Source organism: Emydura macquarii, unplaced genomic scaffold (assembly GCF_026122565.2).
Source record: "Emydura macquarii macquarii isolate MOO-44397 ecotype Brisbane River unplaced genomic scaffold, CSIRO-AGI_Emac_v2 contig_2473, whole genome shotgun sequence".
NCBI classification, from domain to species: Eukaryota; Metazoa; Chordata; order Testudines; family Chelidae; genus Emydura; species Emydura macquarii.
Genome location: NW_027132610.1, coordinates 10,290,782 through 10,539,257, shown reverse-complemented (window position 1 = coordinate 10,539,257; position 248,476 = coordinate 10,290,782). Strand labels below are relative to the sequence as shown.

Below are 248,476 nucleotides of genomic sequence, written 5' to 3'. Positions count from 1 at the left end.
CACTCCCCACAACCTCACATCCCCATATCTCCCCAGAGACACCTCCATCTTACTCCCCAACATCCTTACACCTACACCCGCACCAATCCTCCCATCCTACATCCCCATCCTATTCCAGCACATTCTCCTCACACCCCTCATCTCCCCACAGACACCTCCATCCTATTCCCCACACCTCCCCATTCCTTTCTGGAGATACCCCTGCACAACCTCACACCCCCCACATCTCCCCAGAGACACCTCCATCTTACTCTCCACACCTCCCCCATAATTTCCCACAACTGTGAAAAATTAGATATATAGAAATAGAAAAAATATTGAAATGTACATTATCCATCAGAATTTTTAAAAATTGAATTCTGCCAAGCCTACTCATAACCCACCCTAAGACATCAATTCCACCAACTCATCACACCACATCTCTCCACATGCAACTCCTTTGATAGCCACAGCACCCCAACACCTCCTGAAGACACCAGCAGCTTCCCAGACATCCAGCAACCCAGAAAGACACCAATCCCATGCCAACAACTAAACCAGAGACAATCAGCATAGGACAGCCTTCACACAGATGAACACCCTCCTTTTCCCCAGAGAGACACCAAGTATCATCCACAAACATCTATTTCACAAACGCCCAGCACTCCTACACAAAAATCCTCTAGATACCCAGCACCCATAGAGAGACCAACCCAAAAAAGACCCCCAGCACATAAACTTCCTTGCCCCGCCAACACACACACCCCTCTCTATATAAACACCTAGGCAGACATACCAGCTTCTCACTAGAAATACCTGGCACCCCTCTACAGGACCAGATTAAGTCAGTCTGTGGTATGGGGCCCTCTGTGGCTCGGCCTCTGCAGCCCCATATTCTTGTTCTATCCCCCCTTGGTGTGGTGTGGGCAGATGAGACCCCAGTCCTCTTTAAGAGGGTAAAGATAGTATCTTTCCCTCAAAATTGGCAACAGGGACCTTACTCTGGTGCAGCAAGGGCAGCAGCAGTGCCCCCCTATACTTAACCCAGAAAATGGACTGTGTCTGATAGCATGAGTGAGCTGCTGCCACACATACAGTCTTCTCCTAGGGTGGTTTAGATAGGGTACCACAGAGCAGGGTGTCTTGGAGATGAATGAGGAAGCCCACCATCCTTCTCAGAGCTTTATTTTCAGACTGTCTGCAAACTGAGACAGATACCACTATATCATTTGCCCTTGGTTCATGTTCTCAAACATTTCTTGGCAACAATGACAGAAACATGCTTTAGAAAGAAAAAGCTGAGATTCTGACATAGTCATATAACTCTAGGAGATAGGGTCGTAAACATGGACATATAGGGTATGTCTATGCTGCAGCTGGGAACGAGCTTCCCGGCCTGTGTAGACAGACTTTCACTAGTGGGGCTGGAGCTAGCATGCTAAAAATAGCATTCTGGATGTTGCATCTTGGACTAGAGCAGAGGCTCTCAAGTCCACCTCCTCCCTAGGCTTGAGAGCCCAAGCCTCAGCATCCACACTGCTATTTTTAGTGTACTACCTCAAGCCTTGCTAGTGTAAGTAGATCTACCCAAGCTGGGTAGCTTGCTCCCAGCTGCAGTGTAGACATGGTTTTAGGGCCTACGCTGTAATCTGGCCTGCTCCTCTACACATCCCTGGCTCTGCCACAACTGAGCCAGAGGAACCTCCCTGTCCCAGTTGCTTTCTTCCCCACTGTCTCCCTCCCCTCCCAGATGCCTACTTTACACACAAACACACAATTCAATAAGCTACAAATGTTTTGTCAAAGTGTCAAAAAAAGAAAAGACACGGACCCTTGGATATCTGTCAAAAGCAGGTACAATCCATCTAGGATAGGGCTACAAACTGTGGGCCTGTCTCTCTCTCACCAGTTTTACACTATAGCGATGCCACTGACTTCAGTTGAATTGCTCATGATTTGCTGTGGTACAAGAAAGAGGCGTGTCAGACCCTATATTGGGGTTTGGGTCTTGTGTATTCATGTGTCACTACCTCAATCCAGTGGCAGAGTGTTATATTTATGATGCATCTCTCCTTTTTTCTAGGATTAGACACAAGTTTTGTCTTCACATTTTGAAAAGACTTTTATGACTCCTAATAATTTGAGCCACTCACATACAGAACACACATACACTCACTCACTTTTCCTGTAGATATCCAACACATTTTACAGACACAGACAACACATCAACTCTCACATTGACACCCTGCACCATCACACACACACTTTCCACCCTCCATCTATCTTTCATAAAACTGTAATCTTTTCAAGGAAGGGACTGTCTCTTACAATGTCTGTGTAGGGGCTCCACCCTCAGCTGGGGTTTCTGGATGCTACTGTAATAGAGATGTCATACAGGCACATACCAAACATGCACAGGTCTGAAGGGTATATCACATTTTGTTAAAACTTTAATTTTAATTACATAATTGTTTCCAAAGTCTTTGAGTCTCAGTTCATATCCACCATATATAAACAAATTCCAGTCCACAGCTAGAAAACCTTTGTATGGACTTTCTCCCCACCATTCCCCTTCACCAAATACATTTTTGGGCCTCCAAACAGCTATTTTGTTGTTCTCATTTATCTGGAAATGTTCACAGACAGACATGGGAGGGATACATAGTATGTTGTCAGTTTCTGAAAAAAACATTTTTTTAAATTTGTTCACTTGTCCTGTATATTTTTAATACATGATAAAAATACCCCTCTGAATATTTTATATATGCTTGCATTTCATTGTTTTCCCATATAATTCTAAGAAGTCTTTCCCAGATCTTTCTCAGATTTCTCAATTGTGTTGTCGGTTCTGTTAAATATTCCTATGCATAGGAAGAAGTTGGACAGGCAAGGTGTTCTTGGTGGAGGTACTATGGCTATGGCATTCATTACCAAAGATTAGGCTAAGTTTGAGACTTGCCATCTTCAAAGTGGTGGTTTGACATTACTCAGGGTACAATCTGCAGTGATGGACAGCCATCTCCCCTCAGTTCCCCAACCTGGGGTGCCTTTTACACTGCTTCACTGTGAGAGCAACCATTCCTGGTCTGCCCACACACAGCCTCTAGCATGTAAATCACTCCCAGCTATACTATATGAGTGCTATAACCAGCCACTCATGAATTACACTGGAGGGCCATACCAGCAATCTCCCATCCCAGACTTTCCCTCAGAAATGTGTGTCTTGTACTGCCCAGCACTCTTCTGGACAATACAAGCTCTTATAAAATCCATCATTTATTAACAGAAAATGATATGCACAAATCTTGTTACCTCAAATGTAATTTCCCAAACACTTCAGTCCAAACATACTGGTTTAGATAAAACAACAAAACAAATTTATTAACTACAGAAAGATAGATTTTAAATGACTACAAATAATAAGGCTGTAGTGAGGTGGAGTGGCCTTCCTTTGAGCCAGAGGGGGAGAGACCACCTTCTGCTACACCCAGATGGGCAGAGCCAGAAGTGGGGGAACACCCTCTGTGCCCTGGTGGGTGAAGCCATGCCAGGCCCACCCCTCGCACCAGAAGCTAAGAGGAAGGACAGGAAGTAGAAAGAGAGGTGCCTTTGGGTCAGTTGTGGCAGAGCTAGCAAGGGAGATAGATGTCTAATCTGCTGCAGGCCTCTGACTCTGCTAACAAACTGGGTAGCACCCTGACCATAGAGGAGACTGAGTGCAAGGAGGAGCTGCTGGGGCTGCCGGCTGCTGTTTAGCCAGAGGAGACCAAGAGCAGAGAGGAGCTGCTAGGATTGCTGACTGCTGGATACCCTGAGGAGAAAAAGGACCCTTGGACTATGGAGCCTGACCCCTGGATTGTGGTTGGAAGTAGCCCAGTGAAACCAGACTTGAGTCAGGTTTTGCGATCAGTAACAAGTCAGTGTGTTTCAGTGGGATCCCCACTGACCCAATGGTGGAGCACTCCACCACTGTCAGGACCCTGAGCTGGGATCTGGTGAAGTAGGATGGGCCTGGGTCCCCCTACCTTCCTGCTGCCAACCCCACCCCTAGGGTGGCAGCCTCCCCACCTTAGGCCAAACGGCCTGTGTTTGCCTGCTGTCTGCCCAGCCAGAAAGCTGGGCTCTAGATTGTTTACTGCTCTGCACTGTCTGAGAACCAGAGCCCAAAGACTGCTTGCTGCTCTGCCCTGTCTGAGGGCCTGATCCCCCATAAAATAGCTTATTGCTCTGCCCCGCCCAAAGGGTCAAGGCCCTAACACTTGTTTGGCTAATCTCCCTGATACAAAAATGTGATCACAGTAACGTAGTGAGGTGGAGTGGCCTCCTCTGAGCCAGAGGGACAGGGATGACCGCCAACGCACTACACTTGGTGGAGAATTTGGACACCAACCCCACCCCTGAAATAAGTGATCCAGCACAAACCATGCCCCAACTATCCCTGGAGCCAAGAAGGAGCTGGACCCTCAAAGGCTACCTATGCAGGAAACCAGTGCTCTACAGCCCTGACTTCAACTGCAAATTCACCATTCCAATGAACTCTTTGTAGGCCTATGAATTTTATGTTAGTTAGGCTCACTGTTATGTCCCCAGTCCTCGTGTTATATTTTGAACTTTAATCACACCTGTCATGGAAAATCTGCCTACCAACAGGTTGCAGGCATGATTTTAGTGTCAGGTGCATATCATGACAGGGCCGTATGCAGCCTGATAGAGTGCTTAGTGCAAACCTAGGGGGCCGTGTGCACAAAAATAGCGTGGGAAAGACCATGTAAATTGTAATAATCTGCCTCACAACAGTAGATGATAAATAGGCACTCCACCCTGCAGCCATGGCTGCCTGTCATCACAGAGACACTGGCCTCCATTCACTCTACCTCCGGGTAGTGTGCAATAAAGACCATCCATCGTCTATCTGCATCAGCCCCTTGCTTGCTGAAGTGATTGAAAACAACTTACCTGTATCACATAGGCAGCGGGTATCAAAGACCAGGGAAGGCTAAACCTTCTTTGGAGCAGCCCTCACTGTCGAACGCATGGGCCATGGTGGCCCCATCTCCTCCCACCTCTCATGGGCGGATGGTGGGTAATGGAGGTGCTGGCGGGCTGACCTGGCTGGTTTTGCTCCAGGCACCAGAGGGCCAGCCAGGGCTTGGGGGGGTGCTACTCCACTCCGGCCAGGACTCGGAGCTGCAGCATGCTCTGCTCTGGCCAGGGGCTCGGGGGGGGGGCTACTCGGGGCTGCTCCGCTGTAGCTGTGGTCGGGGTTGCATGCTCTGGCAACCCACGAAAGCTTATGCCTGCAGAAATTTGTTAGTCTTTAAGGTGTGTTGGAAAAAGATTCCAAGTAGTTCGTTGCCCTGCATAGATAAGAAACCCACACAGGAATTCAAAGTCTCCAAAAGTTTTATTCTGCAGAAGGTCAGTCACATAGCCAAAGGTGGCCAGTGAACAAAAGACCCCGAAAACACGCCTTACTCCATATTTATACAAGCATATAAACAGCAAACACACATTTGCAGTAGCTTAACTTACACAGGCATACTTGGCAACCATACAAGGTTGCAGAAGAAGATAAGGCTATTTGGTATAGGTGATTGGTCCCTGCACTAGTTTTTTGTTCTATATTTTTGCTCATGCATTCCTTTGCCTGCTAACTGGAATTATCCGGATCTTGCAGGGATGTTCTGCTTTAGCTGATAACAGGGGCCTTTTGCAATCCTGAGGTTACAGCTAGACAAAATGGAGTCACTTAGGCTAACTTAAAATTTTCATTTCTTACAGGTGCTATAGGACTTTTGTTGTTTTTACGGTGGTTAAAATATACCTATATCTGAATGTCTCCCCAGTAAGGTGACAAGTCACTCTGACAGTGCTGCATTAAACAGGAAGAGCAGAGTAGAATTTTCTTTAGACATAATCCTGCATTTGCCTCACGTTTGTGAGGCATAGATGCCACATAAATAGGCTCACTAGAAATGCATGCAAAAATAATGAAATCTTACATTTACATTGTGAGATCAACTACTCTCCAAATTTTAAAAAGTACTAAATTTTGATTTTGTATTTGAGGGGGCAAATGTAAACTTTTTTCTTGATTTCTAATGTGGATTTTAACTGTTGCTGTTTATGTTAGAAAAAACAAACACCACTCTTGGGATTTTTCTATTCAAAGAAAGATGAAAATCTTAAACCTTTCCATTAAAAATGAAGGGGACCGAGAGCAACACTAAACTTCCTTTCCCGCTAATGTTTCATTCTCCATAGATCAATAAGTAATTCAAACATAACACTGTCAATTGCAGTGTTTCACTTTGAAAAGCTGTTTTTACGAAACTTGACTAGGAAGGCTCCAAACAAAGAGATGCTGTCAAATAAGTTTAGACATAGAAATGTACCTGTCTTAAAAATTTATTATAATTTGGTAGAAAATTACTTTCTAAGTTCTATCATGATGTCAACACAGCTGAGATTTTAAAAAAACCACACAAATGCATTTCTCCCCTCATGACTAACAGATACAATGCTGTCATCTTAGTTCATTTAAGACATTTCTGGAAAAGGGATTTTTTTTTTAAACCCACTATTTAAAGTAGATTATAATGCCGTTTGAAGAATGTGGATAACAGCACTTATATCAACAGTTTTTGGTATTTGAGTTATTCTATATTATACAGTCTGTCTACTGTCATAAGATTTGGGATTATAGATGTGTAAGGAGCAATTGTGGTTAAAGTGTAAGGACTCCATTTTTGTTTTGGAATCCATCTTTGTTTGGACTATCCTCCATCTTGGAGCACCTTCTTTATGAACCTTTAGCTCTTTGGAGCTAAAGGCGGGAAACCAGAGATGGAAAACTCCAGAATCTGCCTAGCAATAGAAGGAAATAAATACGCAAAATTGAGGCAGCTCGGGGCTGTTCGATCTAGTGACTGCATGAGCGTGGGTGGTCTTCAGAGATGCAGCAAGAGCAGCAATCGTGCCTTGGAGGACTTGATCGATGGGTCAAGATCCAGTCCACTGTCATCGTTCCTGATTTGCTCCTGACATCTCTGACTTACCTGTTCCTGTATTCGTGTCGTGTTCTCCTGGTTCCTGTTCTGTTCCATCTACCCATCCTTCACTTTACTGTTCGGTAACAACACTCATTTGAGAGAAGGCAAATAGTGATGTATTGAACCCCCTTTTGTTACAATCCATGATTTTGTGTTTATGGGTAAAGATTCTTGGTTTTACACCTGCTTCTCCTCACCCTCCAACTGTTTGTTTATCTTGTGTTTATTTGTGCCCTAGAATAAATACTTACCTGTTTCACCATTGAATGTCTGTCATGTAATTCCGAGACTACCCTGGTGATAGAGATACAGGAAAACTGGTACGAACTTGAGGAAGGGGTCCTGTGCTTTGACTTAAAGATTTCTTTTCCTTAGATTCCCTTGAGATAGGGTATCCCTCCTGTCTGTTGGTAACAGATGAGTTCTGTAAGGTTAGTCCACTTTTATTTAATGTTTTTAAATGTTCCACCTTCTTTTATCATTTAGATGGAAGAGACAGAGTGTGAAATTCTGGACCCATTGTAGTCAGTGGACACAAGATTTCATCTAGTGGCTCTGATCCCGAAAGTACTTACGCGTTTTTAGTTTTACACATCAATAATTGAATAAATAAATGATTTAGCCCCAAATCATTGGAACTAGGTGGGCATAAAATTAAGCCCTTGCATAAGTGTTCGCAGATCAAAGCCAGTAAGAGTAATTTGTTTATTTACCAATCATTCACAGGTTTTCTATGAAGCAACAAGAAGCCTTCAGAAAATGCAGAGACCCAGTGGAGAAGGTGGAAACCTACAATCTTAGGGATGACCTACTTCACTAGTACTAGCGTACAGATAAAGTTAATCCCTCACACTATATGCTGTCATCCTTATATGACCAGGTTGCCCAGGCAGCACCACCTAGTGGTCTTTCAGGACACAACTCATCCAGATGCAGGTCTCCACTGATATGTCTCTGGATTTGTCTACATGTGGGACTTAATCTACAGCTTTTTGAGTCATGTCAGGTTACATGCAACAAGCAAGCCACACTAACAGCATGCACAAGAGATCATAGAATCATAGACTATTAGCGTTGGAAGGGACCTCAGGAGGTCATCTAGTCCAACCCCCTGCTCAAAGCAGGACTAACCTCAGCTAAATCATCCCAGCCACGGCTTTGTCAAGCCGCAGCTTAAAAATCTCTAAAGATGGAGATTCCACCACCTCCGTAGGTAACCCATTCCAGTACTTCACCACCCTCCTATTTTTCCTAATATCCAACCTAGACCTCCCTCACTGCAACTTGAGACCATTGTTCCTTGTTCCATCATCTGCCATCACTGCCTAGATCCATCCTCCCTTGGACCCCCTTTCAGGTAGTTAAAGGCTACTATCAAATCCCCCCTCATTCTTCTCTTTTGCTGACTAAACAAACCTAGTTCCCTCAGTCTCTCCTCGTAAGTCTTGTGCTCCAGCTCCATTTTTGTTGCCCTCCGCTGGACTCTCTCCAACCTGTCCACGTCCTTTTTGTAGGGGGGGCCCCAAAACTGGACACAATACTCCAAATGCGGCCTCACCATTGCCAAATAAAGGGGAATAATCACTTCCCTCGATCTGCTTGCAATGCTCCTACTAATGCACCCAATATGCTATTAGCCTTCTTGGCAACCAGGCACACTGCTGACTCATATCCAGCTTCTCATCCACTATAACCCCCAGGTCCTGTTCTGCAGAACTGCTACCTAGGCCATCGGTCCCCAGTCTGTAGCTGTGCATGGGATTCTTCCCTCCTAAGTGCTGAACTCTGCACTTGTCCTTGTTGAACCTCATCAGATTTCTTTCGGCCCAATCCTCCAATTTGTCTAGGTCACTCTGTATCCTATCCCTACCTTCCATGGTATCCCCCTATCTTAGTGTCATCTGCAAACTTGCTGAGGGTGCAATCTACCCCATTCTCCAGATCATTAATGAAGATGTTGAACAAAACCGGCCCCAGGACCGACCCCTGGGGCACTCCGCTTGTTACCGACTGCCAGTTAGACATCAAGTCATTGATCACTACCCGCTGAGCCCGATGATCTAGCCAGCTCTCTAACCAGATGGTGTGCTCTCTTTCAGTGCACACTGTTGTGTACACATGGCAGTGGCTTGCTGTGTACTAATCGTTAGGTGTTCTCAGAGCAGTGTGCATTCTGGGATGCACTGCTGAGCAGTGGGCATTCTGAGATTTTTCTTACTGTGCATTGTGGTTTGCATAGTGGAAGCCAGGCAAGTTCAATTTAAAAAAAAAAATCCAATGTTTCTGCTGTCTCTGCCCCACACTTGCTTTCTGGGCGGGTTAGTACCATTTTCAAATTGCTGTTAGTCAGCATGGACCCAACAATGCTCCACGCCACTATGCTGGCAACTGTGAATACACAAAGGCTGTTTGGGCTGTATTTCAACACTCTTAGTCAGATTAATTCAGTCTTGGACTCCGCCCACCAGACCACTGAGCAGATGATGTGGCAGCAGTAGTAACAGCAGCTTCAGTGATGGAGGAAGCTGGTCAAGGAATAAAAAGACATTCACTGAACAAGTGGAAGTACAGAAGTATTCCGAGAGCAGCTTCACATCATGTAGTGCTGTTTCTGGTCTTGGGAACCCAGCATGGAATGGTGAGAGAGGATTGTTCTGGAGACATGAGATGACTAGCAATGGTGAGAGACTTTCAGGATGGGGAAGGCAGCCTTTGAGGTATGTGCTGAAGTAGCCCTGAAGCTGTATAAAAAAATGTAGTGCCCCATATCCCTTGGAGAAGCAGATTGCCATTGCCATCTGGAAGCTGGCAACTCCCACATCCTACCAGTTCATAGCGAACCAATTCAGCATTGGGAGATCAACTGTTGGGTCATTGTCATGCAGGCGTAAGATACCATGGAAAAGGTACTATTGCACTGGGTGATAAAGCTTGGTAATATTCAGGAGACTGGTGGCTTTCCATGTATGGGGTTCCCAAATTGTAGTGGGGCAAATGATAGAAACCATGTGCCTATTATTCCCCCCTCCAAAATCAGGGATCAGAATTTATGAACAGAAAGGGGTATTTCTCCATGGTGTTCCAAGGAACAACTGACCTTTTATCAAGCTCTCTGGAGTGGCTCAATAGCATGAATACCAACCTCAGGGCAGATTGTTAAGAAGCACAGCACAAACCCCAAACTGATTGTGAATTCTATACTTAGATTTCACCAACCAAGTATCAAGTGTAAACTCTACAGGCACTAACACCCTAACCATGTAGTCACACAGTCCTCTTGGGTACTCCAGTCTATCTTGCCACCTAAGCAAGCTTGCCTTTGTGATAGATGGTCCCTTATACCAAAAATCACAATAGTATTCAGATTACTCCCAGTCCCAAAGGACCAGTCATTTAGCCCCTGTCAATTGCACTTTAGGTCTTACACCAAAGACAATGCATTTAGCCAGTCCTGAGGCCATGTCTACACTAGCAAGCTTACAGCAGCACAGGTGTACTGATGCAGCTGCATCACTGTAAGATTGCTTGCATAGCCACCTTATGCTTTCTCACTGCCACTTACGCCAGCAAAACTTATGTTGCTCAGGGGAGTGTTTTTTTTCCATGCCCCTGGGGAACGTAAGTTTTGCCAACGTAAGTGGTAGGGTAAACATGTCCTAAGAAAAAGAAATGAGAGTTATTTACAAGGTTAAAGCAGATAAGCAGATAAACATATACACACAAATGAGCTACAGTGTTAGATTCTTGAAGGTGATAGAAACATCTATAATAAGCAAGCTCTATATATCCTTGAGGGCTAATCCAGGCCAAGCACTAGGGATATTTTGCTTATGCTTAGTAATTCTTGCCCCTCAGAGTCAAAGCAGGCATAAAGATTCAGTTTCTTCAAGTTTTTAGAGATTTTATTTCCTTCTCCCAGAGTTCAAGCTGATGGGACAAGCCCACATGCACATCTCCTCTTCATGCATGTGGGGGAGCAAAGTCTTTTGTCCAATGTTTTGTCTGGTGTCTATGGGCCTTCTTTTGTGGGGCAGGAGATAACATTTCCTGTGGCAAACTAGTATTTCACACTTAGTAGTAAAAACAACGAGAGTCCTGTAGCACTTTAAAGACTAAAAAATTTCATTTCTGCAGGCATAAGCTTTCATGGGCTGTAACATCTGACGAAGTGGGTTACAGCCCACGAAAGCTTATGCCTGCAGAAATTAAATTTGTTAGTCTTTAAAATGCTACAGGACTCTTGTTGTTTTTGCTGTATACAGACTAACATGGCTACCCCTCTGGAACACTTAGTAGTGCTTCTCTGCTGACTGATGGTTTACAGTTACAGAGCAAGCACTTAAATATTACCTTATAACATGGAGTATAGATATTATAAGTAAGATTAATACATAGAGCAATTTACAAGCATTTCATAAAGTCTAAACACATTCTTATAAACTTATGATCTATTTTAACACTATTAACACACAAGTGAGCCAGACTGGTTTCTAACTATGTCTTGGTCAGTGTTCATTTGAGAGCGAGGGGCCTTGACATGAGCTAGCGCCTGGTCTGCCAGCATCACAAATATCACTGCAGGTTTATGGACACAAATGCAGGGTGGTCTGGAAGCATCCATGATGCTGGTATCTTTTAGAACTCAGTTCTATTTAGCTTAAGAGAGAAATGACTGTTTGTTCGCTCCCTCCCTCCCGGAACACTATGGACATTAATGGTGTGGAGATTGTTATCCTGGGAAACCCAATTTACCCTCTGCTCCCTAGTTAATGAAACCATTCACAGACCACTTGGACAGAAGACTACCATTCTGCAGCAACTGAGGCAGTAGTTAAGTGTGCATTTGACCATTTGAAAGGCAGATGGTGCTGTTTGTGAAATAGGTTGGAAATAGCAGGAAAAAAATGGCAGATAATAGCAGCACTGAATTTTGCACAATATTTGTGAGACTAAGGAGAAGGTGATGAGGCAGATGTGGCAGAGTCTTGCTCAGCAGTTTGAATAGTCAGCAAGACATCCCACAGAAAATGGAAACAAACCAGAGCAATATTGGCAGAGATGCTAATTGCTCTGATTTTAACTCCCAGGCCTGAAATTGTGCAGCTGGTAGATCCAACTATTAACTGGTGAGGGAATGGGGAGAAATGGATTGTGAGAAGTTCAGTGTTTGAGTAGAAGTGCAATGTTACAACAATCTTTATTTTACCCTGCATCTTTGCCAAGATATTTTTGTACAACCTCCTGAAGTATTTCATCCTTCATTATTTTCTGTGTAAAATGCATTGTTGATTCCTTATGAATGAAGTTTTCAGGGTTTATATTATTGAACAATTACAGAACAAAGGATTCTTTAATTAAACAATAGTAAGACAAAATGACCAAAAAAATCAAAGTGCAACAGTGCAGGGCACAACACAAGAAGTTTGCAGGGCTTAAAGTCATAGACGACTATATGTTTTGCCTCTGCCTTTTCTTGTTTGTGGCCTTTCTGGTGTTGAGTGGTAAGGCTCAAAGGGTGTTGAGTGGTAAGCCTCAAAGTATTAGAGGGCTCAAAAGGGCTGGGCTCCCAGGTGCAACTGATCTGAGTGACCATTCCCTTCACAGATCCAAGCAAGCTCACAGCACTGAGAACCGCTGTGGGGGAATAGCAGGGAGGAGTTGCTGTTGTTTCTAGTAGCCTATATTGTCCATGGGCTGTATAACATGACTGAGTGGTGATTTACAGCACTGTATTGCCTGCTGACCCAACAGCAACATATGCTGGAGCCAGGCATTTTGGCTTTGCATTGCTTCCAGGAGTTGCCTTCCTGTCCTTTTCAATCCTGTCTTTTGCCATGTCAACATATGACCCTGGCAACTGCCACACTGTTCTTGGCCTCTCTCATGATCTCTCTGGAGAGCTCCCCGTCCGTTTCCTCCCTGTCCTCAAATACTGCCTACCCCTCTCCACTACTTTTAGGTTTTCTGGGGATTCTACTGATATCTATAAACATTTCATCACAAGTTTTTCTGTTTTCTCCTCCTCAGATCATCAACGGCTGAGCAGCTGGCTAAAGACCCTGTCCCTGAGAGTCTGGCCTCTGCCGTAGCTGTGACTCTAGGAGTATGAAAAAAACCACAAGAAGTTATTGTTCATATTCCTGACAGGCTATGATAGTATTTTTTTAAATATGCATTTCCAACTTTATTTCCCTGAGATTCTTCCCACTCTTGGGGGAGACTCAGAGATGGTAAGTGGTGTGTGCATGAGGAGGGCTGGCTGCACTGGGACTTTTGTCTGTGCAGTGTATGCTGTTTGGTTTTGCCATTGTACATTGGAAGCTATGGAAGGAGGGGAGGGGTGTAATTATGTTCCCAGATTGACTTACCAGTTTTGCTGTGCCTTGGAGGTGCTAGTGAGGGGATATCTGGGAGTGAGCTAGATAGTTATCCCCTCTACACCCCTTTAGGCTATCCTGATTCTTGCTGACAATATATTGAAGCATCTGACTAGGAGGCAGAGAATGGCCTTATTCAAAAAGGCAAAGGGCAGACCAAGATACACTATTGATATTCACCAAGACGGTTCCTCCCGTCCCCCATTCTCGGAGTACTGTGGGAGTGGAAGGGAGCTGCAAGCTATGCTGGGGTAAATGACAGTGCAGCTATCCCACAAAACATTGAGCCAAAAATCGAGCAATTTCTTGGCCTCAGACTCTTCTTTTCCCTGGAAACATGGTGAAAGTACAGAGAAAGATACAGTTCTGCAGTAACTATGTGAATCATTCATTCACTGTTCCTAGTGTCTCTATATCAGCCTCTGAAAAGCCATTCAAGAGCTTTGTTATCTCTAAGGTAAAGCTCTTTTTCTATAAGAAAGATTTTTAATACTCAGCAGGAAGCTGTAGTCTTCGTGCCTTTACAGACTGGCAGTGTCCATGTCCACATCACGTAAAAAGAGACTACTAACCAAACTTCTTTTCCTGTAACCCATGTCTCAATAAACTATTGCATTTTGCACAAATGAATATTTTCATTATTCAGATCTGCTACAGCAGGGGAAGTAGGGTAGAGGCTACAGCATGCTGCTGGCCACCACTTTGAGAAGACAAATGGGAAGGGGGAGGGGGACAAGTTTGCCAGGGTAGCACATATGAAGTGAGCGGAAGGAAAATAGGTAAAATGAACATGTGCCCTCCATGGCATGGGCCCTAAAAATGGTCAGTAATGAGGGATTTTGCATGAGATGGAGGCTGACTGCCTGGTCAGAAGAGACACCATTTTGAAAACCTGTATGGGGAGGAGGCGGCAAGCGGACAGCATGGGCTGAAGGAATAAGGAAGGTGGGGGCTGGAGACTTGGAAAGGCTCCTAGCTCATATCTGCTTAAAGCCGTTGTAGCCATAAAACACCCAGAACAGAAGCTAACACAGCAGCATAGCAGAATAGTTAGTTGTAAAGATAGATACTTACACGCCAAGGTTCTCTCCATAGCATCTGCCTCCTCAGTCCAGGCCTGGGAACTGGGCTCCATTGCTGCAGGGCAGGAATCGGGCTTGCCTTCTATCTGGCCAGTGTCAGGGTCCTGAGTCCTGAAGAGATCCTGGCTTTCTAGGGAGATTGCTTCACTGGCCTCCTCTTGCTCATCCTCTGGTAAGTCTTGCTGGTTGTCCTTGAAGACAGGAAGAGGGAGGGATGGGTAAGGAAAAGCAGCTAGCAGGCTCTACTGCCTTTCTGGGGTGAGTGGTTGTGTAATTGTGCAAAATCCTGTCCAGCTCAAAAAAAGGGGGTAGGGGGACAGGTTACATGTCACCTGCTGAATTTTTCCAGACATCTCTTAACTTATGTCCTCTTGAGCCATCTGTCTGGCATTGGTCCACATTCTGGTCATGACCCCTCATAAACATTGACTTAATGTCCACAAACAGATCTTTATTCCAGTAGCTGGGAGCTTCTTGCACCAGTGCTTCTCCCCAGAAGGCAATGAGATCCAGGGTCTCAGCTCAGCTGGGGCAGCTGCTCAAGGCACATGGTAGGGCTCTGGAGTAATATCACAGCAATTGTGATAAACTTTAATCCAGGAGCATGAACATGAAATGAACATCTGGTCAACTTGACACCAGAGCAGGAAAGGTCATACAGATAAACAGATCATTGTTTATAAACAGTCATCTGCCAAGCTGTGTGGGATATCCATTGGAGGACTGCCAAAGTAGTGCACAACAACATTGCATGCACACAAACAATAGCCTGAACTAATATGATTCACAGCAAAATTAGTCCACTTTGAAAGAGGATTCCAGAGTTCACAATAAAAGTAGAGTTAGTGCGCTATACTGAATTGTGTTGTGTGTATGCAAGCATTTTCAAACCAGATTCACTCCATTTAATCTGGTTTAAATTCCCCATGTAGATATGCCATCTGTCTATGTAAGGTCCAACGTAGTTTTGCTGTAGTCCACTAACACAGCCACTCTTCAGTTCTACCCCTTCCAGGAAGGGAAGATCCAAAGGAAATTAAGAACAAGAGACCACACACAAGTCAAAATAGGGTCAAATGAGAAACCTTTGGAGCGACCTATGCCCCTGTATTCAGGGCTTTTCTCAGAACAGTCTGTGCTTCTGCCAGTCCCCCAGGTCTGGTCATCCTCTCTAGCAGGGGCTTATTTGGCTGGCAAGCTAGATCTCTGTATCGCAATCGGGCTTCTCACCCATCAAGAGAAGCAGAGCTCTGGCTTCTTTCCTGGTCAGCCCTGAACAGGGCTAGATCTCCTCCTTTTATCTTCCCTCTCCATGCCTGAGATCTGCCACAGGTGTAATGGAGTGGGGGCCAATTGGAGGCCAACGAAGGGAGCCGTCCAGTTTCGGGATCAAGACTATTGAACTTCACCATTCACTGTGCAACTCTTCTGTTACATCCATGTCCAGCATGGTCTCCAGTTTTCTCTGGACAGCCTCCCACCTTGTTTTCAGGCAGGAGCCACTGGTGGTTTTGTACCTTCTGTCCACGTATGGCAGCAATATGATGGCTCATGATGGCCATTCACCCTGGCCAAGCAGACAAGACATCTGGGAAAGACTGCAGGAGTCACCGCAATTGTTCCCTCTGGGTCGGGTAGAGGCTTGCTCCTATTGCCACTGGTCCAGCCTCAAAAGGGCCATTGTTCTTGGCTGTTCTAAGTGTAGCCCTCTGTACTCTGGTTATGATACAGGAAAGAGCAATTGGATACCATCTGCTGGTGAATAGGAAGAAAAGACATGGCAAGGACAAGAAGCAGTCCTCATTTTGTGTGTTTGCTCCCCACACTCCCTCTTGGAGCATTTTGGTTAAAATTCATTTACATTTCTGGTATAGGTGTAATGAAACATTGTTATCTCTGCTGTGTTACAAGAGGGCAACAGAACTGTACTTAATATTCCCTGAATGAGGAGTACCTATAACCAAAACCTCACTCTTAAACAGCTGGGCAGCAGAGTAGGACATACAGAAAAGGGGCTCTTAGCTTGTAGGAAGGAGTACATCCTTCATGGCAAGGACTTGACTCAGGTGTCCTAATATGCTATTGAACCACCTGCATAGTGTAATGACAAACCTGAAATCACTATAGCTGGGCTACGTGGTGAAGCCTCAGAACCTGACTATAGCCTTATGGAGAGACACAACCAGGAGGTGGTGAGGTGCCCCACATCAACATCACTAGAGCTGTAGTCAATTACTATATGTGGGTTAGGAGCCTGAAGACCTGGATATTGTTAGAGGCAATAGTGCAGAGAGCCACCACAGCTAGAGATGACGGTGCAGCAGAGACAGCATTGCAGGTAGAAGTAGCAATGGCAAGGTGTCCTTCCACGAAAGCATTTCCCTTTATGGTTGCAGATGGACTTGGCTGAGTGAACTCTCAGGATCTGGAACTTCATTCACTACTGACAAGAAACCATGAGTGGCATGCACCAGAGGAGAAGGTGGGGATGTGGTAATGGAAAATAAAATGGTAAAGGGACATTCACAGTGACAAGCAGAGGCAGTCAAGGTGGATTTAAAAAAACCCCCCCACAAAAAACCAGTATTTTTTATTTGAACTGGGTATCTTTTACATTTACATTAGATACAAGCTTATTGTCAATTTCAAATTTAATTTTCAATCATAGAAATTGAATGAAAAATATAATATTAAGCATCACGTTTGCTGCCAAGTTTTAAAGAAGTCAGACCACTAAACTGGTGGAAGTCACTGGCTAAGCTCCTAGACTCAGTTCGTTGAAAGGCTAAACCAGCTTTTGACAACAGTAACCTCTTCTGCAGGTGCAAAGAGTATTTTCTTCATTTCAGTTTATTCAACTAGCCCTTGAACTGAAGAAACCAAGTAAGAGTTGAAAAAGCAGGAAAGTTTTTTTTTTTTTTTTTTTTTTTGCTCTTCCAATCTATGAATAATATTAGGTGTGAGACAATGAAGCCTATTCGTTCTAATTTCTTGAAGGACATTGTTTCTGGTCACAATTAGTTCAGATCACTTAATACACATAAATAGTTTAGATACATAAACAGTTTAATAAATCATTTAGTTTTAAGTGCAAGACATATTTTGATAAACTTCTTTATTCATCCAGCACACTTCAGGTTGTTTTATTAAGAAAATTAAAATGCTGTTTGTGCATTTTAATTGAATTTGTATTTATATTTTTGAGTTTGACACAAATCACAAGTAAAAATTAATCTAGTAAATAGAAAATGATGAATGTTGCATTTTTAACAAATGCAAAAAGAACCTGAATTTTAGTTAAGCTAATTGCTTAATTAAATGTGCATAGATATAGTGTATCCTTCTAGTTAGCAAAAAGAAGCACCAATTTTAGTGTAATGAGTGTATTTGGTTGCAAATCAACTTGTTTTAATGGTTACCAAACAATCAACTTCTCTTTAGGAAAATAACTAAGAAGAACAAATACAAAACAATTTTTAATCAATGATTTGAAGCAAGGTTTTCTACATATTAATTTATATCATGATTAAGATCAGAGATTTAAATTAATCCAACCTAGGAGAAACTGAGGCAAAGGACTATTGCCCAAGATATTTTGGGGGTGGGTATCATAATTATTATTCATATAAATGTACAGCTGATTTATTGTGGTGTCTTCCCAATTTAATGCCATGTTCCTTTTTCCCTTAAAGTTTGTGTTTTATATACATGTAACCTTTCTGTCAGATGGAAACAGCAGCAATAAGAGCCAGGTTCAATATTTAGGAGTTCCTCTTAATAAGAAACAGAACTGGCTTAAGCACCCACCCAGTAATCTGGGAACACTTACCACCACCTCTAGGCATCTCTAAGAGACAATACTTCCCCATTTGCAAGTACTGAGTCTGTGTATACCACAATAATTTTTATTAACAAAGGAAAAGGAACTTCCAGGAAAACAGCACAGCCACATTCAAAAAGCATGTGGCCATAAATAAACCCAACCCCAGAGTGCACTGGGCAGTGTCCTTTGCCTCAGTTTCCCCACCTGGCAGTGGGAAAATCTGATAAAGGGACATTGGTTCAACGCCTCACTCCCCTCTCCATCCATTGCCCTCCACTCACAGTTGACTGTCCTTGGTTAGCAAAGATCCAGAGTTCAAAGGTGTGTTCACAGGGGGGTTCACCTCACGTCCCTAGGGTGAAAGGGGTTTGAAAAATGCTTTTGCTGCTACCTCTGCAACTGGCTCACAGCTTTCACTGTCTCTGCGCCACCTGTCTCTCTCTACTGCCACTGGTTGCCACTCTCTGGTACCACTGTCTCTCTGTTACTGCTGTCTCTCTAGCTGCTGCTGGTCATATTCTGAGGTTCCCTCACTTAACCCAGCTCTTAGTGATTTCAGCTCGTAATGGGGAATCTCACAGCCTTTGCAGTCTCTGCGTTGTCTTTCACTGTTCTCACACAAGGTCTGAGGCTGAGCTCCTAGATCTGTTAGACAGTGATGTCAGTTCTAGGAATCATCAGCTGGAAACAAGGACTCTTAAGTCTAATCAGCCCTGTCATTGGACACTGGAAAGGGGCAGGTCAAATGGTGTCTAGGACCCTTTGGGCAAAGTCCACACCACCAGGTAGGAACACTTGTCCCCACCCACTCATCTTCACTGGTATTTGGCATCCCTACCCCCTGCTTAGCAAGATCAATGTAGCGTGACCACCCTCAATCAGGGCATGCTAAGAATAGTTCTGCTGCCCTTTACTCATACAATAAGGATATTATCCCTGCATTTGAATACTAGAGGGATTTGTAACCCAAAACCAGCCAAAATTGATCATTTTGGCAAAGCAGCTCCATCATGCTGTGCAGCTAGGCAGAGGCGGCATGTCTATGCACACCCCATCTGTCTAGGAGACAACTGCTCTAAACAGATCAAAATAGGACCCTCAAAACTTGATCTTTCCTCAAGGAATCCAGTCCAAGTTTTATATGGAACTACAAACAGAAACTTCCGGGAGGACAGAGCTTAGCCAAACAATTTCTCTGAAGCTGCCACTCCATTTGTGATTGAACTTCTGGTTGTCTAGATCCGTGGTGCCACCCTAGGGATGTGTGGAGGAATGTTTGGGAGTGTGTGTGGCAGGGCCAGCCGCCGCAGGAGGGAGTGCCACACTTCCAGCTCTGCTCTGTCCTCAGATCATCTCAGTCTTCAGCCTTGCTCCGCCCCCCAACCCCACTCAGCCCCCAGTCCAGCTCTGCCTCCAGGCCCAGCTCCGCCCTCACTTCCTCTCCACTCAGACTAGCTCCACCCCCAGCTACAGCTCAGCTCTGCCCTCATTCCCTCTCTGTCCCCAACCCATCTCCACCCTCATTCTATCTCTGGCCCCCAGACCAGCCCTGACCTCAGCTCCATTCCTGCTCCAGCCTGGCTCTGCCCTCATTCTCTTTCCATCCCCTGGAGGAGCTCTGCCTCTAGCTCCAGTTCCATCCCCAGCTCCACCACTAAAGAAGCCTTGCCTGTGCAATAATGGGGGAAAGGGGCATGGACAGATTATGTTACTGGTAAGGGGAGGGTGCGACTGGACTGGAAGAGACTGAGAACCACTGATCTGGATTATGATCCCTTTAAGAGAAGCCAGGGGAAAAAGCATAAACAAGAACCATTTACAAGGCTAAAATTATAGATGTTACAGTAACATTTTTTATAGCCAATCGAGCTTATATTTATACATCTTTCTTTCACATCACTGTGTAGGGTAAAGGAGAAACCCCATCCCCACTGCTAAAGCTTTGAGGAGAAACTAGATGGGCAAACTTTTATAAAGTAAGACTGCAGCTCTTCAGTTTTGATTAGGAATTGTGGGCACGTTGACAGCTTCTCCCCTCAAATTAACAGCTTGCTTAAAGAACTGTCAGGCACAGTGGCCCGGTCTACATTGTGAAGGTAGGTCGATGGCATGTGGCTTCCATTGACCACATAATGTATGCGTCTTCACTGGCTGGTCAGTTCTGTCAACTTAAATTGCGGGTAAATTCGACATAATAAAGTCACCTCCACACGTGGTGTAGTACTGAAATCAAATTGTGTGGGTTGAATGAGCGGCAGTGTAGGCGGAGAACAGTGTAATTCGATGTAATTGGCCTTGGAGTTATCCCACAATGCTCTGCTGTGATCGCTCTGCATATTTGCACTCTGCTGCACTGTGGCCACATACACAGGAAACAGCCCCTCCCCTTAAGCTACGGGACATTTTGAATTCCCGTTTTGTCAGCATTGAGAGAGCTTGCCAGCAGAACTGATCATGGCGACTGCACACGCCACACGTGCTCCAGCCTGGAGTCAACCTGAGGTCTTGGATCTCATCGGTCTGTGGGGCAAAGAGTCTGTTCTGGCTCAGCTCTGAGCCAGCTAACGTAATTTAGATATTTAGGAAAAATATATCATACAGCATGTTGGAAAAGGGGAAGAGGAGGGACACGCAGCAGTGCCATGTTAAAAATCAAAGAGCTGAGGCAGGCGTAACAGAAAACTAGGGAGGTGAACAGTCATTCTGGCTCATCACCAAAGACATGCCGCTTTTATGAAGAGCTGCATGCGATTCTTGGCGGTGACACCACCACTGTACCACCATGTAGTATAGATACCTCAGGGGAATCCAGGATGAACAAGGAGGAGGGAGGAGAACAGGGGCCACGTGACTGCAATGGATCTTAGGAGTCATGCGACAGGTGCCCAGATATGGTTTCGCTCGGGGGAATTTCACCATCACCCACCCCGCACCCTCTGTATCACCTTTCCAAAAAACAATTTTTGGGAGGGTCGGGGAGAGGAGGCGCAACAATCCTGTTGGTTGGGGAACTATGGACTTATGCAGCATGCACTACAGAGATATCCCTGAAATGGATGCACCAGCCCCTTACTTACCATGGCTGAAAGGGCACTACAGCCCCTGCAATAGGTAGAAATGGGTATGCGGGTCTGCTATTCCTTTGGGAATATAAAGGGGAGTTATATTTACATTGTAATATTGCTTTTTGTCCATGGTGCCAACTAACAATTGATGCCTTGTGCTTTGCTTGCCTGTCAGTGGCCAGTGCAGCGTTCAGCTCAGCATCTACTACTCCTGCTGACTGCCTGTCACAGATTAGAAGGTGAAAAAACCCTCTGGATTACGTGTTCACCAAGATAATGAATGCCTCTGCAGCTGCTGACAGAGCTAAGAGCCTGGAGATTTCATTATCGGAGAAAATGAACATGGAGAACAGGAAGGCGGTCCAAGAATGTGAGCATGCAACGCAGGATGAGATGTTGCGCATAAATGAGGGATCAGTTGGACATGTTGAGGCATTTGGTTGAGCTTCAAGAAGAGCAGCAGCAGGATAGACTCACTCTGCAAAACTCAACTCATGCACTCTTTCCTAGCTCTCACCCCCAAGCACTCTAGAAGGAGGTTGAGCAAGGTGCAGTACGTGTATGCAGTACAGTGTATGGCTTCAGCCGCCAGGGGAGCAATGGGTACACAGGGTATCCAAGGATTACTATTGGCATTTCAACATCGCCACTATTTATTTTTTGGTCAGGGAAGAAAGTCCCTGCTTGCATCATTTGGAACAGACCTGAGTTCCTAAAGATGCACGCATCATGAACTTTTCCAGACTACCCCATATTGATGTTGGTGAAGTGTCCCTTGTGATCAACAAGAGCCTGCAACACCATTGAGAAGTATCCCTTTCGATTAGTGTATTCTAGGGCTAGGTGGTCTGGTGCTAAAATAGGGATATATGTGCCATCTATCACCCCCCCCCAGTTTGGGAATCCCATTGCAGAAAACCCCTCTACTATGTTCTACATGTTTCCCTAAGTTACTACCTTTTTTAGCAGACGTCTGTTAATGGCCTGGCAAACTTGGATTACAGTAGCTCCCACAGTAGATTTACCAACTCCAAATTGATTCCCAACTGACTAGTAGCAGTCTGGCATTGCTAGTTTCCACAGAGCGATGGTCACCCGCTTCTCCACTGTCAGAGCTTGCCTCAAGTGAGTGTTCATGCGTTTCAGGGCTGGGGACAGCTCTGCGCAGAGTTCAAAGAAAGTGGCCCTTCATATATAAAAGTTCTGCAGCCACTGCTCATCATCCCACACCTTCATAATGATGCGATCCCACCAGTCACTGCTTATTTCCCAGCACCAGAAGCGGCGCTCCATCTTCTGCAGATGGTGCATGACAGCCTGCAGCAAACGGGAATTGTTCCACTCTATGGCTTGTAGCAGGGCATCTTCAGTAATATCACAATTTTCAGTGCTGCAGCCCCCATCTCACCCTTGAAAATACTGCAGGATAAGATGTGAAGTGTTTGTGATGCTCACAATGATAATGCAGAGCTAAGCAGGCTCCATGCCTCTCCAGCAATGGCGTGTGCATGGCAGAGACAGAAGGGTTTAGAAAAATGGTACAAAAAAAGTGTCAGTCTGTGTTTGGGACAAGAAGGGAGGGGGAAGGAGGATGTTGCATCATGAGGGATGACAAACTTCCCAAAAGCCTCTGTGGCTAGTTGCACTGTGGGATAGCTACTCATGGTGCACTGCTTTGATTGTCGACCCAAGCATGGCTAGTGGGGACGCAATCCGACATGAGTGTGCTGTGATCATGCTCCTGCAACTTCTAAAATTCGGCAGGTGAAAGTCAATTTAAAATAAATTGACTTCACTCTGCAGTGTAGATATATCCAGTACTCTCTGCTTTTTGTCCCCTGCTGCTTCCATGTCAAATAGACTTGCCTGCACAGAGCATAACAGAGGGATTTCTACTTTCCCTGATTAAAACTGTTGCAGTTTAAGAAGAACAAGTTTTAAGCCTAAACTAACAATATAGAAAATACCATCCAGTAAAGAGACTATCTTGCCAATTCAAAGTGTATTTAAACAGAGATAATGGACAAAGAGGGCTGTAAGTGAGCAAGACATCAGGAATGTATAAGTGAGTAGACAAAGTGCAGGGCAATGAAGAATCAAGCCCCTTGTCCTTTCCTTGACAGAGCTTGGATGAAGTTTAAATATGGTCTTTTGGGACCATTAAACATTCCTTGTGTTGTGCAGTTTTCCATAGCATGTATGAGATATCTAACATCAGACTAGGATTATGCAGTACTGCTAACATTTTAGGTACAATGCCTTCCAGGAATCTTGGCTATAAAGCCCAAAGCCACTTTCACTTTGATTGGGACAGATGGTGTTCCCACACAAATTCAAATCAAATCTAGATACAGCAGCCTTCATCCAGAGGGATCCCAAATGCTTTACAAGCAACACAGCACCACTCAACTGCAGCAACCTCAATTGAGTGAGAAATACAGGAGAAAAAAATTGAAGACAGATGAAGCCAATGAAAGTCAAAAGGGATTTAGGAGATTGAAATCAAAGCCTGCCAATAAACTAATAGTACCAAAGAGAATGTGACATGTGCATTTCTGAATAGATGATGTTGTGTTATGGCTCCTCACAGAAGATTGCTTATCATGCACAGCGGATCTTTTATGTTATTTAATAAAAGGTAGCACTTGTATAGCATTTTGCATCTTTCAAATGCTTTACCAACAGCTAATCCTGGAAACATTTCGTTACCTGCCATGCTCACTGCTGGAGCACTCCCTCAGGCTAAACCACATCAATGCAGAGATTCTTTCACCCTAATCCCCCCTCCAGTCTGGTGTTCTAGCTTACTCCTGTCTCATGCTACATTTCCAGCCAGGTTGCCTTTCAAACACAGCCCTCTTCTGAGATAACAGCAGAGTCCCAAAAGGACAAGTCCCATAGTCTATAGGGCTTCCCCCTTCTGAGATTTTAATCAATCTTTGCCTCTGTTAGTCCTGAGGCACATACCAGGTTCTAGCCCAAGGACCTTGCATTAAGCAACTAAGGACTGTTCCTTCAAATTCCCTGCAGCCTCCCTTGGCTTCTCCTATCTTTCCTTACTCACCAGTGTTTCTTCCCAGACTGCAGATTCCATTATTCCTGTTCTGGGGTTCAATTCCCTCATGTTACCACTATTCAGCCAGGTAGCGAGGAGCTTCTTCAAATCTACTTCCAGCCTTTCTGGCTGTGGGGTTGTACTTCATGGAAGTACCCCCTCTCTCCTTAAGGCAGAAGTTCTCCAGCTTCTTTCCAGGAGCTGGGTTTTCATTCAGGACAGCTGCAGGACCTCAGACTGTTCCTCCTCCAGCTGGCCCTTTTTCCATGAATCAACAATTTCAGTTTTGGAGACTTCAGCAGGCAGACATCCCTCTTAGAGAGTATATCCTCACTATGCTGGAAAAGGCAGCATATATGCTAGACCCCTTCCCCAACTCATCCCCTATTGGTTGGGTGAAAGCCATTCTGCAAGGCTCCTAGGCCTGGGACCTTAAAGAAACATTAATGGGTTTCTAGTTCCAAGTACTACTTACCCCCAAGACCATTTCCGCTCTACCCATATCTTCTATTTTCTAAATTCTTTCCTATATCAGACCTCCCCAACTTTTGAACAGATATAAAATAAAGAACAGGGGCTGTATGGTTTCTCCTTTCTCCTCCCCCACCGATGCTGCAAGCAATGAGAATGCTGAGACAAAAACTTCAACATGAGACTGATCCCGAAATTTCAGGAAAACATTTGTGCATTGATAAGCAATTTTCTCACCCCACTAGATGTTATAGTTAATCTAGATACAGTCTAGCGTTAAATGTTTAACATTTAGATTGTTTGTTTATCTTTGTTTGCTTTGGTACCTATCTCTGATCTCTTATGCCTACCACTTATACTCACTTAAAATCCATCTCTCTGTAATAAATCAGTTTTATATTCTACTTTAAAACTGTGTGTCTTGGCTGAAGCGTTTGGAAAAATCTCAGCCAGTTAACAAAAGCTGGTGTATGTCTTTTCCACACTGAGGGAGGGGCAAACTGGATAATAAACTTATAGTGGTCAGGCTTCTGACCAGGGCAGGACAGGGCAACTTCAGGGTGCAAGGCAGGGAGCTGGAGTGAACTGGCTGGTGCCTTTCTCTGTGAGATTCATGAGTGGCTCTGGGAGCAGCCATGCAATCTAGCTGGGTGTGTAGCTTCACATGCTGTTGGGCCGAGTGATAACAGCACCTGGAAGGGTTTGCTGCTTGTCACTAACAAAGCATTGTGAGGGACAGCCCAAGCTGGAGAGTTAAGGGGGCACAGTGGTAGCCAGTCCCAAGTTGTACCCCAGGGAATCCCATAACAGGATTTTCCATGTCTTCCACTTGGCTGCATGCTACTCCATGGTTATTTGTGAAGCTCTAAATATCTGAAGTTGAACAGAAATCTGAACTCACAGTATTTCTTAGCAATAACTTCTATAGTAGAATAAACATCAGATTATTAATTGCAAATAAATAATCACAAAATATGCAGACAGAAGAATAGGCTAAATTAATTTGATCTGATTCTATCTTCTCTGAATATATTTGTTATTTATAAATATTGAACTGTTTGTGAACCTCCCACAGGTTGAAATTTGCATGAACTATTATAACTATTGGGTATTGTAGATGATCCCCTGGAGGGGGCAGCATCAGTAGCTCTCTCGTGGCATCAATCTCAGTGATGGGGTGTACTATCACTGGGGCTCCAGCCAAAACGCACTGACTCACAGCAAGTGTCAGCTCAGCCGGATCATAGGCAGCTTGCCTGGGCTTTTTCCTCCCACCTTCTCCCTAGAGTACCTGGGGCTAGTTGTTTCCCTCTGGGTTGCTGGGATAGATAGAGTGCAGGAGTCCCACGAGTCCCTCACTGTCAATCGGTGGCAGATCCAGAAACTATGCAGGGTCCTCTGCAGAGGGCAGGTCCTCTAGTCCTCAGGTAGCTCCAGCAGGCTATCCTCCAGGTCACAGGATCTGGGGGTCTCCCACTGCTGGTATGGTTCAGGCAGCTCCTCCAGATCCACAGGGCCTCACACCATGAGTAGATCCAGCACCTTCTCCTCTAGGTTGATGTTGAGTGCAGCCCTAGATTCAAGCACCAAGGGAGAAGGATGCTTCTCCCTTAGCTGCTAGCCCCTAACTGAGTGAGCAGGCCTGGGTTTTAAAGGTCTAGCCCCACCCACCTGCTTCCAGTCAGGTGTTGTCTTTCTGGGTTCCAAGCCCCATGGGGGTTTAGCTCTCCCTCTTCGTCAATCTCAGAGGGAGGCCACACCTCCGGTTACAGGTATGTATTAGTTATTTAAGTCATGTGGTGTTGTTTCTATTACATTTCTGGACTGATGAAACTTTTAAAACAAGAATAATGAATAACATTTCTGACACAGATTTTCAGACAAATAGGCATACATGGTAAAATCTGTGAAACTTTCAGCATCAATAGTCATCAAAATAGTTGCAAACAATGAATAGTCTGACTTGAATAGCAACAGAATGAACTTGTCATATTTATCTGTGTAAAATATCACAAATCATAATTATTTATCCAGCTCTAATCAGAATGCCACACCCCATTGTGCTTTCTCAGGACTGAGCTAAACAATCCATAAATTATTTTGCCATGAGAAAATTCAGCCAATTTTCAGAAACTTTGGCTTTTCTTTGGTAGGAATAGTGTCACAGACTGAGGAAACCCCCAAACAACATAGTTCCTTTTACTCACTCATTCTGTCCCATGTTAGCTCAAAATGAAGAGCTCCTGCCAAATAGTATATAATTGGTAAATTGGTTTAAAAATGCAGTCAATGAGATCAGTGAACTTAATTGATGATGATAGTCCTATCTACTACTTGAACATCACAACCTCAGTGATCTCAAACACCTTCTGAAGGAGTGAATTTGTATATAATCCAAAGGAATATTTGCCTCATTAGAACCATAAACACTAAATATACTCTACATTTAGGAATTTTTTCAAAAATGTGCACTGGTGTAAACATAAGTGCAAATCTCTTATATGAATAGGTGTTACTGGTATAAATCAGTGCTTACAATTGTGCAATTTAAATGAGTAAATTACCAGAGTAAGCCACACTGGCGTAATCCCTACTTTACATTGCTGCAACACATCTACATAAGATAGCTGGTGCAAATTTCACTGACGTAGACAGGCCTTAAAATGATCCTATTTATTGCATAATCAACAGTCTTTTGATTTACTGCTCCACTCTGTGAATAATCTCACAAGTCCATGAAACTAAGCACCTTCAGTTGTTAGTCTAAAATGTTCTGTCTCTTTGAGGGGAATGGAAGCTAAAATAAAAGAGACAAGCACCTAAAAATTTCTCCTTCTTGACCTGTTTTGTGGAATTGCAGCAAAGATAAAGGAAGAACAACAGACCAGGTTTATAGGGCAGTGATCTCGTGGTTAGGGTTAGGGATCCTATAGGTAGGGAACTTGGGGCTGGGGTTAGAGTTAGGATTCCTATGGGTAGGGGACTTGGGGCTAGAGTTAGGGTTCCTATGGGTAGGGCAATTGGGGCTAGGGTTAGGAGTAGGAGACCTGGGCTACGGTTAGGGTTCCTATGGATAAGGGTCCCTGCCGTAGGGTTAGGGGTCCTATGGCTAGGGGACTTGGTGCTAGAGCTAGGGTTCCTATGGCTATGGATAGGATTTGGGACTAGGCTTAGGGTTCCTATGGGTATGGGTCCCCGTCCTAGGGTTAGGGTTCCTATGGATAGGGGTCCCAGCCCTAAGGTTAGGGTTCCTTTGGGTAGTGGATTTGGGGGTAGGGCTAGGGTTCCTATGAGTAGGGGACTTGAGGCTAGGGTTAGGGTTAATCACTTAATCCATAGTTAATTTAGATAGAATATAACAGGAAATATATTTTTCATTCATATTTTCTAAATTGGAATTAGGTGTGGGTGCACTTTTTATTTAGCCATCTTGAATTCACATTCTAATATCAGTTATCTTTGCCTTTCTTGTTATGTGATCTCTCAGAGTCTGAAGTGTTTGATGTTAATTATAAAACCTAAGATTTATTGATCTAATTTGAGCATTAATTTTAGGATGTGTGTTTTGTGCCTCAGCAATGACAGCAATCTGGGCCTAATTTTTTTCTTTGTTCCAACCAATATTTCTTAACTATTTAAGATTTTTAGCTAAATCCCCTACAAAAATAGTTTAAATTAAAAGGTGTGGAAGGGACAGGGAAGCAGCAGACACCTTTGTGGATCCATCTCATTCAACCAAAGTTTTATAATGCTTTTGCAACAGCAGTTGGAAAGTAGTTGCAATTAGTGAGGTGAGTATCAGGAACAGATGGTCTCACCTTTCCCCTAGTGCATAGCTCAGTTACTCTGTGAGTCCTTTAGAACAGCAAACACCTGCTCATTCTCATTTTCAACTCAGACAGACCTCCTCTTGTGAATTGGGTTATAGGGAAGACAAGAAAATCATGCCTTACATTTCTGAGACAAAATTCTTCCTCCCCCACCTTTTCTGTCACAAAAGCATCCTCTCTTGGGAGCAAAATTGCTATACCATCTCTAGCAGCAATAGCACCCCTCAAATATGCTTCTATCTCTATAGGCAAGGGTATGCCCGATTTATTCCCATAGCCCTTTTTAATAAGAATGGAAATAATCTGACCCTCTCCTTTAGGGAGAAAGAAAGAGTTGGGATTGTAAAAGAAGACAATGGAAAATAAAAAAAAAGTTACTTGGGGGGATGGAAATCATGGTCCCCATGTTCTTTCTTTGGGGAGAAACTGACAACATAACATAAAAAAGAAAAGCAAGGACCCAAGACAGAAATAAAGATTGGTGGGCAAGGTCAGATAGAGAAAAATGAACACAGCTGAGAAAAATACTGATATAAGCACACTATACAGTGTAGAACTACCCTTGAAAAAACAGAGGAAAGGATTCAGCAAGATACAGTAGAAGAAAAAGGGAAACATGAAAAAGTGGGGAGAAATAAAGTGAAATGAAGAACTAAGCCAGTAAGGGCCAGATCCTGAAAAGTATTTAGGGTCCTAACTTCTTAAGGATCAGAGCCTAATTCTTACAATGTTTATTACGTGACAGCGACTGTAAGGCTCAAACAACTACAAGTCGTACGTTGGTCCTAGTTCTGTAAAGACACATCCAGGAACAGGGCGAGCTGAAGGGAGCAGGGCTTGTGCGGTGCTAAGGAGGAATTATTGGCCAGGCTAATTGTACCTCCCCGCTGCACCAGCCCATCCCCTGCGGTGTTCTGCTCCCCGCCCCCGCTTCTTGCCTAGATGGCTGGAAGAGGAGCGTCCACACTAGCGGTGTGGGATCCGGACTGGTTACTCCGGAGTAGCTATCGGAGATACTGCCGTGCCGAGGCTCGCCAAGCCCTAACTACTCCAGTCTGTGCTCCAGGCTCCCAGCTGTACCCGCCTTCGATTGCCGCTCCCCGGCACAACCCCCGCCAGCCACAGGGGCACCAGCCCGCCTCCTCCGTTCGCCCCTCGCTAATCCCGACAACGCCCGGGCGCTCGGCTTCGAGCAGAGACGAGGCGGGCCGGGGGCTTGGCCGGGCAAGGGCAGAGACGGGGGCAGGCCGCCCAGCGACAGCAGCAGGAGACGGCCGGGACTGGCCGGGGTCAGCGTGGGCGGGCAGCAGCGCAGACGGGCGGGAGTCGAGCGCGGTGCAGCGGACGCTGGCCGAGCAGAAGCCACGCACGCGCGCCTGCGCCGCCCACCCGGCTGGGGTGTGCGCTGGGGGTCTGCGTCCTGTGTATGCGCCTGCGCAGATGCGGTGTCCTGGAGCCCACACAGCCCGTAGCGCCGCAGCCAGTGACGCGAAGGAGAGAGAAAGATCCAGGCAGGGCCGCCCGAGGACACTCCGGCCCCGCCCCTTTCTCGTTCAGCCGGCTCGCGGGTCTGACAGCGGGCGTAGAATCCGCGGCGTCCCGGTCGTCATGAGAACGAAATACGTCACCGCGCTCCTCCGCCCGCCATTGGTTGGCCTTGTTCGAGAAAGCCGGAGAAAGCGGAAGCGGAAGCCGCACGTGGAGCCGGCGAGGGGCTGCCGCAATTTCTGGAAACTTCTCGCTGTCATATTTAAAGCGGCGGCGCCTCCCTCCCTCCTTCCCCCGGCAGCGCTGCTAGAGCGATTAGCTGCACGGACAGCGCCGGCCGGGCCGGAGGGGAAGGAGCCGCTGCTGCTGCTCTGCGGCAGGCGCTGCCCGAGGGGCGAGAGAGAGACTCGCGCGGGGAGCGGGCCGGGGGCTGCCCCTGCCGGCGGGGCCGGGGCCATGGCCGTGGTGGGGTTCGACCTGGGCTCGCAGAGCTGCTACATCGCGGTGGCCCGAGCCGGGGGCATCGAGACCGTGGCCAACGAGTTCAGCGACAGATGCACCCCGTGAGTGCGGCGGGCGGGCGGGCGGGGGTCCCGGTCCCGGTCCGGGTCCCGAGGGCAGTCGGGTTGCCCCTCCCGGCGTGGGGGCTGCGGCCCGTTCACATCCCCCGCGCCTCCTGCGGTGCCCGCGGCGGGTGGGTGAGCGAGCGAGCGGGCGGACTGCAGCGGCAGCCGGGCGAGATATCGCGGGGCCGATGCTGCCGTTCCTGCCTCGGCCGGGGGGGCAGGTGAATGCCGCTGCCGGGGGGCGGCGATGGTGGAGCGGACCCGCCGCCCCTTGCCGGGAGCTGGGACTTGCGGGAAGCTTCTAGCGCTGCGCCGCCTCAGCCCTGCGCGCCGGGCGTGAGCGGGGCAGGCGCAGGGGGGAGCCCCCGCAGGGCGCGGGCGTATCGCGACTGGGTCGCGGGGCTGCCCTGACATGGACCCGCCGGGAACGGCGCCTTGGAGGAGGCGCAGGGATGGGAAGGCGGCGGCCGCGGGAGAAGCGGGGTGGTTGGTTCTGCCCCTTGCGCCGGGCGAGCTGGGCAGACCCCAGCTCTGTTCCTGGGTTTCCCGTCCGCTCCTCGGGCAAATCTTCCTGGGCCCCGAACCTCGACCCTGCGCTTGGAGGAGACCAGCCCCTGGGAAGCATTCAGCGAGCCACCGCTGAAAATGCCCTGTGGGCATAGCTAGTGTTCGTTCTGTAACAGAAATAGCCACATGTAACATGCACAGCTCTGCAATCGTCAGTCTTCCCATTTACAGTCTGAACAGTAATGCTGGATTGCGATAGGAAACAGACCACTTTCCGTGCTCTTAGCGAACAGGGTGATCACACAGCAAAGCAGATGCGCTAACATCTGAAAGATCTGGATGGACCCACTGAGAATGTCATGATGCTAAATGAAAATACTTGTCATGCAATGTTTGTATGTTTAACCACGTTGCAGGATAAAGAGAAGATTCTCACTGAGTATTAACTCTCCCACAGTGCAAATATATTGATGTGTATGCTTTGGTAGTAGCTTTTGTTTCTAGAGAGGCTCTTACATGCAGGATTTAATTTGCAACCTGGCTTTAACATAGTCTTGGCTTCGATTTCCTGTTAAAAGGGAATGAAGAAACTTTAGCTGCGGGACTGAAGATATGCAGCCTCTCTTGTTCAAGCTTAGTACAGCAGGCTGTTAAACAACTTAATATTTATTGCACATAAATTGATTTTGTAACTTTCTGCTTTACAATGAAAGAAGATTTCTAACCTACATTGAAACTATTACTCAGTGCTAATCACATGTGAACTCTGAAGTTCAGACAATCATAAGTTAACCATACCAAAAAAAATTTCGATTTAAAAAAAAAAAAAAAGAAGTGAAATAAGCATCTGTGTTTTCTCATTTAGATAATTTGGTTGAAGCTGCTTGGGGTTTTTTTGTTTTGTTTTTAAATTGTACAGAATGATCTACCTTTGAGCTGAGACTAAGCACAGAAGGTTTCAGCCCCAAAACATACATTGTAACTTTACAAAATATACTTTGGGGCTGAAACTTTCTGTGCTGGGGGTCAAGCCTGGAGGGATGGGTGTCATATAGATATATATATCTATATATATATATCTATATATATATATATATATATATATATATATATATATATATATATAAAATATGCAATAAACAATAAAGAGAAGTATGTGGCTAGGAGTGAGAGATTGCTGATTAGTTTTTTTAAATGTTGTTTGTTAGCTTAAGCCACAAGAATGGCAGTTTAACTTGCTCAAACTCTCAAATTCTGTTTGAAATAGCAATAAATACAGCTTCTCTAGCTCTTTTGCCAATATTGAGTTAACAAGCTTCTCTGCCTTTTCAGATCAGTTGTATCATTTGGATCCAAAAACAGAGCTATTGGCATTTCAGCTAAAAACCAGGTATGTTTTCTTCTATGAAAGAGAATCTAACTACTAGAAAAATTAACACGTCTGTTTCAAGTAAGGGAACAAATGGAAAAGATAACTGACGGCAGCTAACTAAAATTTCTTTGATCTTAATTGTCAGTTAGCATTTCAAAATTAAAGGCCTGCATTATGTTGACAGTTTTATATACAGGTTTGCTGCTGAAATACACAGCATGCCATTGCTAGAACTGCATGTCTGTCTGTTGTGTTGATAACTTCCAATTAGAAGCCTATGTTATTTGATCACTTTAAAAATAAAATAATCAGGCTTGTCCAGCTAGCTCTTTTATTTAGGAAATTTCAGTTAGAAATGCAACTTCACAAATTATGTAAAATGTGTATATACATCCTTAAACTGAAATGTGAACTAAGAGCTTTTGGCCTTTGCTTGACTGAACTGCTCTGAAAGGATAAAGTGTTATATTACTGCAGTGAATAAAAAAAATATTTATTTTTTTAAATGTGCTAAAATATGAATGTATTTTCTAAAATAACCAAGTACAGTGTTTAAAACTTCAGCTGTCTGTCTTAAAGCCATGATTTCGGCTGATGACATCTAAATATGACTACTGTAATGCAGGTGGAGACAAAGCATGCTTCCTCTACTGGTCTATTCATATCTGTCAAGTAGCAAAGGCACTGTGGTAGGTTTCCATGGAGAGAGCACAAACTGTTTAGCTATGAACAGACAGAGAGAGATGTGATTGAAAATATATGAGTGATCATAACCTCTTCCCTAAGCTACTCAAGCATACATTTGCAGTTACAGGACTCAAAGATAAAAGCTAACAAAATTATTTTCATAGAGAATTTTGCAGTTTTTCATTCATTCCTAGGAATGTAATATATTTACTTAAAATGAATATCCACATAAAACATTGTGGAACAAATATTTTACTAGAGGTTTTAATTTTGTGATTTTTTTATCAGGATTTAGACATTCCCTTTTGTGTACCACTGCTTTTCTTTTAGATTTCTTTAGATTAGATTACATTTCCACGTCACTGACTCATATGTTAATTTAATTCAATAAAATAGTGAGCAAAAATAAAGGAGTCTTCAGAGCATTTGTTGTCTTAAATAAATAGCTTCTATTTAGATTCTCTTGAGGCTAATGTGGAGAGCTAACACTGTTATTAAGAGATCATTCAATTAAAAGCTGTCCAGTAGCTTTAGCTAAATTGAAAGCAAAGTAGTTTCAACATACATTTGAAAATATGCATTCACAATAGACTTTAGTTCCTGGTAAGTTTGTGGCTTCAAGAATACTACATATTCTGTTTTTCAAGCTTTTTTGTCTTAGCACTTTGAAAACAAAATTTACCAATTTTTTCCATTTGACAAACACTTAAAAATTTTAGGTGATTTTGGGATGTCAAAGTACAAGTACATCTTAATAATGAACAGTTTCTTTTCCTGACAGCGGTGGAGTTTTGGGTCATGTAGCCTATGCAAGCATGGGCATTTCTTGGCCTATGACAATCTGGGCAATGCATTTTCACTAATAAGGGAGTGTAACGGTCATCTGTTCAAGCAGGGAACTATACACCTGCATTGTTCTGGGTTTTTTTGGCAAGTAATAATCATCTTAATTTAACTCTGACGTTGTTTGTTTTTTTGGGTTTTTTTAACAGCAACTTAAATTTCAATGTTTGTGTATCCTCAATCAAATGCCAGACAGCTTTGGGAATAGTTAATTACTTCATTCTGTTACTTGCAGTATGTTCTAGTGAGTTTTCAGAAAAAAAAGTGTGGCATGCTGAGTGGCTGCTGCTTAATTGTGGCTGAGACAGCAGGAAAAATATTGTAGGATATTTGAGAATTAATGGCATGTGGTTACTTTAAAAAAGTCTCTTCAGATTATACATACAGTTACCTTGATTCTAAAAAACCTTTACTTTTCAGGTTAATTCTAAATCAGTTTATTAAAAGCCACTAAAGTGTTTTGCCTTGTTGCCTATAGCACAGTAAATTACTTTTGCTTTTTAAGTGCTTCCATCTTGGCTGACCGTATAACTATGGGTTAAGTAGAAGTCACATACCCTGCTTGGTGAGGTCTGTAGTAGATAATTTTACAGTACCAAGTCCCTTATTTTTCTCTGTTTTGGTGTGACAGACCAAAACAAGTCTCCATCAATATGTTAATCACTTGAATTTACTACTTTTAGGTTTGTTGGTGTTTGCTGGGTACTATTAGTATTCAGTAGCTGATAGAGAACAAAAAACTTTTTTATTGCTGTTACTAAATTAGTTTAAACAGTCTACAGCCCAGTCTGTGTAACATTCTGTATTGTAATATCTTGAGAGTTTAAACTGTAAACTCTGCAGTGCTATTGCTCATTCACCTCTTATGCCAGAACATTTCTGTATAAAACTACAGTACTACATAATTTAATATTAGAGGAAAGAGATCAGATGTCAAGTCTCTGAATAGTAAACCTGATGGGTTTAGGCATAGAGGCTAGCAATCTGACGCTGCCATTCTTTTACTAATATGCAGGTTAAATATAGCTTTCAAGATGCTTTCTTTTTTTCTTGCAGCAAATTACTCATGCTAACAACACTGTATCAAACTTCAAGAGATTCCATGGCCGTGCATTTAATGATCCTTTTATTCAGAAGGAGAAAGAAAACTTGAGTTATGATTTGGTTCCAATGAAAAATGGTGGAGTTGGAATAAAGGTAAGTGGCATATTTGCAGTCTAGCTTTTCTAGTTTTTATAGCTATTTTGGAAAGGTTTTGTTTTTTAGCACTTAATTAAAATCCCTTTATTTTCTTGATGAATTCCCTTAAACTATTCTTTTTCTGGAACACAAGTGGACTTTTGAACTGAATAGCTATTTTTATTCTAGAGTGGAGTATGTCACCAAATCAGGCCTTTGTTGTAAATGCTTCCTCAAACAAGAGCTTGCCTGGTGGCAGTTGTGCACACAGTCTACACATTCTGGCAGAAAAACTATTAAGATAATTTTAGGGTTGCATAATTCTGCACTGAAGTCGGGGAAATGCTATTGTTAATTCCACCTGTGCCTATGCTCTGTGATGATCTGATAACATGATGGCATGCTCTTTCTCAATACATATTAATGCTATACACTTTGTTAGAACCTTTATGACAAATGAGTAGCATCTTCATGCATAGCAGGCTATTACTTGACCGAGTCCATAATGACATTGCAGTAAATGTACACAAACTGTTCCTACAACATCTATTGCAGACTGAAGCCTTGCCTCCATTCGAAAGGATTCTATAGTTATGCCACCAAACACTCCTTGTGGAGATGCAATTTATACTGGCAAAAGATTTATTTTGTTTGTGTAGCATATACCATTCCCCAGTTAAAATAAGCTATATTGGCAAGAGGACCATTTTGTTGGTATGACTATCTACATGTTGGCTAAGGGTGTGTTTTTATTTTATATTTTCTTCCCCACACTCCTAACTGATATAGGTATGCCAGCAAAACTTTTAAGTGTGAACTAGGTCTAACAAAGTAATAGTGAGACCTAGAGAAGAGAACTTAGCATAGAAGAAGTTTGTCAGGAAAAATACAGTGGCCATTATGCCAATGAGAATGTTTCAACATGTTTTGTATATCTAAGGCTATAAGAAAAAAATATTATAGTTGATAGGGTTACTCAAAGCATACACACAAATGGTCCCTATTCACCTCTAATTGGGCTTTTTTACTGGTAAATGGGAGAATTGAAACAGTATCCCATGTTTTTAAATGGAACAAATCATTCTGAAATCTAGTCCGTTTTTAAAAGAACTAAAAAATAGATTCATCTATTAAACCTGCCCCATAGATCCCCAGCCAAGTAGTGTGATTTTTATAGTCTTTTTTTTTTTTTTTTTTTTTTTTTTTTTTTTTTTTTTTTTTTTTTTAAATCCTCTCTCTTGGTCATCTATGAAAGGCCCCCATGCCCTGTTTCTCTTTGCCCCTTTAGGGGACTGTGGTAGGGGGAGTGAGAAGCAATGCCAGGGCTCCCTGCATCCAGGTCACTTTCCCCACCTGGGCAGAGCTGTGAGGTGAGCATCAGGAGCTGCTGCTCTCTGCCAATCCTTACACAGTCCAAGTGGGGAAAGTGTCCTGGATGCAAGTTGTCCCTCCCTTCCCCCCTCACAGTCCCCTGGGGGTGCATGGAGTAGTTCTTGAGGTGGAAGCAAGCAGCAATACCAGCTGCTCCATGCATGCAGGTCTGTTTCCCCAGGTGGGCACAGGAGGGAGTTGCAGGGGTTAGGGGTGAAAAAGGCACAGTGCAGGGGTTAGGGGCAAAGCAGGAGTAGGGAGCCTGCAGGGGTTAGGGGCAGGTGCTCACAGGGATAAGGGGGATACACTCAAAGGCTTGCTATGTGAAAGGAATCACCCATACAAAAAGTTTGATCTATAGTAATCTGAGGTGTCAATGGTAATAATGGTAGATACTTTGTTTGAAATTTAGCTTTAAATAGATGGTGTCCTTTTAGTGGGAATGAGTTTAAATAGCTTTCTTTCTAACATACCCAATTTTTCTAACTTGTATATTAAGAGACACAGTACTGTGGTGGTTATTTGCCTTCATTTTTTTTCCTCATCTGTGTGGAGCTTTTTCTTGTCCATAGAAAAAATGTTTGGAGAACAAAGAACAATGGAGGATTGTGATGTTTGGACTCCAAAAGATGATCTCAATTCTGAATTGTAACTCTGCAATGAGCTGGGAGAGTGCATTGAGATTGGAGGAGGGGTTGTTGTCAGCAGAGCATCCAGAAATATTAAGTGGTACTCTGCTTTTCTGCGACTAAAATGATGAAATTGTCCTCCATGTTTTTTTTCTATACAGGTAATATACATGGAGGAGGAACATTTCTTTAGCGTGGAGCAGATAACAGCTATGCTGTTGACTAAGTTGAAGGAGACTGCTGAGACTAACCTAAAAAAGCCAGTAACAGACTGTGTTATTTCTGTAAGTAATTATATTACACTGGACCAATACACACATTGATCTTCCTAGCTGTAATCATTGAAGATTTCTGATATGTACAACGTTCTCCTCAGCATACAAGTACTTGGGCTTAAATTTTACTTAATGTTACCAGAACCTTCTTCTAAAAAAGGAAAAATATATGTAAATCATATCTATGAGCTTGTTATAAAGTGATGGAAACTGTTAACAGCCAATATTAAAATAGATTCGTTACTTCATATTAATATAGTACCTTTATGTTAAAATAAAATAGCATCGAAAAGCATGTAATTAAAAAGGCGGTAGAGGATGTTGCATAAAGTGCTGAACAGTTGCTCAGATACCATGGAGATGAACATGCTAAAATGCCTATACAGAAATATTGTGAGTACTCTGTCAAGCTGCAATATATATCAAGTAATTAAATATATCACTTATTTTAATTGATCTGCCAGTTGGCACCACTGTGCTACTGGGAAAACTCCTTTGGTACTAAGTATAGCAAAGAACTTAAACTCAAAATTTTTGATAGTACACTGCATCTAATGTTCACATCAAAGTAGCGTTGACTACTTTTTCCACTTTGTGTTTAAAGTTCGTTTAGGCATGATTCATCCAGACATTATACCTCTCCTTACTGTATTCTACTTTTACTGGTTGGTCTTGCACGTGCTTTTAGGCCACAGTTCAGAATATTACTTAAACATTGGCTTTAATGGGACTACTAAGTACTGTGCTGAATCAGGGCCTTAAGTAGTTAACTTTATTTCAGGCTAAAATCTTGCAGTGGGTAGATATAGTAGCAGAGGTCTCCTTTTGGAGAAGCAGAATGGGTAGTATTTCAAATAAATGTTTGGGTTGGAAGTCTGGCTTTTTAATTGTAATTCTGTTTCTTTTCCCACTACATTTCTTCAGGTTCCATCATTTTTCACCGATGCTGAAAGGAGATCTGTCTTAGATGCTGCTCAGATTGTTGGCCTAAACTGTCTGAGACTGATGAACGACATGACAGCAGGTAAAGCAAAGGAAACATTCCTGCAAAATGTATGTTTAATGGAGATCCATTTAGATACTCTAATAATAATAATAGATAATAATAGATACTCCAAACTAAGAAACAAAGGATTGCTTAAAAATAGATCAGTCACTAAAAGCAGAGTTGGTTTACGAAACTTGTGCCATTTTTTTTGACCTATAAAACTCTACATAGCATCTCCTGTCAGGTGGTTAAAAAGAGAAAGCTCTGATTCCTAAGGTGACTTAAATGAATACTGTTCTTAACTTCATCCTCACACTCTCATTTATGAGGATAGGAATTGCCCTAGCAACCAGTGGTCCCTCTAGTCCAGCATTCTGTTTCTTCAGAGGACTGTGCAAGAAGCGCCATAGTGATCAATTGTTCACTTGACGGATATTATGAAAAAGTTCCTCGTATAGGCATCAGTTAGAATTTTTTGTTAAAGGATACTGTGGACGTGCCCCTGGAACCGGGGAGCAGCGTCCAGGTTTTCCCCTCTCTGGGCCCTCCTCAGAGGGGGACCACCCCTCCCGGCTACCTCCCACCGGGAGCAGTCTTGTGCCTCTTTGCAGGACAAGCAGTCTTAAGGCCAGGCCCCCAGGCAGGGCTGGCCAGGCAAGCAGTCTTAAGGCCAGGCCCCCAGGCAGGGCTGGCCAGGCAAGCAGTCTTCAGGCCAGACCCCCAGGCAGGGCTGGCAACGGCACGGCGGGGAAAGCTTCCTCACGGAGGATAGGGAAGGGGGGGAGGGGGACGCAGGCCCGCCCGTCTCCACTGCGTCCCAACCCAGGGCCCTGGCAGTGGCAACAGCGTTCGCCACTGCGGCGGCGGGGCTCCTGCCGCAACACACCGCCCAGGTTGCCCCTGACTCAGCCACTAACGTGTGGTGATCCCTGGGCTTCTTCCTCCCCGAAACCCCCGGTACCTGCCTCCTCTGGGTCGCTGGGGTTCAGTAGACCTGCTAGGCCCTCCTCGTCCATGGGCGGCAGCTCCGGGAGCTCCATGGGCTCATCCTCGAAGGGTAGCTCCTCCAGGTCCTGCGGTCCCCAGGCCTCGGGCAGGGCTGGTAGGTCCTCGGGGTCCCAGGCTCGGCACTGCTCTGGCAGATCCGGCTCCCAAGCCCCGGGTGTTTCCGGGGGGTTCTCCTCAGGCTTGTAGTCCTCAGGGAGCCCCGACGGGCCTTCTTCCGGCTCCCAGGCCGTGGGGGGTCTCTGGTGGTCCCTCCAACTCCCAGGCTGCAGGGTATCTAGGGGAGGCCTCGGCCGATCCCCAGGCTGGGTTTAAGGCCGGCCCCTCCCTCTCAGCCCGGCCTTGGCTAGGAGCTCTGGAGGAGACGCATCCTTCCCCTTCAGCCGCCTCCCTCCAACTGAGCTTGCCGGCCTGACTCTTAAAGGCCTAGCTCCACCCCCCTGCTTCCGGTCAGGTGGGGCCCCTGGGGCAGGCTTCTGTCAGCCAGGGTGGGTCTGGCTCCCTCTCTGGGTCCTCCTCAGAGGGGGACCATCCCTCCCGGCTACAGATACAAAACCACGATCAATGTAATTGTGGATGTCAACATTATCCATATAAATATTTAATCTTATTTTGCTGATATGGTCAGGGCTCAGAAAATTCATTGGCAGATGTAATATAAACTGTTTAAATATATACATTGCTATACATAAATTTAATTGGAACTTGCCTTTTGCTACTCTGCACCGTTGCAAAAATGATGAGCCGAATGATACACTGAATCGAGACCCACTAGTGACTGTGCAGATAACATTTGATGCTTCTTGCTTTACAGTGGCTCTTAACTATGGAATTTATAAACAAGACCTTCCAGCTCCAGAAGAGAAACCACGGATAGTGGTGTTTGTTGACATGGGTCATTCTGCATTTCAAGTATCAGCCTGTGCTTTTAACAAGAGTAAACTAAAGGTAGTCAGCTGATCATCCATTTTTGTGTTGCTTTATGGGTCAAGTAAAGTGTAGTCAAGAAAAAAGGGGAAAAATGTACCACTAAAATGTGGCTGAGCTAAAATGATGCTTGAAAAAACTTAGATGTGCAACAACTTCCATCTTTTCATATTGATCAGCAGGCGTTGCTGTAGACTATTAATTAGTTTTTTGCGGAGGAGATGGGACTCAAGTGACATGCAAACTGTTTTAATATAAACATGTGAAATAGTTGTAACAGTACACTGAAACAACTAAAGCAATTAGAACCCTTGAACTTGCTGACCACATTTTAAAAAGAGAACCTCTTGGTGGCAGTATATGTGAAGACTACTAAAATACGTCATTTTTACAGCTTCATTTTGGGAAGTATTTATTTAATTGATATGTGGAAATTGATATAATGGATACAAACATTAAGGATTTTAGCACCATTAATATTGGCTCCTTGTACTATGTTGCAGTTACAGGGAGGCTGTAAATTGATTGGTTTGTTGTAACCGGAATACAGTAATTTGATATTTGTAATAAGTTATTTGAACCTATGTGTGGAGTAAGGACCTCATGACACTGGACTGTCATCCATTCTAGAAAGCCTTTGTTTCTTTTTAAAGAGGGCAAACTTCCAACGTACACATGTAAAGACCAACTTCTGTTAGTATGCCTTACTAAATCTTTAAAATCTACATATTGGAAGAAGTAAGTCTAAGTAGTGGTGTCTTTGTTTTTTAAAAAGACTTACTGGTATAGATGGAAGTCCAATGTAATGTCTGATTTGTCAAATGTAAAACTAAATGATTTTCTCTTTCAAACCAGGTGCTTGGCACAGCCTTTGATCCCTTCCTAGGAGGGAGAAACTTTGATGAAAAGTTAGTGGATCACTTTTGTGTGGAAATAAAAGCAAAGTACAAACTGGATCCAAAATCAAAAATTCGAGCTCTTCTTCGCCTATATCAGGAGTGTGAGAAACTGAAGAAGTTAATGAGTTCTAACAGCACAGACATCCCACTTAACATTGAATGCTTTATGAACGATAGAGATGTGGCTGGAAAGATGAACAGGTGAATAACAGCTTAAAGGAAAATGAGGGAAAACTGTTTAAAGCAAAACCTCAGTGGATGGAATTCTTCATTTCCCCAGTTGTAAAAGAGTGATGATCTATATTAAGACTACATGTAGTATTGTTAAACATGAAATATTTTTGAAACAGTGGGCCACTTATAAATCTAATCTTTGTTGCTGTGAATACTTCTAGCTTTCTTGTGATGCTGGAATAGTTTAGACTGGATTACATAATGTATGTGACATCCATGTGAATGAAACAAATGTGCAGTGTTAGAACACTGGTGTTGCAGTGCCTGTATAAGCTCCCAGTCTGAAATGCCCTCAATTGTAGGTATAAGACACTATCACCTTGGGTATAGAAGTAATCCTGCTAGAATTAATACACACAATATTTTGTAGTTTGAAGCAATTAATTTTACTACACATGCAACATCCTGACACAAATCCATAAAAGTAAGGAAATGAAAAGTTAACCTACCGAATGGGCATACCTTTTATTTCTTTACTTACTTACTTTTACTTTACATACATATGCTACCATACGCTACAATCTCAACTCTGTCTTCTGAGGAATGTCATTCTCCTTCTTTGCTTTTAACTGTCCTTCTGCGCTCAACCCTTTATCAAACTACCCTCTATCAACAGAGCCAACTACTATCCCAGAGGTCAACAACTATTAATGTTAGTGGAAAAATAAGTTGGTAAAGTGGTGTGTGCAGGAGGGTGAAATGGGGCAAGACTGCAGTTGCAGTACATGGTCTATGGTAGATGATATTTGTGGTAATGATAAGGTATGTGCTTGTGGGTGGAAGGATAAATATTCTTAAGTAGCTTAACATATTTTCTTGTTTTTGTTGGTTTGTATCAGAAATGTTGCATGTCAGTCATAATGCACAAACTTCATTGTGAACTACTTAACCCAAATCCAATTAATAGGAAGCTATTTTACCTGGGGGTAGAGGTGCAAAAGTGCAGCTAGTGCTGAAGATGACTTTATCCATCAGTGGCTGGGCATATGAGCCCTTTTCTGCTGTGAGATAAAAACTGACAAAAGTATAGCTCCTGATGGATAAGGTTCTATTTGCAAACTTTTTTCAGCAACCAATTGGTTGTTTGCATAGCACATGAACTGTCCATTATAATGTGAAGAATAGCTAAAAATTATCTTAAATTCAACATTTAAAAAAAAAAATCCTGCCTGTTACACTGGATCTGCTCAAGATTCACCTTTGTGCCAAGTATTGAGTACATTTTAAGAGATTTGTTAAGCAAAAATTCAGCCAGGGCCCAAATTCAAAAGATTCCCATTAAATATATTGAGAGAAACCAAACACTCAAACTGCACAAAGAATCCGAAGGTATAAAATCTCTCACTGACTGGCTGCCACCTTTTAGAGAAAAACATGAGTTTAAAATGGGGTATAAATTCATGTACATGTCCATGTTTGTGTGGAGATGTTGGGCATGCATTGAATTCCCATTGCTGGTTGAGAGACTGAGGCAATAATTAAAGTAACATAGTTGCCCTCTTTGTCTGTAGATGTCAGAAGGGTTTGCCAGGGAAGGTACTGTAATAAACATGGAAACTCACCACTAACCCTCATTCTGTATAACTTACATATATGGGTTGACACTTTCAAAGCAAGATGGGGAGTTGGCTACACATTCTTAATTAAAACTAAATCCCCTATACTGCTTTGATAATCTCAGCCATGGTGATTAATGGAGCTTCTTGCTTTATCTACAAATACTGTAATGCACACCATGATAGAACTGGAGGGCAGAATAACACTATCTGGGAGACTGGCTATGGCATACAGAATATTTTACTAATTCACATTCATTCCCAGTCATTACTGACCAAAACTACCTCCCTCAAGTGGATATTTAGTGGTGTGCCTCTAATTCCTAGGTCAAAAGTGCTCACAGCATAAAAACCAACACTGTTCACACCTTTATCTATAGCTTGTGCAGGAAGGCTGAAGATGGGCATAGAGGCAGAGTACCCTCTAGAAGGGATCTCTTCAGGTAGTGATGCATATGGTTGAACTGTATGGCTGAGATGTGTTGACAGGAATGTGGGAAAACTTGCATGGTATCTGTTCACAGTGTTGCTAGCCTGTGTGGACATCACTTGAGTTTGGCACCTTTGCAAACACTAAATTCACTAACTTTAAAAATATTAAACAGCTTTAACATGTTCATGGTGGCTTTGTTTATAAAGACATTTAGCCATTTTGCTGCAACATGCAGTTTATCAGGTTTTGTTAGGAACTGCTTAAAAACAAAACTCCGGAGCTAACTGACTTTTGTCTAATTTTCCTAGATCCCAGTTTGAAGAATTATGTGCTGACCTCCTAGAAAGGATAGAGGTGCCCTTCCATTCATTAATGGCACAAACTCAGCTTAAAGTGGAAGATGTGAACGCCGTTGAGATTGTTGGTGGAGCTACACGCATTCCAGCTGTTAAAGAGAAGATTGCAAAGTTCTTTGGCAAAGATGTCAGCACAACACTGAATGCAGATGAAGCTGTTGCAAGAGGCTGTGCTCTACAGGTATAGTATTCACTCTACCACTTAAGTCTTCTGGGAGCACTGCCTTTGCAGAATTGACCATACAGTTAAGGCAAAATGGCACTCTTAAAGCAGGCAGTGGAACGTACACTGGATACTGAAATAGTGACGTACTTAAAAGCTCTGTCACTTTTATTTTATGACTTAACTGATTTGACTAAACTGTACTTAGTCACTGTACTTTATCTGCCTTGAACCTGTGGACCCATTACCATTTTTTCCCGAACTCCAAACCTTGTCATATACCTTATTTTCTCACTCTCCCCGCTCCCCCCCAGCTTAACCCTTTTCCTGTTGGTGCTGCTGAGAGTGCTTGGCTCTGGTCATTTAACGCCTCACTGGCAGGTGCAGACTGAGTGAGGCAATGGTCGTTGACCAGTCCAGATAATATAATTAGCAAAAAGACAGTGAGCCTTTGTATGGGGTTCAGGATATTCTCTGCTATATTATTTTAGAAAACACTTACCTTCAGGTGCATTCCACAGGCAAAATAATCCAGTCTTTAGAAATATAGAAGGATCACCTCTGGCATGAATGATTTAGCGTTATCCATCAAAGTCTGCAAAAGCCTCCTTTGTTACTTAATATATTCAGATGGCTTGTACGTAGTACCATTGAACATACAAACACATTTGTGTGTAAAATTTTTCTGGTATTGGACGTAATAGCAAAATGTAACACTAACTTAACATGTCTCATTTCTGCTCTGTCCACAGTCCATTTTTACTTGACTTTGATAGTAGATTGTTTATCTCTTAACAGTATGTCTACACTGCAAGTGAAGGTGTGAAGTAGCACAGGTAGGCATACCCATGCTACCTTTAATCTATTGTTACAGGCACTAGTAGTGAAGATGTGGTGGCACGGCCTTGCAGCCCAAGTACATGCCTGGGATCCCTGGTGGGTTTCTACTGAGACAGCTGGCCTGAGTACAAGTCCGTGTTACCATGTTGTCTTGGGTGTGACTACCCATGCTGCAAACACACCATCGCGTACTGTGTAGATGTACCCTGAGAGTCAATTGCTTTTGTTCAGAACTTTTTTCCTTCTTGACCTCCATCACCTTTGTTTCCTTTCATTCCTCATTTTGTGTTCTGTTCCTGTCTTTCTCCTCCCTAACCATTCCCCTGAACATCCATTGACTGCTCCCATAAGCACAAGGAATGAAGAAACGGTAATGGTCTTAACCCCCTTCACTGCTGGACATGCACATCACACTCGGGTGGCATTCTGTGCAATGCTGCTATTCCTTTGGAACATACCAGGTGCATACCTTGGGAACTGTAGTGTTAAGCAACAAGAAAAACTTACAGGTTTATAGACTTGAAGGTCAGACGGGACCATTATGATCATCTAGTCTGACCTCCTGCACAGCACAGGCCACAGAATCTCACCCATCCACTCCTGTAATAGACCCCTAACCTATGACTGAGTTGTTGAAGTCCTCAAATCATGGTTTAAAGACTTCAAGGTACTGCAAATCCACCAGCACATGACCCTGTGCCCCATGCTGCAGAGGAAGGCAAAAAATCTCCAGGGCCTATACCAAACTGCCTTGGGGGAAAATGCCTTCCTGACCTCAAATATGGTGATCAGCTAAACCCTGAGCACATGGGCAAGACTAGCCAACCAGATTAAGTATGTTAGAACTAAAATGATGAAGAGTAATTTTGGTTGGATTAGGGATAATTAGCAGTTCTGCTAAAATACAAGGGATAAACTGAAGGTCCCCTTTATCTAAAGAATGTGCATCCTTTGTGAGCATAATTCCTTCTTCCTTCACATCAGGGTTTCACTTAAGCAATTAATTTACCTAGATCTGTTTTGGTACAACCAATAAAGCATAGGACTCTTCCTTTAATATTTACAGGAAAGTTAATTATTTGAAGGGCTAACATTCAAGTACGTAGCCAATCGTAACAGCTGTTTTTGTCTTTTAGTGTGCAATTCTTTCTCCAGCATTTAAAGTGAGAGAATTCTCTGTCACAGATGCAGTTCCATTCCCAATATCTCTGAGGTGGAACACAGAAGCAGATGACACTGAAGGGTAGGTAGCTTTAAATATTGTTCTCTTTTGGACTTTGGTTTTATGCAATTTAAGGATAAAGTTCATGTGTGCATCTTTCTTGAAGGGTCAGTGCTAAGCAGTTTAACAACTCATAGGTCCTTTGAGCTGTGCTGTTTATAGCTTTGATAGTGATTCTGTGGCAAACGTGCAGTTAAAAATACTTACTTTTCTCTCAAGTGAAATTGAATGCTATAGTAATCCCTACTAAAAGTATGACTAGTGGCTTGTAAATTGGACTCAGAATTAACTTCCTTTGTCAGTGAGCTATATTGATTCATGAGATTAAGTGGCCACCTGTGTACAGGGCCCATTTTGACTTGCATATTTACGTTAATGTTTAAGATATAAACATACAGAAAAAAAGTTATTGGATAATAAATACAGAAATGAGGTTAATCAAGACCTGTGTAAATGTTAATGCATATATTCAAAGCATTTTCTATCTTTTCAATTGTTTTCAAAGGTGGGCTGTGCTTGTGGGCAGTTTTCTATCTGAAAATATTCCTAATATTTTAAAATCATAATAGTTTGTTAAAACTTTTATAGAGGATTTTTCTTTGACTAATTAAAGATACTAATTCAAGAATACATTTAGGAACTGGTAAAAAAAAAATTATAGCAAGATGTGCTACTAAGCCATATTATAATTAAAAAAAATAATTTTAGCGTCCCCTCATAAAATACTATGAATCTTTTAAAAAATTCAGTTTGTTTTTTTTAAATTCTTGCCATCAAAATAGAGTGAACACGTCCCTTTTTCTGTTAAATCTACCACATGCAGTTTGCAGCAGTCCTGTAGATACACGTCAGTCTCTACACCAGTTATCCAAGGTGGTAGAGTCTATCCCCCAAGTTCCATTTAGTTCAGCCTTGAGTCTCCTGTTATCCATGTGTTTTCTCATAGGATGTAGCTGTACAAACCTTAGCTTTGTTCTGTTGTAGACTGAACTTCTGAAGGCAAACTGTATTCCCATTTTCAAGTATATTGCTTTCTGTAGCACAGTTCTGAAGTAGTTAATCTCCCACCTCGCCAGGTTTCCAAGATGGATCTTCAACAAGAGATTCCTTAGGCAGGGAGTTAGATTAGATTTTCTGGAGATTGGAAGTAATCAGACTGAAACAGAGCCCAGAGCACAGAAGAATCCTGGATGAATAGTTTTCAGCCTTTCTGTAAGAGCAAGGGAGGAGAAATAATCCAGTGTCTTGGCTCTCTTGACTGAGCCACAAAGCAAATCAGTTGGTAAGCAGGAACATAACTAGCCTTTGAGATTCAGAAAGGTATTATAGAAGTGCAATTTTTAAATTAAACTGTTATTTCAAGATAACTGAGGGACACATTTGAAGAAAAGTGAAGTTTCGTACATCTACTGATAATCTATTACCAAGCCCCTATTAAAATGTAACTACATTGTCTTGCTCACCAGGCCCTAAAAGAGCTGGAATGTGTAATCACTTCATATTACACAAAGCCCTACATTCCAAGTTGATAATGCGTGATGGAAAGAATCTGCTCAGAAATAACTTTTCTCTGAACTATTTGTTAAAGGACCCAACATTTTCCTAAGGGAAAAACGCAGCTGTTTCAGCACATGTACTGTTCTAAAATACTTTTTGCTTGATCCTGACTGTAGGGTACATGAAGTGTTCAGCAGAAATCATGCAGCACCGTTTTCCAAAGTTCTCACCTTCTATAGGAAAGGTCCATTTGAGCTAGAAGCATTCTATTCTGATCCTAATGGTGTCCCATATCCTGAGACAAAAATTGGTAAGTGACTATCCTGGTGAACCTGACATTTTACCAAGAGATTGGAAAGATGATATAAATTTCTTTACTTTCACCATGATTGTGTAATGTTAATCCACCTCATTCTGTTTTGGTAGAGCTATAACACGTGGATTTATGTATATGTTTTCATGTTTCCAGCTCAATTTACATTTGAACTGAGTTTGAATTTAACCTAGTCCCTGGTAGACACTTCCATGTCATAAGCTAAAGAGAGGCTGCCAGTTATGTCAAATCCCTTGACTGGAATGGAACCATAATAAGTGCAAAGGATTTCTTGCTACTTTTTTTGACTCCTTTCACCACCACAGTCTTAATTTCAAATATCCCTAAACCCATCCCCTATATACAAAAAAACTTAAGCTTTGAATCTTCCAGTGGAAGCAAAACAATAAACCACCTTTGGAAACCTATTCCATTGCTTTACTGGTGTAGGGATTCCCTTACTGTTTAATCAGAAAATAGTATTGCATTTTATTAACCTGTACTTAATCTGGTCTCCTTGATTAATGAGAATTGGGGTCATAATCTTTACGTGCTTGTATATAATAGTCTTCTCTCAGTCTTTTTTTCCTTAGATTGATCATTGATAGTTGAGATTTACAAAGGCATTGTAGGGTTCGTATTTGTCTACAGCAATAGTTCTCAACCTGCGGCCCAGTCAGCACACAGCTATGGCCCATGTGACATCAGGGTCATACAGATAATATTGGATATGCATATGCAGCCCACAATATTAAATAGATTGAGAACCACTGGTCTACAGTAACTTCTAACATCTATACAGTTTTACAAGTAAAAATATTAACTTCAACCCTGAAAACTTTATCTGGAATTCGAAAGTCAGTTTGGTACTGATTCACATAGTCAAGTTAAATTCTTCATTCAGAATTGATTTAGTAGTTGTGCTGTGTGAGCTGGAAGAGAATGCAGGTCACACTTCTACAGTTGTATTCGTTTTTGCAAGACAAAATAGGATTAAAAACTGGCTTCAGTCAGTAAAGTAAGCAGACATAATACAGTATACAAAGGGACCAGATCTACTGACTAAGGACACTTGTATCTAATCACCTCTCAGAGTAGAAACATACATTAACCTTTTCTTATGTCTTAATTTCCTAAATATTTCTCAAGACCCTATCTGAGCTTGCTCCAGTTTATCAGCTTTAAAAAAAAAAAAGGGGGGTAGCTAAATCTGAATGCAAATCTCTAACTTCCATCTAACAAACTGAGTAGGGAAATCAATTTTTCAGCTTCACACATTTGATTAATCTATAATCCAACATATGATGGTTACAATAGCATTTTATTGACTTTCAGTTAATCACGTGCCATAATTCCCTATCATCTCTCTTCCACATCAGCAATCTACATATTAAGTATCAGAAAACTAATTGGAGGACTCTTAAATAGCATTATATAATAAAAGTCAATGACTGATGAAAGCTAATGAATATTGAATTAAAAACAGGAAACGTCCATATTCAAAAGTTCCAGGTTGCATGGTTTGGATTGCATGAACCAAAGCTGTAGGGAGAAGTCAGCACAATAGCATTTTGCTGTAGCTAATACTATATTCTTCTTTGAGTGCTTGCTCATGTTGATTCTAAATATATGTGTGCATGCCACATGCACAGTTTGCCGGAACGTTTTCCCTCAGTAGTACCCGTAGGGTTGGCTCCAGTGCCCCCTGGAGTTGTGCCTCCATGGCACTCTGTATAGGGCCCTGCCAGTTTCTCCTTACTGCCCGTGACGGTCACTGGAACATTTGCTTCTCTTGCTAGCAAGCATTTTCCCTCTTGTGTCTATTGCTAAGTACCTGTTAATAGTTTATAGTACAGTTAAGTACTCCTGCTTATCGGGTTGTTTATCTTCCCCTCCCCTCTCTGGGACAGGGTATGCCTGGCTTCAAGCCTTGAGTCCTGCCAGAAGTCTCTGTGGAGGAACAACCTGCACTTGTCCTGTCTTTGGTGCCTAAGAGTTGCATCATCAGGGCCGGTGCACAATCTGCAGAGGCTTCAAGCCCAGGACTCAGAAGGAGTGCAGTCAGAGGTTGAAGTTCCTCTTTAATAGAGGCTGCCCTTTGACCTGTGGGGCAGAGACCATGCTCCTCAATATTGGTGTGGGGTGCTCTAGCTTCCGTGAAGAAGCCAGTTCCAAGAAAGGTCTTGGCACCAAAAGAGCCCTGGCACTGACATTACTCTCTGGCACTGAAGGACTCAGCACACGGAGAGCAGCAGTACTGCTCCCATTTCCCAGTGCCACAGAAGAAGAGAGAGTAGGCAGGGGGTGCTTTCCGATGCTGAAGTCGTCATTGGCAGAGTCCTGAGCCCACTGCATTGGCACTGTTGACTCTGGGCCTGAGGAGGATCTTGTTGAGTTCAGAGCTATTGGACTCCCCAAAGGAGAGACAGGAGGAGGAACTGCAGCTCCTCTCCACACTGGAGACATTTGAGGTGGCCAGGGAACTTATTGAGGAGACTGCACTGCCACCTCCGTCTCATTGCAGCCAGGACTGTGACCCAGCACCAAAAAGACCTACGATGCATCCAAGGGCAAGCTAGCCATGTAGGTGAGGTTGTGGTCCCTCTGACGCCGTTCACCAGCACTGCACCCCCGTGTTCCCTTCTTTGCCCTCAACCATCAGTGTGCCTGGTGGTGGATGCCTCAGCAATGGGTTGGGGAGCCCACTTGGGGAACCTAAGGACTCAAGGTCTTTGGTCCCAGTCGGAACTTTTACTTCATATCAATATGAGAGAGCTGAGAGCAGTGCGTCTCGCTTGTCAGGCCTTCCAAGTTCACCTGGAGGGCAAGGTCATATTAGTCTTAACAGACAATACGACAACAATGTTTTATATAAGCAAACAGGGTGGCACTCACTCCTCTCATCTGTGCCAGGAAGCCCTCAAGCTATGGGACTTCTGCATCGCTCAGTCAGTTCACCCGGAAGCATTGTACCTTCCGGGAGCTCAGAACACTCTGGTCAACAACCTCAGCAGGTCCTTTCTCACTTACGAGTGGTCCGTCCGTCTGGATGTGTTGAGCAGTGTCTTCCAGCAGTGGGTGTTCCCCAAATAGATTTATTTGCCACAAAGATCAACAGGAAGTGCCTTAGATTCTGCTCCTTTCAGAATCACAGCCCAGGTTCTATCACGGACGCATTTTGGGTATGTGACAACTGTTTTATGCCTTTCCACCTACCCCACTCATTCACAGGGAGCAGTGGAAAATCAAGCAAGACAAGACATTGGTGATTCTAATAGCCCCAGGGTGGCCTCAACAGCATTGGTACACCATGCTGCTCAACCTCTCGGTGGATTCCCTGATCACTCTTCTGCTGCTCCCAGACCTGATTACTCAAGAACACGGAACCCTTCATCATCCCAATTTGGAGTCTCTTCACCTCATGGCATGGAAACTCGATGGCTGAATCCTCTGGAGCTGGCATGCTCGGGGTCAGTCAGAGAGGTACTCGAAGCAGCAGGAAACCTTCTCCACAAGGGCCACTTACCTGGCTAAATGGAAAAAGTTTTTGTGCTGGGCCACCCATAGGGGCATCAAGACTGAGTTGGCATCAATCCTCGATTCTTTGTTACTCTTAAAACAGCAAGGCCTGTCACGGTCATTGATTAGGGTACATCTAGTGGCACTTTCAGCCTTCCACCCCAGAGAGGCATGACACTTGGTTTTTGCTAACGCCGTAGTGGTGCAATTCCTGAAGGGCCTAGACAGACTATATCTTCCCATTCGACTACCAGTCCCTCAATGGGATCTCAATCTCATCCTCTTGCAGATGACAGGCCCACTGTTTGAGCACCTCAAGACGTGCTTGCTTTTATATTATCCTGGAAGGTGACCTTTCTGGTGGCTCTTTGGCTAGAAGAGTCTCTGAGTTCAGGGCACTTGTGTCAGATCCACCATACATGGTTTTCTTTAAGGATAAGGTCTCTACCCAGCATTTCTGCTGAGGGTGGTTTCCCAGTTTCATGATATCTTCCTCCCGGTCTTCTACCCAAAGCCGCAGGCTAACAGTCAAGAATGCAGACTGCATTCCCTGGATGTTAGGCACGCCTTGACCTTTTACACCTCATCACCTCATGCATTAGGACCTGCTATGACTTGGCGAAACTACCAGCCCCAAAGTTAACGGCCCCTTCTACTAGAGCACGTGCCTCCTCCACAGCCTTTCTGGCCCAGATACTGATTCAGGACATCTGTAGAGTGGCAACATGGTCCACTATCCACACCTTCACTGCCCATTACACTATTACCCAGCAGGCCAGGGACAATGCTGCGTTTAGCAGGGCAGTCCTTCAGTCTGTAGATCTCTAAGCTCCAACCCCACCTCCTATAATCTGGCTGGGGAGTCACCTACTTGGAACTGACATGAGCAAGCACTCGAAGAAAAAACTGTTACTAACTTTTCCGTAGTTGCTGCTGTTCTTCGAGATGTGTTGCTCATGTCCATTCCCAGACCCACCCGCCTATCCCTCTGTCAGTGCTGGCCGGCAAGAAGGAACTGAAGAGGTGGAGGGTTGGCAGGGCCATATATAGAGCGCCATGGAGGCGTGACTCCAGGGGGCACTGGAGCCGACCCTACAGGTACTACTGAGGGAAAACTTTCCAGCGACCTGTGCTTGTGGTACGCACACACCTACTTGGAATGGACATGAGCAATACATCTTGAAGAACAGCTGTTACCGAAAAGTTAGTAACTGGTTTTTTTTTTTCCTCAGTTTCACAGACCCTTGAAGTTCTTTGCATAAGTAGTAAAAGACCAACGCATTCTGATCTGGAACAAAGGATATTGATATTGTTATTGCTATTAAAGACTGTAAAAGTATGTGTGTGTGTTTGGGGGGGGGAGGGGGGGATCTGACTGTATTTTCAAAGTGCTGTTCTATGCTGAACAGGAATTGATCTAAAAATGACATACTTTGAATACACACAGATCTGGTGACTCATTCATGTCAGTTTGCTATAGTCACCTTTTTAATCTTGGTGTTACTTTTGAGCTAATACAGCTGTGAGAGAGTGAGCTTTCTTCATTATTTTTATTTTATATTTCTGTTACACTTGTGTCTGGAGATCATAGTCTGGATTGGGAAAGTTTATTTATCCCCCTCTTCCCCTCAATTTAAACTAAATTTATTGGTTGGATTCTAATCCATTTTATGCATCATCGGTAGAGTTATTTCAATTCAGTTTGCAGGGCCACACGTATGACCCCATCGGAGGTGGTATAGATGTTGAGAGGCTAATTTGGCTTTTAGACTCCCTCATTGGTGGTGGTGCAGATGAGATAAAGTACCCAATTCTGACTCAGATCTTGGGCTGAGTTTGCAGGGTTGAAAGTTTGGGTGTATTTGGGGGGGTGGGGAGGAAGATATCTTGTCTATAGATTTAAGCCCATCTGGTATGGAAGTCTGAGAGAAACTTAAACCAACATTGGTATTTTTAGGTTTCTGCACTCACTCCCTGATCATCAGTGCTGTCTCACCATGTCACCACTGGTAAAATTAGAGTTCTCTGCAACTTCTTCTGGCTGAGCCAGGCCTCATGTCTTGCATTCTCTCTTCTCCATTAACTCTATAAAATGCATGTAAATTGTTTGTGTGAAAGATGCCATATATAACACTGGAAAAATATCTAAAATGACATCAAATTTTGGATCCCCTTTGTTTTTAGGCAGATACGTTGTCCAGAATGTGGCAGCTCAGAAAGATGGAGAGAGGTCTAAAGTCAAAGTTAAAGTCCGTGTCAACACTCATGGCATTTTCAGTGTGTCTACTGCATCCATGGTAGAACAAGTTAAAGCTGAAGAGAATGAAGATCTCATTGTGGAGACTGAAGTAGAGACTGTGAATCAGAGGCCTCCAGAGAATTCAAATGATGTAAGGTGGTCTGTTTTTTGCAGTGTTCTGAACAAAATGCATTCTTTCATAATTTCGTGATTTATAAATACCTTCTGCTAAGGGAGACCAAGTAACTGAATTGGGGGCAGGCTTCAGAAGAAACAAAACTTGTTTACAAGGAAGGGAGGCAGTCGAGTGCTGTCTCCTTGGAAAAGTGCATCCAGAAACAAGCCTATGGCCCAGTCTGGACACAGTTTGACATTTTTAGTAGGAACTGATGTATTCAATATGGGTATTTAGTTTAATACTAAGAGTCAAATAGCAGTAGTGATTTTTGCTTGTAATTAACACCCAGGATTGTTAGTAAATCCCCAAATAGGGAAAACTTTAATTTGTGACTATAATAATCAAAACTAACTTTTGATGCTACAGTTATCTGCACATGATCCTGCATTATTGCTGAAGTACTGAATGGCTTACCCATAGGGGAAAACCTATTGGCTTTCTATAATGGGGGGAAAGGGGGAAGAATCCTGCATTGTTAGGGTGGCCTAGATGTCTTGATAAGTCTCTCATCTTATACCTATGATTCCATGAATACATTTACTACAGAGTGATTTCTCAGTAAGTAAGAAAGCATGTGGGGAAGTAATAGGCACTATAACGTCTAATAAATACAAGCACACATTCTTTCTACATCCTTTGTGCCTGGGTTTCCATTTCAGAAAAATTTCCAGCAAGACAACAGTGAAGCTGGAACACAGTCCCAGGTACAAACTGATGGTCAACCAACTCCACAGTCTCCCCCTTCACCAGAATCTCCCTCTGAAGAAAACAAAATACCAGATGCCAAGAAAGTGAGTGACCCTTTAAACTTATTGTACTGAAAAATGTTATTATCTATTATGATGGCATTTTAAAACCGTAACCTTTACCAAAAGAAAGTAGGCAGTTCAGTGCTCTTGCAGCATATTGTGTTTAGTACCTTTTGCATCTTTATTTTTATTTTTGAATAACATAACCAATGATTGTAGCTATTTAAGACAAGATAAAGCTGGCAAAATTGCTATTCCAATCATAAGTCTCCTGCAAGGAACAAGACTATCTCTTTATTGCTTCCCTTTATGCAGTATTGGATAATTTGTGCATTATCTTGAAGGTATTTCACTTTGAGAAACTGCTCAGGCTCAGTTTATTAGATCTACCACAGCAAACTGTAGGCAGAGAAACCAGGTTCAGAAGAAGACGCATAGAACTCAAATTTACACCTCTTAAAAAAACAAGATGTGGTCCTTGCCACAAAGGGCTTTGTGGTACAGTGTGTTAGTCACCGATGTTTCAGTGTAGGCTTCGGATTAGCTGAGCAACGAAGGCACCCAGGCCAGGTTTATTGAATGTGGCACAATAAGAAATGACTTACAGAGTATCTCTGGGTCAGTTTCGTATAGGCGGCGTTACAATGGCCACGGCCAACGGCGGGACTGTGTTATCCCCTAGACCGGACAGCTTTGTTTCCTCTGACACCTTCTTTTATACATTGTTTCATACAATTTCGTTCTGCCCCTTTTGATGTAGGTAGTTGCCACCCTCTTGACGTAGTTTAATACCACCTTTTTCCGTTAATTGGCTGATTTGGGCAAAACAACTCCATTTATCACTCTTTAGTCATTTTCTATTCATCAAAGTGTCATTTTAGGGAGTTAGTATCTTGGTACCTCCTATACCTGCTACATAATTTAATATTTTGACAGCACTTTCCTATGCCAATTTCAGCTAGCTTGTTTTTTTCCACTTATACTCCTGTTCACTCAGTTTTTTCCACTTAGGCCTTTAGCCTGTTTTACAGGCCTTAAGCTCTCACTTCTTAATACAGGCTTATATTCTGACTCTTATTTTAAGCATTAGTATTGATGCCCAAGTGAGAGAACGACTGTTTCAAAAACAAAAGCAAACAAACTGACTTCAAGAATCTGCCTGAGGCTGCTGGAGTTTGCATTTTCACCCAAGTGTTATGATAACATATAACTGCAAGCATTAATACTGACATTCTAATCTATAAAAGAACGTAGAGAATTGCTGTGTCCTGCTAATAGATAATGTTTCTGGCAGTTCCCCTTTCTGTTTCCCAACATACTTAATATTCTCCTGAAATATGCATTACACTTGCCTGTAGGTGAAGTGGGGAGGTAAAATATACAGCCAGCTGAAAAACAAAATCCCTTGTAAGGATGTATTTTGTGAGATTTTGAAGGAACAGTGAGAAAATACGTATTGGTGCATGTTCTGCTGAGGGACTTTAGCATTGCAGTGAGAAACAACAGCCTTTTAAGTCATGGATATGATTTTTTTCCCCCCCCCTCTCCAACATAGACAAATGAGAAGAAAAGTGATCAACCTCCAGATGCTAAGAAACCCAAGATAAAGGTGAAGAATGTAGAGCTGCCTATTGAAGCTAATCTGGTCTGGCAATTAGGGAAAGACCTTCTCAATATGTATATCAAAACGGAGGTGAGTTCAGTAATCTTTGTGAGGGAGAGTGATTCTTGCTTACTATTATTCAGTGACTATTTTTGAGCAACTTCAGACTTTATTTTAAAAAATGGAAAAATAGACTCCTGCCACTAATTAATTCATGATGAGTTAATGCAGTGCCTCATTTAAGCTTGACTGCAAAGTGTTAGCAGGATTGAAATGTCACTTTTGAATGATAGCATTACAGCAATGATCTATGTAATGAGATCACATATTGGTTCAAAACCATTTGAACCTGGAAGAAAGTCTCCACCTTTTAGTTCACTCCACTGTTGCTAGCACAGTTTGAGCAAGAGTATGAATTAAGGCCTTTAAAGACTATTATAGTCTTGTGTAAGACTGCTTTTAAGTTTAATTTTGTTTTAATAAAGTACTTCCTGTTTTCTATGATCAAACAGGGCAAGATGATCATGCAAGACAAACTGGAGAAGGAAAGAAATGATGCAAAAAATGCTGTGGAGGAATATGTGTATGAGTTCAGGGATAAGTTATTAGGACCATATGAAAAGTTTGTTTGTGAAGAGGTATGCCATAAAGTCAGATAACTGATTAATTAAACCTTTTTATAAGTACATGTTCCATTCAGCCAAGCCACGCTTGGATCTAGATGTTGGTTTAATATTTGAGAGATAAGGAGATGGGCAAACACCTGCCACATTTTGAGCCATTAAAATCAAAAAGCAGAATGATGTAGAATGTCTACTAAAAATGCACCTGTAATTTCAAAAGGACTGCATTTGGTCTGGTGTATCTTGCTGAATATCGGCACAGAGTTGTTGAAACTCATAGATGTTATCAAAACAGACATTTGTGTCTCTTGAAAATATATCCAAAATAGACACATACCCATATTTTGTTCAGTGCAAGTTTTTGTTTTCTTCTTCTGAAGATTATCAAGCTTTTACTTTTAGTTGGTATAACTATTAGGGAACAAACAGACTTCTCTTGGTTTTACCTTCATCTACATGAAGATCTTGCCATCATCTACATTTGCCATTGCAGCTCAGCTTGACTTGCACAGACTTCTAGAAATTGCAGTAGTATATGCAGCTCCCAGCTAGGAGACTTGAAATGGAGTGCTTTACCTACAACACTGTCCCTTCAATATGAGGCAGGCAAAAATCAATTTGGTAGTGCCTTTCTGTGGTCACACTGCAGGATTTCCTGTGAAAGACAGATATGATGGGCTGTGTTCTTTGTTCAAACCAAATTGTGCTCAGTATAAAACATGCTGGTGTAAAGGATGGTTTTAAGTTACCTTTGTGTCTCCAGTTTTCTCAGCCCCTAGCATAAAACAGCCTTAGGGCTTGACTATGAAAAATGTAAATAGCCTTCTTTGTAACAGACCATGCTGCAGTTGTATTTCTTTTTCATTTACGTACTACATATTTTGGCATGAATGATATTTCTAACTGCGTCCAAATTTCATCTTAGGATCGTCAAAGATTCTCTGCATTCCTAACAGCGACAGAAGATTGGTTGTATGAGGATGGAGAGGACCAAGCTAAACAAGTGTACATAGATAAATTGGATGATTTAAAGGTAGGACCATTTGCACTCTTGTATAATGTAACTTTCAAAATATTGCAGGAATTATTTTTGTAATTGGAGGTTTGAACTATGAAATGCTTAGAAAATATTATTTTCTATAGAAACGAGGTTCTCCAATTGAAATGCGGTACCAAGAAGCTGAGGAGCGACCACGGGTGTTGGAAGAACTGGGACACAAGCTTCAACACTATGCCAAAATAGCAGGAGAATACAGAGACAAAGTAAGTAGCCTCATGGGGAAGGGGTGGGGGGGGGAGGGGGAGGTAGGAATGGATTGACTTCCTTTTGTCACATGCTATTTCATTCAGACTTGCACCAGATGGGAGGGGTGTCAAACTCATTGTCAAGTGGACTGTCCACTTATTGGTATCCGCTATGCTGGGCCTACGCAGTTAAGAACATAAACTACTCTGTCTACAACAAATTTCCCACAATGAGTCTGAACAGGAGTTGCTCAAAATCTCTCAGGTCAAAAAGGACATTTGCACCAAGAATGAGGATTTATGACCCTTAATTGAAATTTTTTAGCCAAATTTTGAGCCAAATCTTACAACTTTTATTGGGGGAGGAGAAGTGGCACAGAAGCCAGTGATGAGAGTCTGTGTGTTTTTAAAAAAAAAAAAAAAAAAAAAAAAAGCCAACAGCCTGGTCTACGCTGCTGGCAAAATTCGGCGGCAGTCGAAGGGAGTTATGCAAGCTGTATTCTGCGCAGCTTGCGTAACTCCTATTGACTTCGTAACTTCTGTTTAGCGCACCATCTCCACTGCACTACATTGATAGGAAACGTGTACCTGCCGATAAAGCGCTACACTTTTTGGGGAGGTGGTTTTATTAGATCAACTTGCGGATCAATTGTGTCTTCACTGCCGCTCAATCGAACCGGAAGAATCGATCTGATGGCAGCCTGCCATCAGTGTAGACATACACATCATTCCTTATCTTAGGCTAAGTACATTATGTTTGTTCTATTTGTGCCTCTTATTTGACCATTGACAAGATTAGTCACAATAGAACACTTGGCATTCAGAAATATGGTTGGTCCTTGGTTTCACTGGATTTTGGAGTCAATATACTGTTTATGTGAAGGGGAGATAATTCACAACATTCAAAGCTGGTTTAGCCAGTCTGACAGGACTGCATGAGGGCCACATTTAGTGGGTTTCTTCATGACCATAAGAGCCAGAAAACAATTTAAGTGAAAACTTGCATTGATGTCATGTGGTCCAGAAATATCAAAGCAGTTGGGTGTCTGATTCCATTGACCCATCCATCTATGAAAGGTTACTTTTGCTGGTTGACTCAAGCTTTCATTTTTATAAACTCAAATTATCCCATGTAAGGCCATTCAAAATATCAAGCTGTGCAGTTGGGTATCTTTTGTCCCTGTTGCCCCACCTACAGCACTGTGACTTGGAGCCCTAAAAAGGCTGGATTATCTCCTACAGATCCTAATAAATGGCCTCTGGAGGGTGGGAGGAAGAATCCTATAATAGCAGATCTTCTCTGCTTGCCCTGCTCTGCAAAAATACATGGTGGTGCAGGAATCCACCATGAAGCTGAGCACCCCCATGTGATCTTCCTCCTCTGTGCATCAGTACAGCATAGCATCAGCTGCTATGGGTTCCTGCACACTGTTGGAAGAGAAGCCAGGATTGGTCCTGCTAATTGAAACTGAACTTTCCCTATTCTTGGTATGTTCTCCCCATTAAAGCATTGTGAAGCCCACTTCCTCTCTGTAAGCTTATCAAACACAGAAGTGGGTTTGATTCTTCCTCACTGTTTCATGGTGCTTCTTGCTGCAATGTGACAAATATTTAGTTAGTGAGAGAACAGAACCAAATTGGATGGTGTGTGTCTGGATTATCCGATATCATTGAATTGGTTCTTACTGACAAACCCAAAATATTCAACTCCATGCAGGATGAGAAATACATTCACATTGATGAAACAGAAATGGTACAAGTAGAGAAATGTGTCAAGGAAATGATGGAGTGGATGAGGAATATTATGAATGCCCAAGCTAAAATGAGCCCTGATCAGGATCCAGTTGTACGTGGAAGTGAAATCAAAGCAAAGCTAAAGGTTAGTGCTGAATGAAATTAATCCTAATGACAGGTGATATAACTAGGTCATTATTTAGAAATCACAGCATGTTTTAACTGGTGGGAAGTGCTAAAAGATAATTACAAATCCCAGTAGCATGAGGTTGCTTCCTCCCTCCTTGGAGCTATCTATTGTGTAAATTCTCTGGTGAATGTCTTCACTATATATAGGTTAGGCAGATAAACTTACACTGTAAATATCTTTCAGTAGCATTAAAAATTCAGTATCTGCTTTTCTAGTAGTGTGTAAATACAAAATATAATAGGGTGTGTAAGAGTATTAAAGCAGTGCAACATTTCTGAGCAATTGGCATTTTTTTTTATTTAAAATGCCCAAGCATTGTATAAAGAACTTTAATATAACCTGTTTAGAACGTAAACTAGATATGCTACCCCTGAATTATCTCTAGCCTCTTTGGGCTCAGGAAGCAAAGGTACAGGGGTTGAGACTCACAGACTTTAAGGCTAGAAGGGACCACTGTGATCATCTAGTCCGGCCTCCTGCACATTGCAGGCCACACAACCTTACCCACCCACTCCTGAAATAGACCTCTGACCTGAGCTACTGATACCCTTGAATCATGGTTTAAAGACTTCAAGTTACAGAGAATTCACCATGTACCCTAGTTTAAATCTGCAAATGACCAATGCTTATGCTGCAGAAGAAGGCGAAAAACCCCCAAGGTTTCAGCCAATCTGACCTGACGGGAAAATTGCTTCCGAACCTCAAATATGGTGATCAGTTAGACTCATGTGGGCAAGACCCACCAGGCAGATAGCTGGGAAAGAATTCTCTGTAGTAACTCAGAGCCCTCCCTATCTAGTGTCCCATCTCCAGCAGTTGGGGATTTTTGATACTGGCAAAACAGAGTCTCTGAACAGGGGTGATGGATCATCAGTAGCTTGTTGGTTTCGTGAAGAGTATTCCTAGTGCCTCTCTTTATCTTAGGAGTTACGTGATGTGTGTGAGCCTATTGTGATGCAACCAAAACCAAATGTTGACTCTCCTAAAGAAGAAAATCCAGTGAATGGACCCAATCTTCATACAAATGAAGGTCTGGAAGAAGATAAAAATAATGCTGAAATCCCTCAACACAATGGAGATTGTCATCCGAATGATAAAAACACCATCAGCATGGACTTGGACTAGACACTGAGCAGTTTGATCTCATTGAAAATTTGATCTCATGAAGAAAATACTTTTGCTGTAGTATGTGATTTGGGGAAGGGGGGGGATGTAGTTCTGGGAACTATTTATATTTTTTTTTCATAAGGTTGTCTGGAATGTGTTGTATTTGGGGGGGAAGGAGTAAAAAGCTGATCATGACTACCTTAAAAGAGAAAATTATCTTGGTAACTTTTCAGATTCCTGTGGAATTGTGAACTCATACTAAGCTTCTGTGCAGTATTTAACTGTTAGCTTTAGTAAGGATGAAGTTTAAAATTTTGCTATGAAACTTACTGCTCCTTCAATGGGATTGTAACAAATAGTTATGGGCACTTGTAGATGCCAAGGTAGTAGTCTTTCATCTTGACTTCTGAGATATCTGTAAAAAGCCACTTGCTGTTCAGTTTACAATGGCTTTCCAAAATAAACCTCTTGTCCTAAGCTTCACTCTTTATCACTGTCCTGTACCCTTGTTGACAAGTACGATGGTGAATGGTGTTAAGTAGCATGTTTAGTACATTTTATCTCGTTTATATAGTACATTTTCATGTGGAGAAAACAAAAGGAAGGAGATGCTCATCCTGTTCATGTTATTGTGAAACCTTTTAATGAGCTTTAATAATAAAGTTCAGCTAAATGGTATTTTCTAAAATGCTGGGTTGCTTATGTTCAGTGCTGTTTTCAGTGTAACTACTGTCCTTTGTCACAAATGGTAAAGAAAATAAAGCCAAATAGTTGTTTTGTGAGCAAAAGTTTATAACACTTGCCTCCGATTGAGTAAGACAATATTAATGTGAAAAAACTGAAGATGTGATACAGAAATGGCTTGTTACTCTTAAAACTGCACATACCAGAATGCACCTTGAATTGCATGACTGCCTGGAAACTTAAAATACCATGGCTGGGCATAAAACTTTCAAAAGCACATAAGTCTCCTGGGTCTAAAGAGACCAAGATTTGTAGTTTAGATACTAATCAGTCAAAAGGCATTCTTGGCCTTTACCAAAGAGATGATCCCAAACAAACATGGTGATACTGTCCCCCACTAAGCAAGCTGCTCTGGTGGATAGCCAGCTTGAAATCCCAGTTAAAGGTTAAAATTCCCCCCCTCAGGAATTTCTGGTCAAGTCTTTTGCAAAGGAACAACTGATGTGGAGGACTAGTTAATAGGGAGTTTGTCATGTTTTGGTTTCACCTTTTGCTTATATAATTCTTGTTTAAATGCCAAATAAGTCCAGCCTCATGGAGCTAACTGATGAGCCATGATAGTAGGAAGCTTAGAAGGATTAACTATCATGAAATGACTAAAACATTTGAGGCATATTTTAAAATAGTGTATTTACCAAAACAAGAGAGGAAAAGTTAGACCAGGAACTACACTAATAAACTGCCTTGCTACCACTGAAGAGACAGATGGGCATGTGCTCAGTTTATCTACAGAATTATTGCTCTAATTTTCCCATAATGATTTTTCATAAAAAAAGTCTGTACTAAGACAAGACATGTCAGGCTTTTCACAGATCAGTGGAGCAGTGACAGCTTCACAGCAGTTGATTATATGATGTGTGCTCCATCCCCCAAGACTGTTTATATTCTTGTAATGCTCCTGCTTCAAGCTAGGGAAAGAAAATTGAAAGCATGAATTATTAACTTGTTTTGAAAGTGGGGGAAAATTAATTTACTTGGTGGTCTTGTTTTCAGTTTACCTTTTACCCAAGCGTGTGCTAGTTGATTTGCTCTTTGATATCCATGTCAGTAATGGTGACTTGGAAGTTTGGGGTTATAGCTCATTTCATGCTAAACACACCAAAAGATCACTTAGCAAAGCATGAATTATTTAGACTGCCAATACATTTCTTCATATTAGGGCTATGAGCATCCTTCTAGCTAATGCTGTTACTTCTAGGGCAGTTTTACAAGTCTGAGTGAACCACTTAAAAAAAGTCTGGAAGAAAACAGTTGCTTTAAAACAGATGAGATATGAATTAAATGTATTTTCATAAATGCATACATGTGTTTTAATTATTACATTTATTGGGAAGGTTCTCATGATCTTTTATATAAGGCCCCAATTGGCATGAACCATTATTGTGACAATTCTTCTAGCATGTGCACATTAGATTAGTAAGAATATGCATTTAGGAGGATGCATGCACTTTTTACTCAGTATTTGCTTACTATTGATACAGCATAGGCTACTGTCAATTTTAGTTTCATGCATGTGGGTTGAACACTGGTAAACTGTACTTCTACCTGCTTATTTTAAATTTTTTTGTGCTGAGCTAGCATTTTGGGTCCACTATACTAGACTGCCTGATCTTTGGTCTTGTTGAGATTCAAATCTCAGCTTGTTCTGTTTTGTATATCGAAAAAGACTTCAGGAGCCAGACACATAATTGTCACCAAAAACTAGAAGATTTATGGCAGGGGTTCTCAAACTGGGTTGTGACTCTTCAAGGGGTCATGAGATTATTATGGGGGAGGGTGGGGTTTGCAAGTTGTCAGCCCCCATGCATGCTCTGGCTGTCAGCCTTCAGATATGGGTGGCCAGATAGCAGTGGCTGCTGGCTGAGTGCTCTGAAGGCTATGCTGCCCTAAGGAGCAGTGTAGAAGTAACAGTGAAGAAGGGCACGGGTGGGGGTGGCATGGCGTAGTGGGGGATCGTCACTTTTTTGGGGCAGGGAGAGAAGGGTCATCACAGCCTGAAATATTTTCAAAGGGGGGTTTCATGGAAAAAAAGTTTTGAGAACTGCTGATTTATGGGGATTTCTTTCCAAGAGAACACTTGACTGTTGGTTGGAGGTGGATTGTTGCTTAGTGAAATACTACACACTGGTCACTGTTTAAAAAGAGACTGTGAAACTAGAGCAATCCTATATTGTGAAATTGATACTGAGAGCTCAGAAGGAACAAACCCCTTTTGCTCCCACATCTTTTTTTCAGATACCCTTGGTACTTGCAAGTAAAGGATCAGGTATGAAAGGGACTAGATATATGCTGCTACTCAGTGCAGGGGACTGTGCCTGGTCTAATTTTAATTATGTTCACATGTAGCCTTCAATTGCACTGCAACACAACTTTGTGCACTTGTGCTAGGATTTTCAGGAGCAAGATTCTAGACAGTGATTTAAAGGTTAAATGTTAAGTTGTCTTTATTCACTAATAAGGCCAAAAAGGACCGTCAAGGCTATTTAGTCTGACGTGCATAACACTGTCATAGGACTTCCCTGAATTAATTCCTGTTTGAATGAGCATATCTTTCAAGAAAAACATCCAAGCTTGAGTTAAGAAGAAATTACCACAGCCTTTAAGCTCTTCCAGTGATTGATTGTTTACCCTCACTATTAAACGTTTATGCTTTATTTCTAGTCTGAATTTGCCTAGCTTTAGCTTCCAGTTATTGAATCTTGTTATCTTTACCTACTAGATGGTCGAGGCCATTATTAAATATTTGGTTCCTAGTTGATATTGAAAATATGGTCAAGTCATTCCTAACCTTCTCTTAAACTGAAGAGATTGAGTTCCTTTGATCTATTGTAAAGTATATTTTCCAATCCTTTAATTATTCTCTTGGTTCTTCTCTGAACCCTCTCTGATTTATCAACATCCTTCCCAATTGTGGACACAAGAACTGGACACAGTAGTAGTTGCACCAGTGCCAGATACAAAGGTAATATAACCTCTATATTCTCTTTTGGCCACATTGTTACAGTGCGAACTCATGTTAAACTGATTGTTCACCATGGTTTAAGTCTTTTCAGTCACTGGTTCATAGGATAGTCCCCTATCCTCAGGGCATGGCACCTGTGTTCTTCAGACCTTTATGTATGACTTTGTTAGGCCCTCCTGAAACACATTTGCTAGTACCCTTATTACCAAACAATCCAGAAAACATTGCAGCAGTGCCTCGTTCATTTACCACTCCCCAAATTATGGTACCAGTAATGATTTTGTTTTCTTGCAGGTTCATTGATAAAAAATGTAGAAGGAGGTAGGACCATGAATTGATGCCTGTGGAACCCCACCTGAAATACACCTTGATTATTCCCCTTTTACAATTACGTTTTGAGACCTAGAGCTAGACCATTTTAATCCATTTGCCTTACATATATCTCTTACATCATTTTCCTGCATGCACATTTTACTTTATAAGAGGAAGGCATGCAAAATGGCCACCCCAGATGAAACATACAAACTTTGCTACCTCTACACAAACCTTAGGTAAGGAGTTTTCTGGAGTTATTTTATTGGGCTCTGTTTTTATGAGTTGAGAGACAGGTGATTCTCCTTCGAGCATTGGATGAAGGGGCATGCTTTGTGGATCTATCAAAATTTCATAGGGAACACGGGGATGTTTCCAGGAGGCAGGTGTGACAATTTCCCATGGTTCTGCCTGCCCAAAAGTCCCTAGAAAAAAATATAAACAAGCAGGCATTTAAGAAGTTTCAAAGTATACACAGCCCCAAAACAATTTCTTTTGTCTTGCAAACCATTTATAGTTTAAAAATGTTTGTGGGTAAAATAAAGTAATCAGAAAAGTCTTTAATTGCAAGCTGATTTGTCAGAAGCTTTTATTTCATTAGGGCCTGATCTAGTACCACTGGGGCCACTCGAAAGAGTTGTTTGCTTGAGTGGGTGGGTTTGATCAGGCACTTAGGGACAGATTTTAAATAGGTAGCTAAATGTGCAGATAGCATACAGTGGCATTTTCAAAAATGTCTGTGCACCTATTTCCTGTTGATTGCAGAATCCCTCACTAGGTGCCTATTTACATGCCTAAAGATGCAAATAGGCATCTAAAAAAAATTGAAGGGAAGAACATCCACTTCAAAATGTGTTTTGGCCATACTCTACCTCCTTAGAAAACTCTGTAGTGGAAAGTAGTTTTATCATACACTCTTTTCTTTTAATGCCAGTGCTGGCTTTCACTTGGAATAAAAAAATAGAGCATCGATTTCAGGAGTGGGCAAATCTTGCCTTGTGAGCCAATGTAGCCCATGTTGGTCTGAAATACATGAAAATCTACAAGTCCTAACATGAAATACTCCACTGTGAGCTGAGTCTCTGGCTACAGTAGCATGGGAGTTTATGAATATCCATCGGGGCTACCTGAGTAGATATTTTTGTTGTATGGCACTCCTTTAAGTTGACTGTCATAGCCAGGCTGTTTTTGTGGCTACAAACCTTACCAATGTATTCTCCAGCCAGACTCCACAGACGAACTGTACAATCAATGGAAGAGGAGAGCAGGACTTTTTCTTCATCAACCACCTCTACTCTATCAAAATGAAAGTGATAATCAGAACAAATATACCTAAGAACCATCTATAACTAAAGACCTATGACACCATATCACATGCTTTGGCATTAGAAACATCTTGTGTTATAAATAGTCTAGCTGGATCATTTCTGCCAATGCTAAAATCTAATGTGAACACTGTTATAGTACTAATTGTTTCTTTGAGCTGCAATCCCTTGAAACATCTGATACACTGTATTTCTAATGATACTGACATGAACCATAAATGAGACTTCATGTCATTTGAAAAGTATTCACTGCACATGATCATCATCTAAGAGTGGGAGACTAGGGATCCTAACTCATGACTGAGGCTCTTAGGTATTACCACAATAGAGATAAAACCTAATTATATTTATATCAAGTAACAAGTGCAGGTTTGTGTATTTATACATACAAAATATTCTGAAGACAAATGAGACAGTACTTACGATACAACTATATTTACATGAGCTCTCCAATGATTCACATCTACATCAATATAGAGAATAAACATGTATTATACATATAATTCAGCGTAATACACAAATATGCTAATACACAAGAATGCTGCACTGTGTCAGATAAGATAGAAATGTTAGGTGTAAACCAAACACCACCAATGAAGCAAGGACATTAAAAAGTGTTTATGGTTTTAAAGCATTTTTTTTAATGCAACAACATTGTTAAAATTTTACCCTGGATGTATTTTGAAACTATTCTGTTTCTGTTACCAGGTAGCTCCCACCATGATGCACAGCTATAAATGCACTAGACTCACTCAGTCCTTCCCTCCCACTGAATTCAACTGAGATTTGCCTGTATTTGGCCCACAATGTATTAATTTTGTTAAAGAAGTTATCTGGGAACTATAGTCACCATGCTCAGCTATGCTAGAACAAGCCAAGGCATAACAAAACACACATTTTGAAGCACATATGATCTGGGGGAAAAGGATTAAAATATTAAAATTAAATACAAATATAAGTAGACACAGGTCATGAGATGGACTTTGTTTTTTAAACCTTTTCCCCCCAGATCATATATTCTCCAAAATATTTTATATTATATACAAATACAAAAATATTTAATATATAAAAACCCAATCCACAGGACACACATTTTGGTGGTTCTCGCTCTGGGTCATGAAGGGCATAATCCTTGATGCTATAGACATACACGTATCCATCATCGTCGGCTGCATAAAGAAATGAATTGTCCGCAGTGACAGCAATACTGCTGATATGGGACTTCACTCTAGACTGAGAGAAACATTAATACAGGCTGTGTTGTTAGCTAATAATTCACACAGCACGATCCTATAATGATTATTTTAATAGAAATAAACAGCAACATGTGGATGCCCATAATAAATTTAGGAAATAAGATGTGCATTTACCATAATTAAACAAAGTAAAGTAATCAAGTTTTCCTCCCCCATACAGACAATCATGAACTGTAAGTAGTGTGCTGAACTCAGTCCTACACATCTTAGCTCTGTGAAATTCATCACTCAAACTTACAGGTCTGAAGCTTGCTGTAAGTGGGATTCCACTGAACAGATTCCAAAAGTTGACAGAACCTGAAAAATAGCAAACAGTGAAAATGTTTATTGATAGCAACAAAACAGAAGTCTGTTTTGATGGGAATACAAATATATAGTACTGCTGGATACAGAGGTTCACCAACTGGGGTCCATGAACCACTGTTGGTCTCCCAGGCTGTGGAGCTGAAAGGGTGTAAACACACTAGGAACACCCAGAGCCCCTGTGTTTACCCTTCTGCCTCAGCAAGAGTGAGCTTTGCTAGAAATTAGACTGTCAGCTCCCTGCCGCAATAGTCAATCTCCTTCTCCAGAAAACTCATCCACACCTCACCTAGCAGGTAATATCAGTGAACTCCAACCCCTGCCCTCAAAGATGTTCCTCTGCAGTGCACCACCCCTCCCACGACTGTGCATTCACAGAAATATTAAGCTTGCTGCTCTTTATAGTCAGTACATTACAACTTATTAACTGAGGCAAACATATCCTTCCCTTCAAATACAACACTAAGTTAGTTTATAGTCAAAATAAAACAAGTTTATTAATAAAATAACATAAGTGATACCAAATACAAGGGATAAAGGTAGAAATGTTACAAGCAAAAGCGAAAATATGAAAAAGACAAACAATCTAGCAAGATACAGTCTTTGTTCAAGGTGGTTTCTCTCACTCACAATTGTCTTTTACAGGCCAGGATCCATCAGAGACACCAAATCACTTGGTTCCTTTGTCTCCTACAGTTCTTTGCTCCTCTCTTTTATAGTTCAATGAACCTTGAAATACATTCTTCTGAAGGGTGCTCCCAGATAAAGTTCATTAGTTCATGCTGCATAAAGGAGCCATGAGTTCTATAGTATAAGGTTCTATGCTGGTTCCTCTGCCACTGTGATTGCTCCAATGCAAATTGCTCCATTCCTGCAATCTCCGATATGGAAATAACTGTTTCTCCTGTTGAGTGGTTAGACCATGCATTTCTGGAGAGATTTACGATTCTTATTATTCGTAACTGGCCTGTCTTAAAACAGCTCCTTAAACGGCTTTGTCTAAATAACTAATTTAAGTGTCTAATTTTCTAATTTGATTTTTATAGGATTTGGTTGATTGCTTACTTTGCCCATCTATAAAATGTTTAGATTATTATTAATAACTGGACAGGCCTTCTTACCTTTAAATAAATTATTTTGCCCATATATAAACTCTTAATCTAATAAGATTCACTAAAAGCTTGGGAAACAACACATTTTGGTCTTAACTAACCAAGAGAAAAGCACTCACCATAGGGAAGATTCACTCTCCAGAGTGTAATCTCTGATAAAAGCTCTCCACAGAGAGACATGCACAAGAGATTGTAATGGAAGTAACCAGTTTATTATTTGTGTTCAGTCATTTGTATTTTTGTTTAAAGTTTTCTTTTCCTTCCTTTAATAATAAAATGGCCACAGTTAATAATGGTTTTATTTTGTGTGGTCTTGATCCTGGTGTGCTCTTCTATGGTATGCAAAAGACACACTGTGATGAAATAGTGGGAGCCACACCCGAGTTGGCAGGAAGAGCAGCTGTTAGTAAGAGCTGGCTGACCATTTCTTGGTTCTCTAAATTCAATATTTTTAGTAATTTTAAACTGCCCTTTTGTAATCCAGCAGCAGCCCAATGTCAGAGGGCAAGGGTCTCCCAGACACCTAGCAGTGAGTTTCAGCTGACCAAACCAGTTCAGTGTGCCCCAGCTCACTAATGTCTGATCTATGCCTAATAGGTGTCATGTAAGGCATCACTGGAAAACATCTAACACACTGATCATTACTATTCTTGCATGGTGTATGTTCAGTAACCCACAAAGGACTGTACAGTTGTGCTGGAAATATGAGACTAAAATGTGTTCAAATGAGGCAAGTCTGGGGTGTAGGTAAACAGATTTTCCCAGATGAAGGAAAGATGGACATCTCCAGCCAGGTGCAATCACAATCAATTGGCTATTCATTCTGCAGCCCAGCATCTTCCACATGGCTGGATGTCTGGGTTCTTCTCCTCTCTCTGCAGCTCACCAAGGTGGATCAGCATTTTTTCTGGCCACACCCCCTCTGCTCCCACTTGTTTCCATATTCTCTGTCTCTACAGCAGCAGACAGTGGCAGTTCCTTTTGCTGCTCCAGCCCATGCTCCTATTTTAACTTTTCTACCCAGTTTTTTGGGCAGTGGGGAGCACTGTTCTTCCTCAGTATTCCTCATCCTCCCTGGGTCCTCTTCTAGGTTAAATCTCCCAGAGGAAAAAGTTACTCACCCTGTGCAGGAATGATGTTGCTTCTAAATGTGTCTCCCCTATGGATGCTCCACTGTAGGTGTATCTGTGTCCCTGCACTGCTGATCAAAGAACTTTGGTAGCAGCGTCCGTTGTGCCCACACCTGCCCTGCTCACAGCCAAAGCCAGCCTGGAGGGTGGGGGAGCTCATTTGCAGACCCAAACAGCTCAGGGCTGCAGGAGCCAGGAGAAAAGGCTCCCAGCCTAAACCGCCTAGAGCCATCAAGCTAACTCTGTGAAGATTCCAGCCCACTCTAAGGAGGAACCACATCCTGGTTCAATCAGACAATATGACTGTGGAGAACAAGGAGTCCAGCATTACATGCAGGCATAACAGAAGTAATGAGGTGGGTGGAATGATTCCTCTTTTTCCTCAGAGTGATCCACATCATAGGAGACTTGAAACAAAATGCAGACTGGCTCAGCAGGCACAGGATCAAGAACTATGAACGGTGCTTGCATTAGGAGATTTTCAATCTCATCGTTCAGATGTTCAGCCTCCCTTCAACCAACCTGTCTGTGAATTGTAAGAATGCAAAGAGGCCAAAATATTTCACAAGGGAGGCAGACCTCAGGTCCACAGGGACAGATGTTTTATTGCACAGTTGACCACAGATCCTACTTTACACATTTCCACCCTTTCCACTACTGGGGAAGATGGTCCAGAAAATAAAATGAGAACAGGCGATGGTAACACTGATACCTCATTGGCAGAGGAGACCTTGGTTCTCAGCTGTGACAGTGATGAAACTGGAATCCTCACTCCAGCTTCCATGGAGACGGGACATCCTCTCTCAAGGTTCTCTTCATCCAGACCTGAAACGGCTTCAACTAAAAGCCTCGCTATTGAGAGGGAACCCTGAGAAGGTCTGTCCTCCAGAATCATTAAGATACTGCTTTTTTTCTAGGAGAGTATCAATACTAAAAGCATACTCCTCTATCTAGTCCAGATTCAACAACTTGTGCAAAGAACACAATGCAAAATCCAGAAATTCCAACCAATCTGGACTTTTTCCAAGGGGGGCACAGAGAAAGGCCTTCAGCCCAGCACCATTGCACATCAGGTGTCTGCTTTTAATAGTGTGGCATTTGCAGAATCCTTGGGCTCCCTGACAGACAAATTGCAGGTAGCCAGAGTCTTTCTAGCAGTCCGATTAGCCACAGCAGCAGTCAGGCTACTCTTCCCAAAATGGTACCTTCTGCTAGTTTTGAGTGCCCTGACAAGCCATCCCTTTGAGCCTCTGACTTCAGTATTGGTCCATTAAGACTCGTTTCTTAGTAGCTGTCACATCCGCTAGGTGAGTGTCAGAGCTGGCAGCCTATACAGGAGCTGTACTGCGTGCTCTAGGAAGACAAAGTCGGGCTCAGGACACCAAAATCCCTTCTTCGTAAGGTAAATTCCTCCTTCCCAAGAGCTTCCTTCGTTCTGTTCAAAACCACAACACCCAGCTGAAAATGTGTGGCACACCTGAGATGTCAGAAAAGCACTGAAAATCTCTCTCAAGTTTACAGAATCCATGAGAACATCACGTTCCCTATTTGTGTCCTTCCACCAAAATGCCAGGGGCTCGGTGCTTCCAATTCCTCCATCATTAGGTGATGATAGGCAAAGTGGGGATAGGCTGTGAAGGGCCTTGAAAGTGAACTGCAAGCAGGTTATGTTTGATGCAATAGAGAAGGGGGAGCTAGTGGAGGAAAACAAAGAGGAGTGATGTGATCTCAGCAACGGGCTAGGAGACTATCTTTGAAGCAGCATTTTGAATGGATCTGAGAGGGCAAGGTAGCATTTACCAAGGTCAGAGAGAATGAGGCTGCTTTAATTGAGGCAAGATGATTAGAGCTGTGATGAGAGTTTTCGCTGGATAGGAAAGGCTGTATCCTAGGCTATGTCTACAGTACAAGCTGGGGGTATGATTCCCCTGTTTGCATACATATACTCGCACTAACTGGATGAGAAATGGCACAAGTGTAAATAGTAATGTAGTTGCAGTAGCACGGGCAGCAGCAGTGGAAGCACCGTTTAGCTGTGCTGAGTACAAGCCCTCCTGAACCTCCAGTGTGCTGCAGCCACCCACACTGCTATTCATGTGTGCACTAACTCTCACGGAGCTAGTGTGAGTGTATGGAAGCAGGGGAATCACATCACCAGCTCACAGTGTAGATGTAGCCTTAGAAAGGTTATGCAGATTTAAGGAATGAGCTGTTGATGGGCTCTGAAGGGAAAGCTGTTCAATTCTTCTTGGCTGGAAGTTGGTGGCCAGAATGCAAGATGTTGTGGGAACTGAATTGGATTAAAGAATGCAATTAGTTATGATCCCAGTGTAGGTAAGGATTGTTTAATGGTCTTTTTCTGGGGGGAAAAAAAACATCATAGTCTGAATTTTTTAGTAGTGGCATGAATCATTTTTTTAAAAACCCTATTTCTTAGAGCTGTAACATTGTAATACATGCCAGAGTTAACTCCTACCTTGAGGCCCATTGGAAATAAGAGACGCTGCTGTTGATTCAAATTTCACTGCACGAGTCCTTAGAAATATGAGTTGAGTGATACTTGTGTCTACAGCTTGGGAAGGAAAATGAAGAACAAGACTGATTTGTTCATTTTAAGTCTGCTTAAATCTTGAACACACGTTACTTGCTCTCTAGTGAAGGATAAAACCAAAATGTTAAAATACATTATATTGTAACAGCAGGTTTTCTAGAGATCAGGGTATTATTTTCCACCATATTTAGATTACGACAATTAAATTCCTACTGCTTTCTCTCTAAGTCAATATAATGCACAACTCCATATTTATTGTCTATGCCCCCTTTAAGACATACCAAAACTCTCAATGTGTTGATGATAAATATATCAGCATTGATGATTTTTATTAGAGATGATTGGGAAAACTTGAACAGAACAGTTTTCCCTAGGAAAACACAGTTCAGTTTAAATAAAAATGCTTCATAAAACCATGTGTTTTTTGATGAAATTTCAGAGAAAAAGGAAAAATAGTTCAAACAATATATTTCAACATTTTTGAATGAAACATTTGGTTTTTCCTTTTAAAATTACTTCCTATTTTAATTTTTTTTAAATTCTGTATGATATATTATAAATTATAATATAATAAAGTCAATATTGAAATAAAATGTTTTGATTTTTCAAAACAAAAATGTTTGGATCAATCTGAAATGAATTATTTAATTGGAATTTTCTTTCCTGAAGCATTTCAAAATTTTCAGGTTTTGTTCCAATTCAGAATGAAAACAAAATTTAGCAATCTCAAAATCCTCTGCCAAATGGAATTTCCATTTTCTACCCAGCTCTAGTTTTTACCATGTGCAGTGACAGCCACTGTCTGTTATCATAAAATGTGGGCATCCTGAGTGAAATTTACTTAGATTGTAAACTCTTTGGTTCAGGTAGCGAGCATCTTTTTGTTCTGTGTTTGTACAATGAGATCCTCGTCCATGACTAGGGCTTATAGGCACTACCACAATACAAATAAATAAAAGGATAATAAATATTTTATTAATAATAAAATATGTTGTGCAATTTTTAATTATGATGAATGTGATAAATTGATACATTGATTTCTTTTAACACCTAAAAAGTTCCACCCCCTCCTTGTGTTAGTAGGTTTTCAGTTATTCATAAGATTAAGAGTCTGTCATGGTACTTTTAGGGACAGGGTCATGGGTAATAAACAAAAAATCACGGAAGCTGCGTCCTGTCCCTGATTGTTACTAAAAATACCCCAGAGAGGGAGAAAAACAGGGCTGTCTCCCGCCTGGGCTTGCAGCTGCTTCAGCCCCCCTGCTCTAGGGCTGGCTGGCTGATCAGCTGTTCAGTGGCGGGCACCAGGGCTGACAGCTGCTCCAGCCCTGCCCCAGAAGTCATGGAAGTCCTGGAAAGTCACAGAATCTGGGACCTCCATGACCAAATAAAGAGCCATGGCAGAAAATGTTCTGAACCATTCTTAGTATACAGGATTGAACCTGATGGGGAAGTTGGGTCATTTCCATAGGCCAGGCCAAGCATTGGAATATCAATTTGGGGCCAAATTCTGACCCGGTTATCCATGGGACTAAAGGGCACACATGGCCCAAACTCCAGCATAGGGGAGCTCAGCGCCAGCCTGACCAACCCCAAAGACAGTCAGGTTGGGGCAGAAGTGAAGTGGAGCTACTACTCCTCAGCAACAGTTCCATAGTCAGGTCCCATGGAACTGCTGAAAGGACTCACTCTGGCTGGTCAGAGCCTGCTAGGGGCCGACAGGCAGTTGAGGACCAGTGGAATGGAAGACACTGTAGCCATGCCCCCTAGTACCTGCCAATGCACATCTTAGACTGAGGGCCAGATGTGAGTTACGCCAATCAGGAATTCCAGCATGCCAGGGACATCTCCAGCTGCCCTGTTAGGGCAGCTTTCCATCCCCTTTGCTGCTCTGCAGAGCAAAGGGGACAAAGAATAGTCTGAGGACCTAGCCCAGTGGTTTCCAATCATTTTGGCTTGAGGGCCACAGATACCATTTTTACAACCCTGAAGGGCCACCAGTCTCCACCAGCAGTGCCTCCCCAGCTTCTCCCCCCACTGCAGCCAGATGGAAGGAGTTCAGCGAGAAGGCTGCCTCTTCACGCATCTCCTATCCCCCCTGGATTCAGCAAGGAAACCACACGTGTCCTGTAGCCCCACACACTCCACCTGTGTCCCTAGGCAGTGGCTCCCTTCTGCAGCCGGGGGAATGGAAGATCAGTGCTCCCCTCCCTCTGGCTCCAGCAGGGGTCCCAGGGCCTAGGGACCCAGGCAGAGTGCTTTGCCATGCTCCTTGCTACAGGCAGGGGGAGGAGAGTACTGATCTCCCATCCCATTAGCTGCAGCAAGGAGCCTGCATCGGTCTTTTAGCCCCGTGGCAACACGCTCCACCTGGGCCCTTAGGCAGCAGCTCCCTTCTTGCAGCCAGCAGAAGGGGAGCTGCGGGCTACTTTGAAAGACCCCGTGGGCCACTTTTGGCCCCCAGGCCACGGGTTGGGAACCACTGATCTAGCCCAATATTTCCAAAAGGAGGAACTTTTAAATCCCTTTGTTCTCTTAAGCACATAACCAGAGGACAATTGTTCATTCAATTGTAATGCTTAAAGAAAGAGATGGTCTTGCAGCTAAGGCACTAGATGGACTCTGAAGGTCTAGGTTCAATTCCCTGCTCTGCCACAGACTCCCTGCCTGACCTTGGGCAAGTCACTTAGTTGTTCTGTGTCTCAGTTTCCTCAGCTATGAAATGAGCAAAATAAGTCTTCTTCGGGGTTTTCTATTTAGAATATAAGCTGTTCAAGACAGGGACTGTGTCTCTGTATCTCCCTGTATACTGCATCTAGCACAATGTCTCATTTGAAGCCGTTAGGCAGGCAGGCAGGCACTACTGTAATACAAATAATTATTCATGTGTATATACACCCCCCCCAAACACACCAAGAAAACAAATATAATCAACTTTATCTTTTGCCCTTGATATTTACTACAAACTATTTGATTTGCTTATTACACTAGCGATAACAGCTTTAACTAAACCATTGATATGGCACTGCTCCTTCGCCCTATCATGCAACAATGTTATCGGACGTACAGTTACCATGCTGTCTCCCAGCTCTATTAAATTTCTTATTTCTTATCCTCCTGATAGTATAGTTTGCTGTAATATGCAAGGTCCACATCTCTCCAGAAAAGATTTCTAATGAAGGATTAAGTTTGAAAGTGCTTAGGAATTGTTTTCCTTGTGGTTTCCCTAGTCAGTACTTACCTTCGGTGCCAGCACAGTCAGTGGGAAAAGGGATGTGCAGTTTGCGGTATATGTGTCCTGAGATCATATTCCAAACAATAATTTCACCATCATAACTGGAGGTGGCAAGAAGAGTAGGTGGACACTGAGCAATACATAAAATATCCTCCTTATGACCACAGCTCTAAATGAAAAAAAGATGACATCAAAGAAACACTGCTGCTCTTTTCCCTTTGTACAGCATGAGAAAGGGACCCATGTATCAGGGTGTGGACTCTCCCTGGCTATTGCAGCTCACACACAAGAACCTATGTTTAGAGGCCCTCATCTCTCCAGCCTAATCTACATAGTATCAAATGAGAAATTTAAACCAACTGTCTTTTGGATCAGACAAGGTAAAGATCTCATTTGCAGATGCTTTCCTCCTCCCATCCCATCAGGGTCTATATCTCATTCAGCTTTAATTATTACTGCTTTCTGTCTCTCTGCTGGTGACTCACAGATCTCCCCTTACCCTCTCAGTTCAGACTCATATGTGTGTCTAATTTCTCCTGCTGGATGTCTCACTGAAGGCTCAAGATACTCAACCAGTCAAAAACTGAACTCATCTTTCCTTCAGAATTTCTTCTCTCTTTGTCTCTTCCATTATGTCCATAGCCCCTCAGCTGTGACTCCTCTTTTCTTTTCACACTGATGTAGCCATCTACTTTTGCTGGTTTTAATTCCAAAACTTCTCCAAAATCAGCTATTTCTTTCCTTCCGACATAAAAAGCTCCTGTCCAGACTTCAATCATTTCATGCCTCAACTACATCTCCTTTTCCTCCTCTTCTCCAACCTCCATAATAACACTTACCTTGTTGCTCTCTAATCTGCTCAAAACTCCAATGTGAAAGTTATCTATCTAGAATTATATACTGGTAAGAATTCAAATAAACTAAATTCTAATAATCTGTTTTCAATCTTATGTTCAATTATTTATCCAGCTGTGTGACAAATAACATCTGATTTACTTTTTTAAGAACTTTATTTGTAATACAGAAGATGGATTCTTACTAGGTCATCCTGCCAATAGGGCTCAGGTTTCTGAAAGTGATGAAGATCATCTGCAGAGTCCTGTTCCAAACAACATAGATAAAAGAGAAGTTGGTATATTTTCAACATTTTCTCAGCCAACAGGGCTTTGTTCTACTCGGTATGTATGTGCAGCTCAAAAGAAGTTAAGCTCACATGTGCAAAGGCTAAATGGCTTTAAACCCAAGTAATTCCCCACTGACACAAAAGGGAGCCATGCATCTTAAGGGAGCAGACTAGACCTTTCATATTGCTAGAAACAATAGCTGACAAACCAAAAAGTTTGAGAACAGCATGTTTCCTGTGTCTATTGAAGTTAATTTTTTTATTAAAATCTGGCCAAATGTTATAATAAACATGTACTGCATATTAGTAGCAGTATATGTAACAGCACAGCTTGCTAAAGGCTCCTTTGATTTGGCCATGTGTTTGACGATGGGCAACTGAATGGCTCACTGATCACTGTCCAATGTAGTTTTGCATATATTTGCCCCTGAAGGTTGCCTCAGGTACTGAATTCAGAAAACAGACAAAATGTCAAGTCCTGGATCCCGCAAAGATTTACAAATGTGCCCAACTTTATGCACTGAATGGCCATGTTGAATTCAACGGAACTACTCTCCGGGTAAAATCCTGACCCCAGCAAAGTCAGTGGGTGTTTTGCCATTGAAGTCAATAGGACCAGGACGTCATCCTCGGTGCATAAAGTTACCCATGTTATTAAGTCTCTGCAGGATAACATCCTTGAAATATTTGTTTTCTGGACACAGAACCTTAGGCAATCTACGGAAGGTGAGATCAAGTTTTACATATCCCACCTTTAAGGAGGAGGGAGTTGGGTGTTGGACAACAGTTTTAGTCTTATCCCAAAGCAGAAAGGGTTAATACACAGTGACTGTGAACAGATTTTTCCCCCCCTTTTCACTTGGAATGAAAAGTAATGATCACAAAATGTAAGTGTTCATTTTAAAATAAAAATAATTTTATATATATGTATATATATATGAAGTCATTTTAGATATAATTTTTTCACTTACAAAATACATGCTTATTCTTCTATCCCATCCAACAGCTACGATATACCTACAAGAAGATTTAATAAAGTGTTCAGTGTTTTTCTGTTTGATTTTATATACTAGTAATTTTTTTAAAAGAGAGATGGTTTTTAAATATTACTGTTTTAAACATCATGGCAATGGGCAAGTTACACACAGCTTTCTAAAAATAATGAAATAATCCATTGAGAACTGCATTGATGGAATGATAGCACGTCTGTGCTTCTCATTGTTTCTACAGTGGCTAACACAACTGGAGCCCTGGCATCTATATGCTACTATAATCCAAATGATAACATGGGGCACTGTGTATCGAGTATCAGAGCAACAGCATCTGTCTCAGAGAACTAGGAGTCTGTAAGCCAGGGAGCAGATACACTAGCCAGGGTAGGTAAAACAGCCAGAACTGCAGTATCCTTTCTTCAGGGATGGCTTTATCATCACTAGAGGATTCAAAACAAGAGCAAAGTATCTCAAAATACTTGGCCCCAGCCACCAGAGGCCTTTGAAGCTTTCAGCAAGCAGGGAAGAGACAGGACACAGCCTCCTCCTTCAGTTGCCTTTCCTGGCTACTCTGTAGGCCTCCGGCCAGCCAGATCCCCCTGAAGGGACTTCCCTCAGGGCCTTACCACAACCCTCAACTTCTCCGGACTGAGCAAGGAGCATTACTTTATGTAGTCAGCAGCATGCAGTCACATGATGCTTAGTCAGCTGGCTCTTTCCTCATGGGCTTTGTCTGGTGACAACAACTCTCAGCAACCCGTGCCATCCCCCGTCACAGATGTGCTGCCTGCCCCCACACTTACAGGCCAGCGCTCCATTACATGGTCCAAAGGCATTCATCAAAGAACATAACCTGCTTTGTATAGCTGTACAAGTCTGTTTATTTGCACTATGTTTATTTTGTCAGAGGTTGCTGTACCCATAGTTCTTTTTGTGACATAGATGTGACGAATGCTCCAGTCATGTCACAGAGGAATCACTTTCTACAGAAAAGAGCTAGCACTGGCAGTGTAAATTTCCATTAAATATTTCACTCCCTATGACAAAGTTAACACCACGCTGTGAAAGAGCTTACTTGCTTCTGTTCACCTCCACATAGGTGCAGTCACAGACTTCAGCACATTTGTCTTCTGGAGGGAAAAATAAACCAAACATTTATTCTTTTAAGTACTTTAAATCGTGTTTTTTTCCAGTTTTTCACATATTTTTAAAATATGTTGCTTACCCCTTTTCAATGTATTCAAACAATGTCCATTGTTATAATTCCATATTTTCAAGTATCCATCTCTTCCTCCTGTAATTAACCTAAAATGGAATTAAAATTCAAGATGTTTTCTCACAAGTGTCAACAATAATATATATATATAAAGCTTTGAATATATATATAAAGAAACATACCTTCTTCCACTGACATCAAAGGTCAAACAGGTTATTGCAGCACCTCCATGAGCACCACTAAACTCAGATAAATGCTTTCCTGTTTCAAAATCCCACACTTTAACCACCTTTTAAAAAACAAGGAAACAGTGATTGAAGGAGTGTCTGAAAAATAGCAGGATTTTTCCATTTCACCCTCCTATGCCCTGCCTTTTCCAACTAATTTTTTTTTTTAGTTGAATGGTGTAGCTGCTGGCAGCAGGGGAGCCTATTATTTGATCTCCTTTACTGAGATCTTGAATGTCTCAAAATGAGCCTTGTAAGATGCCTAGATACCAACGTGATGGCTGCCAAGTATCCACTTGTCTTGGATTGGCATGGATGCATGAGGAAATTTAGATAGCATTAGTCAACATGATTGCCTGGTTTACCATCACTTTAATCAGTATCCAAATTTACTCAGAGCAACTCTACACTATAAAATTACATCAACCTAAGTTATGTCGACATACAACCACGGCAGTAATTACATGGCTTTTGTGTGTCTGCACTGAGCTCCTTGTGTTGGTGGTGCGCGTCCTCACCCACAATACTTGGACCAATTTAACTGTCAGCGTGGAACATTGTGGAATGGCTTCTGAAAGGCAGCAACAGTTGATGTGAGCAACGCAGTGTCTACACTGCATCGACCTAATTACATCAAGCTAAGTGCTCCACCTCTCAGAGGTGGAGTTATTAAGTCGGTGTTGTGGGAAAGTTACATTGGGGGGAGCTACATTTTAGTGTAGACACTCACTTTTTAGATTGATGTAAGCTGCCTTATCCAACCCCTGGTGCAGACGGCGCTATGTTGACAGGAGAGTTTCTCCCGTCAACATAGCTACCGCCTCTGGGGAAAATGGATTAGTAGCATCTTCACTAAAGCACTACAGCAGCGCAGTTTGTAGCCCCTAGGGCTAGCCTGCCTTTATTATATTCTCTGCTTTCCATTATGTTCAGCAGTAATGCAAGGAGCTTACAGGCCTGTATCCTGTACGACATCCTGTAATCACTCTATCTACTCCTTACTGAGTTGGGGTTTTGTGACTGTGCTAAATGTATTAATAAACTATTTGTAAATATAGACAAGTTCCTAAAGTGCGACTGTTGCAACTGTGCACATAAGGGTTCCCAACTATATAATATTTTGAATAATACTGGACCTAATCTTGGGACAAAAACCTGTCAATCCTAGATTCTTAAGTAATCAATACATATAATCTATAGATGGGCTACAAGCTGCAGCACTGTACGTGAAGACAAGACCTATGTATCTTCACAAAAATATATGAAGTTCTTCTGAAAATGTCACGGTAGATGACATGACTTGATTTATTCCCTTTACAATGTTTTACAGATTGACGATGAGCTACACCGGTAATGGGTAGCGCTGTCCAAAACGTGGGATTTCTGGTTCATGTGAAATTTCAACATTTTGACATTTGATTTAATTAGGAATTTCCATGAATCCAGAATTTTTGACGTTTTTCATGAACCAGAAATCCTGAAGAAAAAAAAAAGACCATACTGATTCTGACACACTGTGTTTCCAAAACAAAATATGCTCCCCGGACTGGCAGTTGCTGACACCAACTGACATTCCTGGCAGCATCTCTGCCGCCCTGCGTTTCACCACTGCTGACAGCAGCACGGAGATTGACAGGAATAGCAACTGCAGTCAGCAGCTGCCCAGGCTTCAGGGTCTGTGGCTCCAGGGCAGCCCTGGCAAGTGTCCCAGGACCCTACGGCTTCCAGACTCCTGGTTCAGCTGCCTCCCCAACTTCTGTCCCAGGATCTCGGTGTCCCAGCTTTGCATAGGGCACCCCAGGATTTCTAAGTTCCATGTCGTGGAGTTGGGAACCTAGATTCTGAGTCCTGGCTAACGCCTGGTCTCCCAGGCTCCTGGATCCATGGCAGGGAGGCTCTGGACTACAGTCCCTGGAAGCCTGGAGCTCCTCGTCCATACACTATAGCTCCCCAGCAACCCACAAGGCCAAATGACAGGGATCAGGCAGGTTTCTGCTGAAAACCTGCCAGTGATTCACTGAAAGTCCATCGAACCGGACTTGCTTTCACAAAACATTTGGGGTTTGAAAAACCAGCATTTTCCAACAAAGCTCTGTTTCACTGGAAAATTTCTGACCCGCTCTAGTGATGGGTGTGTTAAAAATGCACAGATTACATACAATAGACCCCTGGAGTGATCTCAGCAACTACATTTCCTTTATGAGGTATCGTTTTCACTTACAGATCCCTCTGAGCAGCTCACCACATGCCTGAATTCTTTGTTGTATTTGCAGCACAGAACTGGCTCCTTATGAGAAACGATCAAGTGGGGCTCTGGAGGAGGCCTGTCTCATGGAAAAACAAAGCAAAGCAATGTACCATACATCTACAGTCATCACACACCATATATCAGCTGGAGTGTACAAGAGTGGTGGGAAGTACAACGGCATCCAACGTTTCTAAACTATTTCCTCAGTACATCATCCAAAAAGGGGAAAGTGATGCTGTGACTTTACTGTTTAAAGATACTGCTAGCTGTGAGAAGAAAGAGGGAGGCTGTCAATCTCTGCACCCATCCCATTGTTAGTCTGCCTAATCTACTACTAGACCAAACTCTAGGGAATTTTCACAAATAATTCCCACCAGCACTGCCACCAGTTCCATTGCACCAGCAGCTGCCCTCATGGGACCCCTAGTGTAGACAAGAGAGGAGGAGACCAGGCATCTACACTATCCCATTTCCACAGAGTGCAAACTTATTTCTCCAATTATATTTCATATGCTCTAGGTTTTACACACAGGCAAACCTCATATCTGTTGAACTCCCAGACATTTGAATAACAGCCGAAGAGGCTCACAAACCTTCAAGCCCAAATGAGCTTTCCAGGTACCTTAATCTTAGATGAAGAAGAGCAAGTGTATCCGCAGCAACACAAAGCGATCTGGTGCCTGGCGTGTAGTGGCAAGCAGTGAGCTCTCCCTTAATTCCACTGGTCTTTGAACAGGCTGTAAACAAACAGCTCTGGTCCACAATATCCCAGATCTGCAGGAAAAGGTGTTACACAAACTGAAAAAAAATAATAGGGTTGTACTCTAATGTCTGACACACCTCCCCATGTAATTCTAAAAATCCACTGCTACGCATCCGTTTCCACCCAGGTCATGTAGGTATGCCTGGCACATACATTGGAAGGTTAGAACCTGACCAATCGTACCTCCAACACAATGCTGCTAGACCAGGGTCTACTGGTATTTAGAATCAGAGAAGGGAAGTAAGCAACAAATTACTTACCCTAAAAATGTTGTGCTGCTTTTCCACAGAATGGAACAGCTCCAACAAGAGACTATGCTACGGCAAGTCTCTCCATCTCTCCTGCTGGAGTTGTTCCTCTTTGCATAAATAAATAAATGCATACTCACTCACTGGGCCAGAGAGATTGACTCTATAGACCAGTGGCGAAGGCACTCACCTGAAATGTGGGAGAGTCAGATTCAAGTCTCTGCTCTAGGGAATCATTAATTAGCTATACAAAGAGGAACTGACCCAACAGGGGAGACAGAGAGACCAATGCCAGCATGCCCAATAGCCTGGTGGTTCTATTACTCCCTTGGGATATAGGAGACCCAGGTTCAAATCCATAATCTGAATCAGGTAGAGCAGGGACATGAACTCAGGTCTCCTGCCTCCCAGGTGAGTGCCCAAACCAAAAGGTTACTGGGTACCATATACGACATACACATGCTAGTTTGAGAATCCCATTGGGTTTAAGCATGAGCAAAAGCTCTGAGCAGCAAGTTAGCTGTGGTGCAGCATCAAGACTCAGGCAGCTTTGTGCATACCCACTGGTAGAAACTTGGACACCTAGTTGACTTTAGGTGCCTACAGGGTTAGGCAGCAGCTGAATGGTGATATTGAGAATGTCAGTGGCACCTAAGTGTTGGATTTAGACACCTAAGTAGCTTGGTAGATCTAGCCTAAGAGTCTTTCTACTGACTCTAATGGGCGTTGGATCTGGCCCATACTTGGTGACAGTGCTCTGAGATGAAAGGTGCTACTTAAATATAGACTACTGTTTGTAATTTTCCATCATACTATGTATTCCAAATTCATCCTTAGTCTATAGTTTTCCACTGACTTCAGTGGAAATATACCAGAGATGAACTTGGCCCTATATCTAAATTAATCTTCAGTGTATGTCCACTGACTTTAGTGGATATACACTAAGGATGAATTTGGTGTATATGGTACAATGGAAAATGATGAACAATAATTTACATTTATAAGACAAGTCAACCCCTGCATCATGTTTTTACAAATTCTGGATAAGATTTTAAATTAGGGGCAGTTAATAAATTAACCAAACAGAAAAGGTGCTAACAATGGATGTATACATACTTGATTCAAACTAGGTACAAACTTGGAGAAAAACAGTGGAATTCTCTGGAGACACAAAAGACCCACACAAACACCACAAGATGTCTGTGATTATAAAGTGCAGACTAAAGTTCTAAAGACATGCCTCTGGAAATTAACTAGGTAATTAAAAAAATAATAATATAATAGGTCTTGCTAATATAGCAGTCAGAAACCTAAACTTAATACTGAAGCCATAGATTGGAAGAATTGCAAAGGCTAATATTATTATAGGCAGGATTAGTAGCACTGCATATTATTAAGGTTGCTCAACGCTTTCCATTATAAGACCCTGTTTTCAGTGACTTATAATTTTAGAAAATTTTAACCACGTGAGCTGAAGTTCTCCATGCTGAGTGTCTGCTTTAAGCTAAATAACACTATTGGAAAATTTCAGGCAAAAGGGTTCAGCAGTTTCTGAAAACAAGGGTAAGGAAAAATAAAAGTTTTACCCATCTTAAAAAATTCTATCAAAGTTGTCTTTGGAAAGCTGTGGCTTTTGTGTCAGGGATGTGCTTTTTGCCATCGCTGTGAAAGTCTGCCAAATTTGGCAAAGTTATAAGCTTTCAAAAAAAAAAAAAAAAAATTTAAATCACAGTTTGCACATGCTCAGTAGAGATTAATTAGATTTGAGCAGCTAATTTCTCTGAAGATTGCATCCACCCTGGGCATGCTCCAACCCAAGGTTGAGCAGGACTTTCCCAGCAATTGCAGCTCTGGACTGCTGTGAGCCATGCTGGGTCTGAGCCCCTACACTGAGACTGTGACCCCTTGCTGAATCCAGGCAGCATGGTGAAGGAAGTTCCTGATTTAAATGCAGAGGGGACAACAGGGGGACAAATGCAGAGGGGACAAAATGCAGAGGAGATTAATGCTGAGGCATGGAGGTGTGGGGGGATAGAATGTGACAAGGAGCTGGGGAGGATAGAAACTGGAAATGAAGACTGGCAGGAAGGGGTAGAAGGATGTGAGAGGAAGGGAGACAGATCTGAAGGGTCAGGGTACTACCTGGGCAAAGGGACGCTGAGGTTGGAAGAGGAGGCCAGAGAGGGAGATGAGGAGCCAGAGGATGGGAAGAGACAGATGAGGATCCAAGAGTGAGGGACTGGCTTGCCAAGGAGACTGGAGATGAAATATTGCTAGGATGGAGGAGGGGGGGAGAAGATGGGGACAAGTAGTGCAGAGGGGTGAGACTAGGACTTGCTAGGCAAGGATATTGGGGCTGGGATGAGAAATCTGAAGAGAGGAGACTGGGACTGGCTATGCAAGGAGAATGGGATTTGGACTGAGATGAGAAGCCTGGGGTGTGGAAGAGACAGGATTGGGACAGGGATAAATTGAAGGGGATGTGGCAGAAAGGGGTCATACTTCAGGCGAAAGGACAGAAGAGTCTGCGCCACTAAAGCACACTCCCCTTCAAAGCATGGAATGGAGCCCAAGATCCCTGAGTCTCACCACTTGTCTGCTGTTAGCAAATACTATGAAACCCACTGGCAAAGTGTCCCATTCTCCTGTAGTGCTTTTCCACACAGACAATAACAACCTACTACCAGTTACCCTTTTAGCTCAAGTGGCAGAGGTCTGTGTGGTGGAGCTAAAGGTTCCACCTCTGCTGATAATCCATGCAAATGTCAGTATGATTCCATGTGACAGAATTTCTGTTTTTTTTCCATTAGCTCTTTGAAAAAACCAGGAAATTACACACAAAAATCAACATTAAAATGTTGCAAAGTCAGGCACTTAAAAGTTAGGGAAATGCTAGAATTAATGAGGCCACACATTGAATGAGAAAAAAAACAACAGTATTTGATAGCTTCTCATTAAGTGTGCACTATCCATTCTGTGCACAGAATGAGGCAACAGAATTGTGGAAAAACAGTATGTATTTTAAAAACAGCCTGCCTATGCAGAAGAGGTCCAAATTAAGGTTGCATGAGAAAACCTTAATTCCAGCATTTCCAACCGTCATATTATTTTTATGTACGGTAGTTGTTTTTGTTCTGTTTTTTGTGTAATATATATAATACGCATGTGGATAGGGAAATTTTAGCAAATGAAGGAACTGAAATACATGCCTTAGAGAACTTTCGATAGAAGCCAGAACCCTAACTTTAAAAAAAAACACCACAAAGTCACTTCCTAAGGTAGAACAACACTTTAAAAGTTCAGAGTACTAGATCCCTGTTAAAAGTTTTATCATGATTTATAAAATATTTAGCAATAAATGCATTCATTACAACTGAAAACCTAAGAAACTATTGAGTCCTGTTCTGCACTGGTGACGGAGGTCGACATAAATTCACTTACGTCCATCTCCGAACACCTGCGTCTCCACTGGCACTACAGTTAAGTCGACTTAAGTCGCAGCAAAAGTCAACTTAATAAGACCACCTTTGCAAGTGGTGTAGCATCTAATTCGAATTTATTAATTCGATTTAGTGTCAGTGTAGACACAACTTCACTTAAATTGACTTTATTGGCCTCCGGGAGGTATCGTGGGATGGTATCCGGGAGGTATCCCACGATGCTCCGTTATGACCGCTCTGGACATTCGCGCTGTGCTGTACTGTGGTCACGAAATGTCCTCTCCCCTCAAGCCGTGGGGAGATTTGAATTTTCATTTCCTGTGCTGCCAGCGTGGAGAGAGTACTCCTCATGGCTACTGCAAAGCTCAAACACACTCCAGCATGGAGTCAACCAGAGGCCTTAGATCTCATTGGGCTGTGGGGCGAGGAGTCCGTTCTGGCTCAGCTCAGAGCTAGCAAAAGGAATCTGGACATTTATGGGAAGATATCCGAAGGCACGCCAGAGAAGGGACAAGAGGGACGCGCAGCAGTGCCGCGTGAAGATCAAGGAGCTGCGTCAGTCATATCAGAAAGCCAGGGAAGCTAACAGCCATTCTGGCTCCTCGCCCAAAAAATGCCGGTTCTATGATGAGGTGCATGCAATTCTCGGTGGCGATCCCACCACGGTGCTGCCTCGCAGCATTGATACCTCTGCTAGGTCACAGTCCATGGACAATGATGAGAACTCCGTGGAGGAGGAGGAAGAGGAGGCTGAGGAGAGCAGGGTGCATGAGAACGGGGTGTCTGTTCTCCCTGAAAAAGTCAGGACATATTCCTGATGCCAGAGCAGTCCAGCAGCACACAGGACAGCACTAATGATCCTGGGGAAGGCACATCTGGTGAGTTTTCTTTCTTCTTAGCAGTTCTGTCCTTTTACATTGGGGTGGGGGGGAGGAAGGGGATTTCAGGCATTTATCGGACTTTACTGGGGGGTTACCCATGGAACAGATTATTTATGTGATGAAACATGCTCCGATAATCATAAGTTGATATCTCATGGGGCATGTTTAAAATACCCGAGCTATACAGCAGATGCCCTGTACCTTTGTATTCCCCATTGCAGTGTCCTACCAAAAAACTTTGATTACTTTTATTTGGTTTAAGCAGAGACTATATACCACACCCCCCCCACACACCCCGTCCCCTGTGCTGTCCACAGATCCCCCTGCTTCCCATCTCTGTAAGGGCATAGAGAGCAGACCCTTTTGGGGTGTCAGGAATGGAATGAGGGTCTGTGTTTGCCCTGTGCACTGCATGGGGAGTATTGTCTACATTGTTGCAGTTGTATCATTTTCTTCACTCTGCTAACAATGGCTACCTTGTGAATTTTTTTTCATTCTGTAGACACATTGGCCTTGGCCTCACCCTCAAGAAATGCTGCGTAAAGACTATCGCAGATTAGAAAGAGGGGAAAAAAAAAAAAAACAAGAGATGACATGTTTGGCGAGCTCATGAACACCTTCGCGGCTGCAGAGACCGAGCTCAGAGCGTGGCGGCTGACCTTGTCCCAGAATACGGACATGGACAGGGAGAGTCGCAGAAAAATGCAGGAGCTTGATCGCAGCACCACACAGGAGACGCTGCGAATCATGCGGGACCAGGCAGACATGCTGCGGTGGCTTGTGGAGCTTCAGAAGGAGCAGAGGCAGGACAGAGTCCCACTGCAGCCCTTCCACAATGCTCCTCAACCAAGGGCTTTACTGCCCTCCCTCCCCCACCCTCAAGAGGTCTCGGAGGAGATTGGCCAGGCTGCAGTACGTGCTCGCCTCCACCCTGGTGGAGACAAGCAGAAAGCAGCAGCGGACACGCTGACAGCTGGCCAACAAGCTACCACCCTATCCCTTGAGACAGTGAATGGACACTCTCTCTCCTTCCCCTGTGACTTGAATATTCAGAAATAAAGTTTGCATCATTTCAACACGTTTCTTTATTAAATCATATGTTGTTCTGGAGGGATTTGGAGGGTACAGATATCGATTGCGGGGGAGAAGGGTGTTCACCAAAGGCAAACAACATACAGGAACAGAAATCAGTCCTGCATCTCATTGCAGAACCTGGTATTCAAAGCTTCCCTAATGCAAAGAATGCCGCGGTTAGCTCTCAGCATAGTGCTGGCATCTGGCTGCTCATAATTGGCAGCCAGTCTTTCTGCCTCCACAGCCGAACCCTGGGGGAACCTCTCACCCTTCACTTCATACACATTATAAAGAACGCAGATATCACCGAAGGGAGGTTCTTTTAACTCATGTCCAGCCTAGTGAGGAGACTCCTCCATCTACCCTTTAAACGCCCAAAGGCACATTCTACAACCATTCTGCAACTGCTTAACCTGTTATTAAAACACTCCTTGTCGCTGTCAAGGTGCCTGGTGTGCAGCTTCATTAGCCAAGGGAGCAAGGGGTAAGCAGGATCCCCCAGGATCACTATGGGCATTTCCACACCCCCGACGTGAATTTTTTGATCAGGGAAAAAAGTGCCCGCCTGCATATTAGAGAACAGCCCCAATTACGAAATTCGTGCGCGTCATGCACCTTCCCAGACCACCCCACATAGATGTCAGTGAAACGACTCCTGTGATCCACAAGGCCCTGCAGGACCATGGAAAAGTGCCCCTTCTGGTTTATGTACTCAGTTGCTAGGTGGGCAGGTGCTAAGATAGGGATGTGCGTCCCATCAATTGCCCCCCTGCAGTTTGGAAACCTCATCATGGCGAACCCATCCACTATGTCCTGCACATTTCCCAAAGTCACTATCCTTCATAGCTGAAGTCTGTTGATGGCCCTGCATACTTGAATCACAGCAGTGCCCACTGTAGATTTACTGACTCCGAATTGATTCCCAACCGAGCGGTAACAGTCGGGGGTTGCCAGCTTCCACAGAGTGATGGCGACTCTTTTCCACCATCACAGCTTGTCTCAAGCGAGTATTCACGCGCTTCAGGGACGGGACCAGCTCCGAGCACAGTTCGAGGAAAGTTGCCTTTCGCATACGAAAGTTTTGCAGCCACTGGTCATCATCCCACAGCTGCATAACGATGCGGTCCCACCAGTCTGTGCTTGTTTCCCTGGACCAGAACCTGCACTCCACGGACTGCAGATGATGCGTTACAGCCTGCAGCAATCGTGAATTGTTCTGCTCGATGGCTTGTAGCAGGGCAGCCTCAGTGGCATCACTGTTGGCTGTGCTTCGGCTTCTTGCTCTACTTCGAAAATACTCAATGATAAGCCGCAATGTATCTGTGATGCTCACAATAATAGTGCAGAGTTGAGCTGGCTCCATGTCTCCGCCAGCAATGGCAAGCGCGCAGAGTAAAAAAAAGGGCACAAAAACAGTTTTCCTGTTTGTTTGGGGGAAGAAGGGAGGGGGAAGCAGCGTTGCATCATGGGACGATGACACTTGTCGCAACAGCCACCGTGGCTAGTTGCACTGTGGGATAGCAACCCAGAGTGCACGGCTTTGAAAGTCGAAATAAGCGTGGTGAGTGTGGACGCACAAGACCTGCGCAAATAGCATGGTGTGTACACGCTGCTGCGACTTCTAAAAATCAGCTGCTGAAAGTCAACTTTAAGGAAGCCGATGTCACTTGGCAGTGTAGAAATACCCACACTCATAGGAGCACTAGATGGAATTGCTCTCCCTACATGTATCTGTCTATGGGTCAGATCCGACTCCTGTTAAGTCAGCTGGAGTCTTTCTATTGACTTCAGTCTACAGACATGAACTCAGACAGAACAGTATAAAAATGTAGGGCCTGACCCAACTCTCACTGAATATATTTATTTCTGCAAATATAAAAAAAGAGAAATGGGGTAGGATACTTGCTGTACACAGCGAGACCTTAATAGTGTTGTCTGTGGATATGGAAAATATCTTAGCATCTTCTTCAGATATGGAGAGGTAACACACCGGTGCTGTGTGGCTTCTGAGCATGCCTGTTGGTCGTCTGAAATTTAATAAGAGCAGTTCAATATTAAGCAGTTTCAAATTGATTGTTTCTTATAAAACAAATTAAAAATAAATGGGTTGGAATATGCTAATACATGTATGTTTGGCAGGAACTGTATTTTGTGTTTTCTCACATGAACAGAGTGGTCTTCCAGTATCAGGTATGTGGAGTGATGTACATGAAACAATAGCATCTGGCTGCAGAATTCAGCTTTTCATGAGATGTTAATTTTGCCAAATGGATTCCTAGGCCCCAGAGCTCTGTGTGGACAGATATCATTGCAGGACTGGGGTTTAAGGTACAAGCAAAACCTCAAATCAACCTTAGATAAAAAAACAGACGATAGTCCAAGAATTTTTATATTTATATACAATATTTAAACTTAAGGAAATTATTTTGCTGAATGTATGTGTGGGCGCTGATATTATGAATAGTGCAGTAGAGCCATTATTAAGTAAGCTCAAACATTTTCAAGGACATTTGTGACTTTCTTCTCAATACACTTAGCCGATCCCTATTAGCAGAGCAATACAATAGATGGTAAGAATTACTTATCATTAATGTGTGATTACAAAGCCCTTCGTAACAGAGTCCTTCAACAAGTATTGTTACTGTTTCTTACCCAGGCATATAAGGGTTCCACATCCGGATGATTCGATCCATTCCACCTGTCACTATGAGGTTGTTTTTTTTACAGAATGCAAATGTTTTTACTCCCTTGTAGACTTGAAACACAGTCTGATCCCCTTCAGCTCTCTTTGGAGAGATTCTAGGTATCACCTGCCCTTTTCTAGCTTTTGACTCTTTTCCATGGTCCTTTATTCTTTTCATCTGCTGTTCAACATTAGTAGCTCCAACAGTACACCCTGAAAAAAGAACACATTCACCTAAGAGCTGATAAAATGTCCTAGACATCTTGGTTCCCACCACCTCCTGCAGATTAGGTACTAATAACTTTCAGCATCAGGAAATTTCTCCCAACAGTCCTTTTATAATTCTCTCTTTCTTCATTTTATGCCATTACACCCATGTATACCCCCTTTTATTACGCTAAAAAAATTCCTCCTCCCAATCCCACTGGGATTTACTATTTTCAGAACTCCCTAGATTACCATGTTTCCTATTAGCCAGCATTTAACTATTTTGATCTTTCATGATAAGAAAGTCCCTCTAGCTTCACTTTATGGAACTTCTTACAGTTCGCTAACATCGTTCTGGCAAAGAGAGGTCCAACTGTGAACACCATGTTGACCATGCTGTTCATCATTTCATAGAGGCACGGACAAAGTCTGCACCGAAGTCTGGAAGAGAAGGTTACTCACCTTGTGCGGTAACTGAGGTTCTTCAAGATGTGTGTCCCTGTGGGTGCTCCACTTCAGGTTTCGGTATGTCCCAGGTCATCAATCAGAGATTTTTAGCAGAAGTGTCCATCCAGGTTGTGCATGCGCAGCTGTTGTCTTGTGGTGCTGTTAGCAACTCAACTACCATGTGTGTGACCTGACCCCCTCAATTCCTTCTCTACCGTAGAGTCCCTAATATGAACTCTGAAGGAGGGGGAGTTAGTGGAGCACCCACAGGCGCACACATCTCAAAGAACCTCAGTTACGGCATAGAGTGAGTAACCTTCTCTTCTTTGAGTGATGTCCCTGTGGGTGCTCCACTTCAGGTGACTATAAAGCAGTACCCCATCGTGGACGGGGGGACTTTGGAGTGGTTCGAGTGACCAGTGTTAACACTGTGGAGCCTACCAGTGTGTCAGTACCTGAGCTCTGCATGATTGATAATGTTTTACAAATGTATATTCAGAGACCCAGGTTGTAGCTCTACAATTGTCCATAAGTGGCACATTATTCGGGAAAGCGAATGAAGTCGCCATTGACCGAGTGGAGTGAATTCTGATCCCGGCAGTGGTTTTATTTTATTTTGCTTGTAACATAGGTGGATGCAGCTAGAGATCCATATGGAGAGTCTCTTTGTGGATATAGTGGAGACTTTGGATCGTTCTATTGAAGAGATGAATAGTTTTGAGGATTTACAGAAAGGCTTAGTTCTCTTGAAGTAGAATGCCATTGCTCTTCTGACATCTAATGTATGCCACCTGGCCTCCTGTTTGCTCCCATGTAGTTTGGGGTAGAACATAGGGAAATAGATCAATTGATTGATGTGAAAGGACAATGTTACTTTCAGTACAAATTTCGGGTGAGGTCTCAATGTGATTTTATCCCTAAAGAATACAGTATAAGCAGGGTGAACCATGAGGGCTCCTATTTCACCTACTTGTATTGCTGAGGTGATAGGGACCAAAAATGCTACTTTCATCCATAGGTGTAGTAATGAGCATGTAGCCAATGGTTCAAATGGAGGGTCCCATGAGAGTTTTTAGTATCAAGTTTAAGTCCTATGTTGGAGTGGGATCATAGACTTCCGGGTATTTATTCTGTAAACCGATGAGGAAACCTTTGGTAATGAGATGTGTAAATAATGACATCCCTTCAACTTTGTGGTGGAATGTATTGATGGCTGCAAGATGTACTCTGATGGAGCTCATGGAAAGTTCGAGATTTTTAGTTCCAGTATGTAGTCCAGAACTAGCAGGAGGGGTGCCGAAAGTGTCTTAGTGTGTTTATTTTGGCACCATATGTAGAATCTCTTCCATTTCTGAAGGCAAGTTTTACACGTGGTTGGTTTCCTGCTGTTAAGTAATACCAGTTTAACTTATTCTGAACAGTTTAATTCATCGTGATGGAACCATGCAGTAACCAAGCCTTCAGGTGAAGTCTGTCCTGAGTGGGGTGGAGAGTCCGACCTTCATTCTGTGAGAGGAGGTCCCTCTGAAGAGGAAGCTGTTGTGGGGTGCAGACCATCATTCTCATCAGGTAAGAATACCAGGTTTGTCTGGGCCATGTTGGAGCTATCAGTACCACTCCGACCCTGTCATGTCATATATTGTATATCACTTCAGAGTAAGGGGATTGAGGGGAACACATATAGTAATGTTGCTTCCCATTTGAGGAAGATGGTATCCTCCAGCAAATGGGGTCACAGTCCCGCTCGCAAGCAAAATTGTGGGCATTTCTGATTTTTTGCTTTCACTAATAGGTCTATGGATGGGAACAGGGCCGTCCCTAAAGGGGTGTGGGGCCCAGGGCAAATCACTGCCTCCAGCTGCCCCCTGCTGCAGCTGGAGGAGCCCCTTCCCACTCCAGAGTTGGGCGACCCCGAGACCTGACAGGGTGGCCCCAGCCGCCCCAAATCCCAGCCAGCAGCCCTAGCCCCAGCTGGGCAGCCCGAGCCACACATGGCCCCAGCCGCTCTGGAATACCGGCAAGATGGCCCCGGTCGCACCTGCCAGCGGCCCCAGTGTACCAATCGGACAGCCCCAGCAGCCAGTAACTCCAGCTGCCCCAAATTCCTGCCAGGGGGCCCCAGACACCCCAGAGCACCAGCTGACTCACCTCCCCTCCAGCCCCACTGCATTTGAGGGAGGCTGACAGCCGGAAGCTGCTGCAGCATCTGTGACACAGCAGGGGGTGGGCGGGGCCACACCTGGCTGTTTGGGAAGGCTACACTTTCCCTGGCCTATGGCGGGCCCCCCCAAAGTGTGGGGCCTGGGGTGGTTGCCCCGATTTGCTGTACCCTAGGGATGGCTCTGGATGGGAATCCCCATAGCTGGAATATTGACTGTAGGACTGTGTTGTCCATTTCCGGTTTGTGGTTGTGAAAGAATTGTCTGCTCAGTATGTCCACTGTTGTGTTCTGACAGCCTGTGGGGGTATGAGGCTGAGATGGTTATGTTGTGACTTATGCACCAGCTCCACAGTCTCATGGCTTCCATATGTAGGGAATGCGATCAGGTTCTACCCTGGTGATTTATATAGAACATACAGGCGATGTTGTCGGCCATCCTGCGTACTGTCTTGTTCATTATGCATGGAAGGAAATGTAGGCATGCGTTGTGGACCACCTGTAATTCGAGCAGGTTGATGTGCAGTCATGTTTCTGTAGGACACCACTGTCCCTGAATGGTGTGTTGTTGCATGCGGGTATGCCATCCAATTAGCGAAGCATTTTTCATGATCATTACTGATGGTTGCTCTTGTTGGAAAGGCATTCCTGAACATACATTTTCTGGTTTTGTCCACCAGTGTAGCAACAATTTGACTTTGTTAGTTATTGTGAGGTATCTGTTGAGGCTCCATTTGTTTGGCGTGTGGACTGACCATAGCCATCCTTGTAGGTAGCGCATGTGCAGTCGTGCGTGCATTACCACAAAAGTAGTGGCCACCATTTGTCCTAATAAACTGTAGGCAGGTCTGTATTACGATATATGAACTGTCCATAGCTCCTGAGATGAGATTTATCAGTGTTTGAAATCTCTTTAGTGGTAGTGATGCTTTGCCCTCTATGAAATCAAGGTGTACTCCTATGAATTCCAGTTGTTCGACTGAAGTTAGGGTTGACTTCTGCTCGTTTATCTGCAACCCTAGGCTTTGAAAAAAATGTATGGTCTTTTGAGTATCTTCCATTGCCTCTGATTGACTGGGACTTCTCTGGAGGCAGTCGTCGAGATACGGGAATATTATTATCTCTTGCTTGTGTAAATGTGCCGCTACTTAGTGTGCTACTTGGAGAAGACTTGTGGTGCTGTGGAGAGGCTGAACGGTAGTACTCTGCATTTGTAGTGTTCTGTTCCAACTGCAAAATGAAGGAATCATCTGTGAGCTCGATGTATTGTGATGTGAAAATATGCATCTTGTAGATTGGAAGCTGAGAATCAGTTCCCTTGTTCCAGTGCTGGGATTATCATGGCTAATATGACCATCTTGAATTTTTGGACTTGCATGAACTTGTTGAGCTTTCTCAGATCTAAAATGGGCCTCCAACCTCCACTTTTCTTCTGTGTAAAGAAATAGTGGGAATAGAATCCCTTCCCTCTGTACTGGGGAGGAACTTGTTCCACTGCATCTAACTGTGGAAGATGGTATATTTCTTGTTGCAGAGGGACTCATGAGAAGGGTCCCTGAAGAGGGACGGGAAGGGAGGTTAGTTGGGTGTGTGGAATCGATGTGAAAGGTATGGAGTAGCCCGCTTGAATGCTTTCTAGATCCCATTTGTCTGAAGTAACTGATGCCCATGTATTGTAAAAAGGGTGTAATCGGTGTCCACAAAGATTTGTATATTGATGGCTATTGGCGCTGGAATGTTGGGGTCTTTCAGACCCTCAACCAAGACTTCAAAATGACTGTTTCACTGATGTCAATTGTGAAGAAGATGACTGTATCTGCAGTGACTGTATCTGTGGTGTCTTTGAGGCCTCTGCCTTTGTCTGTACGTATCAAATTGTCTCTGCTGGCAATGAAATGATGATTCCCTATGTTGGTATAGTTGACAAACATACTGGGCTTGATGCAGGCCCTTGTCAGAGGAACAGTAAATCCATAGGAGTGGGGACGTACAGTGAAAGCTGCTTGTGACTTTTCTTCTGCCAGAAGGCCCATGGCCAGCTGGTTCAGCTCCCAAAGTGGGTGGGGCTGGTCAGGGATAGGAGTTGGGGCCAGGCCAGCTGGGACATGCATTGATTGGTGCCTCTCCTGAGCAGCCCCAGAGATAGCATTTAAAAATTGCTCTCCCTTCGGACTCAGCTAGCCCTGAAGACACAATATGCATCTGCGGATGGTCATTCCAGCCTCATAAAGTTAGAATGTTTAGTTGAACTAAATCAGAAGACTGAAGAACTCTTTGAGGTTCTCCCATCACCAACTACAATTTTACATACAGAGCCACTATTAGAAATAAAGCCAACTAGGTGACAGTGATGTGACCAGGCAGGTAAGACTGCAGACATGGAGAGGGAACTGTATGTAAATCAGAGAAACATTAAGTTGAAAGAAATTCCGACATGCCTTAATAGGAGTAAAATGGTTACCTATTACTAATGCTGTAGGTTCATGACTGGAGGTAGAAATTACTGCTTTAATGGAATCATAGTAATTCAGCTAAAAGGAATAGAAAAGGACAAATTACTATGATACACAATGCTGACTAGAAGATAATATAGCATGCTGGGATTATTTCATTTGTTTGTTCTTAGAATGTTTTTTTCTTGAAGATAGGAAGTACAGAGATGAATAAATAACATTTAAAGTTGTTTGCCTAAGGGGAGCTGAGTGGGCGCATTACAGTGGCTATTACTCCAGCATGTTCCTGCTGCTTTCTCATGTAAAAGGACAAAATGTGCACACATCACTCTTTGGTATACCCAGAAGCATGACATGCAGATTCTAAGTTCTATTTCAGGACTCTCTGTGCAAGTCTGAGGCTTCCCTACATCTTCCCTGATGGATCAGAACATGGAAAACAATCTGCTACTTCATTTGAGTTATAGTCAAGCCTTGTGGAAGCAATCAGAAAAGTAAAAAAATAATCAGCACCCATCATATACCATGGCATATACCCTCCAGCCTGGCTATCGGCCTTCAGGAACGTAAAACATGACCGGTAAAGCTGCACTTTAGAACAAGTCTAGACCCTTCCTCCAAGGCCAAGGAGGGTCCTCCCCTTGTGGTAGTGCTGCACATAGGTTCAGGGTTTAAGAACCTGCACATCTGAGTCACACTGATCCAATGTAGAGCACACCAGGGGCTGGGGGATGAGGAAGCCATTATTCTAGATACGAAAGGGGTGTAAAGCTGTGAAGAGGTTACTCCAGTGTTGAGGCTGCAACAGTGACCCAGTTGCTTGGACTGTGCAATGGGGCTAAAATTTGGACCTAAAATTCTTTCTAGATATGAGGGCATAGCTTTAGAAAAACTTATGGTTCTATAATAAATACACTTGTCTCATCAGATCAGCTAATTAGCAAATGTATAAATATGCCACTAGCCCATTTCCACTGGCACTACCTTTAACATTCCAAAACTCAGAGTAGTTTCAGAGAGCTATCAAATATTTCCTTCTTATCCCCCAAAATGACACTGGTGAAATGTCCAGGATAGGCAACATTCAATCCAGGAGCAGTGACAAGTTTAAATTTTGACACTTTGTAGTCAGGGCTATATAAGATTAAGAGCATTTCTTTAGTTCCATGCCCATTCTCCTTCAGTTTCCAACTTTGAATCCTGGGGTGCAGTAATCCTGAACTCAGATTTCTCCTCCTTCAGGCCCCACTCAGCACGGAATTTATGCACATGCCAAACTTTAAAAAGCCAGCAGTACTGAAGTCAAGCGGTAAGTTAAACAGTTGTTGAATGGGGGCTTCACAGCTTTCAATCTGAATGTCATGCCTTATTCTCTGTTGTCAAGCCCTCATTCTTTCTTATATCAAGTTTGATAGTTTGTGCCATTTCCCGTTTCTTCCTATCATACTGTTGACAGTGTTATTCTAAATGACAAATCAGAGGATTTTTTCTATAGACTGACTAGATGCTGTGGCTGAAACCCTATTTAACTATTCTCATGGAGATTACATTTGTAAAAAAAACTTTCTATTCTATTTCTTTTAGAGTCAGGAAAGATTTTGTTTTTCACCTGTGTAACCCAGTCTCCATGCACTTTCCAACGAATGTAAGTCACATTTGGAGAAAGAACAGCATTCTCAATGCCAATACTAGGCAGGTTTTCAGCTTTTGGCAGTTTCTTCCATGTTCTGAAAAATTAAGGTACAAAGATGAGAAGAGAGAAGGAAACCATCATCCTTAAGTGCTAGGAGGCAAATATTTCCGCACCCTCCTTAGTCATGCACCGCTCCTAAAATCTTGACTACTACTGGCATGAAACTCCCAATCGGAGGTTATTTCAAAAGATTGTAGCAATTTATCTTGCATTTGGGGATACTGACAGCTGCCCTAGCAATTTCTGATTGCAGGCTGCTCCAGCAGACACCCTGCTGAAGAGAGAAGAATAGCTGTTGGAGAAGCCAGCAAGAGAGCTGCCTGGGTCTATACTAGCAAGGATCCAGGGGGGTCTGGAGGATAGGAGAGGTCAGACTACTTGCAGGGAGTCATTATTAGACAGGGGTCATCCTGGGGGAGGAAAAAAGCAGTGGTATGCTTCCAAGCTCCACCCATGCAAGTTGCCAAAATGAGACACTGCTTAAAGTAGATTGCGCAACTTCCTGAGCTCCTCCTCAGTATGGTTTGAATATGGCTATGGGCCCTGCTGGGCTCCTGGTTGATTTATGACTGTGGGCAAAAAATTATTGGTGGCATCTCCTGAACGCCACCCACTTGTGGCAGCAAAATGAGCACACAAAAAAAAAAACCCCCCACAGTAAATTGAGCAGTCTCTGGCCCTTCCTCTCCTCTCTTCCATGAGGAATGAAATAGTTAATCATCATCAATGGGCACCTGAGTTAAATGTCAACATTGTTAACACTGAATGTTTGGAAGACTGGCCGGATGGCACCCAGAGCGCCCTGGTCCTTACCCAGGGCCAGAGCCAGGAAAGGCCACCCTGCTGCCCTAGCACCAGGCAACTACCCAACAGGGGGCACGGCAACCTCCAGCTGGGGGGGAAGCGAACTACTGGAGACAGGGCTTAATAGGGTGGAGACCAGGGCTTTGTCCCGAGGTGGGAAATCCAAGCCCCCAACAAGGGCTGTGTCCCCAAGCCCAGCCAGCAAGAGGGGACAGGTTCCACTCCCTGCCCCAGCAGCTGATTTTCAGATGGAGGTGCAGAAGGATCCCTCCTTAGAGAAGGGACCACAACGCTGCAAGACCCTTAATGGGGACTGCAGGAGGCAGAAAATTCCTGTGAGAGAAGGGATGCCTGTACTGGGAGTGGGCTCCCCAGGGTTGAATGAACCTGGGGTGAATTGGGAGGCAGCTGGTGGTTCCCCAGAAGTACCGCAGCCGGCTATTGTACCTGGCCATCGATGCTGAGATGAATGGGGCTGGTCACACCGCTGGGAGCTATTGTTTCAAACTCTCTGTTGCAGTTAACCCAAAAAATATAGGGTTTCTTTGCAATCATAACAGCTAGAGACTTAAAAAAACCCCACAAAACCAGAACAGATTCTTGCGAACTAGACAGCAAAAGAGGAGTCAGTACACTGTAATGCGGCATATTGTCTCAAGCTGAGCCCTACTGGTGGGATCCATTCTCTCCTCCCCTTCCACATACTGGGGAATATAGCAACTTTCTCCCCTCAGCCATGAGGATATGTACAGTTCCTTTTCTGCCAGTGAAAACAGTGTAGTATCCATCACCCTTGTTTTCCTGGTCAAAGTGACCTCAAGCTCATTCCCCCACTCTTCAGTGTGTCCCTAGAATCGCCCTCGTTTTCTTGTGCTGTCTTGTGCCTTTCCAAGTGTAGCAAACCCAAGCTGTCCCTTACCAGCTGGCCCAACAGGTTTGCTTATTGAAACAACTGTTCAAGTTACAAGTGAATTTAAACGGCTAACCCCCTACACTGGGATTTTAATGCCAACAACTGTCAATAAATGTTTCAAAGTGTCATAGTTGCTAGGAGCAATACACTGGGAAAATAGTTCTTGAAACCTGCCCAAACTACAAGGGTTTGGATTTCTGACCATTAGTGTTGAAGGCTTAGAATTTCAAACCAGCTGAGTGGGGGTGGAAATTGTTTCACAGGCCAATCCTTCAACCCTTTGAAGAATGACTAGTAGTCAGGGTCCTTACAGGTGTCCCCTGGTAAATACTGTAAATAAATGAACTATGTCCACTGAAGGAAGGCCAAGAAGCAATGAGTTTAATCTGCAGAAAGGCAGATTTAGGGTAAATATTAAGGAAAACTTTCTAACTATGTGGGTAGTTAAGCTCTGGAACAGGCTTCCAAGGGAGGTTGTAAAATCCCCATCATTGGAGGTTTACAAGATCAGGTTGGACAAACACCAGTCAGGGATGGTCTAGGTTTACTTGGTCCTGCCTCAGCACAGGAGGCTGGACTAGATGACCTGTGGAGGTCCCTTCCAGCCCTACATTTCTATGATTCTACTATTAGATGAGCAAGTGATCTGGACACAGACACTGAAATGGGGTTTCTTGCAACAATGAAAAAAGCAACAAATGCCAACTGTTGGCTTAATCATGTAAGTGTCATGTAATTTTGAACCTGCTGCACTTCTCTTCACTTTCTTTGCATCCAAGTTCAGTATCCTCTGAACACTTAGAAGCCTGCTGCAATAGTGTAATGTCCAGGCATCCCAACTGGGTTGGGATTCTCTGCAGACACAAGAGCCAGAATGCTTTGGGGATGTCAGTTACAAACAGAGATCCGTGTAACTGAAGAAAATCAGCACAGTTAACCTTATTAATAAAGCTTACAAAGTTTTTAAAAGTATTCAGATAAACAGGCTAAGCAACTGCATTTATGTCTGTTTTTAAATTAGATTTAAAATGTAAAGTACTTACCGCAGGAGTTCCCTCACAGAAGACAAAAGCAAGATATTTACACACCCCTGAAAACAGAAAAAAAAAGTTGTTATAGAAATCTAATAGTATAGGGCCAAATTCTGTAGTTCTTATTCAGGCCCTGAAATCAGAGAGATTTGCCCAAAGAAGGATTTCTGGGTAATATTCAGCAGATGGATAATTAATGTTGTACAGTCAAGGTGGGTGAGGTAATATCTTCTATTAGACCAACTTTTGTTGGTGAGAGAGACGAGCTCCTGAGCCTTCACAGAGTTGTGAGTGGCTTCTCGCCCACTCCCAGCCAGGAGCAGAGACCAGCTGCCCAGGCTTCTCACCCCGCTTCCAGCCAGGAGCGGAGACCATCTATTCAGCTCTCCGATTGGCATTCTTGTCTACTTCTAGAATGACAGTCCCACAGCTGATGTAAGGGATTCAGTGTCTACACTGATACTGCGTGGCCCTAACTAAGCCAGTTGATAAGCCCTACCTTCACCTCTCGTTGAGGTGGTTTTATGATGTCGGCACAGCAGGGGAGTTACATGGGTGGAAGGACCATTTTAGTCTGTACACCTCCACTGTTCTGTCAACAAATGCTGACTTTTGTCGACAAAACTCTGTAGTGGAGACCAGCCCTAAATCTCCTTTGTCCGATGACTGCAGTGGTGTTAATTGTCCACTTCACTTGGAATGGTCTCTTGCAACATGTATTAACTCCTCATGCTTAACAATCCGTTCCACCTTATGTTTAGCTGTGAGTCTGACACTCTAAGTACATTTTCCAGACCTGAAAAAAGAGCTGTGTGTGTAAGCTCAAAAGCTTCTCCCTCTCACCAACAGAAGTTGCTCCAAAAAAGATATTACCTCACCCACCTTGTCTCTTTCATAACTTTGAAAGACAAACAAGATTCTGATATATTGGTGATCCAAATTCGTCACTCATCTGAAACCAGCTCATTTTCAAAAGCAGGGTGTACAGAAAAATCAGTGAACTTTCTGGCCAGTTCCTTCTAGATTATCTGTGATGGAGGCAATAGAGACCACAGAGAAAGGGGCAGCCAGAGTGCCGGGAGTCAGGGAGTAAAAGTATTAGCAAAAGCTTTTTAGCTCCCTGTCTCAAGTGAGGCATTTCACTCAAATGATTTATCTAAAACAAAATCAATCCCCTGCCTGGTGGTTGGCGTTTTGTCTTATTTGTGGTCCTTAGTTTCCTTTCCCTGATCTATCCTGTAATATGCAGTGGTGTTGTATCCATGTCGGTCCCAGGATATTAGAGAGACAAGGCGGGTCAGGTAATATCTTTTATTGGACCAACCTCTGTTGCTGAGAGACACAAGCTTTCGAGTTTTCACACAGGTTTGCACAACTAAGGCTATGTCTACACTAGCACTTTTGTCAATAAAACTTGTTGCTCAGGGGTGTGAAAAAAACTACACCCCTGGCCAACAGAAGTTACACCAACAGAAATGCGCCGTGGACAGCACTACATAGCTACCAATGCTCGTAGGGGGTGGTTTAATTATGCTGGCGGGAGAGCTCTCTCCTGTCAGCATACAGAGGCTACACAGGAAATCTTACAGTGGTGCAGCTGCATTGGTACAGCTGTGCTGCTGTAAGGTCTCTCTAGTAGACCTAGCCTAAGGCCTGGTCTACACTAGCACTTACGCCAGAAAAACTTTTGTTGCTCAGGTGTGAAAAAGATGCCCCCTGAGCAACCTAAGTTTTGCTAGCATAAGCACTTGTGTGGACAGCGCTATGTCGGCAGGAGACACTCCCACAGACATAGCTACTGCCACTCATTTAGGTGGTTTTATTATGTCAGCAGGAGAGCTCTCTCCGGTCGACATAACGCGGCTACACAACCACTCTTGCAGCGGCACAGCTGTACGGAGAGAGCTTTGCCACTGTAGTAGTAGCACTAGTGTGTACTAAGTGTAAGTGTAGACTAGCCCTAACTCGGAGTGTCACAGCTAAATACATGGTGGAACAGACGCTTTAGCATAAGTAGTTTGCACATATTTCAAGGGACCATTCAAGGTGAAGTGGCCCGTTAACATCCCTCCAGTCAAAGGGAGGAAAGGAAGGGGGACAACGGCTGCGGGGGGGTTGGTTCAATAAATGATATTATCTCACCCACCTTGTCTATTACCCTGTAATAGAATATTAAACTGTATTATACATTTCAGCCACAAGGGGGCGCCATGTATAACATACTTTATCTCAGTGGTTCTCAACCAGGGGTCTAGGACTCTCTAAGGGTACACACAGATCTTCCAGGGGGGTACATCAACTCATCCAGATATTTGTCTAGTTTTACAACAAGATACATAAAAAGCACTAGCGAAGGTCAGTACAAACTAAAATTTCATACAGACAATGACTTGTTTATACTGCTCTCTATGCTATATAGGGAAATGTAAGTACAATATTAATATTCCAATCAATTTATTTTATAATTATATGGTAAAAGTGAGAAAGTAAGCTATTTTTCAGGAATAGTGTGCTGTGATATGTTTGTATTTTTATGTCTGATTCTATAAGCAAGTAGTTTTTAAGGGAGATGAAACTTGGGGGTATGCAAGACAAATCAGACTCCTGAAAGAGGTACAGTAGTCTGGAAAGGTTGAAAGCCACTGCTTTATCTGAGTTGGTCATAGCCAGAGCCAGGAAGTGCTTTAAAGGATCTTATGGTGAACACATCTGGTGTATCTCTCTGGGAAGGAAGCTCTGTAGCCAGTTCATATCTGGTACAGAAGCCTGACCTGATAGTAGCAATTCTGCAACCTGTATAAAAGCAATTCTGCAACCTGTACATGGCCCGTTCCACCCTTGGATAATCAGGGAGACTGGCCAGCTCCTCAAGAGACACTGCTTGGACAGCTCCCTCAATTACCCAAAGCTCTAAGGGGTGCCCTGTAATCTTTGGATAATCAGAGTTCATGGCTTATATCAAACACTGCTTTGTTGTTATTTTTTTTAAAAAAAGACACATATCTACCTGATCATCACCATATAGAATCATGCACTTATCAGGATCAGTGTAACTAAAAAAAGATGGAAGAAAAAGATAAATGCAAACCAGTCAGAGCCCTTCAGTTTAAAAGAAATAAAAGTAGTATTGATTGCAATATACGTTAGACAAAACAAATGCCATGTTAAGAGGTGTGGCCTTCTGCTTCTCCCAGAAATGGGCAGCGCTACTCAACTGCATAGCTTGCCTGTATCTAGAATAGCCACTGAGCTCTGTGGTGCCTGGCAATATGTCATGGGGTACTGTGTGAATTCTTTGCTATGGTGTTTGCTAATTATAAACAGTACTAAAATGCAGTTTCACTTAAGCAAAGTGATTAGTCAAAAATATTTTATCATGGCAGCAATACATTAGTACCATGCACAATAGTTTATATGTGCACATATCCCTGCTTCCACTGCCATCACTGGCAGAACTCCCACAAACTTCAAAAAGAAGCAAGATTAGACCTATAGTCTAGGGAAACTTTTTAGGAGCACTACGCCCATGTCACTTTTTCAAATGGGACTCAGGCTCCTAAATCACTACAGTACTTTCAAGTAATTTGCCCAAGGCTGCATAGGAAGACTGTGTACATGAACATTTGATAAATGAGTGTTTTGGTAGCATTTTGAAACAAAGAGAAACAAAACACTTTTTTATAGGAAATAAAATGAGGATTTCTAGTTGCTTAATGATCACCAACATTGGGTAACTACTATGGAACTTCACAAGGAAGCACTGGGGTCAATTTATCTACAGTACTCAATGAATGACATTTCTACTACTGCCATGTCCAGTCAGAGTAATCTCCTAGTTCCCACCCTCATTACACATTTATCAGTGCATAATATTTTGGTGGTTGCTTCTCAACACAGACGTTACAAAGTTTCACATTCACTCCCCGTTATGGCCCTGATGCACCACAGTACTTTAAGCATATGAGCGTCCCAGTATCTAGCTGAGTAAGAGCCTAAATGTACAAATTGAAGTAGAAAATTAAAACTAAGATCATCGTTGTCTATAGGGATAAAATGATGAACTGACAATGAAACACTATGTCTGACAGAATGTTGAGAAGTAAGAGCACGAGACACCACATGAACAGAAAAACTGAATGCTAAGATGTTGCTAAGACCAGACAGATATCACCATTAAAGTATCATATATCTAAAACTGTGCAGTGAAATACTGTTGACCTGGGACTGACAACATGAACATTGCATTGCTTACCAATAGTCCAGCTTTAAAGGGATAGCCTCCAAGCCACTGATCTGGCAGTATGGTTCGAAGTTGGACATCTCATACAACTGGACTTCACGATCCCTGTCAGAAAATGACAGCTTTTAAATAAGCAGCAGGTTTCCGTCATCAATGTGAGGCTCAGTAAATCTTTTCTTTTGAACATTTTGTCTTTTAAGATATATATTTTAATGGGTGTGTAGTGCCGTTAATTTAAGGTTATTGTTTATCTAGCAGTGCTGGAGATTGAAATTTTCTGTTTAACTATCTAACAAGTGTTTTGTGGAGGCTGCAGGACCATCTTCTCCATACTGCCCCACCAATGGATCTAACCCCTGGCCTCAAGAGATCTCCTCTAAGGGATCAGTCTCCATGCTTATTCCATCCTTGGCCTCTTAGCAGAGGATGCTAAGAAGTGATTTTTGAAATAGGAGCACTCTTTCATAAGAATTTGGACAGAGATCCCCAATCTCTGCACACAGGCCATTGAGCAGCCATCACATAGGAATAACTTTTTGTCATTTCATTACCAATTTGGGCTGGATTTGAATCATGAACCTTCTAGTTATGGGTTTAGGGGTGGGGTGTTGATATAATGATTTAGATTCAAGCACTTCAGGGTAAGGAACAGGTTTTATATCTATAAAGGAGCATGCACAGCTTTATATTATAATTACTAATAACCCAATAAATTAATTAATTAATGACCATATGGTCAGCACAAGCTTCCCTATTCTGCATCTCACTCCACCCTGACCTGGAAGGACCCTCTGTGGGTCTGAGAGGGCAGCTCAGTAAGAGTGCCAGCTGTGCCAGCGTTTTTGGAACGTGAACTCACATCACCAATTGTTTCACTGATGCAGCCTCATTCTGCAAGTTCCCAGTCCCCAGAGATAGTTAGTGATAGTGTTGATACCACCATGTTCATTTTTAGTTCTGATTCTTATAAAAAAAGCACTTACCCAGTTCCTAGGATTATTTTGTGGTAATGTGTCATGACAGTGAAATCTGTCGCGCACTTAGATTTTTTGTTGACAGGTTTTTCCTAAAAAGTGAGAGAGCTTGTTGTCATGCCTACATTACATGAAAAGATAAGACACCACTACTGGGGGCAGAGTTTGTTCTTGGTGACTCTGTTGCAAACCCACTGAAATGGGTTGCATGGATTAACTAGGAAAAGTATATGTTCTTCAAAGACAGACCCTGCAAAGCACCGGACACTTCCCACTGAATATATTGGGAATTAAGAGGCACTCAGCATCTCTCAGGATAGGCCCCTAGTTATCACCTATAACATTACCATTTTTCACATTATTCAACTCTGTTGTGGTTAAGAATAAAGACAGAACAAATTCTAACTTCATGCATATCAACAAAGGTCAAGAAAAGCAATGTGTGCATGTAGAAGGGCAGAACTTGGCACACTCTGTCTGACATACCAACAGTCTCAGTACCTTATTATACTCCATTTCTTGTATAGTTATTTTTTCCAAGAGGCCTTCAGCTGCTGTTAAAGATCTAAAGAGTCTCACATTCTCCCTGATTTTAAACCTGCTGCATCACAGCCCCATCTTGCTGGATGAAGACTGAGTGCTACTCCTTTGATAACCAATAAATGTCATTTTCCCATTATCTGAGCGGTTACCATGGAGTCTTGCCACTCACATTTTCACATCCCTTAAGGAACTGAGAGTGCTGACTCCTCAGAAATCCCATACAACAAATAGTTTGGACAGAAAATGGATCTATTCGTTACAAAGAAATTTGTTTAAGACTGGACCATGTGTCTGCAGGAACAATATTAAAGTTACAATATACAGGAAGAAATTACAGGGACAGACATTTGCCACAAAACAAAAACATGATAGATAACTTTAGCTCTCACTGCAAACAAGCATAAATTACCATAGTTTTTAGCATTGCGACTTGGAATTAAAAACAGATTTTGGTTTTCAAATGTAGCAATATCTTCATGCAGGCAACTGTACTATTTGCACCTATTAGCTATTCAAACTGAAATATAAGCCACAAAAATTACAGGTCTGTTTAATAATAACTTAAAGAGAACAATTCTCTTTATACACTATGCTGTTCACATAGGCAACGTTCTTGGGAGTCACTACTTTTATACAGCAATTAAACAGCCGTGGCTGGCCCGTGTCAACTGACTGGGGCTCACGGGGTTCAGTCTGAGGCTGTAAAATTGCAGTGTAGTCATTCAGGCTCAAACTGGAGCCTGGGCTCTGGAACCCTCCCCCTCACGGGGTCTCAGAGCCTGGGCTCCAGCCCGAACAGTTACACCGCAGCATTACAACCTCGCAATCCGAGCCCAAGTCAGCAGATTTGGGCCAACCACAGGTGTTTAATTGCTGTGTAAACATACCCTGAGAGGTGCCGTTATAGTTTTGCATCTTTTGTTTAAGCAAATATATCAGATCTTGAAAAAAAAAGTTGATGTTAGCTGTGATTAAATTATTCTTAAACACTAAGGATGAGATTTCCAAAAGCGCTCAGCATTGACCAAACTCTGGTTCCACTGAAATCAATGGGAGCTTTAGTCGTGACCTCAGTGGGAGTAGAATTAGGCCAACGCTGGGTGTTTTTGAAAATCCCTCTCTAAGCATACACAAGTCAAGTTTCTTTCATTGCCTAAGTCTCTCTGAGAGGAATCATTTCTTACGTGCAAACCTGCTGCCTACAGGATATACCCACAAGCAAAACACAAAACATTATATGGTGTCAAAATATTATTTATGGGTCCAGTCCTGCAGGACACTGAGCACTCAAGTGCCATTGAACCCAGGTAGAGGTGACAGTCATTGTCACTGGATTAGGCCTACAGCACTCAAGAAAGGTTAATAGCTCTGAGAATGAAGTTACTCATCACACCCTTGGCATATGCAAGTTTGTTCTGGTGATGTTACACTTGTTACAGCTTATTATCCTATGGGCAAGGTTCTGGAATATTCCAGGACAACCAGAAGAGGAGGGCTAGGTATGCTTTCTCCTGCCTCAGCTCAAGAAGCTTAACTAGATGACCTCTTGAGGTCCCTTTCAACCCTAAGTATGTGATTCTTCATCCACCTTGTTTGGGTAGTTTCAGTTAAATTCAATTGCATTTAACGTGTACTTTTTCCAAGTCACCTCAGTAAAAGCCAGGGAGAATTGTGAGTGCTCAGTAACTCTGAAAATTCAGCCATTACATACTTTTATTCCAAGCATAGCATGTAAAAAACCATTTCTGCTTTAAATCACCATACAACGAGGGAGCATAATAAAAACTTATATTTTAAGCGCAGCTCCCTATCTTGCAGGTAATATAGCAGAATCAATCAGGACTATCATGATTTACAATGTCATACTTTAAAAAAAAACAAACAATTTAATTGTCAATGAAATCAAGAGATCTAGCATCTCCATGAAACCTGACCAGTTAATAAGAAAATAAAATGCACATACAAAAACCATCTTGCTTCGTTTCAGTTTTAGCTGCGGAGACCAGAAGGAAATAACTCCATCTTCTTGGGTCATTACCAAGGTATTGTCAAACAGAGAACAAATGCGCAGGACAGGCTGTCCATGAGAGCGTTCTTCTATCAAAGCAGGAAGTGAGAAGGTCAGCTCTTTTAATCGGGCAGATGACACGTCTTGTCCTGCATATTCTAACTGCATGTATGTGCAGAACTCATCCTAGCACAGAAAAGAGCTGGTCATTCATAATTAAAATAAAAAGACAGCTAATGTGTTTCTATGGTGGTGCCCAAAGGCTCCAGTCAGAGTTGGGGCCCTTTCGTGCTAGGCATTTTACAAACATATAGGAAAACAAGGTATCTGCTACAATGAAATTATAATCTAAAACAGTGATACTCAGACTAAGGTTTGAGAGCTGCAAGTGGCACTTGAATGTTTTTCCCACAGCTCTTTGCAGCACATGATATTAAAACACTGTGTGATTTAATTATTAACCTATTTAAGTTATTAATCAATCAGAATGCTTTTACTATGTTCTTAACCGATTATAGTTGACAAAATAATAATACTTGGCCAGTCATTTTGCTGTGAGAATATATATAAACTAAATATTTCCCTTCATACCTTTTAAATATGAATATATAATACTATAGTCAATGAAACTATGAATTCACACTGTTGTGGCTCTTCTGGGTAATGTTGATCGCTAATTTGGCTCCTGAACCACCGAGGTCTGAGTATCACTGAACGAATATGACAAGGTGCAACAAGTTGCAAAAATGTGAGGGGGAGGACAAACGTAAATACAATAGGAATACGCTGCTATACAGACCAGCAAGGGCCCCTGCGCATAAATGCTTTGCTGAATCATGTCTTATGTTCACAACTTGAGGGTTACAAGTTTTTTATTTAATAATAAAATTATTATAAGATAAATCAATATATCAGAAACCCTTACTGGCCCTCTATCTAGTCATTGTTTCTAGTTGGCAGAAACAATATCCCATTCTGTATTAATATCATGAGATACAGGTACTTTATTTTTCAAGCACCAATCACATGCTTAGTGCTGTACAGAGCAAAGAAAGTATTGACAAATGCTGAAGCTGTGCATTTTATGTAAGTTTGATTGGAAAAAGATTCCAGAATAATTCTCCTAACTTCTTGCTCACTTCAGCCAAAATTCAACCAGGAGACTTGAACTCTTTCCTAGCTCATAGAACAAAATGATGCATGCTATGGAATATTTTTAATTTGAAACAATAAATCTCATTTTAATTCTCTCTTTTCAAAAAATTCTGTAAACTGTAATTATATACTTCCCCCTGCCCTTTTACTTAAATTTCCACCACTGATTAAAAACGGTTGGATAAAATAAACTTTTAGTCCCACTTGAGTTATGTTTCTGGAAGTTGTGGATCTGCGATTCTCAAACTTGTTCCTTACTGACTCAAAGTTTTGTTCCACCAACTGCAAAAAGCCCCCAAAACACATACACCACACACTTACTTACCCACTCAATTCTTCCAGTTGCAGCACAATCTATTTTCATGAAAAGTTTTTCTATTTGTTCATCACTCTATGGGAAAAAGGCGTATTAAAAGTTTTGTCAATATATGAAGAATAATCAAAGATTTTAAATTTTCATAGTGCATCTCTCCCCAACTAGGGACCATGGGTTTTACAGATGCTACATTATCTAAATTTTTAAAAATTTTCTGTTGAATGGAAAAATTTGAAAACCTAGCTTGTTTCCAAATCTGAATCATATTGGAATATTCCAAAATTGTTTTGTTTTCCCTAAACTTTTCAAATTCTCAGATCTGAAGACTGAACAAAGAAGAAAAAGTTCCAGATGTTGTTCAGATCTGTTATAAAATTTATCCTAAAGGGTCCAATCCTACAGTGTTTACTTGGAAGAACTCCCAGTTTCAGGCCTGAAATGGGAACTTTAACAATCATATTCTTTGAACTTTTATTACAGGAGTATAAGATTCTGGGTACTGAAGGAATAAGCTGGTGGATCCAACAGCTCATGGATCAAATAAATTCACGATTTCAGGGTTATGCCCACAAAACTGAGTGAGGCTTTAATATAAAAGGTTTCCCATCATACAACTTTTTAAAGAGAGTTGTTCACTTACTGTTCTATGTGGTGCCATACACTTCTTCACGATCTGCTTGAATTTCTCCACATCCAATGATTTACACCCATTCTTTTCTAACTCCTGAAAGCAAAAGTAGCAACAGGCAGAGCACAATTAGCTACTTAAAAGGATTACCTTTACTTTGCTTATTGTAAAAGAGCATTGTTGTGTGAGTACGTTAACATGAATTTAATCTTCAGGACTTCCTCTTTAAAACTCAGTCATAGTCTCAGACTATATATGGTGGGATCCCACCTGAATTTTTACAGTACACGAGCCTAGAAAACATGACTTCTAGCTTGCATTACCATAGATAGCTACTTAGATATGGATGTATGAGCCAACTGCAGTAAATTATAATGTTGTGGCTGAGATTTCTCATGCTTTCTTCTCACCCCAGAATTTTTTTTAATAATCTCAAGAAATTCTGTTTAGCTATTTTTAGTTACCTGGATGTGATGATAATATTGTTTATTCCAGTCATTAAAAAAAAACAAAAAACCACCACCTTGACAAAAAACTATTCAGATTGCTTTTGCACTAGGATACATAAACAATTATGGTAGTTTCAAACTTCTAATAAATGTATCCTTTATTGAGAAAAGCTTGGTTTGCTAAATTTTGGAAATGCTGGCAGGGAACATTTTAACTATTAGGGAAATAGTTTCAAGTGCATGCTCCATTTAACATATTAATGTAGTGTGATCACATAATGAGCAGCGAAAGTATGGCTGGTGGATCACGTGGCTGCTCTGCAGATGTCCTGAATCAGAACTTGGGCCAGATAGGTTGTCGATGAGGCCTGGGCTCTTATCGAATGGGCTGTAAGCTTAGGAGCCGGCACTTTAGCCAAGTCATAGCAGGTCCTGATGCATGAGATAATCCATGAAGAAATTCTCTGGGAAGAAATCGGAAGACCCTTCATCCTCTTGCTAGTGCCACAAAAAGCTAGGTGGTCTTTCTGAATGGTTTGGTTCTCTTTCTATGGAAGGCCAATGCCCTTCTGATGTCCAGGGAATGTAGTCTACATTCCTGACTGTTAGCATGCGGCTTCAGGTAGAAGACTGGAAGGAAAATATCTTGGTTTACGTGAAACTGGGACAACACCTTCGGCAGAAACGCTGGGTGGGGATGGTGTTGAACTTTATCCTTAAAGAACATGGTGTTCGGTGGCTCCAACATGAATGCCCTGCGTTTGGAGACCCTCCTGGCTGAAGTGATGGCTACTAGAAACACCACTTTCTAGTATAACAAGGAGCATGCTGCAAGAGGCTTGAATGGGGGTCCCGTCAATTGTGAGAGAACAAGATTGAGATCCCATGGAGGGACTGGTTGATGAGTAGGAGACTACAGTCTGTCTAGGCCCTTCAGGAACCATGACACCAGTACATTAGTAAAAACCGAGCAACCTGCCTCCTCTGGATGGAAGGCTGAGATTACCCCCCACGTGTAGCTTAATTGATGACAGCACTAGGCCCAGCTGTTTTAGATGCAATGAGTAATCAAGGATCGCGGGGATCGGAGCTCACTGTGCTTGGATGCTTCTTTGGGCGACCCAAACCGAGAACCTTGTCCATTTAGCCAGACAGGCAGCTCTTGTGGAGGGCTTCCTACTGCCTAAGAACACCTCCCTCACTGGCTCCGAGCATGCGAGCGCCAGAGGATTTAACCGTGTAGCTTCCAGTCTGTGAGGTGAAGGGATCTGAGGATGGGGTGGAGATGTGTCCTGTGATCCTGCGTGATGAGGTCTGATAGCAATGGAAGTGTGACGGGGGTGTCTACGGAGAGGCTGAGCAGCAAGGTGTACCAGTGGTACCGAGGCCAGGCTGCAGCTATCAGGATCACAGATGCCCTGTACTGTTTGAACATTTGCAGAACCCTGAGAATGAGCGGGGTAGGTGGGAAAGCATAGAACAGCTGACTGGTCCACGGGATAAGAAAGGCATCCGCTATTGACCCCAGGCTGTGCTTCTGAAAGGGGCAAAATTGAAGGCACTTCCTGTTGGACTTTGTGGCATACAAGTCTACCTGGGGAATTCCCCACCTCTGGAAGATGGCGTTCAACACATCTGGACAGCTGGACCATTCGTACGTGAGAAAAGACCTGCTGAGGTTGTCTGCCAACATGTTCTGAGCCCGACAGGTACGAAGCCTCCAGGTGTATCGATCAAGCAATGCAGAAGTCCCAATGGTTGAGGGCTTCCCAACACAGAAGACAGGAGTCAGCTCAACCCTTCTGTAAGGACTGATACCACCTTGCCTTCCAGATGATCTCGGAAGCCCTGACAGGCCAGACACACTGCTCTTAGCTCTCTCACATTGATATGAAGCAAGAGTTCTGACTGGGACCAAAGACCTTGCATTCTTAACTGCCCCATGTAGGCTCCTCAGCCCATTGCTGTGGCATCCGTCACAAGGCATACCGATGGTTGAGGTGCCAAAAAGGGGACTCCCATGCATATACTGTTTGGGTAGCACCACCAGGTCAGGGATTCCAGCACTGATGGAGGGGGGGAAACGACATTGTCTAAGCTATGACAAGCTGGCTGGTGGCTAACCAGTTCTTCAGGAGCCTGAGGTGCAGTCTTGCATGCAGTACCACATACATGCATGCCACCATGTGTCCTAACAGTCTCAGGCAGTTTCAGGCTGTCATGTGCGGATACAGTCTCAGGTTCTTATGAGGCTCCACAATGCACAGAAGCAAGATTCTGGGAGGGAGGCTCTGGTTAGATCTGCATCCAGCACCACTCCAATAAACTCTGTTCGCCTGGTGGGGATCAAAGTCGACTTTTGGACATTGAGAATAAGAGCCAATCTGTTGAACGTGGTCCTGATGAACTTTACGCCTAACTCTACGCAGAGCCCTCCCTTGACTTTTGGGATTAGGAAATACCAAGAGTAAAACCACTTTCTTCTGAGATCCCGAGGGATCTCTTCCACCGCTCTGACTTCTAGGAGCACCTGCACCTCCTTTTGAAGGAGTTGTTCGTGAGAGGGGTCCCTGAAGAGGGACAGGGAAGGGGAGGGAAGGCAGGCATGAGAAAAACTGGAGAAAGTATCCTAGTTTCACAGTGCGAAAGACCCACTGGTCTGAGGTGATTTGGGACCATGCACTGTGAAAATGGGCTAAACGATGTGGGGTTGATCCAGGGAACTGAATGTTACACCGTCCTTGGGCACGTCCTCAAAAGTTCTGCTTGTTCCCCAAAGACTGTCTCATATGGCCAGAGCTGGAGGAGGGGTTTTGGAGCCTCCATCTGCTATTGTTTCTACCCCTTCGGTTTGTGTCCTGTCTGGATGAGCTCTGGTAGAAACAGGGCAAGGGTTGCAGCCTAAAAGGTTTCCTTTGCAGTGCTGACTTCAGAGTGGCTTGAGAATCCTTCAAACTATTCAGCTAAACATCAGTCTGAGAGGAAAACAGGAGAGGACCTCGAATGGAAGGTCCTATATGGTGGTTTGCACCTCATGAGGGAGTCCCGAAGCTTGGAGCCAAGAGCTCCATCTCATCACCACCCCACATGACATTGTGCTAGCAGCTGCACCAGCGCTGTCCAGCACTGCCTGCAATAAAGTCTTTGAAACTGCCTTCTCCTCTTTAACATATCCAACAAACTCTGCCTTGGAGTCAGAGGCAATGAGTCTGCAAACTTCTCCATAGAGAGCCATGCATTGAAGGCGTATCTACTAAGAATAGCCTGTTGGTTCGCTATCCGAAGTTGGAGCCCTCCAGTGGAATATATTTTCCTCCTGAAGAGGTCCAACTTCTTAGCCTCCTTCGCTTTAGGGGTAGGATCCTGCTGTCCCTGACGTTCCCTGCTGCCACCACAAGCGACCCAGGGGATGGGTGTGTATAGAAATGCTCATGCCCCCTTGAGGAGACAAAGTACTTCTGCTCAATACTTTTGGCCGTTGGGGCCAGAGAGGCAGGTGTCTGCCACAAACCCATGGTATGGTCTTTAATAGTCTTGATAAGAAGGAGTGCTATCCTAGAAGGACCTTCAGGAATTAGTATATCCACCACAGGGTCCACTCCCTTGACAATCTCCTCCGCCTGCAAGCCCATGTTTTTCGCAACCCTGTGGAGCAGTTCCTGGTGCCTCATCCGGTGACGAGGATGATGATGATGCCCTGACCCCTGGATTCTGTACTCCCGACAGGTCCTGTGCTGGATCTTCATCTTTGGTGCTGGAATCGTGCGCAATATCGGCACCGGTGCCAGGGTCTGAGCTTTCTACGGCACCATGCGAGGCACTTGCCACTTAGTGGGGGAGCCGGTCTCTTGCACCCGAAGCTATCGAGTGGGATCTCGCCAAGAGGGATCCTTGGGTCTGGTGGTATACCCAAGGTGTCCAAAACAGTCACTGAGACAGCATCTGCCTCTGCAGGACCCAGGGTACCGCAAAGGACTGTCTCCCATCCGCATTGTTTGCTGCAGTGCCAGCTCCTCTGTGAAGCATATGACTCTGCCTCGGAATCAGATGACAGCTGCTCGCTCCTTGGCAAACATGGGGGAGCAGTGCCAGGCCATGCTAGGAGCAGCGCCGGGGGGACCCTGACCTAGCCATTATGGCTGGTTTGCCCCGGGACAGCACCACAGGTCTCTTCGGTGCCGGATCACGATACCAAGGGCGGCTAGATGGTGGTATAGGAGCAGTCTTCTCGATAAGCTCTCTGGCCACCTCGAATGTCTCTGGAGTGCAAGGAAACTGGATATCCTCCTCCTCCCTCTCCCCGTGCGGGGAGCCCACAGGTACCGGGCTCGACGAGGCTTCTCTTTGGCCCAGAGTCAATGGCACTGAGGTCGAGAGCTGGGGGCTCAGGTGTCCCGGCATGGGTCGCACCCTGATAGCCTCCACAGGCTTGGACTTAGGCATCAGAGAGCGCCCTGTCTTTGCTCCTCTTCTGCGACTCTGGGGAATGGGAGCGGTGCTGATTCTCAGACCATGCCGGCCCTTCGGTGCCGGGGATGCCTGCCAATGTTGAAGCTCCTGTGGTGTCATTTCCTTTCTTGCCACCGGCTCCTTCATAGAGGCCAGGGCACTCCTCACCGACGCCGATGAGCCTGCTTGCTGCTCTGCGGATCGAAGGGCGGCCACTATTAGCAGGAACTTTAAGCATTAGCTGCATTCCTTTTGGGCCCTAGGCTTGAAACCTCTGCAGATCTTGCACTTCTCTTTAAAATGAGACTCCCCAAGGCACCTCAGAAAGGCTGAGTGTGGGTCATCCCTTGGCACAGGCTTCAAGCAGGAAGGCTTCAAGCAGGACCCACAGGGCTTAAAGGCAGGCATACCCCGTCCCAGGAGGGAAGGGGAGGCTAACAATCTGATAAGTGGGGTACGTAACCTAATTATACTAATTAACTACAACTATCTAGATGAACTATTTACAGGTACTTAAGTAAAAAGACACAAGGGAAGCACTTTCTAGGCAAGAGCAGCAAAGTTCCAGTTAAGAAGGTAAGAAGGAACTGATGAGGCAGAGGGTCGGCAGGCCCCTATATAGAACGCCACAGCAACGCGACTCCAAGGGGCACCAGGGCCAGCCCTGCGGGTACTCTGAGGGAAAACTTTTCGGCGAACTGTGCACACGGCGTGCACACACCTACTTGGAATCGACATGAGCAAGCACTCAAAGAAGAATATTCTTTACCAAAAAGCAAACTAAGAAAGACCACAGTTCTGAGGAATAAACATGGGCGTGACTGACGACTACATATGGAAACAAACCTCAATGTATAGTGTACCTGTTAACAGCAATATATAAAAGCACAAGACACACCATGACATGAAATAACTGAAGCACCAACCATCATTGTAAAAAGGATTACTGTATTACAGTGGTATCCAAAACATGCTCATCACTGTACAGAGAAAAACAGTTCCTGCCCCAAAGGGTTTATTTCTAATCAACACATTGCTTTGCGTAAATTGGGTATTTCCTTTTGTGATCAAGGCTATGTACTGATATAACAATTTCACTATAAAAATCATACCTGAAAAGCTGTATTTAGTTTCTGAAGTTGTTCAAGGGTCACTTCTTGTTCAATCTTGCCAAAATAAAAAGAGAAAGCAAGAGTTAAAATATTATACACTGTACTAGAGCCACACCTGCAGTGAAGTTTTGCCGTGGATTATTCAGACCCACAAGTTACTCATCAGCATGCAATGGGTTACATGACGGATATGAAGCCTGAGAGTGCTCTCATCTAAAAGGGAGTAGAGAGGATAGGGAAAGAAGAGGATCTCAACTAATGAGCAAGTTAAACCAACTTCTCCTTCCCCCTCAGATTGCTGCATCAATGCAAAGAAAATCCCCACTGTACATTCTCTACATAAAGATTCAATCCTACACTCACAGAAGACAAAAGGTGTTTGTAATTTACTTTAATTGAAATAGGATCAGATCTATTCTTTGCTTGACCAAAATTAGCTTTAAACTACACCTCATGACAGACTAAGGGCCTGATCCTGTAAAATATTGAGGGCACTCAACTTCAATTGCCTGTTTTCAATTTCTGCTGAAGCCAAACACTTGCTGGAGATGCTCAAAACATCACTCAATCAGACCCTCAAATATGAAATGTGTTTTAATATACCTCTATGACAACAAAGTAAAAGAGCACCCATCTATCCTTTTCCCTGCATCCCTATGAATCCGGGAGGCAATATTTACTGTAAGTGTTTTAGGTGTTGTTATTTATTCAGTAGAATGACAGTAAATTGTTTCAAACAGTCACTGAGCTGCATTAATCAATAATTACTGAATAAACAATATGTCTTTTGAAGTTGTACTCTATGAAACACTGCAATTGTTGGTTTCATTGACATGACAAACAGTGAGTCAGGCTGCATTTCACGTTAGTGTTAATCATAACTATTATGATAGTGCCTAAGGATCAACCAAGGCAGGGCCCCACTGTGCTAGGCACTGTACAAACAGAGTAGCAGACAGTCCCTGCCCCCAAGGAGTTTACAGTCTAAATAGACATGACAGACACAGGGTAGGGGAAAGGATATAACGTACACCAACAGAGTGAACAATGTAATGACAGCAAACCTGACATTAGTTCCACAATTTTTTGAGGGCAGGATGAGTTTAGCTTGGAAGAGATCAGCTACCTGGAAAGAAAACTGAAGGGAGAGAGGACACTGAAGGGCAGGAAGGTGAGGTGGACAGGGCAGGGGAGAGGATGGTAAGAGGGGCAGGTGTGGAGTGAAGCTGAGGTGAAGAGACTGCAAGGAAGGGGAGGGAGAGTGCTGCAGCAAACAGACAATTAGCACAGGGCAGAGAAAGTCTAGTCAAAACTGTACACGATTCTCTGAACATCTCTGCTTTCTGCTTTGACTGCTTCTGGACAGAGTATCTGTCTGGCTCCTTCCTCTAGTTTTTCCCCAACCAAGGCCACATGCAAGGGTGGTGTGAAGGAAGCACCTGGGTCCTAATTTCCCCAGAGGTGGGGTGGAGTGTTTTTCTTTCACAGTTCTGGGTCCAGGGACACTGAGGGAAGTGGTGGCCCTGGTTGGACCTCATTTTATCTCTCCCCACCCCCACCAGTGCAGCATTCCCTACTATGGCTGCTTCAGCCACATCTCCTACCGTCTGGAGTCTCTAGCTGGTTCAGTTAAAGTTCTTTCTTATTCACAGTAACTGTGGCAAAGTGAGAGTGCATCATGACTAATCTAATATGGACACAGCAAGAATTTACCACAGACATGATACTTCTACCACCGTACAAACATGCAAGAGTAATAATACTCATCACTTATACTGAATTTTATACCTTCCAAGCACCACACAAATATTAAGGGGGAAATTCTGCTCTTTAACACACACACACACACACTCTCTCTCTCCCTCCCCTCCCCCCCTCTCCAGTGGAAGTAATATTTAATAAGCACTCCAGAGGCCAACTGGTTTGAGAAGAAGTAATTTTGACTGAGTCTGCTCAGGCTTCTGGAAACATCTAGTTAACTCTGGCCATACCCAGAAACAACACACTGATCATTTAGGGTTGCCACATGTCCGGTTTTTGACCGGAACGTCCTGTTGAAAAGGGAACCTGGCAGAGTCGTCAGGTTACCTGCAATAATTGGCCTCCACCACTGGGGGTGGGAAGCAGCTGCTGCTGGAGCCTGAAGGAGTCCCCCACCCCCACCCCCAGTCCCGTTATGCCCCTATTTCCTACCCTGGCCCCTTGCTCCAGGGACCAACCCCCCCCCCTCCACCCCGGCCACTTGCTCTTGGGATCGCATCGTGCCCCGATTTTCCCTCCCCAGCCCCTCGCTCTGGGCACTGGCCCCTGCTGTGCCCCGCAGTGCCCCAGTTGAGCAGGGAGGCAGGCTCTGCGTCAGCTCCTCCCAGCCCCTAATGTACTTCAATTCTTTAATGTCATAAAATGTATCTAATAAGTGTCATGCAAGGTATCAATGAAAAGCACATAACCCACTGGTTACTAATATCATAGCATAATACAGGTGGAAAGAACTGATGTAAAGCTATGAACATAAACTGAAATTATATTCTTAAAATGTGTTTGCCAGCCAAAGAAGAGTTACCACACCCTAGACAAAGGATTGTGTGTTCCCCATAAGGCAGTTATTTCCAAAGTACTTTGACAGATGAAAAGAATGTATTTACATATTACGTAAACAGACCCATCAAGCTAACAACTAGTGGAGGCAAACCTCACTATCACAACAGGGAAGAGACGGACAATTGTGTTTAATGGTCATTCAGTTGCACCAAAGGGGGCATGAACTAAATAATTTGCATTTTAGCAGACAAACCCCAGCGGGAGAAGCAGCAGCAGGTCACTTTGTTCAAGACAAACTCCATGTTGCCTACCTCACAGCTAGAAATAGATTTATCTGGAGGTATCCTTCAGAAGAATCAATTTAAAAGATTCATTGGACTACAAAAGAGAGGATTACAGAACATCAAGTTATCTATCTTTCATCTAAGATGACAAAGGTACCAGCCCTTTGACTTTGGAGGATAGATCCTGACTCAAAAGTTTGGTCAGCCATCTTAATGGAAACAGTGAGGATTTTACCTTGAACCAAGTCTAGATTGTTAAATTTTAGTTACTAAAAATAATTTGATCTTTATTTCTCTTGTAACCATTTCTGACTTTTTTCCTTATATGTACACTCACTTAAAACCACTCTCTTTGGAATTTAATAAACTTGTTTTATTTTTAATCTAAACCAATCGAGTGCTGTGTTTGAACTGAACAGTTTGGTAATTCCAGTTAAGGTAACAAACTCTTGTGACTCTTTAAAGGATCAACGAACCTTAACATTCCTCTGATTGTCCCAGGAAAGGGCTGGACATTTCAGAACTGTTTCTGGGGAAATGTGGGGGTTGGGAGAGCATGGAGTCACCTTACCGGTTGTTAACCACAGCTGATGGAGACCAGTAGAAGTCTGTGGTACTGCAGGCGGGCTCCTGGACCTGAGCTGCCCAATACATAGACAGAGTGCATGCTTGTTGCTGATTGTGGGCATCTCAGGCAGAGAGGTACAATAGTGAAGTTTTAAGGAATTTAAGGATTACAGGATGAGAGGTGACAACTCTTCACCAGTTTGGACTGCAATCCAGAATCTGACACTTACCCTACTAGTTTTTCTTTCCTTGAGCTAAATCCTGCAGTCCTGAGCTCTGGTCTGTGAAAAATCCACACCCCTGATTGGCACAGTTAAGCCAATCTAAGTCCCTGTGTACACAGCGCTAGGTCCATGGAAGAATTCTCCCATCAGACTAGCTACCACCTCTCAGAAAGACTTACGTTGATGGGAGAACCCCTCACGTCGGCGTAAGCATCATCCACACCGAAGCGCTGCAGCTGCACCGCTCTAGCATTTGAAGTGTAGACAAGCCCTTAGTCAGCCGAAAATTCCAGTGATGGATATTCCACCCCAATTCGCCACATTATTTTTAGATCAGCTAACTGGAGGCTTGGTGCAGCCGAGCGTCAGAGGTGTCATCCTCCCAAACCCACACTCAGAAGGGGGAGTCATCCTAGTCATGGCTCTCTTGCGAGGCCTTCAGGCTGATGGTCTTGATTATAGGAGTGCATGTAGGGAGTTCAGTTACTTGAGCAGCGAACCTCATGTTGGGCAACTCACACCATAAAACTGGAGGGTTGCTTTGTGTGTATGTTTTTTTTTCTTTTAAATTTGGTTTCTGCATCAGATCAGCCTACTGCAGAGCCAGCATCCAGGGCTTTTTGATACTCTAATTGCTCAGACAGCCAGATAAATTTTCAGCTGGATTGCATCTGAATATACAACTCTGTCATTGTGCAGGGATTTACCCATATAACTCAGCAAACCAAAAGGCAAGTATATTCCTAAACAGGTTTGTTTGTTTTTTTAAAATACACATTACATAGCAAAGTTTCCCTTAAGATAGTTACACTTGCACTGAAAAGAAGGGTTCTGTCTTTCCAGCTCCTCTGCTATAACAAACCCATTCGCAAAGGGGCATACCAGAAGAGAGACAAATTGGAGAGCATTGATGATACCTTTCCTTTCCTCAGACTCTTGGCAGAGTCAACGTGATGCCGAAAACTTTCACGCTCTAATATATTCTCCGTGAGTCCTATTGAGTGACTTCTCTGCTGCCCTTTCAGTAACTCTTTCACCAGCCATTCTGGAAGCCAAGGGCTTTCTTCCTGAGCTTCTTCCGAAAAGCTGCCGAGGGAAACTGGAGAGGCAGCTTGCAATCTGGAGCCTCCTAGCGAAGTCTGGGCACGTCGAAATGCAGGCTCTGCTGTGGTCATCGACTCCCTTAGTTCATTCAGAATGCTGTCAGAACAAAGACCAGAAGAGAGTCATGTATGGGGCAATGTCAGATACCCAAACTCTTATGCAATGCTTTTCATCTGTACATCTCAAGTCACTTTACAGAGACGGATAAGCTTTACTGTTCCTCTTAAAGATGGAGAATTGGTGATACTGAAAGGTGAAATGGCTTGCTCACTTCCACACATGAAGCTGGTAGCAGAGCCAGGAACAGAAAGCAGGTTGCTTGACTCCTACCTACTTGAGCATACTACCTCATTGAACTGAATTAGGTAGGTTTCGCTAGCTCTTCCATACTCCTACTTCTCATTGATGACAAATGGGAAAAGGCAATGAATGACAGCAGAGGGAAGCTAGAGCTAGAGCTGTTTGGGGAGGTGCTGGTGAGACATGTCACTATTACTGTCTCCCCACCACCCAGTTTGAGCATTAGGCACTAGTGAGATTGTTGATTTTCCTTAGAAGTTTCTGAAATTATTTTACAGCACTATAAATCTGTGTGATCAGAATCTGGGCCTGAGCCTGCAGAAGTTCCATTAACGGCAGTAAGGGCAGCAGAATTGGGCCCTCTATGTGCTTGCTGAATCTTGCATCATCTGCAACTGTGAAAAGCACAAACAACTTTTCTAGGTGTTTCCTGCATGGAACATTGAAGCCAATAAGAGTTATTTTCACATGAGGATGATGTTCATGCTGCTAGGTTACACAGGACAATCTGTCATGCCAGCCTGAGCGAGAAAGAGCCATTGATGTACAGAATTTCCGTCATATTTCCATAATGTATTTTCAGTCAAATATAACTGAAAGTAATTCATATGTGGCTCAGGCCCCTATGATCTATGTATGTTTCCCAAGATGTAGCACATAACAAAATAACCACAGATGCACACTTGAGTAAAGTTTGCATTTGGCCAAACACTAGCGATTCTTTTCTGCTGTGAATCATGTCTGTGAATGCACTTGCGAAGGTATGTGACAGAGCATCAATTCACATGGCAGGCTGCTTTTCTAGGTCATCTAGGAGATTGTGCTGCATTGAAATGTCATGGTTTGTAAATTTCATGTGTGGTTTTGAAGTTGTGAGGGGATGGTCTCATTTGTGCATTACTGAGATTTCTTGTTATCATTTACTGAAAAAAGAGTGAGAGTCATTCCTCCTAACACAAGAGAGCACATCAGCAGCAGGTGTAAAGGCTGCTCATGACAACCCACATTGTCAAGACTGCAGAGGAGTTAGCACCAAAATAACTTGTCTGAGAATGCAGGCATCAAGCTATTGAACTAAACATCAGTCTGCACTGGGCCAAAAGGATGCTCAAATCCAGTGCCCAGTTCTCTTCAAGATGAAACCTAGGTTGTATTCACACACACACACCCCCCCCCCAGGGCTAACAGAGGTTGTTGGAACTCAGATTAATTGACAGAGTCTTGTTTGGGACTAGTGTCATTCTCAGTTCTTGGTAGTGTGCTTGCTTCCTGATCTGGATGGGAAGCAAGACTAGTGCCACCTGAGACAGTTTAGTACATTCTAACTTCCATTTCTCTTTGCGGTAGGCAATCCCACAACACAGAGCACAAATTCCATGATGCAGTGCACCATACATAACCTGGAGCATTCTGTGCCTGCCCCCTATGCTCCCACATTCTGTATCAACAGGGTAATGTTATACCCCCAGGATGTTCCAGAGCAGTATTTATAGCCTGGAAGATGTAGGCAACTTGCCTTTTTTTGCCCACAACCATTTATTTTCTGGCAGATTGTAAAGCTCTTGTGCCTGTCACATCTGTGATGGACTGACCAACAATTCGGGCCAAGGATGAAGTGAGGGCTATGATTGTGACTCAGGATGATGTATGGATTCAGGCCAAATTCTATTATCCAACATCAGTAAATCTTTTCATTTTGGTCAAACTGACAGAAAGGGAAACCCAAGAGGTGTCAGCCTCTGAAGGCTGAGTATGAAGGCCGGAAAAGAATGCCAGTACTTTGCGATTAATTAACAGAACTCAGACCTAATATCCTTTTCTGATACCACTGTCCCAGTCTGACACCAGTCTTATCTATCTGCCAAACAGCAGCAGATGTCAAGACCTTGTAGGTCAGCTTTCCCAGCAGCGCAGGAGTCAGCGACACAGATTCTGGGTATATTCTAAGGACAGGTCTACACTAAAAAGTTAGGGCAACCCAGCTCCGATGCTCAGGAGTGTGAAAAACACAGCTCTGAGCGACGTAATTAAGCCAACCTAACCCCTGGTGTAGATAGCGCTAAATTGATGGAAGAATTCTTCTGTAGACCTAGCTACCACCTCTTGGGAAAGTGGATTAACTACAGTGATGGGAGAACATCAGGGATGACAATACAATCCTTGCCTGTAATTCTGATTTCTTCCCAAAACTATTAACGTTCTCAGTCTTGTCTGGGTTGGATCACATCCATCTATCCCTTATCCAGTCCTCAGTGAGAGAGACTCACTGGGTAATCCATTCCAAAGCACAGGCAGAGCCTGATGTGATGGACACAGAGTTAGGCACTGAAAGCATACTGAAGACTCTACAGTCTACAGTATGTAACCTTACCAACCCTTTCAGCACTGAAGAAGAGGAGTGACTGGATGGAAGTCTGAGGCATATGCAGGGTGGTTGGGGCAGGGAAGTCACCACCTCAGATTAAAAGCATCACCATGCTTGGACGATTATCCTCATCCAATTTTGGAAGATCACTGACATGAGCCACCAGTTGAGTTTCCATTCCAAGGCTTGAAACAAAACTGACAGCGTCAAGGAGAAACAGTTAGCGTTGAAACAGTCAGAGTTGCTTCATCACCACACAACCTTCTCAGAAATCTTTTCCCAACATGGGACATTTGATACAGGTTGTTAAGTCAAGATAGTCAATGTCAAAAGATAGCTTTATGAGTAGGGACCGCACCAGGACTGTTTTAAAAGCACCTGGAAGTGGCCTCTTACAAAGCAGGTGTTGCCAAATGTCACAGTTAAAGGGGCTTAAAGTGCAGCTCAGCCTGTTAGTCCCTCTTGAGTGGACCTCTCTGCAGACAGGCTTTGCTTCCTTCACCCCGTTTGAAAAGGACCACATGGTCCTGCCACACTTAGACTACATCTCTGGGCTGCAGCCCTCCTGTTTACCAACAGGGATAATTTTGTTTGGCATATTAGCCCTTTTCCTAGAGAAGCCTGTGGCCAGTGGCCAATTAACATAACTCCAAAACAACTTCTTCAAAACAAATTATTTATTCAACCAAGGGCACACAGCATGCAAAGCAAAAAGCCTATGTGCCTGGGTCTTACTTAAACTTTGTTCTTTCCTTCCAAGTTTTGGGTAAGTTCTCCTCAGCCCAGTCCTCCTGCTCTTGGCCTGGGAGAGACAGACAGTCCCTACAGTGTTCTCCTGAGTGTCTCTGTCAGAAACTCATCTTGTTTCTTGCAATTGTTGCCCACCTGCCCCCATAATGGCTTGCTAAACTGCACTGTTCAGCCACTCATGACAGGGCATGAAAGGATCTTAGGGTAAACACAGATATGATGCATCTCTCTGGGAAGGAAGCTCTATAGTAGCCCTACAACCTACCATGTACAAGGTGTACACAACAACCCACTTCCTCTCTAGGCTGGGGTCTTTGGTGGGCCTTTGATCCTAGGTTTAAGCCTAGGAAGAATAAACTTTGCTAGCCTGACTGGTGCCAAGTGAGCATGTTCCCCAATTGTTTCCAAGAAGACTCTTGGGTTTTAATCTAGAGGTGCCTTATCTCTGTCAGTGCTTCATTTCTTGTTAGTTTCCCATTGAAAGCTTCTTTTGATTTAATTCCTTGCACTCACCAGGATAATATCAAACAAGCAAAGTGAGGTGCATGTGATAGTCATAAAAAAATAAAGATAACTCCCTCATTCTCCACAATACGCTAACGCAGTTGTGAGCCCAGTGTCACCTCCTGGCCGTAACAACTGTAGCTGAAGCACACTCAGATCCATGGCAAGCCGTGACAACCTTGTGCACTGTGCGTAAACCATGCCAATCTTGTGCAGTGTGGCAAGCGAGCTATGACAACCCTGTGCACTGTGCATCGGCTCCAAGGCGAGCCGTGACAACCTACTGTGCATCGGCTCCATAGCAACTGGGGACAAGCTTGTGCACCGGGCACCAGATCGGGCTCTGGGACAAATACAGTAACAGAAGAAGAGAGGAAAGGAAATAACTACCGGCAATAGCCAAGGACATTAACAGGAAAGGGTTTTTAAAAAAGAACAACGCTTATTTGCAGTTTCCTCCAGTATTTATTGCCATGCTCCTTCCTTTACTCCCTTGCCTTGCTCCCGAGCCGCGGGGGGCGCGGCTTCCTCCGAGAGCCTCCAACAACTTTCCCATGGCAGCAAGCGCTCCAGGGCGAAAGGAATCAGCAGCCCAGCTGGGAGGGGAAGCGCGCGACGCCCCCCAGCCGCCTCACTCCCCGTGGGAAGGGAAGCGGGAGGGCGGGGGGTGAGTGAGCATTTGCAGCCGCCCTGGTTGCTTGACAACAGCGTCGGCCTCCCCACAAGACGGCTACCTGCCCCCAGGCTGGGGAACGCTGTCAGCCGGCCGGCTGGGGGGAGAAAGGGGCCGCTCACCTGCCCAGGGCGCGTGTTTCTAGCTTTCCCGAGGCAGAGCGCGGTCGAGCTGCCTTCCTCAGCGCCATGGTCCCGGGCACCCCCACGCCGGCCGTCACCCTGCTGTGCCCGCCGCCGGGGAGGGGCGCTGCAGACCTTGCACGTGGGGGTTGCTCCACACAGGCGCCGCGGCTCAGGTTCCTTCCTCCCCTCCCCGCGCCGCGAGCCTGCCCGGCACGTGAAAGGGAGGGTCGCACTTTGCGCAGGGCTGGCGGGAGCGGCGCGCGAGCTGTGGCCAGCAGCAACAGCAGCACACCCCCACCGGCCCTGCCGTCTCCCCCTTTGCATGGGCTCGGCCTAAGCCTCAGAGCTCTGCCACACACAGCCTGTCTGGATGCATCTCTCCGCGTGCTGCCCCCTCCCTAAAGAAGTGGTGGGTGGTGCTACCACAGTGAGCAGAAGAAGTAAAACATCACCCCAAGCCCCGATTTGAAGAGTTATTAAAAAATGTCCGCAGACAAGCTGGCCCCCCCAGCAACATTTAGTCATTTCTTGTAATAAACAGAATTTTCCAATCCATGGAGCTGGCTGACTTGTTAGAGGCAGGGAAATGCTTCCCTTGATTGACACTAGGACAAATCATTTTGCCTCTCCTCGGCCCCTTAGGGCAAGAGAAGACAACAAAAGGGTTGGTTCAACTCTTCTTGTTTGCTTTTAATATCACTTTGCAATGTTTCAAAATAAGAGCAAGGAGCAGGGTTTTTAAATCTAGGCTGTTCTACAGAAAAAGGCCCAGTCCAGCAGGGAGTAAGTATACCCACCTGGAGATTAGAAACCATGGTAGATATAGCAACATTTTGCTTATAAAGCAATCCCACCCCTAGCGGACATACTCCGGGGGTGGGGGAAACAGTGTGAAAAGTAATCCCCTTTAAACTCCTATAAAACAATCAGACAAGTAGGGTGGGATCTACCAAGGTATTTAGGCACCTATTCTGAACATCAGCACCACAATTAAACAGCCGGTTAGCCGGACCCCCACAAGCCCAAGTCAACTGGGAGAGGCCAGTTGCAGGTGTCTAATTGCAGTGTAGACATACTCTAAGTGGCCAATAAACATCCACCTCCACCACAACAGAGTAGCTGCCTGAGCTGATAGAGGCCCTCCCCATAATATAAATATTGTTTACAAAATAGTGTTGGCCCTATAAGAAGCAACACCCTGGATGATCATTGAATATACAGCTATTGATGCATGTTAACTCCATTAAGAATTGAAATAAGTAAATATTAATTATTTTAGCTCATTGCTTCAGTAGCTGTTAATTTCTCCAATCTACTTTTGCCATAAACTTAACACCCCCCCCCCCCCCACATTTTAATTCTTAAAATAAGATTTTTGTTATACTGAAAACCCTTCCCCCCAAAAAATTATATTTCTTATAACTTTAATTTAACAAAAATTAAACATTCAATGGTTTATCTGCAGACAAATTCCAGATTTTGTGAAGCTGGCCTCTTTAGAAGTGGTACTCAAAACCTGATCACTCTTGGAGTTCATGTGTTTACATTCCTCTAATTAAAGGTTCCTCCATCAATATTCACTTCTCTTCTAGATGAGGCATGTGTCTTGAGATAGAGGGATCTGGAGCAGTCATGGACTTCACTATACTTTGTCTAACTACCATTTAAAGTACCAGTGCTGTAAAGACAAGTGTGTGTGTGCAGGTAACTAGACGTGAGTAATGTGTGACTACTTACACCATCTCCCAGACTGGTCTGTAGGAAGAGACCCTGCTAGGAAACCAGACTAGACCAGACCTGGAGAAAAGCTCTGTGTAAGATCAAAAGCTTCTCTCTCACAATCAGAGGTTGGTCCAGTAAAAAATATTGCCTCACCTATCTTGTCTTTCTAATATCTTTTATTTGAGGCAGGATATAAGATTAGTACTGGTTTTTTGTTTTTTTTTTTTTTTTTTTTTTTGGGGGGGGGGGGGGAAGAGAATGAGACAGTTTGGCACCATGGATTAGTCCTAAAATTACACTTCTTGATCCCAGACAAGAGACTTATGCAGATGATTTCTAACAGAACAGTGATTGTCAAGGGTGAAGGTGGTTCAAGTCACCCATATCATAGGAAAAACAGATTTCCCAAGGGATCTGTACTCGCTCCCCTGCTCTTCCCCCCCCCCCCACACACACCCCCATCTCAGCAACAAAGTTCATGTATGCTGATGACATCTGCCTGGCACTTGCCAGAAGGAGCTTTGAGGAGCTGAAATCCTGCCTCTCATCTGACCTTTAGACCTCAGCCAAGTACTTTTTGAAGTGGTGACTCAAAAAACACAAGGATGACATTGTAATCTTGTTTTCATCTCACCAACTAGTTAGCTCATTGTTCAGGAGGACCTGGAGCTGTCAATCAGCCAACTGTTTTTGAACCATACCCTACATTTTTGGGGATAAAGTTGGACTGCACTCTGTGCTTTCGACCACACATCAAGAAGATTCACACCACAATCCAGTTAAGCGTTACACGCCTCTGCAGGTTTGTCAACAACTTATGAGGGTACCCTTGTGGCCATCTACCAATGCCCTAATTATTGCATCTGCTGAATACTGTGAGACAGCTTGGGGCTCTGATCGTCATTGTGGTACGTTGGACTCAGCAACCAACTCAGTCCTTCATATCATCGCTGGGGCAATAAGGACAACTCCAGTTTCCAACTTTCAGGTCCCAGCTGGCATTGCTCTCCCAATGATTAGGTGTGAAGGGAGGGCCCTGGCCATATTACTGTGCACAGCTTACTTCACAATTTTATCTCAGAGCCACATCAAAAATGCCAGTTAAAGTCCTCTTTTCTGAAATAACTGAGCCTCTGAGACAGTACCTCAGACATGACCTTTCTAAGGAAGAGGAGCACAGGTTGAACAGGACTATATTTTGGATCGATGGTGCATTTCTTGGCAGACAGACAATTCAGATCTGCATCCCTAGTCTATCTGGATCAGCTGTCGCCAGCCCCCCAGAACAACCATTTGAACCGAAAGATCCTTCTTCGTTACAACAAGACACGTCAGTGGTTCCCAACCTTTTTGGCTTGAGGGCCATAGATGTAATTTTTACAACCCTGAAGTCTTCACCAGCAGCCGATCCCCCCCACGCCCCACTGCAGCCAGATGGAAGGAGTTCAGACAGGAGGGAGGCAGCCTCCCTGCTGATCTCCCCTCCTCCTGGCTGAAGCAGAGAAACCAAACCCGTCCTGTAGCCCTGTCCACCTGGGTCTGTAGACAGTGGTTCCCTTTTGCAGCCACTGCCAGGGGGACAGGAGATCAGTGCTCCCCTCCCTCTGTCTCCAGCAGGAACCCCAGTGCCTATGGACCCAGATGAAGCACTTTGCCATGCTTCCTGCTACAGCCTGGGGAAGGAAGCGCTGATCTCCCAACTCCTTGGCTGCAGCAAAGAGCTGGCACCATCTTTCAGCCCCATGGCAACGGGCACCGCCTTGGTCCTTAGGCAACGGCTCCCTATGCAGCTAGTGGGAGGGGAGCAGCGGGCCACTTTGAAAGCCCTGGAGGGTCACTTTTGGCTCTTGGGCCACAGGTTGGGAACCACTGGGATACATTATTATTATGAACAGCTTAATTTACATCTTTACCCCTGGGGCTTCTTGTGCTCCCTGTCTTGCCCCAATGGACCTCAGGAACAAATGGTGTACTATCTGGTTATGGACTGCCCTCTTTAGCATCTTGATGGTGGTTGGATGTGCTTGATGTCTCCAGATACTGCTGCTATGCAAGGGCACCATTTCAGATTTTGGTATAGGGGGACATCTTTACCCACGATTCCAGGGGTTACTTAGGCACCTTGAAATTCTAGTTTTTTTGCAGATAATAAATTAGAAATTAGCTGACAGGAGCACTATATCTAATTCCTATATAAAGAAAGAAAATTAAATATATATTAAACTAACTCACCTCTAATACTAACATGTTCTGACATCTTGTGTCAAGTCACTAAAGGGACACTGATTGGGTTTAAAATTTTAAGGTATATATATTCTTACTTTGTTACAAACTCTTGAATACAACAACTGAAACAACGGCAGAAAAATCTAGATACCTTTCTATCATTTAGGGTTACGCTACTTACTTTTTGCAGTTCACCAATCTTGGAATAGATAATTTAATTTTTGGAAGCATCCTACTGGGGCAAGACCCAGTGAGTTTATACTACACCTGCGTGGTGTTTATAGGGGGTGTTACCTTACTACAAATAATAGACTAGAAACTGACTTTAAATAGGAATGAAACGGACACTTTCAAGTCACTTTCACAGTATTGCTTACCAAAAATCATAAAATTGGTTTAAAAATCATTAGCTTATGTAAAAATAATAGATGTGGTCTTTATTTGCCTTCTGTTTTTTTAGCCTTTAGGGTGCACTGGGGTCACATTTTGACACTTTCTCCACAGCCACAAGAATGAAGGCTGAAATCACATAGCCACTTGACTCCAGGAGCTGGGGTTCTAAGGAAAATAATCATCACCACAATATCATGAGAGTTGGCAACCCTGTTAAATTCTGTTTAAAGGCTAGCCACTTTCCAGAAGGCTCTTAAACACAACACAATAGTGATTAAGTTGTGGTTCTCACAGGAGAATATTTAAAACCAAACAAGAAAATTCCACATTTTAAATTTGAGAAAAAAATTGAGTCTTCTGAGGTATATCAGGGACACTGCAGGCAGGAAAGGAAAAAAAACAGGCACAAGAGCTCTGGGCAGCTTTCTCTTGAAAAAAGTTGGAGGGTCAAATCTTCCAGTCCTTAAGTAGGTAAAACTTTTATTGCCATCAGCACTTCCACTCTAATAGATACCCCATGTCTCCCTCTTTTCTGAATCTAACCTTGGCTCAGAGAGGGCTTGGCTATATTTCTTCTGAGTCCCCTGCATTCTCTCCCCAACACTCCCCTCCGCCCCACCCAAACACACTCCCCCAAGCCAGGGCTGGATTAACTCTCCTGTGGGCCCAGCTCTATTAGATTTTGTGGGAATAATACTCCTCCCCTGCCCCATCAGAGAGATTCCTGTCTACAGGTTCACCTAACTTCCAGATCCTTAATCTTAATCACCCTGCCTCTGTTTGTAAACAAAATACTGACTCCCTGCCCCAGGAGTACAAACTGGGAACAGCCCCTCTCCTCTGTAGAGCTCACATTCCACACTCAGGTTGCCTTGGGTTAGGACATGCACACCAGTCAGACCTCCTGTACAAAACAGCAGGAACACCACCCCTGCCCCTCCACATGGTGCCCCTGCTGCTGTGATAAAGTAGCTACATCGCTTACCCAATATTTAATTAAATTGTTTGTGCCATCAGAAGCCATATGCCGGAAGACTTTATGTACAGTGTCTTACCTACAAACTGTGGCCCTGATCCTCCAAACATTTATACACATGTTTAACTTTAAGCACATGAGTATTCCCATTTAAATTTAAAAGTGTGCATAAATGTCTGCAGGACTAGTGCCTTAGTTTTTTGGCAAGAGAATAAATATACATACACAATGAAGTTATGCTACACAGCATTGTCTAGTTCTAGAGGTGTAGCCGTATTAGGCTGTATACGGCAAAAACGAGAGTCCTGTAGCACTTTAAAGACTAACAAACTTCTGCAGGTATAAGCTTTCGTGGGCTGCAACCCACTTCATCAGATGCATGAAATAGAAATCAGATGGAGATATATATATACACACATCCAAGGGCAAGAAATAATGGGGAAGGTAGGTGTAAACAAAGTCCATTCAGTTAGAGTAGTTGAGGCCTATTCACAACCATTGATTAGAAGGTGAGAATGTGTGAAGAGTGACAATTATTTCTTGTAATGAGATAACCATTCCAAGTCCCAATTCAGACCCAGTCTGATTGTATCAAGTTTGTATACGAGTTCCAGCTCTGCAGTTTCTCGCTGAAGTCTGTTTTTGAAGTTTTTTTGTTGAAGTATGGCAACTTTCAAGCTCAAATTTAAAAATGCTTTCAAATTCTAGAGCCTGATTCTGCACTCCCACTGAGTTTAGGTCCTTAAAGTATCCCCGTTACAGAAGCTAAGGTGTGAGGAATTTACAGATGAGAGATCTTGTATTCTAGTTGAGATTTGTCATGAGAGAGAATGGCACTGAGGTGATTAGGAAGGCTGTCTTAGAGGGCACAAGCTGCAGAGGAGCTGTCTCCTGCACCAACAATGGCCAGATTCAAAAGAGGCAAGTTATGCCCCCTACTGTAGGATGAAGAAAGTTCATGAAACATTTTGCAAACAAAGAGCAATTGCCTGTTAACCTAAAAAACAAACAATTAACATGTTAATGAATGCTAGAGAAATACTTATCAAGATTTAAGTTGGTATATTGTGGACGAGCCCCTGTGAGAGGGGGCAGCATCCGGGGTTCTCCCTTGGGTCCTTCTCAGAGGGGGACCACCCCACCCGCTTATTTCCTGCCAGGAGCAGTCTCAAGCCCTTTTCCCAGACAAGCAATCTTTCGCCAGGCCCTCAGGCAGGGCTGGCCAATAGGCCGTCCCACTCTCTGGAGCGGTATGGAGGGTGAAGCTCTCTCAGGGCTGCTAGGGAAGGGGGGAGGGAGGGACACAGGCCCACCCATCTCCACTGCATCCCAGCTCAGGGGGCTTGCAGTGGCAAAAGGCATTTGCCACAGGGTCGGCAGGGCTCCTGCCGCAACACACCGCCTGGGTTGCCCCCAACTCAGCCACGGTCTTATGGCTGTCCCTGGGCTTCTTCCTCCCTGAAACCCCTGGTACCTGCCTCCCTCAGGTTGCTGGGGTGTGGTATTCCTACAAGGCCCTCCTCATCAACGGGTAGCAGCTCTGGCAACTCCATGGGTTCCTCCACGGGTTCCTCCACGGACAGCAGCTGCAACAGGTCCTCTGGCCCCCAGGTCACAGGTACGGCCAGTAGGTTCTCTGGGTCTCAGGCTCTGTACTGCTCAGGTCAGCCCTCCTCCGGCTCCTAGGCAGCAGGTGACTCCGGGGGGCCCTCTGTCGGCTCCCAGGCAGCAGGGTAAGACTGGCTGCTCCCTGTCAGCATGGGTCTCTGGCCTGGTCTTAGCTGGGCACCTTGGGGAAAAGGCATCCTTCTCCCTTAACTGTCTTCCCCTGACTAGGCTCACAGGCCGGGGTTTTAAAGGTCTGGCTCCGCCCCCCCCCCTGCTTCTGGTCAGGTGGTGTCCCTGGGGTTTTTTAAAGGCCTGGACCCGCCCACCTGCTTCTGGTCAGGGGTTTTCCTTCGGGGCTCTACCAGCCAGTGGGGGGTCTGGCTCCTCCTCTGGGTCCTTCTCAGAGGGGGACCACTCCTCCTGGCTATATATGTATAAAAAGGAGGAAATGTTTGCTAACCATCAGCAACTCATTGTTTAAAAGTAAATTTTAAAATAGGTATTCAATATAAAGTCATGTAAAATTAATGTATTCCAAATATTTAGTTTTAAATAGTATTTTAACATAGAAAATAACTAAATGGTAAATAATTTGGAACCTCAGTAACTCAGGCTGGTAGCTTGGCAAGGGCAAATTAAAAAAAAGAAGCAAGAGTCATGAATTTTTAGAAAAATTGCAAAAGTCATGGATAAATTTATTTAGAGCAAAATATCCTTTATTTTGCAATAGAAATATTTAAAAACCCAGGTCACTCTCCCATTTTCCACTGTACTGGACATACTTACAGGCATTCTTAGATTCTTTTTTAATTCTTGGCAGGTCTCTGTTATCAATGGGCTTAAAGATCATGGGTGAAATCTTGACCTCACTAGAGTCAATGGCACCTGTCTGCTGGTGATTCATGAACTGCAGGGAGACAGGCATTCTGCCACCTAAGTCGTACGTGGGGCCTCATATAGTAGACGTGCTCAGAGGCTGCTGGTGCCTACCTGATCAGGCCCTCCTCAAGCAAGTTCACACAAAACAGAAGCGAGACCAGACCCTCCCTTATAACCTCTAGCCCAGTGGACTGATACTCACCTGGGATGTGGTGGACCCCTACCCCATCTGATGAGGAGAAAGGATTTGAACAGGGCTCTACTACCTCACAGGGGCATGCTTGATCCATAACCACTATGCTATAGACCAGCGGTTCTCAACCTTTTTTTCCCGAGTACCACTCAGGAAAAAAAAGGGGGGGGGGGGACTTTCTGCGGCGGTGGGGTTTCATGGCGGTGGCGGGCCGGGACTTTTGGCGGCGGCGGGGTTTCGCAGCGGGCTATGGCGGGAACAATGCCCTCCTCCGAAACCCTTCCGCCGTTTCCCCTTTTCGGCCGCAGAGCTTCGCAAGGGTGGGAGAGAGGGCCCTTCCGGCGGTGGTGGATTCGGCGGCGCGGTACAGCTCGCATACCACCCAGCCTTCTTTGGTGTACCACCGGTGGTACACGTACCACCGGTTGAGAACCGCTGCTATAGACTCATTCTCACACTTATGGTGGTGTGACACTGGCTGGATTGGGGGCCCTGGAGGTGCATTCAGGAGCTCTGATTACTCCCTTCTACACCAATCTCACACTGGAGGTGTCACGCTGGCTAGATTGGGGCGGGGGTGGGGGGGTGAATTTATTATGTTGTTTGACATCAATATGTCAAAATCATAGTAATTCATGTGAGATATGTCATATCAGGTACTGTTAGAAAGGCTATAATGTGCTAAGTAAGACGATGATGTTTATGTTCATGTGTTATACGTGTAATGGAAGTTATGGATATGTTTGATATATCTGTATTTCAAATTGTGCTGTGTCTGGGCGACACCCCAAACAGGATAGCTGCAGCACTAGCCTGCTTAATGGCCCATTAAGGAATTTCACAGGTACAATGGGCCCAGGCGGAGAAGCCACTAGGACTTACTCATGTGACTCTGGACTCCATCATGGAAAATTCCACAAGCAGCATGACAAAGACCAACGGACATAAAAGGCAGCTGCACGACATCCATTTTGTCTTTAGTCTGTCTTTGTCTTTAATCTCCAGCCTACCTCTGGATCAACTCATCTACAACTGAACTGAACTGAAGCTGTGAAACAAAGGACTGAGACCCATTCAGGTACTGGATGTACACCAGAGGGATTATACAAGCCTGCAAACTCCACAATTCTTCTACAAACCTGATGTATATGGACTTTCAAATAATGTTATGTATCTCATTGATTTAATCCTTTAACATTTCTCTTATGGTTTGTTTCTTTCTTTTTATAATAAACCTTTAGTTTAGTTACTAAAAGATTGCCTGGCAGCATGGTATTTTGGGTAAGATCTAAATTTATATTGATCTGGTACAGTGGCTGACCCTTTGGGGCCAGGAGAAACCGTTTTGGTAAAGAGCATAGAGTTTTAAATAACTGGTCTCTTTACTGGACCTAGTGGCCGATTGGGAGCCAGAGACTGAAATGCAGTAAAGGGGGCTGTGTGTATTTTTATTTTGGCTTCTTGATAACCAGTGTGGGGAATCAGAAGCACTGTTTGTGGCTGGTTGGGAAGTCTGACTTCAGTGTCACCCACCAGTGCTGGGAGAATCTGCTCTCCTTTTGCAGCCTGCCCTGAACTTGGCGTTTTCAGGTGGCTACCCTAGGCACTGACAGGTCACAGGTGGTCCAATTAATATTTAAGTGTTCAGTTATTTAATCAAAGTGGAACAGCTTCAAAAGGAGAGATTGAGGGAAACCTTGCCCCCCCAACACACACACATATCAGACTGTTCAATAGGTCAGTGGTTGGGGCACTCACCTAAAAGGTGGCAGATCCCTGTGCAAATCCCTTCTCGTCACTAGGCAGAAGGGGTACTTGAACGCATCTGGGGTAAAGGTTACGCGGAACATTCTTCCCTGGATGTTTTGTGTGAACACAGGATCTGATGCAGCAAGCTGCCTTTGAGCCATGAGCATGCCTACCATATGGGGCCATGCACACCTCTTTGGCAGCTAAACGCCTGTGTTCCTTGGTTAGTGAATGATTCTGGGACTTAGGTGGGAGACAAGTGCCTGGGCACCTAAGGTGACCAGATGTCCCAATTTTATGGGGATAGTCCCGATATTCAGGGCTTTGTCCTATATAAGTACTTATTACCCTCCACTCCCGTCCTGATTTTTCACACTTGTTATCTGGTCACCAGGCTGACGCCTGGGCTCTAGGACCCTGCAAGGTGGAAAGGTCCCAGAGCCAAATGTCAACACCACAATTAAACAGCCCCTTAAACCTGAGCCCCGTGAGCCCAAGTCAGCTGGCAGACATGGGAGATGGTAGACTTGGGGACCTGCAGCCCTTGGGTGAGGGAAGACATATCCTCAAAGGCTGGCTTACAAGCTGTCTGACTACTGAAAATCTGCAGTACTGACCTTCTGGTCTGTCAGTGGTAGGATGTCATGCAGCTCAGGTAAGACTGCAATTGGTCATAGGAGAAATATCTAAAAATCAGGACATGAGCCCTAATGCTGAATCTTCAGTTTGAGGACTGAATTCGGGGATTGGAGATGTTATTTTGTTTTTACCCATACAAAGCAATAATCATCTTTAGAATACATGACATCTTTGACTGACAATGTACTTACAAGATCTTCTCAGCCAGTAATAAATGTTTAGCTGGAATTTATGGTACAGAGATGACAAAACATAAATCCCTTTTAACATTCTATAGTTCTCAAAGGCAGCACCCTGACTAATGAGAGCACAACAGCCTTTATTATTTGAAAACAGGGATTTGCAAATCATTCATCACACACGCACAGAACACAAAGACATTATGGGTTACAATTACACCACTCATTCAGCACCGGCCGGATACTGGAGGACTTTCTCCTTTTGCATTGTTGGGTATCATTTTCATTCAGATAGTTTGTCTTCTGGTTTATTTGAGGGTGAAGTCCTTCTGAATTTCTCACTCTGGCTCCCATTAACTGTGTTAAGAAAGTGCTGAAGAATTGCTCTCTCTGCCAATACAATTAAAAAACAAAAGAGTTACTTTGAATCTCAAACTGTCAAATGAAATAAATTCCAGGAATGATGAACATTGGGATAGGCTATTTTATATAAGAATCTCATTTACAAATTCAAATGTGAGGATACAGCAACCACTGCACTTTTGACATATTGTTTTCACGGGTGCATAAACAATTCTCTCCTACATATTTGTGTATAGGGGAGAGAAAATTCTCTGTTTCCTAGTAATTCCTCCAGTAGGAATAAGGGGATCAGGGTTTACCCACCTTGCGGGGGGAGGGGGGGAGTGGGGGGAGAGACAGACAGACAGACTATTTTTGTACCTTTCCGAAAAGTACCGTTCTCAGAAAGGTTCATAGCTTTTGTTTCACCAGTGACTGCATGATAATTTACACAGGATGGATTACATTGTATCTCAGCATAGTACCCTACCTTGCTTTGGAGCTCTTTCAATGTACTTGTTAACTTGTTCTGGATCCAGAGAATTTAAAATTGATATGATATTGAAATATTCTTTCCCAAAATCTCTTTGATATGTGGTCAGCTGTTTAGTGTTTTCTTGGTTCTGGATGTGAGCAAATGTCACGGTAGGAACTGTGAAGGTAAGCCAGGTAGGAACATTTAAGTGAAACCAAACATGACCCTATTATCCTCCCCTTCGTCCTTCCCCTCTCCTCCTCACCCCTATACTGTCGTCTCCTCCTGTTCTTCACATTTTAATTGAGGCCCTTTTCCTTCAATAAAATCAGCCCCTCCATATCTTATTGCAGAATCAGCACCTTAAGAGTATATGTAAGCACCTTAAGGAAAGGGATGCCTTATCTGTATTGTAAAGCACCATTAATGTCTATGATAGGATATAAATAATAATAATGCTCTGTATAGTTAGCTTGGGATAGTATTTATTTGGAATCCAATCTATAATCAGTTTTAGCTACCAGTATTTTGAATTTCCTCTCAGTCAGGCTTCAGCGAAGCCATGGTACTGATACATACTCATCATTCTGGACTTCTCTGCAGTATTTGATACCACTGATCAACAAATATTCCTGTGCCACCTCCAGGAGCTGCAGGAGGGAACTGAACTGCCTTAATCTGGCTCAGGTGCATATTTTTAGACCAACCCCAAAGAGTCAGTATGGGTAACTGTACTTTCCTCTCTGGAGCCCTCAATCTGTGGGGTTCCCTGAGGCTCAGCCTCTGCTCATATTATTTCAGTGCTGATATGAAGCCAATGAGAGAGATGGTGAGACAATACAGGCTAAAGTGTCAGCTGGACACAGAGGGCACCTGTAATAGGGCATGGGCTGTGACTCAAGACACCTAAGGTCAGTTCCCGGCTCAGCTACGGACTTCTTGTGTGACTTTGGGCAAATCACTTAATCTATCCTGTGCCTCCATTCCCCATCTGTAAAATGGGGTCAGATGCTTCCCTAGCTAACAGGAGCATTGTGAGGATAATGAGTGAAAGGTGCATTAATACAGTGATGAAGGTCATATAAGTACCTAGATAGACACCTAGTTCTATATCTTCTTTAAACAGCACCATCTTCCGGCTTTCTCAATGCCTTGTTGAAAAATCAGCACCTGGATGAACAGAGCTCCACAGAAGCTCTGGTGGCAAAGGTTGCCTGGAAGATGCTCTAAATCAAATGTATTTATCAATGGGCTGACCCTGACCATTCCTGGGTTGGCTTTGACCAATCTGGGGGTGGCACTGGCCTGCTCTGAGCCTCTTCCCTGGTGGATGAAGGATTGCACCATTGTGCCCCCACTCTCAGCAGACTTTCCAATGCAAGGTGGCAGCAGCCCAGGTTCTCCCAACCTGAGATGTCTGTGCATATCAAATATTGGTGAGCAGAGCTCTTGCGGTGGGATTTGCAAGAGCGATCAGCTCACTCTGACTTCAGTAGGAGAAGAGATAAGCAAGTACAGAGCACATTTGAAAACTGCACCCCTACTGTGTACAATTACTACATAGTGCAAAGCTCATCCTGGACTCTCAGAAAGAAATAGGCTCATTTTCTCCTGTCACAGGAAATCTTCAGACATCACTAACCAGTTACATAAGTAGAAGTGACCAGAGACTACTAAAGAAGTAATTTAATAGTTGGCAAGGTTTCAAAAGAATCTGATTCCATGGAGGAATGTAATGTAAAGAGCAGAAGTCATGATTTTCATCAGTTCACAATATTTTACTTATTTAAAGTTTTAAAAACAAATATATTCTTACCAACTCCTTTTGCTGGAATATGCCGGTTTGCATTACATCCATATTTCCAGGAAAAGTCCATGAAGTCATGGATGTGGGCTGGGGCCTGGTAGTGACGCCTAAACTCAGTTGCTGGAGGATGTGGGATTAATTTCTTCCAGTCAGGAGGCACAGGAATAGTATCTTTCATTTGAAGACCTGGAGAAGTTAGAAAATAGTGTCACAGTAAACATTATAGTCCAATAAAATATCTTCTTCTCACTGAAACAAGAGATTTGTATTTGTGTGTGTGTGTCTGAGAAGTAAACAACAGGAAGCTAATCAGTAGGGCTAGTTAAAAAATTCTATCAAATCTTTTTTTGACAAAAAATTGGGCTTTCAACTAAATGAAAAGGGTCTACTTCCATGGAAAATTACAAGTTGTCGTTGACAAACTGAATGCACAAGAACTTAAAAAAAAAAATTGGTTCCCGATCAAAAACCCACAAGTTTTGAGGCTAAAATGCCACCACAGTAGCTCATAGAGTTGTGGCTTGGGTGCCTCATGCTCCCATTCTCCTCTTGGATCAGGGTACCCAGTTGGACTACATCTCACATGATGCATGCCCTACCCTCTCCAAGGTATCATGCATCATGAGAAATGCAACCAGGGAAGCTGGCCTGTAGAGGAGAACAGGAGCATGAAGCACCAAAACTATAACTCCCATGAGGCACCAAGGCAGCATTTCTTTTTGGTTGAAATTTTCTACAGGAAAAAACCCCTCATCTTCCGACAGGCTCTACTAATCAGCCAAATTGGTGCCTCACTACAGATGGAAAGAGTTACAAGGTTGGGTTTGGTGAGGGAGATAAGATTACAACAGACATGCACTAAATTCCTGAGTCAACTGGTACTTTACTTCCAAAATGTGTTAAGACCTGGCCCAAAGTCCACTAATGTCTATGGAAGCCTTTCCATTGATTTCAGTGGGCTCCACAGAAAGAGAGACTGTCAAGGAGGCAATGAGGAAGCACTGAACAGTGGAACAGGAGATGAAGCTTCAGTCAGCTGCCATCAATAAAGTGGAGACAGCCTTATACTTTTAATCGTAACCTGCTGGGATACTGAGAAGTTTAGAGGGACCCTGAGCTACAAGGAAAAATGCCAGAAGCATGTGAATAGGCAAGGAAAAAGGGACGAGATGGGCAGAAAGGGGCTAGTTGGGTTTAGGGTGAGGCCCCAATCCTGCCCACCCTCTGCCCCAGCTTGGCTGGGCTGGAACGGGAAGGACGTACATGCTGCACCCTATGGCCCCTCTCCTTTTATGCTCCTAGAAAGATTGTGTCTACCTGAGCACACTGCCTCCAGGAGCCTCTGCTGGGGAAATGTGCCTCTGGTCTGTCCTTGACATTACCACAGCTCTGTGCCTCAGAGAGTCTTAAAGCTACAATTTAGCCCGTAATGGGCCATTTTAAAAGAATTGCCCTCACCCTGTGGTAATCCTAAATAATCTCCATCATATGTAGAGTTGAACTGTGCTCGGATTGCTTCCCCGACCTCTTGTTTAGAAATAGGCTGTGTCCAGGGTGAAAGGCTGTTGGAGGACGGTGGTTTTTTTTCTCGAGGCACCTTCCAAACCATGAAACTCTAATAACAGAAAAAGATTTTGTAGATCTGCATGTCTATAATTAAAGCACCACATGGACAGTAAATACAATTGTATTCAGCCAACTCCCTCAGAGTAAGATGTAATTTGAAGCTCAGTAATAATGTGTATTTCTTATGTAGCACTTTTAATCAGTAGTTCTTGAAATGCTTCTCAATGTTTAATATATTTCTCCTCCAAACACCCCTATCAGGGGTGTGATGTTCCCCTCTGCAAACTGGTGTATAGCTGTGTCACCCCGATCCCTCACTCCTGGGCACCGTCTTGCATTTGCTGCCGCTGTGTGAACCCCCCACTCTGGGGCCTGCGCACAGCCTCCTGCAAGCTAGCAATCCCTGACTTAGTAAATGAATGCTTCTGGCCAGCCACTCATGGGATTATGCAATAGAATGACCCAGCAAACACCTCCAGTCCCAGATGCAACCCTAGGAATTGACATTTTACAGAGTTCAGTGCTGCCCACTGGACTCTGCAAACTTATGCCTGTCAATTTATCAAAGACATTGATATGCACCAGCTCTGTCACTTTATATGAAGTCTCTACACACACCCAAACCACATGCACTGCTTTAGATAAAACAAACAATTAAGTTTATTAAGTACAGAAAGGTTTTAAGTGATTATAAGACAGAGGAGGGCATGTCAGATTTAATCAAAAGTAAATGAAAAGCAAATTGCATTCTAAACTGAGCTTAACGCTTCAGTAGCCTTACAGTCTTAAATGGTTCTCACTACAGGCTGGTTGGTCGGCCCCCAACCAGGCTTCCCCCCCCGTGGACAGTCTTTATGTTGTCTTGTAGATGGATTGCAAGAGAGAGTTCCAATCCAGAGACCACAATGTCTCCTATTTTAACATGTTTCTCTGCCACCCCATGGGGTCAGGTAATTGGCAATATCCGGCATGGTTTCCTCCACTTGCATCAAATGTGCACCACCTTATTAAATGCTTAAGCCAGTCCATTGTTCCTGAAAGAGCTGGATTGTTTTTATGCATGCCTTAGTGAGGCGTGAATTACCTTCTCTGCCTTTAGTGTTTACCTGGATCTGCCTCAAGCAATGTGAGACATATATTTGGGAATATTATATAGCAGAGCTTCATAATCATACATATGACATTGCAAGAAAAATACTACTATAACCATAATGTTCAGTATGTCATGAGCATTCCAAAAACACCTTATATGACATACTTTGCATTAAACAATACACAGTTACACTATAAAGGTGAATACGAATGACAACAGTCACACCATAAGGGTGTACATGGTGTACAGGGTGTCACAAGGGACTATCCCCATTCTATAGGTGGGGAACTGAGGCACAGAGAGGCTAAGTTATTTGCCCAAGGTCATCCAGGAAGTCCATGACAGAACAGGAAATTGATCCTGGATCTCCCACACCCTAGCCACTGGACCATCCTTCCTCTCCTGTAGTATATTATTAACCAAGTAGTTAACTAAAGAGTTTCAAGTAGTATTCATAGTAAGTACCAGTTATAGGCTGCCAGTTTTGAAAAGGGACATTAACTTGAAAATTAGTCAGCCAATTACAAAATAAAAAGGAATTTACAATTGTTTCAGGTGCTTCTCATTTTCCCAAGACCCCTAACCAATTTTTGTGATTTTATAATAATATTTTCCTATTTCCTCCCTAATTGCTGTGTAAGAGAAACACACAAACAGCAGAGGAAACTAACCAAAAAGAGGAAACAGTGAAATTGACTGTAAGCTAAGGGCCTGATCCAAAATGCTGACAAATGCACAAAGTAAACAATCTGAAAATGGAGAAAAAGAGCCCATGGCTCTTAACACAAACCTCTTAACCTGAGGCCAGATTCCAATCTGGCTAATAATTACATTCTGCTCATTAAAAACCCATCAGCTAGTCCCTTCCTGTCATAAACATTGGATAATAGCATTGTGCATTGCTGTGTATCACAGATGGATGAAGGGATTAGTGTGTGCACGCCTATGGTCTGTATAATGCTTTGAGATCCTTTGAAGTGGGCAGTATTTAAATATTAGTCTTTATTGTTTTTTCAGACCATTGTGGAAGGAAAGGTTTGTTTACTGAAGAAGATGGAAATTCTAAGGGCTGAATATTCTGGACATACATGAAGAAATGGAGACCATCTACACTAAAAGAGCCACCAAACCTCCCAAATAATGTCTGCCCAAGACAATACTAATAGCAGAGACCTGACATTGTTCTTTTACACTGTAAACATATTAGTGAATTATGTCATTTTCTTCAACTACCAAATTCCACAGGTCAGAATAACACCCAGCTTTTTAAAGTTTCTTGTTGCTAAGTGCTCGTACTGGCACCCCATTCAGTGGCATGCTCCAAAAGTACAGCACCACAAACTTTGTCTGGGAAACAAAATATTAAGCCCTACCACAGTACCTTTCCTAGTCAACCATAAATGAGGGAGAATGCTATAGCATTCCTTACTTGACTGGGATGAGGATTGTTTCTCCTTGTTCCTGATGAAGAGCCAGTCATTATAGGTTCTGCCTTGGAATACGGTTTCCAACAGAACTCTTCTCTGTAAGTATTAAAGCCAATAGGATCACTAAGTTGGTATGGATTCACATGTCCTTTTGCTGTTCTGACACTATAAGAAATGCATTAGGAATGGCAGTTAGAAAAAGGGACACAAGGTGTAAAAGCAACATCTATCATTTACCACCTGTAATACTGCAAACACTGCGGTAAATATATTTCCTATTGTAAGAACTGTAAATATTGTGGTAAAGTCACCAAAATGTGTTGTGTTTTGTTTTTACTGAGTGCCCACTGTAACTCAATTGTTACATATCTGGACATGAACAGAAGTTTTCAATACATCACAACAACAAAACTAACAGGAGTGTTTGCATTAATCTAGCCAATATTGTCTTACCGTACTGCTTCAGTCTCTACTGGTGCTCTATATGGGTATTCATGTTTCACTGTAGTTTCATACGGATCCCACATTATTTTGTCTCCTAAAAACATATTTTACCAATTATAAATATCATAAATACAGAATGCTCTCTCTCTTATCTTTGTGACTATTCAGATAAATCATTCAGAGGTAAGATGGATAAGTAATTTCACAAAGTTATACACACAAAATAACTCAGGACCATGTGTGGACACAGAAAACTCTCGCTCAGTTGAATAAACTGGAGTCAATCACAGCAACTGGTGTGCTTTCCTTGCCTTTGTATTTGCATGCTATTTCACACATATATCATCAGCCTTTCTAAGCATCCTGTTAGTTGGGAGTAGTTAACATAAACAAGGGCTGAGTCTATGCTGGCAGAAAAAGGTAAATTCTTTATTTGGACTAAAACTCTTTAGGGCAGGAACCATCTTTTTACGTGTTTGTAATCACCTAGCACAATGGCATTAAGGCCTCTAGCTGCTACCATAATAAAACAGCATGCTTAAAGAAGGATCTGATGACACTCTGGTAAAAAAGCCTGACTGCTAGCTAAAGTACTGCTTCACTGTTGCTACCATTGGACTGCTCCAGTGGAGAATTACAAGTCCCATTCTTGGCATCGTACACATGGCCTTAGGAAACAGTTGGGAGAAAAGCAGAGGGGTTTGGAGAAAGAAGGCATAAAGACTGAGAACAGTGTTAGGAAAAGATGAGAGCAGAGATATGAACTAGAGTGTGGATATACAATGCTATGGGGGTAGTGATCTTGACAACACTTTCAATGAAGAGAGAGTCAGATGAGAATGAGGGAAACCAAAAAAGGAGGAGTTAACAGTTTTGGAAATAACTAAAATGTGGGTGAACTAGAACATGGGCTGGAATGTTAGCAGTAGGGCTAGAGTAAAAGGGACATATTTTAGATATTGTACAGAAAGAAGCAACAGGATTTTGCAAAGACCTGTATGTGATGATAGAAGAATATAGAATTCTAAAATAATACCCAGATTTCAGGCTTGGATGATATGAAGGATGATGAATGGTGTTGTTGCTGACAGGGGGAAGAGAGGAGAATGTTTGGGAGAAAAGATAATAAAATCTTGTAAAATCAAAATGTAAACACTCTTTAGGCAGACATCTTGCCTACTACATGTTTTTCAAAGCAACTACTATACCTTTGGGTGCTGTAAAATTAATAAACAGATAATCTTAGATACATAAGACCAAATTTGGCTCACACAAACCCACTGATGGAAACATGGATGCACAAATATAACTGAGGTAGAATTCAGTCCATTGAGTTTAACTCCAGCACAGTAATTAATAAAACAAAGAAACACATAAAGTAATCTTGTTAATCCTCTTCTCTCTTGCAGTCTCTGCTGAGCTCTTCCCTCTTGGTGCTTTTTCAATTTTTTGCCCTCTTCCCCTCCTGTCACTTTGTTTTGTAACAATCCTTCTCTAATTCATCTTTTTAACTTTTCCATTATTTTTCCCCTTTCTCAATCTTGCTTCTCTCTTCTGTGACCCGGCCATGGAATCTCTAGCATGCAACATTCCCCCATGATTCATTTAAAGAGATAGCATCATGACCACTTTCCCTCTCTTTTTAAAAGACTCCCTAACTGCTGACTAATCAGCAGCAGAGAGCATTGTAACCTTTTCCTCCTTAAGGAAGAGCACCAACCAGTAAGGCTGGCTCCAATTCCCAATGAAGGCTCTTGGGTCTGAATCCACAAATGGACTTAGTGTGGTAATGCTCACTGTCACAACTCCTCACTTTTAGGCACCTAGAAAATCACTGGAACCTAAGCTGCCTGGCTCATGGAGAGGGGCTCCCAGCTGTGGATCACTAGCAGAAATAGGCACTCCTCTGGAGCCAGGATTTAGGTAGCTAAGTCTGTGAGAGGAGGGTCTCACAACCTGAATTTGGGGCAGGGGCTCCTAAACAAGGAATGGGGAGAGATAGGCACCTAAGAGTGGGATCCACAAAAGCCAGCATGCTAGGTGGGGAGCCACCTTAGACAGCCAATAGATGATGCTCACGAGAGAGGTGTGTCCTGAGTCCCTCCTCCACTCACAGAATTAGGCACCCATCCAGGCTGCAGAGAGATGCCTATCTCTGTTAGCAATGGACAGCTGGGCACTGCTGTCCTGGAGTCAGGCAGCAGAAGCACCTAAGTTACTGCTGCTTGTGAGAATGAGTTAGGTGCCTGCCTCACTCCACACAAAATAGCTGGAGGAGATGGTGCTGCCACCCACTTTAAAGCTTAGCCCAGTGGTTAGAGCGCTCATAGGATATTTCTGAGATGATTTGCCTCAATTTCTCCTGCTGACGCTGTTCCACTGTATATAAAAACTTAGAGTCCTTGGGCCAAAAAGAGCCAGCAAGAATGACTCTATAGTTCAGTGGTAGGGCATCCACCTGCTAAGTGGGAGACCCAAGGTCCAGTCCCACTGCTCCAACGAGAAGTTATACACAGTGCAACACCTCCAACAAGTGAGACTGAGGGACAGGACATCAGACTATCCAAGAGCTCTGCAGTTAGAGCATTCCCCTGAATGGTGAGAGACTGCAATTCAAATTCTTTCTACCCATCAGTTAGAGTGGGGAATTGAACTGGGTCTCCCACATCCTGTGTCAGGGCTGAGCTGGGTTAAAAGCTCTAAGGTGGGTACCACTGCCATCACATTTTCAGGGGAGCTGATCTGGTAGGTGGCCTTTGAGCATGCCTATGGGAACAGGCCCCACAGACAAAATAGGTGGAGAAACACCTATCTTTCCCTGTACATGGATCATCCTGAGGATCAAGTGGGAGATAGAGATCCGGGCTCACAGAGTGAGACAGCAGTGTAAGTACTCAGAGGCAGAAATTTTGGAGCTTAAGGAACTTTTTACCATGAAAATCTTGCTGCAAATTGAATTTAAGCATCTGCAGGGTTTGGTGGTAGCTTAGCAGAAGCTTTGTGGATTACAGTGGAACCTACAACTGGGGTTTCAGTGCCTAAGTACCTTTGTGGTGCTGGGTCTTAGATTACTCATATACATAAAGTTAAGCATGTGCATAGGTCTTTGTGGGATAGAGATCATAGTGACTTACTATTTCTGTGCAGAAGCAAAGGAAAAACACTAACCAAACTCAGCACTCCATACCTCAAAGGAGCTAATTAAGACCACAGCACTGACAAAAAATAATTTAAACAAGTGAATATGCGGACGTTCACTTCTACAGAAATTGAGATGAAAACATTAAATAAAGCTAGTTCTAAAGTGACAAGGACCTGCAGTGTTTAGCTTGTGTTACAAGATCACCCCGTTTTGTATCTGCCCCATTGATGACACTTGTGGAACTTGCTGTGACAATACAGAATTTTTAATTTGCGGTTAGGGACTCCCTAAAAGGGGCAGGACTATTCCTTTCTTAAATGGTAAGGCCAAACATTGCATTATAGATAAGTTAATACTCTCCGTACAAAACATGAAGCCTGCTGAAACTATTTTGTATAAGGGCTTATATCATGCTTGTCATCATAGTATCTGAGCATCTTCCAGTAGTGCATTAAGTGATGTGACTACCAGCCACTATGGTTAGTGCACTTCTCTTTGTTTTGGTAGGGCTTTATTTTTTCTGGGCGGTTCTATGTGTGCTCATATTTGAGAAGGCAGGTAGAAGGCATGCACTTGGAAGGGAAAGTGACGAGGTCCGGATGCACCTTGGTTCCTGCAGGAGTTTGAGCTCTTCCAGCTGAGGCAGCAGGAATGTGCTAATCAGCCTTTTGCAGTGTTATTGTAACCATCTTGGTCCCAGGATATGAGAGAGAAGGTGGGAGAGGCAACATCTTTTATCCGACCAACTTCTGGCGGTGGTGGTGGCAGGTTTGAGCCACACAGACAGAACTCCTCCTCCTCCAAGTCAGGACAGTGCAGGGGGGAATTGCTGAGGGCCCAGCTGCACCAGCACAGATTGCTACCCACAGCCCTGCCCAACTGAGAGAGCATTTGCTGCTGGCACAGTTCCCCCACCCCCTTCTGTTGCTTCTGCCTGACCCCCATAGCCCAACCCTCTGCTTCCCATTGCTCCTATTAACCCCACATCACCTTTGCAGCCCCTCCCCCACTGTTTGGCCACGTCCCTTCCCCCCCGTCTCCCTAGTCCCTGCTCCCAGTCCAGCTGGAAGGGAAGCGGCTCTAGCAACAGCCGAGGCCCATAGTCCAGGGTAGCGGCTTCTTTACTGCCAAGGCGCCTGCGCAGCTCTTTCGCGCCTGCGCAGTTGGGAGCGCTGCGCGGGGGCGGGCGGTCGTTGTCTCGCGCTCACCTGGCGGCGGCGGCCGGGGGCCCGTGGCGGCGCTGGTGCGGGGTCTGTCGCGCGGGTCCTGGGCGGCCGTCACCCCCGTGATGGGCGGCAGGGCGGGTCTCCGCCGTCCCCGCGGCGCCGTCTGGGGGCGGCAGGAGGCGCTTCCCCCCGGCGGCTCCAGCCCGTTCAGCGGCGGGGGCCGAGACCTGGAGTCAGCGGGGGCCAGGGGGAGCCGCTCCGCGCCGCGGGCCGGGGCTGAGCCTGCAGGGAGCCGGGCCGGGCCGCGGGGAGGCGCTGGCGCGGGGCGCCGCCCGGTTGCCCCTAGCGCGCGTCTTGTGATTGTGACCGGGGGCGGGGCGGGTCACAGACTGCAGCCGCGGGCACGGGAGGGTGGCGGGGGTCTGCCGTTGTCGGGCCCTGGTCCAGCCCAGTGAGCCCGGAGCCGGAGAGCAGCGGCGCGAACCTCTAGGGCTTGTTCAGCTGCCCCAGGGGGAGGTGTCGCTTTCCACGGGGAGGGAGGGACGGGGTTCCGCGGGCACCCACGCGGGCTGCAGGGGTAGGGAAGGGCTGAGGGGTGGACAGCGTGTAAATGAAATGTTCCCACCCGCCCTACCGAGGCCCCAGCTTTCTTTACTCCAGCACCTCGGGTGACTGGGCCTGCAGTGGTGGCATGAGTCAAAGTTAGCACCGCGGCTGTAGAAGCCTCTCCGCAGTTCATTTCTTATTTCTCTGTACATTGAAGGTAAAGGTAACGCTGTATGTAGGTCTACATTTAAAGCACTGTAGCACTTAAGCGAAGAAAGACACTCGTCCTGTGCCAATGGGAGTTGCGAGGGGCTCTTCTGTCCTGTGGTTAAGCCACCTCCCCAAGTGGCTCTAGCCATGTCAACAGGAGATGCTCTCTTCGCCTGCCCAGTAGAGCTGGAAGTTCGGTCATACAACTACTTCGCTCAGGAATGTGGATTTTTCTGTAGTGTGGCCCAGGCCTGAATCCCTTATTTCACAGGGATGAAGATTGTCTGGCTTTATTCCTGAAGTGTTTCCTTATAGGTTCCCCTTTATAAAATGTCTGATTAAAGCGTCCTCTGTAAATTCCGTCAGATACAGGTACCCTAAACTGATAAACTGCTCATGTCAATTCCAAGTAGGTTAAGATCCCATTGGGGAATTGGCTGATGTGTCTCACAATAACCTGTCAAGATCCTTGAGGAGGTGCCTCACCCTGATTGGCAAAGACCGAGCAGCCTGCCACCCAAGGATGAAAAGCCAAGTCTACGGCCAAGTGGACCTTATCAATGATACTGAAAGCCTGATGCTTGAGGTACAATAGATAAAGAGTTATGGATGATACTTCACCCGAACTATCTTTCTGTGTGGACCAGATAGTATATCTCTTCCATGTGGCCAGGTAGGTGATCCAGGTGGAAGGTTTCCTGCTGCCTAGGAGGACTTCTCTGACCTGTTCCGAACATTTCAGCTCCAGAGGGTTCCACCATGGAGCGTCCATGCCGTGAGATGTGGAGTCCTATCTAACTGTACTAATAAAAACTATACTATAATAGTATAAATTAGTTGTAGTTTTTAACTATTTACAGGTACTATCTAGAGAAGAAAGCCAGTAGAGAAAAGCACTTGCAAAGCAAAAGCGAATGGATGTTCCAGCAACCTTCACAGCTAGTAAGAAGGAACTGAGGAGGCAGGTGGTCAACAGGGCCCTATATAGAATGCCATGAAGGTGAGACTCTAGAGGCAACCCTACAGATACTACTAAGGGAAAAACCTTCTAGTGACCGTGTGTGCGCTGTATACACAACTACTTGGAATTGAGATGAGCAAGCACTCAAAGAACTGAAAGTGCATGTAGGGGAGATGCCTCCCATCTTCCCTGGCAGAATTAGTAATTGAATCTTTCAGCCAACTAATGATAAATACTCCTACTCCCTCCCTATTTGTTAGGACTCAACCCTCTTGTCCCTCACTATTGCCAAATGCGTGAAGAGCTCTGTACAGCTGAAAAGCTTGTCTCTTTCATTTACAAAATTTGGTCCAATAAAAAAAAATTACCTTACCCATCTTGTGTGTCTGTAATATCCTGGTACTAACACAGCTACAACATTGCAAATTAATCACTGCCATCCATAGGATATCAAATACAGATTAAAATAAGGTTGCAAACACCAATTTAAAAACACAGTCTTGCCTTTAATGATCTCAATGTATAAAATACTGAATTATATATTATCCAGAATGTAGTTATTCCCTAAAGTAAGTATTTAGATGATAAAATTAGATACAATCCAGAGAATTTAACACTATTGTAATGTATGATCCTACTCACATTAAAAATCCATGGTAAAACTCCCATTAATTTCAAAAGGAATAAGATCAGCTCCTTAAATTTATTGGATTTTTTTTTTTTTTTTTAAAGAGGAAAAAGGTAGGGAGAGATGATGTGTTTTGGCACATGCCTACAAGGTAGAATCATACATTAAAAACAAATCTTTAGAACTGTAAGTAATCTGTTTTAAACAGAAGTATAAAATCTTTACAGAATATTTGTGGTTCTATACAAAACAATATTGGGAAAATGTCTAAAATAAGTTTAAAGAAGTTTTTATATGATGATTCCAGCAAAATTTAATGCTGTATTCTAACAATATGAGTATTATTCCACTCAACCTAGGAGTTTGTTTTCTGAACAAGCAAGATTAAGGTCTTTAAGCAAGTATACACAGAACTAAACAGCTCCAAAACAGAGTAAAAAGACTACTGAACAGTATACATGAGCTTAATACAGTTACACAAAGGCCAGCAGTAAAATACAGTAGAACGTCACTGATTGTAAAGGATGTGGCACATTAGGTTTATTACTGAAGGCAGTTGTACTCAGATACCATACTTAGAGAAAAGTTAGTCACCATAGCCAGCTGTCACCTTCATGTCAAATTGTATAATTTAAAAACAACTGAAATAATGTTCAAAATCCCATTTTTCATAATTATCCAGCCTAAATTTTAGCAAGATGTAAGATTTCTATTAGTATAGACTCCAAGGCCTGTTTTACAGCTATCCTGGAAAAATAAAGATGAATTTTGTAGCACAGAGACAAGTTAACACAGCTACCGTAAGTCTTTGATTCATAAAATAATTACCAAGGTGCTTCCAATGTCTATGGCAATGTAGACTCTCACCAATATCTGGAAGTGTCTACAGAATACTGTGACATTTAATCTTTCACCAAGTCATCAAGAATGTCAGTGATTTTAACCTCAGGAGCCACGTGTACTGTATACAGCTGTTTCTGAGCACCTCAAGAAATTCTACCACGATCAATCATTCAATGGGAGAGATATGTATAGTTCAACCATTTTCAACAGTGTCTGATTTAGAAGTTTTGCAAGTCATGATCCATCTGACATTTTAAACATTACCAGTAAAACTCACAAGATAAATAAGATAACAAAACTACAGCTAAAAAAATCCAAACTATAAGTGCTAAAGTGAACATACAGCCTTGTTTTGTGTTAAAGTGTCCTTTGGAAAGAGATTCATTACTGCTGATGGGTTTTTTACTGGAAATTTTTTACCTCTAGAAGAACTGCAATGTAACCAATAAATGGAAAACATATTTTATGAGTAACAAAACACTGATTTCAAAGAACAGTACTGAAGTTTACTATACCAGAAGAAGATATTCCTTGAAGAAATTACTAACTTGCAGTCTCAGACTTCAGTCACCTCCAAGTGGGTTATTAGCATACACAGACTACTTCAAAAAAGTACAAGAATAGCAACATTGGACTTATTTAGCACCTTCCATAGGAGGCTCTGAAAGGGCTTTACAAACATTAATGAACAAACCCCCACAACACTCCTGTGAGATAGACAATGTTATTTCCATTTTACAGATTTACAACTAGAAGTACAGAGAGGTTAAAGCAACATGTGGCAGAACTGGGAACAGAATTTAGACCTGATTATCTGTCCTCTGCCTTAACTACAAGATAATATTTTTTCCCAAAAATCTTTTCCAGACTAAGAGTTGAACCTCTGGGTCTGAACAGGGATTTGGGAGTTATCTCATTACAAGTAATTGTCACTGTTCATACATTCTCACCTTCTAATCAACAGTTGTGAATAGGCCTCATCTACCCTAACTGAATTGACTTTGTTAGCACTTGCCCTCTCCATTGTTGTTTCTTACCCTTGGATGTATATATATACCTCCTGTGTGTGATTTCTACTTCATGCATCTGAGAAAGTGGGCTGCAGCCCACGAAAGCTTATGCCCGCAGAAATTTGTTAGTCTTTAAGGTGCTACAGGACTTTCATTTTTATTTGTTTGGTTTTTTTTAGTTGAACCTTTGGTTCCCAGGAGTGAGAAAACAATCCTGGATACTCTAGCTAGCTGCTAGAGTCACAAACAGCCATGTCAGCCCTCAAGTCTTCACTGACTTTGGAAACATGTTTAAAAACATACTTAAACTTAGATCAAAACAGATTGCAGCAAAACTAGTTGATAACCCTGCTAAGTTTATTTTTGTGAACAGGGATCAAACTAATAGTTTTAAACTTTTTTTTTTTTTTTTTTTTTTTTTTTTTTTTTAAAAGATATGCTTAACATAGTTCAGCCAAACAGTGTTGTAAGATAGTTCAGAAGTAGTTGCAGAAAAGTTGTTTAAACATTTTTAAACATGTTTCCACAGCTAGTGATAATAGGGTCTAACTTGGGTCTTTATTGGAACACTAATAAGAGTTTCCTAAGTAACAATTTGAGACCTATTCTCATACTGCCAAGTGTTCAGGAGACCCATCAACTTGTCATCTGGGTTTAGGAAGGCAAGTGAAGTTGCAATCACAGAAGAATTCTGTACTCAGACTGTGTTGTAGTGGTAAGCAAAGAGACTTGGGTGTTGTGGGAAGAAGAAAGGAGGAGCCACATGATACCCACTGACAACTCTGCTTCCCATGGTGATGCACATTTCAAAAGAAACAAAGGAAGACTTTGGGGGAAGGAAGAATAAAAAACAGAGCAGAATCCCCTCCTGGTATCCTAGTGAAGGGAGAGCTCCCCCTTCTCAAACTTCTCTCTCCTGCAATGCATTCATGTGCCTCTGCTTTTTCGGTTGAAGAATCTTATGATGATTTTTATACAGATTTCATTTTTTTGCTCTTCCTTCTGATTCTTGAACTTGAGGGGTTCACCATACTATCACAGGAGTGTTTGTTAAAGATGGTTGTGGTGTCAGACTGCAGTTAAAAACATCAATCAAATCTGAAAAATATTAAAAAGGGCCTGGTTAACAACAGGCTTATTAGGAAATGAACAAAACAGTGTTGCCCACCACCAAAGCATGAGAAAGACGTGGTTTAGTTACAACTTTGAAGAGCAAAGAATCTGTGTGCCATAGAGCATCAAAAAGGAGATTAAGGGGGAGATTTTCAGAGGCACACAACTCCCACTGAAAGTTAAGAGGAAGGGAAAGTTTTCCCTCCTTGGGATAAAAAGGCTTTGGTAAACAATTAGCACCATTTCACATATTTAAGGCCTCATTTTCTCTATAAAGAAAGGTTACTTACCAGTAATTGTTCTTTAAGAGTTGTCTCTGTGTATTCACACTCGTGGGATTTGGCATCGCTGCAGAACTGTCTTGAAAAGCTGTGTCCATTAGGGATTCCACAAGCGTTTCTGTGAGGTGGTGACACCGCTGCCCTACTCTACATAAAGGAGTGCATCCAACAATGGACAGTTTTTCAAGGAAGTTCTGCAGTTTGCAGAGGTGCCAGATCCTGCAAGTGGGAACATACAGAGGTCCTCGAAGAAAAACACACAAGACTGACAATGGTGGTTAATTTCTGTTGCATCTCAGTCCACATTCTAATAGATGAGGCTGAACTGTGTGGCTACATCTAGGCCATTTTCTAGCCACATTCAAAAACGGTTCCAAGGGAATTAGGCTAAGCCCTCTAGAATAGTTTTAGCCTGATTAGAACATGGTTCAGCCCAATGTTCACAGTCCAAGCTCTAAAATGTGTTAGAAAAGAGACAAACTATTTAACTACAACTGTTACACCAAGCTTTAGCACAGTTGACCGGTCTGGCTAAGTTCCCATATATGCTAAAAAATGGAATATGCTTTAACTGTGTGGTGGGGACAGTTTAGAGGAGACTTTAGGCCCTGTTTACTTTACAACTAGAACCAAACTTGGGACACATTTACAACAAGGTTAGCCTTGATTAGATCCCATCTAAAGCACTGGACAATCCAGGAAGATGGGGGCTTAGTTTTATTTGTGCTTTATGAACAGGAGTAGTAGTTTGTCAGTGTTCGTTACAAACTGGCAAAAAAGGTGGAGCTGCTTCTTTCCCCTCTCCTCTTCCTTCTCCTGTGGGTTTTGGATACATTGGTTATAATGTATCAAGAGTTAAAGAGCTTTTTTTTTTTTTTTTTTTTAAATGGGGGAGACACAAAATATAAGGAAGCAGAGACAATAGGAGGGAAAGATGAGATTGGGAAAAGTAGCAAGGACCAGATAAGATGGGAAGAGGTACAGGACAACAAAAAACAAGAAGGTGGAGAGGAGATAAAGGAAGCAAGAGGAGATGGGGATAGTCAGTCCCACAAAATAGGACAGAAACTCACATCCATTTCTATTTTTCCTTTTAAAAACCAAAGAGCATTCTTAAATATCATAATGAAGCTTTTGAAAACATAATAATCTACAAAAATATACAGGAAAGCATTATTAAAGCTCATGGGACTGCTCCAGTTTCTGTAATTTAAAAAAAAAAAAGATGTAAAGATTTATTTCACCTGTCTGCAGCGAACATTGTGGGTTGCATGTATATATGCACCCAGTGTGCACACAAATCATGCCATCAAGTAACAAAGCAGAGCATTTTGAAAAAAATTGTAGCGGAGACACAAAGAACCTGCCAATAGCATGGATAACTCTCTAGTGTGTACACTCAACTTGGGTGAATGTTTTCACAAATTTAGTCTTATAACAATGAAATACTTTTACAAAACTAGTAACAATTGATTATGGGGCATTTGGTTATTAGATTTAGTTAATTATTTAAGCAACACCAAAAAAATGTGCAAATTCCTTTACAGCCCAAATAAATCATGATGATTTCCCCCTCCCTGCTAAAGAACTTGCACTCTAATTCTGGTTGTGATACAAGTGAATTTAATGATATGGGCATGGAGTTAAGCAGAACAAGTGTTATGCTGAGCTATGGTTTTTCAAAGCCCTGTGTTGTATATGACAAAATCATTCTCTGTCATAAAAATATGCTAAATGAAGTTTTACATTGCTCATTGCACAGCTTTAGCTTTAACTAAAGGTACACTAATTTAAATGATGTAGGAGACATTTTAAATTTCTGGTTTAAAAAAATGGAATTTCAGAAATCCAGAATTTGCTTCAGGGGACATTTCTGAATTCTGTATAATCCTGATTATAGATAATCAGAGTTTAGATAATTGGTGTTTGCTTGTAATATATTAAAAACAGCTAATTGGGGTTTACTTTTAGTATATATAAAAAAGCAGTTACACTAGGATTTTGTCTTGTATATCAACATACCTTTTGACGTAACACTGAATTTTCTGTCTGAAAAACTGTTCAAACGGACATAAGGTTCACTCATTTTTTCTAGAAACATAGTGATTATTTCCTTCTTTTCTGGACTGGTACTGGACAAATTCAGAACTTTCCCATTCACTGCAACTGTGTTTTTGCTGATCCCAAACCAATAGGAGAAATCAAACAGTGCATCTGATTTGAACTCATAGGAAAAGCTCAAGTCTTCTCCATTAACTAAGTGGCTTTCTGAAGGGAAAAAGCTCTTGACAACTTCTTGGAAATCAAACTGCAAAAGACAAAAATATAGTTAATGTTTAAGCTGCACAAGGCATGATCTCTGCCTAAAAGACCTTATAGCTTATATTTTAGATGTGACATCCTATTTAAAAACTTACACAGAGGATTTGAATCTGCAGATGTACAGAAATGGAGATCCTGCAGCATTCTAATCCCCTGTACTACAGTTTTCTTATAATCCTCATATCCTTGTGATTGGGAGGAGGGGAGTGGGAGAATGTGTGTCAAAGCAGTGAGGCTAGTGATACTAGCAGGTGCACATATGCTTTCAAATAAACATAATATAATGGGCAAGGGACTTCTGTGCTAACAGCATGAATAGATTTATAATACTCGACTCCTATGATTGTAGTTCCTTTTTGCCCCCTCAGAGATGCTATATCTGTATTGTCATAATTTCTTCATCCTTAAAATTTTAACCTGACACACTACATTTGTCCTAGATTGCGTGCCATGAAAACAACACTGTGAAAACAACATTAGCCTGACAAGGGTCTAATCTTATAAAAGCAAACAAATTCAAGTTAAAACTCAAATTCCATGCTTAAGGTATGTCATGGTCTTCTCAGTAAAAACATGCTTAAACCAAACACTTCAGCAGACTTCTGTATAACATGAAGATTGCCTACTACCAACCAGATTTTACCCTTTCATAACTATGTACTTCACTTTGTAGATGGCCATGGGAGAGATTTGCAGATCTGCACTTCAGAAACATCAATTAACTAATCAAACAGCTAATCCTGTTTTGGGGGATAGATTATTTCCTACTGCCTCATTCAGGCCTCAAAGTTCAAAATATACTTCCTAGAAATTATCTTACCTGAAAGGATATTAATTATCTTCCTACCAAGGGACAACATTATCAAAAGTATACATTAGTGCAAACCTAATTATCAGAGTCTACATTTTCTAAATTGCATACACAGAAATGTGCATGGAAAACTTGCACATGCAATTACAGTGATTGTACATGCAAGTGAAGTAATGACATGCACAAATGGGTGTGAGACAAATACTAATTTTTACACAATATATTCATGCACATGGAGTATATATTTCTGAAATTCTAGGAACAATGTCTAAGGCCAGGTCTACATTAGAAACTTTTACCAATATAGCAATGTTGGTTGGGTATATGTTTTTTTTGGTGACATTCCTATAATGGCAAAAGCCCTAGTGCAGATTAGTTATACCAGCATAAAAGTGTTTTGCCAGTATAATTTATTTTGTTCGCCAAACCAGCCTAAACTGCACTGGCAAATGCATTTTTTTGCCAGTATAAACCACATCTACAATAGAGGAGTTTGCCAGTATAACCATAGAAACATATCTTTTCTAATGTAAACTTGGCCTAAGTGTCTAATCTGATATGCGCGACCTGGCATTTCAATCTCATCACACATTTTGCGTACACAATTATCTTTGTGGAGTTGCTCACGCATGATGATATAAAACAATTAGTAAAATACTATGCCAATTTTTATATCCCAGAGGAAATTTTAGAATGATATATTTCTCAGTTCATTCATCATTAGATATGTTTTTTTCCTTTTGAAATTTCAGAATGTTGGTCTGAATAAAATAAATACTGATTTCCTTTACAAAACCTTAAGCAATACTGGAGTAATATGCAAAAAACAACAGATGAAAATGCTACAGGCTGGTTTCCATGTAATTCATTCATTGCTTTATGACCTCAAAGTCCCCTGGAGAGTGTCGCAATCCACATAATTTTGGATGTCTGATTTATCATGTAGATATGAAGAAACATGTAACCAGATATATGGTTAGCTAGGCCCAGATCCTCAAAGGAATTTAATTCCCATTTAAATAAATGAGAATTAGGCACCTAAATACCCTAGGATCTGGGCTTTACATCTAGAGAGGGCAATCAGAAGTAATGACACTAGATTTATGGTTTATTACAACAATCTCTAATCCACCATTCTCCCTTTTCTTGTCCTATGACTGCAGAAGTGCTAATTGACCATTTCATCTTGAATGGTCTCTTACAATGTGTGTTATGTACAGCACTAAAACAGACTAGTGGGATATTGTCATGATTCACAGTATTTTATAGATTAGTTTCATTTACAGGAATGAATTCTGTTACCTTTTTGATACTCTCACAATAATAATAATATTTTATGTCCTTTGCTCAATAGGATGCATTGAATGCTTTAAACCTCAGCAGACAAAAAATGAGGGCAGATTTTGGCCCTTACTTGTTAGCAATGTTAAAACCTCCCCTCAAAAAAGCTGGGTCTGGCAACTAAAGAACATCTTAGTTCACTGAGCAGAACAAAGCAGGTGCCTAAACTTTGAACCAATACCGTTGTTTTTAAAAATTTTTTTGATATATGTTGTATAGCTTATATCTAAAGAGCTTAGCTATACCCAAATGTGCATCATACATCTGTTTGTTCTAGGTTATTTTATTTGAGGATTTCTGGTGATGTAAAATACAGCTTGCTTGCAAGTTTGCCCCCAGAAACCAAAAAGAAAGTTAATACTCAGCACAAACAGCACATATCCATGACTCACCCGCAGTTTATAACTTTCACCAAACACTGAGGATATGATCTGGTTCATACCATGCTCTATCTGTCTTCGTATCTTAGGATGTCGGGTGTTCACAAGAAATGCATACGTTTTTTCTGAAACTGAGATACGATTAAAATGTTACTAATTCCTACATCTGACATCAGCATTCAGTAACATGCATTGAAATCTTAGACCATTCTCTACCCATACCCCAAATATTATTGGCTGAATTTCCTTCTAATAAAAAAGTTCAGGCATGCCTTGTGCAAAAATCCCCATATAGCTTCTGTTAATGCATGTAAAACCTTTGGCTAAATGGTGCGAACACATCTCCCTGTAGTAGCAAGTCCCAACAACTGATAAACACCCAGCAGCTAATGCAGAACTCCTCTAGCTCCATGTTAGAAGCCAGTGGTTTTAGTGTCAGAGGTACCAGATGACCCTGGTGGATATATGTATAGGTGCAGCCCCTGCTTGGTACTTTTCAGGGAACCATACTGCCATTGGATCTACACCTACCGAATAACTACTCCTGAGGGAATGCTGCACCAAAAAAAAGTAAAAATTCTATGCACAATATTTTCAAATTCTGCAAATGTTATTGGTCAATAAATAAATGTGGAGGCTCCATCATAGCAGTGGGGATCACAGGCCACTGGCTGTATGAAGGTGGGAGATCAGCCTGTAGCTCCCCACCACCCCCAGGATATGGACTCAGCGGTGAGGCTGCACCAACTCTGCCACAGCGCAAGGCCCGGGCCTGCCCCACAAACAGCCCACGGCCCTGCCCTCTGCACCAGGTTTGGGCAGGCAGGTGAGAGGGTTCTGTGTGGGGCAATCTGCATGTGGGCAGCTCAGTCAGGGTCTGGGTGCATGTGTGTGTGTGGGGGAATTGGATGCATAGGGGCAATGGGACTCTACAGGGGAGTCCGAATGAAGGTGGTTGGGGCTGAGTAGAGTGGGGATCTGGGTGCAGGGGAGCTCTGGATGCACCAGGTGAAGCTTGGTAGGGGGCTCTAGGTTTGAGGGTTCCAGATGCACAGGGGTTAGGGAGATGGGGGAGCAACTCCCCATACAGTGAATTCACCCCCCATGGTTGAGGAGTAAAGGGGGCAGGCAGCAGGGGCAGGGGCTGCAGAGCTTTCTGCAGTTGGGGGAGGCTTAAGGGTGGGTCTGACTCTGTCACTCCTTGCCAGGGAAGAGGACGTCCCATCCCCAACAGAGCCAGAACTAGCAGCTGAGCCCAGCGCAGGGTAGGAACCACTGGCTGGGAACTCCCCATAAGTGTGGTTTGACTGTTATAATTGTGGGAGTGGCACAAGTTTCCCTAGCTTACTGGCTCCCTCCCCCTGCCTGGAGTGGACCGGGGCTGCTAGTGCTTGGGGAAGGGGAGAAGTGGGCCTTCTTAACAGGGAAGCCTGAGCTACTGCTGAGAGGATTACACATGCCAGATTTCCACCCCGCTCCCATTTTCCTATCCCCTTCTCTTCCTCATCCCATCCCCACTGCCCCCTAGGCATATGTGCAATGTGCCCTGCCCTCAAAATCAGTCAGTGCACACTCGTCAAAGATATGTGACAGTCTGAAGTTGACCGCAGCTGCATCAGGGGTCATTAGAAAAACCCCATTTAAAGAGATTGGCTGCATAGTTGCCCTGTTCTGTCCTGTGCGAAACTGATTTGGAGATGACCACAGGTGCCTTGGCAGATCAAAACCTGGTGGACAAACCACTGGGTCAGTGATGACAGAGTGATTAATGACTGTGGTTGCTGACCATTCCTTGCGCCAAGCAGTTTCCACTGTCAAGTCCTGTGGCAGCATAAATAACCATAAAGGGGTCTGGCAGACAGGTGAGCTGAAGAGATCAGCATACAAAGGTAGTTCACTATTCTCGAGCCTCTTAGCCAACAGTATGACAGAGGCCTTCTCATGGCAAACATGGGGTGATGCCATGGCTACTGATACTTAGTAACATAGCAACGGAAAGTCCCGGTAACAACATGCATAACTTTGTTAAGCTCTTCATCAGCCAGCTTTGTGTGAGACAAGTGACACCAGACAGGAGCACAAGTACTCTGCTGTTAAATAGAGGACAAAGGTTGTATGCACCCGGGTGCTGGCACCCCAAGTTGAACCAGCCAATTTTCTGAGCAGGTTGTTCCAAGTGCTGACTTTGGCTGCTGTCTTCCTCAAGTGGTTGCGGTACATTAATGACCTATCCAATGCGACTCTGAGGTAAACCGGGTTTGGATCATGCTGCAGGCATTGAGGAAAATGTTTAATTTGTGGCTTGCGCTTGTATTATGCAGATGAAATACACTAGAAACGGTCTTGGAAAAAGCTCGGCTGCTGGCACCATCGACTACAACATCGAGCTTCATATCATTCAAAACTGTGTCAATTTTGGAGGACAGCTTGGGGGCTGCAGCAGATGTCGTAAGCAGGGAAACTCGTGAGAGTGTAGCTGGCAGGTCGTGGATGTACACATTGAACAGTATCGGTAAAAGAATTGAGTCTTGGGGAAGATCTGGCACTTCCAAGAGCTACAGAAGATTCCCCCTCCCTCATCTCCTCCCCTTCTCTCCCCACTGTCTCCTGCCCCATCCCCCTCCCACATCTCCCTTGCCCATTCCCTTATGCCATCCCCCCATCAGCTCTTCCCCTCCACCCCCTTCCCTCATTTCCCCAGCCCCACCCCACCCCACCGCAGACACTCACCCTTGTACAGAAAAATGGATGGTGACCATGCAGGGGCCCAGCACACACAGAAGGGGATGCTGACTGCCATTAAGACCCAGGAAGTGGTATCCAGCTGCAAAGTCAGGGAGCCAGAACAGCCACCCTCCTTCACCCAGCAGGGAGAGAAGCTGCTCCAGCCCACCTCCTCTGCTACCCGCCTGGGCCCAACTTGCAGAGGAGGGGCTGAGCAGGAAGGGAGGGAGGCATAGTGTGGGAACAACCAAGCCCCCATCCCCCCGGCAGGCCGAGCAGAGCAAGCCCTGGGCAGCTGGACATTCACAGAAGTCTGGGGTGGGGAACGGGAAGAAGAGTGGCACTTGAACCATGTGCCCCCGCCCTGTCTCACCTCTGTTTGAGGAGCAATGCCCCTCTTGTCCCCCCCAAACTAAGCCCATGGGTGTCCCACACCCAGTGATTTACCTCTCCACCGGCTGCTGCAGGTGCCCAAAACAACGTGCCTGCGCTGCTGGGAAGGGAGTTGCAACCACTCTTACGGCTTCCCTTTATTTCCCAGTCAGAAATTCAATTTTCTGCAGGGAAGCAAAGACATCTGCAGGGGACATGAATTCTATGTGCACAGTAGTGCAAAAATCCCCTAGGAGTAAATAATCCACTACCAAGCGGGATAAAAGTGTTAAAATTCAAACTGTTAGCATTAGATACTGCTGGACATTCTGTGGCTTTTGTGGTGAAAGATGCCTATTAAGAAGGGTGTAAAACATTTTAGCCCAGCTGAAAAGTATAAGCAATTGAAAAGTGTATTAGAATGGAAGCTGCCATTGTATCCCAAAAGACCAACACAATAGGCCAGATCCTATGCCAGTCTACACCAGCTGAGGATCTGTCTCATCCTTTATTTTTAATCAATTAAGCCTAAACACAAATAATGAAAAGTAACTATATAACGTACATACCTTCTGAGGAACAATTGTTTGTTCTGATGTTTGCAAAGAATACTAGTGGTCTGTTTAGTATAGTTTCTCTGTAGTCTTTATAATCGCAATGGCTGGTGAGTTTTACATCCCTATTAAAAATAAATTATGACAGTAATTAGCTACTCTCTGCACAGTATATTCTTAAGTATAATTTTATAAAAAAGAAAATAGGATCTAATTTGATTTCTACTATTCAAGTTTTCTTTCCCATAAAACCATGGAGAAATGTAAGGGCTCAGTTACTTCACTAAGGATGTAGTATAGACCAACATTTTCAAACTCTAGTGGATAAAGCTAAAGCTAGGCATCTAAGTAAAACATCTGCTGAAAAGACGGATTTTAATTTAGATGCCCACTTTTCGGCACTGACATTGGAAAATGTTCAGTACTATTGCCAACTTATGATTTTCTTGAAAGACTCATGATATTAGGTGTTTTTCTTAATGCCTCAGCTTCTGGGATCATCTGATTATGAAGGACTCTCAACTTTCAGTAAAATTAGTAAATTTCTAGCCCTCTTAGTTAAAGAGAAAAAGAATGGAAAACATGAACCTCAAAGACTAAAAAAATCAGGAAGTAAATAAAAAACCTCCTAAATGAGTGTTTTTATTGTTTGTTTTTTTAAATTACATGATTTTTGAAGCCATTCTTACAATTTGGGGGGGACTGACTCACGGTTTTTGAACACTTGAGACGCACAATATTGAAGTACTTCTACATAATCCTACCCCCCTTTGTAATAAAACTACAAAATGAAACAGCAAACAGTTAAAAATATAAAAAGCACAGGAACACGCTTTCCTTCATCCCCCTCTTCCAAAATAGACTGGAAAACGGGTAAATGCTTCTGTTGCCACATGAGATAACAGGAAAAGGAAAATGTTTGAAGGCTAAAACAATTTAATTACATACAGATCTGTTGCATTTAAATCTCTGATCATAGCCACTCTGAAAGCAGCTCATAACAATTTCTTACTATCACTCTTCCACTTACTGTTATAAAAAAAAGTAACAGCCTTAGAGCACAAAGCATATCTGTTTTGTAGAATGTATTTGGGACTTTGTGGCAAGTTTGAGTTTTAAAATATCTGATTTTGGAACACAGGATGATGTGTAATTTAAAATACTGTATTATTTCTCTCCAGTTTTTCAGCCTCCAACATGTAATTTACATCTGATTAGTAATGTTTACACTGAGGGTGCAGTTTATTTGAAAAAGGAAAAATAAAAATCTTTGTCCAGAAAATACAGACTGCCTTGGCTACATGGCGATTTCTCTCTCTGCAGGCTGCTCCAAGCACCCAAAACAACATGCCTGTGCTGCTGGGGAGGGGCACGTGACTGCTCTTGTGGCTTCCCTTTGCTGCCCTGTCATTTGTCCACAGGGAAGCAAACAAATCAGCCAGGAACATGAGCTGTGTGTGCATACAGTGGTGCAGAATTTCCCAGGAGTAGACTTTAGATTCCCCTTCTGCCCTTTGTCCTGTCTTTCCATGCACTATATACTCAGAGGATATGAAGAGAGATTAAAAAGGCTGGGGCTGTTTGATTTGGAAAAGAGACAATGATGACAGAGGTCTATAAAACCTTGCCTGGCGTGGAGAACGCGAATAAGGAAGTGTTTACCACAATAACCAGTGATCACCTAACAAAATTAATAATCAGCAGGTTTAAAAAAACAAAAGGAAGCACTTCGTCACACAAGGCACCATCATACCATTGAAACTTGTTGCCAGGTGACATTGTAAAGGCCAAAACTATAATGGCATTCAAAAAAGAGCTAGTTAAGTTCATTGACGTCGGTCCATCAATGGCTATGGGCCAAGATGGTCAGGGATGCAACATCATGCTCAGGATATACCTAGCCTCTGACTGCCAGAGTGGGGGGCTAGAGACCCAGGATGGATGACTGGATGAGTGCCTGTACTGTTCATTTCCTCTGAAGCACCTGGTATTCGCCACTCTGGGGAGACAGGGCATTGGGCCAGATGGACCACTGGTCTGACCCAGCAGGGCCGTACAGACAACACCCGCATCACTCTCTCTTCTCGCGTCTCACCACTGCATATGGCAGGGGAAGGATTTGAGGACGATCCCTAGGAGGGGGACGTCTGAGGCGGGAATTCTCCCAGGTAGGGGCCCCAGGGCAGCGAGGGAAAGCTGGCGGGGTCCCCAAGGGGAGATGTCGGGCGCTGCGGAGGAAGGAGGCGAGCTGGGGCTCCCGGAGCGGGCGGGGGTCGGTACCTCTTGAAGTAGCCGGTGAGGCGGCAGTGGCGCTGCCCGTCCAGGTGCAGGGCGCCGTCGCCGAGCACGGTGAAGCCGCCGCCGGGCTGGTGGCGCGGGGGGCTGAGCACGGCCAGCTGGTCCCCGCGCAGCTGGAAGGAGTCGGGCTGCAGCAGCAGCAGCTGGCGCAGCGGCAGCAGGGCGAGCTCACAGTTGCAGGTCCGCAGGCTGCGCAGCTCTCCCGAGGAGATGGAGGTCAGGCTGGGCCTGGCCATGGCGAGGAGAGGAGAGGAGAGTCCTCAGCCCGAGGCTGGCTGCGGGCGGCGGAGCTGGAGTCCGGAGCCGGGCTGCAACCCAGCTGCTGTTGCTGACACTGGCACTCGGGTGTAGAGGCGCCGCCCCCAGCTGCTCTCCTTTTCTATCCCCGCAAGCTCGGCTCGGCCCGCCCCGCCCCTCGTAGGAAACTTAGCCCGCTCTGCATCCGCCGCAGCGCCCCCGCCCGGATCTCAAGTCCCGCCACGGTGACAAACAAAGCGCAGCGCAGCGCAGCCCCCTCGGCCGGTCCGGCCCCCAGCCTTCAACACTTCCTCATTGCCCTGCACTGAGGGCTGGGCCCGGCCTGCTCCCCTGAACGCTCGTGGCCCTCAGCTGTGCTCTGCTGCTCCTTCTTACGTTCTCTTCCTTCCCCCCAGCTGGGCTCTTCCAGCACAGGCTCCCCGTCGGGGTGCAGCAAGGTCCAGAAGGCCCTGGGGCAGGAATAGGTCAGGGCCCCTTCATGATTCTGAAATCTAACATTTTGCTTCCCTTTCCCGTGGTTGAAAATCAGAACATATCCCTCTTATCTGTACCGCCTGTGGCTCATCTGCTCATTGGCAAGGAGGAAGTGCTACATTTTACAGTACAGGAGCCCCTCAGAAATGACCTCAAATGGGTAATTCTGTCTCAAGTGAGATAATCTCCAAAATCTTGTGTGCCATATTATCATAGGATAAAGCACCCATATACCTTCAAAACCTAACAGCGTTCCAGTGAATATCATCTAACTGAGAGTGTGCACAAGAGCAATTATGAGACTTCACACATTAGTAATAAATACATATATTGCATCAACATGAAAAATCTGTAACTCAGCTTTTAAATGCCAAGCTTTAAGTAGCAGGTTAGATCCAAAACACACATGTAATTAGCCAAAAAGTCCAAAAGCTTCAGTCACGGCTCTATGACTCCAGCTTCAAGGTGGTGCAACTCTACTGGAACTAAAAGAATGGAGTAACGTAGATACAAAAGGGGAGTAATTCAATGGGATTCAAGCCCCAAATCTTTATACCTGAACCCACAATTTTGCCCATGAAAAAATGTGCAATTTGAGCATAAACGGCATTTGCTTTGCAGGGGCTGGGCACCAAATACAAACAAGTGCTGTCACAAACATACAGATCACACTTGAAAATGTGGTCTCTGTGTTACAGAAACCAAACAAACCAAACTGCCGTGCAATTAAAAATAAACTACGTCCTCAGCACTTTTCAGAGGCCACGATATCCCTAGTAGTCCATTTTACATTACTAAGTCCATACCATAGAAATGGTACTTGATCTAGATAAAAGGCCAGCCCTGACCAACATCGGTAACATCCTCTAAGTATCTCTAAGGGTATATTTACACTGTGTTTTGAAACCCATGGCAGCAAGTCTCAGAGCTTGTGTCCACAGACTCAGACTAATGGGACTTGCACTACGGAGCTAAAAACAGCTATGGAGACAATAGACATTAGGGTTGGGCTAGAGCTCGGGCTCTGAAGCCCAGGGATGAGGTGGGATGAGGCTGTTTTTAGCACCGTTGCATTAGACTTAGTCTCTGTTAACATAGGTTTAAATTGCAGTGTAAACATACTGTCAGATACATACACAGTTTAGATAGGGTTTGATTCAACTCCATGTGGGGCAAGATTTAGTAGTATGCACCAGCTATTTTTGAGCCACTCCATAAATCCAGTTTAACTTGCAGATCAGACCAGGTTTACAATGGTTTTCCATTGTTATAATGTTGCATAGGAGGAGCTAGTGTGCACAAGTGAATCTAGACTAGTTAGGAGAAACATGTTCTCACAGAATAAAAGAAGATTAACTCTCATCAGGGGCTGCTCCCCATCGGCTCCTTGCAGCTCTCCCCCAGCCTCCTCGTCCTCCCCGCCCCAGGAGCTGGGGACCCCGCCTCCTGCAGCTCTTCCTCTGGAACTGCTTAGCTCAACCACAGTAGGACCTGTGCACCTCCTATATCCTATGATCTTACCTGTGCCAGGGAGGGAAATGGCTGGTGGGGAGTGAAACGGCTGGTGGGAGCAGACGCACTTCCCCAGAAGTCCAACTTGGGACCGCTTCCTACTACTCAGAGCCCACTGGCTGGCAGGCAGCTGCCTAGTCTGCCTGTCTCCTCAGCTGTCCCCTTCCTCTCACACTTCTCCTTCCCCTCTCATACTCCCCATTTCTCTCAGCTGTGCTCATCCCCCTCACCTCCCCACTCTCCTCAGCTGCATCCTTCCTCTCACGCACTCCCCATCCCCTTGAGCTGTGCCTTTCCCCTCACACTGTCTGCTTCCCCTCAATGGGATGTTGGACACAGGCTAGGTGCGAGTATAGACACAGGCAAACTATGTTCATCACCATTTCAGAAACCAAGGTTAAAACATGTTCAGATGCATCTGTTGCTTACATCCACTGTCAGCAAGGATCATTCTTCCAGTTTAGATCAGGCACGTACACACACAGCAGAGTTTCTGGTTTCAGAGAAAACAAGTTATAGTGTTTAACACAATGTGCAGTACTGCACATTTTGTCCAAAAACCAAAATGTGTAGTAATTTGTTTGAACATACAGTAATATTGAAAACAAATTTATTGTGAGTCCTGCTTACATTTTCCTTGTCCTTCCATATTCCCCCATCTACTCAATCACTTTTGCTTGGCTCTAGGCCAATCTTCTTTCATACACTCACCCTGTTGTAATGCTATTGATTTAGAGAAATTATACAGGGATTAATCTGGATTATTAAAATAAATGTGAAATCAATTGTGGTTCCTAAAGAAGCTTTACTTGTAACGTCTTCTCATGAAAGCAATTCTGCATCATTTAAAGTTGGATATTTCTAGGTAGCCTACTTGCTTTTTAAGGCCTTCAGTTCAGGAACCAACAGAAGATTTCTGTTGTGGAGGAGAGAGGGAAGATTTTATGTAGTAGCAACCTATTGTAATTGTTTACATTATAACTGAGTGTATAAACTCATGTATTTTAATAACTGAGTTAGATTACATGGGACACAGACTGCCTTAGTAATACTAGCAATGATCTCCTCCTCGTCACAGACAGAGGACAAACATTCAGGCTCATATTTCTTGGTGGCATTTGACACTCTGCAAAGTTGAATCAGAGGAGCTTCTTTGACTCCCATGAAGAAGAGGAGCATGCTACAGAGCCATTGTTTTCACAACATCCATACTTCTGCTTTTTGTACATTTCCTGTGTTTCTGCTTTGCTCCCTTCTGTGCTATATTGTACAAGGGAACCCCTGTGCTTACCTTGACAATCTGAATGAGATAGTTTGTCTGCTATCCTGAGATTGGTGTTTATCTCAGAATGTTTCTTTGTGTTTTCATATGTAATAAAAACAACTGGAGATTTTTAGTTCCAAGAAGATTGAGCTGATTACATTTATTCAGGTATAATGGCTCCAGTTATTAGAATTACAAGTTGTTCATGCTTAGCTACTTTAACTTTTACAGACTGATAATGTAATTGAGCTATGAGACTTGGCTGGGCATGAAGTATGGTGTAACCAACTTAAAAAGAACCTTTGGCAAAATGACAGCTGTTTGAGTGTAACCAGAGAGAAAAATGAAATCCCCTATGGCAGAGACTTTGCAGGGTCCTAGAGCAAGTAGGACTTCAAATTAATTTAAGATGAAAGAAAATAGCTGGAAAAAATTCAGTGGTTTTGATCTAGGCACTTGATATATACACATTTTACTCCAACTGCCTTTAATGGGATTTGAGCATGAGTTGGACTTTGTTGTTCCAGCTACTTTTGTAGTTTTCATGGACATATTGAAATGACAAAAAGTGGCCATGACAAATGGATCCCTATCAATCAGATCCATTTAGTTTTCAGATCAGTTTGTAACTACTTTTGTTTTCCCTTTTAATTGAAAAGTACACCCTCAAAATAAAGTTCATAAACATGGATGAGCCTCTCAAGAAAAGGAGAAAACTGAGTGAAAGTCCGTGTATTCTCCCTTTCTCCCGTTGGGCGCAGTTTGCTAAAAGAAGATATGAAAGTATGGCTGACATAGAAGATTCTCAAATCATTCATTGTAATTGTTTTTTCACTGTTAAAACTTTAGAAGCCAAGATAGATTGTTTATATAAAGGAAAATGGAAACTGTGAATAATTAACATCAGAAGGCCATAATTAAGGTGTAATGATTAATTCAATTCACTTGCCCAAGAAAAATAGGTGTTTGCAAAAGGAAAAAGTAGGAAATGTTACTAAAAGAAGAAAATTAAGGGCCACATCATTCCCTCCACTACATGGCATGAATGGGAAGAAAGGAGTCGAAAATCCATTAACATGGCATCATAATTAATGTCAAAGGGAGGAGAGACAACATGGTGTTGTGCTCCCCTCTTCTGAGACTGGATAGTTCTATCCGCTTTAACAATCATGTGGTCAGGGCTCTGTGGTTTTGGAATGGAGTGTTTCAGGGCACAAGGGATGGAGGGAAGGAATCACATTCCTCCATAGCATGCTCCCCTGGGATCTGATGGTTATCTCTGCCCCTGTCCAGCCATCTTACTCTTTCTTCACAATAGGAATTTAAAAAAAATAATCTTTGGATCACACATTCAATGAAAATTTCCTGGGATAACTGCTTTGCAATCCAAAATGTACCGAAGCTTCCATATGAGATACATGATCAGAAAGTTGCTCCCCAAACTATTCCCTGCCTGAGAAGTGGCTCACCAAGCATCCAGCTTGAGGTACCACTGTGTCTGTGTCTTTACTAATTGTGCACTCCTTCTAACTTACATCCTGAGTATTCATGGTTGTAGGCCGGTGGTCCTTTCTGGCCTGGTCATTGTGGCCCTTCCTCGGGCCCAGACTCCAAGGGAGGCCACTACACCTTCCTAAAATGGGAAGGTGGTCGTGTCTGTGCACGAGCCTTAGCCCCAGCCCTCAGGCAGGGTGGGCCCAGCAAGCAGTCTGTGGCCTCCAACCCTCAGACAGGGCGAGGCAGGTAAACAGTTTGTCGTCTCCAATCCTCAGACAGGGCGAGGCAGGTAAACAGTCTGTGGCCTCCAACCCTCAGGCAGGGTGAGACCAGCAAGCAGTCTGTTGCCTCAGATCCTCAGACAGGGTGAGGCAGGTACACAGTCTGTGGTTTCCAACCCCCAGATGGGGCGAGAAAGGGAATCAAATAATCTGGGGTCTCCAACCCTCAGGCAGGGTGAGACCGACACGTAGTTTGTAGCCTCTGACCCTGAGGGAGGGCGAGGCAGGCAGTGGGTCCACTGTCGGTAGCGGCAGGGGAGAGCACGTTCTCCCTGGGTGGCTAGGGAAGGGGGACGCAGGCCCACCCATCTCCACTGCATCCCAACCCAGGGCCCTAGCAGTGGCAAGGACGTTTGCCACTGAGTTGGTGGAGCTCCCGCCACAACATACCGACGGGTCTTGCCCCTGACTCAGCCACTAGGTATGGTGTCCCTTAGCCACTTCCTCCCCTGGTTCCCAGGTACCTGTATCCTCTGGGTCCTCGGGGTCACTGGGGTACTCGGTTCGCGGCAGGCTCACCAGTCCCTCCTCATCCACCGGTGGCAAGTCAGGGAGCTCCTCTGCGGAGGGCAGCTCCTCCAGGTCACAGGGTTCCTGGGGTTCGGTGTCAGGCAGTTCCTCCAGGTCAGGGTTGGCCTCCGAGGGTATCTCCCACCCCTGAGTCTCAGGGGGCTGGGCCCAGTCACTGGGGCCCAGGGGCCCGGTCCAGTCCTTGGGGCTCGGGGGCCCGGCCCAGTCACTGAGGCCCGGGGGTCCTACCCAGTCCTTGGGGCCTGGTAGGTTGGGCCGTTCCCGGCACCTCTGCTCAGAGAGGTGTTTGCTTGGGGCCGCGGCCCGGCGGGATTCAAGCCTACGCAGCTGCAGGTCTGCCTCTGGCAGCAGCCTGTTTCCTAATGATCTGCAGAGCCTGCCTTTTGTACTTCCTGTCCCAGCGGAAGTTCCGCCCCTCTGTTGCCGGATTGGCTGGTCTGCCGGACCTATCCCTTGTTGTCGCGGCCCTTCCTCGGGCCCAGGCTCCAAAGTAGGCCACCGCACCTTCCTACAATGGTGTAGATAAAGAAGTGTGCACTTCACAGAGGCACCACCGGCAGGCAGGCAGGCAATGTTTATTCATCCATCTCTACATCTCTCCATAAAAAAAAATCATAGGAAATTAAATGGATAAAACACTGAGCCAGCTCCTCAACTGATGTAATTTGTTATAATTCCATTGTGTTTAGTGGAGCTATATAGCGGAGATACGATGCTTTACAACAGCTGAGGATCTGATTATGTTCATGTAATGTTAAGGATGCACACTATTAAAAATAAAAAAACTCAACAACTTCAAAAGTTTAGGATCGTACAACATTAACTCTGCCACATGGCACAAGTGGCATGTTCTCTATTTCTGTTCATCTTATTAATCATAGAAATCAAAGAAACATATGGCTGAAAGGGACCTCCAGAGGTCATCTAGTCCATGTCCCTGTGCAGGTACAGGAATAAGTATATCTAGACCATCCCTGACAGATATTTGTCTAACTTTTTCTTAAAGAACACTAATGATGAGGAGTTCACAACCTTCCTAGGTGATAAGTTCCTGTGCCTAACTCTCTTTACAGTCAGAAAATTTTTCCTAATATCTAAATTAAATCTCCCTTGTTGCAAACTATGCCAATTACTTCTTGTCCTACTCTCAGTGCACATGGAGAACAATTGATCACTATCTTCTTTATAACAACCTTTTACATATTTGAAGACTTATTTCCCCCCTCAATCATCTCTTTGCTACACTAAAAATGCCCAGTTCTTTCAATCTTTCCTCACAGATCATGTTTAATGGCTAAACACTTTTCCCACTGGCCAGCCTAAGTAAATAGGCATAGACCTGAATCAGTCAGTGGGTAATAATCCTGTACTATACTGCCATGATTATGAAACACAACTAAATTATTTTACATTATATAGAGATGCTCTGTACTGGAATACTAAACAGACATCAACCAGTTAGAGAACTGTCTGGTGACTACGTTCATGTCAAACTGGATGGAGAAGAAAGATGGACAATTCCTCTGTTGTAAAGAAAAGGATTCAGTGCCCAGATCATATGTGATTGAGATCAACAGTGGAGCGTTCAACAGAAACTGTCGACATCTATAATTTGTTCCTCAGCAAGAACAATCAAAATGGCAGATGGTGGATGCAGATCAAGAAAGCAACTCAGAGATCTAAAAATGACCACAGCCAGTCATTGTAACTAATGGACAGCCAGATGACCAGTTGTTATGTTATTGGGTCACGTAATTAGTAAAACAGTTAAATTCAGAGACGTTTAATAGACTGCTATATACTGAACGTCAAAGATAGCACGATAGCTTATATTTTGTAAATGGTAGGAATGTAGAAGAAGGGGGAGATAGAATGGAAAGCTAAACTGCATTTTAGTGTTCAGCCACTAGGTAGAGCTGGGTAAAATACCTTATTTAAGATAACCTTAGCCATACCTGGCAGAGTATTAAAGGATCTTATAGTGACTATATCTGGTGTGTATCTCTCTGAGAAGTAAGCTCTGTTGTACTCTATCTATATCTAATACAGAAACCTGACCTGCTAGTAGCAGCCTTGCAGCCTACTCTGTACAAGGAGTATACAACATGCATTTTCTAAAATGAAAATCTCAAAAGATTTTCCTATACTGAAGGTCATCCTTGTCTTTTCTGTATAGAATAGTTATGTGACATGCACTCTGCAAGTACAATTCTGCTTTGAAAGCGAGACTAGAAACATGGCACCCTTACAATCAACAGATCTTCTTTCTGTATTTATTTAGAATCGTAACAGCTTGCTCTAGTGACAAAAATAAGTTTTTAATGCTTTTGTATTCCAATTAGTTCTGCAGAACCAATACATAAGAAAGAGAGGGAGCCAGTTCTGCATCATCAACATAATTGTTTATAAAGTTCCAGTCAGCTTGACTTATGCAACCCTACTGAAGATAATGAGGTTGCACAGACATTGCTATGACCATAACTGGAAGACAGAGGGTGTAACTGGATATACTTTGGCTTGCAGAACCTTTGTTCTGCAGTGGTGATGATATGGGAGAAGGAAAGAACCCGACTGGACTCTCAGAACTCAACAGTTAATAAAAACAATCATTTTACTGGTACACTGAGCACCAATGCTATGGAAGTCATTGGGACACAACAAACAAGGAACCCCACAATACTATTTTTGCAGAGTCACTTTTCAGACTAGAACTGCACTATAATAACTAAACAATACAATTTAGAAATTCTCTGTGGGGCACAGTGTAGGAAAGAGATCTCTTTTATTTTAGGTCTCAATAAGTTGTGTAAAGACGGGCAATTTTCTGATCTTGTTATAGTTTGGGAATGAGGTGGCTTGATGATACCGCTTCATACATTCTATGATTTGTAATGACCCACTTTGAACTTCTCGGTATTTTCCACTATATTTTGATTGGCTGACAGCCTATGTTTGGGCACTTTCTTCTCTTGCCATTATCTTTAATGAGTATGAGTGCTTTAAGGATTACAGCAGGACTGGCTGCTTCTTGTCTGATTATGCTCCATTTGTGGATGAAACATTTATAAAATATGATCTAATTCCATGCAAAGAAACCGGGAAGGGCTGTTCAAAGAAGCACTGTAAAAGTTTCTATTTAAGATAATGCTATCCAAGCCTTTTTAGAGTAAAGTATCGGAATATGAGAAGCCCTAAAAAACTGTGCAAGTTTGTAACAATATTTTTAATAAGTAAGTAGTAGGTTAATAATTCTGTTCTTTCTGCAGCTTATCACTTTATTAACCTTGGTTTGTAGCACACAGAATTTTAGTACAAATGCTGTAGAATTTAAAGTCAGATCAAGAACATTTAACTTGCAATTTAAAAAAGCCCACAAGTTTGTATGGGTGGTAACATGGTTTAGTGGATAGGGCACTGCGCTGAAAGTCAGATGACCAGATTTTTCTTGCCAATTCTGCCCTGGCCTGCAGTGTGACCTAGGGCTTGTCACTTCACTTCTCTGTGCCTCAATTTCTGCATCTGGAAAATGGAAATGACACTGATCCTCCTTTGTAAAGGGCTTGGAGATCTAGGATGAAAAGCACTATGTAAGAGCTAATTATAATCTATAAATCACAGTAGGCTCCTGAAACTAACATAGTATAACTAATTCTCACTGTCAGCAATACTAGTACATACTGCTGGTAACAGAAGTATGCATGTATCACTGTTGCCCTCTCATACTACCTCACAAACTTATCTGCCATCAACCAGAGCTGCTTCCAGAATGGGGGAAGACGTTCTGGTTCCCCAGAACAGGGGAATGCACAAGAGGGGGCAAGCAGGGGTATGGCTCCTCCCAATCGGCAGGGGCACAGAACTACTCTGGGGCCAGGGCAGGGAAAGCAAGCTCCTCTGGCTCTGGGCCATCACAGGAGATGACAGCTTCTCCACACCCAGGACTGTGGGGGGAGAGCGAGCTCCACTGGCTGTAGGAGGGTGGGGGAGAGCGTCTGCTCCTAAGCCCCCAGAGGGACACAGAAAGTTCTCCTCCACAAGCGGCCCAATTTTTATTCCTGTGCACTCCCCTGCCCCAGAACTGGTTATGTGCATGACAGGGGAGCAAACCAGCCCAGGTCAAGCCAAAACCAGTTCTCCTGACTGAAGTGAGAACTAATTTTTTTAAACATTCATTGTTTTTAATTACTGATGTAAAACAAGTGTAGATAAAACAATGCGGTCTTGTTCTCTTTTTGATTTCACTGGAACTACTTGTGCGGCAAGGAGTCACTCAGCATGTGAATTGAACCCCAGGGACCTGATCCCATTGAAGTCAAAGGCAAAACTACTGGCTTCTGTGGCTTGGGAATTAATCTATAGGGCTGAGTGCCTCAACCAGCTCTCACTCAAGTCAATGGGAGACCCAAATCCTGAAAGGAGCTGAGCACCATAATGCCAACAAAAGCCAATGGCAGTTGCAGTGCTCAGAACCTCTAGGATTTGACCCTAATTCCTTGTGCCATTACTTAGGGACAGAGGACTTAGCATAACCAGCACTTCCCACCGACAATAGCAGCATGTAGGGTAGGCTCCTCTCATAACCACTAAGGATCAGGAGTAACTCCATGAGTCAATGGAATTATTCTAGCCTAAAACTGGAGTTAGAGTGTGGACATTCAGTCGCACTATCTCTGAGAACTAGTTGCACAGTCCTATCATAATTATAGTTACCTAAAAAAATCCAGGTCAGAAACAGTTTAATCATAAAAACATGATCTGGAATGGGTGACAAGCTATATTATAAAGGGTTAGCTGGTTAAATGATCAAGCTGAATAAGAAAAAAAAATATAATGTTCATTTGACTCCCTTCCTAGTGCTCAAATAAAACATAAGGGTTTTATAAGTTCAAAAAGTGGTTTGACTTGTTTACACCAAGATCAATGTGAGGGCAAAATGCAAAGCTCACCAGAGCTACTTTTTACTATGTCTGTGTTTTGCTTCTTTTTCCACACTTTCGTCCCCCCTCATCCCGCAGCAAATAAGGCACAATAATTTCCACATTTTTATTCTAAATTTCTGCATCAGCGCACCTATTTAAAATTATCTTATGCATGTGAAGTTAGAGTGATTCAGTCTGTGCAAAATAATACAGTTTCAGTTACAGATGCATTGTATTTTCAGGGCAGCATCCATTTCAGTCCTGGACACAGTAACAGAAATGCTCTTTTTCTAGCTTGGTTTGAGTTATTACTCGCATTCGGAATTGTTTTGAAATGACTCACGTTGCACTACTGAGAATATAAACTCATCTGGGGAAAGGCATCTTTCTGTGTGTTTATACTACACTTCACACAACTTGGCGCCCATCTTGAATGGGGCCTCTGGGTGCTACTGTAAAACAAATAAGAAGTAATAAAGCACTTGGGGCTAGAGCAGGGCTGTCCAACCTTTTTGTGTGAGGGGCCACATTGCAATTTTTTCTGATTCAGGGGGCAGGTGAGCTGGAGGGTGCTGGAGGGGACGGGCTGCTCCTCCGCTTGGCTGGCTGGGGCTGGAGGGGTGGGGCTGCTCCTCTGCCCCAGTGGGCTGTATAGCAGCCTTTGGCGGGCCGGACTCTAGCCCGCAGGCTGTGGGTTGGACAACTCAGGGCTAGAGCCTTGGCACCTCTGAACTTAGCAGCTTTTTCCATGGTGACAGTGCAAAGCAGCCTTAAAGGCAATTTCATTGGCCATGTAGTGGAATATGCAGTTGTGTCGTTGAATTATAAGAGCCCTTCAGCTTTGTGGTACCCCAAGACTGTACGGTACCAGTAGCACGACGGGTGATCCCACAACTTGGAGGCAAGAGCTGAAGGCCTTTGTAGGTGCTAGCCCTGGTGGGTCCCACCCCCTTACCACTCAGACACTTGGCTAACGTAAAAGGATATTTGATAGGGCAGGCTGCAGGGATCCTAGGTGTAAAGGTTTGAACGGATATAGTTCAAGGTGACCAGCAGCGGCTCTTGTTTTGTGTCCAGTTGAGGATTAGTATTCTTCAGACCTAGTGCTGCGGGGGAGGGGAGAGAGAGAGAGAAGGGAGGGTGCCCTCTCCATTCCCAGTCAGTAGGAGCTTGTAGGATCAGTTAGTAGTTTCTCTCTCACTGGCCCTGCTCTGCATCAGCTCCCTGCCCAGCCTCTGATATTCCTCGTAAGTCCCTCACAGACCTGGTCCCAGCTGCATGTCCAACAGTCACACCCTGCTCCACAGTGGTTCCCTGGTTTCTGCTGCATCCTCCTGCATTCACTCTCTGCATCTGTCTTCTCTCCGCATCTATCTTCCCTGCAGCTCCTGCCTAGCCAGGCTGCTTCCCAAATGTGCCTGATCACTTCCTGGTTAAGGGTCTTTCATTGAGTTTCTGCCCCCTCCTCCTACCCAGCTAGGAGGAAGGGGATGTGCTGTGGGGAGGAGGGTTGATGGGAATCATAGTCTCCTGGTTAGCAGATCCATCACAGTAGGTCCACCCTAGTACCTACAAAGCTACCTTCTCTCTTCACCCTTGATATAGGGCATGTGTCTGGGGACAGATGCCGTGGCTTTGGTGATCTCCACCTACCAGAATGGTCCAATGGGGCCATGAGCAGCAGAACATGAAATAGAGAAGCCGTAAGTCTGTGTTCTTTGCTCTGGGGACCAGACCAACAGTCAGTCTGCCCCAGGATCAGGAGTTACAAAGGTGACAAAGCCAACTTTGCATGCACCTGTACCTTTCCTGAACACCATTGAACCTGGGTGCAGCACAGACCCGTACTGTTGATTTACAAAGAAAATAAGATTATATAAACATATACAACATTGCCAAGCTCAATTTGACAGTTTATATGAAAGATGATTCTGTGCAGATTCTTCATGAAGGAAATCTAAGTCGAGACTCATGTTTTCCGCCCATACAAATTCTTGTAAGAGTGTGTCTGCTTCAGATTATGTCAGTTTTATCCTTCTTGGAGTGTTTTCATTAAATTAGGACATGCTGAATAGTTTATTGCAGATGTACAGTACTGCAGATAGTCTCTTTTCACAGTCAGGAGAATTCTGTTTACATTGAAGAGTGAAAAAAAGAGTGAGGAGTTGTAGGGACATTCCCATATGTTTATTATCATTCTAAACTCAACTCTGTAAAAAATCACAGAAGAAAAATGTTTGGAAGTGGAGAAAAACATTGACTTTACTCACTTATTTTCATCCCACAGGAATTAGTCACCATGGAGATGCCTGTTTTCAAGGATGACTCACAAGTATCACTGGGGAGAAAATGCAGTGGAAGCAGAACAACATCATGAAGAACTGACATTAAAACGTTTTATAAATAAGTGGTTGAGCACTGACCAACACACACAGAAAATGCAAATTTTACAAGAGCCTTGCAACTAGATTATATTCTTCTCTTAAGCGCTTTTATTTTCTGATGTAAGGTCAATAAAATCTTAATTTCCAAAGCAGATTGTACCGTAAAGTGGATTTTAAGAAACACAGATAGAGTGCTACAGCTAAAGTTTTTGTGCCTTCCGTTGGCTGTATCTATATGCACTGAAGAGAGTTTCATGGAGCTGGAGCTGCGTGTCTCTGATTTTCAGGCAGTCATGCAACTGAAACTCTTTGAAAGTTAGAAGATTCTAATAAAGTTGTGGACATAACACAACTTACATGTGTTAGTTTCAATCTAAAGACAACCAAAGTGAGTGTGGGACTGAGCCACCAGCAAGGAAACACAAAACGACATGTGCACAGCGCATATAAGAATGGGCATAAATGTGAAAATTGCTACATTGAGATCACAGGCAGATGGAAGTCCTCTCTCCAAACTGATACAGCATGGGCAGTTGCTATCAGTGACTGGGACATGGGCAATTATTCCCACTGGTTAGAGCAGGAGTCAGTAATCAGAGCCAGAGGCCAGATAACAGAGATAACGGTCAGGACCAGGTTTTCTGGAGTGAGGGAAGACAGAGGCCAAGCTGGGTACAAGCAAGCACAGCCACTATCACAGTCAAGAATGAATGCTTCTGTAAGTAGGGTCTGAATGGACTCTCCCGGGCCGAGCTGGTATTTGCATGAGTACACCCACCCTTCTGAGGTGCTCAACATGATGGGATTGCTTTGCCCAAAAGGTCCCTCTTGGCTGGTGGTGGGTTCCAAATCACACCAATGTTAAATGCAGGGTTAACGAAATGTTTTTCCCCTTATTGTATGAGCAAAGGGCAGCAGAACTGTGCTTAGCCTGTTCGGATGGAAGGGTCTCCGTCATCTGAACTGAACTGGCTAAGCAAGAAGCTCAGAAGCCAGAGAGCATGTGTCCCATGTGAGTATTGATAGGGGGTGAGGATAGGTGTTTCTGTCTGGAAATGTTGGTGTTGTCTGAAAGTCCCAGGCATGGTTTAACCTTCCCCTCACACTGTACAAAGATAGAACTTGTTAAGATTCCATTAGAAGTGATTTGTTTTGTTAAATGCACACTAGATCAGAGTTCCCTACTGTGGGACAGTCACAGCACTCCTGCCCAGCTTCAGCACTGAGGTTCACCCACTAGGAGCTGATAGTCACTGAGAGCTGGGTGAAATCTCAAGAGACCAACCTCCCCGGGTCCAGAGCTCATAGTGGAGAAGCAGAGTGGCTGGCATGGCAGCCTATGGAGCAAGGAGCAGCCGCCAGGGTGGCTGGAATGTAGCATCTGGATGACAGAGCAAGCAAAGTGACTTCTTTCCCCCTCCCCCCAACCAGAGTGGGAGGTGAACTCTGCAGCTGCACTTTTAGACTCTGGGTCTGCTCTGACTAAGGACAACACCCTATGAGTGGGACGCTGTGAAGAGAGGGGCACATCAAAGGAACTTCTTGTTGCTGGACTTAAGAACCCAAAGCAAAAGGAAACTGCCCCACTTACTCTGGGGTGGGTATTTTGTTCTTGGTTTTGTGCATGTGAATCCTGCATGTGACATTTTCCCAATTTTATGCCGGGTTACTTTCCCCCTTTTTATTAAAAGTCACTGTTCTACACTCAGTCTCTGTGCTTGTGAAGAGGGGAAGTATTGCCATGAGAGTCACCCAAGGGGTGGTGTGTAATTGTCCCAGGTTACTGGGTGGGGGCTCGAGCTGGTTTTGTGTTGTACTGTTGAAAGGAACCCCTAGATATTGAACCCAGCCTTTGTTGCTGCTGACTCTGACTGGCAGAAGGGTTACACTTCAAGTAGCCACCAAAATGCTGTTGCTGCTGGGCTTAAGAGCCATTCTCTGACTTTGTCAAGCAATCAGGCTGGGTAGCCAATTAGGCAGCCTACTAAAGACCAGTGCACTCATTAGCTGCTGCCTGGAGATGCTTTCTGTTGCAGGCCCGGATTCCCAACAGCTTCCGTGATCTCCTGGACTACAACAGGGGGAACTGGGTGGCTCCCCAAGTTGGTGCATGAGGCTCTTCACCCTTTGGACCCCCTTGCAAGTACTTCTGGAAGTGAGGGCAGCCTTGTTGCCTGCCTCTTGGGTCTACCTTGAGTGGGTCCTGCGGGAGAGTGTTCCCCGCCTGCTCCTCACCCCTGGCCCTCTGGATCTTTTTATTGGGCCCCAGTCCCGCAAGCCCCCCTCACTCCAGCCCCCGCTGTCCCCTCCATATACCCGGAGCCAGCTGCTGGATTTACAGCTGGTTCAGTTTCAAACTTCACCACAGGCACATCTGTACATGTTCGTGCTCCATACTCTCCATTTCCATGCCCTCATGTCCCACCCTGATACTAAGTGGCGGGATGTTTTGCTGCCTGTCGAGGGTGAGGAACCCTGGTGGGCCAGTCTGTATTCCACCTTGGTTCCACAGCCTGCCGGGGAAATCAGCTGGTGGCTCCTTCACAGCCCAAGAAGATCAGAGTTGCCAGACCTCAACACCCTGCCAACCATACTGTGCAGAAGCTGGAGTCTTCGGGTGATCTAATCCTGATTGGCCAGCAGGAGAAGTTTGTCTGCCTTATTGGGAGTGGTGAGCATTGTATGCTTAGTGTATGTATTCAGTTTTGGTAATTGTTAATAAATAGAGAATAAGGATATTACTGTGTAAGGCTCCTTCACTGGTAAAAGATCCTGCAAAACTGCAGAGAATTATACCCAGAGCCCTACGAATTGGGAAAGGGTGGGTATGTCAATTAACCAGGTTACACCTGGAGCCTTATGGCCTGGAAATGGGTGACCCTGAGCCCTAGAGTGTGAATTGGGTAAGGGTAGGTGCCTTTCCCCCAGAGCCCTATGGATTGGGAAAGGGTGGGGGTGCCTTAATCAGGTTATACCTTGAACCCTGTGGATTGGGGTAAAGGTGGGGTGCCGTAGTGTGCAGGTAACATGCCAGGTTGCAGCCCCTATTCCGGCTCCTCCAGAGGTTCTGGCTACACTTCTTCCCACACCTCGTACTGTACGCCAACCTTATCCATGGCCCCACAAAGTTGCGGGACCTCCTTGTCACCCTCCTCCTTTTGTTGGCCAAAGTGGCCATCTACACCAGGGAAAGGATGTTGGCTGAGGAGGTGCTCTGCGACTGTGGGGCCTATTTCCGTTCCTCCGTCTGATCACGTATCCAGGCAGAGTTCCTCTAGGCTGTGTCTGCTGGCTCCTTAACCACCTTTGAGGAGCAGTGGGTGCTGTCCGGGGTTCTCTGCTCAGTGCCCCCCTCAGGTTTCCTCCATCTGACCCTTTGACTTTCATGCCTCTTCCTGGTTTTCTCATTTGTTGTCCTGCATATTTAGTTGAGTCCCGGGCCCAGTAGCTCCTCCCCATAGGCTATTACCCGGTACTCAATAGGATTCCCTCTAGAGAACAGAGGGTAATTCAGCTGCCAAACTCATTCCTTAACCTCTCTTGTGGAGACTGCCAGCCTGGGGTTCAATTCATGCTAATTTTAGGGGGACTGCTCCTGGAGCAAGGGACTTCTCAAGATGTATCAGGGCAGCAGAGTCAGATCCTCCATGCTAGATTCTGGTTGGGTCTTGTGTGGGAGCACAGTTCAGGGTGAAGGAAGGAGTGTTTCCTCCCTGCAAGGCTAGAATGCACTAGAGGAAGCACAGGGCTGCTAATGGAATACTTCCCAAAGGGAGCGTGTTGCCCCTTATGAGGTGGAAAAGGGCAGGATTGAGCTTTGATCCCAATCTCCTCTAGTCGTTGGAGCTGGCCTAGCCATGTGGAGAGGTAGAAGAGGCTGCTGCACCCCCCAAAGTGTTGTAACAGTTTGGGCATTCCCCCATGCAGCCTCGCCTCTCTGGGTATGTTTATGTTGCATTTAAACACCCGTGACTGGCCTGAGCCAGCTGACTGAGGGTAAGGGGCTGTTTAATCACCGTGTAGAAGGGCAAGGGCTGCAGGCTGAGATCTGGACTCTCCCACCTCGCAGCCTCCCAGAGTCAGCTGTCAACTGTGGGTGTCTAATTGCAGTGTAGACGTGCCTTTGAAACAGAACGCCTCTGGTGGTGTGACTCTGGCCCCTCCCAGCTGTTCCTAAATGGCACCATCAATGTGTTAGCTATTGGTAGAGTGAAGTAAAGATAATTTGAAAAATGAATAAATCAGTAAGAGGCCTTAGCTTCTATGCTATGAAGATAAAACTTTCATAATTAACGGTACCGGCCACTACCTGGGGCCGAAGCCTGGTCCCTCAGCTGGCTGGTGTGAGGAATTAGGAAACTGTGCGACTATGGCAGCCATTTCAGCACTCCTGTGGCTCAGAGCAGAGTGACTCCTTTCCCTGGCTGGACTTGGCAGATCTGGCCGGTGCAGAAGGCAGAGAGACCCCAATATTCTCCTGCTTTTCCCTTCTTCTTCTGCATTCACTCTCACCCCCAGCATGACCACTCACTCTCCCCTGCATGCCCTCAGTCACATCCTCTAGTTCCCAACATCACCACGTGCCCTCCCATGCTCCCTCCATATCTCTGCCCAAATGCCCTGCTCCCTCAGATTCCTGTTCAGCACACACACCCCACAATGCTCAGGGTGGGTGCTCAGATATTGTGGCATCAAAGAGTCAACTGATACGACAGCCTTCTTGTGGAACGTGTGTATATGACTGTATGCCTGAGTGATCAGAAACCCTCTTATTCACAAGCAGATAAAATACCTCAGAAAGTCTGGGTAGTATGGTGGGCAGTCCTGCAAGACACTGAGTTGGGACAGCTCAGCATCTTACAGGCAGTAAAAGTGCTCAGATTCTTGAAGAATATTATCCTTTGCGTGCATGAAATGACCTTATTTTCACCGACAGATGTGCTTTCAGTTCAGTTTATGGAGAGCAACATTGACATCTAGTGGTCTGTTTGTATGCACCACTGCTAAAATGGGGCAGAAAATACAAATGATTTCAAAATTTCAACAAAAAATGTGTCTACTAGGGCTCACTTCTATTTTTCTCTGGCATGTGTGTTCAAGACCACATGTAAAACGTTATGATTATTCCTAATAAATAAGCAATAATGCTGTTGGCCACCTGCAATGCGCTCAGCCCTGTACAAATCACAAAATGCCGATAGTCCTTGTCCTAAAGAGCTTACAAAACAGACACAGAAAAATATAGAGATGAGAATAATCAAACAGCATACTCATAGGAGTTTTCAAAGAATAACTAAGATACAAAGCATCATTAAACAGAAAATAATGTAACAGTCCACCTATGTAAAAAACAGTCTGTTAGCTCTTTGTTTTCATGCTATGCACACCCGTTTTAAAAATGGAGTTGTCGTAAGCCAGATGTTTTGAAGAAGCCCTGGTGACATTTTGTCTGCATATAATATATTCAATTATTTGCATATCTAAAATGCCCATGTTGTAAATATAATCTGCAGAGGTTTTAAATATCTCTTGATAGAAATCAGAACTGAAATGATCTGCCTGCTTTATAAAAAGCAGCACCGGCTACAAATACCTTGAGGGCTGCAAACTACTTGCTCACCATGTATTCACAAAATGACAAGTGACTGATTATGAAGCCAATTCTCACCATGCCGGAGTGCTCAAAGCAAGTGGCAAGAAACAGAGGCGTGCATTTTCTTGCATACATGGTTGCTGTGACTTCATCTGGTTAGTGTACAAAAGATTAAAATGAAGTGTATGGTAGTTACCAGATTCTCCAATCCTCCTTCCGCAATACTCATTATTATTCAATATATTTTGTTGTCTTCATTTTTTAAAAAAAGAACCTGGAAGAGGCCTGCAGAAATGGCAATATTTGGATCATTTGCTCCATTTGCTCAGCAGAGGAAGCATGGACGATGCAGCATCCCAAGAGTCTGTGCAATGTGCTCCCTTTTCTGCATAGGGACCATGCCCATGACCAGCCTCCTCCCTGCCCTTTTTGAAATGGCTTGCACCCTGAGGCATGAGAAAGAAGCAGCCGCTTGCCCTCCCCTGGGCATCAGGATTGTGACTGAGCTTGGTCCTTATGTATGGAGTTGAGGGAGTAAGGCTCCTTGTACTCTGCCCCTAAGCACGCATGCAAGAGGCAAGAACAGTATAGCCAAGTCACTTTAAAATAGTTTTCTTGGAATCATGTCATCTGGCTGGAGACTGCAGTTTGTCTGCTATTTATATTGTGTTAACATCCAGAGGCCCCTGTGGGGGATCAGGGCCCCATTGTGCTAGGTGCTGTACAAACAAATAAAACAACGATAGTCCCTGTCCCAGACAGCTCACAATCTAGGATTATGACAAGACCCAAAAGGTGGATAAATAGAATTGGGGGTGAAGTAGGAGGAAAAGGTAACAGTAATGATGAGTGCATTTGCAGTCTCAATGGTGTTTGAGAGAGGTATAGTAATATATAAGATATAATCAGAAAACAAAAGAAAACCAAAAAGTGAATGAAGATCTGTCTGTCTACCCTACTGCAGATTAGGCCATGAGTGTCTTTCAAGATGTGTGCGTATACTTAGTTTATCAAAAGTTGTGGAGAGGGGTTTCGTTTGTTTGTGTTTTGGGACTTGGTGAAATTTAGCAGGCTCTTTTGGTCTCTCAGAAATGTAGTCATCAAGAGACTTAGTCACATTGTTACTTTTAGGAAAAGTCAAACCACCAAAAACATTGAAAAAACACTAAAATTCCAGTGATTCATCTCTTTCTGTCACTCCTATTTTTATCTCTCATAAAAGGCATTGAGAACAGAGTCATTTCAAGCTGTGTGACCTACTTTTTAAAAAGTATTATTAATTAATTATAATTATTATGGTGGAGAGGCAGCAACCACTCTACTTCAGGTTTTAAGTTAAGTAGTTACCCATTTCCATTCTAGCCCAATTTTCAGTCATTTATCATAACTTGCCAAAACTTTCATATTTAGAGCTGAAATTTCCCAAGGATAGTCTCTGCCCAAAGGTGGATTGTTTTGGAAAGTTTTGGTAAAAATTATTTAGTCATTTTTGAGTATGAAGACAGTACGCTTTTCCCATTATACAAAAATTTATTTCAGCCTTTCTCTGAGCAGTTCACCAGCTGAAACAGCTGAGGTGAGGAAGCTGCAATTTGACAGGGAAACAGCCTAAACTGACAACATGCACCTTTGAGTATTCTGTTAAAACTTGGGTTTGGTTTTACTGACTTATATGCCCATCTGAAAACTGCAGGCCTCACATGTACAGTACATTTGGTGCAGGATTTTCTTGCTAAGTTCATAAATTGTGCAGCTAAGGAATGCACTGTGTGTGTGAAATTCTTCTCTGTGCAAAGGGCCAGTGAAAGGCCAATGCACCAATCCCTTTTCCCTCTCTTCATACTCAGAAATGGCTCATACATTTGCATGAGACCTTTACTTAAGTAGTGCATTGCTTTGCACTAGTTCTCTGCACAGGGGTGGATTTCACCCTGTAAACATGCATGACTAATCCAGACAGTGAAAAGTGTAGTGCAGGTGCACAATGAACAATGCTGAGTGGGGAAGAAGACTGTGTGTTATGTGGTGAAGCCGAGTTTGGAATAGCCCCTGGAAGGAAGCAGTAGTTTACATTTGCCTGTGAGTCTGATGAGCCCATGAGAGAAGCAGAGTAAAAAAACACAGGACAGAAGAAAGCTGTTTCTTGAGGTGGGGCTGGGGTGCCTGACCAGGGATATTTACAGCATCAAGTGTGTTCTTACTGCTGTTCAGGGAAACAGGATTTGTGTACATTTTGTAAATAAACAAATTATGCAAATAAACTACCCGAGTCTATGTCACCATGGTAGCTACTCTGCAAGGGCCAGAATTTCAGCTACCACTCAGCCAAAGGGCAACGGTATTTTCTTTTTGTGACCAAGGATCTGCAGTATGTTTCAATGAGGCATTTACAATCTCATGTACCTAAAGTGTTACATCTTGACACTGTATAAAAGGAACTCCTAAAATATCTTGTTCAAATGGAGCCATTTTACAGTTGTCTAGTCTTTGTCTGTTATTGGGAGGTATATAACAATCTCCAGCCTTTTTTGACTACTGACTCACTAGTGAGTTCTGAATCATCCAAAGAAAAGCTGGAAACCATATGTTTTGAATGGAGGAGTGAGTGATGTCATACTTATAGGGTGTTATTAGCAAAAGGATTGGTACCATCTGTTGGTTAAAATCACATGGGGAATAGGAAATTAAATTAAAAGGAAAGTTTAAAGGGACACTGTCAACTAGTTTAGACCTAAAATGTAGGTTTTGTTAAAGGGGGAGATTTTTGTTTTCAAATGCCTTATTTTAAAATATCTTTTTAATGTAAATATTCCTCTCCAGTTGTTATTATTTATTTGCATTATAGTCGTGAATAGAGATCCAAGCAAGAAATAGGGCTTTGTCACGGTAGGTGCTGTGCAAACATGTAGCAAAAAGACTGTTCCTGCCCTCAAAGGTTTACAGTCTTGGTTGATGACAACAGGTGGGGGAAACAAAGGAGTCAGAATGGGAGGGAGAGAAAATAAGGTAATGTTGATATGAGCATGTTTGTGTGTGGATTATACGATATAACTCACCCATTCTAAACACAGGAATGTTGTGCTACCTGTTCTCCAAACTTTTCATTTTACTGACCACTTCATAAGAGACAGGCTCTCCCTTCCCAAAGCTCCAATTGTTCTCACCCCCACAATGCTTGAGTCTCAAAATACTTCATACTGCATGTAAAAGCTCTGTAGGCCACCATGGACCACAGTTTGAGGACCCCTGTAAGTGCAGGAGAACCAGAAAATGAACCTGACTGAATGTAAGTGAAGCCAACCAGTCTATTCCATTATCTAGACTGAGTGAAATGAGATTTTAAAAAGCTATTCAATTTTAATCATTTGAAATTTCACTAGTAGCACAAGGAATTTTATTCATTTTTTTTTATCATGACACTGTCCTTTAAGAAAGAGGATGACAGGTGGGAAAGTAACAGGAGAATCTCATTGTTGTTGGATGAACAGAGACCTTGGGACCCAGCTCTGCTAACATTTTTGTCCTGGCTAAATGTCCTGCATTACATTTGTTGGATATGTATCTGTGAAGCAAAGGACAGGTTCAGTTCCTAAAAGCTGAGTTCTTCCTTAGAATAAAAAATGGTTAAAGTCAAAACCAACATGCAGCGGGAATGAAAAAAAAAACCCAACCTCTCAAGTATTTGGTGGTTACTGAAGGCATTTCTGGTAAAAAACATGACTAATGTTCTTACTGAAACTGGACTGGACTCCTGCCAGCAACTATGACTGTCTAGTGTATTTGGTTCCACAGTGTTCTGACGGGTCTTCAGGCGACAGCTATTCAGTAATGCAGTCAGGTGAGAATCAAAGACAAACAAAACTTCTGTGAGCCAGCAAAAACCTAGTATTGTGCAAATACTTAGGGATTCTGTTTAAGCTGTTCACTTACAAAGGGTAAACATTGTGGAGAGTACAAAACACTGCCAAGCAGTACAGCAATCCCTAGCCCAGCAGTTCCCAAACTGTGGGTTGGGACCCCAAGTGGGGTCGCTTCATCACCAGATGAAATCACGGTAATCCCAAGCGTGCAGAGGACACCATTTTACAAAATGGCCTCCTCCACACAGCGTGACCTCACACGCACCGTATGCACAAGGTCACGTTGCACGGGGGAAGCTATTTTGCTCTACAAAATGGCGCCGTCCATCCAACATGACCTCGCACGCACGGTATGTGTGTGAGCTCATGCAGTCCAGAGGACACCATTTTGTAAAGCAAAATGGCATCCTTCTTGTGGTGTGACCTTGAATGTACCATGTGTGTGAGGTCATATGGCATGGAGACAACTTCCCATGCTTTCAACATGCTTTCTGGGGTAGTGGGAAACAACACATCTGAAAATGGGGTCATTCAGGGAAAATGTTTGGGAACTGCTGCTTTAGCCCATCCTGCAGAAAACATGAACCTATTTCTAAGAAATTATTTACACATCAAAAGATATATCACATGATCACTGTAATTTTCTAAGGAGAATGGGAAGGGCATGGAGGCCAAATTCTACTTCTCAGAGAGTGGGAACACAGGCCAGTGGCTGCTCTCGGGCACTCTGACCACCCAACCAGGGCAGGCGGAGGGTCTGGGGCTCCCCACAGCGGCCCAGGCTCCCTGAATGGTTCTTACCACTGCCCGGTTCTGGCTTCCGGCCTGGCCAGTGGGCGGTGCCTTGGAGGGAAGAGGAGGAGCAGAAGGTAGGGTCATAGACAGGGATGAGACCTTATGGTCCCTCACTTCTACCAAAGTTCCAGCACTCCTGATGTAGGCTCTGTGTTGTAGACAGAGGGCTGGTCTACACAAAGAACTTACATGGGTATCGCTACCCCTGAGAGATATAGCAATACCGACCAAACCCCTGGTGTAGACAGCACTAGGTCAATGGTAGAATTCTTCAGTTGACCTAGCTATTGCCTCTCAGGTAGGTGGCTTACCTACGTTGATGGAAGAACCCCTCCCATCGACATAGGCAGTGTCTACACTGAAGTGGTACATTTTAAGTGTAGACATATCCTTAGCTGAGAGTGAGGAGAGGGTGGTGCTGCCAGAGAGAACAGCAGTAAATTGGGGGTCAGTAATAGCTGATGCATTAATCCCTGTTTCCCAGAGTGTAAAGGCAGATGCTAGTCGAGGAATTAAAACAAACAGGGAGCGTATTTGACTCCTCGGAGATTTCTGTAGAATGGAGATTTTTTTTTTCACTTTAAAAGACAAAAAAAATTTTTTTAAATGGGGCAGCCTCTGCTCCTCTCCCTACAGTCCCAGCCTCTTTTCTTTTTCCTTTCCCTTCTATCCATCCTCCTGCTCAGTAACTTCCTTCCCTCCCTATTTAGTATTCTCTGACCTCTTCACTCTTTCTCTCCCCCTCCTTCTCACTCTCCCTTTCCTTCTACCTCTCCCTTCTGCAGAGCCTCCTCTTCCCTCTCTCTTCTGCTCCTACCACTCTCCCCTCCTTCTGGTCTTCATGAAGAAGCCCAGGAGAGGCCTGGTGTCAGGGAGGTGAACAGTCATTCTGGCTCGTCACCAAAGACATGCCGCTTTTATGAGGAGCTGCATGTGATTCTCGGCAGTGACCCCACTATTGTACTACCACGCAGCATAGACCGCCATAGAATCCCAGTCCAGGATGAATGAGGCAGATTCTGTGGACAAGGAGAAGGAGGATGAGGAGAACAGGGGGGCAGGCGAGCGGGATATCTATTCTCCCTGAGAGCCAGGATCTGTTTGTTACTCCAGAGCAGCCGAGCCAGATGCAGGACAGTGTGAATGACTGAGATGCCGGGGAAGTCACATCTTTTGAGTGTGTATATTAAATTGTATTTCTGTGGTTATAGCCCCAGTGCTACTTCTTATTTCTGTGAAAAAAGGGGTCTGTGTGTTTGTGGGGATGGGCTTCTTGGGTGTTGGTCCACTTAAACAGAGACTTACCCCCGGAACAGACTATTTATATGCACAAGGATGCTCCGAGAATCCTCCATGGATATCTCCAGGTACTTTCATGTAGGTACTCATGTACATGCTTTGCTGTTTGCACAGTTATACTTTGCTCTGGATGCCCTAGCAAGCCTTATGAGAATGTTAAATTATCTTCCTTTCCCCACACTGTAAGGGACCACCAATAAAACTTTACTACTTTAAAAATCATTACCTTTTATTCATTGAGAGCTCAGGGATTGTCAGCAGGGGAAAAAGGGGAGGGAAACGATGGTGCGAAGGTGGGGGATGGGAAGGGAAGGCACAGCACTGACAAAGACGTACATTACTGCAGTTCATTGCAAAAATGGGTTTTCAATGCTTCTGTGAGGCGCAGTGCTCCACAGTTAGCACTCAGCATTGCACTGGTATTTGGCTGCTCAAAATTTGTGGCCAGCCTATCAGCCTCCACGACCCAACCCAGTGGGAACTTTTTCCCCCTTTGTTTCACACACATTATGGAGCAGGCAGCAGGCAGAGATAACAGTTGTGATGTTGCGTTCACTGAGGGCTAACCTAGTGAGCAAACCGCGCCATCTTGCCTTTAAGTGGCCAAATGCACATTCCACCACCATTCTGCACTTCCTGAGCCTATTATTGAAATGCTCCTTCTTGCTGACCAGGTGCCTGGTGTTGGACTTCATTAGCCAGGGGAGCAAGGGTAGGCAGGATTCCCCAGGATCACTATTGGCATTTCAATATTGCCAATATTTATTTTTTGGTCAGGGAAGAAAGTGCCTTCCTGCATCTTTTTGAACAGACCTGAGTTCCTAAAGATGCGTGCGTCATGCACCTTTCCAGACCACCCCACACTGATGTCAGTGAAGGGCCTTCAAGTTCAAATGTCCACAAGAGCCTGCAACATCACTGAGAAATATCCCTTTCGGTTTATGTACTCTGTGGCAAGGTGGTCTGGAGCTAAGATAGGGATATGCATGCCATCTATCACCCCACCATAGTTTGAGAACCCCATTGCGGCAAACCCATCCACTATGTCCTGCACGTTTCCCAAAGTCACTACCCTTCTTAGCAGAAGTCTATTAGTGGCCCTGCACACTTGCATCACAGCAGCTCCCACGGTGGATTTACCGACTCCCAATTGATTCCCAGCTGACTGGTAGCAGTCTGGGGTTACTAGCTTCCACAGAGCGATGGCCACTGGCTTCTCCACTGTCACAGCAGGTCTCAAGCGAGTATTCATGTGTTTCGGGACTGGGGACAGCTCCTCGCAAAGTTCAGTGAAAGTAGCCTTTTGCATACAAAGGTTCTGCAGCCACTGCTCATCATCCCACACCTTCATACCAATGCGATTCCACCAATCAGTGCATGTTTTCCGGGGCCAGAAGCAGCGCTCCACTGTCTGAAGATGGTGCATGACAGCATGCAGCAAACAGGAATTGTTATCGTTCTATGACTTGTAGCAGGGTGACTTCAATAACATTGCAATTTTCCATGCATGCTCCTGTCTCGGTCTTGAAAATACTGCAGGATAAGATGCCTTATGTTGACCTAAAGCTGTAGTGTAGACCAAGCCTTAGATAAATGCCTGGTGATTTTAGTACCTAGCAGAGCTAATTTGCAACAGTGATACAGGGTCTCAGTGTGGCTGTCTTGATCTTCCCATTCTTACAGTGATTGGCTTTCCAAATGGTTGCATAGAAATTAAGAAACTTTCCTCTGCAAAGTTAGTATTTGTTATTAGGGGTCATAATTAATCAAAAGAAGTGCTATTTCAATGGGTCTTGCTATATAGCCTGTCTTCTAATGAGGCCATCATTTATTTGGAATAACCAGGAACAATTCAGAATGGATTCATCATTTTCTGGGAAGAATCTGCCTCATTCTGACACCTAATTCTCTGTGCGAATTTATATTTTTTCTGACAAAGAACAGGTCTGATAATTACAGAGATAAAATAATACACACAAGTGAGAGAAAATTAATATATACAGGCAGAAAGAAAGCAAATCACAAATATGAAACATATTACTGTGCTGACAACAGTTCCTTGAGAACAAAGGACCTATTTACTGTATAATGAAATGGCAAGTATAAACTCTAAGACCAAAACCTCAGTAGATAATTATTCATCCAGCTATGCACTTATTGGTCATAAATCTTCAAAACAGCTGACAAAGTGTTTTGGGAAATTCCTTATCTGTCATTACACGAGAAGTTATTTCTAGAGAGGCTGATTGAGTTATACCCTTCCACCAGCGTTTTGTCACTGAAACTGCAGTGAATTTCCATTTTTTGCAAGCCCTGTATCTTTGCAGTAAAAAAAGCCCTTGAAATGAATGGTTTTTTAGTGTCAGAATGGCCCCTTATGATCCCTATATAATCAAATATAAATGTCACTGAAGTGCGATAAGTGTCAAAGGTAAAGTGCATGGGCCAGGGTGAGTAAGATGAAGAGGAAAGAGCACAAAGTGTACAGGCCAGCCACAATCTCCATTCCCACACTTAAGCATAAGGAGCTGGAGAATCCAGCACTGATGACATCACTAAACTGTCCCAAAGCCCTGGTCACACCCCCTTCTCCTATGGAGCTTAGCCTTTGTTCAGAGGAGCTCTCCCTGGTTACCCTGAAGACATACTGGCTGAGTCAGCAAGAATGACTCTGGGACTCCAGCTGGTGTGGAAGTTCAAAGCACTCTCCAAGGTGGTCTGTGGTCTACCAGCCACAATATAGCCCTCAGCATTAATTCTGTCCTACTCTTATAATGTGGCACTGCCACAGCAGTTATATTGTACCATATGATATCCTGCACAGCATCTTCAGCTCCAGTTCTCCTGGGATTCTGCTATACCAGCCTGCTGGATATTCAGTCTATAGTTTGCTAGTTAATTATGACCTGGACTCCGAAGTTGAGCAAAATTTTAGCATGTGAAATGTGCAGCCTTAACTTGGTCATTTCCTGGCATTTTGTTATAATTTTTTATTTGTCATAGGATAGTACTCAGAAGACCTGATCAGGACTGGGGACCCATTTACGTCATTTTAAGGCTACTTTGCATTGTCAGAACAGTGCCACGGGGTCTTAGTGTAAATGTGAAACAGACCCTATTCATCATGCAGCACTGAGCACAATCTGTAGTGAATTAGGGCTGCATGCAATTATTTAGTTTAATTTTTCCTGAATTTCATGAAAGAGTAAACAAGTGCAAAGCACCCTGAGCCCGACACAGTGTGAATCACTCGAAGTGTAGACCTTGCAAACTTGCACCATTTTAAATGAGGCTATTGAGGCTAGACAGTTGGCTGGCTGCCATTTAGCCCACACATACTGTAAATTAAACAGTAACTTTACTGAACCCAGAACACTTCCATAGGCCTAGAGACTGATGGGATTTATACTGCACGTGGATGAGGAGCAGATGTAAGTGGGCCACAAGCTAGTCTAACCTGATTCTCAGACCGCCAATAGCCCACCATGGAGTGATAGAGTGTTAAGGCAACCAGACAGAAACCAAGATGCCACAAGGACTGTTTCTTTGTGATATGTTTGTACAATGCCTAGCACAACGGGGCAGGCACCTCCAGCTGCTACTGCAAAACAAATAAATAATAATAATAGTTAATAGGTGTGGTGGAATGCAACCCAAGGAGTCTTTAGGCCCGCAAAAAACGTGTGTACAAACAATTTTTACCATTTGCAAATTGCAGAAACAGTTCAGCGTAAAGCTACAATGTTCTCATTTTCTTGAAATCTGCTAAAATAAAACTTTCCCTCTTTGTAATGAAATGCATGAAAAATAATCTACCTTCTACACCTCACAGACCACCACTGATCACGTTGATGTCTCTGTTGATCATGCCTTCTTTGCTGGTGCCTATCACACATATCATAGACACCCACTAGATGGCACCTGCACATTTCTGGTAGCCAATAAAGACCTTGTGTGATGAAATCCCTTCTTCACTGCACCGGGAGGCAGTTCTAAACATGTCCTCAAGATGGGAAGACCTTCATAGTTGAAAGTGGGTTATTTATTTCTCCTCTAAAAAGAAAAAAACAAAAATAAGGTTGTAAGACCATTGGGGCAGAGATCATCTTTTCAATATATGTATATGCAGTGGCTAGCTTCATGGGGCCTTGATCCCCGACTGGCACCTCGGCTACGGTAATGCAGATAATAGGATCAATGGAAGGAGCCAATTTGTGACTCAGTTACCCCCATCCAATCCCAATTTGACATAACAAATTCAAATGGTATAAGACACCCTAGCTCTCCTCAGTATCCACTCCTGTTGCAAGCCTATAAAGTGTGGGTAAGAGGCTGGGCATCGGTAGCAATTAATCACACACTACAAACCAAACTGGCCCTGGCCCTAGCCCCATGTACTAAGGAAAGGAGGGCCCAAGATATCTTTCCTCCACTGTATTCCTATGCCAGGGCCACACCCATTAACCGTGTCAGCACTTCGAGCAGTGCAGGGACTGCTTCCTCCTAGCATCACCTGGAGACCCAAATCACCCTTAAAAGAGAAAGAAAGGAGGCAGTGCTGTGACTATTCCCCACTGTCTCTGGCCTGCAGAACCAGCTGGTGACAATGGGGGAAGCAGCCGCTGTTATCCTAAGCAATGGTGCAGCATGCATGCTTCCTCTTGTATGTTGGGAAGGTGGGTGACGGATTATGCCCATCTGAGGTCCCACTGAGTCCTAACTGAAGGCCATGTGCGTTTTGCACACTCTGACCCTACTAGTGTAAACACACAGTACCGATAGTTTTTCATGGGAATTTTAGTACTGTTGTCCAGCCAATACTTTGGCTGGAACATGGGACTAAGTTAGGAGCATTACAGTCATCCAGGGAATCATTTTAGTTCTATTCACATTCTGTATCATCCTTTCATCTATTAATGATGGGATTTTCAAAGCCCCCAGCATCAGCCTAACCTAGACCCCACTGAAGTCGTTGACTAGCAGAGCTAGGCCAACACTGAGGACTTTTGAAAATCCCACCCCGCAGAGGGTTTTTTTTGTTTTGTTTTGTTTTTTAAATCAACTGTTTTTGTTAAATTTATTCTGGCTCCATGTTTTAAAAAAGCCTGAACAGGTAAAAAATAACAAACTAAATGCCCAGGTTTCAACTTTTGTGCTATGCTGCTTCACCAGTCTTCAGAGATGTGAGAAACCTAGCTTAGACATGAAGTCAACTGAATGCTTAGTGCAAAGGTTGATTTGAGGAGTATTGGGCAGCTAGGAATCTGGCAAACAAGGTGGGAAATTAGTATGGATGGTCTTCATGGTGTTTTTTATACCACTGTAACTATAACAGTTTACTTGGACTGTAAGCTAAACTTTGGGGCAGGGACCGTCATTTTGTTTTGCGTTTATACAGCGCCTAGCACCATGTGGGCCTGGTTCACGCCTAGAGCTCCTGGGCACCAACACAATACAAATAATGACTAATAATGCTAATCTGTTTAGAAAACCAATGCGACGTAGTTAAAGGGGTACAACCACACCTGTGAACACAGTTATACTGGCCGGCTTCGTCTGGCCTTGCGCTGTGTGTCTGTGTTATCTGTGGCAAGGACAGTCACACGAGAACTGGACTTTCTAGATGCTTGTGATGCTGCAGCATGACACCTAGTAACTGAACGGCTTTGGTGCTTACGTCTTTTGAGAGCGATGTTTGCCACAACACTGATATGAAGGTGCTTGAATTTAGTAGGAGAAGTTATTCTATACAGCCGGAAGCACCTTGATACCAGTGTAACTGCATCCATAGTGTGGGGTTGTACTGTTCTTTCTAAACAGACATAGTTAAAGCAGTTCAAAAACTGTGTGTGGGCCAGCCCTTTGCTAGACAATCACACGTGTCCTGTGACACATCAGCTATTGCCAGTCTCTGCAAACTGAGATGTATACAGCCAGCAAGAGATGCGCATTGTGATGCCTGAACCGCCTTCTTTCCTGACTTGCAAGCACAGACTGGGATTGCAGCTTGTGTAGACATACCTGAGCTACATTTAATCTAGGTAGCTTGGATACTCGTACTAATGAAGTCATGGCCGTGTGTGCTTATTAGCATGAGCTATACAAGCCGGCCTGGAGCCCTGGGCCATTACTCGCAAAGCTGACACCTATTCTGTTGTCGCTTCACTACTCCAGTACTGAGCTAGCTAGAATAAAGCCAGCGTGGGTGTGTCTATATGAGTTTCAGTCATAGCCTGTGTGGAAACATAAAGTTTGTCACAAAGACAGTTTGAGGATGTAGCTGAAAGCTAAGAGGCAGTTAGGAATGTGCTGACCGTTAAGCATGGTCAGCAAGGCGTGGGCAAAAGTTTTCTCAGAAACTAAGAAATAAGATAAGTAAACTGCCCTACTGTCTCTTGCTTTTAACTGAAGTTGTATTTTTCCATTTTAACAATAAGCTATGCGCATGCCTTCCTTTGTAACCATATATGGAAAGTTCCTTGTATACGTATCACTGTTCGTGCAAACTCACGGTTATTTTGTCTTTGTATTAACGCATGCTTAATGCATTTTTGCTGTATAACAATGATTTGGGAATAAATCTGTATAAAAAACCCCATGCGACGCAGATCGGGGGCGCAGTTCAGCTGAAGCTGTTGCCCCAGGTAATTACCTTGGTAATAAAGGTCTTTTCCTTGCCCACCCAAACAGAAGTGAAGACTGTGATTTCTTCTACACCTGCCTATGATTCCAGTATAGCCGTGCCTTACATGGCTCACCACCTGCTATATACATATTTATCAGCTATACAATACATCATATATATTGCTCATCCTGTTGTGGATTTAGATGTACTGAAAAAGTTCTAGAGATCTTCCCAAAGGCAATGAACTGGGACAATATATGGTGCCAATACAAAGGAAAACAGTGCATCAGCTAGGCCAACCACTGTAAACGAAAAAGAGACCCTTGGTCCACCCATTTTCACCGCTCAGTCTGCAAAAAGCAAAATACCAGTGTGCTGTTCATGTTGACTGACCTTGAAAACATGACACAAAAGTCAGAAAAATACATTATACACTTTTTTGTTACAAATGTAAGACCCAAAGTGGAACACTTCATTATGAGAACTAGGACTGTCAGAGCTAAAAGGACTAATAAGAGAAACCAAATAGAAAATGGATAACTGCTACACGGAGTTGTACCATCCAAAAACACTTGTGTATAGTAGAACACAAGCACTGATAAATTCTACCTGACAAAAACCTTCTTTAATAGGCAGGTCGAAGTGCTAACCCATTTATGGGAAGGTTTTCAAAGACACAAAGGAAAGATAGGTGCTCAAATCCCACTGGGTCTTGGAAAATCTCCCCGTAAATGTTTAGACATTTTTTTTTAAATAAAATGCAAATCAAACTTGCTCTGAGCCACTTGAGTTAAAATAACAGCACATTTAATCCCTCTAGTAACTTGGAAGAAAATTAAAATATTGCTGCATACATGAAATAGTATTGCAGTTACAAAATTGCAAATAGCACAGAGGTAATCGTTCATGTCTGACACATCCTAGGCAAATCAGCAAGGAAAAAGTGGTTAATGAAACATCCAGACGTGTCCATTTATGCTAATTATTAAGTCAAACAAACAAACCAACATGGATTGTTTAGGAAGAAACTGGAGTACTATTTAAAACAGGCTGCAAAGCTTGTAATATTGAATTTGCTGTGAGTAAAAGGCAGACTCTTCACATTCAGTTATCAGAATTTTCACAGTGTTTCATATTTCCAACCATGTCCTTCCTTCCTCTTCCATGATAAGAAGAGTAGTTGGTACCTGTTGGCTGGTGAGCTATTTTGTAAGGACCAGATTGTGACCTTAGTAACATGGGTCTAATTCCAGGTAACTTCACTGAAATCAATTGAGTTGCCCAGGATTTAGACCTTGGTAACAGAGCAGAGGTTCAACATCTTCAGGTGCATCAGAGCTTCAAGGAAAGAGGAGGGGCATAGAGGGCTTGAAATCTATGAGTTAAGAAGCTGAGACCCTTGTCTTCTTCGACAACTAGGAAGGGGGAAAAACTATGCCCCACAAATGGAAGAATGAATAGGAATCTCAATGAGTTTCTCTCACTGAATTTCCTTTCCCCTGTGCAGATTACTCTCATACCAGAGACAATGGGAACTTTAGTTGAGAGCAGACCTGGTCAGAAAATGTCTGTCAAAGTGAAATGTCAACAAAAAACAGAAACAAATGTCCATGAAAATGTTCATGCTTCCCACCCCTCACTCTTCTCCCTTTCCCCACAAGTTTTCCAACCAACTCTAGTCCGGGGAGAGTGTCTGTGATGAAAGGCATAGTAGTCACCTCATTACAAGGTGGTGTCATAACATGCCCAAGATAGGGGATGAGGAACATGACTGAACAGCCTGTTCAGGGAACTTCCATGGAGTGTTTGCTTTAGATTCCACAACCCAGAATAATTAGAACAAGAGGCTATGGGTTTAAGGAAGAGGAATATCATGCAACAAGTAAAGATCAGATACTTCATACAATGTGCTACCCTAATTGTGCTTCCGTCTTCTGTTCTTTCTGACAAAGAAACATGTAAGTAACATTTCAAGCTCATTTAATTATTATTATTACAATAGTACCTAGGAGCCCTAGTCACGGCCAAGAACCCCATTGTGCTAAGTGCTATACAAACAGGGAACAAAAAGACAATTTCTGCCCCAAAAAGTGTACAGTGAGGCATTCGCCGACGGCAGTGTATTTCTCCCTCAGTCCATAGGCATGCTGCAGCTTAGTAAATTCCATGTGTTTTGCCACTATAGTAAGAACCAAAATCTGTTTGATGCTGAGAGAAAATCATCATCTGGAGAACCATGTGTCTGAAGTGCACAGTTTATTTATTTGAAAATGTAAGATCCTTGGGGCAAAGAAGTCATCATTTATATCTGGAGTAGCACCAGGGGTGCTGGAACAATTTTTATAGTGAGGGTGCTGATGATGGAAACCATGTATTTAGTGTTTGTTATTACTACTTCAAGCCAGATGGTGCAGCAGCTCTGCTACTTTCAGCACCAGTGAGTAGCACTGTGCACACTGACAGCCCTCACTAAATAATAGTAGTTGGAGTAGCTGTTGGAAGGCTCATGTGCACATCTGAACCTGCCTTTGGAAGCTACTGCACTGAACTTGGCTAACTTGTGCGAGTGAAAAACATTCTGAACTTCAGCTTGGCTTAGCACCAGGATGGGAAGGTCTTTACTCCCTTAGAAGTTCTCAAAGGAGTTTTGTTTCTATAGGGCCAGAGGTTTCTACTATAATCTCTTCACTTTTTTGTGTTGCAGTGTCTCGTCAGAACAAAACCAGTTTCCTGTAGCCCCAATTTGTACCAATGTAAATGGTTTTCTTTGTGATTTGACAGTAAACTGTATGGCCTCTTCAAAGTAAAAGCGAAGGTGCGATGCTAGGCCCAAAAAAACTAAGCGACTTTGCAAGTTGCATGGCCCAAATCTGATCTTTAAAGATATATTATAGGAAAATACAATGGCAGTGCGGGTCATTCCTCATAAGTAGACTAGAGCTTTGATATGCAAGCGTATTGTTGGTAGTTATTTGATGTTGTTTACATATTTCTTGTTAGAGATTAGCAGTGTAGATAAACTGCTTTCCTGTCTATCACTGTTCTATTGATTAAGAGTTCAAAAGGAACATATGAACATTTAGATGGAAATTTGAATGTAACAATACTATTGTTTGTATTTCTCTTTGAAGTTTAAGTGGTAAATACCTGTAAATGGTTGTAAATAGCCACATACCCTATCCCACTGTAAGTAGTTACCAGTGTGCACAAGCTACAGGAGATGATACTTCAGAGTCTCAAGTAATCATCTATTAACTGTTCAAGGAGACACCTGCTGTCAAGAAAATATCAGTCAGCCTGCATGGATCTATAAAAGACTCTAGTGGACTGATCCTTTTTATCTCAAATCTGTCCAAGCTTGTCGGGGAAAGTTTGGATTGCAAGATTGAGATCCCAGCACCCGCCTGGAATCACCTTACTAATTCTCATGGGAGAATTTGCACAAACTCTGCACATGGACTATTTAGTCTTCATTTCTCTGGACTGGATTTCTAACAAAGAAGCTCTGAACAAGGACTGATGACCCCCAAACTGTTTGGGTAATTTCAGAGACTTTGCAATTTAAGAACTTTGCAATTCAGTTACCATCTCTACTTTGAAACTGACCTAATGGCTTTATTTTCATCTGTATATGTATACTAACCTTTACTCTCTTTATTTTTTGTAAAATAAATGTTAGTTTAATTAATAAGCATTGGCTTTAAGCGTGTATTTGGGTAAGATCTGAACAGTTCATTGACCTGTTTGGGAATGTGTCTGATCCTTTGAAATTGGTAGAAATTTTTTACATATGATAGATAAAGATTTTCAGTAATTCCCATCATATTTGACTTGACTGGCTGGGGGCTAGCCAAAGGGCTGGATAGTTTTAAGGGAACTGTAGTTTGTCTACTGAATGACCAGTGAGGTCATCAGAATCTGTTTGTTGCTGGCTTGATATATCTTATGGAAGAAAAACCAGCAGTATTTAGGGCTTTGCTTGCCCTGTTCTTTGCAGTTTGCCCTGTTTAATCTATCTCAGCGTGGCTCCCCTGGTCAGGCCAAAGTTACAGAAGAATTCAGAGAGTCCATTTATACAGCCACCAGGTGGTTTGATATTTATTACTAAAAAGGGATCTATGGCTATTTTTAGCCTTTAATTTTTTTAAAGTAAGCCAGATTTTAAAAAAGGCTGAAGCCTACAGGTATCCCTAATTGGCCATTTGCCAGGTCAAACTAGCCCCAGACCTGGGGTATACAAGCTGTTTTAATAGTTGTGTGTGCAAGCAGCCAGTTGCATATGCATTTCTGTATGTGGCCTGGTGCTTCAGGCTTTCTAAGAACCTGCTACAACAGATGCTATTGAATGCACACTTTGGAACAGAATGGTTTGGCTGTGGGGAAAAAAAAGCTCTGCAGATCTCTAGTTGGGCAAGGAGAGTCTGAGTAGCAATGGCACTTGACTTCTTTTCACAGATAGAGGAAAAAGGCACATATAATCAAAGCCGCATCTGGAAATGTAAAATACAATGCATCACTCACAGCAGAATTTACATAATGAGCTCAGAAGCCTCTTATGTGTTTGTGACCATTGTCTTTATGGGTGCTAGATCTCTCCCACATTTAATTTCTTTTGCTCTCAGAAAGGGGCTGATTTACTAAATATTCACTATTATAAGAGAAATAATTGTCAGATGGACCTCACTTCACTCCCAGTGAAGACGATCTGTATTCTGCCACTGACTTACTTCAGTGAGAGCAAGCTCATGTTCTATATCAATGTTAGCAGCAGTGGAGTGGTTATATGGGAAGCCCAAAGTTTCTAAGCACACTTCTATAAATAGTTAAATATTTCTAAACAAGCATGCTCCATCTTAGCCTTGCCTTCCTTGGGGCTCTGCAAGGCACAGTCAGGATCAGCCAGCTAGTCATGGTTAAATCCCAGTCCCAGTAGAATTTAACCATAACTACCCAACACTATGCAGAATGTGACTTGTTCTTCTCTCTACTGGCCACAAAGTCATGATCAGCATCACGTTGGCTAACTTACCTCTTCAGGGCCCCCACATGGGGAGGGGAAGGGTACACTTTACTGGGGCCCAGAGGCCCTGGGGAGCCCAGCCCAGGATGCAACCCCCATTACCATTAGGAAAAAATTGAGGCTAAATTGTAGATCATGCCTGAGGATTTTTAGAGAAACTTATTTCCCTGTATCTATGTATCTATTGTCCAGATCTTGTGAGATTTGCTGGAGCCAATCAGAAGCAGCGTTAGAGCAGTTTCAAGCAATATTCTGAACAGTGTGTTGCTGGGCCAGCCCCTTCTCTAGAATAGAGTGTGTGTGCTTGTGCAGTTAAACTAGGACTTGTAGTTTGAGACTGAGAGACATAGAGATTTGTGCTCCTCTCTGTGACATGGTCTAGCATATCAAGATCAAGAACTACCAGTCCCAGAGATCCTTGTGCATAGGCAGGAGGGAGGGACAGCTGGTGGGAGGGGCAAAGCAAAGCACCATAAGACAGTGGGAGCCAGTGCTGTTTTGTCTTTTGGTAGGATTTGCAGGCCCAAAATATATGTGAGTAAGTGTCTAATTCACTCACAGTCACACATACACCCCATACTGCCATGTCTGGTGGTGGCTATAAATACATTTTAGGCAGCCAGAAACATAAGGAAGTAAAAGAAAGGGAACTAAAAGAAGCTAAAGGACACCAATCTATCTTCCAGTTTTTCAAATATGCCAAGGCCTTTCTGCAGTCAGGCAATATACTAACTAGGGAATCAGATGAACAAAATCAAGATGAAAATGATTTAAATATAGAGACTGTGTCTGTGGCACTGGCAATTGATGAGAAAGGAAAGCTGCCAGAACAGACATCACGTGACTCCAATCTAATGCTTGAAGACATCACATTCAGAAGGTTTACAAGAAGGAGGAAAGAGTAGTGCTACATTATCTGATTCTTGTCTTTTAAAAGATCCAGGCTTGTGGCCTGAAAACATAACAGATTCTATCTGTCAAAAAATGGTTCTATCTGGTGTCCTGACTTTTGAAGAAATGCGGAAGCTAGCAAAGTCAATGCCAAAAGATGTTGATGGGCATAATTTTCCTGAATTTCTTCTCAAATGTGAGACTTCCAACAAGAGAGAAAAGATACCAAGAGACTGGATTGTTTGGAGTGCTACCAACGAAGCACTGTATTGTTTTCCATGTTGGCTGTTTCCTGAAGGGAGGCTTAACAACGCAGTGTGCTGGCAAAAAATGAAGGGTATTTACCAATTGTGAAAAAATGGCATAAACTATACGCTAAATTTCCTGAACATGAAAAGAGCATAGAACATAAAACTTGCTATTGCCAGTGTAAGCAATTACAACAGTCACTGTCAGGTGGTCATGGAGTGGACAGTGAGATTCAAAAACAAATATTAACAGAAGCTACAAGATGGAAAGAAATATTGGAAATATTGTTGGCTGTTACCTTATTTCTTGCTTCACGAGGTTTAGCATTCCGAAGAGATAATAATCTGATCGGTGACCCACACAATGGTAACTTTCTTGGAACTCTTGCGATTACAGCTTTGGGATGCTAATTCATTATTTTAAATGAAAAAGTCCAGAAAAAGAAAGCTTTAAAGTTAATTGGCCTCATTATTAAATGTTTGCAGTCACATCTGGTCCATTAAAATAAAAAAATCAAAACATTGACAGGATATAATGCTTTTATAATGACTAAAAAGTTACAAAATAGTCAGAAGACTTGTAGGACTCTCAGGCTGGGTGCTATGTTAAGCAAAAATAGCAAAGGGGGGCATTTTTCAGAAATGTAGACTATGAAACAGTAATTTCAGAATTCAAACTTTTTTCATGGCTCATGAGATTGTATGTATGGGATGAGGGATTGTGGTGTGTGTGTGGGTGGGGGCCCATGTTACAAGTTTGTACTGTGCCCGAAAAAATTATGCTTGGGCCCTGTACTTCTTCACAATTGTGTTCTAACATGGTAGAATTTTGTAGTGAAGACATGGCCCAAAAAACTGCACCTTCAGCAACACAGTGCTCCCTACCACAGCACTGGGACACTAGTTCAGAATGGATGCCAGGAGAAGAGAATCACTTCATGAATCACCAATACCACAACTTGCAGCAGCTTTCAGTTCCCTCAAGTACTGAGCAGGCCTGACCATTTTTAGCATAAAGAAGTTAATGGGATCATCACCTCTAATGATGTGACGGCAGCTGAGGTAATGAGGCATGGGGCATGTATGATCAATAGTATACACTCTGTTCTGTTTAGTCAATGTGTGTGTGTGAGAGGTTGAGAGAATAAATCAGTCACTTAACATTTTAAATTTAAAATTCCTGCACTGAGTGGGAGAAAAAAATACATGTAGTGTCACAATGCTGCAAATGGTTAGACGCACAGATGCTACAGATTGACTGTAAAGAGATCATAACGTATTTTATCAGTAAAATGGCATTAAATGTTTAAAATGAAAGATCTTTCCCCTTAAATAAGGAAAAACGTACATTTGTAGAACAGGCCTCTGGAAGTGGAAGCTACTAAGCCAAGTATTTTGATAAGTAAAAGCCTGAAGCTAATATGCAGTAGAGAGCGCTGTTGTCTGAGGATTCCTTTTGTAAAACAGCTCAGCACACGCTCCCTATCTCCCTCCCTCTCTCTTTCTCCCCACAGCAAATAATCTCCACCCCTCCCAGTGGAGTTATAAATAGAGTTCTGCTCTACTCACCCTGCATGTGTGTCATCAGACAGATTTAAGAGCTTTAGCAGGTCATATGGTAGCAATTTTTAAAAAGTGAGAGTTTCATCTGTTTGCCTACGTTCAGAGGCGGATTAAGATTTATTGGGGCCCTGGGCACAAAGAACATTTGGGCCCCCCACACCCTGGGGGCCCAGGGGCACCAGAACCAGGAGGGCCATGGGCACCATGCCTCCCCCCACACTTTTAGAAGTGCGTGGGCCATGCCTGTCCATTTTTTAACATGGGCGTAGTAGCCTTGGCAGGTACGGAGCAGCCGTGGCATGGAAGTAGTTTGGGGGGACAGCAGGCATTGGCCCCCCAAACTGCAAGCCTCGTTCCAGAGACGACAGGAGGAGCGGTGCTGCACGTAGTTGCTGTCTTGGGCACAAAGCCCAGGTGGGGCTGTTATCAGCAGCAGCAAGACCGCAGGCAGTGAGCAAGGCTGAGTGGAGTGCGGTGGCCACTGAGGCCAGGCTGGGTAGGGCCTCCTCTCCCCATACAGAGCATGTCTGCAGGCCTCGGAGAGGGGACAGGAGGCTGGACTGAAGCCCCAGCCCCTGGATTACACCGGCAGCGGCATGCCCCAGGGGGCAGGGACACAGGCTGGGGGGCTGCTCTCCGGTGTCCCAGCCACCACCCAGGGCAGGTGGAGGGTCCCAGGCTCCCCACAGCAGCCCCAGATCCCTGGCTGGCTCTCATGGCCCGGCTCTGGCTCCAGCTCCAGGAGGCAAGGCCTTGGCAGAAGAGCAGGAGGCAGGGCCACAGTTCTGGCGCTGGTGGCCCCCCCACTTCTACACAGGTTCCGATGCTCCTGCGGGAGCCCCCAAATTAGCTGGGGCCTCTGGGCATGGGCCTTGTATTGACTTGTATGGACATGTTATTAGTGTTGTCAGCAGGGAATTAAACCCACTAATAGAGCAGGAGTTGTTAAATATGCGTTCTTTAGATTGTGTTCATAGCTATTAGTCAGCTTGCAATGTGGGCTCAGTGCTCCTGCCATTCATTTCACTAGTAGTTTTGCCACCAATGGGAGCATGAGGATCAAGCACTAAATGAAGATGACACGACAAACCAATTTCATCGTTTTAGATTGCTTTATTCAAAATAAAAACAAAACAACCTCAGAGATAATGGAGCCTCATTTACACTAATGCCCCTTTACACTCCTCTGGCAATTAACCCTGTTTTGGTAGTTTACAAAGGGCTTAGTATAAACGAGAATCAGGCCCAATCTCCAGTCATGCACTACTGGAGGTTTGGTTCCCATTGACTGCAATGAACGTTATATATGGGTAAGGATTGCAGGATTGAGCTGTGGGTTTTCAGGGCAACTAAAACTGAATGAAATTCAGCTGAAACATTTTTTGGCTGAAAAATGAAGATTCGGTGACACTGAAACATTTTGCTAATTCATATCAATTTCCCCAGATTTTTGGTGTAAAAAAAAAAAGGGGGGGTTGATGAGTTTTGTTTTGACAGTTTTGAAATGAAACAAGTTGATTTTTCTATTCAAAATGATTTTTCGTTTTGAGATTCCCTTCAATTTTATTTTTAAAAAATTAAAAAAGTTAAAAAGTGCTTGAAATCAGAATGGAATGTTTTGTTCAACGTGATTTTTTATTTTGTTGGTTTTTTAACTGTTTTAATTTGAATTGTTTTAATTAATTGGAAGTTATTACCCTTCCCAGGGTACACTGACTGTTCACAATCATTTTACTGTAGGAAAAAGGTTAAATCAAACTACAAAGCCCATAGAGCCTTAGATTTAAAGCAGTCTAAAAGGGTTTTAGGTTCATTTCTTAAACAGTTGAATTATAGCTGCTTCTGGATATTGATCTGTAAAGCACACTGACCCCATAATGCTGCAAAGAATTAAGGAATGAGAAGCAGTGGGGAGATGATGTTGGTTATAGTTTTTATATGCACTTCAAAGTCACTTCCAAAAATGAGGATAAGGTAATAGTTGAGGATCCCAGCAACAGACATAAGGAACAGGAATAATATGATGCGTTTTCCAAATATGTAACCAGGAGTGCTGAGGAGAAAGAGAGAGAGAGAAAAGTAATATATCAAAATGTATCACCTCACTTGAAAAGTGCCCAGCCTCTATAATAGCTGTCATTCAGAACAATTCAAATAGATCTCGGATGCTAAGATACCTGGGCCAAATGCCTAATTGACTTACACCCTTTCAACCCCATTAATTTCAGCACAGATGCACAGGTGTAAATCAAGTCAGGATCACTGTGGCCCACAGTGCTGAATTTATGCTGCTTCTTACTAAAGAATGCTCCATTTAAGGGACACGTGTCTTAGCCATTAAAGATGATTGTCACTGATTATATTTAAAACCTAATTCAATAATCTTGTGTTTTAATGGTATTAAAATTTATGGGGGTCAGTTTTGTACACATGTGGATAACTCACATTAACCTTAATAGGAACTGTGAGAATAGAACCGTTCTTTCACTTTGCAAATGGAGAAAGGTAATCACACAGACATACACTGAAATATCACTGTGAGTGGGTGTGCTCTGCAACCACAGTCCACAATATGTGTCAAGACCAAATTCCCCTGTTCTCAGAGTTTTGCTTTACTAACAAAGAAAAGAATAGTAAAATGACAGAAAGATCACCTCCCTTATTCCACTCCAGCATTTTGGGGCCCTGCCTAGCTCAAGTGTTGCCCTTTGTACTTCTTCTACTCCAGTATGTACTTGAGGATCTGTTTTTTTACTTTAAGTATTTGAGATAATTCAGTAAATAAACCTCTTCCTTCTTTAAACTACCAATGGGATCAGTCTCTGTCAATGCAAGTGTGTAAAACTAATGGGGCATAGTGATGGGAAAGTGGACCCTATACTTTGTTTTATTTATTCCTTGAGTTGTAAACTTTGTGCACTGATACACAATTGATCAAAAATGCAATCACCTACCAATCCAGACTGGCACCAGAATAGACGGAGGTGGCCTGAAGGTTAGCAAATCCAGGCTATTTTAGCACAAGGGTAGGGGTGTGTGTTCCAGCATCAAGAACCCCTTGTGGAAAATGTTTTGATGTAGCCCTTTCAAACCAGGAGCCAATTAGCTCTAGTACCTCTACCAAGTGCAACCCAGGGAGAGAGAGAGGTAGATTCTCAGTCAGGCAGGTTTCATAGGTCAAAAACACCACTTTAATCTCTGAATAGAAACTAATAGGAAGCCAGACCTGACCACAGAGCTCTAGCATGCTCCTAGATGAAACATTGCTTAAGAAGCAGGCAAACATATTCTGCTCCAGCTTAAATCATTCAAAATAAGCTTATCCCTGGTCTTGTCTGGGTTGAGCCTCAGCCATTTTGCTCTCATCCAAGCTCAGTCTGAACCAGACACAGGATAAGACGTTCAAACACACCAGCAAGGGTAGTTAAGATGGAGATACAGAAATAGAGCTTGTCTTCGCTGTAAAGCTAACTCAAGTTATAGCTTAAGTGTTGCCTCTAACTACTCCACTCACACACACAAACTCTTAATTTGAGTGCAGTGGTGTTTTTAACTTGTGTTGGCTAGCTTGTCAGGGGGTATAGTGTAAAGCTGGCGATAGCACAACTTATCTGCTGCTAGCACAACCACTCTGCAGTGTGGATGCAGGTCACCTGTGTGCTGCTAGTCCTCCAATGCCTTCCCACAATTACCCCTGTGTGGCTGGAAAGGACAGACAAGTTCTCCCACAATGCACAGTGAAAGAATTCATAGAGCATCTCATCTTACTGCAGTGTTAAGAACCATGGGATGTGTCCCCCAGAAGTCTTAGTGCCACAAATGAGTGAGTGTAGTGCCAATGTGGATACAGCCACTCCAGTATCATTTAACATTGTGGCTGCTACTACCTGAGCTAGGCTAACTTGAGCAGTGTAACTCAAGTGTAGCTAACTCAAGTTAACTCTGCATACATATTGAACCAGGGTGACAAGATGTCCTGCCCAGCAAAACATTTATCACCCAAACCACTTGTAAAGAGCTCCAGGGAATTCTTACCTCTGTGTCCTCTCTCCCAGATAGCCAACAAAGTACTTTTGCCTCACAAACAAGTACATCAATCCAGCAAAGGCAGAAGCAGCTGAAAGGGAGATCAAGCAACACATATTACAAGCTACCATCCAAGTCTCACATGTAGGACTCATTATCCATAGGGGTCTGAATTGCTGTTCATGCTGGATGGGGATAGGGGGAAACCCTGTATTCTGAGAAGCAGGATGAGTGGTTAGACCCAGAAACTGAAGAAAATAAATTCTGTGGAAAATTGCACAATATTTCTCTTCACCTTTGCAGAAAACATTGTGGGCCAAATTCTGCCCTCAGTTATGGCCATTAAAGTCCATAGGAGTGCTCCAATGTGAGGACCAGTGCTGGGACCACACACAGGGCCATGTTCTGCTTTTGAATGAGCACTGCACTGCACCTGTCTAAGAGCAGAATCTGGCACATGTTCTGGTATCATCAGAAGCCCTGAGCGTGGGGCAGCAGGTCACTGCACTACCCCAGCAGCAGACCAGGCACCATACTGTGGTCTGAAATTCAGCTTTCAGCACAAAGGTCTCATTTGTGTTTTAACACTGGTTTTTCCCAGGTCAGCAGCCTACCTGAGCCCAGTCAAGGGACTTCTGTCACCCAGAAACAATGATTTACGCCCTGGTTCAGCAAGGTACTCAAGTGTGTGCCTGACTTTAAGCATATGAATACTCCCACTGAATTAAATGGGACTGCTGCTCACATGCTTAAAGTTAGGCATGTGAGTAAGCACCTTGCTGAACGGGGAGCTCAGAAATGCAGGCTAGTCTAGATGGCAGCAATGAGCAACGCAGCTTTCACAAACACCCCTACATACTGGGGGACATCATTTCCCTGCAGCAGTCTGACAGCACTAATCTCCTGTGGCAGTGTCCTTCCAGTCTGTCCCCAGTAGTGGATTACAGGATGATTGAATGGATTGGCTTCTCTTGGCCCTGTGTTCTGAAAGGGGTCTCCCTAAATACTCTTGCTTCCAGTAGGAACCCCCACAGCCTCCTGCACTCCACATCTAGGAGCTGGATGGTTTTCTTCTAGCTCAGGGGTTCTCAAACTTTTTTTGCTGAAAATATTTCAGGCTGTGATTACAGCCCCTCCCCCCCCCCCCCCCAAAAAAAAAAAAAAAAAGTGATACTTCCTCCATGCCATACCACTCTTACTGGCATGCACTCGGGCTGACAGCTCGCGACCCCGCCATAATAACCTTGAGACCCCCTGAGGGGTCACAACTCCCAGTTTGAGAATCCCTAGCTGATGGATTTTGCTACCCAATAAGAATGATTTTGGGGCCCCAGGTTCCTGACCAAACTGGGCCATGTTTAACCTTGATCCATGCCTGTCTGTAATGTAACTTACAGGGGAGTGAACAGCTAATACATAAGCAACTGGAGGCTGCAGGCCTTTCCTGTCTGAACTCTGGCAGAGTGACCTCAGTCTGACCCTTGCTGAAGTAGTGGGAAAGGGAGGGGTCAGGTTAAGAACCTTTTTAAGAGAAAATATTAAACTGAACTTCAGAAGACACGAATTATATATGTTTATATATAGAAAGAGTTGAAGTACGTTACCTTGGCTACAAAGCAGCCCGGCACACCAAAGCACAACAAGAAACGTCGGGTATGCATCTCTGCAGTTTTGACTGGGAAAGAATTAAAAAGGGTGCGTTAAAAACATACCGAGAACAGGAAAAATATCTTTCTGCCTCAGAAACACAGCTACCGACTTGCACATGGCATATTTGGAGTTTTACCTCCCTGTTACTTCAGGACAATGAGGGGTGGTGTCCATCCACCACGTCAGCAATAGACAGCAGTGCAAAATGGATGGCATCTATAAAATTGAGCTCTTTCACTGCCACGGTTCATCATGTCTTATATACAAAATGCCCGACGTACTGTACCAGCTTGGGCAATTCGTGTAGTTCTGGTCCATATTAATAAAGTTATTGACACTCAAAACTCAATAAGGCAAAAGAGAGGATGGGAGTCACAGTTAAGAGGAGGCTCTTGTAAAATCCGCCTGGTTAGTTTTCTATAGCTTAGTAAAAAGGAATTAGTTACACAACTTTGTTTATAAGGAAATGTTGCTGTAGCGGCAAATATGCCTTTATAGGGCCTGGGATAGATACCCACACAGGGCAGTATCTTTATGTATTGCAAAGTACAGAGCACATTGCCAGTGCTTAACAAATAATAAATAATTAGTTAATTTTCTTTTCTTTCTTGGGTGGTAGTGAACTTCTCCTTTTCAAAGACAGTCATAAGTGACCCCGACAGCAAAGCAGCATGGCCTAGTGAATAGAGCACTAGTCAGGGACTCAGGAGATCAGAATTCTATTCCCAACTCTGCCTGTTGATCAGTTCACCTCTCTGTACCTGTATCTTGCCTGTTTAGATTGTAGACTCTTTGTGGCAGGGACGCTTTCTTACTATATGCCTGTACAGTACCATAAATACGTGATCTTGGTTGGAGCCCTTAGGCGCTATTATAATATACATAATAATGATAATAGAGAACAAGGGCCTGATCTGACATCAGTGAGAGCCTTCCCATTGACTTCAGTGGACTTTGGATCAAGCCACAAACGAAGGTAAAGATTAAACTCCACAGCGAAGGTCTTGCTCTCCTCCCCGCTTCTCCTACGTAATTTGCATACTCACTTGGCAGTGAAGACACGATCAAAGGCAGAAGATGCAGTCCGTGGGAAATTCTTGCCATTTTGGTGCTTGCTTTCATGCTCCACTTTGTTTGCAAAAAAGGCTGTTAAAGAAAGGCAGGTTTGTTTTGAGGTTTAAACTGGACATATTGTGCAAGCTCAGTATAATGGGCCAAGTTCTTCACTTGACAGCCAGGTATCCCAGAGGGGTGAGCTGGTGTAAACAGGAGCAGAATTTGGGCCAACACATTCTCATCAAGGTTTAACCAAGCACTTTAGTTCACAACTGTGACATGTCCCTTCTGAAGTCCCTCCACATTCTTCTGACAGTGCCTGTGGGGCCTCACTTCTGAGCCCAGTGCTCACAGAGAAAAAAGCTTATTTGCTGTTTTGTCTTCACATCACACAGCTCCATACCCAAACTGGGGAAACATGTATCAAACCCTTCTCTGAGTTACCCTTCACATTCCTGACATGTTCTGTAAAGCCCAATTCTCACCCTGCGTTGGAGGAGAAATCATATTTTACTGAGATCTGAGGGACTCAATCTGTCCCTCCCCAATGATACACCCAGAGGGGAGGGTTTTGCCTTTTATCTCTTTGGCTTCCAGATGGGATTGCTACTAGCACCATCCCAAATGCCTCCGAAGGCTGGATTAACAGCACAGCTGATTTGGGCTGGTTTTGTTAGGGCAGGCACCAGCAGATGAAATGTCCATAACTGATGGAGTGAAGATCAAAGCTTAGCTATATCACAGTGACCAGTATGTGGTAGGTCCCCATTTCCATTCATTTGGGTGGAAACAGGGGACTGGGTGGCAGCTATATTCAGCTTTTACTTAACCCTTACTCAGGGAAACTTCTGCTTCAATCAGTGAGAGTTCCTCTGAGTAAGGGCTGAAGAAAAACTGAGAAGGAGACTGAGGATTTGTATTTTAGGGATCGGTAATCTCTTTTTATAAATCTATGATACAGAGATCTCACACAGAAATCCCTGAATTATTTTTGATTTGTTTTGGCTCTCAAAGGACCTCTAACATGAACCCTTCCCAAAAAATGGGACAGATTTTTCTTTTGCACTTCCTCACTTATAATTTTGCTAATTTATAAATTGACACTGATTTAAATTTACTACTAGAGTCATCTCTAGATTACAGCAATATTAGGTGTTTACCTGCATGAAAACCCTGCTTTCCATGAGAATCAAAGTAAAAAAAGAGTAAGAACCAACTGGTTTTTCAAGGCTGATGCTTGTAGATCTTGGGGGAAGGCATCCACCACCTCATTTTGACATGAGAGTAGTTCAGCAAGAACAAATGGAAGTACTGTTATGCCTAAAAGGTGCTGATGACCTGCCATCAGGGGTCTTGTATGCAAGGCAGTCACAGACTTATTTAAATAAATGGGTGTGCTAAAGCACTTTCCTTTGTGCCCAACAGTAGGAGCATCTGAAATCCTCGTACAGTGCAAAACAGCTGGACACAAAGAAGGGAGCTAAACCCATGTGGCCAGGGGGAGAGTGTGGTGCTAATGGGAGCTCTCGCGATGCAAAACCAGGAGCAAGAGGCTGTAACAAAGCCCAGGATGAAGCATGGGAGAACTGGGGACAAAGCTTTCTCTGTTGAGGGGATTCATCTATGAAACACTCTTACAGAGGAGATCAGATGAATCCGAATTCTGACCCTCTTTAGGAAATACTGCAAAACCTCTCTTTGAGAAAGCTTTTCCATCACAAGTGACACTCACAATACAATCACCCTTACCAATACATTAACGACCTGCCCCCAAAAGTCCCACCCTATCCTACCCCAATCCAAGTTCTGACCCCGTAAAGGCAGAAATGCCAGAGACTCCATGAAGTCCACCCGGGACTTCATTATCATGATCGATTTTACGTGGAAGGCGCTCAGATGCTATGGTGATGAGTGCCCGTATAAAACTCTAAGATAAATAGACGCAGTTGCCATATGGCCTTGTTAAGAAGCAGAGGCTGGCTGGAGTAGCTGACTTGGGATTTCTGGAACAGCCTGTGTGATGTATGTTCCTACTGTTGCTTCAATATACAGGAAGACAGGGCTTCATGTATATTTCTGTGTGAAACTGATTTCTCATCCAGACAGAACCTCTCAAACATGCCTAAGAACTTTGCTGAATCAGAGAACTAGCAAGGATTCCAGGTATGGATAACACAACTTCTCCCATCAACGTTGCTTGTTTTTTAATCTCATATTCCTATAAGCTATTTTTTACTACTGTGACATTCCCCTCTGCAATCTGGACTGGTGTATAACTGCGTCACCTCAACCCCTCACTCCTAGAGCCCGTCTCGCACTGGCTATACTGTGTGAACCCCCACTCCTGGGTCAGCCCATGCACAGCCTCCTGCAAGCAAGCAGCTCTTACCCTAGTGAGAGAGTGCTTCTGGCCAGCCACTCATTCGATTATGTAATAAAATGACCCCAGTAAACTCCCCCAGGCCCAGATGCAACCCTAGGAACTGATGTCTTACAGAGTTCAGTGCTGCCCACTGCAAGCTTATGACCGTCAATTTATCAACTAAATTGATATGCACCAGCTCTGTCACTTTAAATCAGGGGTGGGGAACCTTTTTTCTGCCAAGGGCCATTTGGATATTTATAACATCATTCGCGGGCCATACAAAATTATCAACTTAAAAATTAGCCTGATGGTGGTACGCGGAAGATGGCTGAGTGTCCGCCGCCGAATTCCCCCCCGCCGCCGCCGCCGTGAAACCGCGCCGCCGCCTAATTCCCCTCTGCCGCCAAAAAGGGGCAAACGGCGGCAGGGTTTCGGCAGCAGGCACTGCCCCCCCTCCCCCCCCCCACGGAACCCCGCCGCCACTATGAAACTGCACCGCCGCCGAATTGCCCCCTGCGGTTGCCTTGCCAGGGCCAGACCAAATGATTTCGCGGGCCTTATACGGCCCGTGGGCTGGACGTTCCCCACCCCTGCTTTAAATGAAGTCTCTACACACACCCAAACCATATGCACTGTTTTAGATAAAACAATTAAGTTTATTAAGTACAGAAAGATTTTAAATGATTATAAGCCAGATTTAATTAAAAGTAAATAAAAGGCAAACCGCATTCTAAACTAAAAATAACACTTCAGAAGCCTTACAGTCTTAGATGGTTCTCACCACAGGCTGGTTGTTCAGCCTCCAACCAGGTTCCCTCCCCTGTGGACAGTCTTGATGTGTCTTGTAGATGGATTGCAAGAAAGAGTTCCTTACTGGGAGCAAAATGTCCCCCCTATTTCAAATGTCTCCGTATCCCCCTCTGGGGCCTCACATCCCCCCTTCAGGGACAGGTGACCAAAAGTATTCATGCCTGGTCCCCACCTCTGGAGTCAAGGATCATCAACTTATCCGATGCTTAGGTTAGTCCATTGTTCCTGGAAGAGCTGTGTTGTTTTATGCATGCCTTAGTGAGGTGTGAATTGCTTTTCTGCCTTTAGTGTTTACCTGGATCTGCCTCAAGCAATGTGAGACACATATTTGGGAATATTATGTAGCAGAGCCTCATAACCACACATATGACATTGCAAGAAACATACTACTATAACAATAATGTTCAGTGTGTCACGAGCATTCCAAAAACACCTTACATGACATACCTTGCATTAAACAATACACAGTTACACTATAAGCGTGAACATGAATGATACACAATCACACTATAAGGGTGTACATGGCATGCAGAGTGTCACAACTACACTTATCATCACTTTCATTATGGGGATAGCAGTCCAGGTTCAAAAAACACTATCGACAAAAGACTTTGGCAGAGGAGAAAGACATACAAGTCAGAAATAATCATTTAGGGCCATTACACTGCCCTTGATTGGCAGCAGAGAGCTGCAGCAGAACACGGAGGCAGAGCCATTGGGAGTTAAACACAAGCAGAGTCCTGAATGCCCTAAGTGTATGCTAATAATATCTGAACATGTGCCAAGGATGGAATCCCATTTTCCTTTAGCTGACTTAGTAAGTAAATATGGGGTAGTACTGGTTCCGGGTCTGAAATGCAAATTCAACTCACGTTGCCACTTTTTATGACTATTACATTTATTTTTAAATACACATACACACGGATCACACTCCTTGGTTCCTACTATGTTTGCCTTTCCCCTCCCTCCAACCTGTCTTACCCTAGATCCTGTGCCATACATAGTTCTGCCAGACCCAAGGATTTGGGTCAATAGTTTTACATTCAGATTTCAATGCTATATAAAATGTGCATGAGGTGGAACGCAGTGGTGGACTGATGGTGGGGGTGGGGAGGAGAGGGCCATGGCCCCTGGGCACCTGCTGGGCCTTCAGAGTTCTATCGCATGACATAGGACAAGGGCAGAGCATAGTGGGGGCAGCTGCCACGCTGCTTGGGGCTGGGAACCAGGGATTGGACCCGTGGAGGGATGAGGGCCTGCTGGTGCTGGGAGCAAATCTGGGCTCAGATTGACGGGATAGGGCAGGCCTGAAAGACAAAACCAGGTTAATCCCCAGCCCCCTGCAGCGCTGCACCCCTGCTGTCTGCTCCTTGGCCATGCCCCTGCAAGCAGCACCCCCTGAGCCATGTGTGTCTCCCCTCAAGCAATGTGCCCTGCCATCTGTTCCCCCCTGCCAAGCAGCGCACCCCCCCATTTGTTCCCCCAGGCTGTCTGCAACCCTTCTCCAGCAGCACACCCCCTCTGGCCATCTGTTCCCCTCTGTCAAGCAATGGGCCCCCCAGCTGTTCTGTCCCAGATGTCTGTTTCCCCCCCAGCAACACCGCCCTTGGCCAGCCGTCCCCGCCAAGTAGCGCACCCTTCGTAGCTGTGTATGCCTTTCCTCAAGCAGTGCAACCCCCTATCCATTCCCCTCTGTTAAGCAGCATGTCCCCCCAGCCATATCAGCCCTCCCAGCTGTGTCTCCCCCCACACCAGCAGCGCACTCCGCCTCGGCCATGTGTCTCCCCCCCCAGCAGTGTGGGCCCCTGGGCTGTGTCCTTCCCCCAGCAGCACAGGGCCCTCGGGTGAGAAGGACGGGGGGGAGGACAAATGCAAGCATTGGCCCCTGGGTGCCGGAGACCCACGGTACACCACTAGTGGAACAGGAAAAGACAAGTTTCCTGGGTGGGTTAAGTAAAGGAATTGTGTTAAAAGTGTATGTCTTTGCATTGTGTCTCTCCAAACATCTTTGGTAAAATAACTGGAAACGCACCTGGGAACATCTATGAATGGCACAGTGTGCCCTCATTACCACGGGCCAAATTCTGCCGTGAAATGTGAATGCACAACCACTGTTAATTATGATCTTTTATTTGTCAAGCATAGCAGTGTGCCCAGTGCTGGACAAAACAGAGTAAGGTACCATCCCTGCTTTAAGATTATCATATAAAAACCTGTTCCTGCAAACACTTAGTGCCTTTATCTGAAGGCAGAATTTGGGTGTAAACCACAAACCCATTTCTTTTGTGAGAAATAAGAGCTTTCTACAGGACTGCAAACACCACCACTGCTCAGCTACAATTTTGCTCTGCTTGTGCTGCACCCACCCCCTCTGCCAAGATAAGTAGCCCAAGAGTGATTTACCCTTGCCACATGCATTCAGTTCCTAAACTGCACATGGTGCCTGATCCAAAGGCCACTGAACACAATGGTAATCTTCCTACTGACGTCAGAGGGCTTTGGATCAGGCCCATAATGAGGATTTCAGATATGCATATCTCAGGTTGCCACCTCACAATTCCCCTTGAACTGGGGACAACATAAATGAAATCATTTTTAAAAAGCCACCTATCTGTGTGTATCCTGGGTCAAGTTTCCTGATTAGGGGATCAAATATGTATAAGACATGAGTGCCAAGTAAAAAGTTTGTAGAAGAAAAACATTTAGGTTTTCCTAAGGAACTTTAAAAGAAACTGAGCTCAAGAGATCAAATAAGATAAGCTCTGAAATATCTGATGAAGGATGTTTACAACATTCTCAGCTGTGAAGGGGTTAAAACTAGCAAAATGAAAGGCTGGAGAATGAGTTTCAGGAAAGTAGGATAACTAGTTAACACAAAAAATAACCAGGCCAGAACCTTTGCTGGTATAATTCAGTATAGTGCCATTGATTATACTTATTTACAGCAGCTGAGGATCTGAGCCACATTTCATGTCAGTCACTCAACTCCCTAACTCTCCCACACCCAAATGGGTCTGTGCTTATCTAGGACATATTTACCGAGACACAGATAGTGGCTGCTAATACTGACATATATTTAATAAACTTACTATAGTATACCAAAGATCAGTATCATGTCACTGCTAATATATCCGGCCACTATTTCAGAAAACAATATGCTAATGAGGGAAGGGGCTCGAAGAAGTTCTGAACCCAAGCATGCTCAGAAATGCGTGCTAGTGCACACATACACACACAACAGGAGAAAAAAACATATTAAAAGTAGGTCAATTTACAATTCAGATTCAATGTCTAATATTTACTAAGAATTCTCCACCCTTTTTCTCAGCTTCCTCTTAACCATTTATTTTAGGAGTATCTTTTCTTACCATTCTGGAGAACACTGAGAAGGCTGACTATTGCTAGGAGGACAATGCTTCCCAGCACTTCATGATCCATTTTGGCAGCAGGCTTGTCAGAGTGGACGAGGCAGCCCCTTCAGCAGCTCAGCCCCACAGAGTGCAAGAAGAGGAAGTGACAGCTCTCTTATCTTGCATCATGAAACATTTCCGAGGACTTCACAGCTAGGCACGACAGCACCTCTTATTTAGCAGTATATCAGTGTAGCATGGCCGCAGAGCATAGCTCATAAGCTCTTTGGTTGCCTCTTCCTTCATGTCTGGCTTAAATGTATCTACAGATGTTGTGCACAGTAACCTAAGGCAATCTGTAACTGACCCATAAGGATAACTACTACAGAGAGGCATCTTCTCTTCCTAAAAGCAGGGTAGCGGTGATACCTAAAGATCATCTGTTGGGTTAGCTGTGACAACTCTAGGAAGTCCAGTAGAAAGCAAATGGAGCTCTAGGCTGCAAGAGAGCAGCTGAGGTTGCCATGTCTGTGTCTGCAGGTGTCCCGGTACCGCAAGAGATATTAGGAGAAAAAAAAGTGTTTTATTGAACAGTCATCAGAACCAGTCATTACCTCATTTTCCCTTGTAGCCACCTCACCATCCTTGAATACAAATCCAGCAATGCTGTTGTCCATCTCACTGCTGCAGAGATCTTAATGGGAACAACATAGACCTCAGAGTCATAAAGCAAGAGCAAACTGGATTTTTTCCATCCACATGCCTGAGCAGAAAGGAGAAAGGTGTGGTAAACCCAAGTGTGAGGAAGGAACTACAGCTGTTCTCAGATAGAGAGAGACTCCTAGCAACCAAATTGGTAGAAGAAACAATCTGAACAATGGACACTTCTTAAGCAAATGTGTAATAGCATCAGTTATCCTGTGTCACCATATAAGACGATCATCATACTTCGGTTTGTACTGGAGGCCTCCTTGCATGGAGAGAACCTCATAATTGATGTGACACATAATGGGTGATGATCAATTATTTAAGAGTGGGTAAAAAGAGAGAAGCTGTAGATCAGTGTCATAAATACGATGACTGTGCACAGAAACGCACAGTTATTGTCAGAATCTGATCCTTCAGTCGTTATCCATGTACACAGTCCCACAGAAGCTGTCAGAACCTCACAAGATCAGATTCCTGATTTGTATTACACTTCTTAATTGGAGTCCACTAAGGCTGAAGGTAATTGTTACCAGCATGGTTGTGAACTTGACTTTTATTGTTGCTATAGGTTTACCTTACCACCTGCATTAAAGAAATGCCAGAAAAGCATTGTGACATTGGAAGCCTCTGAAACGCTTCTTATAGATTCTGTAGATTACTGTGAAGTCCTCTCCTAAAGTGTCAGCCTAGAAAGGCTGACATGATCTGACAGATACTGTCTGTAATGATTCTGATTTCTTTCAATTAACAGATCTATTCTCATGGGAAACAATTTCTTTAAAATGTTCACCCAGGTAGGGATTTTCCACTAAAGCAGACATGACTTTCAGTGGATTTATGCCAGGGATAAATTTAGCCCTGTGGCTCTGTCTATCTAGAATCTTATATGATTCTCCTCACTATAGGATCCGGGTGCCCAGAATGGCCAAAGCCCTATCGGGACTGGCTAGCGACACCTTTCTGGTGATGACACAGCTGTGAACCAGCTCCCAGTGGAAGCATAGCTCAGATACTTTTGCTTTACTCTGACAGTAGAATTATTGGACCCAAAGTCTAGAGCTGTGTTTTTAGCCGAACTAGTTACTCAAATGCAAAGTATGATGCACTTCCACAGTATCCTTCATGCAAATACCACAGACCACATCAAAATGGTCAGGTATGCAAATGATCAGCTCTGCTGTGGTTCCTGCAGCCAGAGCTGCGGTCAAGAGGGAAGAGTTGTACAGTACCAGTCCTGTGACAGCCACACAGCTTCTGGGAACAATGCTCTTGCATCTTTTTATAGAGATGCAGCAAGGGGACTATTGATGTTCGCATCACAATTTTCCATGACAACAGCCCCCTTAACCACCCTGCACAGTAAAGCGCCCAAGAAAGTCCACTGGTCCCTGGCTTGTGTGGGTGCCTTGGGGGAAAGCAGACACATTCTCTGCAGTGAGCTGGTGCCATGCAGGAGCTGATCCTGCCAATGGATGCTTCTGAGTAGTGGCTGGGCCTGTTGGCCAAAATCTTGTTTTTGAAATATATGTAAGAACAGAGCCACAAACAAACCCCCCCCCCCCCTTCCTACCAAAAGGCACATCAGTCTGAATCAAAAGCTAAAACCTCAAACTGACTCTTACTGGTCTACCCTTTTAAATGTTAATTCAAGTCTGTCTGCACTTTGTATAATTTTAAGATTGTTTGTAAATGTCTGTACCATGTCCACTGGCCAGTTTATCTGTTAATTTTACCTGCTTCCAATATATTTGTAAAAATCCTATTCTAAGTACAAAAGTCACACTGTGCAATGTAATGTATCTATCTAATTGTGAAAGACACTGTCAAAAATGAAATAAGGTTTGCTCTAAAAATAATATGTAAGTTCTTCAGCTAGGAGGTGGCCCTGAGTGATTGAAGTGTGAATGGCTGAGCAATTGAGTTGGGTGTAGACAAAAAGAGTGATTGAACAATTGGTCTGAGTAAGGGATATCGAAACAGACATGAAGAAGACACCAGCCTCACCTAAAACGCTTGAGGGAAGAAGAAAGAAGCAAAGATGATCAAATGGCCGAAGAGGAACCCACCCTGATAACTTTGGAGCCAGCACATTTCAAAGGACAAAATCTGATCAGGCTTGCAACAATGTGGGTGATTAAGGATCAGACCAAGAATGCTCTGCAGCTGGGGCTCACAGCCTGAACACAGGCAGACAAGCATGCAGGTCACACCCTGAGTGTCTGTGTGCTGTACATTCTGGGATCAGCAACTCTGACTCCAGTAGCCTACTTACAGCACAACAGCCCCACCCTGGTTTGGTTACTACCCCAATACACTCCCAGTCCTGAACTGCCTGAAAACCATGTGTCCTGAAGTGGCCAGCCCTCTTTGGGATTACTCAGAGAAATAATAAGGTTTGTTTACTCCTTTAAAAAGACAAAAGCACTGTAGGAAGGCACTGTGGCCTTCCTCCGAGCCTCGGCTTGAGGAAGGGTTGTGATGACCCTGCTGGGCAGAACCAGCCCCTACAGGTATTACCCCCTGGAAGCAGAGGGGCAGAGCCAAGGCAGAAAAGGGAACTATAAAAGGCCAGCCTAACAGCTCAGTCAGGGGGAAGCTGCTGCTGCAGGCAGATGTGTCTTCCCAGAGACTGTAGCCTAGGCCTGACCCTAGCCCAGCAGCTCTTTGGAGCAACTGCCCAATGACTGGAGCTTCCAAAACCCACCCAGACTGCTGGGCCCTGGTGACTGGAGAGGGCCACCGGGCCCTGGTGATTGGATAAGGCCGCCAGGCCCTAGTAGCTGGGAAGAGCCGCTCGAGAGTACTGGGTGGGAAAAACCCCCTGAGGCCAGCCCTGACCTGGAGGAGCTGCCTGATGTTGGGGACCCCCTGGAGCTGACTGAACCCTATGGACCGGAGGAACTCCTGGGACCTGGAGGAGCTGCCCTCCACTGACGACACAGAGGAGTTTCCAGACCTGCTGCCAGTTGACGGTGAGGGACATGTGGGTCTGCTGCTTGCTGTCTACCCCAGTAACCCCGGGGGAGACTGCTACCTGCAGATACCCAGGGACAGGGTGGGAGGAAGTGGCCCAGGGACAGCCGACTAGCAAGTGGCTGAGTCAGGGGTTAAACCCCCATCAGCGTGTTACAGTTGGATCCCCGCTGACTCAGTGGCAAATGGCTTTACCACTGATAGGGTGGGTTGGTCTGGGATGCAGTGGAGTTGGGTGGGCCTGCGTCCCCCTCCTCCCTTCCCTAACCACCCTGGGAGTGCTTGACACCCTCTGAGTTTGGAGACAGAGGATACCGAGCTCTACTGGCCCCGCCTGCCTGCAAGGTCGGGGTCTCCAGACTATTTTACTAGCCCTGCCTGTGGGAAGGCCGAGGGCTATTGACTGCCCCATCAGCCCTGCCCGGCTTGCGGGCCAGGGATGGTAAACTGCTTGTCTGCCCCACCCTGCCTGAGGTCCGGGGGCACCAGACCACTTGCTAGCCCACCTGTTGGAAGGCCAGGGCTACAGATCCCGTATCAACCCTGCCCTATGGGAGGGCCACAGGGCTACAGACTGGGAAGGAAGCCTGCCCCGCTGGGGGCCGGGGCTAAAGACTTGTAACTGGCACCATTTATTCCCCTAAAGAAAGACACTGTGGCCTTCCTCAGAGCCTGGGCCTGAGAAAGGGTCATGACGCCCCAGCCGGACTGTTCCACCGACTTACAAACACATTACAGCTTATTAACTTATCCGGGGTAAATACACCCTTCCCTTCAAACACAGCACTGCATTGGTTTATAGTAAAAATAAAACAAATGTATTAACAACAGAACATAGGTTAAGAGTGATGCCAAGTAAAAGTACTAAAGTTAGAAAGGATTAATAACAGACAAACATAAAAATACACTTTTTAATGGCAAAAAGCTAACTCAACAAACTACAGCCATGGGTCAAGATAGATTCCTTACCAGTCTTTCTTCTTTCCAGCCATGGCTGACTTTCTCTCAGCCAGGACTCACCACAGAAGTAAAAGGTGCTCACTTCCCTGGTTTTCCTAGGTGAAAATTCTTTGCCTAAGCAGGTTTCTCACCTATATTCATTTCCCAGAGCCCCCTTAGCTGAAAGACCCATCTTTCTCAGCTTGCAAAAGCACTGGCCCCTTGTGTCTATCTAGTGAAGGATGCCAGGTATGGCTTCTACCCTTGCTTATGTCTTCCAAAGTTCAATGACCTTGTTTCAAGAGGCAGGATGACCTCATGCTATTCTGCCCTTTCTGTGACTTTCCCATCACCCTGCTGATTTCTGTGTAAATGGGGCTTCTTTTGTTTTTGGTCACACCTTGCTTAATTGCTTTGGAGACAGGTAGAGAGCTATGGCCTGTCTGGGTAAAACCTGTTTCTCCCTTCATTTGGTCACAGATTGTAAAGCATAATAATATCCATATATATCCATAGTATCCATATTTCTTTATGTAGTGTTAATATGTACGTTTCACAATGATATTAGTCACCATTATGTCACAGGCTTTTATAAACCACCTCACTCAAAACACTTTTATCATACTGTAGACAATCAGTTGATTCAATTGCATGTCACTTGAGATTCAGCCCCCCTCTCTTTATAGGCCAGTAAACCTTCACAATGTATCATTTGAAAAGTAAAACTCATACCAAACTTCTCTCTCCTGCTGGGATGTAGACACCAGGCTGTCTCCTCCCCGACTTGTTAGCGTGATTACATATTAGGTTAAAAAATACCAATAGACCTCTCATTGTCTCTTCCTTGTCAGAGAAGCAAATACCTTACTTTATCTAGGGCAACGCCCTCGACATGCTTGGCTTAAACACACTTTAGTCATAATTCCAGCATATATCCTTAACTCTTAATACATACCCTGTACATTCATACAAAAATATTAATGATTAGTGAATTATCAGTTTTCCAATAATATATTACATGGCACCCGTTAGATACAGATTATGACATCATTGAATCGGGATACCCTGAACTGGTCAGGCCTGTGATCTGTCCGTGCCTAGAATAGCCCATCTGAAAGTGCCAAGGTCAAGGCAGACTGCAAAAGGAGAACAGAGTATCCTAGAACTAGTGTGTAACACTGAAGTTAGATTCCCTAACCAGTCACAAACAGTGTCCTGATTTCCCACACTGGTTATTAAAAAGCTATAACAAGAAATACACAACCCCCTTTATTGCATTTCAGTCTTTGGCTCCCAATCAGCAACTAGGTCCAGTAAAGAGATAAGTTATTTAAAACTCTATTCCCTTTACAAAAAGTTCTCCTGATCCCCAAAGGGTCAGCCACAGTACCAGATCAATATAAGTTTGGATCTTACTCAAAATACCATGCTGCTAGCCAATCCTTTAGTAACTAAAGCTAAAGGATTATTATAAAAGGAAAGAAACAAACAAGAAGAGAGATGTTAAATGGTCAAAACAAGCAGAGACATACAAATGACTTCAAAGTCCATATATATCAGATTCTTAGCAGTATTGATTTTGCATGTTCGTACAGTTCCTGTGGAGTACTGTGGTGCTACGATTCAGTTTAGTGACCAAGATAGTTATTAGCACATGTGGAGTTTTATTTCCACCTGCTTTAAAACTGTACATTTCTTTAGTTTTGTCCCTCCACCCCCTAAACTGATTCTCTCCCCCTCCTCATTTTAGTGATGGTGCAGAAAGGAAGATGAATTCCCCTTCTGTGTGGAGAGCTGGGAAGCAGGGAACAGTAGGGAGATGGGAAAGTGTTTCCCTTGCCTTCTCCCTACCCTCCAAATATAAAGTTGCTTCAGGAAGAAGCAGGGACTGGTTCAGTTGCAAACACTGTCAGATCAGGGAGAGGGAAGTAGAGTGACACTAAGCACTCAGGGCTGGTAACACAGCAGTCTGACGTGCACGAGCACTCGAACCAGGAAACAGACACAGGCTAATCAACCTTTGCAATAAGAAATGAGGTAAATGTTACTTAAATAACATAGACTGATCACACCTATCCTATCAAGGAATCAGAAAAAGGGGCCAAATACATTGAAAAGATGTCTAAGTAAATTTGACTTTTAGGTTTCAAGTTACATTCCTTATCACCTGAACTATCCCTCAAATCATCTTATTCTTTAGGGCAGGTGAACTGGTTTGGATTCATAGGAACTGGAGATGGTCAGGCTGGTGGTAGGTTTATTGTATTGTATTGGGAGGGAATTAGCTTCAGATACTGCTTCCTCTCCTTCTATTTATTATTCGAACCATCATGTCCATTTGTGGTGATGCCAGTTGAAAAGTGAACACAGTATGGAGCTTTGTGCCCTGTCAAGCCACAGTTGTTTCTGAAGTATGTTATTTTACTGATTACCTGATTTTGTGTGTGTGTCCTCCTAACTGCTGAGTAGTTATTAGTATAGATTTTACTGCTTCAATTGTTTTATAGCACTGGCTGAAAAGTAAAATGCTGGTGTTTTGTCTGCTATATAAACAGATCCCATTTGGAGGATCTTCACAGTAAGAACAGTATAATTTAGCATATTTTGTTAACTTGCTTTAAACCCATCCGTTTGTATTTGGGGTTAGCAGCAGTAATCATTAATAAAATTAGGGGCAATGTATAAAACTGTCTCTCCCTTGCCTTTTACTGTGATAGATAGAATAGAAAGCAGTGTTACAATATGTCAATATTTCATTTAATTCTCTTTTCATTTGGGATATTTTTCGGCAAGTCTGACAAAGAAAATTATTTTTAAAACAGCAGCAAATTGGAGACTCTTCATCCGTATTATAAATTATGAAACAAAGAAAAATACCGACAATAGCTAAGTTTTACTTTTTTAAACTCCTAAAATGCAATATTTTCCGTGGATCTAACTAGACCCTGGATTTCTGGAAGGTTGGTTGTTTTTTAAATAGCAACATCCAGGGACCCCAAAATACCTACTTGGCCACCTAATAATGGGGGACTAGAATCAGCCTTGACATTGGACTATGCATAGTGTTGTGGCCCAGAACAAATTTACCATGGGAAGATGACATTTTTGGGTGGCCTTCAGTGCTGACAGAGAACTAAGTCTAAATATGCATGCTAGTGTGAGCAGCTGGTGCATAGAAGTATTTCAGTCTGGCCATCTGATTTTTTTCAGGTTTTATCTCTTTTTAAATTTGGGTTAAAAAAATCAGGTGAAATAACAAAATAGCAATTTGTGAGGGCTTTTTTTTCAGGCTAAAATTCTTATTTTTCCCAGGAAATATTTTCAGTGAGACTATGCCTCCGGGGTTATAGTTTGTAAACTATAGACTCCCAGATTGCAGATGGTATGTAGGGCTGGAACAAGGTTGTTAAACATCCTTTAAATTTTAGAGTGAACAGACAAACCTATTGCTTAAAATGGGTATGAGATTAAGTCAAAAGGATACTTTTGCAACCAATATATTGTGTAAGAGGAAGTCAATGCAATGAACACGAGGCAAGAACTGTATTTGGAGATTCCTTAGTATTGATAAATACCATAGCAGCACCATTAGGAAATGGCTACAGATACTTACCAGGGGAGGAAGCAAATACAGTTACAATTAGGGAACACATTCCATTACATACAGCAAATGTTCATTAGAGTGCATTTACTTATTCAGTGAGCAGTACAGCATAACCAGAAACTCACCTATGTTTTTACCATACTGGCCTTTGTTAAGATCAGCTGATGTCAGCAGGATGTGCCTGGGGATGCAAAGACTAGAGAAGCCCTAGAGTGCAGAAAAGAATTAATGGAGTCACAGCTATGGGACCTGAGAGAGGGGTTTCTGTGTCTCATTGCTCTACCTTCTGCCCCTGGCTTCCCATAGAATTTCAAATCAAGTTCAAGGTTGTGGTTCTTATTTTCAAGGCCCAGGGTATCTAAAAGATGGACTGAAGTTCTGAGATTAAAACTGTGCTCAACAACGTCCCTCCGCTGGCAGAAGAAAACTCTCAACAATAAGGATAAAGCTCGTATGTGGGAGACAGAACTTTCTCAGGGACTGGTTTGAGGCTATGGAATAAACTCCCCCAGGAATGAAGAACCATCACAAACCTCACCCACCTTTTGCTCTAAGTACCAAAAACATTCCATTGAACTTGCCTTCTCTAACAAACACATAGCAACAGGTGTATTAAAAAAAATCCTAAAACCCAGCCAAAGAAGAGGAGGAGAGAACAACCAACATGTAGCAGGTGTGTAGTCACATTATTTAATGCCATACTGGAAGGCGTTCAGATGCTACAGTGAAAACATCCATAGAACAGTATAGAATGTTGGCGGGGGGGAGGGGGAGTGAAACATCTGATCACCTGCATGCATGAGGGCCTGGTGGAAAGAGATAGAAGCAGCTGCCTCCACAACCAAGAATCTCCCTTGTGTGAGGGCTCCCATACTGTGGAGACTAAAAGGGGGAAGCCTAGTACATTTTCCAGGAGATGGGGGAGTGGGCCAGTTAACTGCTCTCTGCAAAGACTTTGAACTACGGCAAACATGGTGCTGAGAAGGAGGATTTCCATTCTGAAATTCAAGAAGTTTGGTTTTGGGGTGGGCATGAGATCAAGCAGATTCTTAGTCAGTCCCTAAGATCTGTACTGAGGGACATGAGCTTCTTTGTAACCATTATGGAAGATTCTCACAAGCATGGACAGTGTCTGGTGAAGGGAGGGGCCCTGTTCACCAGAATCCAGTCAAATGTTGCCTGTGTAACAGACTGCAGCTCAGCAGAATGCAGCTCGGTTTGTCTTTACATCAGATCAGATTGCTTAGTGTTGGCACTGCTCTTTCAACATCTGCCACCACTCCTCATGCCCCTTTCTGTGCTTCCTATTATTTCACTTCACTTGCCACCAGGGGAATGCCTACACTTTGAGCTGGAGGTGTAATTTCCAGCGGGAGTAAACACACGTGCGCTAGCTTGAATTGAGGTAGTGCATTAGAAAGAGAAGTGCAACCACGGCAGCACAATCTGCAGGAGGGACTAACCATCTGGGTATGATCCTGTCTGAGACTCTAGGTAAGTGCTCCAATAGCCAGCCCCTCCCACACCCATGACTGCATTTCTATTTTTAGCAGGCTACTGTGATCAGAGCTAGCGCAGGTGTGTCTACCTGAGCTTGAATTTACATCTCCAGCTCAAAAGTATACCCCAAGTCACAACCTCTCAATCTGCTCACCTGTAGCTGCTTCATTGTCAGGCCATGAGAGCAGGGCTCGAGGCAGGTATTGTATTAACAGTCATGAGGAGGGTGTGACCCTGGTATGACCCTGAGGCAGCCTTTCCTACAGCAATAGGGCCTGACTCTCCTCTCCCATCTTCTCATTTGACACTGGTATGTAGCTCCACTGATTAGTTACTCCTGATTTACAGGGATGTAAATGAAAGCAGAATCAGGCTGATGTAGGGACTTTAAACCTCACACATACACCAGAAATTCACATCGCCTTGTGCTTTCAAAGAGTTGCACAGGGCTTAATTTTTGGCAGGACATTCACATTAAAGCTGATGGGAGTCAGCCTGTTAAGTACAGCTCCTCAAATCTGCAGATAGCCGCTTTATATCCACAGATGCGGATATCCGCGGACCATGTTTGCGGATCAGCTGCGGATACAAATTTTGTATCCACGCAGGGCTCTTCTGTTAAGCTGTCAGGGAGTTGAGCTTGAGGCTGCCATAATTTACAATAGGGCTGAACTGGGTTTTAGGCATGGTGCCTGGCCAAGGACTGAGCCAATACCTACATATGCAGATATCTTTGTAAGATCAGGGCTTATGATTGTATTTCCTCCTTTCTCTCACTGTTCCTTGTTTGGTCATTCCCCACCTTTTCTTATCACTTTCTCCAACCCCTTGGTTTCCTCTTACTACTTTCTTTTTTCCTCCCTTTCACGCTTTCCCTGTTTTCTTCCTTCCCCTTCTTATTCCCTTGCTTTACTTTAAGGGCCTGACCCTTCAAGATGCTCAGCAGCTCCTGCAAACTAGTGAATGCCCCAGATCTTCCAGCAAGGTCAGTGTGAGAGAAGGAAGATGTCAGTGGGATTGGGCCCTTAACAAGAAGCAGCCCTATGTTATAGTTATTCTTCCTCCTTCTGCCAGCTTGGAACCCAGACCACTCACTTCCTCTTACTGAGGTTTCATTTGAAATCATTAGTCACGTACACACTAAGGAAATAGGGCTTTCTAAACTGCCTGTTCAGCACTAGGCCAGGAAGCAGGGCTACACACATGCGGCGGCGGACACCCATGGGTGTGACAGAAAGAGACTGTGCCATTAATGCTAGAAATACTTAGGAAGCTAAACCAGCTTGGGAGGCATGGAAATACTAATGATTTCCCTCTTGCAGCTATATGGTTTTCCATTTTAGAACCAGGCACTGAGCCTTGCTGAGATAAGGATAGCTGCTTCTCCCGAGAAGCCTGGTACCTAATGAAGGCTGTGCTGTAAACAGATTCTCAGCAATGACACTCACTGGATTTGATTCAGAAATGGGCATGCTGTACCTTCAAAAGGGACCTCTATAACTTAGGAAAACAAAATGAGGCCTATGCAACCATGAAGTGGATCTAAATGTGGTAGCAATTCTTGAGAGAGGTGGCAGCGCCTAGCATTGCTCTTGAGTTAGCCATTCGCCAACCCAGGAACAGAGCTGATGGGCTCTAGAGAGAACCCCAGATCCATTCTTTCAAGGCCAGAAGAACATACTGACCTGTTGATGTGGAACATCTTGCAGCACCCTTTTCCACACTGACAAAAATGGATCCTGTTTCCATTGAAGTCAATGGCAAATATCGTCATTGACGTCATTCCATGACAGCAGGGCTGGGGCCAAAACAACCCACTAAAAATGCTGGCACTCAAACACAAGATGAAAGACAACTGATCCGGAGAAAACACTGTTCCTTTTCTGGATCTTCCTGAATAGATTCCTGTGCATCCAGGGAGAATGGCTGAGGGCTGAGATTCATTCACTGTGTGGATGGGGGCTCACCTGCACCAATGACAGCAAAACATTTAAATCAGGATCAACAAGGGAGATTTGAGAGCAGAGTTTTGCCTTAAATTCTGCATTATTTCTAAATGGGCTTAACATTAAACTGACAATTTCCAAAGACATTAATAAAATGGAAGAAAACAGCCTGGTTTGAGAGACTATACTACTGACTTATAGAACCCAAAGGATTCAGTTTGATGCTGCAGATAACTCCAGCACCCACAGGCAGAACTCAAACCTCCTACCATTGCCCTGCCAGCCAGATCAGACACAACGACATACAAGACAACTTAACCCTAAGATAAAGATACAGCACCATCTATTGCTGGAGGTGCTGCTTACACAGATCATCACAAGATGGTGAGGAGCAACAGGGCCAGTGAGGGGTTCTAATTCTTCCCACCATTACATCAGTGGAGTTATGTTAGCATAGAAGTGGTGTAATGGAGTGCAGAATCAGGCCTTTTGAGGCCTTTGGGTGTTGTAGTGGCAGGTAGGATGTAGGAATTCTGTTGCAATTTGAGGATGGAAAAGTTCTAGGCTACAAAGGGTTTAACTGAAGCTTAAAAAATCTCTCTGGAAATGGCTTCCATCAGAGCTGCACATAAAACTGTCTTCATTTCAGCAATAAACATGCCAGCCCAATGAAGTTTCTTGTTTCTCCTCCTTTTAGATCATTATATACCAGACCACCTACTAACAAAATTAATGTTAGGAACCAACTTCTATGTACCAGAAAAAGCTGCTTTCTGGGATGGATTATTCTGTGAAACACCTGCATCATATCACACCAGGGCTTTTAAAATGATTGATGTGCTCAACTAGACAAAAAAGGCCTTAGCAAAGTATCTGTGCATGCCATTCACTAGCCCATATTGTTGCAGAATCACTCTAAGACAGTTTGACTCTTCATTAGTTACGACTAGAACCCTATGGATGCCTCACTGCTATTTGAAATCCACTTTTTCCTGTTTGAGAGAGATAAATTTGGCAGTGCAGAGAGTGGAGCCCATGGAAATGTACAATGCTGGGAAGCTTTTCCAGTTGTGCTGTGGGATTTCCAACACATTACTCTCCCTCTTTGGACATCTTTAAGAGTCATTTAAAATAATTTTTTAATGTAAGGACTTTCATATCTAACAGTAACACAGAATGGACACACAAACCTAAAATACCTACTGGTAGTATTCATTCCCCCCTTCTTTCATGTGTTTCTACTTGATAATTAGCTTCAAGGACTCAGGTAAGATGTTTGTGTGTGATATTAAAATATGCTCCATTGAATCTATTATAATTTCAAATGGTTTACAGGCATTTTATTATGTTGCAAATATAATACAACGGACCTTCCAGCTCCTGACTAATTTGTTAATGTTTGCATAGTGCTTTGAAAACATAAAGCAACATGTAAGGGCTAAGTACATAATACAAGTTACCTGCAACACAACGCATTCTCCCTTTGCAGCCTCGCCTCACATTACCCAAATCAGCTATATTAACTTAGGCCTTTACAATGTGTGAGGCACACCCAGAATGAGCAACATGAGAAAAACAGCTGAGGCGTAACATGAAATAATAGGTGGTGCTATTCCTTTAAACATAAAGACTTTAGTGGCTGCACTATCAAGGCTCAGGATTCTCTATGTCAATACGTCACACAATATTGAAAATGGGGTCTGTGTGGAATAGCAGGAAATCTGGGTCTAACATGAGATCTATCTGTCATACTGGGGAATAGCTGTGACGAATGTCCCCACCTCCATTCCAAAAAGATACCCAAAGCTGCGGTTAAAATGTAGCAATGCCAAAAATAGATGCATGGAAATTGTGGTTATAGTAAGAACATTGACTCTGTAAAAATGGCACCTTCTTACTGAGCAGATCTGGGGCCAGATTCTGTGCTCCTGTTACGCAGCCAGCCATGGGAAGGTCACCCCAGGAAAAAGAAGGAAAGAATGAAGATCTGGTGCAAAAAGAGGGGTAGGAAAAGAGGTAAAAACCACAGGACTAAATTCATTAAGGGGCCCCGGCAGCAGAGAATCCTGTAAGCTAAGGGGAAGTTTTTTGACAAAGCCGCTCCACTTCCTCTCTCCTGCTAAGAGTGGTGCTGGGCAGGAAGGGGTCTGATAGCTAGATCAGCCAAGATGCACTGGTTCAGCGCCATCTCCATATCAGGTTTTCCCAGTGGGGTTACTATGAAGCCCTGGATGTAATTTAAACCATCCACAAAGCAGCAACAAACAAAGATGGTGCTGGTGTCGTCTGAGATGTCACAAAGATGTCACTGGGAGGTTTGCACAGATGAATACAGCCATTCTGTAGTGACTACGCTTTTATTTATTATTTAGTCAGTCTCTTATTGTCATGCTTAATACTAAGTGTGTGAACATAGGCCTCTGCTACTTCTGCTCTTTGTTTCTCTTTCTTCCCCATCTTCCTTTCTGTGTTTCTATCCCTCTTTTCCACCTTTGTGAGTCTCTTCTGTCCTTCCCTCTATATTTGCTTCCCTGCAGCAACTTATAATTCTCACCCCTGTTCCTGTTCCATTCTCAAAAATGATCAGGGATGATACTGTAATGTTGAATGGTGGTAATGAAGTGTCCTCGCTCCCTTCAGATGTCTCAATATTGACAAGGTTGGGGTGATTCACCCCTAGACTCTGAATCACTGTTTCATGTGCTCTGTGGACTCAGGCAGACATCATGACATCAATTTACATGTACTCCATGCTTGGAAGAGTCACTCTGCAGCCCTAGGGTCTTAGAAAAGTACTTTTCTTTTTTAAATGAAAACTTAGATTCTGTACAATCTGAGCATGTCACACAGGTCATGTCAGTACATCACACAGGCTGTTTGTTTGATACCCCACTTCACATACTGGTTATTTACAATACAGAGATCCAAATATACTTGCTTCCACTTTTCATTACACTGTACACAACATGCTAGAAAATGACATTCAGCACTGCTGCCACAGTTCTTGTGTAGCCACATGTGATGCTAAGACCTGATGTACTGTTTGCCTCTTCAGCACCACACTTGCAGAATCCAAATACTTGCTGTCTGTCCTACCTCTCTGTCCTTTGGAGTATTGTGACTCACTCACTAATCATTTCATCTGAATGAACATCCACCTCACTATTTTTTGGGCCAGGGTGTATGTACTTTTAAAAACATCTCCATATATTTAGTTGTAAAGCATTCTGCTATCTCTAAAGCCATCCCTTTGCTCACACAGTTGTGGTAAAGCTGTGTCCTGAGATGTGAGGGAAAGGACAGGGACATGGATAATGCACTCTTACTATGCTTCCAGCATGCACAAAAGGGAAAACCAAGGGCAACAGTTTCTCTTCCAAACAGCAGTGCAGATCTGTATTGAATATGCAAATCCCACTAACATCGTTGGACCTTGTGTTTGAAGACTGACAGAGGAAACTCAGAATGAAAACTGGCAACATGAGGCAATTATAGCATAGGACTAGGAACAGGACAGGACACTTGGTCTCTGTTTGGGAGTATCCAACTGAGTTACTCTCTGCCTCAGTTTACCCATCTGTGAAATGAGGCCACTGATTCACAAGCACCTTTTTGAAGCATGCAGACATTTCTGGATGAAACATGCTATATAATTATTCTATGGCCATTGTTTACCAAACACTTCCTATTAGGATTGGACAGTCCTCAGTTTCCATACAGCTCCTATATCTCTTTTTAGTCAGCATGTCTCCATAATTCTGAGCTATGTATCCAAACTGCAGTATTAAAACACAGCTGGGTTTAATATTCTGACCTTTTAAAAGTGATCTCACAACAAGAAATGTAGCATCACAACCTGGCTGATCAAACTGAAGGACTTCCTGGTGCAATGAAACTAAAAGTTGGGCTAGGCAACCCTTTTTTAACTTGCTGTACAACAAGAAGTGGAAAAGCAAGTGAACTGAAATGACTTCGTTATTTCCATAGCTCCAATGGTGCGATAGCTGTCAAAGGTGAGGTGCCTTAATCCTGGATCGGTGGATATATCAAACTGGAGAGAAGGTGTGTTCAGTGTTTTGTAGCTATAAAGAACAATTCCTTGCCTCAAAGAATTTACAGTATAAGGAAGCAGTGATTTATTTCTTTGTGGTGAGGGACAAAAACCTCAGGAGGGTCCCAAAGACCCAGAGCAAGGTGAAGCGGGTGCAATTGTTATTTAGTGAGCAACCAGTAATGCGGATCGTTTGCAATATAGCCAATAAGGAGATAAACGCAATCCCTGGGCCGTTGTTATACTGTGGAGTAGAGAAGGGAATTCCCTGCCTTTCCCAATCCCTGCCAGTGACTGGCGTGGCAGTTGGGGAAAGCTGCACTGCAGCTAGCGAAGGTTCAAAGTCCTGATTGCCAGGGGGCGGCTGGCTGGGGTAAGCACAAACCGCACGGCCCGGCATTTCCCCGCCTGTTGGCAAGGGCTCGGCCGGGGCAGGCGCACATGGTGATCAGCTTTCTGCGGGGCACGAGCAGCTAGTTGCAGCACAGCGGAGCCTCCAGCTTCCTCCTGCTCCCCGGGGCACCCTCACTCACACCTCCCCTCGCACCCTCACACCCCCACGCTCCACTGTGACAGCCCCCCTCCCGTCCGCAGCCTGCCCGCTCCAGCCCCGCCCGCTCGATCGCTGCAGCAGCCAGGGTTTGATCTCCCCGCCCACCAGTAGCACTCGCTCAGGGTGTTTTTCAGATCAGGTCTCTGTGGCGCAATCGGTTAGCGCGTTCGGCTGTTAACCGAAAGGTTGGTGGTTCGAGCCCACCCAGGGACGGGGGTTAAAAGCTATTTTATTTAAGGGTGGGTGGCTTCTGCGGCGATGAAACCAGGTCCCATCACCTGCGCGGCTGATCACACACAGGGGCGGTGGGGCACTTTTTACCCCTGATTAGGAAGCTGTTCTGGGTCGGGATTGCAGCTGGGAGGAGATGGGGCGGTCTGTCAATAGGCAAGGGCTGAATTCAGTGTGACGGGACCAGCCGGGTGTTGGGCGCCTGGGCAGGGGATAGCGGGGCGTTCAGCGCACAGCGCACGGACCCGAGCCATGGCCCTGCTGCAAGCGGCCTGGCTCCGTTGGCCACGCGGGGGCTGATGCAGGCGCCCGGCACAGAGCTGGCTGGGGGGAGCCATGCGGTCAGTGCATCCCTGCAGCTCGTGCAAAAGTGGGGTCAGGCGGCGGAGCCCCCGGCCCGGCCCGATCACAGGCACCCAGCGCCGTGTCAGGCTCAGCCGGGGGGCGGGATGATAGATTTGTTTTGTGCCCAGGAAGGCCACAAAGCTAGACATTGAATGAGGGCGCTTTTGCGGCCAGAAAAATACTCGTGTGCATTCAGCAAACGCTGTGGCAACAAAAGAGAAACCCCGTGACACCAGGCAGCCTTTACATCCAGCGCTGATCACATCTGTACATCACACACAACCAGGCTTGTGCACCAGATATCATAGCTGTCATGCCAGGGGTCCTACCACGGCGAGTTTCCGTAGTGTAGTGGTTATCACGTTCGCCTAACACGCGAAAGGTCCCCGGTTCGAAACCGGGCGGAAACACTAAAGAATTCTCTTTTTTCTCCCCCTGGGTTTTTATCTGAGCAAACCACGCTGCGATATTTCACTTTTAATTCTATCAGAATATTCCCCAGTGATGAGTTAAATAACATGGAAATGCTCGGAGTTAGCGTCCTGGGCTCTTTACCCTTTCAGCTGCTCTGATCAATTGACATTTTTGTACACGCGATAGGGGGAAAGACGTTTTCACGAAGCCTTTTATAGAGATTAAACGTTATCCACCACTCTACAATAACCTTAACGCGGCCCATCTAGTGCATTCATTCGGTCTGGATTTGTAAAGCCACAAGTTGTCACACAAAAACCAGACTGTTGTGTAAAACCGATTTTAAAAAGAATGAGGCGATTTGTCTGGTATGAATTGTAGGGCTTTCCCCCATGGCATCAAACAGCAAAACTAATTTCATATAATACTGATTGCTCCTGCCCAGAGTTTCACATGTCCCAGTGTTATAGAGGCTCAACCCATGCCCGTGGTCTAGCACTCTAAGAGTTTATATGCACTGGCTTTCTTTGTTGTTACTTGGACAATTGTTTAAGAAAAATCATTGACATGCAGCATAGCTGTTATAGATCATTGTACAAATAGTTCTGCTGGAATCTAGACCATAGTTTCTCAACCTGTGATACGTGTAGCCCTGGGGGTATGCGAGACACAGGCAGGGGGTACGCAGCAAAAACCCAGTGAAGGGAGGCAGGTGGCAGCCGCTGGCTTCCTGCCCGGTCCCATCTCCTAACTGGGAGGTAGAGGGCAGCCGCCCCAGTCCTGGGAAGCCGGGCTGCAGCCACTCGTGTCCCACCTGGTCCCAGCTCCCAGGTGGGAGCCTGGCAGCAGCCTCCTGCCTCCTGCACCTTGAGCCGAGAGACAGTCTCCCACTCCTTGGCTTGAAGATGGACAGCAGCTGCCTGCCACCTGCCCGCATTACCAGGTCCCAGCCTGCCTGTCAGCCTCGTCTGCCCCAGCTCGGATTGGGTGGCAGCCAGACGGCAGCTGCTTGCAACTTGCCCAGGTGGCAGCTTCCCTCCCCAGCCCAAAGCCCGGTGCCCTGAAAGCCAGGTGGAGAGCCCACCGGCTTGCCCAGTCCTGGAGCTGGGCTTTACCCACAGGTTTACTTGTCAATTTAACAGTGCTAGCTGAGCCGTGAAATTGAGAACTATGACAGCCCCAGATTTTACCAGTATAAAAATCTTCAGAGGAGCCCACACTGAGTGATTTGCCCCAGGCCCGCACCCCCCCCCTAGGGATGGCCATGGGGAGTGCTGTTATCCACTCTGGTGGGCCCCTAGTGCCTGCTCATACATCACAAATTCCTACCTGTGTGAGAACACAACATGATCCCGTCATCAGGCCATAGTGATTGGCTGGCATTGACCTTTGCTCCTATATGGAGGAAGAGGAGGAGGAAGGAGGGGGTGTGCTCTTCCACAGCCATACAGCATTGCAGAACTCTCCGGCTTTACAAGAAATACAGTCGTCCAGCAGTAAAGGGGAAAAAGATTATTTCTCAGAATGGAAACTTGAGTGTTGGGGTACTTATTAAAATTTTCAGACGTTGGGGGTACTTGCTACTTAAAAGGTTGAGAAACACTGATCTAAAAGATGCAACTTTTCCCATATACGACCATTGTTAATCTAGGACAAAAATGTTCTTAATTACTTTGTTACAAGTCATTTAAAAAACAGCTGAGACTGAAATGGTACCAGTATGGGTATCCTTTTTAAAAAGACAAAAGCAAAAATTTGCTCTATAGTCAACCCAGGGCACATGGCATAATTTTCTCGAGTTGATTAATCTTTGCAGTGGATTAAACACGGCTCAGCTACACCAAAGGCGCCCAATATAATCATGTATATTTTAATTTGCCTACCTCCTTGCTTTTATCAGTAGGAAGATAACACTCACAAGAAGAAATTAGTGTAAACTTAAATAGTGATGTCCGCCTGAGTCAGCAGATAAACTGTTCACTAGCAGCAATGGTGTTTTTACTATAAAGCCCAATGTCAGCATTGACCATCTTATGGAGATTATTTCAGCAGATGTTCAGTTAATTAACTTAATTCCTGCTGGATATAATGGAAGATACTGGAACTGGGGATAAAGGGAAAGATAGTTGCCATTACGGTTTATTGCCATGTAAGATGAAAAACTAAAACTTTCCCTCAGGCTATCTTCCCCAAAGTAATCTCTGCAGGAGGAAGAGACAAGATAACAACCAAAAATGTTTGTTGGCTTGAGGGTGCCAAAATCCGCAGTTAACTTCCATTTATTTTGGGTGCTGAGAACCCTAATTGTTCTCTCCTCCCCAAAACCCACAACACTGGCTCCCTGAACAGAAAACTGAATAACTGAAAATTTGGACATAGTAAAAGTGAAAAAAAAAATTGAATTTAATAGAAAAACATACAAGAAGGGAGGCTGTAGTGATTAGAGGAGGAGAAAAGTAAAGAGAAAGCTAGGAATCATAGAATCATAGAATATTAGAGTTGGAAGGGACCAGGAGGTCATCTAGTCCAACCCCCTGCTCAAAGCAGGTCTAACCTCAGCTATATCATCCCAGCCAGGGCTTTGTCAAGCCTCAGCTTAAAAACCTCTAAGGATGGAGATTCCACCACCTCCCTAGGTAACCCATTCCAGTGCTTCACCACCCTCCTAATAAAAAACTTTTTCCTAATGTCCAACCTAGACCTCCCGCCCTGCAACTTGAGACCGTTGCTCCTTGTTCTGTCATCTGCCACCACCGAGAACAGCCTAGCCCCATCCTCCCTGGAACCCCCTTTCAGGTAGTTAAAGGCTGCTATCAAATCCCCCTCACTCTTCTCTTTTGCAGACTAAACAAGCCCAGTTCCCTTAGCCTCTCCTCATAAGTCCTGTGCTCCAGCCCCCTAATCATTTTGGTTGCCCTCCGCTGCACTCTTTCTAACTTGTCCACATCCTTTTTGTAGTGGGGGGCCCAAAACTGGACACAATATTCTAAATGTGGCCTCACCAATGCCGAATAGAGGGGAATAATCACTTCCCGTGACCTGCTGGCAATGCCCCTCCTAATGCAGCCCAATATGCCATTAGCCTTCTTGACAACCAGGGCACACTGCTGACTCATATCCAGCTTTTTATCCACTGTTACCCCCAGGTCCTTTTCTGCAGAGCTGCTGCCCAGCTCGTCGGTCCCCAGTCTATAGCTGTGCATGGGATTCTTCCTTCCTAAGTGGAGGAAGAGGTGATACATACAGTATTGACAACCCCACGGCTTCTACAGTTATGAGTCAGGTCCCTCAACATAATGAGATTGGCTTAAGTGTGTATTTGTCTATATATTTTATATAGATATTATATATCTAGAGCTATCATGTATATAGATGATATATAGATATATAGATACTATTATTGTATCTATTATATATATAGATTATATATATTTTTATTTATATATATTAAGTGTGTATGTGTCTATAGATATTTTAGGTTCTTTCAGTCTTCTGATGTTTGAGCCTTTAGGTTACATTTGGGTCATGTTTTCCAGCTTTCCTTTGAAACCATGAGGACTGGAAAGGTGCTTTCTTAAAATATGAAAACTGATATTCTCCCATAATCCCACGATGCCACAAACCGATGCTTTAAGAAAAACACCCACTATCACAATTAAACTGCAAGAGATGGCACCACATTGTATGTACATATATATATATATTTATATGTATGTTTTGTTCCTCTCACCCATTCTTCTTACACTACTAAGATGGCGGCAAGAGTCCATCCCTTCTCCCACCTACACTGGGGGACTGTGCAAGGTCTATTTCCTCAGGATTTTCACAACCATTAAGCTGTTCCCCAAGGAGAAGTGGGATCAGTAAGCTCCTCCTGGGCATCTCACTAGAGAAGAAAGGGAATTATACTAGGGGCATTTATTCACAGCAGCCCCATTTGCACTATTAGCATTGGCCTTCTGGGTATAACTTTTAAAAGGCCTCAGTGCACCTGGAATAACATGCAGCATGTCTCAGCCACTAAACCAAAGAGGTAAATTGGGGGGTCTCCTGCCTACATCAAAGCCAGTGAGTAAACTCCTGCTCTTTAACATTCCCTCCCCATCACTCCTCTTCCTCATGACCATCCCCTGGAACTTGCTGTAGGCACATGTATTGACCAGGCTTCATACCCTGCATTAGATAATTAAAGCAAGTTAAATTTGTATGAAAAAACATGGAATGAGCTTGTTGCACACATCCCGCAAACTTGACCAACCTCATGATTTTGTTAACTGTGTCCTCTCTTCTCTCTCTGAGTGTGTTCTCTCTTCTGTTTAAACATAGACTTGTAAGCTCTTCAGAGCAGGGACTGAGTCTTAGTTGACTTTAAAGCACTTTGTATACTTAAGGAACTGTATGTAATAATCTGCTTGGAAGGTAACCATCTGTGCCCTTTTGGCACAACTGATGCACTGTGGGAACAATGACTAAGAGAATAGGGCCAGAGAGAGAATGACTCTATAATCTGTGGGTTAGGGCACCCACTAGGAAGTGGGGGACCCAAAATCCAGTCCCCCTGATCCCCGATTTAATTTGTACACAGTTGAACAGCTTCACCAGAAGAGACTGAGGGAGCCCCACTGTTACAGAACAGTCTGAGGTAAATAACAATCCCAAAGCTCCCACTCAGAGTCAGTGGACTTTCTCACCACCCACAGCCAATCTGGTAACTGTGTCCAAAATTGAACATTAAATAGGACTCCCAAGTTTGCCTCCCACAGCATCTATCAGCTGGGTTTCGCCCAAGGAAAACCAGCAAGTGTATTAAGTGAAAACAGGAAGGGGTTTACTAAGAAAATAATACAAAGTCCAAGAGCATAGGGACCTAAAGTCTGGGAACCCAAAGATACCAATAATATGATGTAGGGGTAAACGAACTAACAAAATCTTTCTGACTTACAACCTCTAGGCAGATAGGATGGAAGAAAGGAGCACACACAGGAACCAGGAAGATGAACACAGGGTCGGATAGGACAAACAGGATCAGGAACAGCAGACAGGTAAGTGAATTGAGGCAGGTGTCCTCTTCGGTTCTTCTTTCTTGGTCTGGCAAGAACCAAGACCATAGCTACCACTAGGACGGACAGCCAACACTATATGGTGCTGTAAGCCTTATATACATTATTTCAGCCAATCGGATATTTCCATTTTCTTGCCTGATGCACACGTCTCATTAGAGTTTCAGATCCCCCGTGCCCAGACTCACCCAATCAGGCATGAGAAGAAACAAAAAAGCGCCAAACTAGATTTCAGGGTAAGCCAGAGTTCAGAAAAATGAAGGGCATCTTTATGAAAATAGAGGAACTGGGTTACAAGTGTCCTCCTTGATGGGCAATATATTCTGCTGAGTTAATTGCACCAGCAATAATAGGAAATATTGGGTATAAGCTTGGCTAGACACAAAGCTGAAACCTTCATTGAGTATCAACATTTTCTTGCCAACACATATTTTAATCCCAATGTCCATCACTTACTTAAATTGAAGTCTGGTTGCCATATGATACAATGTTGTACCCTGCTAAAACAAGGCAAACTGAATATGAGCACGCTGAAATCTGAAGACCACACCATGAGTTACACAGAAACTAATCTATAGTTGTGAACTTTTAAATTTCTTAACTTGTTTCTAATCCAACAATTTAGTGCAATTAAATACACAAGAAGTAATGCTTGGATCATTAAATGAACTGTAACAGGATGTAGTAAAATAGACCATGCTGCGTTGTTATTCTCATTGCCCCAAGTAAACATCTTTCCCACCAATGATGGAACTGTGTTTCTTTTTCTATACGCTTGAGAATCATCTCAATGCGTTTGGTGGAGTGAGGTATAGTCAACATAGACTCTAAGGTCAGAAGGGACCAATATGATCACCTATGACCATATGATCATCTAGTCTGACCTCCTGCTAGAGGCTATTTCAAATTGTGCTGTGTGTGGGTGACACCCCAGACAGGATGGCTGCAGCACAAGCGTCTGCTTAATGGCCCATTAAGGAAACGCACAGTGGGCCAGGGGAGAAGCCAGGGATATACCTGATGAGTCACCAGTCACTCATGTGACCCTGGACTTCATCTTATTCCTGTAAATTTCCACAAGCAGCATGGAAAAAGCCAAAAGACATAAAAGGCAGCTGCACGACATCCATTCTGTCTTCAGTCTGTCTTCAGTCTCCAGCCTACCTCTGGATTAACTCATTTACAACTGAACTGAATTTAAGCTGTGAAACAAAGAACTGAGATCCATCCAGGTACTGGATGTACACCAGAGGGACTATACAAGCCTGCAAGCTCCACCATTCTACTAGAAACCTGATATATATGGACTTTCAAATCAATTTGTATGTATGTAATTTCTTTAATCCTTTAACATTTCTCTTATTGTTTGTTTCTTTTTTTTTTTTTATAATAAACCTTTAGTTTTAGTTACTAAAGGATTGGCTGGCAGCGTGGTATTTTGGGTAAGATCCAAACTTATATTAATCTGGTACTGTGGCTGACCCTTTGGGGTCAGGAAAAACCTTTTTGGTAAAGAGCATAGAGTTTTAAATAACTGATCTCTTTACTGAACCTAGTGGCTAATTGGGAGCCAAAGACTGAAATGCAGTAAAGGGGGCTGTGTATATTTTTATTTTGGCTTCTTAATAACCAGTGTGGGGAATCAGAAGCACTGTTTGTGGCTGGTTGGGAAGTCTGACTTCAGTGTCACCCACCAGTGCTGGGAGAATCTGCTCTCCTTTTACAGCCTGCCCTGACCTTGGCATTTTCAGGTGGCTACCCTAGGCATGGACGGGTCACACATATACATCTATATCTCCTCTCAATAAAATGGGAAGTGGAGTGTTTGTCCACACTATTGCATCTTCGCTTGCTAAAGCATAACTTTCATTGGCTTTACATACAAAATTTTCTCCAGTCATTTGTAAGGTTACAGATGTCAAGATATACATAACAATGATTCTCTGAGACAAGGAAAGAAAAATAAACATTAATGCTTCATGTTACTGCATTTTTCATTTGTGATGAATGGAACCATTTACATATCTTTATATTTTTGCCTTGAATTTCTAACTGGTATATACTCTTGCTTTATTAACCACCTTCACTGGTCCCACCCATCTGGGACTCAAGATGTGTCCCTTTTCTGAGAAGCATCTATACAATACTCTATCTCTGGATAGAGATGCAATACATCTGGATGCTACACATTCTCGCATCTTTGGTCTATCTTTTTAGCACTCATTTTTAAATTGATCACCACATCACAGTATCCCAGTGGTTGGAGCACTCTCCTGAGAGTGGGGAGACCCCTGTTCGACTGCTTTCTCCCCGTCAGGCAGAGGGGCAAATTGAACCCAGGTCATCCAGATTCCGGGCAAGTGCTCTAACCACTGGGCTAAAAGAATAGGCTGGACACTACTGCCATTGGCTTTGTGTGGAATGAGGCAGGTGCCTACCTCATTCTCACAAGAAACAACTTAGGCCTTGTCTACACTAGAAAGTGTTAGCGACGCAAGTTACAGAGATGATCGAAAAGCACTGTAATTACACTTGTGCCTGTCCACACAGCACTCATTGTGTCATCGGAGCACATCCACAGTTGGTGCCCTAGCTTTGACAGTAAGAGCAATGCACCGTGGGCAGCTATCCCACTGTGCAACTCGCCACCTTGTGCCGCTTGGAGTTGTGGGAAGGTGGAGAGAATCACAATCCATCATGGGTGTGGGCTCAACGTCCCATGATGCAGTGATTTCCGTCCTGTAATTCCATGGGTTTCCGACTTGCAACATTTTTCAATAGCCCCAGTTTCCTGAGTGCCCTCCATCTCTATCCAAATGGATGCATCCTACACTGCTCTCCACTGTTGTTGTCACTGTTCTGAATATCAAGTGGTCCCTGGCCCTCTTACTGGTCTATCAACATCTCCCTGTACACTGGGACTGCAAAATGCTGATCAGATCCAGTAGCGCCGGTGTGCTCTAAGCAGGGGAGCATTTGGTGCGTGGAGCTGCCATGATCAGCATGCTGACCAAGCAGGAAGTAGAGTTTCACAAATTCCCAGGATTTTAAAGGGGGAGGGGCGGATGGCTGCAGGGCAGCAGAGTTCAAACTGATGGTCAGAGCGGTCAGGATGTGCATTGTGGGACACTTCCTGGAGGCCATTTACCATGACAGAACCAAGTGCGGTGTCCACACTGCTGCTTTGTTGCTAAAGATTTGGTGCAAAAAGCTGAATTTGGTCGCCAAGTCTCTAGTGTAGACCCAATCTTAGAGTGCCTAAGCCACCTGACTCCAGGGGAGATATTCCCATCTTTGGATCACAAGTAGCTTGTCTTAGCCACCTAACTCCATGAGAGAGGTAAGGTTTAATGTAGCCAGAGATTTTGTCTCAATTAGCTAAACTGCCAAAAGAGTGTTGAAGCAAAAGTTTGTAAAAAGGTGTTGGAAGGGGTTTAAAATTGAAAAACAATGGTTTGGTTGTTGGAATAGTTAAAGCGTAGCATCAGGATCACAAAAACAACGAGAGTCCTGCAGCACCTTAAAGACATTTCTGCGGGTATAAGCTTTCGTGGGCTGCAACCCACTTCGTCAGATGCAAGAAGATGCAGTAATACGAAGCATTAATGTTTATTTTTCTCTCCGTGTCCCAGAGAATCATTGTAATGTATACCTTGACATCTGCAACCTTACAAGTGATTGGAGAAAATGGAGCAAGAAGATGCAGAAGTAGGTTGCAGCCCACAAAAGCTTATGCCCACAGAAATTTGTTAGTCTTTAAGATGCTACAGGACTCTCGTTGTTTTTGCTGTTTACAGGCTAACACAGCTACCCCTCTGGAACTTATCAGTTTCAAAACATTTTGTAATGTTTAGAATAGTAATTAATTTTAGAATAGAAGTCCTTAGGTAAGAATTAGTAATAAGAAAAATCCAGCAAATGACAGTTGAGAATAGCAGTTGGAAGGGGGCCCCCTTTTCCTCTGTATGTAACCCCTCCCTGCCCTAGGCATAACTCCCTCCCTCTCCCTTTTCCTCCATATGTAAATCCCCCCCCCCCCCAGGTGACCTTTAAGCTGATTGGCTAGAGGCAACTGGTATGTAAATTGCTTTAAAACCGGATTGGTTGAGCTTGGGCGCCCAAACTCCATACAAGACCAATGGTCAGCAGGCTAGGTGTGCATAGGAGGAGCTGAGGAGAGGAGGAGAGAAAATCAGGAGAAGGAAGCATCAAAAGGAAAAAGAACTGCCAGAAGCAATGGCAGTAGCATCAGACCAGACAGAACAGAAGGCTCCTTTCTGACAAGCAGAGGGATTTAGGAAAATCTTGTAAGTCCTGACCTCTTATATTTACCCAAAGAATATATGGGTAAGCCTGTCAATAAAGCTGCATGTCTGTGGTGAAACTGAAACCCTCCCACTAGCACCCATTCAGCAACTGCCTGGCTTAACCCTTGCTGGATTCTAGATTGTTAAGGATTTTAGTATAGAAGATATTGTTAGTTAAGTAGTGTTAATAATATTGATGTGTGTTATTGATTAAGTTACTAAGTATATTGTTACGAGTTATATTCTATCTATTTATATTCAATGTAATCACTCATTTCTGAATAAACATCGTATCTGTTTTCGAAGTATCACAGCTTGTGTATCCTATCTTGATCGGAAGGCTGTATCTGTGTCCTTTCTGGAAATTCCTTTAGAGCGGACAACCTGACTGGCAATTTTAGGGTAACACCATACTCTAAATTCTCCTGGTAACATTAATACACCCCCGTCTCCTCAACATTGCCCAGTGGGTAGGTTAGGTGGCTCCCCACCTGCACGTTGGCTTTTGTGCACAGCAGCCTAACATTATTTATTGTTCCACATATAGCATCAATTGCTTTTGTAGAAAAGGTGGCTACTTGCCTCTGTTTAACAGAGACTGCTTTACACCCACCTAATACTCTTGAAGTTGATTTGGAAGAATATCATATGTCAGCTACTAATCAAAGGGCCCTCAACTGAAGAAAACTAGGACTCCATTTTTAAAATATAGACAAAACAAAATCCGAAACAAAAAGGAGTGCAGCCACCACTGGGCTCTAAGGTATTTTGGGGAGAGTGGGGGGAAGAGGGAGTAGGTTATGGTTTTTTCCTTTAGATCTTGTTCTCATCCTCTAGTGGAGAATCTGGTTAAGGAGGTAAAACAGATACATAGAAGTCATAAAACAGATTTGTTAGGGCAACGTAGCCATGCTTCTGTTCACGCAAGAGTGTCTATAATGTTGCCCAGCACTTTTGGGAAGGTGAGGTTAAAATGGCCATGTGAACTTGGCCTAGCCCAAGCTATTATTTAACTTTATGTTTCTGTATTTAATTTAATCCTGCTACTCATTATATCCCCTCTATAATTCCTTTCCAGATGTATTGTTTACACCCTGGCACGTAGCCAGTTACACCCTTGCATTGTCTTTTAGAGAAACTACTCCTTGTTTAATAATAAGGCATCCTATTTTCTAATCCCTCCAGTGATGGTGAGTACCATTTTTCTCATCAGTGCAATCCAGACAGATGAACACTGCACCAGCTGTATTCATGTCACTTTACATTTCAAGTCATGCTACTTTTTTTCCTTATCACACCATATCAATAAAGACATGTAAAACCAAGGAGAAGCTCATGCCCTTGGCAAGAACTCACTTTCGGTTAAAAAAGCCCCTGCATGGAATAGTACTTTGATTAGGGTGACTGTATTTCCAAAAGGGAAAACAGGACACCGAACTGGGTTGGCTAGAACCGGTTGGCCAAACCTCCTCCCTCTCCCCACCCATGTGGCTGGTGTCACTGCCTGCCCTGCCCAAGCCCTGCCTTCCCCCCTGCAGGGCTGGCATTACCGCTCCATCTCCACCTCCCCGCCGGCATGTTCGTCTGCACCCCTTTTTTGACAAAAGTGGGCATTTATTCTGTTTGCTCTTGCCAACTGATCAAGCCAACTGTCCCAGCCAAAATGGGACGTAGGGTCACCCTAACGTTGATGTACACATCCATATTTGTTACAGAAACAGTTTGACAGAGTCAAGATCACTGGCCTGATTTTTCGAAGGCTGCATGGAACTGGCCCAAGCTATTGAAGACCATCTCTCTTTTTGCAGCTGTGCTGTAATGAGAGTTACATTCCATTGTAGCTCTTCCATTGTACAGGGAGGTTGGAGATAGCAGGAGCCAGATTTAGACTATGCAACTCTGACAGCTGAAATATGACTGACCATTAATGTCACAGCATAACTCACCTTCACCCAGGCTTTTCCACAACAGCATCCTCATGGTCATTCTTATACAGCCAACACCAACCCCATCAGCCTTTTATGAGCACGGAAAGAGAAATATTTACTTGTGGGAGAAGCCATGAGAATCTAGATGGATAGATAGAAATGGACTACCAAGGGATAATTGCAGAAAAAAGATCAGGTTTTTCTCATTAAAAGTTACTAAATTCATAACAATGATGCAGTCAAATAATCCTCACTTCTTTCACTTAAGCCCTAAGGGCTTGACTACACACAAAATTGTACTGCTGTGTATAATTTGCTGGGCAGCACTGTCCTGGTGAAATGTGTGTGGCAACGTTGCATGAGAAGTTTAAGATTCCCTCATATGTTAACATCACACACTCCAAACACCACAGCCCCGCCCAGGCAGACATCAGGTCTGTCCTAAACACAGGAAGGAATGTGTGCTTGCCTTAATTTGCATTTAAGCAGTAAACAGAGTCATTAAGCAGGGAGGGAAAACAAAGGAAGTTCAAACAGGTAAAAAAAACCCTGACTGGACTCTGAACTTTCTTTGAAAGAGGGGTCCTGACCCAAAGAATTTGGTCAGTAAGACTGCTGAAAGCATGTGGCGAGAAAACTTTACTTTGAATCTAGTATCATTTGTTAAGTGAGGCACCAGTAGCATTTTATCTTTATTTTTCTTGTAACCAGTTCTGACTTTTATGACTCGTTACTCGTACTCATTTAAAAGCGCTTTTAGTTAATACACTTTTTTAAAATCTAATCCAGTGTGTTCAAGTTGAAGTGTCTGGGTAACTCCATCTGGAGTAACAAGTTGTGTGAATATTATTCCCTTAAAGCAATGGTTCCCCCTTGGGGAGGGAGGGGGGCAAAGATTACAAGTGGTCCATGAGGCTTCAGTAATATTGAGGTTATTTAGTGCCCCTGAGCACCACACCAGCCAGAGCAAAGCAGCAGCAGCTCCCAGCTCCACTCCAGCCGGAGCAGAGAAGCAGACCCCCACAGCTCTGCACTGGCCGTGGTGCCCGGTTGGCTGGAGGAGCAGGCTCATGTCAGCAGGGGCCTGGAGCAGTTTCAGCCAACCCACCTCCATTACCCTCAGGCCATTAGGGATGATAAGAGGCAGGGCCAGATGGGGTGTGTGGTGGCAGCTGTGCCAGAGAAGTCTTAGCTTCTTACTCAGGTAAGTTATTATTATTCATGTAATTTAGTGTTACAAGCCATAAACACACGATGATGATGATGAGTGGGAGAGTTGGAGGGGGCCTGTGTTTTACCTAATGTTAACTAGTGGGGCTTTCACTCAAAAAGGTTGGGAACCACTGCCTTAAAGGAATTACAGTCACTACATGTGTGCTAGCCAGGTGAATGCTGGGCAATACAGGACAATTTTTGGAAGGAAAAATCTGAAAGGCAGAGTGTGTTGGGGTAACTTGTGGTAGTCTTTAAGGCTGGTAAGAGCCAAGATGTGGCTCACACACAAAAAGATAACTGTGAGTGACTTACATGCTGGAGGCTGTTTGTGAACAGTCCAGTTTGGAGACAATAGCAGCAAGTCATTGTAAACAGCATCCCAGGTTAGCGGGCAGGGGTGACAGCTACTCATTGGTCTGGATTGCACCGTGCTCTGTCACACTAGTATAAGACAACTTCATACCAGTATAACTGTGTCCACAGCAGGGCATTGTACCCATATAATTATTTTGGTTAGGGATGTGATTTTTTTTTTTTTTTTTTTTTAAAAAAGAAGTTACACCAGTATAAAAACTGTGCAACCACACCATTTTAAAAATAATTTTAGTGTACCATCTTTGTTCATTTTCCTTTTTACAATGGAATAAGCAATCTCTCTAGATCTAACAGAAAAGGCAGTCTGACAGTCATCTGGATTTGCTTGGTAAACTGGAACCATTCAAACAAAACCATACAGCTAAATGCAAACTTATACATTTAGGAACAAGGAATGCAGGCTGTACCTACTGAACAGGAATCATGAAAAGGATTTAGGGGTCAGAATAAACAAAGAATTCAATGTAAGATCTCAGGGTGATGCTGTGGCAAAAAGTGCTAATGCAATCCTGGGATGTATAAACGGTAGTAGGGAGGTGATTCTACCTCTCTATACAGCACTGGCAAGACAGATGATACTGCAAATCTGGTATCTGCATTTCAAAAAGCCTGTTGAAAACATGGCAGGTGCATTAAAGAATCACAAAAATGATTCAAGGGCTGGAGAAAATACTTTACAGTGAGACTTAAAGAGCTCAATCTGTTTACCTTAGCAAAAGATTGAGGTGTGACTTGAATGTCTTAAATTATAAATATCTTCAGAGGGAAAAAATACCAGGTACTAAAGAACTCCTTAATCTAACAAAGAAATGCAAAACAAGGACCTATGGCTGGAAGCTGAAGCCAGACAAATTCATGTTAGACACAATTTAACACTGAGAATCATTAATCATTGGAACAACCTGCCAAGGGAAGTAGGGGTAGATTCTCATCTCTTGATTGAAACTGGATGCATGTCTGGAAAATATGCTTTAGCCAAACAAGTTATGCTTTAGTCAAACACAAGTTACTTGGCTCAATACAGGAAAACTGGCTGAAATTTAAGGGCCTGAGATATTTTAGTCTGACCTGCTGTATATCAGATGGTCCCTTCTGGTCTTAAATGCTATGAATCTGGGCAAGGGAATACACTGAATTAAGTATTCAAGGTACTAATAAAAAGTGGCAGTGTTGAAAATCAAAAATATTTAAGATATCGGAAAAACATACAACTGACCAAATTAGGATATGTAATAGCCTCAGGTCAGTGTGTGAGAACTCAACTCCCATTAGTGAAAACAGGAATCAAACAAATCAATGCACATTAACATGAGACTTCCTTTTCTTCCTGATTCTCTCCATCTTCCTCCACCCTCTCGACTAACCTTCTCTTCCTCTCATTCTGCTTTCTCTCCTGTACAAGCAGAAGCATGCAGATCTAGTCACGGAAAGTCACAGTGATAAGAGAAGCGATTTCTTATTTAAAAGATAAGGTATTTCCTTAGAACGCATAATTACTTGATAAGTAGATTTTCAGAAGTGTT

General features: G+C 43.6%; 5 protein-coding genes and 2 non-coding genes across 10 annotated transcripts; 3 read left to right on the top strand and 4 right to left on the bottom strand.

Moving 5' to 3' along the window:
• Positions 1-30,147: 30,147 nt before the first annotated feature.
• HSPH1 (heat shock protein family H (Hsp110) member 1) lies at positions 30,148-62,067 on the top strand. Of its 2 annotated transcripts, none has more exons than XM_067562940.1 (18): positions 30,148-30,785; positions 32,628-32,685; positions 35,254-35,394; positions 37,538-37,660; positions 38,576-38,675; positions 40,459-40,592; positions 41,427-41,671; positions 44,002-44,230; positions 46,189-46,295; positions 47,948-48,081; positions 53,788-53,993; positions 54,680-54,811; positions 56,325-56,462; positions 56,885-57,010; positions 57,921-58,028; positions 58,139-58,258; positions 59,958-60,119; positions 61,089-62,067. In XM_067562940.1, the coding sequence occupies exons 1-18, from the start codon at positions 30,175-30,177 to the stop codon at positions 61,287-61,289; spliced, it is 3,075 nt and encodes a 1,024-aa protein (XP_067419041.1). In that variant the 5' UTR covers positions 30,148-30,174; the 3' UTR covers positions 61,290-62,067. The 2 variants fall into 2 exon arrangements, with proteins under 2 accessions (XP_067419041.1, XP_067419042.1); XM_067562941.1 differs by having other exon boundaries at positions 30,554-30,785; positions 32,633-32,685.
• A 582-nt stretch (positions 62,068-62,649) lies between these two features.
• On the bottom strand, positions 62,650-126,732 carry LOC137162984 (cilia- and flagella-associated protein 337-like). The gene is given in 31 exon segments (XM_067562942.1): positions 62,650-62,923; positions 63,021-63,074; positions 63,076-63,104; positions 65,524-65,714; positions 66,497-66,585; positions 67,038-67,077; positions 67,706-67,847; positions 68,109-68,167; positions 72,892-72,987; positions 76,208-76,370; positions 77,241-77,300; positions 78,296-78,341; positions 79,392-79,446; positions 79,542-79,621; positions 79,715-79,821; positions 81,981-82,083; positions 82,630-82,781; positions 90,335-90,440; positions 91,066-91,309; positions 96,370-96,439; positions 97,971-98,088; positions 100,815-100,861; positions 103,810-103,855; positions 105,055-105,147; positions 106,026-106,108; positions 108,523-108,753; positions 110,048-110,113; positions 110,679-110,762; positions 116,677-116,730; positions 121,210-121,492; positions 126,111-126,732. Coding segments are annotated over 31 exon segments (3,225 nt in total). The 5' UTR covers positions 126,179-126,732; the 3' UTR covers positions 62,650-62,757.
• A 10,068-nt stretch (positions 126,733-136,800) lies between these two features.
• TEX26 (testis expressed 26) lies at positions 136,801-148,485 on the bottom strand. Of its 3 annotated transcripts, none has more exons than XM_067562744.1 (7): positions 148,182-148,485; positions 143,841-143,925; positions 143,390-143,552; positions 140,760-140,916; positions 139,311-139,487; positions 137,510-137,671; positions 136,801-137,067 (listed from the first exon to the last, which is right to left on the bottom strand). In XM_067562744.1, exons 2-7 carry the CDS (start codon positions 143,912-143,914, stop codon positions 136,961-136,963), a joined length of 840 nt encoding a protein of 279 aa, XP_067418845.1. In that variant the 5' UTR covers positions 143,915-143,925; positions 148,182-148,485; the 3' UTR covers positions 136,801-136,960. The 3 variants fall into 3 exon arrangements, with proteins under 3 accessions (XP_067418845.1, XP_067418843.1, XP_067418844.1); XM_067562742.1 differs by lacking the exon at positions 148,182-148,485 and adding an exon at positions 145,103-145,418; XM_067562743.1 differs by lacking the exon at positions 148,182-148,485 and adding an exon at positions 145,113-145,418.
• A 1,871-nt stretch (positions 148,486-150,356) lies between these two features.
• MEDAG (mesenteric estrogen dependent adipogenesis) lies at positions 150,357-164,858 on the bottom strand. The gene is made up of 5 exons (XM_067562939.1): positions 164,516-164,858; positions 162,251-162,360; positions 158,598-158,716; positions 155,754-156,039; positions 150,357-153,435 (listed from the first exon to the last, which is right to left on the bottom strand). The coding sequence occupies exons 1-5, from the start codon at positions 164,767-164,769 to the stop codon at positions 153,362-153,364; spliced, it is 843 nt and encodes a 280-aa protein (XP_067419040.1). The 5' UTR covers positions 164,770-164,858; the 3' UTR covers positions 150,357-153,361.
• A 39,793-nt stretch (positions 164,859-204,651) lies between these two features.
• ALOX5AP (arachidonate 5-lipoxygenase activating protein) lies at positions 204,652-216,928 on the bottom strand. The gene is made up of 5 exons (XM_067562741.1): positions 216,823-216,928; positions 210,270-210,369; positions 209,178-209,248; positions 207,583-207,664; positions 204,652-205,600 (listed from the first exon to the last, which is right to left on the bottom strand). Exons 1-5 carry the CDS (start codon positions 216,890-216,892, stop codon positions 205,438-205,440), a joined length of 486 nt encoding a protein of 161 aa, XP_067418842.1. The 5' UTR covers positions 216,893-216,928; the 3' UTR covers positions 204,652-205,437.
• A 16,289-nt stretch (positions 216,929-233,217) lies between these two features.
• TRNAN-GUU (transfer RNA asparagine (anticodon GUU)) lies at positions 233,218-233,291 on the top strand. The gene has a single exon. It is a non-coding gene; the product is annotated as a tRNA-Asn (tRNA).
• A 700-nt stretch (positions 233,292-233,991) lies between these two features.
• Positions 233,992-234,064, top strand: TRNAV-AAC (transfer RNA valine (anticodon AAC)). Its single transcript has one exon. It is a non-coding gene; the product is annotated as a tRNA-Val (tRNA).
• Positions 234,065-248,476: the final 14,412 nt, after the last annotated feature.

Bases quoted from the DNA above. Each gene is read 5' to 3' on its own strand.
- HSPH1 (XM_067562940.1), top strand. From the start codon at position 30,175: ATGCGGTGTCCTGGAGCCCACACAGCCCGTAGCGCCGCAGCCAGTGAC. The intron at 44,231-46,188 runs GTATAGTATTCA...TTTGTCTTTTAG, and splicing joins CAAGAGGCTGTGCTCTACAG to TGTGCAATTCTTTCTCCAGC. The intron at 53,994-54,679 runs GTAAGGTGGTCT...TTTCCATTTCAG, and splicing joins CTCCAGAGAATTCAAATGAT to AAAAATTTCCAGCAAGACAA.
- TEX26 (XM_067562744.1), bottom strand. From the start codon at position 143,914: ATGTGGGATCCGTATGAAACTACAGTGAAACATGAATACCCATATAGA. The intron at 143,553-143,840 runs GTAAGACAATAT...CATTTCTTATAG, and splicing joins GTAGAGACTGAAGCAGTACG to TGTCAGAACAGCAAAAGGAC. The intron at 139,488-140,759 runs GTGAGGGCAATT...TAACTTCTCCAG, and splicing joins TTATTTAGGATTACCACAGG to GTCTTCAAATGAAAGATACT.
- MEDAG (XM_067562939.1), bottom strand. From the start codon at position 164,769: ATGGCCAGGCCCAGCCTGACCTCCATCTCCTCGGGAGAGCTGCGCAGC. The intron at 162,361-164,515 runs GTACCGACCCCC...TATTTTTAATAG, and splicing joins CTCACCGGCTACTTCAAGAG to GGATGTAAAACTCACCAGCC. The intron at 158,717-162,250 runs GTATGTACGTTA...ATCGTATCTCAG, and splicing joins AAACAATTGTTCCTCAGAAG to TTTCAGAAAAAACGTATGCA.
- ALOX5AP (XM_067562741.1), bottom strand. From the start codon at position 216,892: ATGGATCATGAAGTGCTGGGAAGCATTGTCCTCCTAGCAATAGTCAGC. The intron at 210,370-216,822 runs GTAAGAAAAGAT...TTTCTTTAACAG, and splicing joins TCTCAGTGTTCTCCAGAATG to CCTTTTTTGCAAACAAAGTG. The intron at 209,249-210,269 runs GTGAGTATGCAA...ATTCTTTCCCAG, and splicing joins GATCGTGTCTTCACTGCCAA to TCAAAACTGCAGAGATGCAT.